The sequence below is a fragment of the Haliotis rufescens genome, unplaced genomic scaffold, assembly GCF_023055435.1.
Source record: "Haliotis rufescens isolate VD_foot unplaced genomic scaffold, xgHalRufe1.0.p SCAF_12, whole genome shotgun sequence".
In the NCBI taxonomy this organism is placed as follows: domain Eukaryota; kingdom Metazoa; phylum Mollusca; class Gastropoda; order Lepetellida; family Haliotidae; genus Haliotis; species Haliotis rufescens.
The window spans coordinates 28355065-28635878 of NW_025963802.1; the positions used below are offsets into that span (position 1 = coordinate 28355065).

At 40.7% G+C, this 280814-nt stretch overlaps 8 protein-coding genes across 26 annotated transcripts; 3 read left to right on the forward strand and 5 right to left on the reverse strand.

The window, feature by feature from the left end:
• Positions 1–3185: 3185 nt before the first annotated feature.
• Positions 3186–15975, reverse strand: LOC124116309 (zinc finger and SCAN domain-containing protein 2-like). 6 transcript variants are annotated; one of them, XM_046477591.2, is made up of 10 exons: positions 15938–15975; positions 13812–13928; positions 12764–13049; positions 12395–12498; positions 8331–8366; positions 6685–6786; positions 6409–6531; positions 5622–5873; positions 4630–4713; positions 3186–4442 (listed from the first exon to the last, which is right to left on the reverse strand). In XM_046477591.2, exons 1-10 carry the CDS (start codon positions 15972–15974, stop codon positions 3376–3378), a joined length of 2208 nt encoding a protein of 735 aa, XP_046333547.1. In that variant the 5' UTR covers position 15975; the 3' UTR covers positions 3186–3375. The 6 variants fall into 6 exon arrangements, with proteins under 6 accessions (XP_046333547.1, XP_046333556.1, XP_046333587.1 ...); XM_046477600.2 differs by lacking the exon at positions 15938–15975 and adding an exon at positions 15736–15799; XM_046477631.2 differs by lacking the exon at positions 15938–15975 and adding an exon at positions 15699–15782.
• A 4104-nt stretch (positions 15976–20079) lies between these two features.
• Positions 20080–23222, reverse strand: LOC124116483. The gene is made up of 5 exons (XM_046477836.2): positions 23091–23222; positions 22417–22689; positions 22189–22258; positions 21161–21807; positions 20080–20244 (listed from the first exon to the last, which is right to left on the reverse strand). The coding sequence occupies exons 1-4, from the start codon at positions 23101–23103 to the stop codon at positions 21171–21173; spliced, it is 993 nt and encodes a 330-aa protein (XP_046333792.2). The 5' UTR covers positions 23104–23222; the 3' UTR covers positions 20080–20244; positions 21161–21170.
• Positions 23223–27771: 4549 nt separating this feature from the next.
• Positions 27772–42366, reverse strand: LOC124116292 (serine/arginine repetitive matrix protein 2-like). Of its 3 annotated transcripts, XR_007220130.1 has the most exons (5): positions 42246–42366; positions 39673–39856; positions 37196–37324; positions 28383–37008; positions 27772–28200 (listed from the first exon to the last, which is right to left on the reverse strand). XR_007220130.1 is itself a non-coding variant. In XM_046477579.2 (4 exons), exons 2-4 carry the CDS (start codon positions 39825–39827, stop codon positions 34698–34700), a joined length of 2592 nt encoding a protein of 863 aa, XP_046333535.1. In that variant the 5' UTR covers positions 39828–39856; positions 42246–42366; the 3' UTR covers positions 27772–34697. The 3 variants fall into 3 exon arrangements, 2 of the variants coding, with proteins under 2 accessions (XP_046333535.1, XP_046333527.1); XM_046477579.2 differs by having other exon boundaries at positions 27772–37008; positions 37196–37321; XM_046477571.2 differs by having other exon boundaries at positions 27772–37008.
• A 286-nt stretch (positions 42367–42652) lies between these two features.
• Positions 42653–64346, forward strand: LOC124116271 (mucin-2-like). Of its 4 annotated transcripts, none has more exons than XM_048393475.1 (14): positions 42653–42796; positions 44220–44318; positions 45508–45589; positions 46147–46356; positions 47014–47407; positions 50133–50170; positions 52095–52266; positions 52641–54988; positions 55139–55312; positions 55621–56181; positions 56263–56382; positions 56747–56865; positions 60508–60593; positions 61280–64346. In XM_048393475.1, the coding sequence occupies exons 2-14, from the start codon at positions 44230–44232 to the stop codon at positions 62623–62625; spliced, it is 5739 nt and encodes a 1912-aa protein (XP_048249432.1). In that variant the 5' UTR covers positions 42653–42796; positions 44220–44229; the 3' UTR covers positions 62626–64346. The 4 variants fall into 4 exon arrangements, with proteins under 4 accessions (XP_048249432.1, XP_048249433.1, XP_046333498.2 ...); XM_048393476.1 differs by having other exon boundaries at positions 55621–56136; positions 56236–56382; XM_046477542.2 differs by having other exon boundaries at positions 42653–42808; positions 55621–56382.
• A 3232-nt stretch (positions 64347–67578) lies between these two features.
• Positions 67579–174871, reverse strand: LOC124116520 (lymphocyte cytosolic protein 2-like). 9 transcript variants are annotated; one of them, XM_048393478.1, is made up of 25 exons: positions 168494–168642; positions 165841–165917; positions 159800–159862; positions 149598–149653; positions 146441–146506; positions 145985–146052; positions 144791–144918; positions 143965–143982; positions 140799–140877; positions 131763–131776; positions 116193–116310; positions 106403–106459; positions 105680–105789; positions 102374–102475; positions 100688–100724; positions 99748–99791; positions 99102–99144; positions 97306–97335; positions 87073–87120; positions 84735–84797; positions 83335–83372; positions 81025–81105; positions 73055–73210; positions 72271–72419; positions 67579–71064 (listed from the first exon to the last, which is right to left on the reverse strand). In XM_048393478.1, the coding sequence occupies exons 2-24, from the start codon at positions 165910–165912 to the stop codon at positions 72303–72305; spliced, it is 1608 nt and encodes a 535-aa protein (XP_048249435.1). In that variant the 5' UTR covers positions 165913–165917; positions 168494–168642; the 3' UTR covers positions 67579–71064; positions 72271–72302. The 9 variants fall into 9 exon arrangements, with proteins under 9 accessions (XP_048249435.1, XP_048249442.1, XP_048249434.1 ...); XM_048393485.1 differs by lacking the exons at positions 165841–165917; positions 168494–168642 and adding an exon at positions 174741–174871; XM_048393477.1 differs by lacking the exon at positions 165841–165917 and having other exon boundaries at positions 168494–168660.
• Positions 174872–188175: 13304 nt separating this feature from the next.
• Positions 188176–188670, forward strand: LOC125378277 (galactose-specific cell agglutination protein gsf2-like). The gene has a single exon (XM_048393735.1). The coding sequence runs from the start codon at positions 188176–188178 to the stop codon at positions 188668–188670; it is 495 nt and encodes a 164-aa protein (XP_048249692.1).
• Positions 188671–222130: 33460 nt separating this feature from the next.
• LOC124116566 (sphingolipid delta(4)-desaturase DES1-like) lies at positions 222131–253681 on the forward strand. Its single transcript, XM_046477955.2, has 2 exons — positions 222131–222257; positions 250719–253681. The coding sequence occupies exon 2, from the start codon at positions 250743–250745 to the stop codon at positions 251796–251798; it is 1056 nt and encodes a 351-aa protein (XP_046333911.1). The 5' UTR covers positions 222131–222257; positions 250719–250742; the 3' UTR covers positions 251799–253681.
• Positions 253682–264062: 10381 nt separating this feature from the next.
• On the reverse strand, positions 264063–264965 carry LOC125378278 (mucin-2-like). The gene has a single exon (XM_048393736.1). It carries the CDS (start codon positions 264963–264965, stop codon positions 264063–264065), a length of 903 nt encoding a protein of 300 aa, XP_048249693.1.
• Positions 264966–280814: the final 15849 nt, after the last annotated feature.

The following is a 280814-nucleotide window of genomic DNA, read 5'->3' on the forward strand; positions in this document are numbered from 1 at the left end:
TTTAGGTGCATTATTTTGATATTCCACATAGCAACATGACAGTGTATGAAGGTTTTGGTATTAAAATCCTTGATAGTTGATACTTGAAGGAGATGGATCATCATGAAAAACATATGCATGTGTCAGGGACACAAATAAATTCATTGTGGCCAATTACTGTCAGAATGGCGTCTTGGTAGTGTGTGCTTGTTGAAACAAAGTGACTCAAATGATGGCTGTAGTGTATTAGAGAAACAGTAGACAGTTAGGAAGTGTAAAAAACTTTCTGCAACTAAGCATTTTTCTGTTGATCTGAAATGTTCTAGGAGCCCTTGAAACCGAGCCCTGTCTTGCATGTGTGTTCTGATGTGTTTATTGAATAATTTAGGCCCAGGAAGTAGTTCACATATAAATGACAGCTGTCCTTATTCAGCAAGTAATGTTTTGAAAATGCCAAAGATTATCACTTGAGACATAACATTCCTTGCTCCATGTATCATACCAATGTCTCAGTGTCATTGTGATGTCTCCCTCTGCTGTCCTACCAAGTACATAGTTGAAATAATTTGCTACAGAATGCAATTGTATGTGTAATATAAAATCTGAGTTTCTACACTCAGTAGAGGCTATACCTAAAATTTTTCAGAAGAAAGTTGAATAGAAATAATGTAAAGTTATCTTTGCTTGCCAGCTGCTCTATTTGTGATCGATTTGAAAACTAGACAGATGCTGTTAATACTGGTACACAGCATAGTATATGTCCTCTGAAGACAACAGAAGTGAACTTATGTACGAGATAATGTTTCTGTTCAAATAGTTATAAAACATGCTGCACATTTATTGTTTCACCACTAAACTGCCTGACTAATCAACTTAATGCCAAGTAAACTAAACAATATTGAGCAGTACAAACTTATTGTTCAATCTACGCAAGGTGATTTGTAGATTAAAAAACAAAATAAAAATATTGTCATATAGGACAGTGTGTAGCTACTGATGATGGGAAAATGACCCACAGGTCGGATGGGGCTGTTATCAGTCGGACTGTGGATGATTATATCAGAAAACACAGTTAAATACCATTTGGGGGAGAAGTTTATAGATCCAGGTTCATGCATCAGCTATCCAGTTTGTATTCTGGGAATGGAACAATTACATAGGCTTCATTGGAGGGTTTTATGCAATGTGGCGAGTGTGGTTCAGAGAGGTGTTGATGTGCATATGACCTTCCATTCAGATATACATGTAATGCTGGATTTCTGCACCGGTTTGTTATTGCATGTTTCCCTGTGACTGAAAATGTTGTTGATGAATGGTAAATGAGACTGAACAATAACTAAGCCACTTCTCTGACTCATCTGTGATACATGTAAATCTAGAGTGTTGTTAATATAACATTTTTGTTACAAGTTAAACATTTCAATTTGATAATATGTACACAGGATTGTATATGTCATCGCTTTGATTTATCCAGTGATAAAATAATTTATCAAGAAAATATTTGTAATAAATAATACTTCTTTAGAAAAAGAGTTTGTTATGAAGTCTTTCAGTGTTGTATCAAACCCAAGGCTACAAAAGTAAATGTCACAGGGAGAAAAGAATGCCTTCCAAAGACCCCACATGCTCAGCGTTTCAGTCAATTGGGAGATCAACATAATGTGTTTCTGCTGATGTTATACAGTATTTGATATATGTGATATGCAGGTCTCCGACAATTACCACTTTGGGGAAACCATGAGCACAAACCTAGAAACATAATTGGGATGAACCAGGATTCGAACCCACAATCATAGGTTTTGGCATGCCCAAGGGACACAACTCTGTGCAGTGCCTGAGACGACTGTGACACCGGTGCCCCTTCTATTTTGAGCATATATACATGTATTATTATCATAGCAAGCAAATCTGAATACACGTAAAAATACTGAAGGTAACTTTGAACATACATCTCAACCAATCAGATTGCAGAACACAAATCAGCAGTATTTCACCCATATCACAGCTGCCTGCAACTATGCTTGGAAGGCACACCAGTAGTTGACAGCAGAAGTAACAGTCCTTATCATCAGGCTGCCACAGAATCAAGCAGGCCACACATTGCAACCACATCGGAAGCATCAGGTGTTTTGGTCCTAGTCTGCACTGAAAATCCCCACCGAGGAAACAAGATAACGTCACAAGCTTCACAAAACATCAGACCCAATAGGGTGATGCAGATGTGCGTTGGGATAGAGCATGCTTATAACTTGCAGTAGACTCACTGCTAAAAATATCTGATTTCATATATATTTGAACCCATACAACTAAATGAAACCAGTAGGTGCTATCAAAAACATATAAAGCCATGTGGAATAAACACAACCAGTAATAGCCCAGAACTCGGAATGTGCGTTTATTGTCAAAGGAGTTTTGCCTTGCATCAAACCATTGCTGATCCCTTTCAATAGGATTTTGCCTTCTGTGCTATTTATCAATGATTATTCTGAATGATCTACATAACAAGTATGTTTAAAAAGGACTTTTCCTTGAAGAGGTGAGGTGAAATTGGGTTTAACTTTGCGTCCAAGATTATTGCACTTTTATAGCGACATGCATGCACGTGTGTGTTTGTGGCTGCTTGTACTAGTCCGGACTGATGCCGATTTTTAATGCTAGCTGAGCCTAGCTCACCGAGATACCATGCCCCAGTGTAACATTGATACCCCACTCAGACACATTAGACTGACTCCGAGCCGACCAGTCCATGTTTTAGCCCCTTAATACCGAGTGCCAGACAGCGTAATAAGTACCATCTTTTAACATCTTTTCGTATGACGCGACCGGGGATTGAACCCCGGACCTTCCGCTCTCCGGGCGGACGCTCTACCTCTAGTCTTTGAAGAAAGCTTCAGTCAGCAGTATGATTTTGGTTTGCTTTGTTGTTTAACGCCGCACTCAGCAATATTCCAGCTATATGACGGCGGTCTGTAAATAATCGAGTCTGGACCAGACAATCCAGTGATTAATATCATGAGCATCGATCCAAGCAATTTGGATCGATGACATGCATCAACCAAGTCAGCGAGCCTGACCACTCGATCCCATTTGTCGCCTTTTACGACAAGCATAGTCACCTTTCACAGGGAAGCATGGGTTGCTGAAGACCTATTCTACCCCGGATTTTTTTCAGGGGTCAGTCAGCAGTATGAAAGTACACCAGTGAATACAAAACAAACAATTTATTTTGTGTTTATGTTATCTACAATTCTGAAATAAATATCAGTTTCAAGTTGATACAAATAAATAGCCAGTTCTGTAGGGACAACTAACCATTCCAACCAAGTATTTCATCTGGTGTACACTGAGCCGGAAGAGATGGCAAAATCAAGGATCTTTGAAGGATTATGGCAGTACCTAACATGAGTCAATATTTTCCATCACATAGGCAAGGTGATTAGAAATGATATTATTTAAGTCTTTAGAAATACTCATTAAAACTCTAAAATTTTCTTTATCATTGAGAACACCTGATGGCATTGCCATGAAATCTGTTATTGATTTATGCACCTGACTGATCTTCTGAAACAGAACTTGACTTAGTGGAATCTTGAGCACTTTACACAGCTCGGTGAAGTTAGACAACCAGTTGAAGTATTCCTGGCTGGCAAAGTCAGGGTCTTTCACATAATCCACACCATCGGTGGTGGCAGCTGAGAGAGTGGCAGCAGCCATGTCTTGCTCACTCATCGCAACCGTGGCAACATTTGACGGTCTGTTATCTAACTGAACAATACTAGTCTCCAGTTGATTGTCTGCTGTCTGATACTGAATCTCATATATCTGTTGCTCATCATTACCCTCGGCCAACTCCTGTATAATCTGGTATGCAGTCTCCACAGGGAGTGCTCCATTGTCTCCCTTCCCATCTTCCTGTACCTCTGCAATGGCAATAACAGTCTTTTCAACATTCCCATTCTCAGATTGAATCAATGGCAAATCACTGAGAGGGATCTCTATTTGATTCTGTTCATTCTGTGGGCCAATCTCTGTTTCAGTTTCTGATTGGTCCTTGTCTCCTCCGCCCTGATTGGATGGAGAAGCAATTTCAACTTCCTGCACAACAAATCCAGTGTTCAGATTCTGAATGAGACTGACAATCTTCCTCTGATTGGCCAGAGCTTCCACATCAATCTGTCCTGCAGATTTCTTTTGAGTCCCTGGCATCATGATGTTGACAACGGTGGTGTCAGACGGGTCAACCAAGTGATGACCACCAGCCATGGTCACCTGCTCACCCTGTTTGACCTGGCCACCATGCCACCGAGACATGTGCACTCGGATCTGATTCTGTCTCTTGAATTTCTCTCCACATAGAGCACACTCAAAGGGCTTTGTGCTCATGTGTTCACGGAAATGTCTACGTCTACTTGATGGATCACTGAATTTGGCAGAACACACTTCACATTCATAGGGCTTCACACCTGAAACACACAGCAGCATCTAACTAACCATGCAAACTGACCAATTTTCCTTAAATGTAAAATGACAAGATAACTTAGCTTGACAATTAGCATGAAACTAACAAAGAAGCTTGAACAATTTAAATATGTAAACATTTCTTCTGATTTTAATTGTGACACTAAACACATTTTACCAAACAATACTGACCTGTATGTATGATCTTATGTCTGGCCAAGTCTGATTGATGAGCGAAAGCTTTGGAACACTTGTCACATTGGAAAGGGCGTTCACCTAAGAAAACATAACACCCAAATGTAATTGTAAAACACCCCAAAACAAGAAGCACAAAGCCTCTGAAAGTGTCAAAAGACAAGTTCTTCGACACTACCAGCTGACAATACAACACTGGTGGTTGTCAGATCCAAGCCAAACAAACCACACAATCTGTTACTACAGACATCCATTTATTCAACCATCCAATCCTCAGTTGGGCGACCTACACCCTCTTAAGATAAGCATGACAACTTAGAACCATCAATCCTGGTTAGAACCAGAAAAAAAGATTGGGCTGCAATGAATACACCATGAGGCGATTACGATTTGTATCACGAATATAGGGTAATGAATATGAATATAAAATCACGAATACAATAAAAAGTCAACAGTTGATTTATTTTCTGTTATTCATTCAGTGAAAAAATAACAAAAATATTATATGACACGGTTTGTTAATTGATTATTATTAATATATTATACATTTATATACTGCACTTAACCAGATTCTAGTATCTGCTCAAATGCAAAAGTGACCAGAGACCACAATACTGTCAAACTAAATATAATAAGTGTGTTGTCTTTGAAGAAATCTATGCATATAATATGTTCTTATGGATATTTTTAGGTACAGGGTATGTAAATGTACATGATTGCATATTCATAAATATTCGATTCTAGTGGCCACGAATAACAAATTCAATTCATGAATGGATACGGTTCGATTCACCGAATTCGTAAATTAATTGTGACATCCCTACTATGTCATAATGTGGATAGATAATGATTTCAAGCTGCTAGCAATATTCCTGTGACATCACTGACACCCATGGCATGAATTAAACCCCTGTCTTCAGCACTACACCTGAACCTCCCAGCTACCCCACCTCCCAGTGCAGGATAAGTCCATCTGTGCCCTTCATCACCTGTGTGCATCTTCATGTGTGATCTGAGGTAGACCATCTGTGAGAAGCGGCGGGTACATATCTGGCAGGCGAATGGTGTGTTGTTGGTGTGAGTGATGAGGTGGCGCCGGAAGCAGCTGACTTGGCGGAAGGATCTGTTGCACACCTCACACATGTAGGGCTTGGTGTTGCTGTGGATTGTCATGTGTTCCTTCAGAGTCACACTGCTTGAGAACTTCTTACTGCAATCTGTGCATTCGAACGGCTTGATACCTGATAACAAAACAAGACCCTGTCATCCAATAATATTTGCATTAAATTCTGAAACATTATACCGGTTAGACTATGGATAACGGCCCTTCAAACATCCAAAATAACTAAACTTATATAAGACTTCTGTCAATATACATAAAATGAAAAACTCCCTCTATGTCAAACATTTAACAACATAACCTGATAGAAAGTAATAAAATGAACTTTTGGCTGGAAAAGATGTTTTCCCCAGTATTAAGAGAAGTCCCTATGCTACCAGGTGTTCCCAGTTCTTTTGGAGACAATACACAGCAAGAGAGTCAAGTACTGTTGATAACAGTAAAATCTGATTGCACAGTTAAGTTTAGCTTTGTGCCATTCAAGTCAGGCTCCAACAAACTCATGGTGGCAAGGGTATTAATCATAACAGATTGCAGGAATAATAGCCTGGATAATTGAGGATAATTTCAAAATATAAATTTTTTCATAAAACATAATGTCAAGTATCATGTTTTGGACCGTTGTGATCAGCACTACAGAGCTCCAAAGAACATACCCATATGAACTAGTTTGTGTCTCCGGAGGCTCTCGTTGCTACGATAACTCTTGCCACAATCTTCATAATCACATGCAAATGGCCTGGCTGTTGTATGTGTCCACATGTGCACTTTCAAATTTCCTAGAAATAAAAGTCAAATTGTAGGTAAACAAGAAAACATTATTCAGCATCAATAGTCTTGATTTGACCAGAGAGAAGGATTGCTTTAGAAAACAATCCTTATCTTTGATTTGGTGTCAAGTCAAGTGTCAGTGAAGGTCCACCTTGTGTTACCTTTCTGAGTGAAGGTCTTGCCACATCGAGGACACTTGAAGCCTGTAGAAGTTCGGATGATTCTCCCAAGGGCCTCAATACTGTCTTCTTTAACATCAGGTGCTGAAACCAAGACACATTTCTTAGAGCTTTGTGAATATAATACCAACATGTAATAGAGAAAACTGAAAGTCATAAATGAATCTAGAATTGTAAGTAATTTGTATGTCAAGTATCCTGACATACTGTTGCATCTATGTTTCTAGGAAAGGCAAATATAAGATAAACTAGAGGTCTTTGCAAGAACAGAAACAGACCCATTACCACCATTTCCTCAAAGATTAACATCTGAACGTAACACCATCTACTCCAAGTTCCAACCCGTGACGTTCCGGGTTTCAATTGTCTTCAGCAACCCATACTTGCCATAAGAGGTGACTAACATGATCGGGTGGCCAGGCTTGCTGATTTGTTGATGCATGTCATCATATCCCAATTGCGTCGATTGATGCTCATGATATCAATCACTGGATTGTCTGGTCCAGACTCAAGTATTACCAAATAGCTGGGATATTGTAGTGTGGGGTGTTTAACAACGAAAACAAACAAACAAACTTCCAGTTCAAAAACATTACTTCCAGACTTTGACCTGAAACAACAACTTCCTGAGATCCAACAACTGTCCAAGTCTCAGGACCGTACAAGTAAAAGTGCAGCAGTAACTGGCAATAAATGATACTGTCATATTTCACAATAACCCCAAACAATGATAGACATAGCGAACATTAGATGAGTTTGGATTTGTAAAGATAGATGCAAATACAGAGTTTAATGCCTGTAGAGACATAACAATGATACAATCATGTTTGAAAAAAATATAGAATGCTGACCTTGACCTTTGACATATTTTGACCTCAACGTTTTTAAAGCAGGGGCCCATCCTTGGGTGGGGAAGGCATATTCCAAGGTTAAGCAAACAAAGATAATAGTCTTGGTTCTGAGGCTCTGCCAGCACTATCAGAAAGTCTGCCACACGTTTGGTTTTTATTTCTATTTATTTAAAAATCAAAAATAAATCCTAATACTTAAAAACAGTGTGATCCAAAATAGTTACTTCCTAGCAGTAATGTGATTACATGTGACAATGCCACTTTTGGTCACGTAGTAGCTGTGGGAGGGTATATGCCACACAACTGGTTGGAACAACAACTTCTGCAGCCTGGACCTCTTACAGCTCTGTCCTTCTAGCAAAACAACAGCAGTAAAAGCATAGGGGTAGTAATGCAGGATAAGTTAAAAACTTTAATGACATATCCATGAACATGTTGTTTTAGTTTAAGTTTTATGCGCTTTATCGCTTTTTCTCGTGACCTTGACCATTTCCAGAAGAAAGCCTCATAACCATTTGGAAGAAGTTCGTGATGTCAATAATCTTTGAGTTGTAGTCGTTTGAAAAATCACCAGTGGTGGCCAAACTCCAACAAAAACTTAAAGCAGTCCCATTTCAAGAGGGTGCTAATAATTAACATGTGAATGCAAAGATGTCATGATATCATTAAACGATACTTAAATGTTATATGTCTTCTTTTTCCGATATAAAACTACACTTGTCCCACCAGTCATTACAATAACACTTTCATCTGGAGTGAGGGACATCACAAACTTACCTGTTGGTTGATCACTTGCAGTCTTCCTGGGCCGCCCTGCAAAATAACATGTTGGTCAAAACGTGAGGCAGCTTAGTTTACAGATGGTCCAGAGTTCCTCTGAACATATTATACAAAGAAACCTGTTATAAAAAGGAAATTCAAATAAACATTTAAACTTCTGAGATTTACATCAAATCAAACATGAAATATAGGGTATCAGAGTGTCCCACTCATTTATATACTTACCCTGACACTACAGTATGCAATATTCCTTCTTGCTTTGACTATATAACAGTGTAGAACATTGTGAAAACAATAATCACCAGAACACACCCTCCGGCCACCTCGCTCCCAGCATGCTCCTGTACTACTCATCACTTTCCCCACAATCGCCCGTAGACAGGTGACAAGTGGATCCAAGCGTTGAGGGGCTGGACATGCAGGCAGTCATGACCTGTTGTGTCAGGATAAGTATATAAATAAGGGGAATACCCTGATACCCAATATGTTTTAACTTATCCCACCACAACAGTATGCAATTATCCCATGGCAGGATGGCAGGTTGGGTCAACTGTATATCCCCATTTGTGATTGAGTTGTCGGGGAAGAGCACTGACTAGATTAGACTGCCAGATGGTCTTTAACCCATGGGTGTGTTCAACTTCACTTGTCCCATAATACATCACCACCATGCCTAATTACAGGCAAGGCTGCATCTGAAATTACATTGCAACTGGAGGTACTCGAAAGATTAGGAACCGTAGTTACAACCACGATATGTAGTACCTCAGTAATCATTCCATATAAAGAAAGAACAAACATGGAAGCGTACCAGTATGGGCATCCAAAATGGCAGGCGCTCCTTTCCAAGTAGTCAACAGCGATAGTGAAACAACCTTGGACAATGTCTGTGACGGAGCTGTGTGAAGTGCCACTGTGGACACAACACCCGAATTTCATGTAGATGGGAAGCTCCAGGTGGATCCACCCCAGCATGGTCATAAGTCTAAAGAATGGTGGAACATAACCCAAAACAACAGGGTATTCTTGCAGATATTCTGGCAACCCTCCTCAGTGGTCGGGAGGGTTTATGTTGATACCGAAAATGACGAGTGACACACGAACAGGACATAGGGACATGTCCTCTGTGTCACTAGATCCAACTATGTTCATCCGCGGGGCGATAGAGTAAGTGTGATTCGCCTGACCTGGCAATTGATTTTTGGCGATTAAGTCCCATGTTAATCCAAGATGTACCTCTGCATGTGGACCATGGTCAAATTTGATCAGGGTGACGTCGAGAGCTTGGAGTTCACTGACATGTGCTGCAGTGAGTCAGAGGCACCAATGCCACATGAGACAGAGGTTCGTGGGTATAAACCAGAAGTTGACATTGAACCATGGCTAGAGGTAGAAACTTTAATGGCGGTAACCTAATGGCAAGTTAAGGAGCAGTGGCAATATGGGTAGAATGGGAAGGGCCGAGGAACAAGTTAATGACTGACACATAACTGGCAAATGGGTACGGCTTGACAAATGTGATACATATCAAGTTGAGGACAATAAGCCTTGAAGGATAACCATTTCTGGTCATACAAGGAGGCCGTAGAAGGGCGGTGTGTCTGACAACTAGCAAGAGCCGCCGCCATAGAGAAAACCCCATCCGTCAATGCTTTCTGAGAATGCACCACACACTTAGATCCCACGACTCTGGGCATGGGTGTGGATTTCTGAGTAGACTGGGAAATAGTTTTAAGTATGGCCCTCCAGCGAGTCGGAGCAGATACGGGAATCACATCCCACTGGGCCAACAAGATGCAACCCAAATCGATATGCCAATCGAGAAATGGGACGGTCCACAATCCTGAGGCCCAGGGTTCCCAAGATTAGTACTTGGTTGATATGGCATCCTCCGGGTGTACTGGGTACCCAGGTGGGGAATACACATCTGCAATGCATGAACAGTGGCTTCAGCCTGAGCAGTGCAAAGAGCCTTCTTGTAAACCTCTTGAACCTTGGATAAGGAGTTGAGCTAAGTTCTCCAAGAGACGAATGATTTCATCCAGAGCTGAGAGCAATTCCCTCAAGAAATCCTTGATGAAAGTAGTAATAATCAACAATGGTAGGAGGGACAAACGAATGTCAGAATCCACAGGCATCATCTGCATCAAGGGAAAGCGCTGGAGATGGAAAGGAAATCCTGTGTAATTTACAGCGGGCAAAGTGATGGCGGGTTGGGGAAGCGAACCCTTAAGGGCTACTTTATGCAAAGCCTGCTGCAACAGTAGGAATACTGTCATCCAAATTATGAAAAGGGGCAATGTAAGATGGTGAATTATTCTTGGGATCGAAGGAGCATTCGGCAGAAGGCAGTTGGACAGGCTCCTCGAATTTAAGGACATCCATGATTCACAGGATCTGATCTTTTGCGGCCTAGAGTGGCTGCTCCTTAGCCTCAGACACAAGAGCAGGCCTTTGGAGAAGAACGCACACCTTTGGCAACCTGTTAGGAGATGACAAACAAGATCTTGAACACCGAGCAGGAGAGCCCGATACCTAACCAACAGGAGACGCCTGATCACTCTTGACGGGTGATGCCTGAAGTATGGGAGTACACTGAGGAGATTATAGTGGTAACTGTCATACCGAAATGACACCCTGAGGAGAGGTCACCAGTGGCGAACCGACTTGAGGCGAGGTTGTGATGGCTGCGCCTGAGATGACGAGGGAACAGGTGGTGCCTGAGTAGACAAAAACTGCATCTGAGGCAATGGTTGTGGAAGAGTGTGCGCTTGTTGTGAGGAAAATGATGGGAGGCCAGGTAGAGGGTGAGGTAGAGCTTGTTGATACAATGTCTGTAGCGGCGCATGGAGAAACGCTTGAGGAGGCGCCACATGAGGATGCGCTGGGAGAGGAGCGAGAAAGGTAGACAGGGCCTGACTAGGCGAATGGAAATACGTGTGAGGAGGTGCCTGCGCCTGATGAGGCGTCTCAAGACTCCAGGTCGACTGACACGATGGGATGCCAGGCAGGGCTTGCCAATAGGCATCACTGGCAGATGACAGTATGCAAGAAAACGGTGCAGCCCAAGAAGTGCAAGTAGTTATGGCAGGCGCTATCGTAGTACCCGGACAAGTTCAAGCAAACAGAGAGGGGGGTGGATCACCGTATAAGAGGCGATGAACCAGGCGGGTAGCCCCAAGGACGGATCCATCCATGACAAGACTGTATGCATTGCTGAAGGGTTTAAAGGGAGACAGTCACAGGCTTAAGAGAGGAGTTCGAAGACTGGTGCTGTAGTTGTTGGTTAGCCCTATTTCAGAGTTTAGCTAGGTAAACATTGAAAAAGTGGGAGGATAAGTGTGTATAAGCAGAGCATCGCTGGTCCAAGGAGCAGGGGATCCGGCAGTCATGGAGCTCATGAGCCGATTTCTTCCCATGACAATCCACTCACTTTTGAAGAGGATGAATGTTGTTGTCATCCCCCGACACAGTCTCCGAAATGACCACATCACCCATAATATTTAAAAGTCTACAACAGGAAAAGGGAATAAAAGTGGAGAATTCAGCAGAGAAGCACGAGAAATGGAAACCAAAACTGAGCTTTCATGTGCCAAGAGTTGTGTTAACAATGGCAGGGAAAGAAACATGTGAGGAAAGTAAGTTGTCAGTTTTTCATATTTTTATTGGAAAGGAACAACTAGGCACCCGAAGATATTTAGGTGAATATTGTTTTCACTATGTTCTACACTGTTATATAACCGAACAAGAAGAAATATTGCACACTGTTGTGGAGGGATAAGTTAAAAATATTACCTCAGATACTATTCTTTTAATATTCCTAATATTTTATGACTTGGATGTCTTTGGGAGTGGGTCATTTTATGTTGTTTTAAAGCCACAGTGGACAATATTTATGCTGGTGCCCTGTAAATACTGAGAGGCAAGGCAGTGGGGTGAACACACATCAGCCAGGTCACACATTGTAGCCAATCAATCCTCATTAGTCACACAAAAAACGGTGGGGAAAATGAAATGCCCTGAAATCTTAACTGGAAGTATTTGGGGCGAACAAACATTACCTCTTTTGCCTGTTGACTTTTTCTTGAGTGGAACCAGCTCCGTGTCTGGATCAAAGTCAGAGTCATCTGTGTCCTCATCGATGTTCACAGGATTCTTGAAGTCCCTGCAAACACCAGTTTACCTACATGTTATCTCATGAGTAAGTGAATGTACATTTACATCATGATCAGCATTAATGCAGTTATCACAGCAACCTAGGAGATAAAGAGTCTGGTTCCTTTTCCAGAAAGCAATCTTTGTGCAAGGACAGTCATATCTTCCCTACATAAAGACTTATGATAGTCAGAGTGCTATGCTTAATGTGTGGTCCAGACAATTAACCTCAAGATTCACTTAATTCAGATTCATTCCTACACATCAATCCATACCTAAATTTGGCTGGGATGATCCTCTGTCTGGCCGGCAGCCTGCCTGACCTCCGCTCTATGTCATAGTCATTGGCCTGCACCCCAACCTCCATGAGGACACGGAAGCTATTCTGGGGATCAGTTGGTAAAATGGTGACCTCATCATCATCATCTTCTCTCTCAGTCAACATGTCCTCAATATCACGGGCCTCGTCACTGGTCAACTCCAGGGTCTCGTGACTCATGTTGCCTGAAGTCTCTGTACCAATTTCAGCTGTTTGGATGCATGTGCTCTGAGTTGTCTCCCCTGCAACATGGTGCATCAGAGTTTCTAACATGGTAATTCAATATCTACTTAGTGACATGACACAACGGATTTAGGTCAATATAATGCTTGAATACAATCTTTCATAACTAAAGACAGCTTTGTTATAACTGTGATTAGACTGAGACTATGTGCAAGGGGATAGATTAGAACAGGCAAAATACATCGTAAACATGATGCAAGACACTTGATTTTCAGTAATATGAGCCAAGCTAGGTACACCCAAGAAATTGGCACTAGTCCTGTAGTCTTAGCCAAAATGCCCAATAGTTAAGGTATCATAAGGACTAGTTGAAATTTGCCCTTCTTTTTATTTTGCTATATGTTACCATCATAAGGACTAATGGACTAAAAATGGTAGTTTCTACCACTGCAGGTGTTAGATCACTTGCATACAGCTTGTTTACAATAATATGCAGTATTGACAAAAACTGGTAGCAGTTTCCTTGAGGTAAGTCTTCCTGGAAACCTTATTCAGTGTTCACTAAGACTGACATAAAAGATACATGTTTGGAAGTAAGGGATTAAAGTGAAATAGGTAATTAGATCTCTCATATGAATATTTTATTACTTGTTGTCAATAAAAGACTTTGAAAATCCTCCAGCACACATTGGTACACTTTCACTAATTGGGTGTCATGTCACCCTCAGTTGTAGCACTTATTACAAAACATAATAAGCGATGTGCAATAAGAGGATACAGTTAGCTATACCTTATATTGCACTGTGTCCATTAATACTGACCTTGAGGAAAAGCAGTGTCCATCTGTCTGGTGTCTTCACCTGCATCGTCATGGTCAATGATTTTATAATCTGTTGTCCCTGGTTCTGACTTTACTGTAGTTGTAGTTTCTAGAACTTCTGAAACCATAAATTATCATTAATCTTTTAGCAATATTCCAGCAATATCACGGCGGGGGACACCAGAAATGGGCTTCACACATTGTACCCATGTCGGGAATCGAACCCGGGTCTTCGGCGTGACGAGCTAACGCTTTAAACGCTAGGCTACCCGACCGCCCCGTTTAGGTTCAGATTTTACACATCAATATTTCAGTACCTAACATGACAGCTACTGATTTATACAGGAATATCTTTCCCTTCGTCCGATAAAAAAGGATATAAACTACCAAAGTATTGGTTCATTGACTATAATGTTGTGATGTTCCTTACATTACAAAAGAAAACCTTGAATACCACCAACAACATCTCATGTGGGGAATATACTACTATTACTAGTCACTACCCCCTTACACTGAAGTAATCTGCTCAATCATATACATGATCAGTGGTGCACTTTGGTCGAGTAGACACGTTTATTTTGCAAAGTTTGTCTTTATTCAAGCACTTGCAGTGGAAATTGAGGTGCTTCAAAAGAACAAGTATAAGAAAACATCTCTAAATCAGTATATGTATGTTAAAGCAGATAAAAAATTTGTTTTTTTATAGCAACATATCAAGTAAGAAGAAAGCTCATTTCTTTATCTCGGGCTTCTTCAATGAAAGCTGTGATGAGTCATTGCTTTTTCCATGGTTTCAATTCATCTCAGTGTTCGAAATACATACAATTAACAATAAGGAGTCCTGTAGTAATCCCAATCATAAAAATATAAAATTTATAAAATTATTTTCACATTTCTTTACTAGTTTTAGCTGTTTGATCTGTTAACAACTCTGCTCTGAAGTCTTCCAACTCATTCAAAAAAGGTGATTTTACACAACAAAATATGTCAAATCCGTGTTTTTACAAGAGCACAGATTTACATTGTCAAGTTACAATGACACAACATCCTGGTCTGACATTGTAACCAAATAATCCACATTTTAGTTTGCTCAATGTAATAGTTTTCTGACAAGCATGTGCTATTAATATTATAGGGGTGCTATTCGAACTTGGAAGTTATATTCATTCCCTTTAAGGCACTGATTACTAGTTATAGATTATATCATTTTTATTTTCATCTTTCTTTGCATTAATTTATCGGATTAGAAACCACATGAAATTAAAAGATTACCTCACAGTCAGGTCCTTCATTTACTATCATTAACTAGGTTATGATACTGATTAAGCAAATAAACTGCTGGTCTTTGGACCATTCGCCGTTATATAAAGTCAGTTCATATTCTCACACATTAAATGTATGTAATAGTTGATTGTCCACATATACATTCTAGCAGCAGCAACCATATCTGTGTGTGTCACTACACAGAGCTGCAGGCTGTTACCCCCTAGTGTTTTCCTTATGTATTGCAGATACCGCACTTACCACCCTGTCAAATCCTACATAAATTGTAACACAATGAAAACTGCAACACGATTCGCTTCCTAAAACAATTCCCAATTGCATCATAGATATATATTCGATCATGCAACTTTCTATGTACTTATTAGGTTGGAGCCATGGAGATGGTAAAGATTTTTGGCTGACAAAATGTCTTAGGAAGTGAATTATGTTGCATTTGTCTATAAAACTAACAGGACATATGCACTTGCTGAAGCATTTAACGTGCGATGAAGATTTGCTGATACGGTTACCGCAGCGTTAGATTGGTTATCCAACTCTTAATTTGAATTACTCTTGACTCTCATTCGTGGAAAACAGTGGAAACAAAATAATGATATGTACAAACGCGACGTTTTTAACGTTCTTCTAGGTTGACAAAACACCTGTTTTTTTCACTGATTCAAGGGGCATGTTCCTTGCAAACACGAACCACTGCCACACAGTTCATGCAAAAATGAGGTTACATCTAACCTGGGCTCCCAACCAAATGGCTCCATTATCATTATCACACTCGTGAAATGGAATCATCGCGTGTATAGCCTAAAGAAAACTAATACAGAGAAAGCTGAGTAAGTAAAATATTACCACGAAGATCGCAAGGGGCCGCCATCTTTACTGACATCCCCGGATGTAGCGAAAGTTTAAGTTAGCCAATCATAGTTATTCATTATCCCAATTACGGACAACACGAGTTGAAATGGTTTGCGGCATGAGTAGATCTATAATTATTCTTCTATCGAAAAATCAAAACTTTTCACACAAAGTCTCATCAGTGTTTCATATGGGCCACCACCACATAGAGTCTAATGTTTTTATAACTTTTTTATTTGAAAAATATAGAACTGTCCATTTTGTGCCATTCACCCATTCGAATGCCATGCACCCAACCATTAATTATCATGCAGTCCCGTAGAGCTAAAAGAAACACTACTAGCCTCAAACGCCCAAAGTCAAATCGAGCTAAAAATGTATGTAGATAGTAATATTACATTTAAAAGTTTCCAGTTTCGGTTACATGGGTCAACTGACGATAATTGGAAATTTATGGGCACTAAGAAACAGCGGTACCAGTAGTGGCCATTCCTGGACAGTTGTCAGTTGTCATACTATATGTATACTAATTGTTCTTTGAATATAACTTACTTATATGTTATCATTATTCGGGCAGTTAATTTGAACAAAATTACACTCACAATAGGCCATGTTTGATTACTTGATGGCAATATATTGATATCATCGGATCGATGAACAACAATATTTATTTTTTTTGTTTATATCAAATGGGTACAGTGTAGTGTGTGCCTCCTCATTGGCCCATATATATAACCTTTGTTATTCTGTGTTAGCTGACGCTGGAGATAATTCCCCATACATGACATTTGTTTTGTCGGTACGTTAATTGAAATTTTAAGGTAATCATATAACATGTTCACAAAGTGAATGGGATAAGGGGTTATACTAATATCCGTGAACAATTTTAATATAAGGTTTGGGTGGATTGTATGAATTATATGCAAGCAGCTTGAGAAAAAATGCTTTTCTGGCTTGATTTCATAAATACGAGTCATATGACTACAAAAAGGGCATATATCAAAATGACGCAAATTGCCCTAATCTATCCTGTCCTAACTGACACTGTGATTACCCTTCAAATGTACTTTTACAAGTAAAATGATGATCAACTAAGAAAATATTCGTGTGTTGTCAGGCATGTATGAAATGGTCTATAACCTGAGGTAATTACCTGACACCTGTCCCGAGGTGATGACCTCAGACCGCCCCGTGCATTCTCCCAGGTGCAAATGTCACCGAGTTGGGTGTGGTCTCAAAATATTGCTGTTATTGTACTTAATTGACATGTGCCTTGATCGGGTAGCAATTAAGGATATGTACTACATTATATGTGCTTGGAAACATGATGGACTAGTTAAGAGCTATGAAACGGGATGAGTATTGGAAGGTTGCGGTTTTGGAATCCAGAAGTATTTGTTGTTCTACAGATGATTTCTTGAGGTAGCATTTATCTCCGCTGATGACGTATATGAATCTGTACTTTTGAATGTTGTGTTATGTCTTGCCACGAACCCTTTACATTTAGCCATGATGGGCACAACAGGGTTGAGCTCACAATGTCTGACTGGCGTACGTAAGACAACGTAACCGTGTTGTGCCGCCAGCACATATGTCCTGTACTTTACCGGGTTCTTATTAAGCCGAATTTTCTCCACGAGTTGAACTTTCGTCTCATATGTTCTGAAGTCGACAATGTCATATATTCCTGTATGGTCGCCTTCAGACTACTCATGGTTGGGCGAAAGTATCTGATTCCCGGACGTAATATTAATTGGCGTTATCTATGACAATGACACCCGACGTTGTTTAAAATGGGCAATAGCTGAAGTTCCAACCAGTCTATGAACACATCACCTCCTATCACCAGTTTTCTATTTCGCCTCGAAAACTAGCATACATCCATCAATTAGCCCCATATCATGGGTTGCAATGTGCAAATCAATGACACGACTACCTTTACCTGATGGTCTATGTGTGCTTTTTGTCCATCTGCCGATAGCCACATGTAGTCAGTGGAATGATTCATCAAGGTAAATTATCTGGACGCCCTGACTGTGATAGTTATGAATGGTTCGGAGATAATGTGACCTCATAGACAGGATGGAATATTTTTTCCTGAAAAGACCTCGGTCATCGCCACGCGCAGTGTATCGAAATCCCATCTCTTGTAGAGCAATAGTTAGTGCAGTTAACATTAATTGTGTCTTTAATTCCTCCCAAAATTTACTACAAGTCCGGGCTACCTTCTGCTCATAAAGCTTGTACACTATACGCCTAATCACCCTGTATCAAAGCTGTCTGACATACGTTTACGTCCCAGTTTTGTTTTTGAGACCACCCCTATCCCTGTTTTGTTTTATTTATCATACCGTAGAATTGATGCTATGAATTGAAAACCCAATAGCTTGGGCAGTTCGGTATCATGGGAGCAATGTTAACTAAACAAACGCAGCGTCATTTTGTCATTTTAGAAGATGCACATCTAGAACTTTCTCAAAATAATTTTTGTGTGTGGATTAGATGTTTTATGAAGACTACATTATCATCATTATAACGGAGTCACGTGCGAATATTTCTATAGTCCGTTATTGTTACTGAAATACTTCAAACCACAGGTAGGTCGATCGGTAGCTACTCGATATTTCAATAACAACAGTCTGTGAAAAATAATATCTTGTTTTAACAGGCAAAAAGAATTTTTCTAGCATTTCCGACAGTACTTTAGCGGCCGATTGACGTCTGCCTATATTCCACAAATAAACAAATGTGAAAACTACATTTACAAATACTGAATGCATACAGTAATACGGCTTATTGTTAGTGCCCCCGTGTGTTTGATTGGTGAGGTTATTGTCAGAGAGTTAATAACGGAAGGGGGAGTGACGCCTCGGCTCCCTAAGTCGTCGACTCCCTTGCATGGTGTGCATGTGAAACTCATTCGCAGTGTCCTTCGCTGTGATGGGGATGTTGGAAAAATTTGCAAAAGGTAACCTCAAGCAACACACTCACTCACCCACTGCAGCCGATTTGTGTGTCGGTTTTACACGGGCAGCTATCAACAACTTGTCATAGGGCCGAAAGGCGTTACTCTCCTGGACAGATGGGGAGACAGAAGCGTACTGATATAGCGTGGCCACCTTTAGGGGCACAAAACTTGGTTCCAGCAGAATCTCTGGTCCCAGTCAGGAAAACTTCAACCGAGACAAGTTGTGATGCCAGTTCATCCCAAATATAAAGGCCCCATGCGGATTCCGGGCGTTGATGGGTCGATCCCATGGACTCCTGCTTGTAAGTGCCAGCTACATGATCCGGTGGCTACAACCCGTACCCGGCTTATAAATGTGTTATCGTGCCCCGAACACGTGGAGCCGTGTACCTGCCACTGAGCTCTAGCGTGTTTGGTCCAGGATTTCTTCTTCTCCGGCGAGATGGAAGACAACGTGTTTATCGTCGTCGAAATGAGCGTTTTGCCCGACATTGTGTACGTGAATTCGACAATTTCGTTGGAGGTTGTGTCATGGCGTGGCCGGGGGGCCATATCCTACACCACGAGATCTGACTTGGTTGTGGTTCAGGGACATTTGACGGCAAATCGCTACATTAATCAAATTCTTCAACCTCACCTTCTTCAACAGGACAACGCTCCACCGCACACAACTCGTGTCACGGTAGACTACCTTTATAATGCCAACATCAACGCCTTGCCCTGACCGTCGAGATCACCAGATCTCAACTCAATCGAACACCTCTGAGATGAACTCGATCGACGTGTACGTCAACGTCACACTCCCACAACTGGCCAACGCGTTTCAAGCAGAATTCCGCAGGACCAAATTCGTACATTTATCCAGTCAGTGCCGAGGAGATACAGAGCCGTGATTGCTGCCCGAGGCGGTCACACGAGATACTGAGCTCAGCGCAACCTTGTGGCCTTATGTGACATGACAATGAACAGTTTTCAATGCCTTTGTACAACGACAACATGTGACTATTGAGCTCCAAAATGTCATATTTGTATGATATTGAGTTAAATATATGGACTTTATAAGGTACAATAAATTTATAAAAAATCTACCCGTGCGTTTATTTTTTTTAAAGAGTGTATATATCAGTAAACTAACCAATGTCTGAACAGGCAAAGAACACAAGTGACGATACATTTGACATTTAATCATGTTGACATGGACATATATAACAATCCATATAAAATATACAATATATAATAATCATAAATATATGATGGTTATAGTGAAAAATATAATTAGATATATTCTCTCGTGAGAAAAATACATTTTCATCCTCCTAGTGGTATCGGCAACCTGAAAGAAAAAGCATCCTTGGTTAATCCACAAAGACGTCTCACAATGCACCCTCATTTTTTACAGTGTTGTATTAACCCATGAAGATTCGGGTCAGAACTGGTACTTGTCGTAAAAGATGACTATACTTAGAGGCGACTAAGGGGACCGGATGGTCAGGCTCGCTGACCTTGTTGATGGCTTTCATAGTATCTCAATTGACTGTCGAAGACACAATTATTTACAGATCGCCATAATTTAGCTGGAATATTGTTTTTACATCGATAAGAGTTAACTTAAAGTAGGTCAATACGGAAACAAAGCGGCACTTCACCGCGTCACCTTTATGAACATCTTCATTTGTCCTTCACAGTGTAAACAAGACCGTGAAGTAATGACGATGCTCATAGTGTAAAGGAAAATAAGTAAACCGTTAAATGTGAAGACATTTAGTGTCACCAAGACCGTGAAGTATTGACGATACTCACAATGTAAATGTGTTAAAGTAAACAAACAGCTAAATGTAAAGAAGTATATAATCTTCCATGTGAATACGTATGAAGGATAATTTCACATTACTGTAGGGTCTTATGTGAAGTGTACTAACTGGTGTTGTCTGGTTGTGAAAATGAAACCATATCCCACAAGATCATCACTATTCAAGGTTACTATATATGAGCTAGACTATAACAAGAGTTCTTGACAAGAGGAAAGACGGAAGTAGATGCATGTGTCAATCACCTACTTTATTTGTCAGACACAGTATCTCGTTTCTCATGGGTGTTGTGCTAACAAAAACTTCTTATTTAGTTTCGCGGAATCTACAATACTTGGTCTGAAAGTCCCCAAAATCAGTTTAACGTGACTAATAGTTTTAGCTTCGATAAAAGAATCCTTGCAATAGGTGGATTACTATATGCAGCAGTGTAGGGTTTACCTTCGAAACATTAACTTGTCTTGTTTTTCAGGGGCAAACAGCTTTCCCATGTGACAAGTGTCTTTGTGCCCCGTCGTCTGCTGCTCGGGTGAGATGGGGATGGTGGTGCGGCAGGATGTTCAGCACAGGAAGCAGTAGTGGAGGACAGGGGAATGGCAGCTCTAGGGTCAGCCTGGCTAGCTGATGGCTGGTCATGTCGAGCTGCAAGTGGCGGGACTCCACCGCCTGTGCCTGTTGTGGCTGCAGTATTGGTGGTGGCAGCTGTCATGCATCTCTTTCTCTTCTTTAAAGGAAGATGGCGTTCATCAATGTCATGGGATACTTCTGAGCTCAGTGATCGCTTCAGGCATCGTGTCTTGATGTTCGGCCTTCTGCTCATGTCTTCTGTGATAGTGGTATGGTAAACATCGGTGACTGTAACGGCACGTGGTTCAAATAAGGCAACATAGGAGATGTGCTTGATTCGCCTCTTGATGTCGCTGAAATTGGTGAACCATTGATGAAGATGATACTCTGTATAGTGTACGTCTCCATCTGTCCGACCTGCGTTCCTTAATCTCTGTTGTGAACTGCCCTGTTCGTCAGATGAACGGGAGGGTGGTTTAAAGGATGCTTTGGACGGAGCAGCTGTGGCCGTGGGTTGGCACCTTGAACATACACACACGACAGACATGATGCTTCTCCTAATTTAAGGATATTTCCCACAAAAACACGCAGTCGGTGGTCGAAAACAACATTTATACTTAAAATGTAATAAACATTAAGCCCACTTTTTTAATAAATTGGTTAGAGGATATTTTTTTCCAAATATGGAATAAACATACATTTTGACCTTGTTTACGTGATATCTAAAGGAACTGTCGATCAGGTTAATTTACAAATGTCGCATTGGGAATGACAAATCAAAAAGTTACTTCCCTTCCTATTCATGTAATTAAGTTACGACAAACACTTACGGTATATTCCTCGAGCCATCAGTTCTTTGCATCAATCACTCGACTCGTACATGCAGTTCTATAGAAACTCACCTCGAGCAGTTGTCGTCAAGATCCTCCCATTCTACTGTTGCGATATTGTATTCATCTTCCAAGGTTAAGTCTAGGTAAACAACAACAAACTGATCAACCACACACAGACATTATATTCAACAAACATACTGTTTCAATTACGATCTGAAATGTGATATGTTATATTCTTTTTGCCACTGTATCTGTTCATCCGACTTTTCATCTCATTCCGCGATTCACAACACGTACCTCTGTGTAGCCATGCATAGGACTTTCCCTGCTTCCGTCGGCAAGTCCGTGGGTCTCCAGCACCACCTTGAGATGAGCCTAACGTCCTGGACGAGACTTCATCAGCAGACACTACCAGGACACTAGATGTGGGTGGCATTGTGGAGATTTCTGTTGGCGATGATGCTTCACTGTGACTATCGGACGTGGACGCCTCACCACCGCGACTGATGTTGAAAACACTGTACATATGCGGGTCAGTGCGAGGATACAGGTGCGGTCTTTGGGGTTGATCTGAAAACTATCCCTCTGTGCAGTACACATGACTCATCGAATGCTTACATCCCTGCAGACATTCAAATATTTTACCGCAGTGTGTATGAAGAATCTATACAAGTATACACATTCTCTTACGAAATATATATTTTTTTCTATCATTTATGGGTATGAGTAATATCATGAGCACCTACAAAGTTCAGAACCACAGCCTTTTCTCAGGACGATCACTGCCGTAGGTCACAAGTCACTAAGACTAGCAGCCAAGTTTTCTGAGAGTCCGTCGAGTGGTGCTGAATTCTAAAGGTAGGTCCAATACACAAATGTATACAAGTATACAAATTCTCTTCAGAAATACATATTTCTTATTTCTTATAATATCATAACATTTCAATCACGTTTAGATAATCAAAACTTACTTTTGAAGCTCATTCTTCGTTGCAGGCAAAATTAAGTGAAATCAACGTCAATAATTACAGAAATGTTTCAGAGAGAAGTCCCCACATATAACATGCAATCAGCTCGATGATCTCCTTGTAACTGAGCTTCTCTTCTATGATGTCACAAGACTGTGACGTCACCAATAATTGTTTGTGACGTCACACCTTTGTAATTCATGACCGCGTAGATACCAAATTTGGGTCCACTCCGTACAATCCGCTACCTGTGGATGCCATCCGAATGAGCATCCGTTAGACGTTAACATAACCTTAAGGGAGTGTTTACTTACAATCTGTCTCTTACAACAGAGGGTATTGATATTAACACCTGTGTGTATACGGTTAATGTAATAGTATGTAGCATACATGGTTTTATTAATCGAAATCCCAGTTGATTATATTATCTGAGTTTTTTGAGTTGCTGTTCTGCGCCAGTCAACAATATTTCAGTTGTATCAGCCAGGTCACACATTGTAGCCTCCCGACCCATAACAGTCAACCCTTATTAGGCAAGCAAGTACACTCTTCAAAATAGGAAACGCACAGGTAGTATGTAGTTCACTGAACCCGACTTCACAAAATATCCGGTATATAAATTGGATATATGTTATTGGAAAATGTTGGTGGCCTGATATTCGACAAAAGGTGGTCAAAACGCAACCCCTGCGATTTGGAATGTCTTAAACGGCATGTTTTCACACTTGTTCAAAAATGTCATGGAGGAAAACAGTAAAGCAAAATGCACGTGCAAGTTCGTAACTCGTTACTCGTGGTAGTGGCTATAAAAAGGCAATCATGAGCCAATAATTTGTCATTCAATTGTCAACATTTTTCAAGTTCGAAAATGCCGAGACTCAGCGCTGCCGATCGGAACATCGCCATTTGACGTATCCAAAGGGGGGAAATCACGGTCTTCTGTTGCACGCCACTTCAACGTCCACCACAGCACCATTTGCCGCCTTCCTGGCCGAATTCCACTGCAAACCGGTCGACCAAGAGTTACCACCCCTGCACACGATCGCTACATTCGACTGTTCCACCTACGTCATCACAATGTCACAACTACGGAGACCACAGGTTTGAGGAGGATATCGGACAAGACTGTCAGGAACCATCTTCGCCAGGCTGGAATCTGGCCCAGAAGACCAGTTATCGTCCCTGTTTGCAACAGATCCATCGACAGCGACGCTTGCGTTGGTGCCGTACCTTACACCCTTTGGGGGGCGGTCGGGTAGCCTAGTGGTAAAAGCGTTCGCTCGTCACGCTGAAGACCCGGGTTCGATTCCCGACATGGGTACAATGTGTGAAGCCCATTTCTGGTGTCCCCCGCCGTGATATTGCTGGAATATTGCTAAAAGCGGCGTAAAACCAAACTCACTCACTCACTACAGCCTTTGGATTTGAGAAACTGGAGACGAGTGTGGTTTAGCGATGAATCACAATTTAGTCTTCACCGGCGAGATGGAAGTCGTGTTTATCGTCGTGGAAATGAGCGTTTTGCCCGACATTATGTACGTGAATTCGACAAATTCGGTGGCGGTTGTGTCATGGTTAGGGGGCCATATCCTACACCACGAGATCTGACTTGGTTGTGGTTCAGGGACATTTGACAGCAAACCGCTACATGAATCAAATTCTTCAACCTCACCTTCTTCAACAGGACAACGCTCCATCGCACACAGCTCGTGTCACGGTAGACTATACCTTCACAATGCCAACATCAACGCCTTGCCCTGGCCGTCGAGATCTCCAGGGCCCACTTGCACAAAGCGATCTTAGCGCTAAGATGATCGTAACTCCCATACTTTAACATAGGCTTACAATAGTCGTAGCGCTAAGATCGCTTTGTGTAAGTGGGCCCTGATCTCAACCCAATCGAACACCTCTGAGATGAACTCGATCGACGTGTACGTTAACGTCAGAACACGCCGTAGACACTCCCACAACTGACCAACGCGTAACAAGCAGAATGACGCAGCACTCGTATTTTTATCCAGTCAGTGCCGAGGAGATGCAGAGCCGTGATTGCTGCCAGGGGCGGTCACACGAGATACTGAGTTCAGCGCAACCTTATGGCCTTATGTGACATGACAATGAACAGTTTTCAAAGTCTTTGTACAACGACAACATGTGACTATCGAGCTGCAAAAATTCATATTTGTATCTATGATATTAAGCTAAATATATCGACTTTATTAAGTACAATAAAATTACTAAAAATCTACCTTGCGTTTCCATTTTTGAAGAGTGTATATGTTTACAAACAAAGTAATAATATATTAGCGGGGAAATGTTCCTGTGAATCACTATCTATCATCGGAAATAATTGAACATACAGTTAGACGTCTTGGTAGGTAATCAATTCCTCACAATACTGCGGGCTGTCTGAAACCGATTTCGCAGAGGAACCAGACGGATATGATTGTCGTGCCGACTTGACGTTACTCGTTTTTTAAAAAATGTGTAAGTGTTTTTAAATTATTTTTTAACATAATCTTCCTGCTTTACAATACTCTTCTTATATCGATAGTGAAGCTTTTTAATTCCAGTCAGGAACATGTTTTCTGAAGCCACCCTGAAAAACCCATTCATGCCAGCTCAAAGGTCATCGTTGTCGTCATAGTGCTTTCCACAAAGATGTTCTCTCAGTTTAGGGAACAGGTGGAAATCACTTGGTGCCAGGTCTGGCGAGTATGGAGGGTTAAGCTCTTCGAACCCATGTTGTCGCACGGCAACCTCTGCAAGTCGAGAGGTATGAGAAGGGGCATTGTCATGAAATCGTAAAACTCCAGCAGTCAGCATTACACGCCGCTTTTTTTTGCTAGGCTATCTCAGGCGATGAAGCAAATCAGCATAGTAGGCACCGGTAATCGTCTTTTGACTTTCAAAGTAATCAGCAAGGATCACACCCTTCACATCTCAGAATACAGTGGCTATAACTTTCTTCATTGATCTTGAAGACTTGAATTTCTTTGGTGCCGGAGAAGGGGAATGGTGCCATTCCATGGATTAACGTTTTCACTCGGGATCATATTGGTAGAACCATGTTTCATCACCCGTTACTAATCTCTTTTTAAATTGGACGAAATCCTCCTCAATTAGCTCTAAATTTTCTCCCGCAATGTCAGTTCTTTTTTCCTTCAGATAAAAATTTAGAAACGTTGGCACCCAACGAGCAGATACCTTATTCATCTGTAAATGTTCATGAATACTAGTTTCAGTGGATCTATGGCTTGGACCTGTGTCTTCCTCACGTTCAGCAATGATAATTCACCTATCTGACAGTATAAGTGTTTATATTTCCTTGATTGAATCTTCATTGATGGAAGTTATTGATCCTCACTTATTTCTGTGTTTCTTATCTCCCGCCGCCTGCAAATTTCAATCCTGCCGAAAGAAAAATATATTTTCATCCTGAATTATCCCTTTCATGCGATCGCGTGTAATGTCAAATGACATCTCGGCTTTTCGTAGCCTCGATTTCTCGGCTCGGATACGATGTTTTTAATGCCAAAATATGTGCATAAGAAATCTTTGTCACAGCTCGTAACCTAGCACTATGCATCCATGAAGTTCCATATTTTTAATATAGATCGCGATTTCATGCTTAAAACGTTCAGAAAAACATATTCGTGAAAGTCTGAAAATTACACACGAGGACAGTACCGTTGCTGTAATTTGATTGGCTGCCTTAGGTCACGTGCTTTAATTTGACCAATCACGCACCTTTTAGCAGATTATGTCGGGTTTTTAATGTACATACTGACATGGCATCCTTCGACATGTGTTCATACCAAGCTTTGAAAACGGAGGTATTTCATGTTAGTGAGCGGACAGCCACTATCATCGGGAAATGGGTGATGACAGATATTATTTGTAATTCTTTTTAAAATAATGTTCCGAATACGTAAACAAATGAAAATAAAAAAGAAATAGCTTAGAGGATTTTATGAAATCTTATATTTGCCGAAAATCGTAAAATTTTCGCTTCATTGGTCCTTAATCTGGACGTTATGAATTTTTTTACTTAATTAAAGTATTAATGAATTAATGAAATAATGTAATAATGTATCTTTCATATTTATAAACAATAGGGTTCATTAGACCTTTCAAATAGTGTATGCCCAAACATGTAGTAGCCAAAATGTTTTACAAGCAGATAATTTCCTTGAGAAATGTTGGCTTCATCTATCACACAAGAGTCTCTAGGAACTTGGTGTCACCGCAGTAATCTTCTGGTTGGCTGGTGTTGAGTGAACAAGCTGAGTGCCAGGGATATGATAAAATGTTCTTGAATTTATTTTTTTAATTTTGTTACTCCAGATTATTTGTTTTATACCTACCTAACTTTTTAGGACAAAGTTCAAGTCAATAAAATCTCTGAGGGTTTTTTTTTTTTTTAAATTGGCCTACCTCACTTTTGAAATGAGTTTGAAAACCCGTAAACCAAGAAATAAAAAATATGTCATAATAAGGTTTATTAATTCATTTGTGTCAGTGAACCAGTAGGGAATTCACAACTAGTTCACCTGTTTCATGTTGTGTCAATTCTGGCTCATTGGGATGACTCTGGTTTCAAAAAATGGACACACACCTTTGAAGAGAACTGAGATCTGACATCTCCTTGCTGTAGGAGACAAAGACAAACAAGAGACTTGTGTTGTGTGCTTAGAGTAACATTTATTCCTGGATGGAATTAACTTTCTGCACCAAATAAAACCTTCATCTAAAAACTGAGGAAGAGATAACATTAACAAATTGTTTTCTGAAAAATACAACACAACATGTAACAAGACCTGATTGGGAACCATTCTGATGTACACAGCACAGCCCATTGCATAACAAGACCTGTTGGAACCACTCTGTTGTACAGAGCATGTTACATTGTATAACATCAACGGCAACCTTCTGTTGTACACAGCATGTTACATTGTATAACATCAACGGCAACCTTCTGTTGTACACAGCATGTTACATTGTATAATATCAACGTTAACCTTCTGTTGTACACTGCATATTACATTGTATAATATCAGCGGCAACCTTCTGTTGTACACAGCATATTACATTGTATAATATCAACGGTAACCTTCTGTTGTACACAGCATATTACATTGTATAATATCAACAGCAACCTTCTGTTGTACACAGCATGTTACATTGTATAATATCAACAGCAACCTACTGTTGGTACACAGCATGTTACATTGTATAACACCAACGTTAACCTGTTGTACACAGCATACTACATTGTATAATATCAACGGCAACCTTCTGTTGTACACAGCATATTACATTGTATAATATCAACGGCAACCTTCTGTTGTACACAGCATATTACATTGTATAATATCTAAGGCAACCTTCTGTTGTACACAGCATGTTACATTGTATAATATCAACGGCAACCTTCTGTTGTACACAGCATGTTACATTGTATAGTATCAACAGCAACCTTCTGTTGTACACAGCATGTTACATTGTATAATATCAACGGCAACCTTCTGTTGTACACAGCATGTTACATTGTATAACATCAACGGCAACCTGCTGTTGTACATTCTATTGCATGACATCCAACAATGCAAACATGTGACAACACACTCAGGTAAATGTCTTGTGACATGTTTCTGCCTACATGTTAGACAGATCCCTGTTGACAACTGACGTGCCCCGAGTCCAACATGTCATGTTCATGTGTTAGCTGGCACCATTCTCAGCTTCAGTGTGCTCGGATCAGATGCATATTGCTCATCACAACAAACCAAACTGATCGATACACCATGAAGTTGGGAATATGTATGGCAATATTCGTATGTAAAAGTCCAACAGTAAAAACGTTTTACCCACATCTTAGTAATCTTCAGATGAGTGCTTTCATTGGACAGCCAACACAACGTACCAAAATAGATTATATCTTCTTCTAAAACCATGTTCAAAAACCTTGTTTCAGAAACTCATAGAAAGTTAAAGTGGATTGCATAATGAGATGTAGTTACTGCCACATCTACTGGTTCTAGCACTACTGGGACATCAAGGAAAACAGTGTGAGGACATCAACAAAATAGGTAACAAACAGTCGAGTATTATTCAATGTCAATATATTCACACAAAAATATGTGCAAATTCAACATGTTCGAAAACCTTTCATAGTTGAAGAAATTACTGATTTGATCATTGTATATCATATTCAATTTGAATCTTAAAATACTGCTAGAAAACAAATAGTCACCTCCATTTTCAGTAACTGGAGGGAAAATGTGCAAGTTGTATAGCCTGGTTACAACTGTTCAATTTCATTTTCACATTCAGTCTCCATTACACAAATGAACAATGTGGTTAAGAACAAGCATTATCAAAATAACAAGATAACAAGGCAGGGAAATCCGTTTTCCTGGCAGTGTCATGCATAAATAACAACAGACTATGATACTCAAGCATTACCTATGGTGATGAGGATTACTGTTAAGAGAAGATGGCGGGGCTTTAAGGATGCAGTCACCTGTTCCCTGAGTCTAACTAAGGTCATGTGCAGAGTGAGTGAGTGAGTGAGTGAGTGAGTGAGTGAGTGAGTGAGTGAGGTATAACTCACTTTTAGCAATATTTCATCAATATCGATGCGAGGGACGACAAAGGAGATATGAACTTCACAAACATGATACATATACAACACATAACAAGACGTTTCTTGTTCTAAGGGCTAAACTTGAACTCACTCACTCTAAGGGTGAAATTGTTGCTCTAAAGAAGTAAAGAAGTGTCAGTGCTGTAATGTTGTTCTAGAGCTGGGATTAATGCCACTTTGAACAATACTGCAGAGGAAAGACCCAATGATGAAGGTGGTAGACCTGTCACAATTTTGTGGAACCCACCAAACTGGCATGGTGCTGACAAACTTAGAAACATAATCAGGGCAAATCTTGTTTTCAAACGGATGATCATAGGTTTCTGGTACACCAAAGGGATGTAACTCTGCCTTACAAATTAGATAACCTGGGCTCTCCTCCCCTGTAGATGGGATGTGTAATAAGCTCTTGTAAGTAAAAGATAATTTGCCTAATAAGAGGTATTATAAAATTAATATCCTGAAGTCCTATTTTAATGAACTCTCTCTTTGTAACCTGACCTTCAGTCAGATATGACTTGTGGTTCAAAAGAAACATCTTACTGTCCTCTGTATGTTCACTGATCCATAAAACAAGAAACACAAATCCTAGAATCAATTATTGCTTAACGCTGCATCGGCAATCTTGCAGCAAGAAAATGTCTAATCTAAGAGTCAAATTGAAAGGACATTGACAACACGAGACTGTTTCTACTGTAACTGCAAGTTCCATATCTTCAACTGTTTATGCAATTTGAATATATATATATATGTATACATAACCAATGACGAACCGCAAACCTGCATGAATCTGGAGCTCTATGAAAGACAAAGTTATCCCTGAATAGGGGCTACTGCTTGTGCAACTGTTCATGTCTAACCAAATCGTCACACTAACATCTCTCATACAAACATTTAAAAGAGAGCTCAACTAATAGCCAAAATAAACACAGACGTTCATTTAGTGTTTAAGGGTGAATGGGAAGCATGCTGAAATCTCAGTAATCCACATACCTGGGGATAGCAATAATTGCCTTAAGTTATTAACATATAAACTTTGATTTGCTTTTCCTTTTAAAACTTGCAGATTAGTGAGAATTAGTTGTTTTATCAATACCCATGTGATGATAATCTGTCTAAAAGCAATCAACAACATCACAGGCAAAATTGACATCCTAGTTGAAATCTACATGATAACCAGTGTTTTAATCGGGGAAAACCTGTTTCAGAGTATGCACATCAACAAAAGACAAGAAAGTGTGAGGTGTTTAACAAAGACTCTCAGCAGGGGATCAAGCTACGCTGCTACGCACACATTGTAACATGTGGTCTACTGAGTTGATCAGGGGGGAAGTCAACAATAGCATCTGATGCTCTGTGCTGCTAATCACAATGTAAAGTACAGCCAGAGGCAACACCTACCTGACACCCCCGGGCTCTCAGACGGAAGATCCAATGAAACTACTGTGAAGGCTATTTCTACCAGATAATTATCTCAACATGCTTTCTAATTTGAAAGATACAAAATGAGACATGCATTTCATCAGATACTATTGTACAAGTAATTTTTATTAGCAGTTTCTCGAACTAAGAAGTTTTGCTGGATTAACCAATATTCATAACTTATTCTGTTTCATTGACAACATTGAAAATCTTAGATGGCAATGTCAGCTAATCAACCCTGGGTCCTTATCTTCATAACTGTCCTAACACGCCTACGAAGGATGCTATGTACATGTGAAATTGACAATACAGGGCTCGATTCAGCTACACAAAACATGCACCACTGCATCCTATTTTTGAAAAAAAGCATCCTAATAAATATGTCACCAAGTGCATATAAAACAAATTCTATTTTTTTTGTCGGAGAAACCCTTACTTGCCCAAACAACATTGAGCTTTGAAGTCACTCAATACCTGTGTAAGCTTTATAACCATACTACATCACTAATATCTGTATTGTGTGTAATTCATGACACTGTCATCAGTGATCTTACTTATTAAATTTATGCATCTATGTTTCAACTTTGATAAATTAATATGCCTATGCTGCAACTAGGTTTTCATGTCAACAATACCAGCTGCAAGTTAAATCAAGTGGCTTCAATCGAGCCCTGCAACATCAGTGAGAGAAACGGAACCTGGAATAAGCCCAATTAATAACATCTAATCATAACCTAAAAGGTTGAACTTTACAAGCCCTCAGGATGCCTAACACGAGGCGGCCATGCTGAGGGTGGATGTAAAGTCTACCCCTGCTACACATGTCAGTCACGGACTACCTAAGGTGATTATCCACAAGCTGCCTTTTGAAGAGCTTATCTTCAAACCTCTTTTCATCACACAACAAACTCAGCCATAACAAACCCCCAATCCCCAACAAACCAGTTGACTACACTAATACCTACGAGAGTAGACGGAGATACATAGACAGACAACAGGAGCTACACAACTAGTATTATCTACATAACAACCTGTCTCACAGCAAGCTACAGGAGCTGCAGTACAGGGGACTTTCATTCATTAACAATTCAGGAAACGGTCAGTGACATTTTTGCCAATATTCCTACATAGAAAATTTGGAGAGTTTCACAACTAAAGACAAATATAAAATCCACCCTGGAGCTCACTGCTTGGTCTATGTGTAATCTCTTGGTTACAAAACCTGTGTGTTTTCTACAAAAACTGTTCATGCAACCTTGACTGTTTCTGTGGAGAAGTTGTTAAGTAAAGCGAATTGCTTCACACCTTACACAACTGGGCCATCCACATCCCAAGCTACTGTAAATCTGGACATTAATGCATCTCCAAATTAATATGACTGCTGACCCCTAGCCAAAAATGTGACTCAATATCAATGTGACTCCCCCACCCCATCCACAGTGGAATGATGCATATCCTTACCTTAATTCAACACCATCTTAATCCAATCAAACAGTAAATAGCACCGCTTATTAGCACTGAGTGGAGCACTTCCATAAAAACAATAAACAGTCTTTTCCTAAAAGCAGCACACAGTTTATATGTTTAGTCTGTGGACTGGCATTAAGGACGTTCAAAGGCAATAAAATAATTGAACCAACAACAGTTCACTTATTGTTATGCGGAGAAGGTGACAACTAGCTTGACACAAGTGGGTAGAACTCTGGACCCCAGCAGTGATAACTCCCAGGATGCCCATTGTGTAATTCTTATACTTTGAGTGACATTGTTATATACTTGTGACAACTGCTCAATAAACCGTGTTTGTGTTTATATTCAAGTTGGTATTTCCGCTATCCAAAGTGTGCAGTCTTATTGTTGATAGTCATTTTGGAGAAATGAATGCGAAGTTAATTAATGCGAGCAAAGACCACTTGCATTTTTTACATGTAATTCACGCTCACGTTAATTTCAAGATTTACAGTATATCATACAAATGATTTATCATAATTTTCAAAAATATCACTTCTTTTCATAAAATCACCTTAATGATGCCTGTTAAAAATATTACCCAGCAACTGGCCATGCATTTAGATAGACCAAGCAACTCCCTCCTTAAGAACTACCTGGTACCCGTCAGTTGGCAAAGCTGTCATGGAACATGACCGATGACAAACAAACCCTAGTGGTACATGCTGACCAGTTACAATCAATTTCAAGTCAATTCATGCTAACATCCAAGTACAGCCTGGTAATGCCATTTTTCTGGAAATTCATTACAAAAATAAAGTGAATGTCTTTACAAATTTCTAAAGCATACAACTTCTTATGAAATGATGAATGTTTAAAGAGTCTAATATATAATAAAGATGAATTATGAATAACACTGACAAAATCTGGACCTGAAACAAGTGCCATGAAATATATTAGATATACAAGTCGCTCATCTAATAAATATGTGGTTAGACATATACTGTTTAAAGTCTGTTTAACAGACTCAAAATGAAAAAGAGACACAAAAAGTACAAGATAGTAGGCATAGGCATAAAAGAACAACTCTATTACAGTATGGTGACTACATGCGTGTACGACAAGCTACCTGTAAATATATGCTGGGTATACCTGAGTATCGCACAAGGCAAAAGGGTGAGATAATTTGAGTCCACTAGCCTTCACATCTCAACAAAGGCTAAATTTTCACTTAAGAACATCAAGTGGCAAATAAAACATTTGAAAGTTTCGAAATGTCATTTGCTTTCCACAAATCAGTTTTTCATGAAGACATAAATGATGTCAGAACACCAGTGATCAGTTGATGTTTGTTATAATAGTCTGAACAATATTCCACTAGCCAAAGGTATTTATAGCCATCAGTACATACATTGACAGCTATCTATACACATGAAAGCTGTCTGTATATATGCATGTAGCTACAGCTATGTTTACATTGGGTTATTCAGAGAGCATCACCAGTACTAGGCAACCTGTTGAGTACATTAGGATCTACTACAATGATATCCAGAGATGGACCGACACATGCCGTAGGCCTCTGGCTGGAGTACTGCCTGGCACAAACACAGGCTGCAGTCCAGACATTGGGGTACTGGCCCTGCTCTCATACACTGAATTCTGGATTACTTTCCAAGCTAAACAAAGGCTATACTTCAATACACCATCACCATGTGGTTCCTACCAATATTTACATGTCAACAGAAGAAGAATATGTTAAACTAACATGGTCACCTGAATGCAACATTTCAATGTAGATACTAACAACATTATCAAGCAAGGTAACAGTGTTAGTATCTTCACCTAAACATTGCATTCATTGTAATATATCCACAGAACTATCTCCCTTGTCCATCATACTACTTCTAAAGGCCACCTAAAGAAGTGAACATGGTCAAATGGATAAACAACAACACCATTGAGGGAACATAATAGCAGAACCTATTCTACAGGTAAATGTAACTGAGTTCCAAACACCAAGACAAGTGTTGTATCCCGTGGGGAACTGCTTGGTGATCTGCAGCCCTCTGTGCATAGCGAGATGACAAGATTCACATGACAGAGCACCACGACCTGGACTTGGTAGTGGTGATCTCCATGTCCCCACTTGACGACATGTACCTAGTGCTGTACTCTTCTCCAACCATGTCATCGTCATCATCATTCTCCTCTTCATCATCCTCTCTATTCCCGGAGTAGCTATACTTACTTGATGTGTAGGATCCATCCAAGATGCTGTTCTCATTTCCATATCCACCCCTAGTGCTTGAGGACTTGTACAATGTTCTTGACATGTTCTGCCTGCTTGAGCGGACAGCACTTCCAAAGGAAGACCTGAGACTAGAGTTAGATGACAGTCTTCCTACAGGTGTGCTTGAAACCAGTGGACTGTCGACCAAGTCAGTACTGTCATTAAAACGCCGTTTCTTGGCAGTAAGGCTTTCATAAAAGGGGGTAAGAGCAGTCTTGCGTTTCTGACCAGACTTTAATGCCACAGGGGAAAAGCCTTCAGTGGATCTATATGTTGACGTTACAGATTCAATAGATTTCTTTGCAGAGCCACTCCCAGATTTTAAACCTGTAAATGATTGTGGTGTTCCAACTGATCTTGTTTTTGAGGATGTCTCTTCCAAAGAAGACCTGGATGTATTCTGGAGCTTTTTTCGCGGTGAAGCTTTGCTGCTGGTCTGTGAGGTCAATGAGATTGTGGTCAGTTTGATGTTAGGGGTCAAGGGTGATGCAACAGATCTCCTCTTCTGTCCAGATTTAACTGAAGATGATGATTGCCGTCTAGAACCGGTGGATGATCTCTTAGCTGAACTAAGAGAAGATCGGGACAGAGATTTTCTTTTTACAGACTTGGGTGTTCTTGGGCCAGATGAAGAGTCTGTTTTAATTTCTGTGGACAAGAAAGATGAACTTGCGACTTCAAGAGATTTTCTGGCTTTTGAAGAATTCACATGGGTTCTCTTCTGTGATCCGGAGGAAGACCTGGCAGATCTCTTTGTGGATGATTTCTTCTTGAAACTAGATTTTGAGGTTGAAGGTGTCTGTTGAGATTTAACCGGAGTGGATCGGCTAGATGACTTTGATGATTTCCTACTTGACTTAGGAGTTACTTTCCTTGGTGAACGCGATCTGCCTCTTGATCTAGATTTAGCTGAAGTTTTTCTTGGGGTTGTACCAGGTGTTTCTTCTTCAGTTGATGCCACACTTGTGATAGATATATCTGATCTATCGGAGTCACTCTTGTACTCTTCAAATTTCCTTGAGTGTGATCTGGATGACTTTGCTGAACTTGATGATCTGGTTGTGCTCTTCTTCTTTGACTTGCTCTTTGAAGTTGATTTTGGAGATCTTTTGGATGCCGACGCAGATGCATCTGCTTTCTTGCTACTGGATTTAGATCTTGCTGTCGATGCAGCCAATAACTGGGAACTGCTCAAGTCACCAAGACTTACTTCAAGTCGACGTGGTGTGGATGGATTGGAAGGTGCACTTTTCTTAATAGATTTCTTGCTGCTTGAAACTGGAGACAAATCTGGGGACCCAGAGCTTTTCAACCCATCCATATGTACCAGTAGAGTACTGGATGTTGACCCCTTTGATGCTGAAGATTTTTTCAGCGGTGATGCTGAAACTGACAGCCTTTTCTTGGGACTTTGTCGGGATTTGGAGTTTGATTTACTTCCTGATTTTTTTGAGGAACTAACCACCACACGCCTCCGTTTTTGGGCAGGTGGTGTGATAGGTGTCACAACCTTAAAAGAAACTTCCAAGTCATCTCCTGCTGCTTGTTTAACCCTCGAACGTTTTTTGGTAGATCTTGCCGATTGTTTTGGAGAATCACTTTGACTTCTCTTCGGTGTTGTCTTAGCTTCAAGGGCGGGTGATTTACTTTGCCTCCTCTCAGATCTTGATGGAGATTTATTGGGTGAGAGAGACTTTCTGCTGGATCTTTTAGCACGGCTAGAACGAGAAGACAAAAGTGAAACATCCTTTTTAGAGTCTAATGATATCTTTGAGGACCTGCTCTTAGTTGTTGTAGATGTTTGCTTCTTCAACAATGAAGCCCTCTGTGCTTTCAGAATCCTCCGTTTGGGGGGTGGTGATTCAGTTTCTTCTTCTTCCATCGAGGTAGATCTAACAATCTCCACCATCTCACGGACTGACAGAGCAGCAGACTGCAAGGGGGACTTTTTAGCTGGTCCACCAAACATGGAGGACCGCCTGCTTCGTGTCTTGACCCCAGGTGGGGAGAAGACGGTGGGCATCTTGAAGACATTGCTTCTCTTTACAGCCTTGGAGGCTGACCTCTGAGGAATCTTGGACACTACTGTTTTCTTGGTGTACACTGATGACCTGGGAGAGAAAGTTTACAGATCAATACTAAATCACAAGTCTGGCAATCAAAACAGCAAAACAGCTTCATAGTTTACAAGCAGCAGACAAATGTAACTATTCAAATATAGATCAAAATGTAAACTACTTCAAGTTTATTACATAAAAACGATTATTTACAAATTTTACTTCAAGTGTGGATACTAACCTGCGTGTTCGTGGTCTTTTAGGCGATGGTGATGCCGACTTAGGTGATTCAAAAACAGCAAGACTGCCTGACACCCATCCTGGAGTCAGTGGGGACCCTGGTGACAGCCGACTTCTCACTGGCGTGCTGCTAACAGGAAACACAATTATCAACAAGCATGAAATACTCATATCCCCCGCCAACATGACATGTCCGGTTGTGTGCAATGCATTAGCTCCTTTGAACTATGTGCACTGGGACTTTTTGTAAATGGCCTACTTGCAGCATTAAAAAAAGTTATTGCTGGTGTTGTTTTGACATCTGCCGTATATGATAGAATATATAACTGTATTTGTAAAGAATAAGGATGAGACATATGGATGAACAACATCTTTATTACAATTAGGAGCAATGGTTTCGGTGTAGGTTCTAACACCGTTATCAAGCAAGTGAAGTACAGAGTATGGTTGACAAGACTATATACAAGATAGGAGGCAGTGTTTATACAGTTGAGTAGGTTTAAGATCACTTACACTGTTGTATTTGTAATGAGTTGTGTTTCTGCATGAAGTTAGTCAGTGAATGCAACAACCGTGTCCATGACATTTTTGGAGGAACATACACACAAGCAATGCAGAACTTACCACCAAGAAGGGAAATGTATTCAATACTGCAAGATGACATTATATGCCAAGTTAAGTGAAGAAATATGGTATGGTTTTCTAGATCTGGTCCGGAAACGAGGACTTCCTCCATTTTCAGTCTAAGTCAAAGTCGTAGCCATGGAAACTCGAAAAATAATTCTTTTAAATATCCCAAACTATCAAAATGCACCGGTTCACCACTAGACCTATCTATGTGCCACGTTTGGTGAAGAAATATGGTACGGTTTTCAAGATCTGCCCCGGAAATGAGGACTACCGCCATTTTCTCTCCAAGTCAAAGTCGTTGCCATGGAAATTCGAAAAACAATTTTTTTGAAAACCCCAAACTTCAAAAGGCACCAGTTCACCACTAGACCTATCTGCGCCAAGTTTGGTGAAGAAATATGGTATTTTTCAAGGTCTGCTCTGGAAACGAAATGTGACTGACGGCACCCTTTCCTATATCCCCCTTCCACTTCGAGGCGGGGGGTAATAAGGTGCCGAAAACAAGCTATGCAGAAACCTCATCACTAAAGAGTTGTAGAAAACTCTTGTTTATCCTGTAGATTGATTTGTCTTATCTTTTTGACTGCATGTGTAAGTTCCATTCATATTTTACAATAACATTTTATTCTGTTCAAACATTTTATCATATTTCTGTGGTATCTGTGGGCTAAATCATTTTCATTATATAGGACAATAAAACTAATTTCCAAAGGGATTCAAAACAAAAACATTTCCTGTAAAATTCAATGTTCATAAAGTACCAATCTCACCTCACAATATGATACAAATCTATCACAAATCAAGTTCTAAATACAAGAACATGTTACAATTTATAAAAACAACCAAAGGAAGCAAAGCTGACCTTGAGAGATTTTCAAAAAATAATCTTATCTAAGAGAGACAACTGTACTACCCTGAAAACATGTCATTTGAATCAATTGCCAATGTTTCACAGAGGATGTCACTAACAGTTATTTTTAACTTGCATGCGAAACAGGGGAGTAGAACCAAGGGACCTTGGAGTGACAATGAAAGGTCTAACTTTTAACTTTTTGAATAAAAAATAAAAAGTATCCCAGCTTTGACTTGGCTAGGGCTGGGACGATACAACTGTGTGATCTGGGGTTGGCGTATTGGCACATGGAAAGTATTGCAAAATATTTCGATATGGAGATCTGTAATAAGATACATACTGGGGCCCAAATTATATATATATTTGTACTGTTCAAATGGTACTGCTTCACTCAATAATGCAAACTTCAGATTATGAGATAGGTTTTGACAGTATGGATAGATAAAACTACCTATTACATCATGAATATGGAATGTTAAAACAAACAAGTATAAAAGCAAACATTTCACTAAGGTAAGGTACTAAGGAAACACTTGTGATCCACTCATACAAAGTATGTTTGTTAACGAAACAAAAGAACAAATATCAGATATATTTCATTTCCTAAGGGGGGTCAAGGTGTCCCAGTTGTCTAAGGCACCGCAATTCGCTGTGCAGAGAAACCTATGGTTGTGGGTTCGAATCCTGGTTCGCCCTGATTATGTTTCTAGGTTTGTCAGCACCATACTTGTGCTTGTGGGTTTCACCGAAGTGGTAAACATCTAAGACCTGCATCACTTCGAGCTTTCCTCCCACATAAGCTGACATGCCGTGATATAACTGGAATACTGTTAAAAGCGGCGTTAAACACGACTCACTCTTTTATTAGTGGATCCGTAAACCAAATGAAGACAATATCACTTACGCATGCTTAAGGGGCCTGAAAAAATCATTCACTTTTGAAAATAAATGGGCACTCAAATATTTACCAATGATTTAGACATTACAACACTTACAGTGCCCTTGTCCCAATGGGGCTGTTCAGTGTCCTACTTGATGAGACCAGGGTGGTCACTCGAGAGGATGATGATCTGATGACAGTTGTCCTGCTGCTGCTGCTGCCACTAGACGTCGACGACTTCTGTATGACACTTATTCTTCTGCTTGGCATGGTTCAAAGTATAGGCATCACACGCTTACCTGCAAGGGAGATAACTCATGTCAGCATGAAGGTATGGAACAAACAATATAAAACATTTACTGTCACATATTTGTTGAAGGATAGTAGATAATACTAGATATATACTGAAGGATTGTAGATATATACTTAAATATGTATAAGATTTTGGCACAAACATTAACAATAATACCAGCGATAGAAACTAACAGGTTTGAACCACTAGTCCTTATAATGATAACATATAGCAAAACCCTTAATAAAAAGGGCAAATTTCTACTAGTCCTTATGATACCTTAACTATTGGGCAGTTTGGCAAGGACTACAGGACTAGTGCCAATTTCTAACGCTGAATACTAAATAAAATGCCAATTAATAATATTTGAACAAGTTCAGATGTTCAGTATTTTTACAATAATATATGTATCTGTATTTTTTTTACAGTGTTTGACACGGACCAAAATTGGTCAGTGGTCCAAACAAGTTACAGTGTTCCTGCTAGCTTTTGAAACAGCCAGTCCTGGTGGACGGGCAACTCTAAAAACTACCAGTCCCCACTAATTTTTGCCAATCCCAACTTTCAACAAATTAAAAAAACACATATGAAAATTATTTAGTTTTAAGTCTTTCAACATCATGTTTAGTGCAAAGAAGTCATCTCTGAAGTAACTTAATTAAATCTATACGTTATCCGCACAAACTTCAGTCACAGATTTCTCCATTTTTTAAAAATATTTCGAGACAAAGTTGCTACAAATGGATATTTAACCTAGAAATAGAGTAGACAGGGGGAAACCCTGATGGTAACAGACAAGCTGACTTTGTTAAAAAATGTACTTATATAAATATCACCAATGTTTTGTTCAACAACAAAGATATACAAGGTAATTTATTTGCCGGTCCACAGGGACTGGCAGGCATGAATTACCGGTCTAAGCCTAATTTTACAGGTACAAAAATGGTAATTACCAGCATGGGAACGCTGAGTTAACAACCAACACCAATAATTATCTACTGGTTCTGTTGGATCTCTACTGGACACAATGCTGCTGACAAAAATAGGTGTTAGATGGTAGTACTTCATTGTAATACTACAAGCTGTTTACAAAATGGCAGTAAAATAAGACAAGTTAATGCTGGTCAACTTCAAATGTTTATTTGCTTGCAACAGGTCAAATCTTCACGTGTGTGTGACACATCCACTAGTTCCCTTCCTGTGTTTTCGCAGATACTTTATCATGTTTATACAACAAGTGAGCGTATTTACTAGAATGAGAAACCAGTCAAGAAGGTACCACACACCACACACAGTTGTTTAGGTTGCTGATTTAATTAAAGCTTAGTCAATCTGTCGCTGATATCAAAAGTCGAACAAACTCAAATTACTTTGTCCTCCCCAATATAACACTAGACCACCATTCATAAGACAATATGTTAGACTTGGACCAGCGTTTGTGCCAAACGCTCTGTAAGAACGTATTGTATTTTATACAGATCTATATTATATAGCCTAGAGGTATTTGCAATTGTACTGTAGTTCTCTGTCTCTGAAAAGGAACTTATTTCACAGAAAAAAAGTTGTTAAATTATAGTCATAAAAAATAATAAAAAGGAGCCCATATACTTTCTTCATTTTTATACTGCAGTAATCTAGACTTGCCAAATATGGACTTGCATGGGCTGTTTAGGATATATTTGTTTCAGGGTCTGTTTGACAGAATATGTAGATCTAGCTTTTCAATTTCCTAATACATCAATGATGAAGCTGTCAAGTTAATAAAAATAATCTATGAATACTATTTCTTTTTATTCTGTTTTGCAATGGTGTCTGACAGTCGAGTCCAAGAAACAAAAAAATATGAAAAGTCCCGAGAATCTCATGACCTTTGGCAGCTGTTTGTTTTGAACTAACACAAATGACTGGTCAAAATTTATTAAAGTACCTCTACATAGTCGATACGTTACCTTGTTGCAGAGCCACCCAACTAACTCCTGGAATTATTGATTTCGTTATACAGCTGACCTATTTCCACTCTCAACTTACTATTGCCAGGTACAATATGTAGCCTTACAGCAGGAAATAAAATAGTTTCACTCAGAGATATCGGTCTATCCGTAGTTCACTGTGCCATGATGATCAAACATGAGCACTGGTTTCGCACCCTGTCCCCCCTACAGATGCCTTACTGTATTACCTAACAGAGAATTGTCATTTTTCTGTTTACCGTTTACGCTATTTTTAGAATTACTACACACTCCAACGATTCGCGCCCAGCGCGCCACTGTGCAAACTGAAATCGGCGGCACACCTTTCTGTCACTTGGTTTGAGTAAATGTTATTAAGTGTACCAGAATAATTTTGTAGCCAATAAGATCACTGGAGTCTACTTCAATGGGAAACTGCATACATACCTGTTAATTACTTGCAGTAGCTGCCGTAGCTAGATGAAAGGATCAACAAAAACAACAACACCGTTGAAAGCGTGTGTAAACGCACTATTACGCACTGACCCGTGACCTTTGCTGCTAAATATGGAAATATTGGATAACAGCCGTCCTCTTAGCCAATCAACGCATATCTCTTTCTCGATTCAAACTTTCTGTCTCAATGCGCCGTAAACAGCCAGCACAAAGAACGTTGGCCGTAAGTTTCAAGTAATTTGTCACCCAACAGTAGTTTATACTTTCGCAAACACTAACAATATATACGATATCTATGTATCGATTATGTATTTATTGTATAAACACTTGTTATCGCAAACATTATCCTTTTTACAGGATGTACTATTTTAACATGCGCATGGATATCATCACTTCCGCAGTGTAGTAAGGTTTTGTACGATTCGCGCGGCGGTTTATCGAGAAGACATTGATAACATAACGCGTTAAATGTTTATTAAAAACATAAGCATCATTTGATTTGATGTCGAAATTACTTCATATAACAGCGCGAAATTAATCTGGTAAGTAACAAGGTAAGATATTTAGCAGTTTTGTTGTTTTGTTATGAATAATATTTGTCCCGCGTGGTTGATGTTTTGGTTTTAGATGCTGATTTCAAAGCTGCAGGCAGCTGATACTTTTTGTTTCATCGAGAACAAAGAATCGAAGTCTGCGCCAACCTGATAATTTTCTGAATTGAGCTTGGAATCGTTGTTGTGTGACCGTATTACCTTCCTTTCGCTATTAAGAAATACGTTATAGATGTATGACAATATTTTGAAGTTCCCGCTGAAGTATGACAGCGCGCATCGCCTACGGTTTATGTTGCTTGATGGAAATAGGTCATGTGCCGTGGAAGCAGTCGATGCCAGATATATAGCAATCTCAAATTTCAGTTGTATGTCAATATTGCACATGAAATTCAGTTGATAAGAAAAATCCGAATATTGAATTTAGAGAATTGCTAGCCGACATGTAACCAATATATTACTGTTATGTCCACCTGCATGATAGGCCTCAAGCTATCTAGATAGATCTACATGAACATCATGTACATTTAAGTCAATGTAGTTATTTTGCAATCGTGTGGATTATAAAAAAGAGAAAACATAATTGATAAACTGATGTAAACAAGATAAAAGATAAGCATTAAGAGCCATAATATTAAAGAAATAGAAGCTAGGACAGACACAGGGGTTATAGCTAAAACGGCACCTCGCCTCAGGCGAAAACGGCTACTATTGCCTGGTGAAAACGGCACCTTATGTTTTTTAACCTTGATAAAATAAATGATATTAAACTAACATGGTCGCTTGCAAACACCAATAATTGTGAAATGTTACAACTAGCTTACATTAGAATTTAGCCTCTACTCCAACTTTAATCCAACTTAGCCTATACGTAACTCAACTTATTGTGAAAACATAACATGCCTTGAAGTAAAATAAATGAAACTAAACTCACATCGTCTCTTACAAACACTAATAATAGTGAAATGTTTAAACAAGTTTACAGTAGAAATTAGCCCCCTACTGTCCAGGACATTTTTTGTGAGGCCAAGAGAATATCCTCCTGGTAAATAGAGGTGCCGTTCTCGCCAGTCACATAGTAGCCATTTTCGCCAAATGCGGTGCCGTTTTCGCCAGAGAAATCGGTGCCGTTTTAGCCTGCACCCCAGACACAGTATAGAAATATGGACACTGTTAGACAGGTTTATTAATTTCTTTATCACATTGTTAGTGCATGGTAGTTACTATATGATATTATTCACTTGTACACATGCTTATCCTCAACACTCTTGTTGTATGAAGAAGCCAACACTTTTCTATTGCCCTGCACTTTAATGAAGTTTTTTACAATAGTCTGAACATTGATCATAAGGCTGCTTTGAAACATGAATTAATCATAAAGTGTTCCTCTAACAAATGCTGTTCTTATTTTCAGGTAACCTACCATGTTGTATGGAAAAATCGTTGTAATAAAGCGTAATGGTCAGGATGGTGCCCATTTCCCCTTGACCGCATCAGCCTGTCTATTTGGACGGTAAGTAAGAGATGCTTGTGGTTTTACTGGTAGTATTACAAATGTTGATCATGAAGCATACTTACATTACTGTCACTGTTTGAAATTAATCATCATTCATAGTTGACATAGCCTTAGTCGTGCTAATGTTAATAGGTATGGGTTTAGGAAGTCAATAGATCTAAATACTTTTTCAGCTAACACTGAATTGAGTGACTTTGATAGTATGATACTGAAAATGATAGAATTGTGCAGAAACTAGTATCAGTGATGATCCAAAGGCAATATAGGTATAGGCAATAACTCACTACACATGCTAAAAAGAAACTTTGTGTGGATACATTTTGGGCTTGTTAAAGGGGAAGTGTACACGCAAAAATCACTTTCTTTCTTATTTTAAAGAAAACGGAATTTTAGAATTAGTTAGTATCTGTGTTTGAAAATATACACTCATTTTTTTCACAGTGAAAGTAGGAAGCTCACAATAGTGTGAAAATGATATGCCGTTATGAGGCCTTCGTTTTTCGAGCTAAACAGGCCTGAGTTATCCCCCTTAGATTATGACGTAATTGGTGCCAATTCAACTGGGTCCCTGTCTATTCTCAACGCAAAAGATATCAAGTTCCAGTTTGCGGTTAAACAACATGGCCTACGACACACTCCGGCGCAGTGGTGACTCAGCATAACACTATGCTGGCTGGCATCTGAGACGCTAGAATCACACACCTAGACCTACACCACGTGAAGCGGCTCTAACAAAGCATGATGACGTCATAATGTTTATCAATTGGCACCAATGACGTCATATTGCAAGGGGCATAAGCCATGGTGTTTTTGTTGTGGAAATAGAACACTTGGTAAATGTGAAAAATATAAATCATTTTAATGCGAAAAATATGTTAATTAATTGTGATATTTTTATATTTTTGTCTATGACACTTCTAGGTTAACACTTTTAATGTGGAAAAAGTACAAGAAAAATAGGTTAATTTCCGTGTGAACTTGCCCTTTAACTTGTTTCTGTTTTTTTTTTTTGAGTTTTGTCACAGATTGTAGTACCATAAAAAACTTACTATGGACATGTACGGTTGAGCATAGATTTTAGAACTATATGTCACGTATATATACCTGTCATAACATCACATTGCTGTTCTGGTTGTGGATTTTGACAATTTCATGGATTATTGATCATCAATGCACTTTTTTTTAGGAGCAATGAATGTGACATTCGAATTCAGCTTCCGAACGTGTCGCAGGTCCACTGTCGTGTTGATGTAGATGACTCTGCTGCTGTAAGTGTTTTCAGCCAATAAAAAAGAAAAAGAAAGTCACATGTTCTGAAGTTTGTTTATGAAAAAATCGTTGATAGACCTTGAACATGTTGATAGTGATGTAGCTTTCAAAGTACTTAGAGAGTAACCAACAAGCTACAGGGACTTGTGGGTTATCTTTCCCTTAGTAAATGAATGAACACTTTTATTTCAAATTTTGAGCAGCTCTAGATAATCGCTGACACATCCTATTTTTCTTGACAATGAAGCACAAGGATGTCATTTGGGTTCAACTTACCAATCAGCATTGCTATAATGTACATGTGCAAATGCCAGAAAGTTATTACACACTTTCAACTATTGTTTTCTAAGGGATTGGTCATGGATCATAGAGGGGTTGGCATGGAAAATGACACAGATATTAAGTGGGGGCAATGAAAAAATGTTACTTAAAATGGGAGGGGTGTCATTTTCATAAACAGCAAGTCTGAAATGTGCTGTGGGCTTCTTGATTTTAAAGTCATACTGTATGCCTGATCATGTTGATTGATAAATATCCTTTGTTCGCTTACTTTCAGATTTTCTTGACAAACCTAAGTCAGACAAACCCGACCCTTATCAATGGAAAGACGGTATCATCAACGACTCGTGTTAGCCACAAAGACATCTTTACGATAATTGACAGATCATTCAGATTTGAATTTCCACCAGGATCCCCTTTTAGAGAAGGACTGTCACCCAAACCCAACAAGAGCCCCATTAACAAGTCAAAGATTCTTAGTCCAAAGGTAAGGCCTGAATTTGAACATGATAAAAATATAAGGCCTTTTAGTTTTAGTGTTGAATTTTTTGCCATTTTTGTAGATTTCAAGTATATTTGCTCATTTGGCGTCTTTAAGAATTGAAATTTCTCATTGTCATTGTGATGTAGGCCATTGTTGATGGTCGTGTGGTCACAAAAACAATTCATGGATGTGCAAACTCAGTACTTTGTTGTTCAAATCTTTAAAAGAAAGGAATAAACTTTATATTGAGGAATAGCAAATTTACTATTTGTATTCTATTTTCAAAGAGGACAATATGTGTAGAATTACTGCACTTTCCTGAAATTCAATCAAATATGAAGTTCTGGGTCCACTTGCACAGAGCACTATGCTTGCTGTAAGAAGTGACAAACAGGATTGGATGGTCACATAGCTGACTTGGTTGATGCATGTCATATCCCAATTGCGTAGATCGATACTCATGACGTCAATCACTGGATTGTCTGGTCCAGGCTCGATTATTTGCAGACTGCCGTCATAAAACAAAAATATTGCTGAGTGCGGTGTTAAACAACAAACAAAACAAAACCATTCTTAGTTCTACAACAAAAATAGCTCATATCTCACTTACTTACTTGGTTTGGTTTGTGTGGTTGTTTGAAAAGTTGATTTGTTTTGCAGTCAAAACCTCCAATATCACCAGGGAGATCTGTATCTTCCTCCCCTGCAAGAACTCCGGCCAAAGGAGGTTCTCGACCAAACTCTCCTGCAGCAAGAAGGATGTCTCAACCCCTTTCCCCCAGAGCTGACAATGGCAATATTGTTACACCTTTGTCTGTGAAGCCTCAAAAGGCTGCCACACCCAAACCTGCCACTCCAAAAGCTTCTCCTAAAACTCCCAAGGCTGCTTCACCCAAGCCAAGCCCAAGAAGTAAGACTCCCAGCCCGGCACGATCCCAGTCTAAGACAACCCCAAAGAGTAGTTCCAAAGAAAATGCTGGGGCAAGGAGCAAGAGTCCCGTCATAGCACCATCTACACCTAAACAGTCGCCAAAGTTGTCTCCTAAGGCTTCTAGTAAGATATTGTTTCAATAATGTACTACATATACCATATTCAACATAATAAGCCTCTACAGTGGTATTTGCTAATATATTTGGCATGTGAACAATCTCAATAAGCGCCCTTACCTATTTATCAATGTACACAAAACTTATTGATTTGTTTATGATACAGATTTGTGTGTCATACACAACCTCAATTATGGACAATTACATCCTGGAATAATATATCTCTCGTGTGTATACTAACAGACCTTTCTACAGTATCATTCATGCTGTCAGTGTGAGTATATATATATATGATTGTCATGATCCGTCAATGATATTCGAATATCAACAAATCCATATTGAATTACACATGTTAACCCTTTTGTTACACTATTTAAAGGGGCACTAATCTAACGCAATTCCCCGGGACTGGTTGTTGCCTTTGTTATTGTTTTTTCCCAGTGAGTACCCGGATGTATAGCAGAAATATAGACTAGTTCGCGACCTCTGCTGCTCCATTCGTAAGCGCATTAGTCACTTTTATGGGTAGTAATAAGGGTGTATGGTCACATTGATCAACAAAATGAAATACAGTTTTCGAGATAATAAGGAAATGTAGGTATCTTTGCGGGTAGCATCGGTAATGGTGACGAAATTTTGATAAGTCACTTGCTTGGTAATTTTGCGATTTTCGTTTATACTATTTTAACTTGCACCACAAAGTAAATATTTTACCTGAGCATTGCTTTTTTTTATAGTGTGTATATTTTTTCACTGTCAAAATGTGTAACATTTTCAAATTTATTAAACCTAAATATTCAGTTATTTTAAAAAAGTGACTGAAAAACATTTCCATCTGTATTATTATGATAACGAATTCCAAACATTTTGATGTTTAATGTCATCACCAAGAGACTGAAAATGTTACGTTGAAAAGTACATTTCTATGTTGTTAGGCCCTTTTGATCGTCTTAATACATTTTAGTCAATCTGAAGAATTTCCCAACCAAGATGTAGAGGAACAAGAACGAATCGGTTCAATGCTACAGCGAATGAAGGAAAACAAAATGCAAATACCATAATTACAACCTACCAAATTTATGTGTATAAATTTTGGGCAGCTTCCTTGTTCGAGGAATGTATCCGTGAATATCCACACAAAGGAACACTCGTCTGCAGCTGTACAAAGAAACTTATTCGATGTCACGTGTCTCTGTAACAATCAAATATTTTTAAAGATATATATCGTTTCGGGATATTATAACCCGTGTTCCTTTCTCAACTGATCACTTAGATTGTTTCAGGTGTTTCACATAGGTGTCAAGTCTCAAGGGTTGGCTGAGAAAGCCCATGTGACAACTATTTTCATAACATCCACGGTTCCTAAAAAATCCATTGAGTGATAGATAACAATGAGCAATCAATCAACGTATTATTAGTTAACCCTTTGAACAAAGTATGTTGTTTTTACATCGACACTTCACGCCATGATATGAGTGTATTCCCTTTGTTTTAGTAAACCTAGACATGTAAACACTCCCTTTTGACATATCCACTGTGCAAGATAACAGTGATTAATCAATCAACGTATTTTCTGTTAATCCTTTGATGACTAGGAATGATCCGTCGATTTACAAAAAAAATTAAATGAACTGATCATTCACCTCTTGCTAGGCTGCCACGTGCATATTACATAACACACATTTCACCTCACTTCAAACCTGGATTTAGATTGAAAAATTACCCCAGACACAATAAATGCCAAATGGGAACCTTTGTCAGGTAATCTAAGTGGTGCTACCACTAATTGTACCTGTAATAAATTCATTAACTGAGCATCAAGTGAATGACGACAAATACACAAGTGTAGGGTTATACGAGAAAACGTGGATGACAACAAGTGAGTAGTAATCGTATTATCGACGCAATCTGAAATACGAAAATGCTTTCACTGCATGGATACTTTTTTTTATTATTAAACTATAACCATCTGGGGTATTTCCAAATGACGACATACGATGAGCTCCGCCGTTCTTTTTGTCTGTTTGTTTAGGCTGAAGAAATTAATTAACATGCGCCTTTTGTCGAAATCTTTATAGATCACGGTTAAACTAATCAGTGTTCAAAAATGCGTAAAACAAATATTGCATCCAGCCTCCAAGCTTATTTAGCTGTCCTTGCAGACGGTAGCCCAGTCTCTGGTCACGCTCAGTTGCGTTGCGTATCATCCAGGTACTCACGGGGAAAAAACAATAACAAAGGCAACAACCAGTCCAGGGAATTGCGTTAGATCAGTGCCCCTTTAAGTGTTCATTGTAAAATTGGACTTATCTTTGTAATCTATTTTATTCAAAATTTCTTACAATAATGTTTACATTAGTTTTGGCGAAATAATGTGTCCCTCCTATACTTACAACTTCGTTAACCTTATTTACCGAGAGCTCGAAAATCAGTCCTTTTCAGGGGTCCTTTTCATAGTGGATCCCAAGATTAAAAAATTACAGAAGACCTAAAAACACTCAATCCCTCTCTTCTCTCCTTTTCCTTTCTTCCTCCCTCCTCCCCCCTCATCCCACCCTGCATGATTTTGAATACACAGGACCTCTTGAAATTGTCTTTCAATTGTATTCATATGCAAATAAAACACAAAAAGGTGTGAATTTAAACTGGAAATTAAAAACATTGATCAGTTTAGTTTTTTATGAATTTGTTCCTGATATTCAGTTAATGTTTTTGCTGTTCCCTTGTTTTAGGCTCCGGAAACAAGCGGCGTGCGAGTGGAGGGAAGAAGGTAAGCACATTCCTGACGGTATGGAGTTGGGTGGCAGCATCTCGCATATATCGGTCTATTGCAATTGATCCAGGGTCACTCAACAATGATGATGTTGACTGACATTACAAGCTCCCTGTCTATTACACATACATTTCATTGAGGAAGACCTGTAACTTTCAATTAGGGGTCATATTTGTCCTGAACAGGAATTTAGAAATAAGCAATAGCTGCAATGTGTGAATTGTGAAACTAAATAGTTAATGACACGTGAGTCTAAGTGAGTTCAGCTGATATACGATAGTATTTATACCAGATTATATCTAATTATATGTCCATAGTTAGATTTTGTTATTTATTGATGATGAAATGTGCCACTTGTTAAACAGAAATAAACACTGACCACCTTGAAGAGAATAGTGTTTGTCCTTGTTTTCCGGCTAGGACATCAACAATTAACAAGAATGGAGTTAAGAAATTGTTAATGCTTAATTGAACGTGTCTTCTGACCATTTTAACTGGTGACTAGTTATATTGATTTCGGGATCTTTGTTCTTTGTAGTCATTTTGAGTTTACCTACTTTTTCTTTGGTGAATGATTGGTGAAGAAGTAGGTCTGAAAAAATCATGTAAAAAATCCAGAAGTTTAAATGTTGTGCCTCCATGAACTACCAACATGCCTTCAATGTTTGAAATGTTTGTTTGTACAGAAAAAATAAAATAAATAGACATGTTAAAAAACTTTCAATATCCCATGATCAAATGAATTTTGCTTTTTCATTAAGGGTAGGTTATAGGGTATTTTTCTGATAGAGTAACTGCACAATATACTTTCTTAGCTTGGTATTTATTTACAACAAAAAATAAAATAAAAGATTTTGCAACAATTGATAAATCAGAATGTTATGTTTGAGTAATAGACCTTCACACTGAAGCATCATGTAATAGTATAACATCAAGGTTATAAAACCTAAGGACAATAGTTTATTGCCAGTGCATCACTAACTGTAGCTTGCAAAAACACGTCTAGATCACACATGCCATGCTATTGTTCTTAGTAAATGAGTCCAGACCAGAGTAATTAGTGAAGAAGAGCTAATCGTGGTTAACGAGCTACCAGCAACTAACAACTCACATCCTGTCAATTAGAGTTATTGGTGACGAGTTGTCTAGGAATTAAATGATCTTATCTGCTTAGGGGATAAGTTGAACATCTATATGGGTTAGTGTCCTTTTCCCTCTGAAGAAAACTGCTCTTGAGGCTGCAGAACACAAAGGTTTGCACTGTCCCCTCTGATTGTGAATGTTGTTGTCTAAAGGTAATACAAAGACATAGTACTGAACCAGTAAAAGGATGGTGTAACTGAGCAGTAATTGATTTCAGACACAATCTATTACCAAGGCAATGCCAGTTGTAAACTTTATCATAAAGGATAAAACTTGATAAATACATGCTGTCAAGGAGATCTGTACATTGTTCACAGGAGCTCCTATTCAAGGACAAATATTGGCCAACGGTGGCTCAAAATTCCCAGTATATGTACTTAGTAGCCAGTAGTAGAACTTGTCTTGATAGATGTGGAGCAAACCAGAAGGTTGATTTTTCTTGTTTGAAAGGAAAGATGAATAATATTACCTGATAACCACCATTGCATTCAGTGTATTCATAATTTTAAATGTGTCATTACCTTTCAAAATGTGTATACAGTCCCAAATCTGAAAATAATGTGGACATTTGCTGTGCCAACATTACTATCTCACAGCGTTTCAAGTAGACATAGAAAGAGAGGTCTACAAACCTGAACACATATGCTTACCTCCAAAATTGTCACCTGCTTGTACTAAACAAAATGTCCACTTTCGCACCTTGTATGCTTGAATGGTGTATCAAGTCAACATGATTTCACTCCCTGAATGTGTGTGTAAATGTACTTGTTGTTTCTAGTCCCTCCCAGCTGGCAGCCCTTACCCAACTCCAGCAGGCGGCAAATTGCGAACAAGCATCTCCGACCTGAGACGCAAGTCAGAGCCTGTGAAAGAGGCTGAACCTGTTACCCCAGCAAAATCACCTAAGGGAAAATCCCCAGCTAAAAAAACTCCCTCATCAGGGAAAAAGGGTGTGTGTCTTATTTAATTTTGACTTCTCATGTGTTTTTGTCTAGATTGCTTTCCATTGTCAGTAATTTTATAGATGTTTCTTTTTTTATTGTGGAAAAACCCCATTCAGAACTGCAGGGTTCAGTTGTCAAAATACAAATATTATTGAAAAAAACATTGTTCCAAAATATACAAATTGCTGCTTGAATTTTTATTACCACCTCAGCCTACTTCAGGAAGTGCTTGTTGTAATGATTTTCTGGGAAGAAGACAGATTGTTTGTTACACATTTCATAAAAACATGGTAGGTGAATCTGTGATGCAAGTACCAAATGATGGATCACAGATGATTTTGAAAATGTTAAGACATGTAATTTCTTCTTTCTTTTTTTAGGCAGGACTCCAAATAGTGGAGGAAGAAAGCGAAAATCAACAGATTTTGAACTGCCCAGTGCCAAGAGAAAGCGAGTTTCTTTTGGCCCTCAGCTCACCCCTGAGCAATTTGACAAGAGACTACCCCCAGCCACACCTATTAGGAAGGGGGCCACACCTATCAAGAAGGGAAACACACCAAGAAGGCTGTCGGAACCCATCCAATATAATAGGAGCCCCAAGTCACTGCTGAGAAGATCCCTAGCTGCGCAGTCAATCAAGGAAGAGAGCCCTCAAAAGACTCCACGTGGGCGCTCCCCAAAGAAATCTCCAAAGGCATCACCTAAGTCTAGACCAGGAAAACAAGATATTAAGACCATGCCATTATCTATACCAGTTAGCCCAAGGTCACCATCAACTCCTAAGTCTGCCAGGAAGGCTTCACCCAAGTCAGCAAGAACTCCATCAAAATCTCCATCACGTTCACCCAAAACACCAACGCATGCATCTTTTTTAACCATTGCTGATACTCCTGTATCATTGGTGAAGAAGACCCCAGCAAAGTCTCCTGCAAAATCTCCAGCAAAATCTCCTGCCAGGTCAGAAACAAGATCTCCAGCCAGATCGCCATCTCCACCATCGGCACGCAAATCCAGATCACCTACAAAAAAAACACCAAGCAAGAGCCCCCAAAAGTCTCCAGCGAAGTCACCAGTGAGGCCTCCAGCTGGGGCAGGGACACCCGCGAAGTCTCCAGCTAGGGCAGCGACACCAACTAAATCTCCAGCTAGGGCAGCAACACCAGCAAAGTCTCCTGCTAGGGCAGCGACACCAACTAAATCTCCAGTTAGGTCAGCGACACCCGCCAAGTCTCCAGCTAGGGCAGCGACACCAACTAAATCTCCAGTTAGGTCAGCGACACCCACAAAGTCACCAGCTAAATCTCCAGCTAGGGCAGCAACACCAGCTAAATCTCCAGTTAGGTCAGCGACACCCACAAAGTCACCAGCTAAATCTCCAGCTAGGGCAGCAACACCAGCTAAATCTCCAGCTAGGGCAGCGACACCAGCTAAATCTCCAGCTAGGGCAGCGACACCATCTAAATCTCCAGCTAAGGCAGCAACACCAGCAAAGTCTCCAGCTAGGGCAGCAACACCTAAAAAGACTCCAGCTAAGTCTCCTGCAAAGTCGCCAAAAACAACTCCAGCAAAATCATCAGTTGTTTCTTCTCCTATTACATCTCCAAGAAGAGCACAGTCTGAATCCCCCAAGCGAACACCAGCTAAATCTCCCAAGCGAACTCCAGCTAAATCTCCCAAGAGGACACCAGCTAAGTCTCCTGCAAGAGCACTACCTAAATCGCCCACAAGGACACCAGCTAAGTCTCCTGCAAGAGCAATACCTAAATCGCCCACAAGGACACCAGCCAAGACACCTTCAAAATCACCCAAGAGGGCACCAGCCAAGACCCCTCCAAAATCACCGGTCCTAGAACCAGCGGTAGTTGCTTCTCCTGCAACTAAATCCCCTAAGAAAACACCAGCCAAGTCCCCCAAGAAGACACCAGCCAAGTCTAAGAAAACACCAGCTAAGTCTCCCAAGATGACCCCAGCCAAGTCACCAACAAGAACCCCAGCTAAATCACCAGTAGTGGTTCCACCTACACCTGAATCAGCTGCTAAATCACCAGCAAGGATTCCAAAAGTTGACACTTCTAAATCGGGAGGGAAAGTTAAAAAAGCTAAAACAACTAGGACATCTGTGCCTATGAATCTGACTGGTATCAAGGAACTGATGAAGACTCCACAAAATAAGGCTGATGATGTAGGTCTGTCTGCAATCGCAAGGTTAGTAAAGACCCCCAAAACATCTGGAAGAGCGAGTGGTAATCTGAACTTAAGTGGACTCGAAGATTTGTTCAAATCTCCTAGCCCAGCAAAGGGTAAGACTCCCAAATCTACTCCCCGATCTGTGAAGAAATCTCCAGTTGCTTCACCAAAATCAAGGAAAAATACTCCCAAGTCTGCCAAGAAAGCTGTCACTCCTACCAGGAAGTCGGTAACACCTAGAACACTGAGCATGAAGAAGACTAAGCTGCTACAGAGCCCAGCTGGAAAGATAGTCTCGCCCCCATCAGACATGAATAAGGTGGTGGCCCTCAGAGCAATCCATGGAAAGGCAGCAACACCTAGGCTTGGACTGCTTATGAAGAAAACGCCTGGACGCAAGACTCCAGCTAAATCGAAGACACCTAAGAAACTATGGGCTGATGTTGTGAAAGTAGGTATTGCTGCTGTGGGTGTTGCTAGCAAGAAGACTGGGCCCAAGCCTAAGGCTGTCAAGATTGTCTCTAAGACGGCAACAAAACAGGTAAGATGTCAATCTATTTTCCCCTAATTGAAGCAGATGGCAATCATCTAATTTCATGAAATATTGCATTGAGGATGTAGTGATTTCAATGATATATTTCTTTGTGATTTGAAATTCTAATGCAATTGTCACACTGTTAATTTTTTTAAGGTACTGCTGAAATCTTCCAAGAAGACTCCAAAGACTCCCCGAGCCCTGGCTCGTGCCACTGCTCCCTCCACTGGACATGCAGATTCCCCAGCTACTCTGGTTGTGGGCAGAAAGATCAGCAAGAGGGTCAAGACACCTGGACCTGTACCTAGAAAGGGACGTAAAGTTAGCAAGGTAAGCTAGAGTTATGTAATATACTACTCAAAAGAAGTTAAGGATCACCCGATTCTTTCATAATGGTAAAGTTAATCTGTCATGACATGAGAGATTAACTATAGTAATATGAAAGAATCAGGTGATCCTTAACTTCTTTTGAGTAGTATATATTAGCTTCATGTTCTTTCATGTCATCTGATAAATGTGAACTGAAAATAAAAAATCAGATCATTATAATGAATATCAAAACACTGTTTGCAACATTTGTTTGGTAGCTATTTCACTTAGGTGTTTGCTTTGACATTCACTTTCATTCCCTATTTTAGGCTGCTCACAAATCTGTAGGAAATACAAGTTTTACTGGTATTTCTGAACTGTTCAACACTCCAGTCAAGACGGGAAAGACTCCAGGAAAGAAAAGTCCCAAGTCATCGGCTAAAAAGACCCCTGTTTCTGTACAGGGTACACCCCACGCTTTGTATGAAGATCTTCCTGACACGCCCATGGGTCCTGGTGAGATGATTGTCTCGCCCCTCACCAACCGGCGCAGCAGCGGAGGGAAGAGTCCAAATAATTTGAATGGTGTGAAGCAACTCTTGACAACACTAAAGAAAGTGAAAGGCATAAGTCCAACAGGTGTGAAAAGATTGATGAAGACACCTAGAGGGAAGAACACAAATGCAAGTAATGCCAGCCCATCAGGCATTAAACGTCTCATGTCCACACCCAAGGTCAAGAACACACCTGCCAGTCCATCTGGTGTGGCTGAGCTCTTCAAGTCCCCAGCAAAATCTCCTGTTAAGTCCACAAAGCAGGCTACAACTCCCGCAAAATCTGCAAAGGCTGCAACTCCTGCAAAGGCTGCTACTCCTGCAAAATCTGCAAAGGCTGCTACTCCTGCAAAGGCTGCTACTCCTGCAAAGGCTCCAACTCCTGCAAAGGCTGCTACTCCTGCAAAATCTGCAAAGGCTGCTACTCCTGCAAAGGCTGCAACTCCTGCAAAGGCTGCATCACCAGTTGCCTCTCAACCAGCACCTAGAGGAAGAAGAGGTGCTGCAGCAGCCAAAGCCAAGACAACTCCTGCTAAGGTAAGTAGCATGAGAATTCTTTTTAAAGCGTTAACAATTCATTTGGATATTACCTTGCTGAAAGCTTGAAAAAAGTGGCATATATGCAACTTTAACCATTGTTAACCTGAAATTACCAATCCTACTGAAATTCTATTAGCATCAGTTTTCCTTATAAAAGGTTAGGGGGGGGGGGGCCCTAACCTTTTATAAGGAAAACTGATGCTTAACTAAAGTTTGAAATATAAAATATTGGTGCCTAACACAAATCTCCAATCATCGTCGACAAGAACAATGTCAAAGCGATACAGCTTTTTTTACAATTACATTGAGTAGTCTCTGATTTCATTTGCTGGTATCTTATAAACTAATGTGTAAATTACAGACTACTCGAGGTGGTAGAAACAGGACAGCTTTGAAATCACCAAAGGTCAGCCCAGCAAAGACAAAGAAAGCAGCTGCAGCAAAGAGTGCATCCCCAGCAAAGTCCCCATTACCTGCAAGGTATGTATATATTAGTACAGTAAACTATGGTTATAACGAACACAAAGGGACCACTAATTGTAGTTCATATATGGTTGCTTCAGGGTTGGACGCTGCCAATCAGGAGGTGCTCCTTTCGCAGCCTTGGTCAGCTCGGACCCTGTTTAATAACAAGATCCCTGGGGTTCTGAAGGAACAACATGCCGCTGTGTCTGCCGAGGCCTCTCGGCACACACTGGATCTTGTGGGGTCCTTGCATAGGTGCCTGGGTGCCGCTCCGAAGCGTAGCGCGCACCAGGATGCTGCGTCCGGCAGGCCTAAGGGGTCGGGTTCTTTTTCCTCCGGGAAGAAGCCCCGCTCTGAGGGCTCCGGTAAGGGTTCTCAGCAGCCCTTTCGCGGGAAGAAGGGGAACTGGGGGAAGCCCAAGTCTTCTAAGGACGGCAAGGGCCCCTCCAGGTGACTCTCATTGGAGGGGTTCGTATGCCAACAGTGCCAACTTCGGTTGGCCCGTAGGCGAACCCGAGTCACTTGGCCCTGGACAGTTGCGCCTGCCGGTGCCTGTCAGGCCCCCCTTTCCTTCCCCAGTGGGAGCCAGACTCCAGACTTACTGGGAGAATTGGGAACAAGTGTTCGACGACCCGTGGGTGGTCAACACGATTCGGTACAGCTATCGGCTCGATCTCAAAGCGAATCCGCCGCTCACCGTTGCCCCGTCGGCAGGTTTCTATTCGGAAACCGATCTTCTCTTCCTCGCCGATGCTATCGGCAGGTTGGTGGAGAAGAGGGCAGTTCGGGAGTTAGCTCTACCAGAAATAACACCGGGGTTTTACTCCAGGATATTTCTCGTTCCCAAGAAGGACAGTGCCGAACTCAGAATGATTCACAACTTGAAACCGTTCAACGAGTTCTACCTGCGCAAGCCGCCCAAGTTCAGAATGTTGAGCTTGACGGACCTGAAAGCACTGATCATGCCGGCCGACTGGCTAGCTTCGATCGACCTGAAGGATGCTTATCTGCATGTTCCGATTCACCCGGATCATCACAAGTATCTCAGGTTTGTCTTTCAAGGCACGCACTACCAGTGGGTTGTACTCCCATTCGGTCTTTCATCCGCTCCCTGGCTGTTCACCCGGTTAACCACCCCCATAGTGGGGTTCCTTCACCGGAGGGGTGTCCGGTACTTCACGTACCTGGTCGACTCGCTAGTAGCAAATCGAATGACGGACACCCTGTTACGCCATCTCGTTTATGCACGTCGGCTCTTGGAGCAATTGGGGTGGATTATCAATCACCCCAAGAGCGAGTTAACCCCTTCTCAGAACTTGCAATTCATCGGAGGTCGGTTCAACACGGTGTCCCATCACCTCTTTGTCCCCCCAGACCGGTGGCACAAGATGCAGGTGATGATTGCCAAAGTCTTAGCGGTGCAACAGACTGTTCACTTTTGGGAACAGCTGTTAGGGCTACTTGTATCAGCCCAGGACTGCACCGAACGGGGTCGTCTCCAACTCCGCCCGCTGCAAAGTTTTTTAATCCTGTTATCAATGGAGGTGAACAGTGCGACCGTCGCCCTCCCGGATCGGCTCCGACCGCATCTGGAGTGGTGGACGGTCCCTTACAATGTCTTATCAGGAGTCTCTATGCGGCCCTACCGGGCCACGTTGAACCTGTATACAGACGCCTCTCTAGTGGGCTGGGGCGCCCATCTAGAGGGGGAGGTGAGCTCGGGGCTGTGGTGTGTAGACGAACTAGGTCTTCACATCAATTTGTCTCGAGTTCAAGGCAGTGATCAACGCAGTCAATCACTGGAAGCATCGTCTCGTCGACGCTCGGCTCATGCTGGCGACCGACAACACGACGGTAGTGTCCTATGTGAACAAACTGGGGGGAACCCACAGTCACTTGCTACTCGATCTCACGTTCGAGTTTTACGCTCTGGTGGACAGTGTCCCGTGCCAGATACGCGCCCGTCACATCTCAGGTGTGCGGAAAGTACTGCTCTATCGAGGCCTCAGGATCCGAGCCCCACAGAGTGGATGCTGAACCCAGTAGTGTTTCAGTGGCTGTGTGAACGTTTGGGTCGTCCGATGGTCGACCTGTTCGCAACACGGTTCAACAATCAACTCCCGTTGTTTGTATCACCAGTCCCGGACCCGAGGGCCATCGATCACGATGCTCTCGCGTTAGACTGGAGGGGCTTGGACGCTTATGCTTACCCGCCGACAGTGTTGATACCACACATTCTGAGCCGGCTCCGAGGAGTTCGCTGTCGAATGTTACTGATAGCGCCCATGTGGCCGAACAGATCGTGGAACCCCGACTTGCTGACCCAGGTCACGCAGTCGCCACTTCCACTGCCTGTGAGACCGGATCTCTTGATCCACCCTCACACCCGTCAGCTTCATCCAAACGCAAAGCAGTTCAATCTGCACGCGTGGATGTTGTCACCGAGCATCTGAGGAGTAAAGGTTTTTCTCGCTGGGCGTCTCGGGCATACGTTAGTATGCAGCGTGATTCTACCCAGAAGGTGTATAATGCACGTTGGGTTATTTTCACGAAGTGGTGTTGTAAACATCACATTCATTCGCCAGATAAGGTATCTGTGCAGGATATTGCTCGTTTCATGTCTCACTTGCTGATCGCGGCACAAGCGGTCATCTAGGGGTTGTGTCCAGCGCAATTCCAAACTCTGCAGTCGTCAGTCCTTGCACGGTGGTCAATCTGGGTCGTCTCCAATGTTCCCACACCGTGGGTACAGGAGTGGGGGTCCTGCAAACCAGCGCACGCAGGTGGCTTTTTGTGTGTTTTGTCCTTATTTGTATTTTGACAATTATGCATTTAATTGTCTGTCGTGTATTCCAACCTTGTGATACATGCTTACGAATACTGGAATTAGGTCACTCGCCTAATGCATACTTTAAGTAGGCTTGCTCTGGGATATACGGTCTGAATGAAATTAATTTCCCTCTTTTCGACTGTTTAACCTGATCTAAGATTTAGCTCACGCGGATACAGTGTTCTCATCCGCTGCGGCGATGAAATACCTATCCAGTGGGGCCGTTTGGAGTCACCAATCGTTTTGGCAATGACGATTGAGCCTTACGGTATGCGCTTGACAGTGCTTTGGTATTCCTATAGGGTAACGCCTAGCTAGGTGCATGCGCATCGAGTGCTTCCGCCTTGGTGTTTACTTCCACTGGTCGGAAGGAACGCTAGCAGTCAGGATTCGGGTTGTAGGTGCTCCTCACCGCCTACTGTGGTAGTCAGCCTCGGTATAACAGTGGTAACGTATTACTTAATGTAATTTGTAGAATTTTCCTATTCGGAATATTCTATAAGTAATACGTTAACACTGGGCTGCTGCCCGCGCGTCCGTCCCCCGAGCACTTGCTCTCGCAGGAGACAAGAGTGAAGGGTGTCACATGGCAGCGACGTGGCTACGCACGTGTTGCATGAGGTAATTGAGATCTCTGTGGTAGATTTCGCTATAGCAGCAGTTGTGGGAGACAACAGCCTCGGTATAACAGTGGTAACGAATTACTTATAGAATATTCCGAATAAGAAAATTCTACAATTTTCTCAAGTGCTATGGCTTTGTTTTTTTGTTGTAATTACCGGCTGTGGAATATTTGTGTGAGTCATTGATTTGTGACTTTGTTTCAGGCGTAGGGGAAGAAAGCGTCCTGCAACTCCTGTCAAGACTGTGAAGAAGAAGGCCAAGGTTGAACCAGAACCAGTTGAGAAGGAAGGTGAGTACATGCTTTTCTTATCATTTGTGGAGCGCTGTGTAGTTTTCCGGGTGAAGCAAACTACCACATGCTGACTTATGCTTCACTAATATTTGTGTTTTTACTGTCTTACACTTGGATTCTCAGTCTTAGTATTATAAAGTTTGGAGTTTCTCATCTTCACTATCTTAGCCATTGGGCCTTCTTTAATCGGCTACATTACTAATTGCAACTTTCTCAAGACTTGGAAGTCGATGGTTGAAAAAAAGTTCTTTCAGATTCTTTTTTTTTTTTTGGACTTTTGTGTAAACATATGATGGATAGGTATGAAAATTATTATTTTTTAATTAATTCAATGTCATGGCCAATATCGTGAACAATTATTGAAACTGTTTAGTTTTGTATCTTGTCTCAATTTATTTATTTTCCTGGTAGATCCGTAACCCAATTAATTTTGAAAAAAGCACCCTAGTGTATGTGTACCAAATAAATTCAACTGCAGAGGATGCACAGGGAAAATATTTTATCAGTTTAATTCTGTTGTAAGGTGTAAAAACATTCAGCTGGTAAAATGTACCGCTAAAACAGATTATATTTGAATATTATCAGATATTTAATAACCTAAACATTTTTGGAAGAAAAGATGGACATATGAGTGCACTTTGAGAAACTTTTGATTGATGTAAAATGTTTCCCTTTCCTTGTAGCCTCACCAGTGAAAGCAGCCCCTGTGAAGAAAGCAACTCCAGTGAAGAAAGCAAAAGCAGTTCAGTCTCCTAAGAAGGCTGTTTCCCCATCTAAGCCAGCAGCAAGATCAAGAAGAGGGGCTCCAGTTCCAGCCCCAGAACCTGAAACCAAACCTGCTCAAGTGAGAGGCACAAAGAGAAAGGCGGATGATGTCAATCCTCCCACCCCAAAGAAAGCAAAGACAGATGTCAAGTCGTCCACACCTAGAAAGAGCCCCAAGCCAGCTGGAATAAAGACAAAGGCAACAAAAGCTGCCTCACTGGTAAAGTCTCCATCGCCAGTTAAGGCTCGAGGTCGAAGGGGTCAGCCTGTGGCCAGTCTAGTGGCCAGTCCAGTCAAGACACCAGAGAAGCGTGGTAGTCGAGGTAAACCTGTCAAGGCTAGTCCAGTGAAGACAAAAACTCCACCAGCAAAGGTAGCCAAAGGAAAAGCAAAGGCAAAGGAACCAGAGGTTGTGGTCACGGAAGTGGAACCTGTAGCAACTCCTGTCAAGGCTACCAGAAGAGGAAGAAGGGGGAAAGCTGTTGCTAAGTCACCAGTTAAGAAGTCACCAGCAAAGAAGACTACAAGAGGGAAGGCAGCTAGCCCAGCAAAGAGCCCTGCCCCAGCAAAGAGAGGAAGCCGGTCAAAACCAACTGCTTCACCTGTCAAAATAGTCACTAAGGCTACGGAACCTGCCCCAGAACCAACTCAGACGAAAAGTCCAGCTCCTGCCAAAAGAGGTACAAGGGGTAAACCCGTTGCCAGTCTGGCCAAGACTCCTGTCAAAGTTGGCAGCAAGAGATCTGCTATTGGTGCTACCCCATCTGCTCCATCTCCTGCCAAGAAAAAGAAGGCAGTTCCTGCTAATAAAAAAGCTGTAGCTAAGAAAGATGTCCCAGTGGCAATTGAAACGCCAGTAAAATCTCCAGCTGTGTCTGTTTCAAAGAGAGGAACAAGAGGGAAGCCAGCTCCCAAGACCCCTAAAAAGCTGCCATCAAAGAAGTCAGTTTTGGTTGTAGTGACACCCCTTTCTGCATCAAGGGGAAGGAGTGGAAAAGTAGCTGACTCAGCTGCAACTCCAGCAAAGGGCAAGGCTAAGAAGACAGCAACGCCAACAAAGGCTGCCACTCCAGCTAAGACTCGAGGAGATAAGAGAAAGGCAGTAGTAAAGCCCAAGACTCCAAAGCCGACCCGAGGAAAGAAGGCTGCCCCTAGCCCGAAGAAGGCAGCCCCAAGTCCGAAGAAGGTGAAAAAGGCATCAAAGACAAAGGCAACTCCCCGAAAAGCCACACCTGCAAAGAGAACTACACGGAGTAGAAAATAATTTCATGTAGCCTTAGCTGGCCAAAACCTGTCTGTAACACTTGTCTGTAGTTCAACTGTACATTTGTAATATTTTTAAATTGTGTTGGAGACTTCTTTGAATTTGTAACCTCAATAGTTACCTCAGATGCCTTTGAAAAGACAGTGTTAAATAATGTGTTCAAATGTCTCTTTAATAAATAGTTTTTATTTTTATGTCCACTATGTTAAATGGTCATTTGATTTTATACCAAGTTTGACTTGGTGGTGTCAACGTGTTATTTGTTGTCATGTTAACTTTTAGTCACTGTTAAGTGTCCCATTTGTAACATACTCATTCATTGCTCTTTGGGCAGCTGCAACAAAGATATATATCATGTTATGCTTTATGTCATCTTGTTTTTAACGTCATCACATCCTCATGATTGCTATGCATACTTGCTATGCAAGAAAGCATAGTTTAAAATTTTATGATTGTGCTCATTGTAAATAGCCACTCTTCCCATGGACAGATAGTTTATGATAAATGCTGCTGTTACATTTGGACAGGCAATATTTATTAATAGTGTACAACCTGAGAAACCATATCAATTATTTTGCCTTCAACCTTGCATGATTTTCCTTTCTGAAATTGAGGTGAAATTTAAAAAGGTTTTAATGAAATTTAGTAATTGATTAGCATTATTTCTTCATGCATCAAATGTGTAATTGACTCATTGGTTTAATGGCATTTTTATAATGGATCTTTTTTGTAATGGAAATATTTGATTATTTCTGCAACATTGTTAGAACTTGGTACTGAATGATTAAGAGTAATCAGTAAAGTGGTATATGACTATGTCTCAAGTATTTGTATAACAGTATTGTGGTTGGTGTTTTCCATGTGAAGTAACTGTTAGACCTATTTATTCAGCTTAGTTTGTGTGGGGTAACCCAATCATTTTATGTACCTTTTGCAAATGGGGACAAAAAAGGTGATAAAATATTTGGGATTTGGCTGAATCTTAAAAAGTGCTCTTCCATTTTTGATACTTTTTGTGTAATATATTTCACAGAACCATTTGACTATACATTTTATGATTCCATGCATTGTCCTTAAATGACCCAATTGTGTTTGGAATATGTTCTTTCTGGATTAACTGAAACAGATGTATCTTCTCTTCACCAATGTGTTCCGGTCACTTCACATACATCACATATATTACCTCATGTTAATGTCTGTCAGTCAACCAGTCATTTTGGATTCAAAAATTTATTTTGCATACTATCTTACGGACATTTGCGTTGCACATTTCTTATCTAAATTTTAGATTTATATGTGTAGATTTCATTTATGACCAATCACTAAAGCCTATACTCAGGGTTGCAGTTGATGTCAGTTTCATTGTACATAGCCATGAATCATCATGTGTTCTTACTGATCATCTATCATCATGTCTACTTAACCTGGTTCTGAAAAAAAAGGTGGAAGGCATTTCAAAATTCATATTTATTTTAATGTCAAGGTGAGAGAGCTATTACCACGTTCTCTAGATACTCCATCTGATTTGTTTTTTTGTGAAACATTCATTTTGGCAGGTCACCACAAACTGTAGATATAACAATATTTCAGACAATGATAATTTTATCACACTTGCAATTGTAAAACAAACTGAAGGCAGTTGACTGCTCATTATTTACTGCAAATAGTGTAACCCGTATTTCAATATAAAATCTTACAATAAAAGATAATCACAAATTCAATCAGCATTTTGTTTTTTAGTTCATTGACTGTACAGTACTTGATGTTGATATGTTGAACACCTTATATAATATACACCTTGCTGCTGCAAGCAGTCAGCTTGAGTGCAGTATTCTTGCATATAAATATGGCACTAATTTATCTAAAATACCATGGGCGCCAATTGCCTGATAGTAGGAAAGCAAAGCTTGCTGCAGTTTGTGATGGAAATACTGAATTCCTGATTGCATCAGTTGTGGCACAAGCATTGAGCAGCTTGTTCAATTCATCTCTGGATCTGGGAGTCAAAGCCAAGTGTCGAAACTGTAATCAACTTTCTGAAGTACACAATATTTCATGTTTATTTCAAGTTCAAGCTACACAATCAAGTGACTATGGCCACCTTGAACATTGATGCAGGTCTGTCCAGACTCAATTATTTACAGACTGCCATCTTATTGTTATCTTGTTTTGCTTTAAAACAAACAAAAATACTTGTTTGCTTCACTGTGATTAGTAAACGTTGAACAGTGATTGAAAGGAAATACCCTGAGGAAGGATAAGCCAGAGTTCCTTCAACATTTAAGGATTGAAGTTGTATTTGTTGACGTTCATCAGCTGATGAAGACAGTGCCTCACGTGAGCAAATTCCATAATACGCATATACAACTTCAATCCTTATGTTGACAGATACATAACTCCTAACAAAACAATCCATTAAACATCAAACTTTAATTATTGAAAGCGAACTATATCAACGCGTGTTTGAGTCATACTACGGCTGCTGATGATAGGAATTACTGCTTAAGGCGGTGCAGTTGGATTTACTGAGGCACGATAGTGTGGAGCTCAGTGATTTTGTTTGGTTAGTCAAGCATTCTCTGTTATAGCTTCGAATCGACGCTTCATTTCGGTGACCTGACATACACATGATATGTCTGACTTCAAAGCCTGCATCATTCATAGCCTAAATCTATGTCGCTCTGTTTCCCGAATTATTTTTAATGTTATTTTTAGACATTGAGGAATTCCCCTAAAGTAGTTCTGTATGTCTCCGCGCGATTGACAACGTAATCACGTGACATACTGGCATTCATCGGGAAATGAACGACAGTCAACTTGGTAGTGTTCACCTGGGCGAGGTCACTCACTACTGTCAATATTAAAATATGTCACAAACGTCGCTCCATTTTAATGTTTGATCTGAGTTGGATACTGCTGCACAGCTCAAGCATCTTGTCTGGCATTATGGTGCAATTAATGTCACTCCAGGGTGGTTATGTTACAAAAACTAATATGTTCATATTCCCCACAAGGGTGTCACGATAAATCGAAATATCGATATATTGCTATTGGTAAGCATTTAAAGTCAATAAATCAATAGTTAAATCAGTTTCCGATCAATAGTATCGATTTCAGTTAGTAATATCGATAGTTTCGATTGAGTCAAATGCTGTTAAGATTTGTTTTGCTTTTGATCATGAGTGTTAGTAATGTACACATGATAATGTGGAAGTTTCTTTTTCTTAAATTATTAGGGTAAAGAAAAAACAAATCAATCATATCTCACTCTGTACTTGTTATTTGTTGTTGTGGTTATTACATTCAAAGGAAACTTCAGTTCCAAGGTTTAATTCAACTCTAAAATCCATCTACAATGATACACTGAAAACCATCCATATTTATCGCAATAGTTGCTTGCAATATTAAAAGTTATCGCAATAGTGATTTCCAGACCAATAGTCACCCCTATTCCCCACAATCATTTGAGTCCTTGTAACCATTAGTGCACCCCCGATCATGACCTAGTGCAATCGCTGTCAAGAACGTGGTGTAATGTAATGTTCACCTTGATGCCTGTAGACTTGTCTTGCCAGTTGGATTGGTGAAGGAGGACTCAAGGATCCTTCACAACAATTGTCTGTACAGCTGGAGATGGCAATGTTGCTTGGCTCCTGACGCGCCTAACAAGGATGCCACAGATGTCGTATATCTTCTCTCACAGATAGGCCTTTGCTGATGGGAATAGCACAGACTGTAAGACTTGCTGTTTGTTGTTTTACCCCGCACTCAGCAATATTCCAGCTATATGACGGCGGTCTGTATAAATAATCGAGTCTGGACCAGACAATCCAGTGATTAATATCATGAGCATAGATCCATGCATTTGGGATCGATGACATGCATCAACCAAGTCAGCGAGCCTGACCACCCAATCCCGTTAGTCGCCTTTTTACGACAAGCAGAGTCACCTTTTACGGCAAGCATGGGTTGCTGAAGACCTATTCTACCCCGGGATCTCTTGTGGTCTGGGACCCGTGTCAAAGCTGTATGGTTCGAATGAACAAGCAGGAAGACTATTTGCAAGTGTGCATGTTAAAAACATTCCTCATAATTTACCTTCTATACCTGAACAATTACGTATTTGGACTGCAATGTTGGGATATTACTTGCAATGTGTCACATGTTATTGTTCCCTGTGAACTCATAGTCAAGTCCAAGAATATGCTGATTAAATTGTATATGATTCTACTGTAACTTTGGAAAGTCATTGTGATTTGTCAGTCAGAAGTTTCATATCATAACATGTCCCAAATTTAACTAGCTGATTTTAACTGAAACTTAACAAGGTGATACATGTATCTTCAAGCGGATCTTGACTACATGGCACAGGTATGTTCAAGTGAATTGTTAGAGTAAATGTTGCATAATGCCACAGCTGTATTATGATGGTGTGTAGATATTCAAGTCTTGACCAGACACTCCAGTGATTGAAAGCATGAGAAAAGATCCAAGCGATCAGGGCACAGTGAACTGACCACCCCTGCCACTGACTTACCACAAGAATAAGTTACTGGAGACCCATTCTAACCCAGAAATTTTCCATGGGGTAAGTGAATGTTAATTGGGTGATACAGGTGCTAGCAGGTGTATGTACATATACAGTGGATGTTAGATTGGTTTGTTGTTTAACACTGCACTAAGCAATATTCCAGCTATATGACAGCGGTCTGTAAATAATCGAGTCTGGACCAGACAGTCTAGTGATTTATATCATGAGCATCGATCCATGCAATTGGGATACGATGACATCCATCAACCAAGTTAGCGAGCCTGACCACCCGATCCCGTTAGTCGCCTCTTACGACAATCATAGTTGCCATTTACCTTTATACCCCGGGATTGTCTTCCAAATTCATCTTCACTGTTCCTGTGGTTTCAGAGATGTTTGCAGAACAACTAGGACAACAGTTCTTCGGTCAAATGTTTATTAAAACATATACAAAAACATTTTGACATATTTAACAAACTATCCAAGCATTATGCATGCCATTGGTACATTGTAAGTGTCTATGCAGCAATATGACAACACGATGGGGAGGTATCATGTAAGTTGTGAAGCATTACCATTTCTTCTGAAGTCTTTGTATGCAATGAAGATCTTTCGTAACATTCTACTCAACATTTGATGGGGATATTCTGGGAGATAGTTCTGAAAGTGACTTGCTTTAATTGATTAATAACATTCACTGATGCCAAGTTACTGAAGCATGTTTGTTCAAGTCCATTAAACATAAGTACACAACTTAATAAGTGATGTCTTCTATTTTCATAACGTTATGAAGTAAGCCAATAATCTTAGCAAATGTTGAGTAGTACACAATGAACACATTCCAACAAAAGGTCTACCAACGATCAGAAACAAACAACAACTCTTGAGAACAAGACAACCCTTTCACAATGTGTCGCACTTAGGAATGCTCTATAACAACAGAATAACATAATAGTGTTCCTGTGCATGCTGTGTGCTTCATTTGAGCAAAAAGTCTTACAAAATGAAAAACAGTAAAATTATAATGGTGGTCCAAGTGTAATAACAAAAATCTGGTTTAAAGTATGAAATAAACATCAGTGAGCTAGTCCAAGTAGCTATAATAACTATTGACTTTTCTGAATATTTAGCAGACAAGAAAACATTTTCTAAAATCAAAAACAGATGTTGTGAAACATATTAAGATGTCTGTTGGTTATATTAGGTGTGACCTTTTTTCCTGTTTCAACTTGTTTTTTTCCCCCACAGTGGCAAGGATTTACACACTTGTTTGCTTCATGCTGATTGGTTAAATTGTTTTGTGTGCCGAGGCACATAGCAAATTATTGAACATGTTGTCATCCATTGTTCATGTCACTCCAACAATAGCATTACTGATATGTTGTCTTAACTTTATGCATTTTCTTGGAAAATGTCTACATTAATGTAAAGAATAACCTTGCAACTCTGAGTTACTCATGAATTTATGTTGAATGTGTCTCGCCAAGGCTCAGAATAAGTTCACTCAGGACACATATTTCGTAATTTTGGTCTGAAAACAATTCATTTTTTTAAATTCAGAAGACAGGGCACCCAAATTATCAAATTGCTATGTCTGTTCCTGAAGTGCCCTATATTGAGATAACAACTGACACTGAGAGCTGTCCACAAGGTGGACTTTGTAACAATGTCGTGTAGGACCCTCTTTGAGAGATCAACACTGTTGTGCATTTTGGGGGATCGCATTATGATTAACATGTGAAAACTATCTATACATACAGAAAAACTTTGTATCATGAAACTTTCTAATCAATGTCACCCCAAATATAAAGCACCCTTTTGGGAACAGTCAGAATTGTTGCAACATCGTGCACAGCCCCACAACATACTCAGTGCTCATTTCATACATATATATATTATGCTTTTTGAACAAAATGTAATGATAGGTAATAAATAGATAAAATTTGTACTTATGTTGACAATGGTCTTTCCCCAAATTTGAGTTACATATGAAATGTTCATATAAATTTTTTTGAATAAACAGACTGACATGGGCAATCATCGGATGTCCTATAGATGCTGGTGCTCAGGGGATATAGACATTTCTGAATATACACTTCCAAAGCTGAAATATCTGCATGTCTACATAATACCGACATAGCTGAAAATGAATGACTGTAAAAACATTGAACAATTGGTCAGCTTAGTTTTAGTTGAAGATAAAATAATGAATGCTCCCTGGGGCCTGAATGTTCACTGTCTCAATGCAGACATGTAATTCTTTCATGCTGGAATGTTATTTCTGATGGAGAACCAAGATCTTTCTTTTTCTGACATAATTAACCTATCGCCAGTTAACCACTACCCCAATAATCGGCCATCCACAACTGTATTTTCCCAAAAATGTTACATTGTCAGAGACACTGATGTTTTCCAGAAATGTATTTCGCCCATCAGTGTGTGTATCCAGTTCTAGATCCCCTTTTTTAAATAGTCTGGCAATTTGTCTTCAATCTTTTCTTTGACTTTTCACTTAGTTCAAAAATTTATAAAAAACAAAACACTTTCCAGAAAGTTGTCCTGATTGTCCATCTCATTCAGAAAAGTTTCAAGGTTTTCAAAGCGACGAAATGGCGGATTCTGTATCACCTCGGACGATCTGATCATATCAACTCAGAACAATTTGAGCATGGTTTGAGGCATTTGAAGCCATATAACTGACCAACATTATGTCAACTCGAAGCATGCCACCAACCCATGCATTTTACCTGTGCCATGAAAACAACACGGTAGAGATAAATTACGAAGCTAACATAAGTAACGTCAATTGTTGTATAAAAAAAAGTCTTTGGTTCAACCAGTTGTGAATATGCAAAAGTGAAAAACTCTATAAAAGCTATAACAGTTGTGCAATACACATATTTGATTTCAGTGTCATACAGTATTATGTACAAAATGTTCTTGGACATCAAGAACCTAAACATTTCTCTAAATCTTTTCATAATAATAAAATATATACCACCATACTAAAACAATCTTGAACTCAGATTCACTTTTCTCACAGCCTGACTGCTATAGCACTATATAAATTGTACATATCCTGTTTATAATATCATTATTTTAGGACCTATTCACTAAGATTGGGAATTACAGTTGTATTGGTTGCTCAGGATCTAGGATATGAAAATAGTGAAAAGCAAAAAGGAAATGTATCACTACCCTGACCTACAACAGGGCATGCACTAAAAGTAGAAAAGACAGGACAGGCTCATTAACCTCAAAGCTACGTACAAAGTATTTTAATCCATAACTGCAACCGGTATAAGAGTTATGTCACTTTTAACGGTATTCAAACAATGTCACATTGGGGACACACACACTGTACTCATGTGGGGAATATGCCCTGGTGTATTCATGAGCAAGTGCTTACCGGTACCACTAACAAGGCTACTGCTCTTATATTCTCATTTGGAACATAATTCCAAGTGTTGGGTTTTCCAATCAGTACTTCAATGGCTGTCCATACACTGTTACATATATTGTTATCTTGTACACCTCACATGGTCTTATGTGTGTTGCGGTTCAGGTTACATGACCAACACTATCATTACAGACATTTATCATAATTTATTACCTGACAATGACATTAGGTTTTCTTACCTGTTTTACTCCTATAATAAATGCCATATTTGGGAATCTATTCTCCCACATTAAATACGTTTGTGTACAAAAATAAAGTCAGAAAATGTGATTACGCAGCTTTAACAAATATATGTTGACAGTGATATTTTCTACCGATGACTGAGAACTCCGACCAGTACCACACATAGTGTGGACCAAGCAGTTGTTGAGTCTGTCACAGCCTTCAGCTACGCAGCTACTACCATCACAGGAAGTCTCAAGTAATTGCTACACCCAATTTGGAAGACCTGAAAATGTACATGGGTTACCACATCAAAATATAACTCACTGACAATCAAGAAAAATGAATGTACAAAAATGCTGAATTATCAGCACAGTACCTCTTTGAAATTCTTTTGATCTCTGGATCAGTCATCTCCAAATATATACTGACATTACTTAGAGCATGTCACTTTGGGTTATTCATTGATGATAGACCAATTTCACGAAAAATGTGTGTCGCCACAAAGTCCACACTGAAGGCTAACCTCACTGCGAGATTTGGTAGCTGCAAATTTGTTCCATGAAACAAACATATCGAAAAGAAATTACTCATGTCTTGATCAGTACTATGTTTGCTCATAATTATTGCATCTGTATTATGTGCTGGAGTTGTTAGGATGGATATAGTTGATACAGCCCCAGGACATGCATGTCATAACCCAAGTTGCCAAAGAGCGAGGTGCACTTGGTCAGGTGCACCACACAGGCCGACTCACACAGTTGTCTCATAGTTAAGCATAGAGGTCTTGAATACTAGTATCTTTTATAATACCGCTATCCAAACAATGTTGTTTAAAAATTGGATGCATGAGTTCTTGAAATGTTGGCCATGCTTTAAAGTAGGTTCATCCACCTGGACCAAGGTGTCAAATTGTTGAAATCCTTCATGATACGTGCCTCAGATTCTAACTGACCATTTCAAGGACCAAGTCCTCGAGAACTAACCTCTACATTGACCTGTACATCCGTCATAAACCATGTGCTAGTGATGATGGAACATTTACTTCAATCATTCTCCCAAAATTTATGTCAATAAGGCAAAAGTAAATTATTTTTTCGATTTCCCCCACCACCCCCACCTCGCTGCTGAACACCCCCCCTCAAATCATTTACAAATCATTTAATTGTCCCCAATGCCTACAAAGAAATCACTGCTCCCATCTCTTTACTTCATGAAATTTACCATAAAAGTAGTCCATACACACAAACAGACAACAGTTAATGAACACATGCCTTGAACAGTTTGCTATACATAATGTCAAGAAAAAGAAATGGGCCTCCTGCTTCTCATTTTTGAAAATTTTAGATGAAAATCTCTTAATTTACCATATCCAGCAGAATATATGCCTGCCTATCCAGAAAACTTGTATCACAGCTCTAGTTATTAGAGAAGGAGAGAAGCTATGGCTGGAGGCACTGTGTGGGTGAGTGTGGACTGCTACACTACTTACATTGGCATGGTTCTCCAAGCAGAGTGTTGTGGCTACTTGCTGAGCGGAATGACCAGCCTCGTGCTGCCTGCTGCATTCTTGGCGTTAGGGTTGAGTTTAATCAGCTGCTTCTTGAAGTAGTCCACAAGGCCAGACACTGTGTCAAAGTCCTGAAATACACAGAAACTCAGCAATATCTTGACAATGTCAAATATGCTCTCCCAAACTTGTCGAGGAGCTACCCGTGAAGATCCGGAATAGAATAGGTCTTCAGCAACCCATGCTTGCTGTAAAAGGTGACTAACGGGATCGGGTCAGGCCCGGTTGATGCATATCATCGTATCCCAATTGCGTTGATCGATGCTCATGAAGTCAATCACTAGATTGTCTGGTCCAGACTTGATTATTTACAGACCGCCATCATATAACTGGAATATTATTGAGTGCGGTGTTAAACAACAAACACACACAAAACTAGGGGAGCATCAAGTATAAATCTGTGATATCTCCACCTTCCATTGATGGGAGGGATGACGTCAGCATTGGGTCACACACAATATTTTCTACGTGGTATTTCCACATCAGACTTTTCTTCTGAGGCAAATGATAAGATTTAAGTCACACATGACAGAAACTGATCAAAAACATGCTTATAAACTTATACCCATATTATATATTTCACAGATTGTTTTTAATCTGATAGTTCTGCAAAGGGATGATTGGTTACATTCTACTTTGTGACATGGAAACTGATAGATATTTTCCTTGGTTTTCACAGAAACGGTGGTTGTTTCATGATACTTACAAGTTCATTTGGTTTGGCTGCTCCAAGGGCAAACTTGCCATCTGTGTTTCTCTTCCTGATGGGCAGGTTGTAGACGCGCCCCTGTTTGTAGATTGTTAACGTGTACTGCTGCTCCGTGCCACCACGCTTGCTCTTCCGGATCAGGTACATCCCGTCCTGGAACATCAACAAGGTACCCTGCACTCATTCAACTTCATCTTGTCAAAGATATTTGGCACAACACTGGCAAAAGTTGATCACAATTGACTGGAGCATGTAATCTATGGAAATCACCATTTTTTATGTCAAATATCTACATATTTTAGCAGATAAGCAAAAAATTGCCATTTATATCACCCACTGAATGATGCACATGTCTGGCTTTTAATGACGCCAGAGTTGTATCACCACTTCTGTGAATCAGAGGAATACTATAGTGCTGACAATTCCGTCAACTCGCTACACTGAACTGTGGAGATGTAGGGCATAGTTTTCCCATTTGAGGTACATTGTACATTCTATTTTTTTTATTTATTGTTCCTGGTAAAAGTACATCATGTTTTGATAAGAGTCAAAATACATGACCAGGGTTTTTTAAGAAAGTACATATCATTCACACACATCCATACACACATTCACACTCACTAGAAGCTTTAGTACTTATGAAGACAGAATGCAGGATATATATTTAGTAAAGTTTTGGAATAGTAAATGTTTATATTTTCAAAAGGTTTTCATAAGGAGCCCATTTCGTATAGAATTCAGTCTGTTTGGCTTTATTAAAGTGTCTATATTTTTCTATTTGGTAATAATATTTAACCTCATTTTGGAAATGTATAATGGTTGGTTGGTTATTTTTCATTTTGCATCTATAAATGTGAAATTTGGCCAATAAGAGTATCAGATCAAAAATATCATCGGTGTGGAATTGTTTTGAAAAGCCAAAAAGAATTAGGTCTGAAGTAAGATTTATCTTGCCAGTATGTGGACACTTGGATTCAATCCATTGTGAAAATCTTTTCCAGAAATTTTTGCTTACCCTACAGTCCCAAAACAGATGTTGGATAGATTCTGGCTCGGCATTACAGAAAGTACATAGACAGTTGTCAACAATATGCATCCTGAGTAGATAAGTATTAACAGGTAGAATTCTATGGAGCAATCTAAGCTGAAACCATCTAAGCTTTGTGTGCTCTGATAAATAAGCTAGGCCAGTTCATATCCATTAAAAGTTCCTCTTCCCACTTGTCAATAACTTTTAAGCTTTCATGGGTTTGACTTATTACATAGTAATGTTTCTTTGAGCCTTTTTTACATGAAAAGAGATTGGCAATAGATATATTTGTATTGTTTGTTGTTTCCAGATGCAGGTCTTTATTAATGCCTAATTGTATCATGTATGTATTTATTGATCTTGTAATACCATAAAATTCAAGAATATTTATATTGAAGTATTTATTACAGAATTGTTGCAATGTCATAAAATTTCCATCATTGTTTAGCAAGCAATGTATGCTGTGTATATTATTGAGATTTTGTTTTGTTATCTTATGATTTGCCATTTATAATAATATTTTTATTGTATAGCAGAGGTTCCCTTAGGAACTCTTCATAATTATTGGGTTTTATTTTATTGCTATATTTAGAAAAGGCAGAAAACAATCTTTCCAAAATTTTTTATATTTTTTTCTTAGCAAGCTTAAGTGGAAAATCACTTCCCATAAATAGTAAATCAGGAAATTCAGGAGTAGTATTAGTCATTAAAATTTTCCATTTCTTTTCCAAATCAACATTTAGTAACTTTTTTATCCAGATTATTTTCAAAGCGTCAACATATGCAAAAATATCTATCATACCAAGTCCTCCAAGGGAAATAGGTTTACAAGCAACTGTTCTCTTTATTTTGTCTGGTTTATTATCCCATAAAAACTTGAAAAGAATAGTATTTATCTTTCTAAGGAATTCATCTGGGGGACTAGGAAGGGTAAGGAAAAGGAAATTAAGTTTTGAAATGAGCATTGATTTGATAATTGCAATTTTGCCTAATGGGGTTATAATTCTTTTCATCCATCTCTTGATGGTTTGTTCAATTTCAAAGATTTTGCTTTCAAAGTTAAGTTTAATCATTTTATCTCGATTAGTAGAAAAAATTATGCCTAGAATTCTAAAGATTTCAGGCTTCCCTTCAAGGTTTAAGTCTTGTCTAAATTTGATATTACTATTCTTCTTGGAGCCTATCCAGATTATTTGGTAGCCTCGAAGGATCTCTTAGAACCGTCCAAAAGAAATTCTATATCATCTGCATATTGCGCAATTAAATAATCTTTACCGTTTATAGTTAAGCCCTGAATATCTTTATTTTTTTCACAAGAATTGCGAGAATTTCTGCACAAAGCAGAAAAATATAAGGAGATAATGGATCCCCCCTGCCTACAGCCACGGCCGACTGGTATCCAAGGTGACATATTTCCATTTATAATTAGGCTAGACCTGATATCTTTATAGAGTATAGATATCCATTTAGAAATACTTTCGCCAAATCCAAAAAATGTCAGGGTTTTAAAGATGAAAGACCAGGAGAGAGAGTCAAATGCTTTCTCAAAATCAACTAGGAGTAGCATACCTGGCATTTGTTTAGAATCTGTGTATAAGAGTAGATCATATATCAGGCGGATGTTGTCTCCGCTATATCTTCCAGACAGGAAACCAGTTTGGTCTTCACTGATTATCTGAGGCAATACTTTTTTAAATCTATCTGCAATCACAGAAGATAAAAGTTTATATATGGAGTTTAACAGGGTAATCGGGCGCCAATTTTTTATGAGTTGTCTCGGTTTATCTTTTTGGGGGATACAGGTGATGATGCCTTGCTTCTGGGTGATTGACAAGTTTCCAGTTTCATAGCTATAATTAATTGTTCTAAGTATGGAGTCGCCCAGATCAAGCCAAAACATTTTGAAAAATTCATATGAAAAACCATCTGACCCTGGACTTTTGTTATTCTTGGATCTTTTAAGAGCTGCTAGCAACTCATTTTAATAATACATCCTTCGATAAGATCAGATTCAGATGTTTTAAGTTTAGGAACATCATATTCTAGAAGTAAATCATCAAGGTCTATATCATTAATCGTGTGATCTCTAGAAGTATACAGGTTTTGATAGAAATTGGTTGCTTCATGTATAATATCCTTGGTGTCATTTAGTACAGTTCCATCTTTTGTTTCTATTTCTTTCATATTTTTGCTGATATAGTTTCTACTTTCAAGATTACAGAAATATTTACTTATAGTTTCACCTTCATCTATCCATCTTGCCTTTGATCTCACTAATATACCATCTAATCTTTTTTTTCGCAATTGTTGCAATTCAATCTTTTTAGTTTCTAGATCATTAGCAGTATTTTCATCATAATTGTTTTCTAGTACATCAATTTCTGCTGTTAAGTCATTTTCTTTTTTGGTCATTTGTTTTTTTATAAATGAAGAATAGGCTATTGATTTGCCCCTAATTTTCATGAGGAGAGTTTCCATAAAAAGGTGATCATCAATCTGGAATTGCAGGTTATCATTAGGGACTTGGTCAACGGCATCCTGATTATAGACTGGTATAGCACATTCTTTCTTTACATCAGATATTACCTGTTTTATTTGTTCAACATACTTGTGATCTTGTAGCAAGGAGTTGTTAAATTTCCAATAGGTTTTCCTTTTGGTGTTTCTTTCAATATTCATGGTAAAATTTATAAATGAATGGTCTGTTCTGTACCCTGGATTTATCTTGACATTGGTAACATTACTACACAGATTTTCAGAAACAAGGAAAAAATCTACCCTCGCCTGTTTTATAGGATTTGAACGTCTCCATGTATATTGCCTTGAGTCTTGGTTATTATCTCGCCAAATGTCAATTAGGTTAAGTTCTCCTATCAGTTCTAAAAGCTGTTCTCTGGCCTTAGGGTTGTTAATATTTTTGTAATTGTTTGTATCTTTATCAGGGTCAAGCACCAGATTAAAGTCTCCACCTAATATGTAACTGCTATTTCCATATTCCTTAAATTTTGTCAATATCATCTTATAGAAATCAGGTGTGTCGGTGTTTGGGCCATAAATAGTTCCAACCGACATTCGATTACCATTCACAGTTATGTCAATCAATAAAAAGTTGCCGGAGCCATCTTTAAATACATGGTGAATCTTATACTCTACATTACAGTCTAATAACAGAGCTACACCTCTAGCTTGGCTAGAATGACAGTTAAGAATCACATCATAGCCCTACATGGATCTTACATATTTTTCTTCCCCAAATGTGAAATGTGTATCTTGCAAAAAATATAACGTACATTTTTTGGAATACAGAAAGTTGAATATGTCCCTTCTCTTATTTATATCCCCAAGCCCTCTACAGTTTAAAGATCCAAAACATAAATTATTAGCCATTTTCTAAAATCAAGTGAAACAAGTATTTGTCACAGAGTGACGAAATATCCCCCGCCTGTACACCATACTACCAAATATGAAGACAATCCAGCGATTAGTTCTTGAGATATTGTGGCAACACCGTTTTCCAACTCCAAAAACAGATTTGCCTGCTGTGACCTTGAAAATGGGGTCAAGGTCACCAAATCTGACAGGTGTATGCAGTGTCTGTATATACACTATAGTTCCAAATATGAAGACAATCCAGCGATTAGTTCTTGAGATATCGCGGCAACACCGTTTTCTAACTCCAAAAGCAGATTTGCCTGCTGTGACCTTGACAATGGGGTCAAGGTCACCAAAACCGACTGGTATCTGCGGTGTCTGTATATACACCATAGTTCCAAATATGAAGACAATCCAGTGTTTAGTTCTTGAGATATCGCGGCAACACCGTTTTCCAACTCCAAAAGCAGATTTGCCTGCTGTGACCTTTAAAATGGGATCAAGGTCACCAAAACCGACTGGTGTCTGCGGAGTCTGTATATACACCATAGTTCCAAATATGAAGACAATCCAGTGTTTAGTTCTTGAGATATCGCGGCAACACCGTTTTCCAACTCTAAAAGCAGATTTGTCTGCTGTGACCTTGAAAATGGGATCAAGGTCACCAAAACCGACTGGTGTCTGCGGAGTCTGTATATACACCATAGTTCCAAATATGAAGACAATCCAGAGTTTAGTTCTTGAGATATCGCGGCAACACCGTTTTCCAACTCCAAAAGCAGATTTGCCTGCTGTGACCTTGAAAATGGGATCAAGGTCTCCAAAACCGACTGGTGTCTGCGGAGTCTGTATATACACCATAGTTCCAAATATGAAGACAATCCAGTGTTTAGTTCTTGAGATATCGCGGCAACAAACAGGTGGGACGTACGGACGGACGTACGGACGGTCGTGAATACTATATCCCCCGCTTCGCGCTTTCGCGCGGCGGGGGATAAAAAATCTAAAGCTTTTAGCAGCATACATTCATACCTTTCGTACATCAAGCACACCTGGAAAATAAAATGAGACAAATTACACACAACCAGTAGGCGATGTTGTCCCTGCAAAACTGCCCTTGTTTTTTTAAACACTAGATGGATACAAGCCAAGTCCAAGGCAAAAAAGAAAAAAGAAAAAGAAATAGAGAGTCACTGTGAGGACACCGGAAGTAAACAAATCCGAGGGTTAGCTCCTTACAAAGCTGAACACTCTGAACATCGCGTGTATAAACACTAGGAGCGAATCCTTCCAATCAGCTGATAGCGAGAAAAAACAAAGCATAATTCACATTCGCAATTTTTCCCCACTGTCATTTAACAAAAATAAAGATGCATTTTGATCATATAAGGTATTTATACCCCCATAGAGTCAGATCTTGACTTCAGTTTCCAGCATCCCTGCACTGGGCGACTGTAGCCACCGAAAAGCTAGCACGGTTTCAGAGTCTGACAATAGATTAAAGGGGAAAGCGTTCTTCTAGCTCGATATTATGCCACCGAGAGTCCTTGTCATATCGATACTGTAGCATCACATCACCGCCTTTCTCGAATATCCGGGTTTGGACTTTGTGAGTTTCTCGTAGATTTTTTCCTTTTGCGACAAGTTTGCTCCTCAGTTTTTTCAGTTTTACGGGTAGATCCGATGTAATTGATTTCTTCTGATCTCTGAGCACAATGGAGTGTTTGAAGCTTGCGTAGAATACATTCTGCCTATCTGTCATTCTGACAAACTTGACAATCACAGGTCCCGGCCCGGAGGACGGCCCGGAGGACGGCCATGTTGGGTCTGTACCATGTCTAGGCAGTCTATGCACGTTCACTAACAGCATCTCGCGTGCGTTGTCAATTCCAATGTCTTCAAACAATTTTCTGGTAGATATCTCCGGGTCCTCTGTAGTCGGGGTACCATAGATGAGAAGATTGAGCTTCCTGCTGTATAGTTCCTGTGTAAGCATTCGTTTCTCGAATTCCTCACGAAAACTTGCTACGTCTTCGGCAGTTGTTTTAATGGCCTTTTTATTGGTCTCAATTTGTGCTGCGTTAAATTCCACAGTATTTCAGCTGTCGTGGTTCGAAGTTGCGTGAACTCCGTTTTCAGCGAGTCAATTTGGCTACCAATTTCATCCGTTTGCCTGCGAAGTGTATCACTTATAAACTGCTTCAACTCGGCCGCCATGTTGTCGGGTGGACTCGGGTCGACTGTATCATCACGACTGACGACATTGTCGGCTGTTTGCCTCATCTTACTGAGATACCCGTCGACTTTAGGCTGATTATCAACAGTAGCTTCGTCTTGCTGTTTGTTTCGAGTACCCCCTCGCCTAGTACTTGACATGTTTTAGGTGGTTAGGCAGTTTGCTGTGAGCGAGACAAAATTAGCGGCCTCTCGCCATGGACACCTTACCGGAAGTGACATTGTACATTCTAACCTATTTGACATTAACCAACATTCATGTGAATGTTGGTTAATTTGACAGTCAGCAATAAGACAGCTACAGAACAGCAGCCTGTAAATAATCCAGACTGGATCAGACACACCAGTGGTCGATGTTCTGAGCAATGTCATACAGTGAACCAAGCCTGACCACTCTTCCAAATTGATGCCGCTTTCAACAAACAAACAATAGAGTGCTGTGATCTTGTTGGATCCCGGTCCCCATGACGCAAATACATAGTGATACAACTATCAACAACCTTTTGTACATAATGAAGAGATTAATATATATATTCAGGCACAGTCCAAAGTCGGATATAATTCAGTTTGCATTACCGGTATTTGGCCAATTTCCTAGTAGCAGTTAAATAGAGAGTTTAATTTGTGAAAATTAGGCTAATAAAGAAATGTTGTTGCTTCCTTTCTGTGACAAACAAATAGTGAAACTCCACTGATATCACTGATGGGAACATCTAGAGTTGGCGCTCATCACAAGATACTGGGGACTACCAAAGCTGTAGATATGCTGCTCATTTGCGTAATATACTTGTTAAATATACTGAACTATGCAGACAAATCAAATCCCAAGCATATCAAATATGCCACAAAAATTATAAAAACTCTATTGAAATAAAACTAATGCATATATTACAACTGACAGATACAATGACTGCGTATCAGCTGATCATGAAATTCATTTACGGACAGTTACATTCGGTAAAACATGTGTATACTACTATTCTTTTGGTTTTAAATGATTTACAGGGAATGTTATAAAACAGGTTTTCAAGTTAAATACACAAATGTAAAGAAACATGGGTAAATTTTTTTTGAATACCCACAAATAATTGTGGCTACCCAATAGAAATCCAATACCCCAAAAACAAAAAGCTTATCTGGAGCTCTGGACTACTTTTTCATCATAAAAAACCCCATGCCTTTAGCAGAAGGGAAGAGATTGTTTTTGGGGTATTTTTTGCCCATTTCATGAGAAGTGATGTATCTGAAAACTGACATAAGTATTGCCTAACAATTTTACTTATAAGACCCCCCCCCGAACTTAACACACAGGTTGGTAGATGCAACTCACCTCCCTCTTTTCCATGAGTCGGGCCTCCGCTGCCGGCCTCTCGATGTTCTTGTGGTACCACTCATACTGCTCCAGGTCATCCTACAAGATGACAAGCAGCAGCATCAGCTCAACAGTCTAGCTCAACAGACTACCTCAACACACAATACAAGACGACAAGCCACGACATCAGCTCAACAGACAATACAAGACGACAAGCTGTGACATCAGCTCAACAGACTAGCCTAACACACAATACAAGACAAGCTGTGACATCAGCTCAACACACAATACAAGACGACAAGCCACAGCATCAGCCCAACAGACAATACAAGACGACAAGCCACGACATCAGCTCAACAGACAATTCAAGACGACAAGCCACGACATCAGCTCAACAGACAATACAAGACGACAAGCCGTGACATCAGCCCAACAGACAATACAAGACGACAAGCCACGACATCAGCTCAACAGACAATACAAGATGACAAGCCACGACATCAGCCCAACAGTCAATACAAGACGACAAGCCGTGACATCAGCCCAACAGTCAATACAAGACGACAAGCCACGACACCAGCTCAACAGACAATTCAAGACGACAAGCCACAACATCAGCTCAACAGACTAGCCTAACCGACAATACAAGACGACAAGCCGTGACATCAGCCCAACAGACAATACAAGACGACAAGCCACGACATCAGCTCAACAGACAATTCAAAACGACAAGCCACGACATCAGCTCAACAGACAATTCAAGACGACAAGCCGTGTTATCAGCCCAACAGACCATACAAGACGACAAGCCACGACATCAGCTCAACAGACAATTCAAGACGACAAGCCACGACATCAGCTCAACAGACAATACAAGATGACAAGCCACGACATCAGCTCAACAGACAATACAAGACGACAAGCTACGACATCAGCCCAACACACAATACAAGATGACAAGCCACGACATCAGCTCAACAGACAATACAAGACTACAAGCCACGACATCAGCTCAACAGACAATTCAAGACGACAAGCCACGACATCAGCTCAACAGACAATTCAATACGACAAGCCACGCCATCAGCTCAACAGACTAGCCTAACACACAATACAAGACAAGCCGTGACATCAGCCCAACAGACAATACAAGACGACAAGCTACGACATCAGCCCAACACACAATACAAGATGACAAGCCACGACATCAGCTCAACAGACAATACAAGACTACAAGCCACGACATCAGCTCAACAGACAATTCAAGACGACAAGCCACGACATCAGCTCAACAAACTAGCCTAACAGACAATACAAGACGACAAGCAGTGACATCAGACCAACAGACAATACATGACGACAAGCCACGACATCAGCTCAACAGACAATTCAAGACGACAAGCCACGACATCAGCTCAACAGACAATTCAAGGCGACAAGCAGTGACATCAGCCCAACAGACAATACAAGACGACAAGCCACAACATCAGCTCAACAGACAATACAAGACGACAAGCTACGACATCAGCCCAACACACAATACAAGATGACAAGCCACGACATCAGCTCAACAGACAATACAAGACTACAAGCCACAACATTAGCTCAACAGACAATTCAAGACGACAAGCCACGACATCAGCTCAACAGACAATACAAGACGACAAGCCACGACATCAGCCCAACAGACAATACAAGACGACAAGCCGTGACATCAGCTCAACAGACAATTCAAGACGACAAGCCACGACATCAGCTCAACAGACAATACAAGACGACAAGCCACGACATCAGCCCAACAGACAATACAAGACGACAAGCCACGACATCAGCTCAACAGACAATACAAGACGACAAGCCACGACATCAGCCCAACAGACAATACAAGACGACAAGCCGTGACATCAGCTCAACAGACAATACAAGACGACAAGCCGTGACATCAGCTCAACAGACAAGCCCTGTGCATCTTAGAATGACTATTTCAGCAGTGTTGATATTTCAACTGTTTTTTCATCTATTTCTTGTGTAGTGTTTGAGCCAGATTGTTAGTATAATCATGAGCTGAGCTGAAGTGACTAATGCCGGTACTAGTTTGGACTTTACACTTTACAGTGCTAGCACACTTAGATATCATGACTACCCATGAGCTGACCAGTCCTTGTTTTATCACGTTAACGCTGCATGCCAGGCAGGGTAACAACAAGTACCATCTTTTGGTATGACGTGGCCAGGGATCAAACCCTGGACCTTCCGCTCTCCCGGCGGATCCTCAATCACTAAACCACGGAGGCTCTCTACTTGAAAAAACACACTGAGGCAACTCACCTGCTTTGGTGATGAAGGAACGCCATTTTTTGACCTCGCTGAAATGGACAATCATCAGCCAATCACAATACAGCACTGTCACTTCTTGATGCATGTAACAAGCATATTAATACCACATAATTTTACAGTTTCATATATTTTTATGTATTAAAAACCTTACATATTATAAAAAACTATTATATAGTAACTAAGTGACTGAATGTGTTGGACAACGGGTCATTTCCTGAACCACAGACCTCAGCTGACTTGCTTATGCTATTGAAGGTTGTTGGTCTCTAAACACACCCTTTCAGACAATCTCTGATGGGACCACTTTAATGTGAACAAATTTCAGGTGATTACTCATGATTCATTAATTCAGAATGTGTTAATTTGGAAACATTCAGGGGGAACAGATGCATCCAGAGTGACAGTTTCACCGTATGCCCGCATGCAACCAGCTCCCCTCCTGCGAGGCCACATGACATCATGCGTAACTGGATACATTCAGTATCAAGCATTATTAGAGTAAAACATCATTGTAAAATATTGTGTTTTAACTTATAATGATTGCCAAATCAGGCCATCTTGTCTGGTTTCGAGGCATCTTCCCAAGGCAAGGGAGTTAACTGACTACAAAAGTCCAGTTTCCACCTTTGCCGAGATACGCTGGATTTTTGTGGCTTGATCATAGGGCCACCAGTGGCTATAACGAGTAATGACCCTTCTATGTCCCGTCTATGTCCCTCCTATTGACCAATCAGATTCCACCTCTCATATCACTTGCATTTGCAGCAAACAAAATGAGGGCGCCCTGTCTAGACAATCTGATTGATAGTCAGGATCTATATTGTGATAAAACAGGCCTTACCTCATGAGTATCAACTCACTAGAGCACCTCGACTAAAAACATCAAAAGATTTGGAAAATATGTGTCTGCACCCAGTTGATGGCACACATGCTTTGCAAAATCTGCACATTGAAATCCATGTTTACGAACTGGATGTCTAGTTCATTTTGATTGAACAATGCATAGTCTCGTTAGTCCAGCCAAAACGTAACTCCAAAATTCCTGCCTTGTATGGCAAGGATGGAAACTGGACTCCCTTGCCTCAAGAAGATGGTTTCAAGGTTGATTCAAATTTATGGCCTTTTGAAGGCTTCAAGCACACACTTCAATGTATGGAGCGTCACCCTAGTTTGATTGTTTGCTTAATTAGCTTTACTTTTGTGATGGACTAACCCACAGACCACCGAGATCTGAAGCTATCATCCAGGAACAAACACATTGACAGTATGACGTACTGCAGATGCTGACCCTTTGTACAAGTTCTTCTGGACTATGTCCAACTGAGATAGGAACGACTTTATGTTCAAGTTTGCTGTAAGATTATTTTCATCATGACAGTAATAAGAGGTACCTTTTCTCTCAGGCTTCTCTGTTGAGCTAGGAACAGTAGGCAATGGACGACTTGATCTTTCAGCTGAGAAAAGTACATGTTTGTGAACATATAATTCGTCCTGTATTAATGAGTGAGGGAGTGAGTCGGTGAGTGAGTGAGTGAGCAAGCATTGCAGCAATGTGTCAATCATTCAGCAATATTCCAGCCATATCATGGTGGGGGACACCAAAATTGGCTACACACATTGTGCATATGAGGGGAATCAAACCCAGGTCTTCAGCATGATTTGCAAACTCTTTAACCACCAGGCTACCCCACCACCCCCTTTTATAATGGTGAGGCAAGGTGTACAAGAGGTCATGTGTCAATTATCATAAAACAACTGAGAAATCACCAAGGGAGCAAATCATAAAACTGAATATGATTTAAAGCCTCGTTCAGCAGTATTCCAGCAATAACAGAATTGACTAAATGGAGAAGTAGCTTGATGAAACCAATCGCTGAGACGACTACTGTATTTGTTATGAATCAATTAGGGGATAAACCTAGTGTGATTTTAATTAAGAGGTTTCAAACAGATTTGATACCTGTAAATTTCACTCGAAAACAGAACAGAAAAGGATAAGGTTTTGTATTTTAAAAAATTTGCAGGTATGAAATTGAAGTTCAAAACCTCTAAATTGAAAACATAATAGGTTTCTCTTTACAATGGCCAATGACAAAACAAATGCAAACTCAATGCTAATAGCGGCAAGGATAACTGATGTGTAATTGGTTAGCTTAATGATTCCATTAAGTTGACAGGGTGAATTCAGGAATCAGTGATGATTGGTTTTAATCGTTTATGTACGCAAAGCAACTAAGGATTGACTGTATTTTTTCAGTTCATTGAGGTATGAATCGAAAAAAACGATGTGAAAAATGTATGGATCCTTGTAGCCGTCCCAGCCCTACAATAAGGCCAAGATTGATAAGGTAATTGTTTTGCCATATTTGTATCTGGGTATTTATTATTATTAAACTAGAATATGTTCAGAAGGGTTTGTAGCTCATCTATGCATAAATCACATGAACTACAGTAGCCAAGGGTCATGACAATGCCTCAAAGAAATTTGTAATTATTGTCATTTAAGTACAGTAGAGTCCTCTGGACATTGTGAGAGCGGTGTTCTGTGGTGTGAAAAATGAGTTTGACATTTGTGACAAATTATTCTTTGAAAAACCCCATTATTATTGATCACTGCTTCAAAACATACAATGTTTGTGCTGTGAAAGAGTGAGTGAGTGAGTGAGTGAGTGAGTGAGTGAGTGAGTCGGGTTTAACATCGCTTTTAACAGTATTCCAGTTATATCACGGCGTGTCAGCTTAATGTGGGAGGAAAGCCCGAAATCTGCAGGTCTCAGACGTTTACCACTTCGGTGAAACCCACGAGCACGGGTATGGTGCTGACAAACCTAGAAACATAATTGGGGAAACCGGGATTTGAACCCACAATGATTGGCACAATCATAGGTTTCTGGCGTGCCCAAGGGACGCAACTCTGCACAGCGAATCGCGGCGCCTGAGACGACTGGGCCACCCGTGCCCCCGTGCTGAGAAAGAAGGAGATAAACAATGATTGTTTTTTCAGGATATCCAGCATGGCCAGCACACAAATATATTTTTTGTTACATCTGAGGACAAATAACTTTTCCATATTTATCTTGAAAAAATTAGAGTGGACACAATTTATAGATAACAACTTCTTTAAATGCTGTAGAGGCAACGCTACGGTATAGATCCTTGTCAAGCAAGACCGATTACTGTAAAGGCGACGTAAAGGCGTTAAGTAATGCTTATCAAACAATTTAAAAAAAACCCTTCAAAATGTTTTTTTTAGATTGTCTGTCCCTATACTAATCCAGTTTCAGTACATGTGGCTTAGTGAATTCTACTAAAGGGATGAAACATGATCCTCAGTAGCTGAGCTCATGCACAGGTCTAACACCTCACTCTAACCTGGCACTACATTTGTTGAGAACAATAGTCTTTATAATGAGGCATATAAACAAGGCATTTTTCATTATGAAACGTTCCAATAATACAAAAGTACACATTAAAAACCATCTTGGTATTTCTAAGAGAATAATGTATGCATTAAAGTTTTCTTCATAACACAAATACACACTAACTTTTTATTCAAAAAATGATGGTTGGATGACAGACAATGTACAACGTCTTGCATGGCTTGTTTGAGGTAAACATGCTTCCATAATTTGAACATGATATCCTAATTTATAACAAACAAGCCCATGCAAAGTAAGAAAAACAAATTATCTATGCTTACATTTGTGATAATTAAACCTTTGTACTTACAAGGTTGTGGGCGGGAGGATTTAGGCGGGTCAGGGACTCGGCTTCCTCCTGAAACAAAGAGAGATCCTGAAGTGTTACACATCATGGACGTAACAAAGAGAGATCCTGAAGTCTTACACATCATGGATGTAACAAAGAGAGATCCTGAAGTCTTACACATCATGGATGTAACAAAGAGAGATCCCGAAGTCTTACACATCATGGACGTAACAAAGAGAGATCCTGAAGTCTTACACATCATGGACGTAACAAAGAGAGATCCTGAAGTCTTACACATCATGGACGTAACAAAGAGAGATCCTGAAGTCTTACACATCATGGACGTAACAAAGAGAGATCCTGAAGTCTTACACATCATGGACGTAACAAAGAGAGATCCTGAAGTCTTACACATCATGGACGTAACAAAGAGAGATCCTGAAGTGTTACATATCATGGACGTAACAATGAGAGATCCTGAAGTCTTACACATCATGGACATAACAAAGAGAGATCCTGAAGTCTTACACATCATGGACGTAACAAAGAGAGATCCTGAAGTCTTACATATTATGGACGTAACAATGAGAGATCCTGAAGTCTTACACATCATGGACATAACAAAGAGAGATCCTGAAGTCTTACACATCATGGACGTAACAAAGAGAGATCCCGAAGTCTTACACATCATGGACGTAACAAAGAGAGATCCTGAAGTCTTACACATCATGGACGTAACAAAGAGAGATCCTGAAGTCTTACATATCATGGACGTAACAATGAGAGATTGTGAAGTCTTACATATCATGGACGTAACAAAGAGAGATCCTGAAGTCTTACACATCATGGACGTAACAATGAGATTCTGAAGTCTTACACATCATGGACATAACAAAGAGAGATCCTGAAGTCTTACACATCATGGACGTAACAAAGAGAGATCCTGAAGTCTTACACATCATGGACGTAACAAAGAGAGATCCTGAAGTCTTACACATCATGGACGTAACAAAGAGAGATCCTGAAGTCTTACACATCATGGACATAGCAACTAGATAACCTGAAGTCTCACACATCATGGACATAGCAACTAGATAACCTGAAGTCTCACACATCATGGACATAGCAACTAGATAACCTGAAGTCTCACACATTCATGGACATAGCAACTAGATAACCTGAAGTCTCACACATCATAGACATAGCAACTAGATTACCTGAAGTCTCACACATCATGGACATAGCAACTAGATAACCTGAAGTCTCACACATCATGGACATAGCAACTAGATAACCTGAAGTCTCACACATCATGTACATAGCAACTAGATAACCTGAAGTCTCACACATTCATGGACATAGCAACAAGATAACCTGAAGTCTCACACATCATGGACATAGCAACTAGATAACCTGAAGTCTCACACATCATGGACATAGCAACTAGATAACCTGAAGTCTCACACATCATGGACATAGCAACTAGATAACCTGAAGTCTCACACATCATGGACATAGCAACTAGATAACCTGAAGTCTCACACATCATGGACATAGCAACTAGATAACCTGAAGTCTCACACATCATGGACATAGCAACGAGAGATTCTGAAGTCTCACACATCATGGACGTAACAACGAAAATAGTTGACAGTCATGTGACACAGAATCACGTACCTCCACACAATGGGAGAAAGCTCAAGCTGCCCATACCTGTGTGGTCTCCCACCGTAACACTGGGTCTCTATTGTGCACATAATTATTGATAATGTCTTCCTGTTCACAGAAACAGGTCATGAACATTTCGTAGTTCATAGTCACAACAAACTTCCCAGAGAGTTTGGGATCATAAGCTGGTGTGATAGCTACTTGACTTACTGTATGTATTTCAACTTTGGTGGGAGTATGAAATATCAGTGGTGTATCAGCTTAATGGTAAACACAATATGACATCAGTAAAATATTCAAAGGAACTTAAAAGAAACATGTCTGACTGACTGATATAGAAGATTTAACGTGTGCTTTCCGACTGCAGCATATTTCGCACACGGGCCTGGCCGGACCATTTAGTGTATTCCGAGAAGGGTGAAAGTGGTGTGTGCAACACAAGAGGGGGCTTTTAGGGGTTGCTTATATTGATTTTTTGAAATTTTTAAATTTGGAATAAATGCCGAGGTGGGTGGAGGAGGGAACTAAGGGAGCCGGGTGAGGTGGGTGTTTGTATGTTTATTGGATTTTAGATTGGTAGATTAATTAGTTTTTAGATGTGCTTAATAAGGTCTGTTTTGATTAGGAATACGCCTAGGGCCTTGAAGTTTTCTAGTTTATTTTGAGGGTTTAGTATTTCATCTAGAGTAGGAACCTTATTTAGATTGAGGTTGGTTTGTAGTGTGGTTCTGTGTGTTTGGTAGTGGGTGCAGTGGATGAGTGCGTGTTCTGTGGTTTCGGGTTGTTTGCAGTGGGGGCAGTGTCCTGTGGTGTGTCTTTTAAGTTGTTTTAGGTGGTTATTTAGGTTCGTGTGTCCTGTTTGGAGTTTTGTAATTAATCTGTCAATTTTTTTTGAGGGGTGTAGGATTTTAGGTTTGGCTAGTGGTTTTCTGAGCACTTTTTTGATTTGGCTATTTGAGTTTTGATATTGATTATGCCATTTTTTGGTTATTTTTTGTTTGTTTACACTTTTAATTTCTGATTTTGAGATGGGTAGGTTTAGACTTATTCCTGGTATTTTGAGAGATAATTCAGCTGCTTTATCGGCGCTTTCGTTGCCGTAAATTCCTACGTGGGCGGGGATCCACAAGAAGGTTATTTGTTTGCCTGCTTTTGTTAGGTCGTTGGAGCTTTTAAGTATTTGGTTTATTAATTTAGGTTGCTTTTTGGTATTTTTGTTTTGGAGGGCTTGTAGTCCACTAAGGGAGTCGGTGAGAATTAGGATTTTTGTGTTGTTTTTAGATTGTTGGTTATGCAGGGCTGAGGCCATGCCCATAAGTTCGGCCGTGAATATAGATTGGTTGTTAGGGAGTCGGTAAGATTGTGTGGATATAACTGGTTGTGTGGTATGGACTCCGAAGCCTGTGTGGTTGGAGGTCGGGTCTGAAGATCCGTCAGTGTATATGTGACACCAATTTGGCCAATTTTCGTGTATGCATGCAAGTGTGGTGGTTTTAGCTATGTTTGGGTCGGTTTGTTTATTTATTTGGTTAGCTAGCGTTGTGTCTATTTGGGGTATTTTGAGTTTAGGGGTGAAGATATTTGATTTTTTGCAGTTTTGTTTAAGATTTTGAGTTTGGTGTTCATTGAGGTAGTTAGTTATTCTTTGGGATATTGGGGTGAGTAAGGGGTGTTTGCGAGCTAGAGCTTGGTTTCTTGGGCTAATGTTTTGGTTAAATAGGTTTTGGAAGAGAGGGTTTGTTTGGGACGCGGCCCAGAAATTAAGGCTTAGATGTTCCCTGCGTAGATTTAGTGGCATTTCTCCTGTAAGGGCCTGAAGTGAGGTGTAGGAGGTGCCATGTTGGGTGCGTGTAATTAGTTTAAGGGCTTGGTATTGTATTGAGTCAAGTTTTTTAGATAGAGAGTTGTTTAGGGTGTTGTATATGGCGCAGCCGTAGTCTAGTTTTGATCTAATTAGTGTTGTATATAGTGAGAGGAGGGTATCTTTGGAGGCTCCCCAGTTAGAGCCGGTGAGACATCTTAATGTGTTAAGGTCTTTGCTGCATCTAGTTTTTAGGTTTTGGACGTGAGCCTCCCAGGTGAGGTGTTGATCGAAAATAAGTCCTAAGAATTTGGTTTGTTTTTGGAATTTGATTGTTTGGTTGTTTAGCTGGAGGATTGGGTAGGCAGGTTTCATGTTTTTATGTTTGAATACTACTCCTGTTGTTTTGTCTGAGTTAAGGGAGAAGCCCCATTTGTCTGCCCATTGTTGTATTTTATTTAGAGATTTTTGGATTAAGTTTTCTGCCATTTTAATGCTTTTTGTGCGGATCCATAGGGCACCATCATCCGCGAATTTTGAAGTGTTTAGTTTAGGGGATAAGCCCTCGAATAGGTCATTTATCATTATATTGAAGAGGGTTGGGCTGAGGATGCTGCCCTGGGGAGTGCCATTTTCTAGGGGACACTGGTCCGATAGCGTATGGTCTATACCCACGGTAATTTTGCGATTGTTTAGGAAATCTTGGATGAAGTTTATTATTTGGCCTTTTAGTCCTATTTTTTTTAGTTTTTGTATTAGCCCGTGGTGCCATACCATATCGAAAGCTTTAGAGAAGTCGAGGAATATGCCTATGGTGTATTGCTTGTTTAGCTGTCCTGTTTTTATATCCTGTTCTAGTCGGGCAAGGTTATCGAGAGTTGATCGGCCAGGAGTGAAGCCGCTTTGGTCGGGGTTTATGATGTTGTTTTGGTCTAGGTAGTGCTGTAGCCTATTTTTAGTCATAAGTTCCATTATTTTGCAGAGATTTGAGGTTAGGGAGATGGGCCTTTAGGAGTTTGCCTGATCTGCTGGTTTATTTGGTTTAGGTATTGGGATTACTAGAGCTTCCTTCCATGAGGATGGGACCTGTCCGTTTAGGTAGACTAGGTTGTATAGTTTAAGTAAAGTTTGGAGTAGTTTGGTAGGTAAGTGTTTGATTATTTGGTAAGAGGTGAGGTCTAGGCCAGGGGCTGTTCCATTTTTTCTATTGTTTAGTACGTGATTTAGTTCTTCTATGGTGTAAGGTTGATTTATTTCTAGGTTGTCTTGTCTGTTTTCTTTGGAGAATTTGGTTTCTTTATTTAGTTTATCTTGGAATTTCTTACTGAAGTTACTGTTGCTACTAACTTTAGAGAAGTGTTTGGCTAGGTTGTTGGCCTTTTGGGTGGGGTTAGTTGAGTTGTTTATATTGGGGCTTTTTTTGTGCCGTTTGATGCCTCGGATGGCGTGAATTTTGCGCCACACTTTCCTAGCGTCGGTGTGGTGGTTGAGCTCCTCACAGAATTTTTTCCAGTTTTTGGTTTTAGCAGTTTTAACTAGGTTTTGGAGTTGGTGGTTAAGTTCATGAGCTGTTTTGAGATGAGAGGGGTCTCGTTTAGCTCTGTTGAAAGCTGATTTGAGTTTTAGTCTAGTTAGCTCTATTTCCTCATTCCACCAAGGGACAGTGGGTTTTCCTGGGTTGGATGATTTGAAGGGGATTGCGGATTTGGCTGCGTTGATTATGAAGTTAGTTAGGTTTTGACAGAATGTTTCGGGGTCTGTTGTTTCTAAATCGTTTAGATTAGCTTCGTTGCATAATTCTTGGAATTGGTCCCAGTTGGCGTTTTTGTACTGAAATTTAGGTTCCTGTTTAGGGGTTTGATTTGGTATTTTTATATTTCCTAGGGAAACATGTAAGAGTAGCGACTATAAATACACTTGGAAGAGCATTGTTTCTGAGAAATATAGAACATTATCTTTGCAACATTGACCAAAGTGAGTTAGTGAGATGTGTTTTCTGCAGCTATGGACATTATTTCAGCTATGTCATGGTGTGCTAGATTAAAAGGGGCAAAAAAGAACAAAGGGAAGCAGATCCTAGACGTAGATCACTTCGTCGACCCCAACAAGCCCGTGATTGGTACAAACACGTGTTCATATAACCAGGGCAGATCTGGTGGAGTATCCCACAACACGGGATGATGGCGCCTGCCTAATGTATGCAACTCTGCCTTGGGAATGTCAGCGCCTGCGACAACTGACCACCTGTGCCCCTGTGAGCAAATATTAAACAAAAGGCTTTGATGTTGTTATCTCAAGAATTCTAAGATGTTGATTTGATGAAAACAAGTTACAATTTCCAATCAGAATGATCATGATGAAATCATTATGATGCCTGGCACACTCCTTAGATGTTAAACGCTCTCCATTGTCCTTTAGGTGAAGAAGTAGAAAGGTAAATGGAAGTTGACGGCAATGTCCGTTCACATGGACCTCTCGTCCTAGTCACCTTAAAGTGTTATACTTTCCAGACTGTATAAAGTAACTATTGTATCTAGCATATCGATAACTACAAAAACATTATTCACTGTAATTTTGTAATATCACTGTACACTGGAGCAAAGAGATAAAAAGATTCACACACACAGGAGCCTGTACTAGTCAAAGAATGCAAGCGGGAAGTCACACTGGTAAGATATATGATTGACATATGATTGACATGTGACTGACATATGATTGACATATGATTGATAATTGTTTGATTGAAATACTCACCAAATGTATCACAATATGTTGGTGAATAAACCTAGTGACATAAACTCAGAACTCAGCATTCAATGGTCAAACTTCAAGTGGGTAGCTCTTTATATTGTACTTGCCAGGAATGTGAAATACATGTCTTGTGAGTAACTTAACTAAGCAGTGGAGGACATATGTTGTAGCACAAGCCTGCAGTAGTGGAGTACATTGAATAACACAGGCCTAGAAAATCACACAAAATGTGCGCTGGTTCTGTTTTGTAAATAGAATGCAACTTCAGCTGTCTGTCAGAAGGAACAACATACCACCAATACCATGCCAGTTGTGCTGTAACTACGGTTTGTCTCAATACCATGCCAGTTGTGCTGTAACTATGGTTTGTCTCAATACGATGCCAGTTGTGCTGTAACTATGGTTTGTCTCAATATGATGCCAGTTGTGCTGTAACTGAGGTTTGTCTCAATACGAAGCCAGTTGTGCTGTAACTACGGTTTGTCTCAATACCATGCCAGTTGTGCTGTAACTACGGTTTGTCTCAATACCATGCCAGTTGTGCTGTAACTACGGTTTGTCTCAATACCATGCCAGTTGTGCTGTAACTACTGTTTGTCTCAATACCATGCCAGTTCTGCTGTAACTACGGTTTGTCTCAATACGAAGCCAGTTGTGCTGTAACTACGGTTTGTCTCAATACCATGGCAGTTGTGCTGTAACCACGGTTTGTCTCAATACCATGCCAGTTGTGCTGTAACTACGGTTTGTCTCAATACCATGCCAGTTGTGCTGTAACTACGGTTTGTCTCAATACCATGGCAGTTGTGCTGTAACCACGGTTTGTCTCAATACGAAGCCAGTTGTGCTGTAACTACGGTTTGTCTCAATACCATGGCAGTTGTGCTGTAACCACGGTTTGTCTCAATACCATGCCAGTTCTGCTGTAACTACGGTTTGTCTCAATACGAAGCCAGTTGTGCTGTAACTACGGTTTGTCTCAATACCATGCCAGTTCTGCTGTAACTACGGTTTGTCTCAATACGAAGCCAGTTGTGCTGTAACTACGGTTTGTCTCAATACGAAGCCAGTTGTTCTGTAACTACGGTTTGTCTCAATACCATGGCAGTTGTGCTGTAACTACAGTTTGTCTCAATACGAAGCCAGTTGTGCTGTAACTACGGTTTGTCTCAATACGAAGCCAGTTGTGCTGTAACTACAGTTTGTCTCAATACCATGCCAGTTGTGCTGTAACTAAGGTTTGTCTCAATACCATGGCAGTTGTGCTGTAACTACGGTTTGTCTCAATACCATGCCAGTTGTGCTGTAACTAAGGTTTGTCTCAATACGAAGCCAGTTGTGCTGTAACTACGGTTTGTCTCAATACGAAGCCAGTTGTGCTGTAACTACGGTTTGTCTCAATACCATGCCAGTTGTGCTGTAACTACGGTTTGTCTCAATACCATGCCAGTTGTGCTGTAACTACGGTTTGTATCAATACCATGCCAGTTGTGCTGTAACTATGGTTTGTCTCAATACGAAGCCAGTTGTGCTGTAACTACGGTTTGTCTCAATACCATGCCAGTTGTGCTGTAACTACGGTTTGTCTCAATACCATGCCAGTTGTGCTGTAACCACGGTTTGTCTCAATACGAAGCCAGTTGTGCTGTAACTACGGTTTGTCTCAATACGAAGCCAGTTGTGCTGTAACTACAGTTTGTCTCAATACGAAGCCAGTTGTGCTGTAACTACGGTTTGTCTCAATATGACGCCAGTTGTGCTGTAACTACGGTTTGTTACAATACGAAGTCAGTTGTGCTGTAACTACGGTTTGTCTCAATATGACGCCAGTTGCGCTGTAACTACGGTTTGTCTCAATACCATGCCAGTTGTGCTGTAACTATGGTTTGTCTCAATACGAAGCCAGTTGTGCTGTAACTACGGTTTGTCTCAATACCATGCCAGTTGTGCTGTAACTACAGTTTGTCTCAATACGAAGCCAGTTGTGCTGTAACTGCGGTTTGTCTCAATACGATGCCAGTTGTGCTGTAACTACAGTTGTCTCAATACGATGCCAGTTGTGCTGTAACTACGGTTTGTCTCAAGTGGGCCATGTCATTATAAAACATGGGAAACTATCATAAGCTGACTTTCCCTAGTTCATATTTCAGCTTTAACCAGGGATAGCAGCTGAGAGGAACTCATCAAATCCCTTGTACTTGAGAATTGTTGAGTTTAATCACCAACTGTCTACATAGCACCTGTACATGTCTTCACTTGCCATTTCCAGTATGTGCTCACTGAAATCTTTTTCCCTGGCTATATATTTTACTCTTCTGCACTTCATACCAATATATGTGTCACCCTTTTAACTCTGTCTACTGTAAACCATGAAATTAATGTGAAAAATGTGAGTTGTCTGGTCATATTGTCCCTGCAGTTCACCGCACATGGTTATACTGGAAACAACAGTTGAAGGAAACTCTCATCTCTTAGTCTGCACGTTTAGTGCGTGAAATATCAGTGTTTTAGTCTTTAGATAATTAGTTGGATACCAATAGCACTGGGTGCTGGCTTCCATTGAAATGAGATGGGATATCACTGGAAATTAATAATTGTTATGTTGTAGTAGTTTTGTTGTAACAGGTAATAAAATGTTGATTGTAAGTGGCAGAAAACTGATTGAAGCACTCATACAATATCAAGTTGTGGTAGTGAAGCTATTAATTTGAGTCAACTCCTTTAGTTGTGGTTGTTAGTGCAAACTGCCTCCCAGCGCTTGACCCCTTTGTTACCCTCCCAGTAAAGAGAGCGCCGCTGGCGGTACTTGTTAACAGTTGTCAATTCATTGCATGATTTGATACGCTTTGATGTAGTTTCTAACCTACCTGTGCCTGTATACAAGCGAGACAAGGGTTGTTCGAGGCTTGCCTCTATGACAACATGAGACAGGATACCTATCAGACAACAGCAGCTTTTCTACCTCCTTCCAACACTGGATCCAAGAACGTAGCAAATGCCTCATTCAAGATATTCAACAGTGCCAAATTCTGAACATTCGTGTTGGTATTAGGGTCTGATGTATTCTGCTGCTGCCACACATTTGACCCACTGTAGTGTCTTTAATGACTGGAAGCCTAATCCTGAGTGTTTCAATATAATTCGTTCGTACAAATTGATTTCTGGATTTATCTTCGCGTTTTAATTTGGAAATCAACACATAACATCATTCATAACCTTCAATACACCAATGTATTCCACACAAAAGCCAGGAACACTTGCGGCGCTTACTAATGTGATGGTGACTTTCATCTCAGAAAAATCTTTTAGTACAGATTTATTTTTTAGAAACATTTTCACATAAAAAGACAAGAGATGGATGAAATTCAATGAGGTGATTTGTATGGAAGGATAATGTGAGTGAATGTCAAATGTCAGTCAGCCTTATTTCAGCTACATCCCAGCAGCCATGGATTAATGGAGCCTGCCTGGGACAAATCACTGCTTGATAGCATGATCAATTATTCATGGATTGCTGGAAAATTGCTTGGAATTGCTACGGAGACATGGAAATAAGCGCCAAGCTACAACTCAGATACATGTCAATATGCCGGTATACAATGGCATCACAGTCAAGTATTCAAAGACAAGCTCATATTGGGGTTATTAGTAGCTGTGGTAACCGTATCTGTGCTGCTTCCTAGGAACAATTATTATTTTGACTTGTGTTATACAGAGCTATGGCTGTCCCATAATGTCTTCCAAATCCCTCTTCCCTCTTGATGATTCCAGCCCAAGATGTACATAGAAAGTTGCATGATCGAAAATATAAGTACACATATTTGAGAGTGAGCATTTTAAGAAGCAAATCGATATGCAGTTTCTGTGGGATTACGATGCATATACTTAATGTTATGTTCCAAATCAGGAATCAACTCGGGAAACATAACAGAACAGTCCGTAGGTTTGTGTAGCGACAAGTCAGTATCAAAATCGTTTATAGGGAGCAGCATGGAGATATGGTTACTGAAGCTGTGGTTATCAGCTATTCTCACTTGATGCTTGTTCCAAGCTGGTATAGTCATCTTGAAAATAAAATAAATAATAAAGTCTCATGAAAAATGCCCTATCAATGGTTGGTAGTTTCAACATCACTGCCTTTCCCTGGCTATTTAAGATCCATGTTCGTATTCATTTCAATCCAGTCTACACAAAATTTTCAATAATTGGTGTATGCAGGGTGAGTGAGTGGGTTGGATGCTGTAGTGGGATACCACAGGATTAGACTGACATCACAAAGAGATCAGGGGGAGGTGTCACTGATTCAACATGATTCCACTGGAATGGGGCTGACTGGTCAAAAAGGGTTGGAATCAGTTTGGATGAGGGTCGGGTGTGACCTGGAAGGAGTGGGGTACTGACCAAATATGTAGATCTCTCTGAGACCATGACCCTGCCAGAGTTTCCATGCATGTTAATACAATACATACAGGAATAGTAACAACTTCTTCATGTAATTACAATAGAACAATGGGTCCATACAAATAATTAATATTCATGATGCTTACAAAATTGATGGTTTACTTAGTCTTTTATCAGAAAAAGATGGTGTCTGAAATTTTTTAGAGAGCTATTTCTATGACAAACAAACAAGATTTTAGCAAATTAATTGAGCTATGATGTGAGTGAATTTCTCACACCAGTCAGCAATACTACGCCTGTAGCCTGTAGTTAATAGAGCCTGGACCAGACAAACCAGTGGTCAATAGCAGGAGCAATTATCCGTGGTGTGCCGGGAAAAACATAAAGATGAGGCCCTGGAATTCCCAAGGAGACATTTACATAGAATTAAGTAGGTATACAATAGCTGGATGAAGCTATTTCCCTGGTTCAAGCATGAGGGTCAGGTATGCAAGGTTAAAATCATTCTCACTTGCTGCTTGTTCCAAGCTTGTGTACTCGTCTTGAAAACAAAGCAATGGTTAATTGCCCTGTTACTGTTTTCGGTATTGTTCTCATTCCAACATCTCCTAGATACTAACTGTTGTGTTATATATTTATTTCTAGCAAGTCCATATTACAAAAGTGGCCATGTTCCTACAGGGTGAGTGACTTACCGTATTCGACGTAATAAGCGCCCCACTCAAATAAGTGCCCACGGCGATATTTGCCAATATATTGGCTAGTGAACAATCCCAATTAGCACCCTTCCGACTGATCAATGTACACAATTCGTGTGCATTTATTTGTGTATAATACCCACTTGTGTGTTATATGCACCCTTAATTACAGGCAATTAAATTCTGGAAAAATATATCTGTCGTGTATATTATGCACAGACTTTTCTTTTGTATCATTTCAGGCTGTCAGCAGAAACCATAAAATTTACGATCTTTCGACTCTTTCACCAAAACTATATTCTAATAAGAGCCCCTTATTTCTAATTTTGAGAGCACCCTGGGCGCTTATTACGTGGAATACGGTATGTTGTTTAAGCCTGCTTGTCAAAGGATTTCAGTCCTACCACTGCCATGGCTGAATAAGGGAGGAAGCCCCAGGTCGCTGGCGTTTACCATAGTGAAACCCATGGGCACTGGGGAAGGGTGCTAACTGTATTTTCACATGATACAAACTAAACAATGGAAAATACATGTTATTAACAAATCACCACAAACACTATATTGATTTCTAACTGAATTATCAAAAATCCTTTCCCAAATGTTCATGATCCTGTAAGTAATATCGATCATTAGATGTTTGAGCTAACTAAAAGGTTAGTAAATGTTGAATTTTAGACAGGATATCATGCAATGAAGTAGTATAGAAAGAATAAGTAAGAAATCTTACGTACTTGACAATTCTCCTTGATCCATTGGCTCATATAATTCTTGTTCCTGAACAAAACAAAGTACCGTATGGAAGTGTGCTAGAGCCATGTGAAAACATCGTTCATCTCCTCCATAGGAGAAAAAACACAAACTATGTTGGACTTTTATCGTGCAATCGAATCGTATCGTATGATAGAAATTAACTTCTGTGTGGTCCATATTCCCTTTAGCCTCAGTAAATCATTGACAATTACATTGTAGTCCCTATAGCTGTAATGAATTGTGGCAAAAGAAGAGGACACAGTCGGCCTAAGATTGCCTCTACTAGATTAAAAATTCCTTCGTAGAGAAACAAAGTTCTATGTTGGAGAAAAATTCCAATGGAGGAGATAAAAGGTCATAAATAGGCGATTAGAAGTGCCACATAGCTGTTTCACTCCTAGAGATATGCATTTCTTTTTGCATGTGGCACTAGGACCCTCCTGTATAAGTTATATGCTATTTTGATTACAAATTAGAGTTATTACTGGGGAACATATAGTACCAGTACATATATCTTTCTTTATCAACTTTATCAAATAAATAAACAATGAAATAGTATATTAAGGTGTTTTGAGTACAAGACAACAACATTAAGTGAAGGATAAAACAATATATTGTGGTACTCACTTGTTGTGGAACCTGAGGGGGAGGCCTGCCACCTGTCCGGCCACCTACACAGTACAGAGAACAATGAGCATCAGTTTCCCATGTTTCCATAGACAAGAAGGAACCATAAACCTATAGCTTTAAATCTAGACATCCATGGAAAGAAGAAACAAATGACAAGACCATTGCCTACACCATGGCCATGACAGCTGTACAGAATCACCGAGGGTGACAACCACTTCATCTGACACTGGAACATAATCATAGGTTCCAGTGACAACATCAGATGTGTTTTGTCCATGTGAGCCAAGCATACAAAAGGTAAGAGAATGTACAATTGACCGTATACATGTTCGTGATTTTGTCAACTAACACAATGTCCACACCAGTCCAGACACATTTGTTCTAAGATCAAACTGACTGGCTGACTTATCAAGCAAGCTTTACATTGTATGTGTTGATACATTCAGATATAAAATAACAAATGTTCTAATTTTGAAGATATCAACACTTAATGTTAGCAGTGGACAAGATGGCTGCAGTCTAAACAATCAGACCAGTAACAAAAATATAAGTGTGGATCTTTCAGAATTACCAGTGTGATGCTACACATCAAAATATTAATCCTATGATGTCTCACTAATTACAAACCTCAGTCATGCATTACAGTTTACATGGCAGTAATACTGACACAAACCACCAATTCTTGTGCCTCTCAAACTGACATTTGCATCATTGTACTGAAGCCGTGATCAATATTTATATGTAACAGTGAAAAGACTTCCACCTGTATCCCCCGTCCAAATGTTATACATGTATATATATGCATTGCCGCTGAATCCATTAACTTGTATATATGTTTGAGGGGGCCCGGGATACAGACGGAAGTCTGACCAACTGATGTAGACAGCCAGTACCTCAAGACGACTACATAAAGTCAGCACACAAGAGGGGGCAGTACCTGACTTGCTTGGCGGGGGCAAAGGTGGCCGGTCATCCTGAAATGACAAAGATACGTCATCAGTTACCCTGTGTCATCCCTACGATGGGGAAATAAGGACAAGTCATCACATCCCCCAGACATGGAATGTTTCAACTTTTGCATGTAGCTCTATGAATCTGTGGATATCAATGTCAACAAAAGATGGTGCATATATTATTTCTGAAAATATACTTTCAAAATGTCAAACATTAAATTTCATGAGTTCCTGTTAATTTATCACAATCCCATCCAAATTTGTCAAGTTTCCTCAATGATATTGTGTTTTAAACATTTACACCAACTGACATACATGTTCTTATTACAGGATCATTTGACAAAATGTTTAGTTTTTGTGGACAGATGAATCTCAACAAGCTTTCATGTAATACATGTTTCTGTCAATGCACTGCAGAATCCAATATGATCAGCTGTATGAAGCAATACGATGGCAACCGCTACCCAGTAAGTACTATTAAACCACTAAATGTGTGTGTTCTGATTTTCTAACAAGGTTTGTATCAAATTGTGTAGCAGAAGTGAGTTTCGCTGAATAAGATGACATGGCTATGAGTGTGAATTTGGTTATTGATGATTTGGTGATAATCAAGTAGTGTGTTTTTATCTTACACCAAGAAGTATGGCCATTAGGTGGAGGTCACATCACAGACTTGTTTAGTTAACAGTGTTATCACTATCCCCCACCTTGGCACGAATAAGAATTTTGTTTGTGTATATATTAGTGAATATAAACCATAAAATAAGTCCTATAAAGCCTTAAAAAGAGATAGCCACTTGGGCTGCTTCATGTCATCAGAATATTGATTAAATGTGTAATTAATACACACAAAAGGCCCATTCTCTTGAAAAATAACACAGTTTTGATAAGTATCTCTTAGATAAGCTAACTTCAGTAGTTTCTGAGAAAAGTAGTCCCCATTGCACACTAATTAAAATAACATGGATCAAGGGCCATAACTCTAAAACAAATTTACGGGGCCAATTTTCTTAATTTCAGTAGTTACTGAGAAAACTTGACCACAATTTCACACAGTATGCACTCAGTTGAAAAGCATATAGAAGGGCCATAACTCTGTAAAAAATTAATGTAGCACCAATTTTTTAACTCATTTGAGATCATGACCAGTAACATCAATGTGTAAAATTTCATTTCTCAAACTTGAATAGTTTTTGAGAAAATTTGCCACTTTGAGAAGCAGACGACCTGTGGATGGACGGACAGACGGACGGACACGCTCTGTTTCTATATCCCCCGCCCTACTTCATGGTGGCGGATCATAACTAACTGCTCATATTAATATAATACTAACTACGCTATATGCACTTTTCTTTTCAGGTGACACAATCGCATAAAATCTGTGACTGCTACAAATGTACAGGATGATAGTTCTGCTTCCAGTTGGGTTACTCACAGTAATGAATCATAAATGGAAATAATAAAAACTGCTGGTCTGACAGTGTGCATGTATGGTCATTTGCCAGTTAAGATTATAGCATCTGATTTGATCATTCTTAAAATTATTACTTATGTATATGAAAATGACATAGTAACAGAATTTAAAAGGATTGTATGTGATCATGTTTGTGTTGACAATGCCACAGCAGCTGAATCTCTACCATTCCCTGAAGGAACCATGTCACTCTTACTGTAGGGACTGTTGGGACTGGTGGCAACTGACGACTTTTCTTCCGTGTTTTCTCTTCTTTTTTGTTCACGACAAGCTCCTCCTCAGGCTCCTCATACACATCCTACAATGAGACAAACACCTCACCAGTGACTACACATCCTACAATGAGACAAACACCTCACCAGTGACTACACATCCTACAATGAGACAAACACCTCACCAGTGACTACACATCCTACAATGAGACAAACACCTCACCAGTGACTACACATCCTACAATGAGACAAACACCTCACCAGTGACTACACATCCTACAATGAGACAAACACCTCACCAGTGACTACACATCCTACAATGAGACGAACACCTCACTACTGACTACACATCCTACAATGAGACGAACACCTCACTAGTGACTACACATCCTACAATGAGACGAACACCTCACTAGTGACTACACATCCTACAATGAGACAAACACCTCACCAGTTACTACACATCCTACAATGAGACAAACACCTCACCAGTGACACAAACGACTCACCAGTGACTACACATCCTACAATGAGACAAACACCTCACTAGTGACTACACATCCTACAATGAGACAAACACCTCACCAGTGACTACACATCCTACAATGAGACGAACACCTCACCAGTGACTACACATCCTACAATGAGACAAACACCTCACCAGTGACTACACATCCTACAATGAGACAAACACCTCACCAGTGACTACACATCCTACAATGAGACAAACACCTCACCAGTGACTACACATCCTACAATGAGACAAACACCTCACCAGTGACTACACATCCTACAATGAGACAAACACCTCACCAGTGACTACACATCCTACAATGAGACAAACACCTCACCAGTGACTACACATCCTACAATGAGACAAACACCTCACTAGTGACTACACATCCTACAATGAGACAAACACCTCACCAGTGACTACACATCCTACAATGAGACAAACACCTCACCAGTGACACAAACGACTCACCAGTGACTACACATCCTACAAAGAGACGAACACCTCACCAGTGACTACACATCCTACAATGAGATAAACACCTCACCAGTGACACAAACACCTCACCAGTGACACAAACGACTCACCAGTGACTACACATCCTACAATGAGACGAACACCTCACCAGTGACTACACATCCTACAATGAGATAAACACCTCACCAGTGACACAAACACCTCACCAGTGACACAAACGACTCACCAGTGACTACACATCCTACAATGAGACGAACACCTCACCAGTGACTACACATCCTACAATGAGACAAACACCTCACCAGTGACTACACATCCTACAATGAGACAAACACCTCACCAGTGACTACACATCCTACAATGAGACAAACACCTCACCAGTGACTACACATCCTACAATGAGACGAACACCTCACCAGTGACTACACATCCTACAATGAGACAAACATCTCACCAGTGACTACACATCCTACAATGAGACAAACACCTCACTAGTGACTACACATCCTACAATGAGACAAACACCTCACCAGTGACTACACATCCTACAATGAGACGAACACCTCACCAGTGACTACACATCCTACAATGAGACAAACACCTCACCAGTGACACAAACGACTCACCAGTGACTACACATCCTACAAAGAGACGAACACCTCACCAGTGACTACACATCCTACAATGAGATAAACACCTCACCAGTGACACAAACACCTCACCAGTGACACAAACGACTCACCAGTGACTACACATCCTACAATGAGACGAACACCTCACCAGTGACTACACATCCTACAATGAGACAAACACCTCACCAGTGACACAAACACCTCACCAGTGACACAAACGACTCACCAGTGACTACACATCCTACAATGAGACAAACACCTCACTAGTGACACAAACGACTCACCAGTGACTACACATCCTACAATGAGACAAACACCCCACCAGTGACTACACATCCTACAATGAGACAAACACCTCACCAGTGACTACACATCCTACAATGAGATAAACACCTCACCAGTGACACAAACACCTCACCAGTGACTACACATCCTACAATGAGACGAACACCTCACCAGTGACTACACATCCTACAATGAGACAAACACCTCACCAGTGACTACACATCCTACAATGAGACAAACACCTCACCAGTGACACAAACGACTCACCAGTGACTACACATCCTACAATGAGACAAACACCTCACCAGTGACACAAACGACTCACCAGTGACTACACATCCTACAATGAGACGAACACCTCACCAGTGACTACACATCCTACAATGAGACAAACACCTCACCAGTGACTACACATCCTACAATGAGACAAACACCTAACCAGTGACTACACATCCTACAATGAGACAAACATCTCACCAGTGACTACACATCCTACAATGAGACAAACATCTCACCAGTGACAACACATCCTACAATGAGACAAACATCTCACCAGTGACTACACATCCTACAATGAGACAAACACCTCACCAGTGACTACACATCCTACAATGAGACAAATACCTCACTAGTGACACAAACACATCACAAGTGACACAAACACATCACCAGTGACTACACATCCTACAATGAGACAAACACCTCACCAGTGACTACACATCCTACAATGACACAAATACCTCACCAGTGACACATCACCTCACCAGTGACACAAACACAACACCAGTGACACAAACACATCACTAGTGACACAAACACCTCACCAGTGACACAAACACCTCACCAGTGACACAAACATCTCACCAGTGACTACACATCCTACAATGAGACAAACACCTCACCAGTGACACATCACCAGTGACTACACATCCTACAGTGACACAAACATCTCACCAGTGACACAAACATCTCACCAGTGACTACACATCCTACAGTGACACAAACACCTCACCAGTGACACATCACCAGTGACTACACATCCTACAGTGACACAAACATCTCACCAGTGACACAAACATCTCACCAGTGACTACACATCCTACAGTGACACAAACACCTCACCAGTAACTAACCATCCTGCAGGTGACACAAACATTTCAAACAAGTCATCCAGTGACTTCAAACATTACCTCATATCACTTTAAACCAGCATGGATCCACTTTAAAAAAAGATTTAATTGAAATTCTGTTTGTTTGTTTCGATGTTGTTTAATGCCGCATTCAGCAATATTCCAGCGATATGAAACTACAAATTACTCAGCATGCATTACTGCATGTACTGTTCTGATGGTTAAGTGACTGTTAACACTGTGGTGTCTTACCTCATCATCTGGTGGAGGTGGGGGTGCTGACCTGTGTTTAGGGCGGGGCGGGGCTACTCTCTCAGGTGGTGTTGGTACAGGTTGTTGGCGACGTGAAGGTGTGGGAGGCCCTGGATACAACAATCACACGTGTGTCGTGAATGCGAAAACTGTCATGGTATCCTAGCAACCTCTCCACTGACAGTGTTCTCACAGCCTAACATCATCAAAGGATCATCAATAACATCCATCCAAGTTCCTTAACACCTGTGTCTCAACTGGAGCATGGTCAATACAGGAATTAAAGGTTCTAAACAAGTATTGCAAATAACTTACTCTATGTACAAGGGGCATTCAGCCATTTCATTTCATTTGATGATGGAAATGTTTCAATAACATTACATATAAAGCTTTTTGAGACAAATACATAAATGGTTTTAAGAAAGGTAAGAGAAAAAGAACTAATTCCAACATCAAATTACTCATAAAGATCAAACAGAAACACATAACAAGCCTCATTAAATCAGCTTGTGAGAGAGCAAATGAAATAAAAATGCACAATACAAAACCATTTCTTGCATAGAGTTAACTTTGATGGTTGACTGCATGACATGCTATCTAGAATCAACCAATTCACACAATGCCTAATTGGGCAGCCTGTATGTTCTACTTCACGTGAACAGATGACAGTGACCTTGCCCCTGTAGATATGTCTACCACAGACCAGCCAAGGGATGAGGTTACCTTCAGACAGCGGCTCCACATAGTCCTCATCCGAGCTGTCATCACTGGGGTCTGGTACTGGAAACACATGACACTCATACAGACAACATCCTCCATTGGACATTCAGATTGTGATGAAGAAGTCGACCAAGTCTTTTGTAAGACAAATTAATGTACTGAATGATTCAATAGTTCTCATGTCAAAAACTCATTCAATCTATCACATGTCCCAAACACAACTTAACATCCCCCGTCTTTCTTTCTTAAAGCAAACTGCAGAAGTTGACTTGTGTGCTCACATGTTATAGACCTTGACATTAACCTGACCTTGAAGTCCTTACATGGACAATGTATTATAACAAGGCTAGAGTATACAGTTTCATAAGTAAACCTAAAATCTATAAAACTCTCTAAGTACATCACTGGGGGACCCTCCTACAACAGTTCATCACTGGGGGACCCTCCTACAACAGTACATCACTGGGGGACCCTCCTACAACAGTACATCACTGGGGGACCCTCTTACAACAGTTCATCACTGGGGGACCCTCCTACAACAGTACATCACTGGGGGACCCTCCTACAACAGTACATCACTGGGGGACCCCCCTACAACAGTACATCACTGGGGGACCCTCCTACAAAAGTACATCACTGGGGGACCCTCCTATAACAGTACATCACTGGGGGACCCTCCTACAACAGTACATCACTAGGGGACCCCCCTACAACAGTACATCACTGGGGGACCCTCCTACAACAGTACATCACTGGGGGACCCCCGTACAACAGTACATCACTGGGGGACCCCCCTACAACACTACATCACTTGGGGACCCTCCTCCGTGATGCTGAATTGCAGAAATCGCTTTAAACATGTTGAATCCATATCAATTCCACTTTGATAATTATTTTTCGGAACATTCTGACCATAGATATATCTATCTTGCCCTGAATTCAATATTAAAACTTATTATTGCAGCTAACACTTATATAAAATACATAGCAATAGGAAGAAATCGGGAGGGACAAAGCCCCTTCTTCTTGACAATACATGTATATTAGATATATCCTAGTTTCCCACAAAGGAGCCTGACACTAGTTAATCAGTTAAATCAGTTTTGACTAACACATACAGTGACATTATCCGTTCCATTCTGAGTATCATGCTCCAACCTGTTCCCAACCTTGAAATGACATCGGCTTGTTTGCGACATCATTAAACAACGGCAAAGTGATCTGAGCACATTAATTTCAAATTGTAATATTTGATTAAATATTTAATAATACTAATTCAATACATTATAAGTATTAAAGCCAGACAGAAAAAATAAGAATTTTGGACAGAAAATATTGTAATAAGAGAATGATACACAACTCATCTTCACAGCAGTGCTTTCTGGGAACAAAGTGTCTATAATACATGACTCGACAGTATTTGTTTTTATTGTTTCTATATTGCTATTTTGCCATCAAGTTTGGAATAAACACAGTTGTCAGAATCATCCCAGTCATCTGTTTCAAGTGGGGTTGTTTTCAAGCTGTTGTGATGCTCCTTAGTCCAACTGTTCCAACAGGAAGCAGCACCAAGGCTACAATCGTGTCCAGCACCATCAGCAACCATCATGCAGGCTACAGGAACATGGCTATACTATTTCACAGTCCACCATGGACTCTCCTATGTTGAGCAAGATGGCAGGCGAAACAAAGGTGGACTAGTAGATGAACATGTAAGCCAGACAGACAACTATGGGTTGCAGGTTTGTGTTCCACAACATTATTTGTCCTTACTCTGTGAGTACTGCATTATCAGATCTTTCAGAATGGATTTAGGACACCGAATTTTAAGTTTAACTGACACAGGTTTACAGGGATAAAGAGGTTTCTCTGACTTTTCTTGCCCAAGAAGAGTGTGATGGGCTTGACAGTCTGAAGTCTTCCTGAGTCCATACACTTGCCATCTCAGTCTCAACAGTGAGCACCTAAACATGCACAAACTTTAAAGGATGCTTGCTGGTATAAGTTTGTGTTCACTACACAGCTCAAACTCTCCCAAGTTTTTCTGAGGGTATATGTTAAGAACACTGAGCATCCTTCTCCAATATTAAGCCATGCAGCCATAAGTCATAAGCATACGTCAAATCCCAATATTGCAGTACACAATCAGTTCCCATTTCTCAACAGATCACTTACAGCTTACAACATATAGGATTACACTACTATCTTCTATGTCTTCTGTATCCTGTAACCTTGTTGTGTCACACATACCACATTATCAGCACCTCGCCCTTCACATTGAATGAGGAAGGAAATACCTAAATGTTTATCCTTTTGGTCATTTTGTTTATATACTGAAGTCCTGCTGTGTTCTAAAAGATGATCATATTGTCAATATGTGGTACAGCTCATAACACAATGCAATACATTCAATGATAAAGTTATTCATGGAAGTAAGGATAAGATATATGGAGGAACAACTTCTTTATGACAATTAGGTGTGACATTTTGGTGTAGTTTGTAACACCGTTAACAACGAAGCGTCAGAACCTACACTTAAACAACGCTCCTAATTGTAACAAAGAAGTTGTTCATCCAGATATCTTATCCTTGCTTAGTCAACTTCTGAATGCCTCTCAAAGAAGTCCTAATTCATACAACTTCTCTTAATGCCTCCATAGTCAAGTTTGTATTTGGCTTGTATTATGTAACAATATTCATGTAGAGCAAAAGAATGCACAGTCACACAAATATTGTTGTCTTTTGTACTGTTAGATTCAGCTGTTCAGACTTTAGATAATAAACCTCAGGTAACTTAACTAAACTTTTCAGTTTCATGCAAATCCAAGTCCTATTATGGCTATATACATCATCACAAAGTTTCAGCCATCTGGACCTTCTGGTTTCTGACAAGTAGTTTTTTAAGGAGTTTCAAAGGAATTTTCAATTTTTAGGATTTCAAAAAGATTTCTGCTTTTACTGGCATGAACAAATGTGAGTCCAATTGTCTTGCTACACATTGTATCAATGTTTCAGATTCCTAGACATTGTGGTTTCTTAGACTAAGATTCTTTAAACACTAAAGTTTGATTTTAATGCCATGAACAAATCTGTCAGATTATGAAGTTGGAGATCCCCCTTAAGTGTCCCGCTCATCTCATGAGCTGTGTCTGAGAAGAAGTAAACTGACAGAGGGCAGGCAGACAACACACGTCATGCCATGAGCTCCTGATGACCACAGAAAGGGTCCTACATTTAATATGCACCAGCAGACATCCTTTATTTCTGTTTCCATATACAGCCCTGAGCATGCAAACTACCAACTCCATCACAAGGGACATAGTTCTGTGGATTTACCACCTACTATATTACAATGAATGTGACATTTTGGTGTAGATACTGTTATCAAGAAAGCAACTAAAAGAGAGGTCATCCACCGTCTTCATGGAGTTGTGGCAATTACAGCCATCAACAAACTCACCAACTGAGAGAATGTTGACTCCTCCAACCACCTCACCTTCCTCATGAGATGCAGAAACAGCCATCACCTGCTATCTCCACCGAAACTGTATTCACTGTAAGAAGTTGTATGTCCATAGAACTATCTCCCCTGTTCATCATACCAACGTTGTCAAGGGATTGTAAACACATGGAAAGACCAACATGAAGTAAATATTCAGTTGTAATCCCTTCTTTCAAGTTTCACAATTCCTAGCTGTAGAAGATAAAGACAATGCGTCTGATGCACTCTCTGAAGAATACATGTATATTAGTGGTAGTATTGACATTGTAAACCAGGCTTTACAGTTTAATAACAACATTCAGATAGGAGGAAAGTCCATATTTTATCTGACTTGGTATTGTCAAGGAGTTACATTTGTTGGTGATCTTTTTGATGAAACAGGTGAATATATTCTTATGACTCTTTTATTGATAGATATGGAATAACAAACAAACTTAAAGAGTATGCCTAGTGTCTCTTTTCAACCTATTTTGCCATACAATGTTTCACTACTCACAAGGTGTAATAAAGGCAGTTAACTCTTCTATAACACACTCTTACAACCAGCTTTTATAAAATGTCACGGAGAACTTAAGTGGGAAGAAACTTTTCAGAATGTATTTACTGATGAACAGTGGGTGGGATTTAATTTGATGGCAACAAGGTGTACCCAGAGTGTAGAACTGAGATGGTTTCAGTTTAGGATTATCCACTACATATTACCTTTACATAAATACTAACATAGTATTGGTTATAAAGATTCACCAAGTTGCAACTTCTGTGGTATATATAGTGAAACTATTGGACATGCATTTTATGATTGTGAATATGTTGCTCACATGTGGGAGCTTGTTCTCAACTGGTTAACGACATCTGTGGAAGGAAGACTTGATTTCTGTAAAGAGAATATTTTATTTGGATTTAAGGGGAAGAATAACAACTCTCTCAATGTATTTATATTAATTTTACAAACTTATTGTGTTTAAACAATCACCGAAGGGTTTTCAGCTAAAGTTGAAATATATTCAACGTGAAGTTATTAGATACTACAATATGACCAAATTAATTGCATTCTCAAATTGGTATTATATAGCTTTCTTTCAGTTCTGGTCTTTCTTCCACAGACTTTTCAATCCTAGCAAAGAATATTAGTATGATATATTTTATGATTGTCTATATTTGCAATATGTTTTGAATGTTTGATGTATAAAGGAGTGGATTTTCAATAATGTATAATTGTTGAAATGTTACACATTGTATTTTATTTGAAATGTCAATAAAGATTTAAATAATTTATTTTTTTTAAATCACAAAAAAAACCTATAAAAAAACCACACTTTAATCTGGACCTGACAATCTAGTGAGTGACATTGTGAGCAGCGATTCACACCATCAGGTAAGTCGCTGAGCCTGACCAATTGATACACTTGGTTGCCTTTTGGGACCCCTTGTAACCCTGAAACTCCACAGGGAAATCCACATAACAATGGTGCATTCAAGGTGAAGAGGGTTGGATGCCATCAGTGGACTTGACCTTGGTGGATTGCCCCAGTGGTTGCCTGTCTGTACTGACCATATCAGTGCAAGTACTACATCTGCTAACATTTACCTGTACACCTGACCAATCAACCAGTCATCATAACATGTATGCGTGTACAGCTACAAGATTGATGGTCATGGTAAAAAAACACATGCCTAAACAAAGCAATGCTATGCCAGGCTGTCTACAGCAAATATTTGACCACACACATGCAACACAACAGACCGGAGCACCAGTTACACAGTAATGTCAGTCAAGTTTCAAGAAACAAGTACTCCCAGTAGCATAACAGAATATCTGCCTATCACTTACCAAAACAATCTGAATTCTCCTGAAAAGTGAAACATGTCTCTAGTTTCAAGATCTAAAACAATGTAAGGTAATGATTCTGAGTAATTTAACATCTTAGTTGCAAATTGAAGAAGGGAGATCCTTACTAGGACAAAGTCAGCATAGTCAAAGATGGGCAATCCTTCATTTAGGTCAAGTTAAAGAAGGGAGATCCTTCATTTAGGTCAAGTTAAAGAAGGGAGATCCTTCATTTAGCTCAAGTTAAAGAAGGGAGATCCTTCATTTAGGTTAACTTGAAGAAGGGAGATCCCCTATTTAGGACAAGGATGAAGAATGGAGATCCCCTATATAGGACAAGGATGAAGAAGGGAGATCCCCCTTTTAGGACCAGATGAAGAAAGGAGATCCCCTATTTAGGACAAGGATGAAGAAGGGAGATCTACCATGTAGGACAAGGATGAAGAAGGGAGATCCTTCATTTAGGTCAAGTTAAAGAAGGGAGATCCTTCATTTAGGTTAACTTGAAGAAGGGAGATCCCCTATTTAGGTCAAGGATGAAGAATGTAGATCCCCTTTTTAGGACAAGGATGAAGAAGGGAGATCCCCCATTTAGGACCAGATGAAGAAAGGAGATCCCCTATTTAGGATAAGGATGAAGAAGGGAGATCTACCATGTAGGACAAGGATGAAGAAGGGAGATCCCCTATTTAGGACAAGGATGAAGAAGGGAGATCCCCATATAGGACAAGGATGAAGAAGGGAGATCCCCTATTTAGGACAAGGATGAAGAAGGGAGATCTACCATGTAGGACAAGGATGAAGAAGGGAGATCCTTCATTTAGGTCAAGTTAAAGAAGGGAGATCCTTCATTTAGGTTAACTTGAAGAAGGGAGATCCCCTATTTAGGTCAAGGATGAAGAATGTAGATCCCCTTTTTAGGACAAGGATGAAGAAGGGAGATCCCCCATTTAGGACCAGATGAAGAAAGGAGATCCCCTATTTAGGATAAGGATGAAGAAGGGAGATCTACCATGTAGGACAAGGATGAAGAAGGGAGATCCCCTATTTAGGACAAGGATGAAGAAGGGAGATCCCCATATAGGACAAGGATGAAGAAGGGAGATCCCCTATTTAGGACAAGGATGAAGAAGGGAGATCTACCATGTAGGACAAGGATGAAGAAGGGAGATTCCCTATTTAGGACAAGGATGAAGAAGGGAGATCCCCCATTTAGGACAAGGAAGAAGAAGGGAGATCCCCTATTTAGGACAAGGATGAAGAAGGGAGATCTACCATGTAGGACAAGGATTAAGAAGGGAGATCCCCTATTTAGGACAAGGATTAAGAAGGGAGATCCCCTATTTAGGACAAGGACGAAGAAGCACAATCTTTCACTGAACCCAAATGTCAGACTTTTCCAGCAACATCTGAACAATCCAATCACAAATATTTAATCAATAATTCTTTTTTTTTCATAGGCATTGACTCTGAAATCTTTATCTTATGTTTAAATATGTATCTCCTACATAGAAGTGAGTGAGTGAGTGAGTGAGTTGGGTTTAACGCCGCTTTTAACAGTATTCCAGTTATATCGCGGCGTGTCAGCTTAATGTGGGAGGAAAGCCCGAAGTGATGCAGGTCTCAGACGTTTACCACTTCGGTGAAACCCACGAGCACGGGTATGGTGCTGACAAACCTAGAAACATAATGGGGGCGAACCGGGATTCGAACCCACAATCATAGGTTTCTGGCATGCCCAAGGGACGCAACTCTGCACAGCGAATTGCGGCGCCTTAGACGACTGGGCCACCCGTGCCCCCATCCTACATAGAAGTGACACAAATCTCATATATAACTTGATTGAGTCTATCAAAAAATATTCTGTATATAATGTGAAATGTTGAGTTCCTTCCATATCATGGCTGGAGTGTTCCTGATTTGAGACATGTTCAAGATCAGCAGTCAAAGCCTAACTAGCATGTACTGTGAAACACACATCATCCACATGAATATGACTGCTAACAAGTAAGGGTTTGTAAATTGATCCTAGAAATATGTATGATTATCCAAGCTTTTCAAAGAAATTTATGATTACTTTCAATCTTGATACATGTATAAATGTTACATGAATAAACAAGCTTGTTTGGGTGGTTGGGTTATGTGTTGGTTGGGTGGTTGGGTTGTGTGTTGGTTGGGTGGTTGGGTTGTGTGTTGGTTGGGTGGTTGGGTTGTGTGTTGGTTGGGTGGTTGGGTGGTTGGGTTGTGTGTTGGTCGGGTGGTTGGGTTGTGTGTTGGTTGGGGGTAGGGTGGGGTTGTGTATTGGTTGTTTGGGTTGTGTGTTGGTTTGGATGGTTGGGTGGTGTGTTGGTTGGGTGGTTGGGTTGTGTGTTGAATGTGTGTTTGGATTGTGTGTTTGTTTTAATGGCTGGGTGGTATGTTGGTTGAGTGGTTGGGTTGTGTGTTGGTTGTGTGTTTGGGTTTGTTGGTTGGGTTGTTTGTTAGGTGGTTGGGCTGTGTGTTGGTTGGGTGGTTGGCTGGTTGGGTTGTGTGTTAGTTGAGTGGTTGGGTTGTGTGTTGGTTGGGTTGTGTTTTGGTTGGATGGTTGGGTTGTGTGTTGGTTGAGTGTTTGGGTTGTGTGTTGGTTGAGTGGTTGGGTTGTGTGTTGGTTGGGTGGTTGGGTTGTGTATTGGTTGGGGCGCTTGGGTTGTGTGTTTGTTGAGTGTTTGGGTTGTGTGTTTGTTGAGTGGTTGGGTTGTGTGTTGGTTGGGTGGTTGGGTTGTGGGTTGGGTGAGTGGTTGGGTTTCGTGTTAGGTGAGTGGTTGGGTTGTGTGTTGGTTGAGTGGTTGGGTTGTATGTTGGGTGAGTGGTTGGGTTGTGTGTTGGGTGAGTGGTTGGGTTGTTGGTTGGTTGTATGGTTGGGTTGTGTGTTGGGTTGTGTGTTGGTTGGGTGGTTTGGTTGTGTGTTGGGTGAATGGTTGGGTTGTGTGTTGAGTGAGTGGTTGGGTTGTGTGTTTGGTGAGTGGTTTGGTTGTTGGTTGGTTGTATGGTTGGGTTGTGTGTTGGGTGAGTGGTTGGGTTGTGTGTTGGTTGGGTGGTTGGGTTGTGTGTTTGGTGAATGGTTGGGTTGTGTGTTTGGTGAGTGGTTTGGTTGTTGGTTGGTTGTATGGTTGGGTTGTGTGTTGGGTGAGTGGTTGGGTTGTGTGTTGGTTGGGTGGTTGGGTCGTGTGTTTGGTGAATGGTTGGGTTGTGTGTTGGGTGAGTGGTTGGGTTGTGTGTTGGTTGGGTAGTGTGTGTGTGTTGGTTGGTTGAGTGGTTGTGTTGTGTGTTGGTTGAATGGTTGGGTTGTGTGTTGGGTGAGTGGTTGTGTTGTGTGTTGGGTGAGTGGTTGTGTTGTGTGTTGGGTGAGTGGTTGTGTTGTGTGTTGGTTGTGTGTTTGGGTTGTGTGTTGGGTGAGTGGTTTGGTTGTGTGTTGGTTGAGTGGTTGGGTTGTGTGTTGGGTGAGTGGTTGGGTTGTGTGTTGGTTGGGTAGTGTGTGTGTGTTGGTTGGTTGAGTGGTTGTGTTGTGTGTTGGTTGAATGGTTGGGTTGTGTGTTGGGTGAGTGGTTGTGTTGTGTGTTGGGTGAGTGGTTGTGTTGTGTGTTGGGTGAGTGGTTGTGTTGTGTGTTGGTTGTGTGTTTGGGTTGTGTGTTGGGTGAGTGGTTTGGTTGTGTGTTGGTTGAGTGGTTGGGTTGTGTGTTGGGTGAGTGGTTGGATTGTGTGTTGGTTGGGTAGTGTGTGTGTTGGTTGGTGGAGTGGTTGGGTTGTGTGTTGGGTGAGTGGTTGGGTTTTGTGTGTGTTGGTTGGGTGGTTGGGTTGTGTGATGGTGGTGCGGGAAGAGATACTTTTGGTGTTCTCCTTTGAGTGACAGTAATGGCTACTATTATTGGTGCTTGTAAACAAACTGTTGCCTGGCTTTCTTCAGTGTTAACCAGTATGGGTAGGGGAGATAGGGAGACACGGCGGGTAAGAGTCCACAGGACATTGGCAGGTAGTTCATAATTTTGATTCAGAGTTATTGGTATTTGGTACGAAGCCAAACAAGTGACAACTAAGAGAACAATTCCAACAGCACTTGTGTTTGTTTCACAGATGTGTTTTTCCTACATTTTTACAAAAGTTAAATAAAATAAGTTTAACTGAAAATCCAGCATTATGGACAGCATTATTTTTCCTTTCAGCAAATCATATAGCTATAGCTGGTCATTTTGTCCAAGAAAATCCATTGCACCAGAAACAAAACTCTTCTGGTCATATGCTCAAACACAAATATTTCTGTCAGCACATATGTTTCAGGTTTCAGTGGATTCACAGACAGGAATGTTTTGTGTCAAGATTCTTTGAACCAGCATCAATGAATCTCTGTGAACGCAGTCAGTACATACAGAGGCAGGAGGGAGTGGTATAGGGATAGGGGACTAACATAGCATAGAAAACATGACAACCTGGGTCTCTTTTAGAACCTTTCAGGGTTCCTCTTCGTGAAAGCTCTGCCTGTAGTTTCTCCAGAATTGTGCCACTGCGACTTAAATGTGTTGGGGAATTTGCTGGTTCTTCATAATCCTGATGTCAACAACACTCACATATAAGCAAGACGTAAAACCACAATGCCGCATTCTAACCGAGATAAAAAGGTCACCATTTGTTCAGGTTTTCCCAAGTAAACCATAAAACAATATGCAGATTTAGCAAGGAAAGTCAGGAGAACTGCTGATGTGTGATGTTTGTACCTGATCGTTGATATATTACATACGGGTATAGGTGAAAGTGAATCAGAATGTTGTTTTAATAATACTGTGAGCAGGATAACCCTTGCAGAGATACAAAGGTCCAAGCAGAGATGCCCCATCAGTTCATTGAATGTCTGTATGTAACTGTCAAACAACAGTTCCCTCAATGTCTGTATGTAACTGTCAGTTCATTGAATGTCTGTATGTAACTGTCAAACAACAGTTCCCTCAATGTCTGTATGTAACTGTCAGTTCATTGAATGTCTGTATGTAACTGTCAAACAACAGTTCCCTGAATGTCTGTATGTAACTGTCAGTCCATTGAATGTCTGTATGTAACTGTCAAACAACAGTTCATTGAATGTCTGTATGCAACTGTCAAACAACAGTTCCCTGAATGCCTGTAGGTAACTGTCAGTTCAACAGTTCCCTAAATATCTGTATGTAACTGTCAAACAAAGTTCATTGAGTGTCTGTATTTAACTGTCAAACAGTTCATTGAATGTCTCTTTGAACTGTCAAACAACAGTTCATTAAATGTCTGTTAGTAACTGTCAAATAACAGTTCCTGGAATGTATGTTTGTAACTGTCAAACAACTGTTTTATGTTACTGTCAAACAAAATGTTTTACGTTACTGTCGAAAACCAATTCCCCAAATGCATTAGGCCATGGTACCTTTTTATCTCAGTTTTCAACACACAAAAGTGAAAAAGATGCCAAAGCAATAATAAACACAATATAAAATAATATTAAAATGCAAACTAAAATAAACATCAAGTCATTTTAGTGAAACTATTTCTAATATATCATCATAATAGTGTAAAAAGCAAGAAATGTTTTACTTTACTTGCAGAATGAAATATCAAAGTTTTAACTATTTTGGTAACACATTGAACAAATACTTTTTGCTTCTTAAAAGATTTTGTTCTTTGATTCTTGATAGCTTATAATTCTCTAGAATAAATATTCATGGTTTGCTTGTTTGTATTTTAATGACGGTCAGTACATAATTCAGTGATTGATATCATAAGCACCGATCCACACAATTGGGATACAATGACATGCATCATCCACCAAGTCAGTGAGCCTGACCACCTCATCCCGTTATACTCTTATGACAAGCACAGTTGCCTCTGTCAACAAGCATGGGTTGCTGAAGACATATTCTGACCCGGATCTTCAGGGGTCTAAAATATTCATGGTGTTAATGAACCTCTAAATTCAATTTTTTGTCAATTCTTATGGGTGGTTGATCTGTAAGAAAAAGAATAGAAAAGGATGGCATGTGCTGAGGACGGACATTGTGACCCAGTCAGACAGATGACATGATCTACACATCCCACAAGGCAATATAGGTAAAACCAAACAACAACCATGAACAACTATTCCTTGCTTAACATTTCTATAAATGTACTCCAATATAAATAATGTATAAATAATGAGATCTATACAAATGTTAGTCCATTAAACTAAAAAGCAGCTGATTGAAAATGATACACTAATATCATGGTATGAATATAATTACATAAAATTAAAAAGAAAATATCCAAGATGTTAATCCTTGTGTTATCAAGCCACTGGGAGCAAGGCATATGCAAGGCATAAAGAGTTATAAAGAAACAGGTCAAAGATGGTGAGGCATGCATCAGGTGCATATAGCAGGCAATCTGCATCAATGTAAAGGAATACATTTGTCACATTCAAACAAACTTTAAATCAGGTTCTAAACACATAAAAACAAAAAATATTTCCCCATGCTGAATGTAAATTGTATACGCTATTCTATTAACTTTGCCATTATAATAACATCATCATAAACAAGAGCATCTATCCATCATCATCATCATCATCATCATCATCATCAGAATGAGTCATCTTCTGGGTGCCACAACCCATACAATAACCAACAACATGTTCACCTTATCTGTGTACATGCATAACTAGGATTTCCTGATACCGTACAGATTCAAGCACACATAATTAAATAATTAACTATGCTAGAATATGAAAAATGGTTATTCCAGTATATGTCATCAATGTCAAAGGTTATTCTTTGAGACAGAAAGTCTCATATAATCTTTTCTTTAGCTGTGAAATCATTGTGTATAGCTTAAAGTTAAAAAAAATGGAGAAAAAAATAACAAAGTAGTTAATATCACGTTAACCGTCACATGACTCTCACATCAAACTCCACTCAGGTCATGTGACCAACTTCTTCCGGGAAAACTACTACGCAGAATCCTAAACATTGTACACGTCAGCTGGTATTTCAAATACGTTTCTCAGGTATCGGAATCATGTCGTCGCAATACAATATCAGGTAAGTTGAAATGGTGCATATGTGCAGCATGTGGCAGTGACTGCATGGGGGAACTCACGACTCCCTGCACGTCACAGGCAGCAGTCACCAGGGCAACAGTCTTTATAGCAGCAACTTCACATCTGTCCTTTACTTCATAAAGTTAACAATTCAAAAATCACCCTATAAAAAGAATTCATTTGACCAAAGACAATATATTTAAATATATCTTTTGACTATCCATCATTCAAAATGGAAACATTCATTTCAGAATATAAATATCAAAAAGTTATTCCATCATAAAGCCCTACCTAATATGAAGTACCGTGGCAACGATCTAGATCCAGGAGTCTCTAAGAATCTCTTGTAATTCCTTGACCGACACTTAAATCCATTTTCATAAACCGATTCCGGCAAGTGAAACTGAAGCGGGCGTGAGAGCACCCGAGACAGTGTGTTACCAGTAAGCCACAACCTCTTATGTTCTAACATCACTGAACACTGAGCAGCCTCCTCCTCCGAAGGACACTAGCAAATGAGGGGATCATGATGTGCTGGGAGGAAATAAATACACACACCTGAAAAAAGTAGGTGAACATTTCCCAAGGTTTCAAAACAACTTAAATTCGTGGAACATTGCTGCAATTATAACGGCAGCTTGTGTATAAAAAGCCATTAGGCTGATGAGAATTGTCCCCAGTAAGGCAGGTTGTGCATTACAACAAATTATTTCATTCTAGCAATGATGGGAAAAGTCATTTGGATTGGCCACTTTCACACAGAAACATACCACAACACTTCAATGTATTTTCAGGGTGCAAGGACACCAGCTTCCCATAGCAAAAGGCCGAAAACCTTTGAGCTTCGGGGCAAAGATAAAGTGCGGGAGTGTGCAACACATGAAATGCACATTTTCTCAGGGCTGGGTTTGGAAAACAACGAGGCCAAAACTGTGATGATGTAATTCTTTGGTTTTATGGTAACCTTTTATAAGAATAGCAGAAAAGTCATAAGTTCATGTTTTTAATAATATTCTTCTTCCTAACACTCTTTATTTCTTTTTAATTGCTGAATCTGTTTAATTATTCCTTTCCTTTCCACTTATCCACAGATTGAAATTAGTGACAGCAAATCTTGGTATGGAGTGAAGCTTCTTGTATTTTCTTGGAGAATAAGGGGAGACAACTCTTACGTGATCAAGATGGGAATGATAATAAAATAAATCTGTAATTAAGAAGATTAAAGTGGTTCTTATTTCTTTCTGTAATCACCTTTTATTCTGAAGATAATTAATCTTAAACTTACAAATCACTCTGTTCAAAAGCATTATTTCCATGAATCTTTTTTGAAAATACTCCATCCTAATGTGTAGTAAAATGCAATTATAATTTATTTCAGGAGTCCAAAATCTCTCGTTTGCATGATGAATGAAGCTAGTGAAACTGACATATCTGGGAACAAGCACCAGTTGTTATCTCATGTGAAGTAATTTTCTACAGGGCCGAATTGTGTGGGATGAAACACCCCTTTCCAGCAAGTGAACTGTCCTAGCCCTGATCCATCTGTTAGCTACTGGACTTGTCTATTGTGAAGAGTGGGTGTTGTGTTGGAACATTTATTTTGGCAAAGATCTATAATGGAGAGTGGCAATTATTCAAAAATGCTCTTCTCTTATCAAACAGTGTATTTATTTTCTACAGCCATAAGTTTGTTCAACATTTCTAAGAAATATCTCATATTTCTGTTGTAATTTGTATTTTGAATACAACTGAGTTAAAATATATATGTATATATATATGTATGTATATATTACTAAAAAAGTACTATACAATGACTATGTGCATATCTCAGCAAGAAGACCAGGAAGCAAGCTAAACGATATGATCATGATTCTATATAACTGGAACATATTCTTTAAGGAAAAAAACATTTAACTATAATTTGAAATTACCAGACTTTGTCATTGTACTTTGAACTTTATTAGATAATTCTGGTCATGTGACTAATAGAAAATTCATCGGAAGTGTGTTAAATACGCTGCCTGATGTCACTAGTGCAGGGAGTCGTGTCATGGGTCCACTAATCGTGTGGGAATAGACAGCTTCCCATATAGCCAATATGCCACTTAAAGGACAGATAATTACTACAAAGTGAATTCCATGCTCGTCAATTACACAGGCTGGCTTGCATCTGTAAGTGTCAACGTTGCAGATAATTGCAGCAATATTGAAGTGTTGGATGCCTGCAGGACTGTGTAAACTAATTTGGGTCAGCTACATCTATATTAGGATTACATTATCATCAAAATAAGTACAAATCTGTTACTTGTTTCAAAATGTCAATCAGCTGACAGCAAAATGTCAAAGTACCAGTTTAATATGTTTTAATGAGTTCAAAGTTCATTGCTTTTTTGTTTATCTCAAAATTATGTGGTAATATTGATGATTTGAAGGCATGAAACAATTATGAAATACATTTCAGTTTTGATATAAATCATGAACAATATAGAAGTCAGTGCAGAATCCTGATACTCTTGTTGTGCATTGTTGTAACATACTGTCATCGGCCTGAACAAGTTACACAAACATAGGATCCAAACTGTACGTGGCCACACCATGCCTGGAACTTGTATAGGAGTGGATCCACACTGCATGTCACATCTAGTTTGCAATGTACAAACTGTACGTGGCCACACCATGCCTGGACCTTGTATAGGAGTGGATCCACACTGCATGTCACATCTAGTTTGCATTGTACAAACTGTACGTGGCCACACCATGCCTGGACCTTGTATAGGAGTGGATCTACACTGCATGTCACATCTAGTTTGCAATGTACAAACTGTACGTGGCCACACCATGCCTGGACCTTGTATAGGAGTGGATCCACACTGCATGTCACATCTAGTTTGCATTGTACAAACTGTATGTGGCCACACCATGCCTGGACCTTGTATGGGAGTGGATCCACGCAGCATGTCACATCTAGTTTGCATTGTACAAACTGTACGTGGCCACACCATGCCTGGACCTTGCATGGGAGTGGATCCACGCAGCATGTCAAATCTAGTTTGCATTGTACAAACTGTACTTGGCCACACCATGCCTGGACCTTGTATAGGAGTGGATCTACACTGCATGTCACATCTAGTTTGCATTGTACAAACTGTACGTGGCCACACCATGCCTGGACCTTGTATAGGAGTGGATCCACACTGCATGTCACATCTAGTTTGCATTGTACAAACTGTACGTGGCCACACAATGCCTGGACCTTGTATAGGAGTGGATCCACACTGCATGTCACATCTAGTTTGCATTGTACAAACTGTACGTGGCCACACCATGCCTGGACCTTGTATAGGAGTGGATCCACACTGCATGTCACATCTAGTTTGCAATGTACAAACTGTACGTGGCCACACCATGCCTGGACCTTGTATAGGAGTGGATCCACACTGCATGTCACATCTAGTTTGCAATGTACAAACTGTACGTGGCCACACCATGCCTGGACCTTGTATAGGAGTGGATCCACACTGCATGTCACATCTAGTTTGCATTGTACAAACTGTACGTGGCCACACCATGCCTGGACCTTGTATGGGAGTGGATCCACGCAGCATGTCACATCTAGTTTGCAATGTACAAACTGTACGTGGCCACACCATGCCTGGACCTCGTATGGGAGTGGATCCACGCAGCATGTCACATCTAGTTTGCATTGTACAAACTGTACGTGGCCACACCATGCCTGGACCTTGTATAGGAGTAGATCCACACTGCATGTCACATCTAGTTTGCATTGTACAAACTGTACGTAGCCACACCATGCCTGGACCTTGTATGGGAGTGGATCCACGCAGCATGTCACATCTAGTTTGCATTGTACAAACTGTACGTGGCCACACCATGCCTGGAACTTGTATAGGAGTGGATCCACACTGCATGTCACATCTAGTTTGCAATGTACAAACTGTACGTGGCCACACCATGCCTGGACCTTGTATAGGAGTGGATCCACACTGCATGTCACATCTTGTTTGCATTGTACAAACTGTACGTGGCCACACCATGCCTGGACCTTGTATAGGAGTGGATCCACACTGCATGTCACATCTAGTTTGCATTGTACAAACTGTACGTGGCCACACCATGCCTGGACCTTGTATAGGAGTGGATCCACACTGCATGTCACATCTAGTTTGCATTGTACAAACTGTACGTGGCCACACCTTGCCTGGACCTTGTATGGGAGTGGATCCACGCAGCATGTCACATTTAGTTTGCATTGTACAAACTGTACGTGGCCACACCATGCCTGGACCTTGTATAGGAGTAGATCCACACTGCATGTCACATCTAGTTTGCAATGTACAAACTGTACGTGGCCACACCATGCCTGGAACTTGTATAGGAGTGGATCCACACTGCATGTCACATCTAGTTTGCATTGTACAAACTGTACGTGGCCACACCATGCCTGGACCTTGTATAGGAGTAGATCCAAACTGCATGTCACATCTAGTTTGCAATGTACAAACTGTACGTGGCCACACCATGCCTGAACCTTGTATAGGAGTGGATCCACACTGCATGTCACATCTAGTTTGCAATGTACAAACTGTACGTGGCCACACCATGCCTGGACATTGTATAGGAGTGGATCCACACTGCATGTCACATCTAGTTTGCAATGTACAAACTGTACGTGGCCACACCATGCCTGGACCTTGTATAGGAGTGGATCCACACTGCATGTCACATCTAGTTTGCATTGTACAAACTGTACGTGGCCACACCATGCCTGAACCTTGTATAGGAGTGGATCAACGCAGCATGTCACATCTAGTTTGCATTGTACAAACTGTACGTGGCCACACCATGCCTGGACCTTGTATAGGAGTGGATCCACACTGCATGTCACATCTAGTTTGCAATGTACATACTGTACGTGGCCACACCATGCCTGAACCTTGTATGGGAGTGGATCCACACTGCATGTCACATCTAGTTTGCAATGTACAAACTGTACGTGGCCACACCATGCCTGGACCTTGTATAGGAGTGGATCCACACTGCATGTCACATCTAGTTTGCAATGTACAAACTGTACGTGGCCACACCATGCCTGGACCTTGTATATGAGTGGATCCACACTGCATGTCACATCTAGTTTGCATTGTACAAACTGTACGTGGCCACACCATGCCTGAACCTTGTATAGGAGTGGATCCACGCAGCATGTCACATCTAGTTTGCATTGTACAAACTGTACGTGGCCACACCATGCCTAGACCTTGTATAGGAGTGGATCCACACTGCATGTCACATCTAGTTTGCAATGTACAAACTGTACGTGGCCACACCATGCCTGGACCTTGTATAGGAGTGGATCCACACTGCATGTCACATCTAGTTTGCAATGTACAAACTGTACGTGGCCACACCATGCCTGGACCTTGTATAGGAGTGGATCCACAATGCATGTCACATCTAGTTTGCATTGTACAAACTGTACGTGGCCACACCATGCCTGGACCTTGTATAGGAGTGGATCCACACTGCATGTCACATCTAGTTTGCAATGTACAAACTGTACGTGGCCACACCATGCCTGAACCTTGTATAGGAGTGGATCCACACTGCATGTCACATCTAGTTTGCAATGTACAAACTGTACGTGGCCACACCATGCCTGGACCTTGTATAGGAGTGGATCCACACTGCATGTCACATCTTGTTTGCATTGTACAAACTGTACGTGGCCACACCATGCCTGGACCTTGTATAGGAGTGGATCCACACTGCATGTCACATCTAGTTTGCATTGTACAAACTGTACGTGGCCACACCATGCCTGGACCTTGTATAGGAGTGGATCCACACTGCATGTCACATCTAGTTTGCATTGTACAAACTGTACGTGGCCACACCTTGCCTGGACCTTGTATGGGAGTGGATCCACGCAGCATGTCACATTTAGTTTGCATTGTACAAACTGTACGTGGCCACACCATGCCTGGACCTTGTATAGGAGTAGATCCACACTGCATGTCACATCTAGTTTGCAATGTACAAACTGTACGTGGCCACACCATGCCTGGAACTTGTATAGGAGTGGATCCACACTGCATGTCACATCTAGTTTGCATTGTACAAACTGTACGTGGCCACACCATGCCTGGAACTTGTATAGGAGTGGATCCACACTGCATGTCACATCTAGTTTGCATTGTACAAACTGTACGTGGCCACACCATGCCTGGACCTTGTATAGGAGTAGATCCAAACTGCATGTCACATCTAGTTTGCAATGTACAAACTGTACGTGGCCACACCATGCCTGAACCTTGTATAGGAGTGGATCCACACTGCATGTCACATCTAGTTTGCAATGTACAAACTGTACGTGGCCACACCATGCCTGGACATTGTATAGGAGTGGATCCACACTGCATGTCACATCTAGTTTGCAATGTACAAACTGTACGTGGCCACACCATGCCTGGACCTTGTATAGGAGTGGATCCACACTGCATGTCACATCTAGTTTGCATTGTACAAACTGTACGTGGCCACACCATGCCTGAACCTTGTATCGGAGTGGATCAACGCAGCATGTCACATCTAGTTTGCATTGTACAAACTGTACGTGGCCACACCATGCCTGAACCTTGTATAGGAGTGGATCCACACTGCATGTCACATCTAGTTTGCAATGTACATACTGTACGTGGCCACACCATGCCTGAACCTTGTATGGGAGTGGATCCACACTGCATGTCACATCTAGTTTGCAATGTACAAACTGTACGTGGCCACACCATGCCTGGACCTTGTATAGGAGTGGATCCACACTGCATGTCACATCTAGTTTGCAATGTACAAACTGTACGTGGCCACACCATGCCTGGACCTTGTATATGAGTGGATCCACACTGCATGTCACATCTAGTTTGCATTGTACAAACTGTACGTGGCCACACCATGCCTGAACCTTGTATAGGAGTGGATCCACGCAGCATGTCACATCTAGTTTGCATTGTACAAACTGTACGTGGCCACACCATGCCTAGACCTTGTATAGGAGTGGATCCACACTGCATGTCACATCTAGTTTGCAATGTACAAACTGTACGTGGCCACACCATGCCTGGACCTTGTATAGGAGTGGATCCACACTGCATGTCACATCTAGTTTGCAATGTACAAACTGTACGTGGCCACACCATGCCTGGACCTTGTATAGGAGTGGATCCACAATGCATGTCACATCTAGTTTGCATTGTACAAACTGTACGTGGCCACACCATGCCTGGACCTTGTATAGGAGTGGATCCAAACTGCATGTCACATCTAGTTTGCAATGTACAAACTGTACGTGGCCACACCATGCCTGGACCTTGTATAGGAGTGGATCCACACTGCATGTCACATCTAGTTTGCAATGTACAAACTGTACGTGGCCACACCATGCCTGGACCTTGTATAGGAGTGGATCCACACTGCATGTCACATCTAGTTTGCATTGTACAAACTGTACGTGGCCACACCATGCCTGGACCTTGTATTGGAGTGGATCCAAGCAGCATGTCACATCTAGTTTGCATTGTACAAACTGTACGTGGCCACACCATGCCTGGACCTTGTATGGGAGTGGATCCACAATGCATGTCACATCTAGTTTACATTGTACAAACTGTACGTGGCCACACCATGCCTGGACCTTGTATAGGAGTGGATCCACGCAGCATGTCACATCTAGTTTGCATTGTACAAACTGTACGTGGCCACACCATGCCTGGACCTCGTATGGGAGTGGATCCACGCAGCATGTCACATCTAGTTTGCATTGTACAAACTGTACGTGGCCACACCATGCCTGGACCTTGTATAGGAGTAGATCCACACTGCATGTCACATCTAGTTTGCATTGTACAAACTGTACGTGGCCACACCATGCCTGGACCTTGTATGGGAGTGGATCCACGCAGCATGTCACATCTAGTTTGCATTGTACCAACTGTACATGGCCACACCATGCCTGGACCTTGTATAGGAATAGATCCACACTGCATGTCACATCTAGTTTGCATTGTACAAACTGTACGTGGCCACACCATGCCTGGACCTTGTATGGGAGTGGATCCACGCAGCATGTCACATCTAGTTTGCATTGTACAAACTGTACGTGGCCACACCATGCCTTGACCTTGTATAGGAGTAGATCCACACTGCATGTCACATCTAGTTTGCATTGTACAAACTGTACGTGGCCACACCATGCCTGGACCTTGTATGGGAGTGGATCCACGAAGCATGTCACATCTAGTTTGCATTGTACAAACTGTACGTGGCCACACCATGCCTTGACCTTGTATAGGAGTGGATCCACACTGCATGTCACATCTAGTCTGCAATGTACAAACTGTACGTGGCCACACCATGCCTGGACCTTGTATAGGAGTGGATCCACACTGCATGTCACATCTAGTTTGCATTGTACAAACTGTACGTGGCCACACCATGCCTGGACCTTGTATAGGAGTGGATCCACACTACATGTCACATCTAGTTTGCAATGTACAAACTGTACGTGGCCACACCATGCCTGAACCTTGTATAGGAGTGGATCCACACTGCATGTCACATCTAGTTTGCAATGTACAAACTGTACGTGGCCACACCATGCCTGGACCTTGTATAGGAGTGGATCCACACTGCATGTCACATCTAGTTTGCATTGTACAAACTGTACGTGGCCACACCATGCCTGGACCTTGTATGGGAGTGGATCCAAGCAGCATGTCACATCTAGTTTGCATTGTACAAACTGTACGTGGCCACACCATGCCTGGACCTTGTATGGGAGTGGATCCAAGCAGCATGTCACATCTAGTTTGCATTGTACAAACTGTACGTGGCCACACCATGCCTGGACCTTGTATGGGAGTGGATCCACGCAGCATGTCACATCTAGTTTGCATTGTACAAACTGTACGTGGCCACACCATGCCTGGACCTTGTATGGGAGTGGATCCAAGCAGCATGTCACATCTAGTTTGCATTGTACAAACTGTACGTGGCCACACCATGCCTGGACCTTGTATGGGAGTGGATCCACGCAGCATGTCACATCTAGTTTGCATTGTACAAACTGTACGTGGCCACACCATGCCTGGACCTTGTATAGGAGTGGATCCACGCAGCATGTCACATCTAGTTTGCATTGTACAAACTGTACGTGGCCACACCATGCCTGGACCTTGTATGGGAGTGGATCCACGCAGCATGTCACATCTAGTTTGCATTGTACAAACTGTACGTGGCCACACCATGCCTGGACCTTGTATAGGAGTAGATCCACACTGCATGTCACATCTAGTTTGCATTGTACAAACTGTACGTGGCCACACCATGCCTGGACCTTGTATGGGAGTGGATCCACGCAGCATGTCACATCTAGTTTGCATTGTACAAACTGTACATGGCCACACCATGCCTGGACCTTGTATAGGAGTAGATCCACACTGCATGTCACATCTAGTTTGCATTGTACAAACTGTACGTGGCCACACCATGCCTGGACCTTGTATGGAAGTGGATCCACGCAGCATGTCACATCTAGTTTGCATTGTACAAACTGTACGTGGCCACACCATGCCTTGACCTTGTATAGGAGTAGATCCACACTGCATGTCACATCTAGTTTGCATTGTACAAACTGTACGTGGCCACACCATGCCTGGACCTTGTATGGGAGTGGATCCACGCAGCATGTCACATCTAGTTTGCATTGTACAAACTGTACGTGGCCACACCATGCCTGGACCTTGTATAGGAGTGGATCCACACTGCATGTCACATCTAGTCTGCAATGTACAAACTGTACGTGGCCACACCATGCCTGGACCTTGTATAGGAGTGGATCCACACTGCATGTCACATCTAGTTTGCATTGTACAAACTGTACATGGCCACACCATGCCTGGACCTTGTATAGGAGTGGATCCACACTGCATGTCACATCTAGTTTGCATTGTACAAACTGTACGTGGCCACACCATGCCTGGACCTTGTATAGGAGTGGATCCACACTGCATGTCACATCTAGTTTGCATTGTACAAACTGTACGTGGCCACACCTTGCCTGGACCTTGTATGGGAGTGGATCCACGCAGCATGTCACATTTAGTTTGCATTGTACAAACTGTACGTGGCCACACCATGCCTGGACCTTGTATAGGAGTAGATCCACACTGCATGTCACATCTAGTTTGCATTGTACAAACTGTACGTGGCCACACCATGCCTGGAACTTGTATAGGAGTGGATCCACACTGCATGTCACATCTAGTTTGCATTGTACAAACTGTACGTGGCCACACCATGCCTGGACCTTGTATAGGAGTAGATCCACACTGCATGTCACATCTAGTTTGCAATGTACAAACTGTACGTGGCCACACCATGCCTGGACCTTGTATAGGAGTGGATCAACACTGCATGTCACATCTAGTTTGCATTGTACAAACTGTACGTGGCCACACCATGCCTGAACCTTGTATCGGAGTCGATCCACGCAGCATGTCACATCTAGTTTGCAATGTACAAACTGTACGTGGCCACACCATGCCTGAACCTTGTATGGGAGTGGATCCACACTGCATGTCACATCTAGTTTGCAATGTACAAACTGTACGTGGCCACACCATGCCTGGACCTTGTATATGAGTGGATCCACACTGCATGTCACATCTAGTTTGCATTGTATAAACTGTACGTGGCCACACCATGCCTGAACCTTGTATAGGAGTGGATCCACGCAGCATGTCACATCTAGTTTGCATTGTACAAACTGTACGTGGCCACACCATGCCTGGACCTTGTATAGGAGTGGATCCACACTGCATGTCACATCTAGTTTGCAATGTACAAACTGTAACAGTCTACCTTTGTCAGTCTTGCCCAAATCAGTGTAAATAACATGTCAATTTCATGGATGATTATGGAAACAAACAAACTTTGTTTGTACTTAGACTTACAATGTTTTTACTGACAAAGTCAGATGCCGATCGTCAGATTGCCCTGATTATTGCAGAATTATAGACATTACAAGCTCATGCAGTTATCTCTGTCCTCACCATGCTGTGCAGGTCAAAGGTTAAATGTCAACATGTGTACCATCTTATGTATTTAGTTGACATAATTCATTGTGAAAATTATATATGTCAAAATTATACCAATATTTACAATTAATGACATCGTGAAAATAAAGCTCTAATAAAAGTTATTTTTCAATCATTAATAAACATGAAGGCCATGATGACAAGTATAAAGAAGGCAAGCATGCAATGGGTACATATGTACTGGGGTACACTGAACGTGCAAATCAAGCTGGGCCTCCCCTCTGTGGCATAACTCCTATCTATGGTAGATCTTAGTATTCACAAACCTGGCAGATTATAGTAGTTTTTTAATCTTAGTATACATCTAAACTAAACTGCCCTAAGGAGCTGAGATGGTCAAAAGAATAAACCAGGCAGACTCATACATGACGTCACATCACAACATGGCATCATCTTAGACATGACGTCACATCACAATATGGCATCATCTCACACATGACGTCACATCACAACATGACGTCATCTCAGACATGGCGTCACATCACAACATGGCGCCATCTCAGACATGACGTCACATCACAACATGGCGTCATCTCTGACATGACGTCACATCACAACATGGCGTCATCTCACACATGACGTCACATCACAACATGGTGTCATCTCAGACATGACGTCAAATCACAATTAGCGTCATCTCAGACATGACGTCACATCACAACATGGCGCCATCTCAGACATGACGTCACATCACAACATGGCGTCATCTCAGACATGATGTCACATCACAACATGGCATCATCTCACACATGACGTCACATCACAACATGGCGCCATCTCAGACATGACATCACATCACAACATGGCGCCATCTCAGACATGACGTCACATCACAATATGGCGTCATCTCAGACATGACATCACATCACAACATGGCGCCATCTCAGACATGACGTCACATCACAACATGGCGTCATCTCAGACATGACGTCACATCACAACATGGCATCATCTCACACATGACGTCACATCACAACATGGCGCCATCTCAGACATGACATCACATCACAACATGGCGTCATCTCAGACATGACGTCACATCACAACATGGCATCATCTCACACATGACGTCACATCACAACATGGTGTCACATCACAACATGGTGTCATCTCAGACATGACGTCACATCACAATAGGAGTATTCTTCCACCAATGAACAACCTACCACAGATAGGAGTTCTACCCGAGTTCTATGGCCGACATGACACTTTATACACTCAACTCCACAAATGTAAAAGGATCATCAGAATTAATTTCTTCTACCAAAATTCATTACTTCAAGAAAGACCTGGTTTCCATTTCAAATTGGCGATCTACCATGACATTTTGCAATACAGTGTAAATATGAAATATCAGATTTTGCTTTTATAGTAAATTTGTTAATTGCATAAATGAGTAAAGACAGGAATTTTAAAATGGTTATCCACACGATTTTTTGTTTTCTCTGATTTTCCATTACAAACTTTTAGTTTAAGGCAGAGTTGAATGTATGTATACATATATATCAGGACCACTTACATCTCCTTCACCAACTGGAGAAATATACACAGAGCATGTCACAGTGGGAGGACACACACAATCTGTGACCACAGAGAGAGAGAGGGAGAGAGAGAGCGGGGGGAGAGGGAGGCACACCGCACACACACACGCACACACACACACACACACACATAGAGTGTCACAAACAGAGAGACAGAGGGGCACAGTGTGTCAGTCACATCATAGCAAGACTCATGATAGTATATGAATGCAGGTAGGTTACTGCAGACATATGTCAGTTGTTGTCACTCACGTCATCATCAAAAGCTGGAGAAGGATATACACAACATGTCAGTCATAGCAGAAGCAACATCACAAGACCAGCCTATAAAGTATTTGTTTCTTGTTGCCGGCCTTGCTTGAGTTTCTTGAAAATACACAAGAAACAAAAGCGCTCAGGTCCCCTACTTGCATCATCAAATGTCAACAAAACCATGATTACCTTCTAATGTTATATAGAATTTCAATTTCAAATATTCAAATACATGGCACTTTATTTGTTTGGCATCACATAAACTCTTACATCATTAAACAATTCACACTGAAGGTTCACTCAGAGAGTTAAAGTAAAAGCATGCTAGGTTCTGACCACAATCAAATGAAAGTCCATATATATCCTACTACTATCACAGTAGGGCTATATATCACAAAAGATGACATCATGCTGTTAATACAGTGTTTGATTCAAAATTTTAAAAAGTGTTATAACCATCACAAGTGAAAAATTACACATATGTAACGATAAAATGTCTATAGGTAAGAAAATACCTTTCATTCCTATCCTATCACATGGTGAACTTGTGTGTGAGGCTCCACAGGCTTAGTGTGTTATTATACACAGACACACAAGAGAAATCATCCTCAGAAATCAAGGACAGTTTTGTTTCACATTTGCTCCACTACATACGCTAGGTACATGTAAGTATTTCACAATGTAATGGGGTTTACAGGGGAGACAGACAGAAAGTTACTACATACGCTGGGACTACATGTAAGTGTTTAACAATGTAATGGGGTTTACAGGGGAGACAGACAGAAAGTTACTACATACGCTGGGACTACATGTAAGTGTTTAACAATGTAATGGGGTTTACAAGGGAGACAGACAGAAAGTTACTACATACGCTGGGACTACATGTAAGTGTTTAACAATGTAATGGGGTTTACAGGGGAGACAGACAGAAAGTTACTACATATGCTGGGACTACATGTAAGTGTTTAACAATGTAATGGGGTTTACAGGGGAGACAGACAGAAAGTTACTACATACGCTGGGACTACATGTAAGTATTTCACAATGTAGTGGGGTTAACAGGGGAGACCGACAGAAAGTTACTACATACGCTGGGACTACATGTAAGTGTTTAACAATGTAATGGGGTTTACAGGGGAGACAGACAGAAAGTTACTACATACGCTGGGACTACATGTAAGTATTTCACAATGTAGTGGGGTTTACAGGGGAGACAGACAGAAAGTTACTACATACGCTGGGACTACATGTAAGTGTTTAACAATGTAATGGGGTTAACAGGGGAGACAGACAGAAAGTTACTACATACGCTGGGACTACATGTAAGTGTTTCACAATGTAATGGGGTTTACAGGGGAGACAGACAGAAAGTTACTACATACGCTGGGACTACATGTAAGTGTTTAACAATGTAATGGGGTTTACAGGGGAGACAGACAGAAAGTTACTACATACGCTGGGACTACATGTAAGTGTTTAACAATGTAATGGGGTTTACAGGGGAGACAGACAGAAAGTTACTACACACGCTGGGACTACATGTAAGTGTTTAACAATGTAATGGGGTTTACAAGGGAGACAGACAGAAAGTTACTACATACGCTGGGACTACATGTAAGTGTTTCACAATGTAATGGGGTTTACAGGGGAGACAGACAGAAAGTTACTACATACGCTGGGACTACATGTAAGTGTTTCACAATGTAATGGGGTTTACAGGGGAGACAGACAGAAAGTTACTACATACGCTGGGACTACATGTAAGTGTTTCACAATGTAATGGGGTTTACAGGGGAGACAGACAGAAAGTTACTACATATGCTGGGACAACATGTAAGTGTTTAACAATGTAATGGGGTTTACAGGGGAGACAGACAGAAAGTTACTACATACGCTGGGACTACATGTAAGTGTTTAACAATGTAATGGGGTTTACAGGGGAGACAGACAGAAAGTTACTACATACGCTGGGACTACATGTAAGTGTTTAACAATGTAATGGGGTTTACAAGGGAGACAGACAGAAAGTTACTACATACGCTGGGACTACATGTAAGTGTTTAACAATGTAATGGGGTTTACAGGGGAGACAGACAGAAAGTTACTACATATGCTGGGACTACATGTAAGTGTTTAACAATGTAATGGGGTTTACAGGGGAGACAGACAGAAAGTTACTACATACGCTGGGACTACATGTAAGTATTTCACAATGTAGTGGGGTTAACAGGGGAGACCGACAGAAAGTTACTACATACGCTGGGACTACATGTAAGTGTTTAACAATGTAATGGGGTTTACAGGGGAGACAGACAGAAAGTTACTACATACGCTGGGACTACATGTAAGTATTTCACAATGTAGTGGGGTTTACAGGGGAGACAGACAGAAAGTTACTACATACGCTGGGACTACATGTAAGTGTTTAACAATGTAATGGGGTTAACAGGGGAGACAGACAGAAAGTTACTACATACGCTGGGACTACATGTAAGTGTTTCACAATGTAATGGGGTTTACAGGGGAGACAGACAGAAAGTTACTACATACGCTGGGACTACATGTAAGTGTTTAACAATGTAATGGGGTTTACAGGGGAGACAGACAGAAAGTTACTACATACGCTGGGACTACATGTAAGTGTTTAACAATGTAATGGGGTTTACAGGGGAGACAGACAGAAAGTTACTACACACGCTGGGACTACATGTAAGTGTTTAACAATGTAATGGGGTTTACAAGGGAGACAGACAGAAAGTTACTACATACGCTGGGACTACATGTAAGTGTTTCACAATGTAATGGGGTTTACAGGGGAGACAGACAGAAAGTTACTACATACGCTGGGACTACATGTAAGTGTTTCACAATGTAATGGGGTTTACAGGGGAGACAGACAGAAAGTTACTACATACGCTGGGACTACATGTAAGTGTTTCACAATGTAATGGGGTTTACAGGGGAGACAGACAGAAAGTTACTACATATGCTGGGACAACATGTAAGTGTTTAACAATGTAATGGGGTTTACAGGGGAGACAGACAGAAAGTTACTACATACGCCGGGACTACATGTAAGTGTTTAACAATGTAATGGGGTTTACAGGGGAGACAGACAGAAAGTTACTACATACGCTGGGACTACATGTAAGTGTTTAACAATGTAATGGGGTTTACAGGGGAGACAGACAGAAAGTTACTACATACGCTGGGACTACATGTAAGTATTTCACAATGTAGTGGGGTTAACAGGGGAGACCGACAGAAAGTTACTACATACGCTGGGACTACATGTAAGTGTTTAACAATGTAATGGGGTTTACAGGGGAGACAGACAGAAAGTTACTACATACGCTGGGACTACATGTAAGTATTTCACAATGTAGTGGGGTTTACAGGGGAGACAGACAGAAAGTTACTACATACGCTGGGACTACATGTAAGTGTTTAACAATGTAATGGGGTTAACAGGGGAGACCGACAGAAAGTTACTACATACGCTGGGACTACATGTAAGTGTTTCACAATGTAATGGGGTTTACAGGGGAGACAGACAGAAAGTTACTACATACGCTGGGACTACATGTAAGTGTTTAACAATGTAATGGGGTTTACAGGGGAGACAGACAGAAAGTTACTACATACGCTGGGACTACATGTAAGTGTTTAACAATGTAATGGGGTTTACAGGGGAGACAGACAGAAAGTTACTACACACGCTGGGACTACATGTAAGTGTTTAACAATGTAATGGGGTTTACAAGGGAGACAGACAGAAAGTTACTACATACGCTGGGACTACATGTAAGTGTTTCACAATGTAATGGGGTTTACAGGGGAGACAGACAGAAAGTTACTACATACGCTGGGACTACATGTAAGTGTTTCACAATGTAATGGGGTTTACAGGGGAGACAGACAGAAAGTTACTACATACGCTGGGACTACATGTAAGTGTTTCACAATGTAATGGGGTTTACAGGGGAGACAGACAGAAAGTTACTACATACGCTGGGACTACATGTAAGTGTTTAACAATGTAATGGGGTTTACAGGGGAGACAGACAGAAAGTTACTACATATGCTGGGACTACATGTAAGTGTTTAACAATGTAATGGGGTTTACAGGGGAGACAGACAGAAAGTTACTACATACGCTGGGACTACATGTAAGTGTTTCACAATGTAATGGGGTTTACAGGGGAGACAGACAGAAAGTTACTACATACGCTGGGACTACATGTAAGTGTTTCACAATGTAATGGGGTTTACAGGGGAGACAGACAGAAAGTTACTACATACGCTGGGACTACATGTAAGTGTTTCACAATGTAATGGGGTTTACAGGGGAGACCGACAGAAAGTTACTACATATGCTGGGACTACATGTAAGTGTTTAACAATGTAATGGGGTTTACAGGGGAGACAGACAGAAAGTTACTACATATGCAGGGTTTGCCCTAGACATTAAAAATTGGGAGTCATTATGACCCCCAACTTTTCAGATTAGGAGTCATTCATCAATTTTTGGGAGTCATATTAACATATCTCAGAATCTCGCTATCAGGATGAAAAATTAAGTAAACATAAACAAGGTAAGATTTTAACTTTTTATATTCTTCATTATTTTAACTGTAACATAAATATCTTTGATTCACAAGGTCAAGTATATTGGGCCTAATACTCGATAAATCTTTTTTTACACTATGAATCATAAATAACTTCTATTCTAATCTTTTTGGAAACTGTGAAAAGTGCAACGTAGATCGTGATAGGTACTAGGCAGAGCATGTATACTGTTGTTTTGGTCGTCTACCACCTGCGACTCGACCTTCGTTAACTCTTTCAACACCAGTCAAACAGAAGTGTTTACTGCTGGGACACCGAGTTCCCAGAGACTCTTGTGTGATAGATGAAGCCAACATTTATCAAAGAAAATACCTGCTTGTAAAATATATTTGCCACTACATGTTATACACCATTTGAAAGGTCTGATCCTATGGTTTATAAATATGAAAGTTATGTTTTTCACATTATATAAAATAATGCATTTACAACTTAATTAAGTTCGTTGTAAATAAAAAAAATGTAAGCTAATACGTTGTTAACATCCAGATTAAGGACCAAGGAAGCGAAAACTTGACGATTTTCGGCAAATATAAGATTTCATAAAATCCACTTACCTATTTCTGTTTTATTTTCATTGTTTACGTAATTGGAAAATCATTTTAAAAAGAATTATACCCATTTCCCGATAACAGCGGCTGTCCGCTCAGTAACAAGAAGAAATACCCCCGTTTTCGAGGCTTTGTATGAATAACACGTTCGTCGAAGAATGGCAAATGACACATCGCTAGAAAGCTTATTCCTTTATCTACACGCTCGTAACATCGGCTGGTTTTTTTCGTAGTTATAACAAGTGATTTCATTGGAATAAAATTGATTTCCAATGACGCTTTCTTGCCGAAATCTGCTACAAGTTTCGCGATTGGTCAATTTTGAGCACGTGACCTAAGGCAGCCAATCAAATTACAGCTGTGATACCAAGCTCGTGTTTGATAAATTTCAGAAGTTGGCAAAAGGTTTTTGTTAAATCGTTATTCTGAACGTTTTAAGCAGGAAATCACGATACATATTAAAAATATGGAACTTCGTGAATGTATCGTGCTAGGTTACGAGCTGTGACAAAGATTTTTCACGCATATATTTTTGCATTAAACATTGTGTCCGAGCCGAGAATTCAAGGCGACGAAAGCTGAGATGTCTTATATTACACGCGATCGCACAAAAAGATGGAAATAATAACTTAGATGTAAGCTTGATTACTTTTAGATATATTTTTGTTGATTTTATTTATTACTTTGTATAATATATTTAAAGATTTGTTTAACACACCTTTATTTTGCTCTTTGACATGTTCGATGTGGACCCGTTGTCGAAATGTGTGTCCGAGAATTTTATTTTCAACAACATCGCGGGGAAATAGTGAATATTTATTTAATTTATCGATAAAAAATTATAAATTGAAATGGAATACGTATTTCAGACATTGTGAAATGTGATAGATTTAATAAATAAATGATATTACAGGTAGGTCCATAAAAATATATACTATTTTGACGTGACTACAGCTTGGCCGGTTAACCCGCTTACGGTGTCTGGGGACTCATGTTTCTTGGCCGAAAACCGGCCTACGGTGTTGAAAGAGTTAACCGCTGATCATCTATAATGCTCATCAATTATTTGGACCCCGAAGGTAGCGTTGTAACGAGGGATCACTGTATTTTCTTTCTGACAAATGGAAAGGTCCCAGTTTACTAATTGTAATGGCTGTTTCATTGCGTCAACACTGACGCAGTAGTAAATATTTTTAGCGTATTTTCAATTATTTATGCGTCAAATACGCAGGTTTTCTGCGTCAGGGCGAACCCTGATATGCTGGGACTACATGTAAGTGTTTAACAATGTAATGGGGTTTACAGGGGAGACAGACAGAAAGTTACTACATACGCTGGGACTACATGTAAGTGTTTAACAAGGTAATGGGGTTTACAGGGGAGACAGACAGAAAGTTACTACATACGCTGGGACTACATGTAAGTGTTTAACAATGTAATGGGGTTTACAGGGGAGACAGACAGAAAGTTACTACATACGCTGGGACTACATGTAAGTGTTTAACAATGTAATGGGGTTTACAGGGGAGACAGACAGAAAGTTACTACATACGCTAGGTACATGTAAGTATTTCACAATGTAATGGGGTTAACAGGGGAGACAGACAGAAAGTTACTACATATGCTGGGACTACATGTAAGTGTTTAACAATGTAATGGGGTTTACAGGGGAGACAGACAGAAAGTTACTACATACGCTGGGACTACATGTAAGTGTTTAACAATGTAATGGGGTTTACAGGGGAGACAGACAGAAAGTTACTACATACGCTGGGACTACATGTAAGTGTTTCACAATGTAATGGGGTTTACAGGGGAGACAGACAGAAAGTTACTACATACGCTGGGACTACATGTAAGTGTTTCACAATGTAATGGGGTTTACAAGGGAGACAGACAGAAAGTTACTACATACGCTGGGACTACATGTAAGTGTTTAACAATGTAATGGGGTTTACAAGGGAGACAGACAGAAAGTTACTACATACGCTGGGACTACATGTAAGTGTTTCACAATGTAGTGGGGTTTACAGGGGAGACAGACAGAAAGTTACTACATACGCTGGGACTACATGTAAGTGTTTAACAATGTAATGGGGTTTACAGGGGAGACAGACAGAAAGTTACTACATACGCTGGGACTACATGTAAGTGTTTCACAATGTAATGGGGTTTACAAGGGAGACAGACAGAAAGTTACTACATACGCTGGGACTACATGTAAGTGTTTAACAATGTAATGGGGTTTACAAGGGAGACAGACAGAAAGTTACTACATACGCTGGGACTACATGTAAGTGTTTCACAATGTAGTGGGGTTTACAGGGGAGACAGACAGAAAGTTACTACATACGCTGGGACTACATGTAAGTGTTTAACAATGTAATGGGGTTTACAGGGGAGACAGACAGAAAGTTACTACATACGCTGGGACTACATGTAAGTGTTTAACAATGTAATGGGGTTTACAGGGGAGACAGACAGAAAGTTACTACATATGCTGGGACTACATGTAAGTGTTTAACAATGTAATGGGGTTTACAGGGGAGACAGACAGAAAGTTACTACATATGCTGGGACTACATGTAAGTGTTTCACAATGTAATGGGGTTTACAGGGGAGACAGACAGAAAGTTACTACATACGCTGGGACTACATGTAAGTGTTTCACAATGTAGTGGGGTTTACAGGGGAGACAGACAGAAAGTTACTACATATGCTGGGACTACATGTAAGTGTTTCACAATGTAATGGGGTTAACAGGGGAGACAGACAGAAAGTTACTACATACGCTGGGACTACATGTAAGTGTTTCACAATGTAATGGGGATTACAAGCCAGACAACCAGAAAGTTACTAAATGAATTCCTGGCTCATCAGACATTTTGAATATATAAAGAATACCGTTAGCATCTATTATGTATCAATTAACTTCATTTAACTATTGTATCAAAACACAATTGGCAATTATGACATGACATTGCTTGGTGTTATTTGAATGTTGAGATGTCACACAGTTAACATGAGTGGGTGGTCTGAATGACAAGTTCATCAGTGTATGGACATTATAGCCAACTGCCACAGGTTGAGGATACCACTTACCACTGAATTATTCATATAGACTAAGTAAGAAGGATAAGATCTGGACTCCTTAAAATTTGCCTTCATCCAACCATATGTTATATTTCACTTTGACTAAGGGAGGTAACTCTACTACACAACCTAATGTCTACATGCAATGCAGCTTTCGTAGTTTCCACTGTCTTTTGCATTGAAAGTTTTACTAACTACTGCTGTGGTCAATCATTTCTTGGAAAGTGCTGTCTTTGATCCTATGAACATGACCAATTTGCATTCTATGAATTGATTTGTTATTGAATCAGCAAAATGTGTGTGTATAAATGAACATCCCAATATATATGAGTAGGACAGGATTTACCTGATATTGTGAAATAATGTTGACTATAGTGAAATATCAATGAATCTAGGAAAATAAGGAATCTTATCTAATATGATTTTGACTTTATTAATGAATATTGGGAGAATGGTGGGGGTCTGGATATAAGTGTGGTCTCACTGTTTCTCAGAACAATTCATCCTATCATTGAACCACGGACGTATATTCTATATACGTCTTTGATTGAACTAAATTAGTCGAAACTCCATCCTCGTATAAGGCTACTACAAACATGACAAGGAACCGTACTTGTTATACTCATGACATATCCACACCCAGTACTTCAAGAAGGAAATCCACAAGCCCAAACAGAAGAAATACTTTGGGCTTAACTCATGCTTACACAATAAAGTGACACACTGGTTGACGTTGACGAAACAACCCCTCCACCAGGAGACCTACCTTCATAGGTATCTTGTTGATCGTATCCCCTGTTGGCATGCTGGTCCTGTGGAGTCCACTGCTGTTCATTTATATAGTCCTAGCAAGTAGAGATTTGTGTCAAAACTCTAGAAACCACATCTTCCCGAGGCAAGGGAGTTAACTGACTATAAAAGCCCAGTTTCCATCCTTGCTGAACTAGGTTAGAATTATGGAGTTAAGTTTGGCTGGACTCAAATCAAAATTACGTAATAAAACGGCATTCGATTCATAAACAACATGGCGACTGCCGTGCAATTTTGGTCAATTGCAGGACTTGCAGAGCATGTATAACATTAGCTGGGCATTGAATGATGTTTTCCAAATCTTTTCATGTTTCAAGTTTCAATAGGAGGGACATAGAAGGGACATAACCCCTTATCGCCAATGTTTGAGATTGTAAGCCTAGTTCGGCAAGGGTGGAAACTGGACTTTTAGAGTCAGTTAACTCCTTTCCCTCTAGAAGATGTAGAAATAAAAACACAGCAAATATGACAACATTTCTTAATACATATTGATACTTTAGATATTCCATTAATAGCTTCACATATAACATAAGTATAAGCTATCTGTAATTCTTAGCTAACCTAAAATGTGAAAATTTCTTTTTTACCACATTGAATATATCTTAAAGGTATCCAAAACATGGACTTTGAATGACACCTTAGAACTTTCAAAGAGATTTTATTCAGAAATATTTTCATTTCAGACATGGGTAAAACAGTTCATGATGCCTAAATGATCCAGCAGGCTACCTGATATTAACAGAATATGAACAAATTTGAAACAAGTCCTTATCAGTCAGGAACAGAAACAAATAAGCACCCATGTCTTACATTGTTGTGATGGTACTGATTGTACTGAATGCATTGTAGACAACATCAAGTTTATGTCATGATGGACAGTCATTAATTCATTCCTAGCTTGTAAATCAAATTATTTAATGATTGCTTGATGATAAATAAACATGTCCATTCCCTTATAAACACACATGCATCACAATCAAAATATGTACATGCAATTTTCAGACACAATTATACACACTAATCATAAGCCTGTCTCCCTCCCCCCAACCCCAGGTGAAAAAATAGCACAAGCATACATACAGAGAAAAAATAAATGCCTTTAAATCAATGAAAAGGCTCACAAAAAAGAAACTTCTGAAATAATTTACGAGTTGCTATGTGGTTACACAAAATGGCAAAATTATTACAAAGTGCAAACAAACTGATCAAAGAGTCACTACTGCTTCAATATTCAGATCAGTGATACATATGATGGGGCAGATGGTACATAATGTTGGCTGTAAGATATCACATCGGTTGTCATCCAGGTGGTACTGTACAGGCGTCTATAGTTCTTACTAAACTAAAACACTTCACTGATTGGATGAGTACAAAGATATGTAGATAGGTTGATAAAGATAGTTTGAAAATTTCAGATCAACATCGCTCCTGATTGTAAAAACGTAGGGGGCAGTTTGGAAATAAAGATAAATTCAAGTCTCTTCAATTATTTGTTTTTGTTTCTGTAAAAACAAGGTTGGTAGAAAGAGTAAAAAATAGAAAATTTCAAAGTCTATTTCGATTTTGGCATCTTTGTAAAATGACACTGGAATGTTAATTTAATTTAATAATATTCCCATGGAAACAAGGTACAAGGACCAAAGCCACACACTGTTTGGAGTACAAGTGAAACTATGATTAGTATCTCAGCAAACAAACACGCATCACTGAGCATTTACCATTTGTCTCAGTCAGTCAGGGAAATGATTGGTAATTTTTTACTCATAAGTGCGAGTATCAGGCTTGGCATTAATTAAAAAAAAATGGTTTGAAATGTTTAATTTTTTTTTCACATTTCAGATTTCAGCAAATCTGTGCAACAACTGATAGTAAAAATAATACCTTAATATTTGAGTCACCAAAGTGAATTGCAAAGGCTGCCATACCAGTCACAGTGTAAAGCTCTGTATTTGCTATTTCATCACCCATACTTTCTTGGTAATTTGCTTTAACAACCAAGCACACCTTCCCTGTCCTTCCCTCCACCACAAGCAGGCCACACAGTATGACATACTAAACACAACCACATGAACAGGGATGATGGGAAGTGGGATGCTGGGACTGCCACACCTACACGGCTGCCCACTACACAGTGATCAAGTTTAGTTGTCTGGTCTTCAACCATTCCCAAGCTACACACTGACATAGATATATAATAATGTAATGTCTTTTTGTACATCACAATTATTTTTCGTCCATCCTTATTATTCTGTGTTTCTCATCAATACTTAGCTTCAGAGGTTGGTTGGAAAAAAATAAAAATAAATACAATAAAAACTTTCTTTGGGTACAGCAAATAATTTGTCTGTTATTTAAGATATGTGCAAAAACGGTTACAATTGGATCCCTATTGTGCTAATTTCAAAGTTCAAAGGTTGCGGTGTCTGATTAGAGATGGGGAAGAAATAAAGTTATATACACAGTGTTACTTCCCTCCTTCAAATATGATAACTACAGCAGGCTACTAACTACCCTGAACCAGTTCGTATCTATTTCTTATTTCATATTTTCCTTGAAGGAGGCCATTCCTTGTCAGAAATTGTTGTTTTGGAATAATTGCCCTTATCCAATTTCATTCTTAGTCTTCTCATAAAAGTTGTATTGGTCAGTTAAGACATACAGAATACTTTCAGTCAGAATCAAAACATAAAAAAATCCAGATCCTGTGATTTGACCATTTCATCTCATTTGAAGCAGTGCCAGGAAAGAGCTACAGAGGTCACTATTGAAAGTGATGTTTCCAAAACTTGTTTCTTATGTAATTTATATCCCAATTTTAGGTAGGGTACATTTACATTTGTTTGGATACATTTACATTTGTAGGAATGAAAAAAAATATCATTGACATTTTGCTGGCATATAAAATATGGTTGGTAAAGTGATGAAAAATCATGGAAATAAAAAAATTAACATTGAAAATATTGCAAGCTTGAAATCAAGTACATTGATAACTTTGCATATCACAACACAACAACACAGTGCATAATTTGCCATCAACATCTTTCCAATTACGCCTTTGCTTTTTCATGTCTAAAAGCCAACATCCTGAGAAGACATTCTAATATTGTTTTGTAGTGTCTTACCTTAGTCTTGTGATGCGCCTGTTCTCAACACACCAAACAAATGTCACTTACATGTTCCCTGACATCCTCGTACAGAAGCTAGGGATTCTTGTACTGAAACACTGTTATGCGGCACTCGGCAATATTTCAGCTACATGACGGCCTATGTCTCGGAAGTTTCCAGTAACACAACTCATTTAGTTGACATGTGTGAATCTCACTGTACAGGGGTATGGAAGGTTGTACCTCAGCTTTGCTAGAAATCCTTGTTTATGGGTTCAAAACCCAGGTTGACCCCAGCTATTAACCTTGAACATGGGTTCAGCAAAGAAGTTAGTAAACGTTTACAATCTGAATGAATTTTGGGTTTCCTTTACCTTAAAAGAACCAAATCCCCCCCCCCCCCCCCCCCCCCCACAAACACACACACATCACACACACAGTAGATGATATTGTCATGAATGCTAGATTGTATCTTTGTCATCTGGCACAAGTGGGAAACTAAGAAACAAAGAGATGGCACTGGAGGAGGTGGAGAAAAAGCAGTAAGCAGCAAATCCTCAACGCCAACAGTGACACTGAACATGTTCTAAAACGTTGTTCGTTGTTGAACGAGTAAGCAGACTGGTTCAAGCTAGAGTAGGCTGTTGTTCCTTGAACTTGTGTGTGTATGTGTAAACTTGAAAAGACTGGTGTACACAAGTGTCTGATAACTGATCTTGTGTATACTCATATGTGTGAGTTGGTGTAGACTGGCGGAGATTGATGTAGACTGGTAAAAACTTGTGCAGACAGGTAAAAGCTGCTGAGAACAGGTGTACACTAGAATGAACAATAATGGACTCACATCTTGGTCTTCTGGGTCAGATTGGTAGTCAAACTCATCACCCCAGCTGTAGGCGTCGTCGTCCTCATCATTATACGCAGCATGCCGTGACGAGGGAGGAGGGGGTGGTGCAGGTTCTGTTGGGAATGCTGGACAAACAAAAACACAAGAAAAGTTTGTCACTAAAACTCCCTTTATTGAAATGAGTCTGTTGAGGACATATATGGTTCATGACTAGAGACAGACTTCCACCTTAGGTATTGTTTCTAAATCCTAAGCCTCACTGCATGTTAAGTTAACAACCTGGCAAAAGAAAGTTACACCAAAAAATCACGTTATCAAAGCATTACAAGGCTGAAAACAGTCACCAGTACTCTGCAAACCTAAGGTTGGAACCATAACTGTAATAGCCGTCAAACACATCACCATCAAAAAACAATTTCTTGTTTGTTTCATTTTTAGCCACCATCAAACATGGGTGTATACTTCTCTTTTGTCCGGCAGTTTACATATGAATCAATTATTATTATTATGCTTGCAAAATTTGTTATCAACTGACTAATTTGTAAATGAATAGAACCCACATGTCTGCTGTGGAAGTTTACCAGTTCTTGAGAATTTGTGATCTGATCCTGAAAGTTGGATCAGACCAGTTCCACGTTTTACCAGCAGTGGTAGAGTGTCACTACATGAGTTGGAATAATCTCTTATTATTGGGAAGAGTTCATTTTACAGATGCAACATCAGGTCTGCATTTGTTTCCTAAAGCCTGTTTTGGGCATATTGTGAAAGCAAAATATATTGTGTACACGTCTAATTTTTAAGTTCTTAACATGATCAAGACCATGGAGTATATTTATCACTTAACACATTCATCCTCAGTCTTGTGCTGTAATGAAGCCCTCTCTTCTCGACTGCATCCTGACTGTTCTGCATCACCGTATGGATGTTTAAACAGGCGGAGACAACATTGTCTTTTAGCAATCTATTCTCATTAATATTTATCGAAAGTCCTGGCCCATGCTGGGATTGCCCATTTTGTATTATTTAAACATACATTTCCCCATATTAACCAGAACTCAAAATGGAAAATATGATCTTGGATCTTTAACAGAAAGACTAGAGTATATTATTCATATCTGCATCTTCTAATAACTGCTTGAATATTTACAAACACATGAGTTAATATGAAAGTATTTGTGTCACATTTCCTACATTGTCTCTTGGGAGGTCGCGGTGGAGGGGCAGGCTCACTTGGCATACTGCGGAACGTGTTCATCATTCTGAAAGTAGACACACACAAGCTGTTACAAACAAGTAGGATATCCTTGTCCAACAAGTGACCTTCACCTTGCCAAGTATCTCTGTTGTCTGGCAAACACAATGAGTTGGGGTGGTGGACAGTGTGTTTTTGTGTAAGACACGTGGTCCTTGGGTGATGCTTAAAAGAAGTCCTATATGACAACCCTTTACACTGTCCTTACAATCTGGTCACAATCATGTCAGCATGTCTCCAGTAAGATTACTGATTGAATCACCCAACTTTCATCTTCCGACATCAACGGGTTATGGCGATGTCCCAAACATACAATACTGACACTTGAAGGGACATGGCATTTGGCAACACTGCCCTTTGGTTCATACGCTGGAGGTAGAATGTTGGTGTCTTACCCCTGTGTTCTAGGAAGACTGTTCACTCTGCTTCTGTCAATGCTACTGACAGCGTTCTTCAGTTGACTGGAGAAAAAGAAGGCATAACACTGTGACCTCGACATAACATAATCGAACAATACAACCCAGTTTAACCACTACACTGAATAGCTTTTCATTACTTACTGCATGGTAAACCCAACTTTAGTAACATTTCTTTTATGACCAGGGAGAAGCAAGCAATCAGTATAGATAGATGGATAGAAGGTGGTAGGTGATTGGTGTGGTAGATGGATAGGTGATGGATGGTTGCTGTGGCACATGGATAGGAGGTGATGGAGGGTTGCTGTGGTAGATGGATAGAAGGTGGTAGATGGATAGGAGGTGATGGATGGTTGCTGTGGTTGATGGATAGGTGATGGATGGTTGCTGTGGCACATGGATAGGAGGTGATGGAGGGTTGCTGTGGTAGATGGATAGAAGGTGGTAGATGGATAGGAGGTGATGGATGGTTGCTGTGGTTGATGGATAGGTGATGGATGGTTGCTGTGGCACATGGATAGAAGATGATGGATGGTTGCTGTGGTAGATGGTTGCTGTGGCACATGGATAGGAGGTGATGGATGGTTGCTGTGGTAGATGGATAGGTGATGGATGGTTGCTGTGGCACATGGATAGAAGATGATCGATGGTTGCTGTGGTAGATGGTTGCTGTGGCACATGGATAGGAGGCGATGGATGGTTGCTGTGGTAGATGGATAGAAGGTGGTAGATAGATAGGCGGTGGAAGGTTGCTGTGGTAGATGGAAAGAAGGTGGTGAAAGGTTGCTTTGGTTGATGGATAGAAGGTGGTGGATTGATGCTGTGGTAGATGGATAGAAGGTGGTAGATGGATAGACGGTGGTGGAAGGTTGCTGTGGTAGATGGATAGAAGGTGGTAGATGGATAGAAGGTGGTGGAAGGTTGCTGTGGTAGATGGATAGAAGGGTGTGAAAGGTTGCTGTGGTAGATGGATAGGTGATGGATGGTTGCTGTGGCACATGGATAGGAGGTGATGGATGGTTGCTGTGGTAGATGGATAGAAGGTGGTAGATGGATAGGAGGTGATGGATTGTTGCTGTGGTAGATGGATAGAAGGTGGTGAAAGGTTGCTGTGGTAGATGGATAGAAGGTGGCAGATGGATAGGAGGTGATGGATGGTTGCTGTAGCACATGGATAGGAGGTGATGGATGGTTGCTGTGGTAGATGGATAGAAGGTGGTAGATGGATAGCAGGTGATGGATGGTTGCTGTGGTAGATGGATAGAAGGTGGTGAAAGGTTCCTGTGGTAGATGGATAGGAGGTGATGGTTGGTTGCTGTAGCACATGGATAGGAGGCGATGGATGGTTGCTGTGGCACATGGAGAGGAGGCGATGGATGGTTGCTGTGGTAGATGGATAGAAGGTGGTAGATGGATAGTCGGTGGAAGGTTGCTGTGGTAGATGGATAGAAGGTGGTGAAAGGTTGCTGTGGTAGATGGATAGGTGATGGATGGTTGCTGTGGTAGATGGATAGAAGGTGGTAGATGGATAGGAGGTGATGGATTGTTGCTGTGGTAGATGGATAGAAGGTGGTGAAAGGTTGCTGTGGTAGATGGATAGAAGGTGGTAGATGGATAGCAGGTGATGGATGGTTGCTGTGGTAGATGATAGGTGGTGAAAGGTTGCTGTGGTAGATGGATAGGAGGTGATGGTTGGTTGCTGTAGCACATGGATAGGAGGCGATGGATGGTTGCCGAGGCACATGGATAGGAGGCGATGGATGGTTGCTGTGGTAGATGGATAGAAGGTGGTAGATGGATAGGAGGTGGAAGGTTGCTGTGATAGATGGATAGAAGGTGGTGAAAGGTTGCTGTGGTAGATGGATAGAAGGTAGTGGATTGATGCTGTGGTAGATGGATAGGTGATGGATGGTTGCTGTGGCACATGGATAGGAGGCGATGGATGGTTGCTGTGGTAGATGGATAGAAGGTGGTAGATGGATAGAAGGTGGTGGATAGATGCTGTGGTAGATGGATAGGTGATGGATGGTTGCTGTGGCACATGGATAGGAGGTGATGGAGGGTTTCTGTGGCACATGGATAGGAGGTGATGGATGGTTGCTGTGGTAGATGGATAGGAGGTGATGGATGGTTGCTGTGGTAGATGGATAGAAGGTGGTAGATGGATAGGAGGTGATGGATGGTTGCTGTGGCACATGGATAGGAGGTGATGGATTGTTGCTGTGGTAGATGGATAGAAGGTGGTAGATGGATAGGAGGTGATGGATGGTTGCTGTGGCACATGGATAGGAGGTGATGGATTGTTGCTGTGGTAGATGGATAGAAGCTGGTAGATGGATAGAAGCTGGTAGATGGATAGGAGGTGATGGATGGTTGCTGTGGCACATGGATAGGAGGTGATGGATTGTTGCTGTGGTAGATGGATAGAAGGTGGTAGATGGATAGGAGGTGATGGATGGTTGCTGTGGTAGATGGATAGGTGATGGATGGTTGCTGTGGTAGATGGATAGAAGGTGGTAGATGATAGGAGGAGATGGATGGTTGCTGTGGTAGATGATAGAAGGTGGTAGATGGATAGGAGGTGATGGATGGTTGCTGTGGCACATGGATAGGAGGTGATGGATTGTTGCTGTGGTAGATGGATAGAAGCTGGTAGATGGATAGGAGGTGATGGATGGTTGCTGTGGCACATGGATAGGAGGTGATGGATTGTTGCTGTGGTAGATGGATAGAAGGTGGTAGATGGATAGGAGGTGATGGATGGTTGCTGTGGTAGATGGATAGGTGATGGATGGTTGCTGTGGCACATGGATAGGAGGTGATGGATTGTTGCTGTGGTAGATGGATAGAAGGTGGTAGATGGATAGGAGGTGATGGATGGTTGTTGTTGTAGATGGTTGCTGTGGCACATGGATAGGAGGTGATGGATGGTTGCTGTGGTAGATGATAGAAGGTGGTGAAAGGTTGCTGTGGTAGATGGATAGAAGGTGGTGGATTGATGCCGTGGTAGATAGATAAGATGTGTTGGATGGTTGTGGTGCTAGAGCAATAGTGGGTGGTGAATGGTTAGTGTGGTAGAGGGATAGACTGTTAGTTACTGGACAATGATTCGGTGGTGAATGGTCATATTGCTTACATTCTCTTCTTTGTTGATGAAACTTTGAAACCATCAATATCAGTATCAGTAAGTTTCTGAAAAAGAATTTGAAAGTGTAAATGCTTGGAATAATGTAAATTCTACATTGCCCAGTAGGAATGAAACCAAGAGGGCATGACAAAGACAGAAGTAGTTCTTGATTCATAAAGCATTACTCCCAGAGCTGTAGATAAACTGCATATTTGCGGAAAACATGTATTAAATGAACTGAAATACACAGACATATCCAATCCCAAGCGTATCAAATACGCAAGGAAACCCTATAAAAATGCTATAAAAATAAAATAAAGCGTATGTTACAACTGTTAGATAAAATATCAGCCGATCTCAAATTCATGTTCCAACAGTTACATTCGGTTGGTTTTAAATGATTTACAGGGATTGTTACAAAACAAGTTAAAATACCAAAATGTAAAGAAATATGTGGGTAAAAAATATTTAATACCAACTAAAAATTGTGGATGCCCAATACAATTCATGGGTAAAATACCAAATAACCAAAAGCTTCTTTAGGACTCTGAGTCAAACGCAGATGTCTTCCTGCTAGACTGTGTGAAAACTTATACCCCTAAACTACGAGAACAAAACAACATGTATCCATATATCCTTTATGATGAAGCAGAACTTATCCCTGTGACATACTGCCTATCAACAACATCGCTATATAAGTGCAATAATCTTGGACGCGATGTTAAACCCCATTTCACCTCAAGCCTATCAACAATGGCAGCAGTAGTTTCTACATCCTTGACTACATCCTAAGACTACAAAGCAAGACATTACACTGCAGGAAACAGGGTCCACTTTCCTTCAGCAGCCGTATGTGCAGGACTATTTCAACTACTAAGAACAATGGTACATTAATGCTCTCAAAGCTACTGTTGAACCCAGTCGACAGGCACATAGTTGAAGGACACCCCCAAATGAAACGCAATAACTGTTTATCGAGTAGGCTTTGTGTATATTTTAAGTTACATATGGTATGCATCAATGCCCAGCTTGCAAAATATCACAACTTTCAGTAGTATGTTTACCTCAAAAAGAAAACATCGCAAGGTAAAAAAGTATCTGCTGCACACAACTACAAGAAATGGCCGTTGTTGACTTTTGGCACTTCACGTTTGATCATAATTTTTTGTTACCTGGTAAAAAGAAATCACTCAACTTCCTTAATTTCTCAAAAAACTGTAAAATCATCAGCCTATTTTTCAAGTTCAAGTGTGGTGTGTGTGGTGCATGTGGTGTGTGTGCTGTGTGTGTGCTCTGAGTGGTGTGTATGGTGCATGTGCTGTGCATGTGGTGTGTGTGCTCTGCGTGGTGTGTGTGTGTGTGGTGTGTGGTGCATGTGCTCTGCGTGGTGTGTGTGTGATGTATGCGGTGCGTGTGCTGTGTGTGTGTGCTCTGTGTGGTGTGATGTGTGTGTGTGTGATGTGTGTGTGTGTGTGATGTGTGTGTGATGTGTGTGTGTGTGTGTGTGTGTGTGTGTGTGTGTGTGTGTGTGTGTGTGTGTGTGTGTGTGTGTGTGCGTGCGGTGCATGTGCTCTGCGTGGTGTGTGTGTGATGTGTGCGGTGCGTGTGCTGTGTGGTGTGATGTGTGTGTGTGTGTGTGTGATGTGTGTGCTCTGCGTGGTGTGTGTGTGATGTGTGTGGTGCATGTTGTGTGTGTGCTCTGTGTGGTGTGTGTGTGTGATGTGTGTGGTGCATGTGGTGTGTGTGCTCTTGACTCCCACAAGACATATATACCCTTGGACCTCACAAGACATATATGGGTCATTCTCTAAAAAAGTAACATTTCCTGTCCAAATGAATTTTCTTGAAAACAACTCATAATTCTTTTTTTCAGATTACTTGACAATGAAGATATCTATCAGATGTATACAATATTCTGATCAAATTACTGCTATAACCTTATGTTAGCCAGCAAAATACCTTAAATGTGCAGAAATGTGCAGAAACTTGTTGTCCACAAATAAAAAATCAAACTTTCTCAAATTATCTAAAGTCTCTGGGAACAAATACTTTCCAAAGCCCTGGTGATTTATGTAGCATGACATCATTAAAGGCTGATAACAGCAGAAAAGCTGTTGGTTTTCCACTTGGATTCATTATTTTGGGAAACAGTGATCTTGTCCAGAGTAATAGTGTCTGTCCTGTCACCAGATAGTACAAATACAAATAATAATTGCTCCTTTGGTAAGCCAGAAGGCTAAGGTCTTTGCAGGTCTCTTCCTTTCCAGTACTATCATGGCACCATATGCTCAAGCAATTTATATTGGTGCAGTGTCTTCAAAATAAGTGGTAAATGTTGTCTTTTGATGTGTACTTTTTGTAGGTGTCTGTGCTGTCACCATGCATTTTGGGTTCCGAAATTGTTATTAAAAAAATCAAATATAATGAGTATATTTGACTGTCAGAATGGAACTCAACCAGTGTGCTTTTTTTTCAGTGCAAGAGAGAAGTTATTGTCCTAAGCTGGCATTATGTCATAGTTTGTCTCTCCTGTCACTGTCTCTGCTGTCACCTTAAAAAAAGTGACAGGACAGACATATTTAGGCGACAGCACAGACATATAGTGTTCAATAAATGTTTCAACATATATATATTAAAAGACAAAGAAAACATGAATGGTAATGTATTTTGTATGTTTGCTTGTTGCATGAAAATCTGAATATTATTAACATTTGGGTCAATAAACACTGATTACACTGCACAGTAGATCTTTGGTAACAGCACAGACTTTTTATAGTGACAGCACAGACACATTTCAGTGACAGCAAAGACATTTTAGGATTTTTTTTATCATGTTGACACAAATAATGAACAATTATTCATTTACTCGCATTACTGTTGTACATGATTAAGAAATGTAACATATTTAGCAAATTTAAATGAAAGTAATGTTACATGATCACTTCAAACACCGTGTCTATGAGTGACTGTGACAGCACAGACACTTAACAGTAACAGCACAGAAATTTAGTGTTTAATAGAGATTTTGAGAATGTTTTGTTCAATGTTTCAGTGTCTTTAAAACTCTATCTCTTAGGCATTTGTTAGTTACAGGAAAAATTGAATTTTCCATTAATATTTTGGCCAATAAACACTGATTACACTGCACAGTAGAACTTTGGTAACAGCACAGACATTTAATAGTAACAGCACAGACACTTTTCAGTGACAGCAAAGACATTTTAGGATTTTTTTACCAAGTTGACACAAATAATGAACAATTATTCAATTTGCTCGCCCTACTGTTGTACATAATTAAGAAATGCAGTAATTTTACATGATCACTTCAAACACCGTGTCTATGCGTGAGGGAAAGAGAGAAGTGGAGGTGGGTGCTGACAGAATGGAGTGTATGAGTGGGGGAAAGAGAGAAGTGGAGGTGTGTGCTGACAGAATGGAGTGTATGAGTAGGGAAAAGAGAGAAGTGGAGGTGTGTGCTGACAGAATGGAGTGTATGAGTGGGGGAAAGAGAGAAGTGGAGGTGTGTGCTGACAGAATGGAGTGTATGAGTGGAGGAAACAGAGAAGTGGAGGTGTGTGCTGACAGAATGGAGTGTATGAGACGGAAAAGAGAGAAGTGGAGGTGTGTGCTGACAGAATGGAGTGTATGAGTGGAGGAAACAGAGAAGTGGAGGTGTGTGCTGACAGAATGGAGTGTGTGAGTCGGGAAAAGAGAGAAGTGGAGGTGTGTGCTGACAGAATGGAGTGTATGAGTTGGGGAAAGAGAGAAGTGGAGGTGTGTGCTGACAGAATGGAGTGTATGAGTGGGGGAAAGAGAGAAGTGGAGGTGTGTGCTGACAGAATGGAGTGTGTGAGTCGGGAAAAGAGAGAAGTGGAGGTGTGTGCTGACAGAATGGAGTGTATGAGTTGGGGAAAGAGAGAAGTGGAGTGTGAGCTGACAGAATGGAGTGTATGAGTAGGGAAAAGAGAGAAGTGGAGGTGTGTGCTGACAGAATGGAGTGTATGAGTGGGGAAAGAGAGAAGTGGAGGTGTGTGCTGACAGAATGGAGTGTATGAGTGGGGAAAAGAGAGAAGTGGAGGTGTGTGCTGACAGAATGGAGTGTATGAGTGGGGGAAAGAGAGAAGTGGAGGTGTGTGCTGACAGAATGGAGTGTACGAGTGGGGAAAGAGAGAAGTGGAGGTGTGTGCTGACAGAATGGAGTGTATGAGTGGGGGAAAGAGAGAAGTGGAGGTGGGTGCTGACAGAATGGAGTGTATGAGTCGGGGAAAGAAAGAAGTGGAGGTGTGTGCTGACAGAATGGAGTGTATGAGTCGGGGAAAGAAAGAAGTGGAGGTGTGTGCTGACAGAATGGAGTGTGTGAGTTGGGGAAAGAGAGAATGGAGGTGTGTGCTGACAGAATGGATTGTATGAGTCGGGAAAAGAGAGAAGTGGAGGTGTGTGCTGACAGAATGGAGTGTGTGAGTGGGGGAAAGAGAGAATGGAGGTGTGTGCTGACAGAATGGAGTGTATGAGTGGGGAAAGAGAGAAGTGGAGGTGTGTGCTGACAGAATGGAGTGTATGAGTGGGGGAAAGAGAGAAGTGGAGGTGTGTGCTGACAGAATGGAGTGTGTGAGTGGGGGAAAGAGAGAATGGAGGTGTGTGCTGACAGAATGGAGTGTATGAGTGGGGAAAGAGAGAAGTGGAGGTGTGTGCTGACAGAATGGAGTGTATGAGTGGGGGAAAGAGAGAAGTGGAGGTTGGTGCTGACAGAATGGAGTGTATGAGTGGGGAAAAGAGAGAAGTGGAGGTGTGTGCTGACAGAATGGAGTGTATGAGTGGGGGAAAGAGAGAAGTGGAGGTGGGTGCTGACAGAATGGAGTGTATGAGTAGGGAAAAGAGAGAAGTGGAGGTGTGTGCTGACAGAATGGAGTGTATGAGTGGGGGAAAGAGAGAAGTGGAGGTGTGTGCTGACAGAATGGAGTGTATGAGTGGGGAAAGAGAGAAGTGGAGGTGGGTGCTGACAGAATGGAGTGTATGAGTGGGGAAAAGAGAGAAGTGGAGGTGTGTGCTGACAGAATGGAGTGTATGAGTGGGGGAAAGAGAGAAGCGGAGGTGTGTGCTGACAGAATGGAGTGTATGAGTCGGGGAAAGAAAGAAGTGGAGGTGTGTGCTGACAGAATGGAGTGTATGAGTGGGGGAAAGAGAGAAGTGGAGGTGTGTGCTGACAGAATGGAGTGTATGAGTGGGGGAAAGAGAGAAGTGGAGGTGTGTGCTGACAGAATGGAGTGTATGAGTCGGGAAAAGAAAGAAGTGGAGGTGTGTGCTGACAGAATGGAGTGTGTGAGTTGGGGAAAGAGAGAATGGAGGTGTGTGCTGACAGAATGGATTGTATGAGTCGGGAAAAGAGAGAAGTGGAGGTGTGTGCTGACAGAATGGAGTGTGTGAGTGGGGGAAAGAGAGAAAGGAGGTGTGTGCTGACAGAATGGAGTGTTTGAGTGGGGGAATGAGAGAAGTGGAGGTGTGTGCTGACAGAATGGAGAGTCTGAATGATGATGAAATTCACCAAAAGACAAGTAAGGAAATGGTACAAAGTTCAGACGATGATAAGATTGAAAGACAAAAGGAAATACACCAGCCAGTTGATACAAATGAATGCCCCGGGAAATTTGTTGTCATTGTGTATAACATATCATATCCTGGTTATGTTGAAGATATAGAGCTAGGTGAAGTTTTTGTGGAATATATGCATAAAGCGGGTAAGCACGGGAATGCAAATTGTTTCTTCTGGCTACGCAAACTTAAAGACAAATGCTGGTACCGATTTGAGGACATAGTTAGCTTTGTACCAGAGCCTTCCAAAATATCACTGTCCACTATTGTGTTGAGTCTTCTTTGTGGGAAGATATGTTGGTAACAATTCATGGCAAACAATAACCTGTGTTTATATGTGCACATGAATGAGGTCAAGAATGATTTATGAATGTTATCATATAATGCTATTATTTGGTAAAAGTGCAAATATGTTATCAGACTTTGTCTGTGCTGTTACTGTTGAAGTTTTGAAAGTTGACTATTCTCGTTTCCTTACAGCTTTTTGCTTGGAATAAGCAACAATAACCTCAAAAAGTGCCATTAAGGTTGTTGGTAGAGTTTCTGATCAAGTTCTATTTTTGAGATGAGCAATTCCACATAAGATTGGTTTATGAATTTTTGCTTGTCTGTGCTGTTACCAAACCTCACATTTTTATCTAATTAATGTCACATACAAAATACACCTAACACTTGGATATGCACATTCATTGAGTTTCCCTTTTTTGGACTACCTTTACTTCTGAAACACAGAACGCATAAATAGTTATTATAGTTTTGGCAATTACAAGATATTTTGTCTTTCCTGTTACCGTGTTGTCTGTCCTGTTACCATGAATGTCTTTCCTGTCACCAGGTTTCTGCCATCTCAAAAGTTATAATTGGTTCAACTCTGCTGACAAAAATATATATAATTCATAAAATGAGTGTAATAACTATTATTACCTAATAGAATAATGGTAGTTCCTTTTCAGTGTAAGCAGTAGACAAGTTTATCGTACATCTTTTTGCAAATAATTCCATTGTTTGCATATATTTACAGTCTAATAATTTAGTAAAGCCAATAAATGAAATTTTAAAGCTGTTGGTATTTGAACTATGCCAAAATGCAACAACCATATCATAAATTTAATTCGTTTTAGATTTATGTTCGGTGACAAAAACTGAATTTTATGCACGGTAACAGCACATACATTTGGTACAGAGATGCCAAAAATAGTTTTCTGCAAAAAGGAAAATTAGACATATTAAGCCTGCATACTTTACACTTGTATTCAGTATTTGTTATGTTGTTTATCTGTTCAACAAAAACATTTCAAAAATGAATTCTGATTTGCTGATTTTTCATAGGCCAAAATGTTACTTTTTTAGAGAATGACCCATATACCCTTGACCCTCACAACAAGACATATATACCCTTGAACCTCACAACAAGACATATATACCCTTGAACCTCACAACAAGACATATATACCCTTGAACCTCACAACAAGACATATATACCCTTGACCATCACAACAAGACATATATACCCTTGACCCTCACAACAAGACATATATACCCTTGACCCTCACAAAAAGACATATATACCCTTGACCCTCACAACAAGACATATATACCCTTGAACCTCACAACAAGACATATATACACTTGACCCTCACAACAAGACATATATACCCTTGAACCTCACAACAAGACATATATACCCTTGAACCTCACAACAAGACATATATACCCTTGAACCTCACAACAAGACATATATACACTTGACCCTCACAACAAGACATATATACCCTTGACCCTCACAACAAGACATATATACCCTTGACCCTCACAAAAAGACATATATACGCTTGACCCTCACAAGAAGACATATATACCCTTGACCCTCACAAAAAGACAAATATACCCTTGACCCTCACAGTAACTGTGTGTTCACCCTCGTTCAGTGACAGCCTGTGGTGTAAAGTGGAATCCTAAGGATGTACAGAGCTATGTGTCAGGTTATAGTGAATGAAGACATGCCCTGTGTTTCCTGCACATATACTAGGAAGTAGAATGAGAATCCTGAAATAACAGTGATATATGTGATGTAAGCTGACACTCCACCATCATTGTTCTCTACTCTCCTGTTGCAGGGTCAGTAAAGTGTGAAGCAAACTAACCTTCCTCATTGTTTTCTGCACTTGGACTCTACTCTTATTACTTAAAACAAACCATATAGTTCATTTATGAGAATAAGATTTTTTTCATCATAATATAGTCCATTATAGACCAGTTTATTTTGTGGATTTTCAAGATTTTCAAGATTTGCCTTGACTTTTAACATTTAACAAGAGTCATCAGAAAGATGACATATCCCCCCCGGCAGCTGTCTGTAAAGTAACCATAAGTAAATGTGCAATTCTGTATGTAATGAGTCAGGAGTTGAATATTCTTTAAAAAGCATACATTGTTTACCAACAAAAGATCCACCATGGTCGCATCCATATGAAATGGAAAGTAAAACGTGTGTTTCTGTGTGTTTTTTTAATGCAAACAAATGACAAATTACGCCCATATTGCACGAACATTCGGTTGCTCCCGTGTTGCCATTACCAACTTGATGCAACGTTACAGACAGACAAAGGATTGCTGACAGGCCAAGAACAGGCAGACCCAGGATGACTACACCCCATGATGACCAGTACTTGCGTATCTTGCACCTCCGAAATCACTTCCTGACTCCTGGCTACAAATGCCTTAGGTCACAGGGTTAGTCGACAGACAGTGGCCAGGAGACTCAGGGCTCATGGAATCAGGGCTTTTAGACCATACAGAGGACAGCTATTGACAGTGCAACATCGTCGTCTGCGATTTAGATCGGCCCGGACTGTACGACGTTGGCAACGATGTGACTGGCAGAGGGTTGTCTTCACTAACGAAAGTCGATTCTGTATGTTTAGGGCTGATGGAAGACAACGTGTTTACCGCCGAAGGGGTGAACGATCGGCGGCGTGTTGCGTGCAGGAGGTCGTACCATATGGTGGAGGGAGTGTCATTGTGTGGGGAGGGATCTGTGGGCAGGAGAGGACACTGCTGGTCATCGTTGACGGAAACTTGACAGCTCAGCGTTACATGGATAACATTCTTTGTCCAGTTGTCCGACCATTTCTCCAACAGTAGCCACGTGGTGTCATTTATCAGCATGACAACGCTAGAGCCCATACAGCCAGAATTGTCACTAACTTCCTCGCAGCCAACAACGTCAACGTCCTGCCGTGGCCTGCACGCTCACCCGACATGTCCCCCATAGAACACCTCTGGGACTTGATGGATCGTCGTGTTCGACAACGACCACACCCAACTTTGGGGGGCTCTGACGTCATTCTCGGACGCGGTATGATTGCCATTTTCAGTGTTGATTATGTTGATATATTGATCTTCTCAATACACTTTACTTCATGCATGTATGTTTTGTTGTTTTTGGGCAAGAGTGATTTCAAACTCTGGTAAAGTTTCTCTTGGACGTCAGTTTATATCCCCCGCCCATTTTAACACGTTATGGTCCCAAACCAGGTAACTGACCCAACATTTCTCTTAGCCCACGTCAAAATAGCTGCAATGGAAATTCTAAAATAAACATTTCTAAAACTCCTTAATATCAAATGGCACCAGTTCAGTATGTACTTGATATATAGACATGCAATGTTTGGCAAGAAAATATTTAACAGATTATTTGTTATACTCCATAAGTGAACGGTGAACCCACCCTATATGAAAATTTAAATCCAACTTGTTGCCATGGAAATGTAAAAAATAAAAAATAATAAAATTCCTAAATAGCAAAAGGCACCAGTTCAGTATATGCCTGGTAGACATGCAAAGTTTTGTAAGAAAGTATTTAATGGTTTTTGAGTTACGCTCCGGAAACGAACACCACCCTTATAGAACCTAAGTCCAACTTGTTACCATGGAAACGTAAAAAAAAAATATTCTTCATAAATTCCTAAATAGCTAAAGGCACAACTTCAGTATGTAACTGATAGATATGCCAAGTTTCGATCAAATACACTGAGTTCTGCCCCGGAAAAGGAAATGATTACGGACGGACAGGCAGACGGACGACCAGACAGACTGGCTGATCGCTATATCCCAGGGGGGATAAAAAGTGAATATGTGTATTTAAAACACAACTCCGAGGTTTTGGTTGAAAATATAAAACCTCAAGCAAGGGAAAGTCCATGGGGGTACTTCATAGTGAAACAATACAGTTGTCATGGCATGAAACGAACTCAATAACAGAGGACTAGAGTAAAAACACATGCAACATGCAGACAACTGAAGTCATGACTTGTTAGATTGAACACCCTTTCATCACCTGCCTCAGTGTGTTTCAACACCAAACATGAAATGTGAGGTTGCAGATTCATGTGAAAATAATTGTGACTTTTAACCAATCAAAATTAACATTAGATGGATATCAAAAGGCTGTTTATACAATTCATCTGTAAAACTTGGCCATTACGTAACGCTTACGTGGATTTATATTCATGTCACACCCAAACTGTACTGAAACAGTATTTTAAACTGTACTGGGAAACTGCTACGTGGCCATGACTGCTTTGAAAATACAGAAGACATGTGTAGGTGTGGCAACTTACAGCTAGTTTGGATCCATCAACTCCTTGCTTTTTGAACGGATCCTTGAAGTCATCCAGATGACTCTGAAAAAAATATAAATTAGCAATCAATAAACCATTGAATTTTAAAAACAACAATGCATCTTAGAATCTATCTTAGTGATGGAGACTTCATTCCAAAGTGCATCTTAGAATCTATCTTAGTGATGGAGACTTCATTCCAAAGTGCATCTTAGAATCTATCTTAGTGATGGAGACTTCATTCCCAAATGCATCTTAGAACCTATTTTAGTGATGGAGACTTCATTCTACAATGCATCTTAGAACCTATCTTAGTGATGGAGACTTCATTCCACAATGAGTCTTAGAATCTATCTTAGTGATGGAGACTTCATTCCACAGTGCATCTTAGAACCTATCTTAGTGATGGAGACTTCATTCCACAATGCATCTTAGAACCTATCTTAGTGATGGAAACTTCATTCCACAATGCATCTTAGAATCTATCTTAGTGATGGAGACTTCATTCCACAATGCATCTTAGAACCTATCTTAGTGATGGAGACTTCATTCCACAATGCATCTTAGAACCTATCTTAGTGATGGAGACTTCATTCCACAATGCATCTTAGAATCTATCTTAGTGATGGAAACTTCATTCCACAATGCATCTTAGAATCTATCTTAGTGATGGAGACTTCATTCCACAATGCATCTTAGAACCTATCTTAGTGATGGAGACTTCATTCCACAATGCATCTTAGAACCTATCTTAGTGATGGAGACTTCATTCCACAATGCATCTTAGAACCTATCTTAGTGATGGAGACTTCATTCCACAATGCGTCTTAGAACCTATCTTAGTGATGGAGATTTCATTCCAAAATGCATCTTAGAACCTATCTTAGTGATGGAGATTTCATTCCAAATTGAATCTTAGAACCTATCTTAGTGATGGAGACTTCATTCAACAATGCATCTAAGAACCTATCTTAGTGATGGAGATTTCATTCCAAAATGCATCTTAGAACCTATCTTAGAGATGGAGATTTCATTCCACAATGCGTCTTAGAACCTATCTTAGTGATGGAGATTTCATTCCAAAATGCATCTTAGAACCTATCTTAGTGATGGAGACTTCATTCCACAATGCATCTTAGAACCTATCTTACTGATGGAGACTTCATTCCACAATGCATCTTAGAACCTATCTTAGTGGGGGGCACGGGTGGCCCAGTCGTCTAAGGCGCTGCGATTCGCTATGCAGAGTTGCTTCCCTCGGCACGCAAGAAACCTATGATTGTGGGTTCGAATCTCGGTTCGCCCCGATTATGTTTCTAGGTTTGTCGGCACCATACCCGTGCTCGTGGGTTTCACCGAAATGGTAAACGTCTGACGCCTGCATCACTTCGGGCTTTCCTCCCACATTAAGCTGACACGCCGCGATATAACTGGAATACTGTTAAAAGCGGCGTAAAACCCAACTCACTCATTCACTATCTTAGTGATGGAGACTTCATTCCACAATGCATCTTAGAATCTATCTTATTGATGGAGACTTCATTCCACAATGCATCTTAGAACCTATCTTAGTGATGGAGACTTCATTCCACAATGCATCTTAGAATCTATCTTAGTGATGGAGACTTCATTCCACAATGCATCTTAGAATCTATCTTAGTGATGGAGACTTCATTCCACAATGCATCTTAGAATCTATCTTAGTTATGGAGGCTTCATTCCACAATGCATCTAAGAATCTATCTTAGTGATGGAGACTTCATTCCACAATGCATCTTAGAACCTATCTTAGTGATGGAGACTTCATTCCACAGTGCATCTTAGAATCTATCTTAGTGACGGAGACTTCATTCCACAATGCATCTTAGAACCTATCTTAGTGATGGAGACTTCATTCCACAGTGCATCTTAGAATCTATCTTAGTGATGGAGATTTCATTCCAAAATGCATCTTAGAATCTATCTTAGTGATGGAGACTTCATTCCACAATGCATCTTAGTACCTATCTTAGTGATGGAGACTTCATTCCAAAATGCATCTTAGAATCTATTTTAGTGATGGAGACTTCATTCCACAATGCATCTTAGAACCTATCTTAGTGATGGAGACTTCATTCCACAATGCATCTTAGAACCTTGTACCCTTCTTTCCATAATGTATCATTGAGCCTATCTTAGTCTTGTACCCTTCTTTCAACAATGCCTCATTGAGGCTATCTTAGTCATGTATCCTTCTTTCCACAATGCATCATTGAGGCTATCTTAGTCACGTACCCTTGTATCTGATAGGAACAAGGCAATGCTTCTTGGGGCCTCAGTCTGATAGGAACAAGGCATGCGTTCTTGTGGCCTCAATCTGATAGGAACAAGGCAAAGCTTCTTGTGGCCTCACTCAGTCTGATAGGAACAAGTCATAGCTTCTTGTGGCCTCAGTCTGATAGGAACAAGGCATGTGTTCTTGTGGCCTCAGTCTCATAGGAACAAGGCATAGCTTCTTAAGAACAAGGCATAAAAGTCTCAAAGATTAAATCTCACTTGCCTGAAAGTTAAACTGTGTATTTGCATACAAATTGCAAAATAAATCAAATACACATGAAAAATTTCAACCATCCTACAGTATAACCACATTCTGTGTAATTACCTAATGTATACATCTGAACTTGCATAGATGTTGTTCTTTACAGGATCCCATTCCACAAGGCTATCAGCGCTACGACTGTCATACGAGGGGTGTTCATGAAAGATTTCCCCTGACCCACTTCCGATGGACCTAGTGGAATGAAACTTGGCATAGGTATTAGTCTTTCTCCATATAGGAACCACCAAGAGTTACACACTTCTCTCATCGTTTTATGGAACTATGGAGACCTCGCTTGTAAAAGCCCTCATTTTGTGTCTCAAACCAGGACTTGACTTCAGAAATCAGTGTTTCATCATCTGTGAAACGTTTTCCCTTCAAAAATGACTTCATGGTTGGAAAGAGGTGGAAGTCAGATGGTGCAAGGTCAGGAGAGTAAGGAGGATGTGGAAGGATTTCATAGCCACAGGACCGCGCTTCTGTCTGGGCATCATGAGAGTTGTGTACTGGAGCATTGTCTTGCAGGAGACAGACACCCTTGGTCAGCATGCCACGCCTCTTAAGCTTGATAGCGTCCCGCAATTTCCACAGCAGTGAAGCATAATAAGCTCCTGTAATTGTGGTACCCTTTGCCAAGAAATCCATCATCACTACTCCGTGCTGGTCCCAAAACACATGGGCATAACCTTGCCTGCAGAGGGTTTGACACGTGCCTTCTTTGGGGGTGGTGACTCCACATGCTTCCATTGCATCGACTGAACTTTAGTCTCAGGATCATAGTGATGGACCCATGTTTCATCCTGTGTGATAAGTCTGTCAAAAAAGTTTGCCTGTTTTTTTTGGCACATGTCCAAAAGATCCTTTGAGCAATTGACTCGTTCCTGCTTTTGGAAAGGTGTGAGCAACCTGGGAATCCATCGTGCAGACACCTTATGCATGTTCAAATTGTCATGGATGATTTTTTCCACAGACCCTACACTGATCTTGACATCTTGTGCTAACTAGCGAACAGTTATACGTCGGTCTGCCAAAATGGCCGTCTCCACTTGATGGATAGTGTCCTCATCAATGGCTGAATGGGGGCGACCAGGAATGGCAGCTGTTTCCACAGATGTCCGACCACACTTGAACTGGCGATGCCAGTGTTTAACAACGTCAAATGATGGGGCATCTTCCCCATAAGTTGCTTTCATTTCATCGAAAGTTTTTTTTAGTGTGCGACCTTTCAAATATAAAAACCTAATCACTGCTCGGTATTCTACTGGCTCCACTGTCACACCCTACTTGATCATAACACCTGTAAAAGTGGTAAGATTAATAGTTCGGTGCTGCAAACATAACGCATAGATACATGTATCATTACACATGTGAAATTTCAACCAATTATGATAACCCTAAGTGGTTTAGGGGAAATCTTTAATGAACACTCCTCGTAAGTCTATGTGATTGTAGAAAAGTTATGACAATACTATCGACTCTGCTTTATGCAGAGATTTCTATTGGATATGGAAAGGGTTTTGTCGCTTTATTTACTGCTTAGATCGCTTTGTGGAACGAGGTTTCGATCTTTATATACTGATCGAGTGCAGGCATCACACATTTATGAACTCCACTGCAGTGTTTATACATAAGAAGTCACAACGTCTCACTCATCATTAATTAGACATGTATATCGCTAAGTTTATGCAACATGTTACATACTTAGGGCAGCACACGAACAGATACAAATTAGAAGTGCCCTGAAACAGCATTTCAAGCAGATTTCTTTTAAAATGTCTACTCATTAGAGTAACATGCCCAAAGACTGGACCCAAGGGAGCAAAAGTATATATTGAATACTCAAAGTAAACTATCAATACCCAATGTGAGTGATAACATGTGAGTAAATACTCAATGGCTACAAAAGGTTGTCTGGGTCCTCGTTTTGAAAAAGGTTATAATCCCACAGACGTCAACAAACTACTGCCACAAGGCTCTGTAGCTCACCTGAATACTTCTGGAATACTTACAAACACTAGATCATAAAGGTAATTTGTAGCAGAAGTTTTGACACAACTTTGATAATTAGTTGAGCAGAGAGTCCATACTACATTACCAACATGATTTCCTTGACAGCCACTGAAGTACATAAAGGCCAAATGTAAAAAATTTCAAATACACCACAAAACCTGCCACATGTTATTTGTTACCAAATGCTCAACCTGTATCTAATCTCACAATGTCCAGGTTCTGTTCCCCATGGCCATCATAGCGCTATGCCTGTTGTAAGTCTTTGTATAAGAATGGATGTTACGATCATCTGAGCACTAAGATCACTTTGTGGAACGTGGCCCAGGTTCCGTTCCACATGGCCATCATAGCGCTATGCCTGTTGTAAGTCTTTGTATAGAATGGAAGTTACGATCATCTGAGCACTAAGATCACTTTGTGGAACGTGGGCCAGGTTCCGTTCCACATGGCCATCATAGCGCTATGCCTGTTGTAAGTCTTTGTATAAGTAGAAGTTACGATCATCTGAGCACTAAGATCACTTTGTGGAACGTGGCCCAGGTTCCGTTCCACATGGCCATCATAGCGCTATGCCTGTTGTAAGTTTATGTATAAGAATGGATGTTACGATCATCTGAGCACTAAGATCCCTTTGTGGAACGTGGCCCAGGTTCCGTTCCACATGGCCATCGTAGCGCTATGCCTGTTGTAAGTCTTTGTATAAGAATGGAAGTTACGATCATCTGAGCACTAAGATCACTTTGTGGAACGTGGCCCAGATTCCGTTCAACATGGCCATCGTAGCACTATGCCTGTTGTAAGTCTTTGTATAAGAATGGAAGTTACGATCATCTGAGCACTAAGATCACTTTGTGGAACGTGGGCCAGATTCCGTTCAACATGGCCATCGTAGCACTATGCCTGTTGTAAGTCTTTGTATAAGAATGGAAGTTACGATCATCTGAGCACTAAGATCACTTTGTGGAACGTGGCCCAGATTCCGTTCAACATGGCCATCGTAGCGCTATGCCTGTTGTAAGTCTTTGTATAAGAATGGAAGTTACGATCATCTGAGCACTAAGATCACTTTGTGGAACGTGGCCCAGATTCCGTTCAACATGGCCATCGTAGCACTATGCCTGTTGTAAGTCTTTGTATAAGAATGGAAGTTACGATCATCTGAGCACTAAGATCACTTTGTGGAAGGGGGCCCTGGCCACCATGTTAACAACAATATTAGAATTCTGTGAGAGTTTTACAGACACTATTGATGAGATCATACACACTATTTAAACTTCAAAATCCAAGAACAAACATATACAACAAACACACTAAAAGCAGGGTCAAAAATGAAAATATGGTACAAAATGTATTCTGTAATTGCACATAACATATACTTACTACATATCACATTTCACCAAAACACATGCAGAAATGGCTTAAGAATGGACCAAAATAACATTAGAATACGTACACAATATTGGTGACAAATCAGGATTCTGTGATCAAACTTCAGAGACAGCATGTTCAACTCATGCATCCACATGAAATCTATCAATAAATATTTCTATAACTGTAAAATCTTTCAGAAAAACAATTGTACCAACAGTATGATTATGGATTATTTTTCCGCTGTTTGGTAATTGATAAGCATTAAGTAAATCACTAAGATAAAGAATTACAATGAAACCTAGCTAATCTGGATGATTCAATTTCACACCAACTCCCTGCAGTTGCAATCCCTCGAGTAATGAATAGTGCGTTATGGCCTTTGCATATTTTTTACACATCCTTTCCCTACAGTATATCATCCGCAGAGCAAGATTTCCAGAATAACAGGGTGTTGATTAACAAGGTTTCACTGTTCAGTAAGCAATATACTGAACAAAAATAGTTTGGGATCATGAATATTTGGGGGCATATCTTTTTTGTAGTGAAGACTGACTGAGCACACATAAAAAAACAAACCATAAATATTTGTGATCCCTAATTTTTGTTATTGGTATATGTTAAATCATTCTGTTTTAATAATACTGTTTGCACCTGCTGAAGAACTGTGTAGTACTATACATGCCTCTCACTTCACCAAGCTTCCCACACTGGACCTAGTGTGCCTCATTCATCCATACAGACTCTACACATATATATTCCCTTTCTTATTGCCCTGATAGGAGGTAGCAAGTAGTGTTAAAAATGTGTATACGTTGCATCACTTGCGCAAATGTTTTCTGTCAGTATATAAACTGGCGGGCAAAAGAAATGCCACCAAATAAATAGTGGTCGTCAGTTTTTAATAAATTTGACATACAGCACAAAAACAGTTGGGAACACATAGCTGGAATGCAGCTTACCTATTCCCTGTAAACATGTGCACATGCTTCACGTGATTTGCGAGAAAAGTGAATTTCATCTCTAAAACCTGCAAAATGTGCACAAAGTTACCCATTTGAAATTCTGGTATAAAACATGAGCAGGATTGTACTCTCTCATTACATGAAACCGTTTAAAACAACGAAGATGCCCCGACGTCGAAGATGTCACAGACTGAGATGGGCCAGGACTGTACAGTAGTTGCAGCAGAGAAATTGGCAAAGAGTGCCTTTCAGCAATGAGAGTAGGTGCCAGCTCTTCAAGTCTGATGTGCGGGTTAGAATCTTACAACGATGTGGTTAATGGACGGCACGTTGTTGCATCCAAGAAGTGGAGCCTTATGGAGGTGGTAGTGTCATGGTCTGGGGTGGCATCTGCGGGGACCAGAAGACAGATCAGGTCATGATCGACGGAAATCTCACTACACGTCGTTACATTGATGAGGATTTGCGACCTGTCGAACTGCCTTTCCTGCAACGACACCCACGGACGCTGTTTCAGCAGGACAACACCAACCCTCACACAGCTTAAGTCACTAGTGACTTTCTGCACGCCAACAACGTGACTGTATTACAATGGCTAACATGTCCGCAGAACTTTAAGTACATGGTTTTTGATCTTGTCATTTTCAAATAATTTTGAATAATTGGTTTTTTTTACAACAAAACATGAGCTGTTACTACATTTTGTGTCTGTTTTGTTTCAGACTAGAAAACTGTTACGTGGCGTTTCTTTTGCTTGTTAGTTTATATATACATTGTGAGGTTCTCTTCCAACCACAATTTCCACCTTTTTTGTGTCACTTATTTTGTGACATTTAAAAGCTCGAAACACTTGGTACCAGTACCAGGATTTAAATTAATAATGACATAGTCGTTTTGCTTCGGAATCAAATTTGTAATAAACATACTGAAGAAATATCAAGCTGACCTGTTTTTTATAAGTGTGCCATGGTAGTAATATTTTTTTTATCACATTAGGGCATATTTATCCTTGTGCGTATCATCAAAATATTGTGAAGTAACCCTGTGTATTCGATTAGCAAATCAGCAACTTATTTTAAAATTATAAACGGGCATTCTGTCAACCTTGCCAAACTCCACGATGACAGTTACATCATGATCATTTGCCATCACACTTTCTTGTGGAAGTATCGTGGTATTTTTGAGTCCTATAAAGCTCTCGAACCCACACGACACCAGTTTGCAGGGACTAGATGAATAGTGTTTTTAAATACTTAACTTAAATACCCACATGTGTAAAAACTAGTGGGTGACAGAAATTTGAATACCCAGATATAAATACTGATACCCAATGATTTTAAAATGCATGGGTAAAATACCCACAACACCAAAAGCTTATCTGGAGCTCTGATTATTACAATTCTGATTGTAGCTGCCTCACTTCCAAACACACACACACACACACACACACACATTCCCTCTGTACTTCCTGGATATACTTAGATGTAACAAACTGTGTCATGTTCCTGGCTAAAAACAGACGTATTGTGACCCACTGAAAACAATATACACACAACTCATATTTGTATCCTGGGAGGTGGTGGCTTGACATAAGTCAATAAAAGCTCCCATGAAAATAAATGTCAACATCATTCATCCATATAATCTGTCTGCTGGCGAATGATTTAGTTGAATCTTAGCAGTTGAAGCAGTTTGTGTCGAACCGCTGCCAACAGCTACTGTGACTAGGGTTAATAAAGTTTTGGATCTAAATCAGCACTTAATGCTCCCTACCTCTGCCAGCCACCTCGTCGTGTCCACGACTGTCCAGCGCACGAGTTCTTCGTATGGTGGGAGAGAAGCCATTTTACTTGTCACATACTCCTGACAGCACGATGTTGTCTAAAACCCGTCCTCCGTGTTTGTAAAATTTAATTTGCTTCCTGGTTGAACATTGTAATCTAATACCTACAGAGTTACTCCCCTTTGCCCATGACCGCAATCACTTGCGATGCCGATCACATAACACTATTTGTCATATAATGGGTAGGTTTCTCGGCAGGATAAAGCCAACGGATAAAAACGATATCCGTTGGGGTCATATACGGGTAGAGATGCAAATATCAAAGGTCGAGTAGGGACTTCTTTCAGTGTTTACAAACAAACATAGCGTCGCCCCTTTTCATTCGGCGATCGAGTCAGAATTAACCATCGGGAATCTGGATAAACTAAAGGGATAATTGCTATCATTATAAAAAAAACAGTCTATTATACTGAAAATCAGTGTCTAACTGTGATGTAGCTAAGGCATTTTATAACTTTTGGCAACTTTGGAGATATAAATTAGGAAACAATTTTGCGAGGGCACTAGGCCTAACCAAGCGGGATCAGTAGCCATATCTGTGCTTGTCGTCCTCTGCGGCTTGATACCTTTTCCAAAAATTCAAATGGTTGGATTTGGCCGAGATATGTTTGAATTGTTACCTTGTTTCGTTTTGTCGCTGTGTGTACATCTGACTGCACTTAACGTTATGACAGGACAGACCGACTGTCAACAACGTCTGAACGTGGCCGTGACGTCTCATAGACTAGCGTAAGAGTAGCTTTCCCTTTGACAAAGGGCAGTTACTCTAGCGGACAGACCGATGGATTGCCGCGAAAGGCAAGTAAAGACAATTGTTGTTATGCGTATATGTTGCTTCGCCACTGTATAAGAAACAGATTTTTAGTTGGAGCTATATTGGCTACTGTCACTGTCCCACTGACACTTACCCTGTGACGTAATAAATATTAATGCGCGCATTCCAGGAGTGAGTGAGTATGGTTTTACGCCGCTTTTAGCAATATTCCAGCAACATCAGGGCTTCACACATTGTACCCATGTCGGGAATCGAACCCGGGTCTTCAGCGTGACGAGCGAACGCTTTAACCACTAGGCTACCCGACCGCTCCCGCATTCCAGGAAAACTCGCAATGTTTCGGTAATGTTTGTGAGTGAGGGAAAGCGATTTTCAAGCACAGAATGACATTATATGACAAAGAGGTTATCACGCTTGTGTGTTTGGGGATGGTTAAGATCCCGTATTAGGATAAACACTATGTATTTAGCTGACCAAGGCTCGCGTGATAACCTCTATTGACGCGGTTTTGGATAAAGGAGAGACACGTTTTACACTTCCTCTATATTTACTTCCTAGTAATGGGAGATATTGATAGCATTGTATTTCTGTTAGAAAAAACATAATATGTTAAACAAAGCGAATGTCAAACGTTTTGTCAGTACCGATTTTTCTGTAAGCAAAATGTGACACATTTCAATACACCCGGAATGTGTATACATTACCTGGGGAAACAATGTCTGTGGTATATAGATCTACTACAAAGTGTATACTACTCTAAAGAAATTAAACAACATCCAATTCTTTCAGATTACTTTTTCATGCCATGACAGATTAACTTTTGTAAAATGAAAGAATCGAGTGTTCTTTAACGTTTTTAGTAGTATATCTAGGTTGGAGGATGCTTATTTATTTTCGGAAACACGTTAATGATACCAACACGTGATCACTATTATAAGTGGTCATTTTGAGCAGGAGTGTGATCTCGCGGACAGGCAGGAGAGAGTGAATTAGGTGTTACGCCGCTTTGAACAGAAGTTCGGTTACATATAACAGAACTATTCTAACTGGGAATTCGCACTGGCGTATATAATACAGACAAGGTAAAGATGAATACAAAACGGCAACGCCAGAGTCAGACAATGTCCAGTAAAGCCAATGTCCCAGTTTGCCTCACTGTACTCATGATTGTCGACACTTCGGGAACCGATAACAACAATCAAGCAGCAGTAAACAGCGGACACTCTTTGTACCGGGCACTGATAACAACAATCAAGCAGCAGTAAACAGCGGACACTCTTTGTACCGGGCACTGATAACAACAATCAAGCAGCAGTAAACAGCGGACACTCTTTGTACCGGGCACTGATAACAACAATCAAGCAGCAGTAAACAGCGGACACTCTTTGTACCGGGCACTGATAACAACAATCAAGCAGCAGTAAACAGCGGACACTCTTTGTACCGGGCACTGATAACAACAATCAAGCAGCAGTAAACAGCGGACACTCTTTGTACCGGGCACCGATAACAACAATCAAGCAGCAGTAAACAGCGGACACTCTTTGTACCGGGCACCGATAACAACAATCAAGCAGCAGTAAACAGCGGACACTCTTTGTACCGGGCACTGATAACAAATGTAACATATATAAAGTGAGTGAGTGAGTTTGGTTTTACGCCGCTTTTAGCAATATTCCAGCAATATCACGGCGGGGGACACCAGAAATGGGCTTCACACATTGTACCCATGTCGGGAACCGAACCCGGGTCTTCGGCGTGACGAGCGAACGCTTTAACCACTAGGCTACCCGACCGCCCACATATATCTCATCCACAGGTTTGTAAGAAAAAGGAATAACACGATTATATGTGATAATGTATGAAGCACTAAGATATATTATCATATTTTCTCTTGGACTTACATTGTTATTATTACACTGCAAAAAAGAAATCAAGATATACAATCTTGTATATGGTTAGGATAGATGATATATCCAAAAATATACATTTTGTATATATGATATGTCCACAATTGTGGTTTTTTTTGTATGCAAAGGGAGATAACTGCTATGTATTCGTATATAAATATTATGTATGCGCTAATTGCAGTGTTTTAAGTTGATCACTGTGTTTCTTTGTGTATGTTGGTAAAGGGGGATAACTGCTATGTATCTTTATATAATTGTTCTGTATGTGCAAAATGCAGTGTTTTTAAGTCTATCAATATTTTAAGCAAGTTTCAAATAAAACTGATATAGTGGCGTGTAACATTAATGTAATGTTTAATGAGTACTCCACACTGTTAGCGGGGTACGTACTCTCCTTGCAATGCTATTGGTATGTGAGTAGACATTATGATCAAATGCACACAGCGGATAAGCAGTCGGGGGGGATTGCACTGACGGCGACTTCTATATTATAATCACTTGAAAGTGTTGAAACCGATTTGTGCTGAGCTGTCGGTTTCATTGTACGGTATACATTGTAGACAGACAGACAGACAGACAACAGTTAGTGTCTCACTTCTGTACATACATAAAACAGAGTTGTACGAATAAACATTGATAAAATGTACAGAACTATTCAATATAATTATGATAGATTATCAACAGAATATCCCACTGCTAAGTATATGATAAATTGTTGAATAAACATTAGATAAGGTTGAGAATTAATTGTGGTTTTTTTTCAAATACATCTAAGACAGGTGAGTCGTCTGCTAGCCTAGTTAGAGTTCGATGATACCCATCCTGCACATATTTTAACATTTTTTTACCCTGTTCCCCATTGATGGAAAGTGTGTCGTCTGCTAACCCAGCTGGAGCCACCGGGTAACAATTATTCACAAGCTGTCAATATACAATACAGAATAATACATCAATATGGCAGTTTCCATGTAAAGATTAAGTATTCCCGAGCAACTTAAAGATATGTACAATATCTATATATTGTAAAATGGAATGAGAGTGACTTAATCTGGACATGTTTTAACCAACCTGTGACTTAGTCAGGTTTCGTTATGTAGACAATCCATGCAATTTGTTCATTTTGTTTTTAAAAGAGCTAAAAATGTTTCAGGGAAATATATCTCCTTTCGCTTAAGTTAACCGGTATATATTTTGTAAGAATAAACTATTGCGCATTGAGCGATTATCTCCTTTGCGTAGTATAGACCTTTTTCACGCGTGACGTTGCGATGCTGTACATCGTATCTTATTCAAGCTGTATCTCTGAGCGTGAGTGATTATCTCCTTTACCCAGGGTGTTCTCTGGTGGTTATCTCCCAAAACCCCTACAACCCATTTCCCCTACAACCCATTTCCCCTACAATTAGTTAAAACAACACGCGGCATTTACCTGTCTGGCATTATTAACTCACCTAAAGGAGAGATTAAGGTCTGGAGTAGAGGTAGTAGAAAAGAAAGGGGTAGAGCTTGAGGGGATAAGGGGACTTAAAGGAAAGTTTAAAAAAGAAGAAGAATTAATGTAAGTGTAATGAAAGATGCCTGTATGATGAGAAGACATTTTTTAGAAATTACAAAAATAACAATAGGAAGAAACAATTATTACACTGAGAAACTGAGATCAGACGATTTAAAGTTGAGATGGCTAGGTTTAGTATATAGATACTTGAAACTGACTAACACCGAAATACGCATCAGTCGGAAAGCGCACGTTAAATCTCCAAAGTAAGTAAGTAAGTAAGTAAGTACTAACACCCTGTGCGAAATACGCATCAGTCGGAAAGCGCACGTTAAATCTCCATAGTAAGTAAGTACTAACATGACATCAACATGGCTGGTCTTCGCAATGTTGAGTTTGTTATGTCACAGAGAGGAAAGCCCCAAGTCCTATTTGATGGTTATCTTCACACTAAGAACGTCGAGAGACTGACTTGCGTACACTGGAAGTGTGTCAAGTCCACATGCAGAGGAAGACTCACGACAGTAGGAACCGTGATGAGGAATGCTACAGAGCATAACCATGCACCTGAGGATAGCCAGAAGGTCCGGTTTTATGAGCACCCTAAGGAAGAGAGCGAGAGAAGAGTCAACGCCGATGCATACCCTCTACAACGACGAACTCTCCAACATGAACAACGACGACCATGAAGCACGATTCCCCCTACCACTGGAACCATCACGGTACAACAGGTCCCAGGACGAACAGCAACCTGGAAGTCTTTCATAACCGACTCAACCGAGGTCTCCCTCACCGACATCCCAACATCTACCGATTTGTGGAGGTAGTCAGGAAGGTGATTTTACAGCTCGCCTCTGGAGCAGCTCCAAGAGGCAGGAAGAGAGTTACAGAGGGGTGGAGAACCGTCTCTGCCGCCTGAAGGACGAGTTGAATAGAAAGGTGAAATCCCCAATGCAGTTTCTAAATGCGGTTGGCCATCTCCTCAGGCTGGGATAAAGAGTGAATTGAACATTTTGAGATGAAATATATTATAATGTATTATGAATTTTAAAAAATTAACATTTTATTATAATGTATTATGAATTTTGAATAATATCGTAATCGTAATTAAATATTTATCTCAATCTATTCGTATTTCTTACGCCGGTTTTATATTGCTTGCCCACCAAGATACCATCCCATAGTTGAACATGAATACCCCACTCCGACACGGTAAACTGACTTCGAGCCGACCAGTCCTTGCTTTATCCTCTTAATATTGAGCGCAAAGCAGCCAAACAGTTATCATCTTCTGACGTCTTTTGGAAGGACACGGGGGATCGAACCACCGACCTCCCGCTCTGCCGGCACTTAGACACTCTCGCCATTAGACCGCGGGGGCAGTTACACGAGTTTGAAGTATTGCACGTGGCTGGTACTTCCGTCGAAAATGATGGATGATGACTCATAATTCTGAAGGATGATATACGTCACAATCAGTCTTATCGTAATAACTATTATATATTATTACTATTATAATAATAAAATCGACACTATTTGCTCAAAATTATATCATAATAACTATTATATATTATTACTATTATAATAATAAAATCGACACTATTTGCTCAAAATTATATCATATTAATATTTTCACCCTACACACTAATAACCGGGCCAAGGATGACCTGAGGCAATTCATAGTGTAGAGGGCTCAGTTCCAGGGTGACCCGACTTTGTTTTGGTTTGTCAGCACCATGCCCGGCCCGTGGGTTTCACCAAAGTGGTAAACGTCCCACGTCAAGCTGACAGGCCGTCAACGGACACAATGTCCAAAGCGGCGTAAAATCCAACTCACAACCGCAGTGATGGTTCCTTCTTCCCTGTCATTGTTACATTGTTACATTGATCCTGAATACTTTATCACCCGAATTTAAGCATACACACACCACGCATCATCCCTGCCGCTGTAACCACCTGTATCAGCCTAATACCCAATGTCTACATGCTCGACCTACCACACATTACTTGCCGTCTCCTCCTGTCCCTTCACTGCAGCTTTCAACGTTGAGGCAAAACTTTCACAGTAAAACTTTCCTCCACTGTGACTTCATATCATCGGCTTACACGGATGTGTGTAGATATGACAACCTCCAATAGCATCTGTACTTCCTCATCCGTCAGGATGTTATGGCCCACCATCATGTCATGGCAAAGTCTCAAGTGGCGTAAATCATCCAATACAGACAACATGTATAACCGACCTCGAATAGAATCCGAACCCAGGTCTAAGGCTCTTGCATCCTGCGTTGCTGTGAACAGTATTTCAGAAATATATCGGTGGGACAGGGGGGGAATCTCCGAGTGATACAGGCCAGGGTGCCTTTGTGAAAAAACCTTAGCGCTAAGGTTACCTTATATCCTTAAATTTTAACCTTAGGCCTTTACTAAGGTTGACTTCCTGTTGCATGAAACTGCCTTACGCTAAGGTAGCCTTAGTTAAGGTGAAAATTTAAGGTTGGTCAGACCCAACCGTAGCGTGGCTAAGGTTGAAACTTCATTGAATTTCAACATGACTACTTTCTTGTTGATGTGTGAGGAAACTGAGAGAAGTATGAGGAAACAGCGTGTTTGTCCATGCAGCTTGAGACACTGACTAACATGGACAAACATATTTAATTCGGACAACAATGTAGTATTTTCCAGATTATTATCCAAATATGAACACTTGCATGGTGCCGACAAATCAATGATCTATATTTGTGTTTAACATTTGTGTCATGGTTATATGACATCACTACACAAAAGTAGTCGTACCACCGGCAACCGCGGTGATTTAAACAGGGCTATATGCCATATTAAAAGCAGGCATTATTTAACACGATACACATGCGGTGAACATAAATTTACATCACAAATGTTCACCGTCCGGATGTTAGTCGTGGACCGTCACGGGTCTTGTCTGTTCACAGAGTAGGCGGAGCTTGTCTTGACTTATTGCGCTTGAAGATATGTTACTGATTTCATATTGCTGTCTACTGTTTTTGGTGTTTAAATTAGCAGTCGGTGTAAATATTATTTCTTACTTTTTTATTGGTAAGGACTGCTAACCAGGTGTGTTAATTGTTTGAAGTATATGACGGAAGTATATCGTGTCTCGTAACGTTCCATCCTAGTATACAGAAGTAACGACACGTCTGGTTCACGGCTGGAAATAATAAGACAGCGCAACGAAGAGAGGATAACACTTTTGTAAAACATTTTGTGTAACGCCGTCGATTGCAAAATATTCAATATCACCCGCATATGTGAACTTAATACAAAAAAAAAGATATTTATTTTTTCTTGTCAAATACTCCTACAGCACACATCTCGATAAGACACGGATCTAAATATCTAGGTCCACGGGTGAAACTGTCAGAATTTCACTGGAGTGAGTTATCACTTTTATTTTTTCAGTTAAATATAATAATTCATCAATAATTACAAACTAAACATACATAAATGTGGAACTGATAATTATGACGTCATTGCCTACCATGGTTGACGTCACTTTGAGACGGTGATCAACACTGTAAACAAATGATCTTTTACAGCTGACCTTAGCGCTGATAATGAAAAGACACTAAGTATGATGCGGGACATCAACGCGGCGCCCAAACGATATATGTCTTACAAAATTAGGTTAACTCGAGTCGGGCCAAGAAAAGTCGGGCCGGGCCGGTCCAGTGGGTAATACTTAAAATGGATTACAGAATAATAAATCGAAACGTGCATTTGTAGGCAGATTTCAAATGTCCACAAACGCACAGTTTTGCTCATTTAATTGAGTTTGGATCAAAATGCATCTTCAACAATGTAATAAACTGATAATTATAACTATACTAGCCACATAAAGAAACTGTGCACGGAGAAAATATATTCTGGATTGAAACACAGCAAGAACAAAATGATGCAGACGCTGTAGCAGCTGAATGATCGGACCATAAGAAAATGTCAACGGGACCTGAACAACATCTGTTACGATGACGTCAGAAGATCAAAATGGAGTAGGGGGTCAAACGACAAAGTCACAAAGTCAATAACGCGTATGACCACCCTGTGCGTGAATCACAGCAGTGCATCGGCGACGCATGGAGTCCACCAAATGGGCATGGAAGGCCTCGGGAATGGCCTGCCATATCCTCCTCAAATCCTGTGCCAAGTCACGGACGTTATCTGGAGGATGTGGAAGACGACGCAGACGGCGCTCCATTTCATCTCACACATGCTCTATTGGGGAGAGATCTGGAGAAATTGCAGGCCATGGCAGTAACATGACATTGTTATGGTGAAGGAAATCCATTGCGACCCTAGCCGTGTGAGGACGAGCGTTGTCCTGTTGAAATGTCAATCCCGGGCCATGACGTTGCAGGAAAGGAATGACCACAGGCCTCAGATCTGATCTCTGTAGCCAACACCTGTGAGATTGCCCTGAACAACCACCAAAGGGGTTCGGTGCCGTGCTGTTATCCCACCCCAAATCATCACAGAGCCACCTCCAAAACGATTCCTCTCCACAATACAGTTGCGTGCATAACGTTCTCCCAAACGCCGGTAGACACGTTGGCGCCCGTCACTGTGGGAAATGTTGAACCTCGATTCATCTGTAAAGACAACATTTCTCCACCATATTCGAGGTTGGCGAACATGATTTCGACACCATCCTAGACGGTTGACTCGATGACGGTGTGTCAGGATGGGACGTATGGCAGGGCGTCGTGGTCGAATCCCGTACTGACGTAAACGATTCCTGACAGTGTTGGGATGGATACGGCGCAGTCCAGGAATTGTCTGGGACGTCGTTACTGCCGTTTGGAACCTGTGTCGGAGATGTGTAACTCGAATCCATCTGTCCTGTCTTGGCGTCGTTACTCGGGGACGTCCTGAACGTGGGTGGTCGGCAACGTCATTTGTGTTCTGATAACGCCTCACCAATGCCGATATCGTGTTACGATGGCATTGGAAATGTGTTGCCACCTGTTGTTGCCTCATTCCCGCTCGGATCATTCCAATGGCTTCATGACGCTGTGCAGCTGTCAATCTTGGCATGATTTGCTTGTGATATGCTTGTGTCTGCACCTGAGAAGGTTTGAATTTTTGAATGACCACAGATCATGCTTTCCAAAGTGACAGCGAATTTTGAGTTGCACATGCTGTGTACAGCTGCACAGGATGCACGTGCAGTAACACATTGCACGTCCATAGGCCCCCATCAATGACGTCATATCACATGGCACGTGCATGAGCGTTTGAATGTCTCCAATAATTGCTGTGTTCAAACCTATCTTTCATATATGGACGGTGTGCCCTTATATCTATATTTTCTCCGTGCACAGTTTCTTTATGTGGCTAGTATACATACCGAGAGTTCCCGTAGAAAAGTCAGTTTCTTGACTGTGTGTTTCCTTTGATGAGGTTTCTCACCGACCTAAGCATAACGGGGTGTGATATCCTGGGCAGGAAATGACAGTGTTATGACTACTCTTCTTTCATTAATGAACGTGTTGGGCAACCCTAATTAATCTTTACTAATTCATGTTAAACCAACACAGGGTGTTTTATGGAAGTGGATATTCGCGAATGTCATAGGGCTGACACGAAACGTGTTAATAACTGGTACTTCTACTAAACATACTTTATATCTATAGACTAGTATTATATCTACCTGTATAACACTTTATAGTGTCTCAGATCGCGGTATTTAAAGAAAACAAGGTGCTCAAAGTGAACTTTAAACACACAGGTGTATCATCAAATGTGTTTACAACTATAGATTAGTATCATATCTAACTATATACCACTTTATGATGTCACAGATCGCGGTATTGAGAGAAAAGTGAAGCCCTTTTCCCTCTACATTCTCAACATAGTCTCGATCAAAAATGTTTGCCTTGTATTGGGTCCGACTTTGCCCGGGCTGTCAAAATCAACTTTAGTCAATACATCGCATTTAAACAACTGATCAGTTAAATTTTTACTGTATTTTCTTAAGAAAATCTCTGTTCCGACTTGGCCCGGGCTGTCAGAAAGAGCACGGATCAGGTCTGATGGCAACTGTTTTTGACCTGCTGGTCGTAGATGTAGCTCATCATGCGCGATAAAGCCCTTTCTCACTGTGCCGGTTGACATGAATTCAGGGTGTCCTCCATACGTTAGTCGATCAGCTTCAGAAAGGTGTTTTAGACCTTCGTTTCGGGCGTAGGCCTTCTGGTTCAGGGCATCGTGGTTTGAAATGCCCTGGTCATGGCGCCACCTGTTCGATCTCTCGGGTTGACTCCGGAAAGGAATACCACAGCTCTGTACAAACAAAAATATCCTAGACGTTATTTACACCCAAAACAGTACTTTTCCGGTCAAACAAATCGGACGAACCTATTATAATATGTTGTCATCTGACAACGTTATGGAATGTTTGACGGTGCAATGCGAAGTCACCTTATGAGCCGGTAATTTACAAGCAAATATTGGATTGTGTTTGACAGCAGATGATGTGACATACCGTGGGTTCCGTTCCCTTAATAAGCCGAGCAGTTTCGTGAAATCGCCAAAGACTTGTCTCGGCGTCCTGGGTATGTAAGACAGAGTCATTGATCCCAGCATGGACAATGGCGAACTGAAAATAATGTTAAAATAACGGTCACTTGAGATGTATCTTTTACTGAAACCCAAATGTAAGGTACGTTTTGGGAAATACACACCGTGTCTGTATCTGCCATCAAAACCGGTTTCAATTATCATTGTCGTGAGTTTATTATGACTGATTCTTCATTACTACGTGCGTGGAACAGTCCTTATGATGTGCAAAATGTTACTTCCTTTAACTGTTTAAAGATACGATATGTAGACGTCTCCTACCTTAAACCTCTCAATGTCCCAGAGGAGATCAGGAACGTCAGCCACCTTCGCTCCTGACAGAGATCTCGTCACAATGCCTCCTTTCTCCGTGTGCCGTCCAAGATATTTTACATAGGTCGCCATTAGGTACATACTGCAGTCATTGTCAGATCGTGATATTTGGAATAGGATGTCAGTGCGCTACCTCGTCACTTTCATAGGGTAACACTTGGAGAAGGTTAGGTGAGACACTTTGTATTTCAGGATAAACTCCCTCAACCCTGCTTAAGGATTCTATTATCTATGTGTGTGTTTAGGAAAACAGGATTCTCTGAGACAGTTGTAATCTGCCATACCGCGAAGAATACGTGCTGCATCTCCGAGCAGCCATTTCCGACAAAGCTCGTGCTGTGACAACATACTTCTCCTGAACCTGACTTGGACCACTCAGTATGATTGTCGTGATGGTCAAAGACGCCGTGTTACGACGTAAATTGTAATAAAAAGGTAAATTGTAATACTTGCAGCAAATTGTAATAATTTTGACGTAAATTGTAATAACAACGTAAATTGTAATACAATTTGACGTAAATTGTAATACGCAAATTGTAATAAAAATTTACGTCGTAACAAGGCTTGTGTCGTATGGTTGCTAGGGATATACCGAGGACGCGTGAAGGAATGGGAAAGTCGTTCCACACTGTCACGTGTTGTAGATTACCGTTGTTATTTTGTAAAGTAAATTGTTGAAAGGCGTGTTGGTCTTGGTGATCGAAATGGTATTATTTTCAATTGTTGTTAAAACCCTCAATGTTCCAATTGTGTTCATGCATACGGTTTATATATATAATCCGGACACCCATAACAGAGCTGTCCGTGCCCGATAGTTGACGCCCATGATATAGACATGTCCGGCACGTGCAAGTGTGTACGCGACTGAGCTGTTGAATGAGGGTAAATAGTGTTTTAAGCCGTATCAGCAGTATTGCAGCTATTCGTGGCTGGCTGAACTGACGAATGTGACAAGTAAACCAGTTTAGGGCGAACTCTTTTCCGTGTCGGGAAGTATATTAAGGAGCTGAATAGTTCAACATCAGCTGTTTCCAAATCCCCGTGACCCAAGTGTTATCGTTACCCCAGTTATCTTAATGTATAGGCTACTGATTCCTCTACCCGTGAGCACGCAACCTACAGACACGGATGGGAGAGTTTCTCACAGGTGTGACCATGACTGAAAGTTTTCTACGTTTTCTTTCTAAATTTCAAGAGTGAACGTGCACATATAGGAATACTGGCTTGAATTGATTGCCAAATTATATGGTGTAATTTTCAAGCGGTTACATATTGTCAACGCTCATGTTGACGGGGAATTGGCTCATGCGTGAATCAAAGACAAAATCTGCATCACTGTCCCGGAACGTTTTGTGCACAATATATTAACAATAAACAACATTTACACAATGAGCGGAATACCTGCTCTGACAACACAAACACAACAATGAGCAGACCTTCCAGCTCAGGCAGACGTGAGGGGAGCGGAGCTCTAGCTCAGCCTCGGGGCGTTCCCTACGAGCGGGATACTTCTCCAGGTTGTCCGTACACCAGCACTCGGAATACCAAGCTGACTAAGATTGTAGTTGTAACACATAAATGTACTGAACCGCAAAAGAAACGTCACCCCAAGTAACATTGCATGAAAAGTCATTTAAATATCAAAGTTTCTAAAATTTATCATAACTTTTCCCGGAAAAATGAAATTTGATGATAAAAAAGCAAATGACAATAAAACCGATCGCCCTAACGCATCACGGAAACGGCCATGGTAACCCGATGCTACCACATGCCAAGATTGACAAGAAATCAGCGACATCAAGCCCTTGTACGATTGCAAGCTGGACAAACCGCCCGGCAAGTAGCCAATGCATTTCAAGTCGACGTAAGGACCATATACAGGCTCCAGCAACGTTACCACACCACCAACACTACAGATGACCGGCCACGTAATGGAAGACCAAGGGTCACCACCCGACGTCAGGATCGTCAGATTGTGAGACAGCATCCTCAAGATAGCTTTGTTACTGCTGCGGAAACTGCTCGACAGACCACGGGGAAACACCAGCGACACATTAGTGCGGACACCATGCGTCGACGATTGACTAGCAGACACCTCCACTGTCACAGGCCACACCGAGGACCCATTCTGACACCACGTCATCGCCGGGACCGTCTTCAGTGGGCAACACGGCAGTAGCATTGGCGCCACCAGCAGTGGAGAAGAGTCCTCTTCTCAGATCAGAGCCGTTACTGTATCTCAGCAGCAGATGGCACAGAGGCCGTGGGGAATGTTATTCGGATGCTTGTGTTGTTGAGAGAGACTCGTGGGGTGGTCCGAGCATCATGGTGTGGTTTTGCACAGAGGGTCGGCCCTGTGGTCTTCAATGGTGGCGATGGTGTCACAGTAGCTCGGTACATTGATCAAGCCTTGAGACCACGTCGCCGCAACCACAAGTTTCAGCATGATAACGCCCGTGCCAACACTGCGAGAGCAACAAGAGACTTTCTCCAGTAGAATGGCATCAGAACCATGCAGTGCCCTGCCCTCGGTCCCGATTTAAATCCCATTGAGCGCCTGTGGGACGAGATTCAAAGACGGCTGAATGACGTCCGAGCAAGGCCGACAACTGCAGCTGAACCGCGTCAGTCGTTCCTCAGAGTGTGGGCTCAAGTGCCTATAGCCTTCATCAACCACCTCATCCATTCCATGTATCGACGTTGCACGGCAGTCATCAATACACATGGCGGACACACGAGATACTGACTTGTAGTGCCATTTTCTCTGAGACTAGTGCTGTGTTTCACTTTAAGAACATTTGACACCTTAATCTCAACCTTTATGATCAGTTTAGTTAAGTTTCATCCTTTTAATATGTCTCATAGTATGTTTACAGTGTTTGGACAAATAAGGTTTCTCATATATCTATCCATGGTGACGTTTCTTTTGTGGTTCAGTATAGTAAGAACAACAATGGACAGACAAAGAGACACTGACGTTGCTCTGGACGTAGGATTTATGGGCGTGATGAACCCAAACAGCTCAGGGGATGATCAATAAAGTGAGTGAGTGTGGTTTTACGACGCTTTTAGCAATATTCCAGCAATATCACGGCTTGGGACACCAGAGATGATCAACTAAGGATATAAATGTCATAATATAAGTAACAGGAATTAACGGGAAGTGATATAGTACCCCAGGTTGGCTGACAGTCAATATACAATGAAATGTTATTGAGGATTAACAACGGGGATAAACGTCTGATAAATAATGGAAATTAAGTTATGATTGTCTAAAGAATAATTGGCCCTTGGCATTAAATGTTCATTCGTACAATGGTTGTCGTAAATCAGTCGCCATGACAACTTTCCTCCGTTCCGTGAAGTTTGGACCCCAAACTTACACGAGTCTAAATATGTGTGAACGTTTTCATCAACGGAAACAACACTGCAAATGTAAACATATTCACTTAAAACCAGTTGATATCGTTGAAATCCTGATGCAACAAATTCACCTTTGCAATGACGGTATGAAAGTGATCATCTAGCCAGTTTGATTTAGTGCCAGTTTGAAAACTAACCAAGTGATCTTTGTAATGTGCAACTTCACTACAAGGTAATTTCCACTTTGCACATATTCAATAAATAAACTGACGTCCAAAAGAAACTTTAACAGAGTTTGAAATCACTCTTGCTTTAAAAACAACAAAACATACATGCATGAAGTAAAGATTGATTGAGAAGATCAATATATCAACATAATCAACACTGAAAATGTCAATCATACCGCGACCGAGAATGACGTCAGAGCCCCCCAAAGTTGGGTGTGGTACAAAACTCGAGCTTTCAGAATCATGGACAATAGGCAGAGTACATAAAAAGTCGCTCACGTTCAATAACAAGTCATTAGTAGCGTGTGTGACCACCAAATGCCTCAATACACGCAAAAACTCTTCGACACACAGAAAAAGTCGGTCGTCTAATGAGGTCACGTTGGATTTTACGCCATTCTTCTTGGAGGGCCAAGATCAGTTCTTGCCGGTTGGCTGGAGCCCTAAACATACAGAATCGACTTTCGTCAGTGAAGACAACCCACTGCCAGTCACATCGTTGCCAACGTCGTGCAACCCGGGCCCATCTCAATCGCAGTCGACGATGTTGCGCTGTCAATAGCTGTCCTCTGTATGGTCTAAAAGCCCTGATTCCTTGAGCCCTGAGTCTCCTGGCCACTGTCTGTCGACTAACCCTGTGACCTAAGGTATTTGTCGCCGATGACGTCACTGTCAGGAAGCGATTTCGGAGGTGCAAGGTACGCAAGTACCGGTCATCATGGGGCGTGGTCCCCCTGGGTCTGCCTGTTCCTAGGCCTGTCAGCGGTCCGCCCTGTCTGTCTGTAACGTTGCATCAAGTTGGTAACGGCAACACGGGAGCAACCGAAGGTTCGTGCAATATGGGCGTGGGCTGATCCCATCTGTACCATACCCAAGGCTCGTTCACGTTGTTCGACTGTGAGTCGTGGCATTTCTATTCTGTTTTTTTTATCACTGTGGATGTCTGACTTGCCGTTGCAATCGTTTTATACCCGTACCCGCACGGGCATATGCAGTTGTCCGTGGTGCACGTGTTTTTCACATTTTCGCGAGTTATCTCGCAAACATGTAACAGACGATTAACATTTTCTGCATACACTATTGTAGTATTTAGGTTATGTGTTTTAGATAGACTTCATCGGAAAAAAAATTATACTTAGTCTGAAATTTATATTTTCAGTTGGTAAAGTTTCTTTTGGACGTCAGTTTATATCACTGAAGGAAGGTTCTTTGAATTCATGAGTCTGGCTTGGCGTTGCGACTCAGTACCGAATAATGATAATGATAATGAGTTATGTCATAAAAAGTACAAATTAAACATCTCAGCAAATGTTTGGCATAAAGAAAGCTGAAACCAGGAGTCTAACTTTACAGCGCGACTCAACGTGTTGGTACCTTTACCCTTTTAAGTACAATGGGTGCTCTTCCAGGGTCTTTGACGGAGCTTGTCCAGATATTGTGGGTGTTATGCCCAAGAAAAAAATAATCTTTAATTCTGAACATCAACACTCTGAAATGCTGAATACTGCTGTGCTGTTAATAACTAAATACTGACATACAATACACATATGTGTGGGGGTGGCTTACCCTAGAATATCCCTAATCTGAATTCAAAGTCCTCGACAATACATTCAATTTTGTACCAAACTGTGCACATTAATAACTTGTAACAAATGACAAATTTCGTCGTTTAGGTTTTTGAAATTACGAGTCTAGCTATAAAATGTGACTCGATAACCCTACAGCCTAGGTTTGTCTGGGCCCTTGCTTCAACCATATGTCTGGCGTGGCCTGGGGACATTTCAAACATTCCCTACACAATAACTTCAGAAATTTAGCTTGACTAAAGATGTAATTTGGAGTGTATTGCGCACATACCTAAATTAGTTTTGGAAAGACACATTTAAGCAAAAATATTCTGAAATGATCAAACATACCTGGTTGCACATACAAACAGTCACTCATGATGTATTCTAAATTGAGTCCATGTAAGTTCACACAAACTGGTAAGTCCTAATGAGATATCTTGTACACAATGTCCCACCTGTAGGTGCCCGCGAAGCGGTTTCTATATGGTGCAGGGTCTGCATGATGATGGCTGTGGTCGGATCTCTGTGGGATAGGCGTGTATAGGCCTTTGGTCCTGTGTAGGAACGGAACCTTGAATTGAAAATTCCATCAGGAAGTTGGCATTGGAGAGATTCTTGTTGTTGTCTTCAATCTTGTTTCTTTCCTCTTCATGACTTGAGTTGATGATTGCTCTTCGGGGTGGTAGGCATATAGAGAGTTTACTGGATCGGGAGTAAACTCAAGAGTTACTCCAGCCGGATTCTCCACCAGATGTCAACGGGCATGTTGACGTGGTCCAAATTGTCCAGATATGTCTGAACTTTTTCATCAACGGAAACAACAGTGCAAATGAGTACATGTTCAGTTCATATCAGTTCATGATATGGTTGAAATCGTGGTGCAACAAATTTATCTATGCAATGACGGTATGAAAGTGATCATCTAGCCTGTTTGATTCAGTGCCAGTTTGAAAACTAACCAAGTGATCTTTGTTATGTTCAATTTCAAGGTACTTACCACTTTGCACATATTCAATAAATATACACATGCACAAAAGTTAAGCGCCACCCATCATATTTGTGAGCTGTTACTTTTGGCACTTAATGATGACTATTATCACGAGATGTACGATTGTTATAAGCCGTATATCTAAACCTCATGTGATGCAAAAGTTGTCCCAAAGCAAGTTTATCTTGTGTTCCAAAAGAATATGAGCAGAAAGGAATTTTACCGAAGACCAGAAATTGAAGGATTAGAAAACATTGAAAAACTTTTTTTGTCATGTAACTGTCATGATATCAGCAGACCATATCAGGTGTCACATAGACACCCTAGAGGGTGCAGAGTCTATTGCAAGACAGAAACGTCAGTAACGTGTGTATGATCCACGGACATTGACCACAACTTCAACCCTACGCCCCATACTCATTACAAGTCGTTAAATGCTTCTCTGAGGCAAACGGATCCATTCTTCATGAAGTGCGGCTTCAAGTCCAGCGAGATTTTGAACTGGGGGATCAAGATGTCTGATTTTCCGGCCAAGAATGTCCCAGAGAGGCTCAATCAGATTAAGAGTCGGACTACAGGCCGGCCAAGGAAGAGTGGCAATAGCTTCTTGACGCAAATAAGCCAAAACTGCCCGAGATCTGTGTGATCTAGCATTGTCGTCAATGTAAACAGGTCTTGTCTGAAGAGGATGGTTATCAAAATGAGGGACTACCACTGGACGAAGAACGGCATCTTGGTATCGTTGGCCATTCAGGTTTCCACGAATTGTCACCAGCGGAAGTTTTCAGCTGAAGGAAACACAACCCCATATCATGACAGACCCCCCGCCACATGCTAAGGTCTTCTGGGTGTTCCTTGGTGCAAAACGAGTGTTACGTTGCCTCCAAACACGTATCCGACCATCAACAGTTCGTAGCAGCATTCGACACTCGTCAGACCAATTGATCCTTCTCCAGTTGGCCAGGTTCCATCGACTACGGGCACGACACCATATCAGACGATTCCGCATGTGCCTCTCAGTCAATTGAGGACGTTTTACTGGTCTTCTGTAGTTATAACCAGCCGCTCTGAGGCGACGCCTTACGGTCATCGTCGAGAGCCTCTGATGGGTAATCCACTGCAGTCTTAAATCTGTTGAAGTGGCAAATGGATTTCGTCTGACTATCCTGAAAAGACGTCTATCCTCTCTGTTAGAGGTCTTTCTTGGCCTACCAGACCTATGCCTGTCATTGACATCATTGGTTTGACCATGTTTGACAATCAAACGAGTGATAACACTGTGATGACAACTCATTTGTCTTGCAATGGCCCTGCATGACATGACAGCATTTTTCATGCCTATCACTTGCCATCTTTCAGCGTTCGTTAACTTTCTCCTCACCATGGCTGATTTTCAACCTCTATTGGAAGGGGAATCTCACACAGGAGCAAAATGCAACCACGTGTCTGAAACTTGAATTTCACTATTTATAGGGTAGGGGAACTGCAGCAACACGTAAAGCACGCTTTCCTTGTGGTATCTGGACTAATTTGGGTTCATAAAACTACGGAAGCCTAATTCAGTCATACATCATCATATTTCGTATTTCTGATTCCCACACGTGAAAACAAGAGACTATGAATATGGTGGCGCTTAACTTTTGTGCATGTGTTTATATCACTGAAGGAAGGTCTTTGAATTCCGGAGTCTGGCTTGGTGGTGCGACTCAGTCCCGAATAATGATAATGATAATGAGTTATGTCATAAAAAGTACAAATTAAACATAAAGAAATTGAAAAACCAGGGGTCTAACTTTACCGCTCTCCCCGTGTCTATGACGGAGCTTGTCCAGATATTGTTGGTGTTATGCCCAAGAAAAAAATAATCCTTAATTCCGACATCAAAACTCTGAAATGTTGAATACTGCTGTGCTGTTAATAACTTAATACTTAATTACCCAAGAATATCCCTAATCTGAATTCAAAGTCCTCGACAATACATTCAATTTTGTACCAAACTTTTCACATTAATAGCTTGTGACAAATGACAAATTTCGTCGTTTAGTTTGTTAGAAATGTTAGTGAGGATTAACAACGGGGATTAACGTCTTATAAATAATGGAAATTACATTATGGAGATATATACATGTAATGTCTACAGGATAATTGGCTTTTGCAATTAAATGTTCATTCAGACAATGGTTGTCTTAAATCAGTCGCTATGACAATATGGCAATAGTGCCAACTGTAGGTACGGTCGGAATTCTTTCAAAGGAAACACTAGACATTTTAGCCCACCTTGACAGACATACTATGTACGAGTATCCAGATCTGACCCTGTGGTATCACGACGACTAAAGAGGACCCGACCTCTATTACCATGACTACCAAAAAGGAACTGACCTCCATCACTATGGCGACTGTAGAGGACCCGACCTCTATTACTATGACGACCATAAAGGAACTAACCTCTGTCACCATGACGACTGTAGATGATCTGACCTCTATCACCATAACGACTGCAGAGGATGTGACCTCTACCACCATGATAACTATAGAGGATCTGACCTCTATCACCATGACGACTGTACAGGATCTGACCTCTATCACTATGACGAATGTACAGGATCTGACCTCTACCACCATGATGACTGTACGGGATCTGGCCTCTATCACCATGACGACAGTTGGGGATCTGACCTCTATCACCATGACGACTGTTAAGGATCTGACCTCTATCATCATGACGACTGTTGAGGATCTGACCTCTATCACAATTACGCACAGCACCATGACGCACAACCCTGCACATCGAACTGCGGCGCCTTTGACGACCTCCCACCCATGCCCCCGTGGTTCTGGAGAGCAAATGTGAAAGAATGACATGTACCATTAGACTCTCGTGGAATCGTTATGCCAGGAATGCAGCAACCTGAGCAGAGAAGATATTGTTAGGGTTTTTGTATTCAAAACCTTCTTTAAGATATTTGATAATTTTTAAAATTCAATTTTGTTATATGGATCATAGGTCCGTGATTTCAACGAGTTCAAGGCAATTGAATTGGTCCAAATGTGTGCCTGTAAAAAATTTCTAAGTGTAAAACATGGTGCTGGTTTATGAAGAATTCGATTGTGTACTGTTATGCGTACATAAATTTGTTGGCAGTAGAAACTGGTGTAAATATGTTTGTGGTATATTCTACTGGTAGCAAATGACGGACCCACTGGTGAAAAAAACACTGCAAGTGTTGTCGTGGCCAGGTTTGAACACACTCAACAGCAGTGAATGGAGTTTTGCAGAAGGGTATTTTACTTAGAGTTACCTCCCCTTGTTGGTTACTTAAGGATTGACAGTAAATCCTTGTAATTAAATTCGACAACAAAAACACAATCTACAATATTTTAACCAATAACAGTTTCATATATCAAAGCAGACAAAAATGATACACATTCCAGGTGCAAAGAGTCCAGTGCATGACGATACACGTGAGAAGAAGGGGGATTCCCTCAACTGTAATATTGGGATTCCCCGACATTCCGTTGCAATGAAAGTAGTCCGCCTCGGTGGGCATGGCTTATTTTTTACATTCATTGGCAAATGAATGCCATAACACGTGACAGATGCAGCTAATCAGAATGCAATAATTACAATGAACACAACGAAAACTTAATTATATGTGCTTGGTAGACGATGATCTTTCTGCGCACTTCTGGATAGGACAGTTTCAGTAGAAGACAGGAGAGAGATTAGAGCCTGTTTGACCTGACTGGTCTCTAAACATCGAATTCCTGGCAGCTTGCGACACAACGAGGATAAGGTGAAAGTAGACAAGAAAACACTGATGCAGAGCATCAAAGTTCCCCGCCATATGTGATGCCTCACAAATGCATAATTATGATGTTACTGAAAGGAATGAAGGAGCATAATTATATTAACCACAAATTACACCACGCTGTTGTGGAAATAAATATTATTTATTTTGAGTATTGGGCAATACAGTTGATACATTTGCATAGGGTAGGTCTATTTAATAATAGGTATAGGGTGAGAATATACAAGGGGTAGCTGAAAAGCCTAACTATGATGGTTGGTTGGTTGGTTGGTTTGTTGATTAACGCCGCACTCAGCAGTATTCCAGCTATATGAGGGCAGTCTGTAAATAATCGAGTCTGGACCAGATAATCCAGTGATTGACACCACGAGCATCGAACTACGCAATTGGAATATGATGTTATGCATCGACCAAATCGGCGAGCCTGACTACCCAATCCTGTTCGTCGCCTCTTACGGCAAGCATGGGTTGCTGAAGACCTATTCTAACCTGGGTCTTTATTTTAAAAGTAGATCGAAGGAAATGGAAGCAATTTCTGGCACAAATGTAAACATGTGGAAATAGTATCAAAACTGCCAACAACATTGGCAGATGCACATACTCAAATAATAGATCACATTCTTTTTACACTTGGCATTTGGTTATAATAATGTAAATGAAAATACTAAGGGCTCCATATGGCAAAAAAATCATACTAGATAAGGTCTTTTTGTCACAACCACAGATGCACATACTCAAAATATTTTCACGTAGTTGGAGAACATTTCAATACTGGAAGTAATCAATAACGGAGATTCCTGGTATCTTGTTTTACGTTTTTGGTCAGTCTCTTTTTGTATTTCTTTCTTCCAAAGAATAGTAGTTGTTGTTGTTGTTGGTTTGTTGTTTAACGCCGCACTCAGCAATATTCCAAGAATAGTAATTTTGATCATGATGAGGTGAGGTACTTGGTCTTTTTCTATGTACTGTTTTTTATCCAGTGTCAGTAACTGTTGTGGAATGAGGTTTACTTGTAACAATGACTGGTTTGAGTTCATATGATGATGATTGATTGGTTTGTCGTTTAACACCACACTCAGCAATATTCAAGCTATATGACGGCGTTCTGTAAATAATCGAGTCTGGACCAGACAATCCAGTGATTAATATCATGAGCATCGATCCACGGAATTGGGATCAGACGCAAATAGATTTGAGCTATGGGACACAAAATATATGATAGCGACCAGAGCTACGGCTGTACATTGAATTCAATTAAACGGTTGAAAAATACTACAGCCTTGATGCAAATTCGCCGACACACTACTCCGATTTTGCTTTGACTTTGCTACGAAACGTTTCACATGTGGCTTCGTGCGGTGCACTGATTAAAAAAAACACGGGGAACTGGGTTAATTCAAAACACGGGATATATATATATTCCAATTATTTCCAGGGAACATGAGCATCCAAACAATCAAAAGTGTGGTATGTAGAATGTGGAATTCAGCCATATTACATTTAAATTGAGATCTCGTCTTTGTTCATGAATAAGCATATTCAGAACATATTTTATATTATGCTGTTATTTACGATCTCCCGAGTACAGTTCTTCTTTTGTATACACCGTGAAAATAAGAAAATTAGTCCTTGAGGAAAAACGGACATCGGATTACACATGATTGGTTTAATAATGTCAGCTAATGACCAGAAACGGTCAGATGCATCAATTAACTACATAAAGACGATTTTGAAGTATCTCTTATTACTGGAAAAGAATAGCATCAACATTCCACGCACATGATTTGTATGTTTTGTTTCCCTTAAATGCGTGGCTTGAAATTTCAAATAAACCAATATGTCGATATACATGCTACAAAATTAACGTTTCCCGTATACTTCCCCGCCTTCAGGGCGGGGAAGAATAAAAGGGAATAAATGGCGATGGGGATGTTGCGTCTCCACTTGCAATGTTTAGTTCACCAAATGCCACCAGCAGCTCCCAAAGGAAGGAGAAGAGAATCATGTTTGGAGATGCTGTGCACTCTTTAGGAGAACAGTCCAAAAGTTTACGTAAGATACAAACAAAGACATTTCTTAAGTTTTGATACATATGTAGATCTATTAGTCATAAACATATACACTCTCGGATATAATACAAACCCGCACAGTAAAACAATGCACGTTAAGATGGAATATTCTAGGGCATTATGAACTGATTGACAGCCTGATGTTGAGCCCTATGATAACTGTAAACAACAACACCCCATGCACCCGCTGTACGTGGGACAAGGCAAACACGAGGCTGCGTTATCTGTTCCAAAGGCACTGTGCAGATTGCCACATGCTGTACCTTACACTGCACACAATTTACTTCCTGGATGTTTCCACAAGGTTATATACTCCGACACCTGCCTAAACCGGGGGGATCCGGGCACGTCCGCCCCTGATGCAGGGTGAGTACAACACGGCATTGCCTAAAAGTCGGGCCGGGCCGGGCCAAGACGGGCCAAAGTGTTATTGGCTAATTACTTCATAATCGGCGATCATACCTACATATTATTGATGCAACATACACACATGACATAACTGAACTATCACCAACCAAAAACGTGCAACATAATTAAGTATTTCGGAGTAATTCCCTTGAAAACCAGAAAGTGGAGCTGTGTGTAAACGTCGCTGATCGAGGTAATATGTAAAAGAGCAATCGTTAAACGAAATAAGATTTGAAACGTATCAAATACTTCTAGCTATCGCGATACAAATTTCAATCTGACGGCATAGCGTTTATATTTGTAGGAAAGTACTCTATATCTATGTAAATACCTTTTAATAATGTCACTGATCATCGAGTATAAAGCAGACACGTTGGTTAAAGGGGCACTGATCTAACGCAATTCCCCGGGACTGGTTGTTGCCTTTGTTATTGTTTTTTCCCAGTGAATACCCGGATGTATAGCAGAAATCTAGACTAGTTCGCGACCTCTGCTGCGCCATTCGTAAGCGCATTAGTCACGTTATGGGTAGTAATAAGGGCGTATGGTCACAGTGATCAACAAAATGAAATACAGTTTTCGAGATAATAAGGAAATGTAGGTATCTTTGTGAGTAGCATCGGTAATGGTGACGAAGTTTTGATAAGTCACTTGCTTGGTAATTTTGCGATTTTCGTTTCTCTATTTTGACTTGCAACACAAAGTATATATTTCACCTGAGCATATGCTTTTTTTATAGTGTGTATATTTTTTTACTGTCAAATGTGTAACAAATTTATTAAACGTCTAAATATTCAGTTATTTTACAAAGTGACTGAAAAACATTTCCATCTGTATTATTATGACAACGAATTCCAAACATTTTGATGTTTAATGTCATCACCAAGAGACTGAAAATGTAACGTTGAAAAGTACATTTCTAAGTTGTTTGGCTTTTAATCCTACATAATAATCTGTTGTGATGTTTGTAGGCCCTTTTGATCGTCTTAATCAATCTGGACAGTTTTTTTAGTCAAAATGACTGAAATATTTACACATTTTATAAATTGCCTGAGAGAATCACATTTTACAAATTGACGGTAATATATACACGCTTACAAAGGAAAAGACCTGTGACAACAACGTCTATCGCGCATTAAAGAATTTCCCAACCAAGACGTAGAGAAACAAGAACGAATCGGTTCAAATGAAGGAAAACAAAATGCAGATATCATAATTACAACCTACCAAATTTATGTGTATAAGTTTTAGGCAGCTTCCTTGTTCGAGGAATGTATCCGTGAATATCCACACAAAGGAACAATATCCCACTCGTCTGCAGCTGTACAAAGAAACTTATTCGATGTCACGTGTCTCAGTAACAATCAAATATTTTAAAAGATATATATCGTTTCGGGATATTATAACCCGTGCTCGTTTCTCAACTGATCGCTTGGATTGTTTCAGGTGTTTTACATAGGTGTCAAGTCTCAATGGTCGGCTGAGAAAGCCCACGTGACAACTATTTTCATAGCGTCCACGGTTCCTAAAAATTCCATTTAGTGATAGATAACAATGATCAATCAATCAACGTATTATCAGTTAACCCTTTGAACAAAGTATGTTGTTTTTACATCGGCACTTCGCGCCATGATATGAGTGTATTCCCTTTGTTTTAGTAAACCTAGACATATAAACACTCACTCTTGACATATCCGCTGTGCAAGATAACAGTGATTAATCAATCAACGTATTTTCTGTTAATCCTTTGATGACTAGGAACGATCCGTTGATTTACAAAAAAAATTAAATCAACTGATCATTCATCTCTAGCTGGGCTGCCACGTGAAAATTACATAACACACATTTCACCTCACTTCAAACCTGGATTTAGATTGAATAATTACCCCAGACACAATAAATGCCAAATGGGAACCTTTGTCAGGTAATATAAGTGGTGCTACCACTAATTGTACCTGTAATAAATTCATTAACTGAGCATCAAGTGAATGACGACAAATACACAAGTGTAGGGTTATACGAGAAAACGTGGATGACAACAAGGGAGTAGTAATCGTATTATCGACGCAAGCCGAAATCCGAAAATGCTTTCACTGCATGGATACTGTTTTTAGTATTAAACTATAACCATCTGGGGTATTTCCAAATGACGACATCCGATGAGCTCCCTTGTTCTTTTTGTCTGTTTGTTTAGGCTGAAGAAATGAATTAACATGCGCCCTTTGTCGAAATCTTTATAGATCACAGTTAACCAATCAGTGTTCAAAAATGCGTAAAACAAATATTGCCTCCAGCCTCCAAGTTTATTTAGCTGTCCTTGCAGACGGTACCCCAGTCTCTGGTCACGCTCAGTTGCGTTGCATATCATCCGGGTACTCACGGGGGAAAAACAATAACAAAGGCAACAACCAGTCCGTTAGATCAGTGCCCCTTTAAAGTAGACCTCTTCTCCCCATACTCTCAACAGTCTCACAAGTGTTCGGTCCGACTTGGCCCGGGCTGTCAAAATCAACTTAAACCTCACAGATGTAACATGAAATGGATTCACATCTATAGATTATTATTATATCTACCTAAATACCTCTTTATAGTGTCTCAGATCGCGGCTTTTAAAGAAAACAAGGTGCTCAAAGTGAAGCCCTTTTCCCTCTACATTCTCAACATAGTCTCTATCAGAAGTGTTTGGCTTGTGCTCGGTCCGACTTGGCCCGGGCGGTCAAAATCAACTTTAAACACACAGATGTATCATCAAATGTATTCACATCTATAAATCAGTGTTATATCTACCTATATACCACTTTATAATGCCATAGTGTACCGCATTTAAAGAAAACCGAACCGTTAAAGTCAAACACTTTTACTGTATTTTCTTAAGAAAATCTCTGTCAGAAGTGTTGGGTCCGACTTGGCCCGAGCTATCAAAAATAACTTAAACCTCACAGATGTAACATGAAATGGGTTCACATCTATCGATTAGTATTTTATCTACCTATATACCACTTTATGGTGTCTCAGATCGCGGTATTTAAAGAAAACAAGGTGCTCAAAGTGAAGCCCTTTTCGTTATATTATTTTCTCTTGGAACATCTATAAGATGTACAGCTACATGTATTTACCAAAAGAAAGAATCTACGTTTTTACTTCATTAAATAAACATTTACTCATTGAACATCTCCAACAGTTTTGTCCATGTTGAGATCCACTGAAATGGTTAGTTCATTTGTTAAAAATAAATAGAACAGAACGATATTTGTGATTAAATATGATTGTGGATACATTTACCTTGGCTATATTTTAAAATTCAACAATAGCTTGCGTGTGGTTTGTTTGGAAGCATAAAATCAACTATTGTTTGTAAAAACCATTAGTGTGTGTTAATATATATGTTTTTTAAAGGAAGAGGTGTTTGAATAAATAATTATTTGTGTGTTCACAAACCCCTATCATGTAATTATATTTTCCTGAATAACATGTTGTTTGCATGTAAAATAAATGTCCCTGTTCACCTATGTAGAAAGTCAATAAGCGAAATAAAACTGACTAACAGACTGTGTATTATAGATCCATAGAAATACGATTGCACAGGCGATCAATTCAGAATATAACAGGTGTAAGGTGTTGTTAATTGAAATGTATCTCGATGACTAATTGAAATGTATTTCGCAGGTAATAATCGATAAACATTGTGACAGAAAAACAAGTGAAGGATTGAGTTGAATTTTAGTTTTGCGAAAAAGGTCCGTGGTTTCTGTGGATGAAACTAAGTTTGACAATGTTGCAAATGATCACTTTCTTTGACTTCATTACGGATTCCTCAACCTGTAGCGAGGAAAAGTGTTTACAGTTAAGTAAAATTCTAATTAAGATTTCTTAAAGCTGTCACGGTGGCAAATTCAAACTTCGATATCATGGTACACAGTTCTATTGTGAAGTCAGATTGGGAGTTCGAGATGGCGCTATGTATTTTTATCTCGAATTTGAAATAAGCGGTTAAATTTGATAAAAAAATTTGTTTAACGCCACACTCAGCAATATGCCAGCTATATGACGGAGGTCACGCAAATAATCAAGTCTGGCCTGACAATCCAGTGATTGACATCACGAGCATCAATCCACACAATTGAGATAAGATGACATGCATCCAATCAACCAAGTCAGCGAACCTGACAACCAACCCGATCCCGTTAGTCGCCTCTGACGACAACCATAGTCACCTTTTAATACAAGCATTGGTTGCTGAAGATCTGTTCTAACCCTGATCTTCACAGGTCCAAATCTATATGTATTTTTATGGTGAGGCGGTCGTGATCGGAGAATAGGTTCGAGAGTTCGGTACACACATTCGTGGTCAATATCTCTCATGTTGTTGATGATAGGGATTTTGTCATGTTTTGAAGAAATGTCATCAATGTCATTTTGATGGTACACAAAACGTAAGCTTTACCTCGAACATGCTAGTTCCGGTCACAAAATATATGCTTTACCTTTTACTGATTTTTGTATTAATAACATTACAACGTTTCTCAAGGTTACAGACTCCAAGGATTCATTAAAGTGCATTTTGGTTTAAACATATTTTTATTCATTGAAATGAGTTGGGATTGGTGAACAAGCTTTACAGCGTATGTTTACACCGCTCCCATACAACATAATTACATATTGAAATGAAGGATGTGACGTCATCGACATAGACATTATTTAAATAATATGTTTGTACATATTACATCAAATACAAATACAAAGTGAACATAAATAGAAAGTTACAGCTTGTGTGTGTCTAACAAGTCGTTTGTAACAAAATAGTCAGTCATGAGGTTATTGTCCGGTTAATTTAATTTAAATTAAAGAAAGTGCATTTTAAGCACCTAAAATTGACAACTAACACCCGGATCGCAAAACTCCTAACGGTTTTTACTAAAAATAGATACGAAAACTTTTGCTGAACCCGAGATTTGAATGACTTTTTGGTGTTCTCATACATAAAACAGCAGTGAAAACATGATCTAACATGGCTTAATGTGGAATGTGTCTAGGATTGTAAACTGTCCATATTATTCCAAATTGTATGCATACACATGTGTCATGTCTTTATTTGGTTTTGTGTCTCTACCCGCTAACATATGTGGCAAGATATACCTTCCAGGATTGATACTGACGTAAATTTCTACAACATGTCCAAACATTCCCAAACAGACAGAATCATATGCTTTCTGAAAGTCAATCCCGCACATCGTTGTTGTCGTTGTTGTCGTTGTCGTTTTTGTCGTCTACGTCATCATTATCCTTCAAGGATAGTGGACGGAATGGACACTGGAATATTTTGAATATGGTTTAAACATATTTTTATTTCAAAAGAAATCTGGATCGGTAAACAAGCAAAACTTGCTTATGTAAATACCTCTCCAGGTAATAACTTTACAACAGCTGGTTATATATAAGATTACATGTAAGATAGTGCTAAACATAAACATGCTAAATGCACAAATGAAATATATGAAGCCAATACAAGTGGTGTCTGTGAAATAAGATATAGCAGTTTTCAATTGCTACATGCATAAAATTAAGCTACTCGAACCTTATGCTTTTGACAATGAAATCGTGAACTGATTTAAGAATAGTCATGTTTGTAGAACTGCTAACTGAACTATTGCCATGTAATATCGTTTTTAAATCATACCCATGTGTGTAGAAGCACATAGTGTTTCTGATATTATGGTATTTTTGACAGGTATAGAAAAAGTGAATTGCGTCTTCAAAGTGATACCCACAAGTGCAGTCAGATATGTCTGATACATGTCGTCTAAACTTATCAGCGTTTAGATCACTGCAGCCGAGCCTAAGGCAACAGTGGACAATTTGGCATGATCTATGGCCGTATTTTAGGTCAAAATTATTAATAATTGTATCAGAACGATTAATTAAGGATTTGAATTCTTTTAATGAGCAAGAATTAGTAACTTCATATATATTTCGAATATTTGGAAATGTTTGCATTTTAATTAATATAAACACTATTTTAAGCGTCAGGAAACGGGATTTTCCTTGTCATGATTTGCGAGTATAACAACTTGGGAAGCTAGCTTGACATTTCGTTAGTACGGTCCTCATTCTGTCTTTGCCTTGTTTCTCCTGAATCTCATTAGTTTCAAAAGAAACAGATAAATCGGTCATACAATGGTTTCATTGGATTTATCAAAAAGGACCATATCAGGTTTGTTCGCTTGGATACGTCTGACTCTGTACGTGGGCGTATTCCAAAGAATTTTATATGTAATTATCATTTCCCACGACGCCCTCTGCATATTCTGGGTCGTACCATTGATGGTCTCGGAGTCAAAACCACACATTACGGTAACAAGAGGATCGAACCATGCCAGAGATACTGTGTTTGTGTCAAGCTGGACATCAGTTTTGACACAAAATCACACATTGACGTTTTCGAGTGGCAAGTGACCGGTTCTGGGTCGATTTGAGATGGCACTTCGCTTGATTGACACTCATTTCTGTACCGTCCAGCATCGTAAACAAAATAAACATTAACATTGATATTCAGTACTGCATCAATAGGTCGTTTAGGAAAATCCATTGAATGACTTGTTTTCAGTCTTGACATGCTTCACAAGAGGATCTTAAGATAAATAAATATGTGCAATAGTGCACGATTAAATTCAATCATGAAAGACCTCCTTGTTAATCACACCATAGACGTTACAATATGGTGATCATCCTCATCATAAATAACTATCATCATCATTATCATTATAATGTTTATGTTCCCGTCACAGTACATCGTATTTAAAGAAAACAAGGTATAGATATAAACACATTTGATGATACATCTGTGAGTTTAAAGTTGATTTTGACAGCCCGGGCCAAGTCGGACCCAACACTAGCCAAACACTTCAGATAGAGACTATGTTGAGAATGTAGATGGGAAAGGGCTTCACTTTGAACACCTTGTTTTCTTTAAGTACAGCGAACTGAGACACTTTAAAGTGGTATATAGGTAGATATTATACTCCTTATTACAAATATCCAAAGTGGTTTCCGCAAAAATCGAAGTACTACTGACCATTTAGTACGATTAGAATCCTTTGTTAACTATGCTATTGTAAGCAAACATGTAGTGTCAGTCTTTTTCTACCTAGAGAAAGCCTATGACACTACTTGGAAGCATGGCATTCTAAAGGATTTACATGATTTTGGTTTGAGAGGTCCTTTACCTTATTTTATATCACAATTTCAAGTCCGAGTGGGTTCAACCCTATGTGACCATTATTATCAGGATCAGGGTGTCCCACAAGGCAGTATTTTGTCTGCTACTTTATTTAGTATGAAGATTAACTGTCTGTCAAAAGTTTTGAATGATTCAGTTGATGACTATCCACTTCTGCAGAAATTATAGACAGCACAAAGACCCAGAACTATTTCTAGCTGGCACATCCATCAAAGTAGCTGAGGAGGTCAAGTTCTTGGGGATTATTTTCGACCGCCACTTGACTTTCTTGCCACATATAAAATATCTCAAGGCAAAATGCCTGAAAGCTCAAGACTTGCTGAAAGTCGTATCAGACTGGAAGTGGGGCGGGGATAACACCAGCCTTCTCTATTTGTACAGATCTTTGACCCGCTCAAAACTGGACTATGGTTCCATCATTTATGGTGGAGCCTGTAAAAGTAACTTACAAAAACTAGATTCAGTTCATCATCAGGGCCTGATGCTCTGTCTTGGAGCTTTCAGGACTTCTCCTGTTGAGAGTCTGTATGTAGAGGTTGATGAGCCTTCATTAAAGCAACGCCGTTTAAAACTTGCTTCACAATATATCACAAAATTCAAATCAAACCCGTCCAATCAAGCATATGACTGCATTTTTAATCCTTTTTAACGAGGAATTATTCCAAACTAAACCAAAGCTGGTTCCACCACTGAAGATCAGAATAAAACCTCATATAACAGCAGCTCATATTGACCTTGACATTATTGCACCCTACCGACTACTGTCTACGCCTCCTTGGCAATAAGTCAAACCAGAAGTAGAACTTACACTAATTTTTTAAAATTCTGATACAAACCAGTAAATCTTTCAGCAAGAATATGTCCAGTTACGCTTTAAATACAATTTTCACCGCTCCATCTTCACAGATGGACCCAAGGATGGCGGCAAAGTTGCCAGTGCCACCATCATTGGTTCAAGGACTATTTCTTTCAGATTACCAGGTAATTGCGCAATATTTACTGCTGAAGCTAAGGCTATTCACACAGCCTTTGACATATATTCAGAAACAAACTGCATGCAAACACTTCATCATTTTCTCCGCTTCTTTATCATGCCAACAGGCACTTAAGACTGTCAACTCGAACCATCCGTTAATTCTTGATATTTTAGAAGTTTACAATAATCTGGCTACTGGCCAATACGACATCGTCTTTGTTGGTTGCCTAGTCATGTTCGTATTGCTGGTAACAAGCTAGCCGATGCTGCAGCTAAAGCAGCTCTTCATAAATCAATGTCTCATCTTTCCATTCGCTACAGTGATTTTAAGCAATGCATCAAGGTTTATATTCGTAGTTTGATGCAGAAAAGATGGGACACCCAAGTAACCTAAATAAGCTTCACAAATTAAAACCCAAATAAGGTGACACCTACTTGGGTTGCCAGTCCAGACATGACGAGGTTGTTCTGCGACGATGTCGCATTGGCCACAGTCGCTACACACATGAGCATTTCTTGAAAGGTGAGGATCCTCCGTTTTGTGCCCCTTGTGATGAGAGAATCACAGTCAAACATATTTTGCTTGACTGTATAGACTTTTCTCTCATAAGGGATATCTATTATCATTCAACTTCCTTAAAGGATCTTTTATAAATATCACTGCTCGTATAATTCTCATTTTTTTAAAAGAAATAGAATTATTTGATAAATTTTGAATTTTGAATTGTTTTAAATTAGTGTGATGTTATTAACAACTGAGATTATTGAAGGCTGTGCCACTCAGGGGGTTAAAGTAGCGTAAAATTATTGTCCCCCTGACAGTGGCACGTGAGTCCATCAATGTTGAAGTGTATATTATCAACTAGTGTTTTAATGTATTGATTGTGCTTCTATTTTTTAATATTGGTTAATATTACATACAACCGCTGGTGACCAAAGTGATCGCATAAATCCTGCCAGGAATCATGCAGGAAGCAAAAGCACTGTAAGTCCCCATGATTCCCAGTTAGGTGGTCTAGGTTTGGTTGCTAGTGGTCTATAGCCTGGTTTTAATTTAAAGGAACTAATCTACTGAACAATTCTTTGTTTTAGTATTGCTTCGGTTTGTTTTATATCTAAACTGTGATATTTATCTTACTGTTTTACTGTCCTTCATCGAAAGGTCTTTAATTATAGTAACTACCTTGTTCTCATCGCGATATGGCTGCAATACTGCCGATGCGAGGTCAAACTTTAACTCACTCACTCTTACCTGATTGTCTAGTTAACGACATACATTATTATTTGTGTACAGTAGGTAGATGTGCATGCAATGATCTATATAAGATGATATATGTTCCTGTTAAATTAACATGTGACACTAATCACCCGTTAGAATTCTGAAAGGATGTTTTACTCTAAAAGGTGTCCGATCTCTCAAATAGTTATGGTAAAAGTCATTATGATTCCACTTTTGTTTTTCTGATCATAATAATCACATAATGATAATGTCAAACGTCGACGCAAGAAAGTAATGTGTCTTTTTAACTGTGTATACCAATATACAAAATATTATATAGGTTATATTTCTCCTCGTCCTTCTTCAATGATTTGATGTGGATATCATAATACTAGAAATCAGATGATATTATAGTTATATCATTTTCAAAGGTTTGCCTATGTTGTTTAAACGGAACATGTTTTTTTACTGACCATGCTTGCCGTAAAAGGCGATTATGTTTGTCGTAAGAGGCGACTTACGGGATCGGGTGGTCAGGCTCGCTGACTTGGTTGATGAATGTCATCGACCTCAATTGCGCGGATTGATGTTCATGATGTCAATCACTGGATTGCCTGTTTGAGATTCGATTATTTTACAGACCACCGTCATATGGCTTGAATATTGCTGAGTGCGGCGTAAAACAAGAAACAAACAAATAAACAAGCCAACATATACATACACGAGGAAGGAAATGTACAGTATATCATAAAATAATTTCTATGAAGAAACAAAATATGAATAAAATATTATATAGACACTAACACACACACACCCAAAAACATTACTGGTTCAACAAGTTTTTATACAATTTCTTAAATTTCGACAAAACCTTTTCCATAATCATAATACGAGTCCATTGTTCAATTCCGACTCTATCGTAAGCATGTGTCTTTGAATCACGATCAAATCGGTTTCATCAGTCATGTGACATTCAAGCAACACACACACCCCACAACACCAACCACATACGCCACCAATGAATTTATCAATTTATTCACAAACATATGAGAACATACAATCAAACATGAATATTTGAAGTAGTGAGGGGTGTGATTTGAGACCGGGAGGTTATTTGGGCCTGCGATGGTGGAGTGCTCTGGGCCTAGGCTCAAAACACTATGGAGTGAAATCAGCCTAGGCCCAAGTCAATCTTGAGTGATCTCGACCTTGGCCTAAATGACGAAATGAGTGATTTGAGTTGGGCGTCCCATACCGGCCTTGACACATCACGGTCACACTGTACGTAACGGTCAATAAGACAAACAGGCAAGTACTCATAAAGACAAGACAGCTATATGTCACATTATTTACAGAATGGAGACTATATATCTCTAATTAGATTAAAGAGGAACATATACTTTCTCAGATAGATTCTGTTGTGCTCCTTCGCTGCCAATCCACGTAATCTATTTGCAAAGTGAATACTATCGGATATCTGTCTGTCTGAACTACATTCCCTCAATACATCAGGATTAAAAATACAGCAGGCTTAAACCTTTTATATCTCACCGGCTAATCTGGCATATCAACATGACTGCACAGCTCGATAGCTCCTCGTGAACAATACGATAACCCAGATTTCATGTCTTCGAATCCTCGCGTAGTTATCACTAGTATCACAACTTGATTATTACATAGTTTGAGTATGTGAAACATTTTTAACAAAAGATTCTGTCTTGAATCTGGAAGGTTACACCTGGTACGGGAGTAATAGAAAGAACTTAAATAAACGAGCTGAACGTGGTTCTGGGGGCGTCGGGGCATTTTTAAACAATCGTATGTACGATGAGTTCAACGTAGACATCCTTAATGACTCAAACGACGATATCATCTGGCTGAAACTTACATCTCGACACACCATAAACTTTAATATAGTGCTATTTGTGTGCTGTTTACCTGACGATTCTGAACACTTTTTTGATCAACTTCTGGAAGGTTTATATATGTACCAAAATGAAGGACTGCTCTGTATCTGTGGTGATTTAAATTCAAGGACTGGACATGAGCTAGATTTCATTCAGGGGCGGATACTGTACCCGAGAGACAGGTCATCGATTTCACTGTTAATTCACATGGTAACCAGTTTATGGACTGACTCGTCAGTAGCAATATGTGTATGCTCAATGGCAGATCAGGTCATCAGGATTTTACATATGTGAAAAATGGTTCCTCGGTGGTAGACTATGTTGTTACCCCGTATGAAAGTCTACCCTTTTTATAGACTTTCAAGTGCTAAGAATATCTTCATTGATCGACGGTCATAACATTCCGGACAGTATTCCTGACCATTCTGTTTTAACGTGGAAGATACAGACCCCAATTGACAACGATACACCTGGTAACCATGACCATCAACAGTCAAGTGCAACCGCAGCTAGAAGTAAATAACACAAGATCACACAGTCATTTCTACAAGGTGAAGAAACTTTCAGTAAGTTAATGAACACAATAGCTTCAATTGAAGATTCTTTGAAAGTTAAGAAAGACATTAATGTTGACGTCAGCACTTGATACATTAGTCGCACCAAATATGCGTAACCGACATAAACATTCCTGTAAATCTTTCTATAAACCCTACTGGTCAGAATATCTACAACAACAATGGGATAAAGTGCGCGAGGCTAAAAAACAGTGGTTAGCAGGCAAGACTAATAAACGAAGAACGTTACGTCAACAATATATAGCAAAAAGAAAGACTTTTGACTATTTACTCCGTAAAAGTAAACGTAAAAACAGGATGGACGAACAACGACGATTACTGGATAAACATCATAATAGTGACACGTTCATTTTGGAAATGTATTGGTAAAATTGGAATTTCTAATGACCGTGAAAGTAAATTTATTCCATGGGAAATAGAAGGCGATGGTGTTTTATGACTAATAAATCAACTGTTTTAAACAGATGGAAAAACGATTACAGTGAAATGTTTGCGGCTGATAATCAACAACATTTCTACGATGAACATCTCTTCAAAGTTCAAGCTGACCTAGTCAAGAATAGTGTGACCTGTGACATCGACCTTGACACTGCTGACCTAGATTCACCCATCACTCGAGCTGAGGTTGAACGTGCAGTTGCACATGCGAAACGTGGTAAAGCCTCGCGTTCGAGGCATTGAAAAACGACAAGTTTTTTTACACTCTTTTTAAATTGTGTTCATATTGTTTTGATAATTCAACTTGTCCTAATGTATGGTGTTCTAGTATTATAAATCCAATACCTAAACCTGATAGTAATTTACACAACCCTTTATCATATATAGTCCATGAGCCAAACCAGATATTGGTACCACCTGGGGTGGCAAAATCTCAGGATGATTTTTTGAAAGTCATATATCCATAGATGAAAAAAATCTTTGAAAGCAATCCACAACTCAAAGCTAAGTGGTTGTAATCACCACATAAAGGGGGACCCCAGAGTCGAATCCACGGGACTAGATTTCAGGGTAGGGGAAACCAGAAAGTGGAATTACTTTACAAGCAATAGTCATATGGTGAAGTATGACCACTCAAAATGTTAGTAACCTGATGCTCTACATGTTGGTATGTAATATAGGACAAATGCAGTAAAAATGTAGGTCACCAGAGGTCAAAAGGTCACAACATTTGACCTCTGCTTAAAATATTATCACCTACCAGAACATATATTGCAGATGCCACATCAATGGGACTTTCTTAACCCAAATGGGCTATGATTGAAGCCAAGCAGTACCTAAGTCTGTTTAAAGTCTGATAAAAGTGAACTTTATTATCTTTTATGGTGTGGTACAGAACGGTTAAAACGAATGTCATCATGCGCTAAAAAGATGTACAATTGTATGTGGTTGGGCTGCTTGAAACAGGTTCACATGAATTTATTACTCTCAACGCAATAACAAAAATGCAGTTATCTGTTGCACAATGAATATTAATATTTATTAAGATCACACAATTAGACACAAAAACTATTTTTATCACATTAGTGTTAGAAACTTAAGTCTTGATTATTGTAGACCGAAACATGGGTGGTCACATATGAGTCTTCATTGTACACTGTTGATTACTTATCATCTGGACCAACATCAACATCACCCGCTTCAAATTCAACCTCGTCCTTAACTTGCTGATTGCTACATGTCTGTAATTTGCAAAGGTATGTTTATTTCACGTTATACCGAAGGCAGGTACAGCTCTCCTCTAAGCCCTTCTTTAAACAGTTACATGCAACCAATTCCATCACTGTCGCAGGTGGTGCTACCCCCCCCCCCCCCACCCCCCACCCCACCCCACCCACCCCCACCCCAACCCCACACACACACCCCAGTCAATAACCAAGGCCCCACCCTCCTCCTTCCAACCATGACCAACAGGAAAAGCCTCCGATTATGTTGTCAGAACAGAACAGAACAGAAGTTTATTACTCATGAATCACGTATTGTGATATAGAGCATACAATATACATATTTATATTTACAGACGTGTATCAGTGTGCATAAACATAAAGTAATTACAAACATAGTATATACAGTAATTGAATTATTACTTAAAATGTTGTAAACCATCCTTTAAGTATTTCGCCAGCTTTATAACAAGAGGTTTGTAGGAGCAAACCATAAGCTGGTTAAATTTTTCAACAGTGGGATACTTACAATAATAACTCGGGAGATATTTATTTCTTAATTCATGAAGTGATGGACATTGTAGAAGAAAGTGGAATTCGTCTCCAATATAACTGTTGCATAATGTACAGAATATGTGATCTTTATTAACATTGAACCATCTTCCCTTTCCAATTGGTAATCTGTGATTAGCTGTTCTAAATTTGACTATCCACTTCGCTAAGTTGTATGGTAATGATAATACATATTCCTCAAGGCGAGGCTTATCTTTGAACATTGTGTAGTATTTACCCTTGGAGGATAAAGTCGCAGACTCATTCCATTTTTGATAAAAGTTATCTAACAATATGGCTTTAGTATTTGCCTTTAACCAAGTTAAACTGGGGAAGGACTGGTTGTCCCAAATCCAATTCAAACCAACCTTATACAAAATATCTCTTACTGTTGTTAACCATCCAAAATGTATATTATTTGTGGAATTAATATGAAAAAGAAGTCGATACATTCTGCTGGACAGTTTTTCAGAATTTAATATGATCTTTCCACAAAATGCAATCATTCTGACTTTTATTTGAATTTCTAGAGGATACCTTCCAAGCTCACCGTAAACCATGTAGTCAGGCGTGGATTGCTTTAATCTTAAGATAAATTTGCAAAATTTTAAGTGAACACGTTCTATGATTGTTACACTCTCATATCCCCAAATTTCAGCTGCATATAAAAGAATCGGTTGTACTAACTGGTCGAAGAGTTTAAGTTGACAATCAATTGGAATATCCAGCAATCGTGTCTTTCTGAAGATAGCGTACATTGCTTTTGAAGCTTGGTCTGATAATGTCTTCATTGCTTTACTAAATCTACCAGTGTTACTAAAAATTATACCAAGATACGAAAATTCTTTCACAAAATCTAACAGACTTTGTTGAAAATAAAATTGTAAAATTTCTCGTATTGTGGCGTTTGGAAAAGACTATAACTTTTGTTTTTGGAATATTTACCTTTAGTTTCCATAATTCACAATACTCTTCAAAAGCATTAAGTGCTCTTTGCAATTCACATGCTGATTCAGCAAGCAATACTGTGTCATCAGCATATAACAACATAAAGAGCTTTACATATAAACTTAACTGCAAATCGAACTTTTCGCTGACGTATTTTAAACCGGATACATCTTTATTTTCAAGGAACGTTTCTAGATCATTTAAGAAAAGGGCAAACATGAAAGGTGACAAGTTTTCACCCTGTCTCACGCCAATCTTACAAAAAATAAAGAAGAGTTATTTCCTTCCAGGGAAACATATGATTTTATACCTTGATACATATTATATACAACATTAAAACACTTCCCACCAAGATTTGAGTTTAACATTTTGAACCAAAGACTGTTTCTATCAATAGTATCAAAGGCTTGTCATCACTATACCCGTGCTTATGGGTTTCACCAAAGGGGTGAACGTCTAATACCTGCATCACTTCGGGCTTTCCTTCCACATCAAGCTGACACGCCGTGATATAACTGGAATTATACGATTCACAGCGGCGTTAAACCCAACTCACTCACTACTCTTGTGTACGGTTCCGTTTGGTTAACTGGGTTTGTGTTGTGATTACTTACTAAATTTGAAGTATGTTTAGAAGAATGTTACTATGTTCAAGCCAAACATCGTGAATATATCATGCAACCGAATTATTTTTCAGGAGAATAATTGCAAACTAAGGTCCAACATGTTGATTTCCAATGTATCCAGAAGCAAAGATCTTATACGGGTGTATAATCTCTGCAGGAAGTTAAAACAACTGTCAATACAATAAACCATGTAGAACCATAAACCGCCGTATGAAACGGTATGAATCATATTTTACAAACAGTGAACGACTTGAAACTGTGCTCAAATCTGCACAGCAAGTACAATACATGTGATTATGAGTACAACTTATTACAAATATCTGATATCAAACCTGTTGTTTTACATGTGTTGTTTACTGAACAAAGTCATGCTTCATAGAAGCCTGGTATTTAATCGTGTTGAACAATAATTTGCAATAGCAGTGTGAAGGGAGAACGACTGAGTGCACGTTACATGCTTGACCTTAATTCCTCCCTGGAACCATTCTCACTGGCTGCCTGAATAACATACGATACATTGCAAAGGTAGTGTGCAAAAGAGCTATTCGGGTAAGGGAGATAATCACTGACGCTCAGTGATACAGCTTGAATAAGATACGATGTACAGCATTGCAAGGTCACGCGTGATAAAGCTCTATACTACGCATACAGCTAAAGGAGATAATCGCTCAATGAACAATAGGTTGATTTGTTAGTAAATTTTAATAAAGTCGATATATTTAATTTTATATCATAGATACAAATATGAATTTTTTTAGTCCGATAGTCACATGTTGTCGTTGTACAAAGGCATTGAAAACTGTTCATTGTCACGTCACATAAGGCCACAAGGGTGAGCTGAACTCTCGTGTGACCGCCCTTGGCAGCAATCACCAGCTGTCAATATACAAAACAGAATAATACATCAAGATGACAGTTTTCATGTAAAGATTAAGTATTTCTAAGCAAATTAAAGATACATATGTCTAGATATTGTACATATCTTTAAGTTTCTTAGAAATACTTAATCGTTACATGGAAACTGCCATCTTGATGTATTATAATGTATTGTATATTGACAGCTTGTGATGAATTGTTACCAGATGGCTCCAGCTGGGGTAGCAGACGACACACTTTCCAACAATGGGGAACAGGGTAAAAAAATGAATAGGCTGGTTATCATCGACACTCGGACACTCGCCCCGCGAACACGTCCTCCTGAGCTCTCAAAACTACAAGCCGACTATGAGAGACCTCTCAAAGTCACTACCGAGGGAGCTTGTTTCCATCCTGGAGCCCCTGCTGGCTTACCGGGTTGGGGACTACTCCCTCAGGACTTCCTAAAAGTCCAACACCTCCACCATCTCCATCATCTTTGACTTAGGTCAAAAGAAGAGGCCTCTGGTCAAAGCCCCGGCCAAGACCAAGCCTAAGGAGAAACCCGCCCCGGCCCCTGCCCCTGCTGCACCACGCCCGGTGAAGAGGAAAAGGCCGCCCAAGGTAAAGAAGACCCCTCCAGTCTCCAACATGTAGATCGAGGAAAGTCTTCCTACCACCCCTCCACCCCCAACAGCAGCACTGGAGCTCGCTCCCCTCGAATCCAGGGGGGAGGAGCCCTTCCGCTCGCCCGAGGGGACAGGACACGGGAGGAAGAAGAGAAAGAGGAGAAGCATATTCTCCCCAGACGCTTCACCCATCCCAGCTACTCCTACCACCCAGTCCATAGAGTGTCAGACCGCCGACCCTCCAGGCCCTACACTCAATGACAGCCACACCCAGACCGCCACACCACCAGTCCCCCCTCTCCGAGACAGCCACACCCAGACCAATCCGGTCAAGGTGCCAAAGGAGAAGCCAGAGGACGCGCGGATCATACTTACCCGGGAAGCGGCAAAAGTCATGGACTCTCACAAGCACCTGCCTCCACCCGCCTCCGGGAAATCAACCAACCGGATCCACCCTAGCAGCCGCCCCCAACCAGCCATGGTTATGGTCCAGTCCATAGAGGGCGAACGCTTCGAGCATGAGATCCACAGTTTCCAGGACCTCAAGGACTTCCTGGAAAACAGCGATGTTGTTTTCAACAACAACTTCGTAAAGGCCATGGCGGCTCGACTAGTTGACGGTCTCTTTCCAGGCCTCAGCCGAGAAGCGTACAACATCGCCACCACGCTCCTCTCCGGCCAGCTGAGGTAATCTCCTCTGGTCGCCACACACGCTCGCCGGCCGACGCCGTGCCTTCCCACGCTTGACCCCTTCCCCACAAACCCGCGCCCAAACTTTTCAATATTATTGAGTACTTTTTTACCACCCACTCCCACCCAGCCAAACCCCCTCCCCCCCCCGCAGCTTTATTAGATTAGGTCTGTAAAAGTTACATATTTTGGGGTCGCACTTCTTTATTTATTCATTACGCTTTTATTTCTCCCAATAGTATAAAGTGCTTCCCCGTGTGAGAAATACGCTATTAGTCGGAAAGCGCACGTTAAATCTCCTAGTGTCACTCACTCACTCACTCACGTTATCATCGAGCAGATGACTCACCAATCTAAGATGTATTGAAAAAACACACACTTAATTCTCAACCTTATCTAATGTTAATTCAACAATTTATCATATACTTAGCAGTGGGATATTCTGTTTATAAACTCTCATAATTCTATTGAATGGTTCTGTACATTCTGTCAATGTTTATTTGTACAAAGCAATGTACAGAAGTGAGACACTAATAAATTATTGTCTGTCTGTCTACAATGTATACCGTACAATTAAACCGATTACACACAGAAGCTTCACTTTGAGCTCCTTGTTTTCTTTAAATACCGCGATCTGAGACACTATAAAGTGGTATTTAGGTAGACAGAATACTTGTCTATAGATGTAAACACATTTGATGTTACATCTGTGATGTTTAAGTTGATTTTGACAGCCCGGGCCAAGTCGGACCCAACACAAGTCAAACACTTCTGATAGAGATTATGTTGAGAATGTAAAGGGAAAAGGGCTTCACTTTGAGCAACTTGTTTTCTGTAAATATCTGAGACACTATGAAGTGGTATATAGTTAGATATAATACTAATCTATAGATCTGAATGCATGGCATGATACATATATGAGGTTTAAGTTGATTTTGACAGCCCGGGCCGAGTCGGGGCAAACACATGTGACAGATTTTCTTGAGAAAATACAGTAAATGTGCTTGACTTTAACGGGTCCGTTTTCTTTGAATGCGGTGTTCTGTGACATTATAAAGTGGTATATAGGTAGACATAGTACTAAGCTACAGATGTAAACACATTTGATGATACGTTTGTGTGTTTAAAGTTGATTTTGACAGCCCCGGCCAAGTCTGACCCAACACAGACAAAACACTTCTGATAGACTATGTTGAGAATGTAGAGTGAAAAAGGCTTCACTTTGAGCACCGTGTTTTCTTTAACTACCGCAATATGACACAATATAGCGGTATATAATTAGATATAATACTAGTCTTTAGATATAAAGAATGTTAGGAACTTTAGAAGTGCTAGGAGAGTTAACACGTGTCGTGTCAGCCCTATGACATTCGCGAATATCCACTTCCAGAAACCGTCCTGTGTTGGTTTAACATGAATTAGTAAAGGTTAATTAGGGATGCCCAACACGTTAATTAATGAAAGAAGAGTAGTCAAAACACTGTCGTTTCCTGCCCTGGACATCACACCCCTACACGCTAAGGTCGGTGAGAAACTTTCTCATCAAAGGTGAGGTTAAATTGGGTTTAACGTCGCGTCCAAGATTATTGCACTTATATCGCGACGTGCATGCACGTGTATGTGTGTGTGTGGCTGCTTGTACTAGTCCGGACTGATGCCGATTTATAGTGCTAGCTCACTGAGATACCATGCCGCAGTTTAACATGAATACCCCACTCAGACACAGTATACTGACTCCGAGCCGACCAGTCCTTGTTTTAGCCCCTTAATGCCGAGCGCCAGACAGGGTAACAACAAGTACAATCTTTTAACGTCTTTTCGTATGACGCGGCCCGGGATCGAACCCTGGACCTTCCGCTCTCCGGGCGGACGCTCTACCACAAGACCACGGAGGCGGTCTCTCATCAAAGAAAACACACAGTCAAGACACTGACTTTTCTACGAGGACTCACGGTATGTAGTCATAGTTATCCGTTTATTACATTGTTGAAGATGCAATTTGATTCAAACGGGCTTACACAGTTTCGGGTCAATACCCAAAATGTCAGTCAATACCTGGTGTGACCACCATTAGCATTGATCACTGCCACACATCTCCTGTACATTTAGTGGATCAGACGATTTGTGAAGGCCCTAGGGACCCTCCTGCACACATCCAGAGCAGCTGTACGTAGTTCATCGGCAGTTGTAGGGACTGGGCGCACATTGTGCAGACGCCTTTGAACCTCATCCCACAAGTGTTCGATGGGGTTCAGATCAGGGCTGAGGGCTGGTCACGGTAGAACACGGATGTTGTGTTGTTGCAGAAAGGCCATGGTAGCTCTGGCAACACGGGGACGAGCGTTGTCCTGCTGGAAAATGTGTTGTTGATGTTGTGCAAAAAATGGAACAACGTGGGGTCTGATCACTTGGTCGATATTCCGCTGAGCAGTGACGCCGTGTCCCCGACCTTGACCAACATTCAGAAAGCACATGGGTCCAAGTCTCGCATTAAGTTCAATCCCTGCCCATATCATGACGCTAGGTCCAACCCATGGATCCCTTTCCACAACGTTTCTGTCAGCAAAAAGGATCACCTCGACGCCGCCAAATTCTGACTCTTCCGTCTGCATGGGAGACACAAAAGCGACTTTCATCAGAGAAGATGACAAGCCTGCACTCACGATGACGCCAATTGTGATGACCCTGTGCCCACTGAAGTCGTGCTTGTCGATGCCGTGGTTGGAGAACAGGACGACGTGCTGGTTGGCGACATCTGAGGTTGTTGGAACGGAGACGTCGGATCACAGTGTCCCGGCTAATGTGTCGATTATGTGTTCCTATGGTCTGTCGAGCACTTTCACTTGCAGTTAGGAACGGATGTCGCTGGTGTTGACGGGTAATCTGCCGATCTTGTCGAGGTGTGGTGACCCTAGGACGACCGCTCCGAGGAAGGTCATCTGTGGTCTGTGTAGCATTGTATCGATGCAGGAGACGGTAAATTATGGTTATGTTAACGTTGAAATGACGGGCAACATCTTGGACAGACTCTCCAGCTTCCAAACGTCCGAAAGCCTGGTTTCTCTGAATTTGAGTTAGGCGTGGCATTGTTGACCAAGGAGCGGTAGGTCCAAGAATCAGCTTTATACCCACTACAGTTCGTGACAGTTCGTGCAATTTCGATTTCGCGAGAAATGGGTGCATGATACCCACATATTTATTGAAATGGTGCGTTTTGGCGATTCGTAGTTTAAATGCTTCCAAAATGCATTGTGTGTGAGTATAGTTAGGTCGATAGCCGACATAGTATGGTGTATTTTATTGTATCTGGTGGGTTGGTTATCGTTTAGTAGTACTGGGTCGTTATGTTCTATCCATTCTGAGATTAATTTGCCGGGTTGGTCTAGGTTATCTGCCACCCCCCAGGCAGGGTGGTGAGCATTAAAGTCCCCTAGGAATATAGTTGATTTTTTTTCCCTATTTGGGTGAGAATGTCTAGATCTTCAGGTTTTACTTGTTTGGTAGCCCAGTGGTATATATTTATGATGTTAATTTTTTTGTTTTAAATTTGTTATTTGTATGCCGTTAGTTTCTAGATTAGGTGTGTTTATTTTAATCTCTTGATAATTATTGTTTCCCTGATGTATATGATGAGGCCACCACCGGCGTTACCTGGTTTAGTTTTGGTTCTATCAAGTCTTCCTGACTTATAGTGTTTGAGGGTGAATTTAGTTTTGGAGGAGAATTTAGTTTTCTGTATGCATACTACATGTGGGCCTTTGTTTGGTTTGAATTTAGTTTGAAGTTCATGGCCGTGGGAGGCTAGCCCGTTGGCATTCCATTGACAAATATTTAGACTTTCCATTACTGAGGACTTAGTGGTTGTAGGTTAAGCTTTTGTTTTTAGGTTTGGTTTATTTGGGTGCTTCTCTTAGATTAATGTTGAAGAGTTCAAATGGAGTTGTTGTTAATTTTAGCTTGTAAGCTACTGAGTGGAAAGATTTGATACTAGCGTTTGGGGTGCTTGGCTTGAGCATGTAAGCTAGAAGGATAGGTAGGTTATTTAGTTGTTTAGTACTTGTTGATTGTGGGGCTTTGCGTTTAAAGAATTTAGTTGTTTTAGGGGCTGAAAAGGTGATTTCATTAATTTCCTCCGTGGTAGAATATTCGCTTTCTTCGTTTAGATCGGTTTTAGTTGCCTCACACTCCATGGGGTCGGTTTGCGTGCATGGTTGTGTTTGTGTTTGCATGCTGGGTTTAGTTGTAGTTTCCTTATTGTCTGGGTTTTCAGGTTGTGCTTGCTTGTGTTGAGATGTTGCTGCCCTGGAGGCTGTGGTGTGTTTGGTGCTGGGTTGTCTTGCGATTTGTTTTACATGCGGGTGTGGATGTTGTGGCTGCGGGTGGTATGGGGGAGAATGTGAGAGTGGAGGGTGTGAGGGATGGGTGTTTCGAGTGCAGTTTGTTCGCCTTGCGGGGTTATGGCCCATACGGAGTCTGGGAGTTTGGATATGTGTGTGTGCGGGATGTTGTTTGGTTGTGGTGTGGGTAGGAGAGGTTGGGATGTATGAGGCGTGTGTCTTTTAGTTTGTAGTTTGGTCGTGTTTATGTTGATGTGTTTATTAGCCTGTTGTGTTAGGGTGTGTCTGGATTGGGCATTGATTGGAGAGTGAGGAGTGGTTTATGCTTTTACAGTGTATGCACCAGGTTGAGCATATGCCTGGGCAGTCTGTTTGGGCGGGTTTTTTACATTTGGATTTTTGGAATTTGCGGTGTGGTTATACTGTAGACAGTTTGAGCATTGTTTAACCGGTTTAATGTAAGGTTTAACCTCTAGTTTGGTTTCGGCTCTAGATCTTGGTCAGATTCTTTTGGGTTAACCCTAATTACTCTGCATGTGAACAGCTGCCAGTTGGGGATTTGGTGGGTAACAGTATATTGGAAGATTTGAGTGATTTTGTTTGCTGCGTTGTAAGAGTCCTGATTGGGGAAAATTATTTGGTATCCTTTGTGAGCCTGTTTTAATTTATCGTAGTGATTTTATTTTTTTTAACCAGATTCCTATTTTGTTGGCTGTAAGTAAATTGTGAGAGAATGTTGACAGGGCCGGCTGAGCAGAAGTACACTGCGAATGTTGTGAAGATGGAGGCAGGGGAGATGGAGGGGGTGCTTTGAGTGTCGGAAGTGTCCAGTTTCCATTTTTGGGGGTTTGTTGTTTGCGTGGGCGAGTAGGATGGTTTGGAGGGGGAGGTATCTGGAGTGTTTTGGCCGAACTCGTCAGGGATGAGTGAGTGAGTTTGATTTAACGTCGCTTTTAACAGTATTCCAGTTATATCGCGGCGTGTCAGCTTAATGTGGGAGGAAAGCCCGAAGTGATGCAGGTCTCAGACGTTTACCACTTCGGTGAAACCCACGAGCACGGGTATGGTGCTGACAAACCTAGAAACATAATCGGGTCGAACCGGTATTCGAACCCACAATCATAGGTTTCTGGCGTGTCCAAGGGACGCAACTCTGCACAGCGAATCGCGGCGCCTTAGACGACTGGGCCAGCCGTGCCCCCTCGTCAGGGATGAGTGAGTCTGGTGTCCTCCAGGAAGTGTTGTGCGGCTCCGAGGGTGTTGGTGAGTCGGGTTTATGAATGTCTGCGTGAGTGATGATGCGGGTGTCGGACATGTTGTTGTTTGTAATGGGGTGGTTTGAAAGGATGTAGTGGAATGTATTTAGATGTAGTTGGTGAGCGGTGTTGAGGTGGGTGTTGTTTTACGGGAAAATAGTGTAGTTGCAGTGAATTGGTTGGTGAGATGTGTTTAAGGTTTTAGCTGTTTTAAGGAGTTTTTGGGAGAGAGTTTTTTGTTTAGCTAGGTTTATGGAGTTAGCTTGGGTGTGTTTGTGGTTTTGTGATCTTAGTGAGGATGCGTGTGTCTGTTGATAATTACCGGAGGTTCCTCCTTTGGCTGGCTAACAGTGGAAGCTGTGCAGGCTTGGCTTGGTTTGGATGGCTTGGTAGGCTGGTAGGCTTGGATGGCTTGGTAGGTTGTAGAGGTGTTGCTAGCTTGGAGTACAAACTGCGACTGTTTAGAGGCCTCCCAATCTTAAATACTCGGCAGAAAACGAATGCTTTAATGTATAAATGTAAAAACTGTCAGGTGAATAGTAGACGTCACACATCCTTCGATCATTGTAATGGTCAGTTTACAGACCCGGTATATTGACATTTGTCATCAGCAGGTGGTCAGCTACTGACCAGACCAGACCACACCACGTTTTTTTAGATTACAGACCCCTTCGTATGAAATTGGTCGTTGTTAATTGAAAGAAATGCGGGAAAGGATTATTCCAAATAATTAGATTCTAGCAGGTTGCGTAGACGAGGCAAAACATAAAAGTTGTTGGCTTCTAATTGTGACACTGTTAGTACGATGAATTTACTACATGCCATTCCACTTCCTGTGTTACAACAAACGCAACCCCCTTTACCCAACCAGCAGTTATTAGTTATTACTATATTTATAATCCCAAATTAAGTGAGTAAATGCTTTTGACTTCCCCATTCACGAGATTAATATAAGCTTGTACACCTTGTTTGATCTCGTTGTAGTGTACGTTTTGTAGCTATTTTGCTGAATAAATTGTCTATTCCAGCAACAGGTAAAGTGTGTTGAAGTTTTGGCATGTTTATATGGTGTCTTAAGCTATGATCTTCAGTCAAACGTGTTTTGAATTTGTAAAAAATGTTTTAAACATGTGTTTTAACTTTCGCATTTGTGTTTTGACATTTTACGCAATATTTATATCAGATGCAGACAGGTGTCTGTCGGAAACACAACCTTGCGGTTTTCTTTGAAGAACGCAAATTATAATCTCAGAAGGTAACTAAAATGCAATTATGAATTTACCTATGAGGGTTGAGAATTCAGTTACGCAAATGATTCACATGTACTCATAGAACAAACGCATAATGTTTACAATTGAGAATTATTCATAAAATACTACTGGTTAACACATGTTAATATTAGCTTTCAACGTTGAACATTAGATCAATCGTAGAACTGTTAACGTTACTCAAATAGTAGATGTTATTGAGTTGATACCATTAATGTTTGGTTTCACAGTTCAAGCATCTTCTCACAATACGCTAATTTGATTTTTCGATTACACTGATTTTTAATGGAGAAGCGTTTCAGCTTAACTACAAGTGTTGTGTCGCACCGTCTGAAAATGCAAGTGTGGAATTAATCCAAATTACACCTACTTACTTACTTACTTACTTACTTACTTACTTACTTACTTACTTACTTACTTACTTACTTACTTACTTACTTACTTACTTTGGAGATTTAACGTGCGCTTTCCGACTGATGCGTATTTCGCACACGGTAAATTACACCTGTACTCAGCTTGCTTATAATTGCTCCTTGTGTAATTGTAATCAAGTAGATGTTGAGTAATCAATCAACCATTTGCCCATAATTAGCTGTCCCGGGATTTTAGTGGTAGTTAATAGCCTACCGTTTCATTGATAACTTACGCATTTGTTGAGGCTCATTAACAGAGATGAGTAAACCTGCACAACTTACTTCAGTTTTTGTACTGTACTTGGGTTTCTAACGAGCAGTACCTCCTTTTGCATCCTGCGTATCCTTCTACTTGGTCCGGGTCTTTAAAAAACATCTGAAGCATCACGAATGTAAACGTTGTTGCATTAAATGTTTGAGAGGTCGCCTTCTGCCTTAGCAATTTCGACTGGCCTGGGACTCATGTGTGTGAGTAGGGTAGACATATCTATTGTGAGTTTGGTATTCACATAGTTTCTGTTTTTGTATTGATATGATTTCTACTTTCGTATATTGATATAATTTCATTTTTATCTTTGGCTGCTCTGTTCATTTTCGTTCGAGTAGCTGCCCATCTCAAATGTATGAGTAAATGTACGAATGTAAAACAAAGTTGCTAGATATATAGAGACCTTTTATTGACGGCGTGTTACGACGTAAATTGTAATAAAAAGGTAAATTGTAATTTTTATTACAATTTGCGTATTACAATTTACGTCAAATTGTATTACAATTTACGTTGTTATAACAATTTACGTCAAAATTATTACAATTTGCTGCAAGTATTACAATTTACCTTTTTATTACAATTTACGTCGTAACAAGCCTCTTTCATTATGTGGAGATTTTACTATTCACGCCAAGAACACTTGTAGAACACTGAAATTGTTCACTCATTCCTGACGCAGGAATCGACACGGTAAAGCTAATAATACAGGATTGTTCGAGTCCCTTGATGAGCAGATCATGGGTGACAAGTAAATTATTAAATAGTCCTAACCCATTCATTGTTGTCGACAGTCGCACTGTTTTCGCTGACTTGTCCTTATTAACCGAGCTGTGCGGTAGCCGAGTTTGGTCATGGGTCGACGATATTTGCACAGTCCTTATTCATGTGACCAGTGTTGGGTGATAAATGAACCCTTGCTAGTTTTGTGGACTTTTCCGGAAAGGTCAAATCCGTGCCTTTTATTGTTGCACGTTTTTATTTAGCGGTTTAACTCTCAACATGCAAAGGCATGACTAGCATTTATTAACAGGTTGACACACGACAAGAGTATACATGTACGTAGTAGAATTAAACATTCCAGACAAAATTGGGACAGATATTTTATCTCCTATACGCATGGTTTCCACATACCAACATTCCCCCGTGGTGAACGTATTACGATGATACTATCTGTGGACAAGGCATCGGTTTCATTCGTTGAAGGTGACTGGCGACGTTAATCCCGGACCACTCACAACGTCATGGCACACTTTGACAACTCTTTGCCCTGATGGGTAACCAGACTGATACTTCCCACCTGACCAACGGTTCACTCCCTAGGTAAACCCGTGGCAAGAACCCCGTGGAGAATCGGGTTATAACTGTCTTCAGCGACCCATGCTTGTCGTAAGAGGCGACTAACGGGATCGGGAGGTAGGGATTGCTGACTTGGTTTGATGCAGGTCATCTTATCCCAGTTGCGCAGACCGATGCTCATGATGTCAATCACTGGATTGTATGTTGCAGGCTCGACTATTTACACCGCCGTCATATATCTGGAATATTGCTGAGAGTGGCGTTACACAACAAACAAACCACGGCAAGACTTATGGTCTTAACAAACAGATGGTCAAAATCAGGGAGTATCTTGGATTAAAACCCACGATCAGTGGATTCTCGCAAACTCAGGGACGCAGTTTTCACTCTCACGCCTTAAACCAGTAAACCCTGCTCCCATTTTCACTTATGGTAGGGAACGAGATATACCTGGATCGCAGGAACTCCGTGTGCCCATACTATAGTATGACGTCACAATGAATGGCGCACTGCAATGATTGAGGCTGAGTGATGTGCCTAGCGGGCGCAAAAAAAACCCCCAAAACTGAGGGCACCCCGAAATATATCTTTAAAAAATAGGGGCGGACGGGTAGCCTAGTGGTTAAAGCGTTAGCTCGTCACGCCGAAGGCCCGGGTTCGATTCCCGACATGGGTACAATGTGTGAAGCCCATTTCTGGTGTCCCCCGCCGTGATATTGCTGGAATATTGCTAAAAGCGGCGTAAAACCATACTCACTCAATCAAAAAAATATGGAGAGACACAGGACGTTATGCCAGCCTATGGAAGTCTTGTCCTGGAATTTGAACCTACAGTTAGCACGCCTGTACTCTGTGGATATAAGTGTTCAATTAGGGTCAGGGAGGTGTCGTAATGAGATGATCTGGGCGTATTTATAGTTCGCCCCTGGCGACTGGCTAAACAATCGGTACATTACATGCGTGACAAGCTTGCCCAACCCGTTAAAAACACCTCACTCCAGCATGTGACGACAGGTTTAGTGTAATGTGCACTGAACAATCATTGTGAGTTTGACTTCTTGAACATCGATTGCCGCTGTCAGTTAGTAATTGCATTATTGAACATGTGGTAACCATCGCATATAAAACAATGTATGAAATACTTTGTTGTATACGTTGCATGCCACCTCCAGTAGTGTTGGGCCATTTACAGGCGCACGGGCATAACAAACGGGCGGATCCAGGATTTTTACAAAGTGGGGATTCCACTTGGTCCATTTGCAACTCCATGTTATCACTGTAGGAACCACCCCACCCCCCACCCCCAACCCCCAATCTAGATCCGCCACTGTAATGCTTCGTTTTGTCTCCCTCATGATCAGTCTATATACAATAGCAAGTCCACTACACGCACGCAATGCACGTAGTTCATATGGTTTATTTCAAGATACATATTTTTTACAGCTTTCACGAAGACATTGATGTATAGTTACAGTGAATAGTTGTGGTGGCATCCTTAGTGACGTGATACATTTTGTCTTACTTCGATGACGACAACGTCTACTTGTATTTGCGTTGTCAGATGCGGGCTGGTTGTGCCAAGATTTCCTAAATGAATATGATCCTTTCGACTTAATGTAGTAATGAATTACGATAATCCGTTAAAACGGATTAGCTGCATGATTATTTGGTCAATGTCAACATATGTTGATAACGGATAAGTCGGGATCAAATCCTTTCAAAACACACAAAAACGTAAGTTGTGGCAAAAATCTACAAACAATATTCATTTTATTGCTCGAACTAAGCATTGTTTTTCTGTAATTTTATCGAAAGAAAAAAATTGTCCCCGAAAATTCGTGAAAAATAGAATTATGCTCCAGTGTTGAAAAAATATACTTTGTTGCAAGGTGTTTTTAAAACTTAAAAAAATACAGGCTCATAGTTTTAAATTATAAAACAATTCTGGGCCCCGTTCCTCAAAGCGATCTTAGCACGAAGGTGATCGTAAGTCCTATACTTTAACATAGGCTTACGATCATCGTAGTGCTAAGATCGCTTTGAGGAACGGGGCCCTGGTTTGTAGCTGAAGCTGATAAATATCCAATCTCGATATAAAATGCCAGTCCCCCCACCCCAGAATATCAAATGGTCCCTAAAGCAGTCATAAAATATTTATGGTTGCGCAATGTTCCTGATTGTTTCAACACCTGATTCACAGCATGGCCGTGTGGATTGTGCAATGTCACTGAGTAAAGGCTATGTTTGCTTCAAATTCATGTGCACATGACCGTTCATCAAAGGTTCCCGCCCCTTTTGTACGAGAACTAGTTTTAAGAGAAACAATATATAGCGAGTGATAAAACTTGAACTTAGATGTAAACGAATCATAATGAGTTTTTGTGATATTTTGTCACAGCATTGATCGAATGTACTCAGTGTATGGTGAATAGTGTCAGCAGTGGGGGTTAGGTCAACCCCAGACTGAAGCAGTCGGGCGGTAGGGTATCCCCCTTGTGGTTCAAGCCATCGCCCGGGACGCTGAGGAATAAAAGTGCGCGTGGAGCCCTGGTGATCACTGCCCCACCCGTCATACCCCGCGTAAAGCGGTGGAAATAGTAATTGAAATTGAAATATCAACCCGATGTGTATCAGTCAATTGACCAAATATATAAATCTATATAAATGTATCCAGATTAAGCTAGATGACATGTATTTTGAGTTTGGGAATTTACAATTAGATAATTTATATGGCGCATTTGCTTTGTAATTCAATTGTATTCAGCCAGATGTGATTTTCAATCGTTTCTCAGAGCTGGTATTGATCGGCGGGGTCTTGTTTATAATGCTTCGACCTGGTTCAGGTGTTTATCGCGTGCAGTTGCCTATAGCAACGTTTCCATTCTGTCTCACATCAGCTTCTGTCTGGTAGTTACGACACGACTACTTATAAATATAATCAAAATAGTTGGGTCGTGAAACGAAATTATGCAATATTAACATGCATTTCCTTTGAATGACTTCATAATTTCAAAGAGCATTACATGTGGGTCTTATATGATATACAAATCGTGAAATTAAAAAAAAGATTCTTATTAAACGCTAAAAGTATAGATTACTATTGGAGTGTATCTGAGGAAGATAACTTTAATAAATCTTATCGTGTCTAAATGATTTTGAGATTATATTCAGTTTTCTGATAATATCCACCAGAAATATTTACCATAAAGTGTTAAATTGTTAAGTGTATGGATATGTGTTTAAAGACTTACATGGGTTCATCTGAGGTCTAATGGCTACATATAGGTAGTTGTTAGGTAAATAGTTGTTCTAATTTCCACTCCTCGCTTCACTTATCACGTGCTATTTACAGAATCACGTCACGTGACAGATTGTAGCTTCACCATTCACGTTATCGTCCCCGCAGCGGACAGACGGAACTACTGGGCAGTTTCCTCAGGTGAGTTAATTTTAAAAAAAATCATTATCTTCAACTTCAATTATTGTTTTCTGTCAAAGTATATATTTTCGAAAGCTTAATCAAACTTTATTTAACAGTGTTGAAGCATATTACGCGGCAATGAAATAGAAAAAGAAAAAGTCCAATGAAATGAAATGTATTAAACATAACCACACAAGACAAAGTATCTACATGTTTTGTGCCAAATGCAGTTGCTTGTCTTGGCATTATGAATACTTTCAATGTCCTTGTCATATTTATCCATGGAAACTATAAATGATAAATACATGTCAGGTTACAGTTAGAAGTGTACAGATAATTGAACATCAACAAATTGATATTGTTGGTTTATATTTCAACATATGGTTTGTCTTGCAACCAACTCACTAGCTGTATAAGCCAAGCAAACCTGCTCGACAACACATCTCGAACGTTCAACGCAAGTCACGACATATAATGTTGGTTTATTTACGCAATGAATATATCAAAGCGGAGATTATAAAACCTACAGGCTGAAGGCTTCATTGATAACTGAACAACTTATAAGCCCAATCATGTCGGTTATTTGTTATGCTTGTAGACAGACAGTAGTTTATTTACCTCTCACTTCTGTACAACATTGATCGCAACAAACAGTGCGTGGGCACTATGGTTATGTAAACTAATCAGAGTCATAAGGGGCTCTCTGGGAGAGATAGTAAAAGATACGTGGTAAAAATTCACATTGCTACCATTTGTTTATATAAAAGATGCTTTCTCTGACCTGCCGTCTCCGTGGTCTTGTGGTAGAGCGTCCGCCCGGAGGGCGGAAGGTCCGGGGTTCGAATCCCTAAGATCTGGCCATGAATGGACACATTTAATTAAAGTATCTCCCCGCCAATGTCATCATACAACACAAGTAATGTTTTGGTCGTGGATGGGGCAGTGTTGATGGGTCGCATGCATCTGTTGAGAAGGTGGCGGGTAAATTGTACATGGGTAGATCTGAGTTACTGGTATGAAGTTGATGTTTGGTCTTTCTCAGTACTGATTTGAACAGCATATTTGATAGATGGTAAAATGTTTCATTGAGGCCGGTAGCCGACACGTTGCTGTACGTGATGGATGAGTGGCTGGTTGGGTTGTGGATCGACGCGGGGTACACAGGAAAGCGTGCCGTTGTTGTTAGTCTCTCAATAGATAAATGCACGTACACAACGGTGTTGTGTAAGGAAGTCTTCACGTATTTAGGACTTACCTGGTTTGACTGTGGGGGTGTGGAGTGAACGTGCAGATTACTTTAACAAGCATGCTACCTGCTACCAACGCTAAAGGTGTTCTTCGTGTATGTACTGCTACATGCTGCCCGATGGACTATGTTATGAAACGTTGGAATACAGAGCGTGGCGTGTGCCAAGAATAGCGTAGTGGTGATGGGTCGCATGTGTCTCTCTGAAGTAGGTATGGATGGCGCGGTAGGGTAGCTGGGTGGGTCGCTCGCGCCTATATAGGAGGTTCGGGTGATGGGATGGAGTAGTGGGGTGGGTCGCTCGCGCCTATACAGGAGGTGTGGGTGCCGGGGTGGGGTAGTCGTGACAAGGTGAGGTAGTGGTGAAGGGGTGGGGGTAGATGTGACTGGGTAAAGTAGTAGTTACGGGGTAGGGTAGTTGTGACAGAGTGGTGTAGTGGTTACGGGCTGGGGTAGTTGTGACAGAGTGGTGTAGTGGTTACGGAGTGGGGTAGTTGTGACAGAGTGGTGTAGTGGTTACGGGGTAGGGTAGTTGTGACAGAGTGGTGTAGTGGTTACGGAGTGGGGTAGTTGTGACGGGGTGGGGTAGTGGTTACGGAGTGGGGTAGTTGTGACGGGGTGGTGTAGTGGTTACGGAGTGGGGTAGTTGTGACAGAGTGGTGTAGTGGTTACGGAGTGGGGTAGTTGTGACGGGGTGGTGTAGTGGTTACGGGGTGGGGTAGTTGTGACGGGGTGGGGTAGTGGTTACGGAGTGGGGTAGTTGTGACGGGGTGGGGTAGTGGTTACGGAGTGGGGTAGTTGTGACGGGGTGGTGTAGTGGTTACGGAGTGGGGTAGTTGTGACGGGGTGGTGTAGTGGCTACGGGGTGGGGTAGTGGGTAGGTCTGGGTACCGGTATATGAGTTCAGTGCAGATCGTGGGCAGATGGAGGTCAGAGTTTATGTGTGTGAGAGAGAAACTGACAAAAGAGATGACATAGGGGAAATAAACAGAGCTCACAGAATAGCAGCTTGATATTTAATTAGTAGGATTAAACGCCAGGCACTGTTATCACGCGCGGCGAGTTTCTCCGTGACTTACGGGGGCACTGTGGAATCTCGGTAGCCTATTTACTTACATCTTAATACGTGTCCACATGATTGCTTTTGAGATATTTTAGCTTACTGGTTTAGATGACTTTCTGTTCTACGTAAGGCGACACACGGAGCAACTGATACATACCCTGCTGTCTGAGACAGAATAGGGGGTATTTTAGCTGTCGCTGATTTTGAATAGTTTATAGATGATGCGCATTCCATGAACTGAACAAGACGGTGGTTGTAGCGTCACACACAACTGCGCACGGGCTGTCGTTGAGGCAGACGTGTGTATTGATAGCTTGAAAATGTTGTTAGTTGCGTGACTGGACGAGAAAAACTGCCCCACGCCCATTCCCACTCACACCCCACCAACCAAGATGAAATCTGTATGGCATATGGAAAAAAGAACATGATTCGACATGTAGTTTAGTCGGGTTGGGTATTTGTATTGTAATTGTCTGTCGCTGTCTATTGACTTTGTGTATTTGGTAACGCCTGACACCGCCGCTGTCTTGGGTCTGTGTGTGTGTGTGTGTGTGTGTGTGTGTGTGTGTGTGTGTGTGTGTGTGTGTGTGCATACAGAGAGAGAGAGAGACAGACAGACAGACACAGAGAGACAGAGAGTCACATGTCCGACTAAGATGTCGAACTCCTGGTGGACCAATAACTATTGGTTACATTGTCATCAATCGTCACTGTTCAAAGTGAGTTCATGATAGACTTTCCTCATAATGATCTGGCCCATGGTTTGACATGGACATCAGGCCTATTGATGACTATCGATCCATGCACCCTAGATACTAACGACGCTACAGTTCACCGATGTTGTTAAGGCCTTTTCACGCAGGCGATTAGTCAGTTTGTGAGTGAATATGCAAGCATGAGACACCGAGCACCTACCCGACAGATAAACAGGGTATGACAGCCTGATCAACTGAGTCGGACCTTACAAAAGGCCTGTCATATAGGCCTGCTCCACCGTGACTCACAGGTGCTGTAAATATAGAATACTAAACGAGCTCCCGTGTTATACCAATTTTATGAAACGAGTGAATAGTTCTGGTATCTGACGAGCGAAAGCGAGTCAGATACCACAACTATTCACGAGTTTCATAAAATTGGTTTTACACGAGAGCGAGTTTAGTATTTTATTTATTACTTGTCATTTATAATGTTTTTAGAATTATACTGTTGAGTGAAAATAGGCTGACACCTACACGATCCATGGCATAATCCTATTGAGTTTAACACAATAATACTTCAAACACGTCAAAAGTTGAAACGTATGAATTTAATATCATACAATGGTCCATCTTTAGAATTCAGGCGTTCGTCCCACAAAATTATCGTAGTGCTAAGGCTATCACAACTCACATAATTTAACTTAGACGAACGACTGTCGTTGCGCTAGAGTACGATCGCCTTGTGGAACGGGGCCTTGCACCTTAAAGTTTACAATCACGTCACAATACCCGATGACGTAATTTGTTGAATTTTGTTGCAAGTTCCATCGGCGAAACAATGCCATGTGACGTCAGCCTAGCAACAAGGTTGCTGGGGTCATCGAGTGTGCATAAGCTCCTCCCAGTGATCTATCATCTCCACACACAATGTCGTTGAATACGCCAAGGGATGTTGAGAGCTTTCAATATTTGTTCGTGAAACGTGTTCCGAGAGTACATAAGCACGCGTTTTGGTATTACACAATGTGTAATAAAGCTGTATGTTTATTAAACGGGTGATCTCTTTACGGGCAAGTAATAAAGTCTGGTCCCTCCTTACAGACAATTGCCTCCGTTTACTCAGAAGTCCGTGAGTGGATGCTATTTAACGCAACACCCCGCAATATTTCAGCGGCATTACGACAGGGTGTAAACCGACCGGGCCAGGCCAACATTGAACAATGACACGCATCCTACCCTCGTTACGCCTGGCCATCCGATTCGGAAAACACTAGGCACTGGGGGCACCAGATCACTATGGGTAGCCAGGTGGATATTATTATTAGTATGTACAGATTAAACTAAAACATGCAGCAACGAGGGTTTGGGTGATCCTTGAACAGTCAGGCTGGTTAGGCTCATCATCAGCTCAGGGCCCTTGACCCCTCTACACGCAGCCCAGACAGCGAATGGGACTTCTCCCAGGAAGCGCTTCCTAGTCAAACCCACCCAGACCTTTTCGGATATTGTGAAGACTCCCCAACATTACCCAGATTATCACAAGGGCTGTATTCCTGGTAGCAAACCCGGGTACTCTTCCAAAGTCAGTCAACAGATTGGGAAGTACCAAACCTAAGGCACCGAGAACATTGGGGAGTCGGACAACTTGGTATCTGAGATGCAAGCGTGACATTTCGAAAGTGAGGTCCGTATATTTGCCATGTTTTTCCTGAATCTTGTCCATCACATTAGTGTCAAAAGGGACAGAAAATTCAATGATATAAATGATTTCATTGGATTTATAAAAACGGACAAGATCAGGTTTGTAGGCCTGGATAGGTCTGAGGCCGTATACGGGCCTATTCCAAAGAATTTTGTATTTATCATTTTCCATGACGCCCTCTACATATTTTGGGTCGTACCATGGATGGACCTTTGTGTCAAAACCACAAGCATGGCGAAGACGGTAATAAAATAATCGAGCTACACCATCATGTCGTTTAAGATACTGTACTTGTGCCAAAGCTGGGCATCCACTGACAATGTGTTGGACAGTCTCATTTAATTCATCAAGTTTTCCCTCGATATGGGCATTCTGGAGTTTGTCCCTAATCTGCATCCCTAAGTACGTATAGGCCTGAGGTGAGGTGAGGTGAAATTGGGTTTAACGTCGCGTCCAAGATTATTGAACTTATATAGCGACGTGCATGTACGTGTATGTGTTTGTGTTGCTGCTTGTACTAGTCCGGACTGATGCTACTTCACTGAGATACCATGCCGCAGTTTAACATGAATACCCCACTCAGACACAGTATACTGACTCTGAGCCGACCAGTCCTTGTTTTAGCCCCTTAATGCCGAGCGCCAGACAGGGTAACCCCTGCGAATACATCTCAAGTTGAGTTGACCAGCAGTTCATTAAAGACTTGAGTAAAACAAGTAGTCGCTCGGGGAGGTCAATACATTTCAGTGACTTCAAAATCCATTCGTGAGGTACAGAATCATAAGCTTTTCTGTAGTCTGTCCAACACATTGAGAGGTTACGGTGGTAAGTTTTAGCCTCTTCAAGGATCATTTTCTGAACCAGCAATTGATCCTTACAACCCCAACATCCCTTTCTGCTCCTTGTAGATAATGTCATTCGAAGCGCAGCACAATGACACGAGATCTGTAAGACACCCTGTAAATAGTTTGTACTGTGTGTTCAAACAAGTAATTGGGCGGAAGTTTTTAGGGTCACCTTTCTTTGGGAGAAGTATTGTTCGCCCTTTGCAGAACCAAGGCGGAACATCCCCTGCATCCACAAGAGAAGTAACACAGTGAAGTAATGGTGTTTGGCCACAAGGAAACAGTTTCCAATACCAGTTTCAAATACCATCAGGTCCTGGCGCCGTATTAGATTTGGACTTTTAATGACATTTTTTAGGCAATCAGGTGTAATGAAACACACCAATGGTGACCTTATTTTTTCATGTACACTATTATGGTAATCCTCTACCCATGGTTCCTCGAGGTTACAGTTGCCGGGTATAGACCACAACAGTTTCCAAAACTTTTCACTGGAATCCATGGTGGGTCTTTTCTCATCACTCTCATTCGTTGCATTTAATTGCCTGTAAAATTGTTTTTCATTTGATTTAAACAATTTATTTTGTTTTATGAAATTATTTTTCTTGTCCCAATTTCCTTTTCTTTCTGTCCAAACCTTTAATTTGCCTTTAGAGAATCAAGCATTTGATTGAGAATTTTCTCCTTTGTTGTCTTTGTGTTTTGTTTTAATTTTTTCCAAATTGATCTCTGGCGTTTTGACATAGATTGTCCTGAAGAACGCAATTTTAAACAAAGGACACATCTGTCCTTGTTGCATTCAATTAAATTTGAAACCGGTTTTTCTTTTGATTTATTTGTTTATTTCCCTTTTGTGGTTCATTTTCTTTGGAAACTGTATGGAGTTCCTCCAGTGTTCGAGCAGCAGCATACACGCAACAGTTAATGTCATGCAAAGAGCAGTCCGCATTGAGAGTAACAGAAATAATGTCATTTAATTTATGAAGTTGATTCTGTGGAAATGATTGGTTAATTTATATTTGCCTCCGGTCCTCAATCGGTAAATCACAGATTTGATTATAAAATGACATAAACAAAATATACAAGGGATCATCAGAAAGATCATCGACAGCAGAAGGGTCGGAAGAGGGGGACCACTCAAAATCTTCTAGGCCAACATAAAATATTTCCTTTTGTGAGCCCATTAGTGGGTCATCCTCAGGTAGTTTAGGGAGAACCATGCGAACGTCCATTTGCAATTTCGGGTCTGCTGCTGTTGGAACTGGGGGTTCATGCAACGGCGTCTGACGAGTGTTGGCAGTTAGCTCACCAGACTCACGGCGCATATACAATTTCAGTCGCCGGAGCTGGTCGCGAATATTCTGCTCTGTCAGGAATGCATACATTTGCATGACTTTGTCCCAATGTTGCTTCAGTAATTTGACATTTATACGTGGTGTGTCTGGCCATCCTGTTGCTTTCGCACACTCAAGAAGGGTGGACTTCAGTTGGTACGTCCAAGATATTCTTGGATGGGTTCTGTGCCCCCCCCCCTGGGGCAAGTCCCATCTCCAGTTTGGTTGGTCTGTATACCGGAGGGAGGCTGACTGGGCTGCGGAGTTGAACAATGTTTTTTCTTGGCGTTCTGTAACCCAGTAGTTGACCAGCTTTGGGGGGTTAGCCCTAACTGGGTGATGTATGTTTAGTTCAGGGGAATAAATCTTCCCTACCTAGGCCCACCACGGAGAGGCGTACATCATCAGGCCATGGTTATTATTATTATTATTATTATTATTATTATTATTATTATTATAACATCACATGTTGTCAACTAGAATGACTCATTTATTGCTGCATCGCTCCACGTCATCCACTGTTAGTTGGGCACGAGCTACACTCGACGTGCGGATGAATTATTTATTGTTTAAGTTGTCGTGTACACAGATGTTGTCTGCTGATGCTAGGTAATTTTACTGGGCAGAATGTTCTGGAATTATTCATGTTTCTGATATTAAATGGCAGACTATGTATAGAAAAAAAACACGACTCCGAGGTTATGCTTGGGATTGTAATTAATCTAATCTAATCTAATCAATTAATATAGCTCTGACGTTTCAGTTTATCTGTTCACAGGCGCTTTACATACAGCATATATACAAACGGTATACATAACTGGAATATTGCTGAGTGCGGCGTTAAACAACAACAACAACAAAATTAAAGCTGCAAGCAGCAATGGCGGGCTCCAAGTTACACTGTGCACAAACGTCCATGTTCGAATCCTTAAAGGGTTTCCTTGTACCAAATCCGTCACATGTAGGCACAACTTGCAGGGTATTGCCGCTACGAAATTGGCGTGTGCTAAGTCTGTTTTAAACCCATTTCCGACATCAAACATATTCGAATCCTCAAAGGGTTTGTTTGTACCAACTCTGTCAAAAGATAGTCACCATTTGAAGGACATTGGTGTGTTCCAGGGGTGTCCCAAATTCTAATCAAATATTACCACCAAGTGTTGTTACTTTTTCCATGCACCCAAGAACAGAAAATAAGATGCATATGATACCTAACTTCATGTAAACTTGCAATAGTTTCTGTCAACAAGCTAACAAGATATGATCTTTAAAGTAAAATTTCGGTAATTTTTTTTATCAAAATCAAAATCCAATACAACCGCAACTAAAACAGATATCCCAAAACGGCTATGAGAGTTTGCTGTGTTGTGTGTGGAGACAATTCTCAGAAAATTTGGAAGCATTTCATGCAGTGGACTCGGAGTTGTTTGCGTTTGAAGACAGGTACCCAAAAGACACTATGAAAACCTTGAATCCAATATGGCTGCCAAACCATTTGACCAATGACCAAAGTCAAAGAACAAAATATGTCAAGCAGCTCAAGCAGCAGATACATGCAAGTTTTCAAAGTAATCTGATAAGCGGTTGCGGAGCAATAGGGCGAAATACATCTTTAAAAACGTCTTGATTTTTAGTTATCTGCCCTTGGCTTTTGGGCCTACGGCCTTGGGTTTTTGGCGGGCACTAGTACCCAACAGTCTTCATACACATACGAAATTTGAACAAAATCGAGCCAGTGGTTATTTTGCTAGCTCTGGTACAAAAATCGGCGGAATAATAATAATATTAAATCAAACGCTAACACTGGGGCTCTTCAGCCTTTCGGCTTGGGGACTCTTTAACAGGCTGTAACTTCTTTGTCAGTTGGGCTCCAGTCAAACGGATTAGCGTTCTGCGTTCGTCCGGACCCCGGGTTCCTGTCGCATTGCTGAGATAAAGTGCTAAACTTGTTTCCGACATAGTTCATATTCGAATCCTCAAAGAGTTTACCTGTACCAACGCCGTCAAATGTAAGGAACCTCTTGTGAGACATCACCACTACTAAATTGACATGTGCTTGGGTGTCCCAGGATGTTTTAACCAATTTCCAACTTCGACCATGTTCGAATCCTCAAATGGTTTGCTTGTACCAACGCCATCATATGTAAGGAACCGCTTGCGAGACATCACCACACGTGTCCTTGTGTGTTCTTAACCCATGTTTGACTTCGACCATGTTCGAATCCGCATATGGTTTGCTTGTACCAACGCCATCAAATGTAATGAACCGCTGGTGAGACATCACCACACGTGTCCCAGTGTGTTCTTAACCCACGTTTGACTTCGACCATGTTCGAATCCCCAAATGGTTTGGTTGTACCAACGCCGTTAAATGTAATAAACCGCTTGTGAGACATCATGACATGTGTCCCAGTGTATTCTTAACCCATGTTTGACTTCGACCATGTTCGAATCCCCAAATGGTTTGGTTGTACCAACGCCGTTAAATGTAATAAACCGCTTGTGAGACATCATGACATGTGTCCCAGTGTATTCTTAACCCATGTTTGACTTCGACCATGTTCGAATCCCAAAATGGTTTGCTTGTACCAATGCCGTTAAATGTAATAAACCGCTTGTGAGACATCATGACATGTGTCCCAGTGTGTTCTTAACCCATGTTTGACTTCGACCATGTTCGAATCCGCATATGGTTTGCTTGTACCAACTCCGTCAAAAGATAGTCACCGTTTTCAGGACATTGCCGCTACCAAACGGGCGTGTGCCACAGTTTCCCAGAGTCTACTTAACCCATTTCTGACCTCCATATTCTAATCTGCAAATGGTTTGCTTTTAACAACGCTGTCAAAAATAAGGTACCATAGCAATTGGCAATTGAGAAATGAAGAACCAAGTCAGCGAGTCTGACCACCCGATCCGATTAGTCGCCTCCTGTGACAAGCATAGTTGCCTCTGGAGACAAGCATCGGTTGAAAAAGGCCAATTCTAACTCTGGTCGTCAAGGGTAGTACACATAATATTGAACAAGGCTGTGGAGAACGCTAGCGTATCTGCAAAGCCAGTGAATGGGGGTTTATAGTAGATTTATGAGGCGCTTCCTTCAGTATTTGTACTTGGGTGAAAACATTTATCAAAATCAAAATCCAATATGGCCGCAACTAAAAAAGATATCGAAAAACGGCTATGCTTATTTGTTGTGTTCTGTATGGAGACAATTCTCAGAAAGTTTGAAAGCATTTCATGCAGTGGATTCAGAGGAGATAGTATTTGAAGACAGGTGCCCAAAAAAACCTGTGAAAACATTGAATCCAATATGGCTGCCAAACCACGTGACCAATGACCAAAGTCAAAGAACAAAAAATGTCGAGCAGTTCATGCATCAGATACATGCAAGGTTTCAAAGTAAACGGACAAACGGTTGTGGGGCAACAGGGCAAAATATATCGACAAAAAATACTTGTTTCTCAGTTATCTGCCCTTGGCCTTTGGGCCTACGGCCTTGGCTTTTTGGCGGGCACTAGTACCCAACGGTCTTCAAACACACACAAAATTTGAACAAAATCGAGTCTGTGGTTATTTTGCTAGGGCAGGTACAAAAATCGGCGGAATAATAAATAATAATAATAAATAATAATTAAAGCTGCAAGCAGCAATGGCGGGCTCCAAGTAACACTGTGCCCAAACGTCCATGTTCGAATCCTCAAAGGGTTTCCTTGAACCAAATCCGTCAAATGTAGGCACCACTTGCAGGGTATCGTCGCTAGGAAATTGGCGTGTGCCAGCGGGTCCAGGTCTGTTCTTAAACCATTTCCGACCTCAATCATGTTCGAATCCATAAAAGGTTTGCTTGTGCCAACTCTGTCAAAAGATAGTCACCGTAAATCGCCGCTACGAAATTGGCGTGTTCCAGGGGTGTCCCAAATATAAATCAAATATTACCACCAAGCGGTGTTACTTTTAGCATACAACCAATAACAAAAAATGAGATGCATATGGCACACTAACTTCATGTAAACTTGCAATAGTTTCTGTGGAGAACCTTACAAGATATGATCTTTAAAGCAAAATTTCGTTGAATCAAAATCAAAATCCAATATGGCCCTAACTAAAAAAGAATTCCGAAATCGGCTATTAAAGTTTGATGTGTTACATGTATGTATGGAGACAATTCTCAGAAAGTTTGAAAGCATTTCATGCAGTGGATTCAAAGTTGTTTGCATTTGAAGACAGGTACCCCCAAAACACTATGAAAACCTTGAATCCAATATGGCTGCCAAACCATGTGACCAATGACCAAAGTCAAAGAACAAAAAAAGTCAAGCAGCTCAAGCAGCAGATACATGCAAGGTTTCAAAGTAATCGGATAAGCGGTTGCGGAGCAATAGGGCGAAATACATCTTCAAAATATTCTGTTCTTTTAGTTATCTGCCCTTGGCTTTTAGGTCTACGTCCTTGGGTTTATGGCGGGCACTAGTACCCGACGGTCCACATACACACACAAAATGTGAACAAAATCGAGCTTGGTTACTCTTTAACAGGCCGTAACTTCTTTGTCAGTTGGGCTCCAGTCAAACGGATTAGCGTTCTGCGTTCGTCGGGGCCCCAGGTTCCTGTCGCATTGCTGAGATAAAGTGCTAAACTTGTTTCCCACCTCGTTCATATATTCGAATCCTGAAAGGGTTTACCTGTACCAATGCCGTCAAATGTAAGGAACCTCTTGTGAGACATCACCACCACTAAATTGACATGTGCCTGGGTGTTTTAACCAATTTCCAACTTCGACCATGTTCGAATCCTCAAATGGTTTGCTTGTACCAACGCCATCAAATGTAAGGAAGCGCTTGTGAGACATCACCACATGTGTCCCAGTGTGTTCTCAATCCATGTTTGACTTCGACCATGTTCGAATCCGCATATGGTTTGCTTGTACCAACGTCGTCAAATGTAATAAACCGCTTGTGAGACATCACCACATGTGTCCCAGTGTGTTCTTAACCCATGTCCGACTACGACCATGTTCGAATCTCCAAATGGTTTGGTTGTACCAACGCCATCAAATGTAATAAACCGCTTGTGAGACATCACCACATGTGTCCCAGTGTGTTCTTAACCCATGTTTGACTTCGACCATGTTCGAATCCGCATATGGTTTGCTTGTACCAACTCCGTCAAAAGATAGTCACCGTTTTCAGGACATTGCCGCTACCAAATTGGCGTGTGCCACAGTTTCCCAGAGTGTACTAAACCAATTTCCAACCTCCATATTCTAATCCGCAAATGGTTTGCTTTTAACAAGGCCGTCAAAAATAAGGTACCATAGCAATTGGCAATTGAAAAATGAAGAACCAAGTCAGCGAGTCTGACCACCCGATCCGATTAGTCGCCTCCTGTGACAAGCATAGTTGCCTCTTGAGACAAGCATCGGTTGAAAAAGGCCAATTCTAATCCTGGTCGTCAAGGGTAGTACACATAATACTGAACAAGACTGTGGAGAACGCTTGCAAAGCCAGTGAATGGGGGTGTTTGGTAGATTTATGAGGCGCTTCCTTCAGTATTTGTACTCAAGTCTGATTTTTAACTTAAATCAAATAATACTACACCAAGCAGTGGTGCTTTCAGTATGCAACCCAGAACAAAATGAGCTACATATAGTCTCAAAGCTTCATGCAAACTTTCAATAGTTTCTGTTAAGAACCTTACAAGTTATGATCTTAAAAGTAACATTTCGGTGAAAAAAATGATCAAAATCAAAATCCAATATGACCGCAACTAAAAAAGATATCCAAAAACGGCTATGCTTATTTGTTGTGTTCTGTATGGAGACAATTCTCAGAAAGTTTGAAAGCATTTCATGCAGTGGATTCAGAGGAGATAGTATTTGAAGACAGGTACCCCCAAAACCCTGTGAAAACCTTGAATCCAATATGGCTGCCAAACCACGTGATCAATGACCAAAGTCAAAGAACAAAAAATATCAAAGAACTAAAGCAGCAGATACATGCAAGGTTTCAAAGTAATCGGATAAGCGGTTGCGGAGCAATAGGGCGAAATACATCTTCAAAAAATACTTGTTATTCAGTTATCTGCCCTTGGCCTTTGGGCCTACGGCCTTGGGTTTTTGGCGGGCACTAGTACCCAACGGTCTACAAACCCACACAAAATTTGAACAAAATCGAGTCAGTGGTTATTTTGCTAGGGCAGGTACAAAAATCGGCGGAATAATAAATAATAATAATAATAATAAATAATAATAATAATAATAAATCGAACGATTACAATAGGGCTCTACAGCCTTTCGGCTTGGAGCCCTAATAAATCGAAAGATATCAACAGGACAACAGGATTACAATAATAAACTGGACAATCCCAATCTACACAGGAAATTTGGTCGAAATCGGACCAGTAGTTTCCGAGTTACAAGTGTTCAAAGGTCTGCCATTCAGAGGTCTGCTGTACGGCAGCTTGTGGCAGGGTGACAGGCAGGGTGGGTGGCTGGCAGGGTGACAGGCCGACAGGCCGGGTGGCACTTTGTGACAGGGGGTCAAATAGTCCGGGAGAAGAATGAGCGTAGCTCCTTTGTCCATTGAGCTACAGACAAACGGATCAGCGTTCCGAGCTCGCCAGCACCCCGGCTTTCTGTCGCACTGCTCGGATAAAGTGCCGAACCCGAACCTGTTTCCGACCTCGTCCATGTTCGAATCCCAAGATGGTTTGGTTGTACCGACGCCGTCTAAAGCAAGGAAACGCTTGCGAGACATCGCCGCTACGAAACTGACGTGTCCCAGAACGTCCCGTGATGTTCTACGCCCATTTCAGACGTCGCTCATGTTCGAATCCGCATAAGGTTTGCCTGTACCAACGCAGTCAAACGTAAGGAACCGTTTGCGAGACATTACCGCATGTGTCCCAGTGAGTTCTTCACCCGTTTCCGACCTCGAATCCTCATGTTCGAATCCTGAAAGGGTTCGCCTGTCCCAACTCGTGCAAAAGATAGTCACTGTTTGCAGGACATCACCGCTACGAAATTGGCGTGTGCCAGAGTCAACCAGAATGTTCTAAACCCATTTACAACCCAGACAATGTTCGAATCCCGATAATCGCCTCTTAAGACAAGCATGGGTTGCTGAAGACCAATTCTAACCCTCATCTTCAAGGGCAGCTTACATACTGCAAAAGACACTTGACGGTCAAAGGGAAATAACCCTAGGTTTTCTGAGCGATGTATTCGGTATTTTGTCCATATTACCACCAAGCGGTGTTACTTTTAGCATGCAGCCAAGAACAAAAGATGAGCTACATGTGTCCGACTAACTTCATGTAAACTTTCAATAGTTTCTGTGGAGAACCTTACAAGATGTGATCTTTATATAAAGGAAAACTTCGGTGAAAGAAATCATCAAAATCAAAATCAAACAGAGCCGTCACTAAGACAGATATCCAAACACGGCTAACAGAGTTTGGTGTGTTATGTGTGGAGACCATTCTCAGAAAGTTTGAAAGCATTTCATGCAGTGGATTCAGAGGAGATAGTATTTGAAGACAGGTACCCAAAAAACCCTGTGAAAACCTTGAATCCAATATGGCAGCAACTAAAAAAGATATCCAAAAACGGCTATGCTTATTTGTTGTGTTCTGTATGGAGACAATTCTCAGAAAGTTTGAAAGCATTTCATGCAGCGGATTCAGAGGAGATAGTATTTCAAGACAGGTACCCAAAAAAACCTGTCAAAACCTTGAATCCAATATGGCTGCCAAACCACGTGATCAATGACCAAAGTCAAAGAACAAAAAATATCAAAGAACTGAAGCAGCAGATACATGCAAGGTTTGAAAGTAAACGGACAAACGGTTGTGGAGCAGCAGGGCAAAATATATCGTCAAAAAATACTTGTTATTCAGTTATCTGCCCTTGGCCTTTGGGCCTACGGCCTTGGGTTTTTGGCGGGCACTAGTACCCAACGGTCTACAAACCCACACAAAATTTGAACAAAATCGAGTCAGTGGTTATTTTGCTAGGGCAGGTACAAAAATCGGCGGAATAATAAATAATAATAATAATAATAAATAATAATAATAATAATAAATCGAACGATTACAATAGGGCTCTACAGCCTTTCGGCTTGGAGCCCTAATAATAATAATAATTAAAGCTGCAAGCAGCAATGGCGGGCTCCAAGTAACACTGTGCCCAAACGTCCATGTTCGAATCCTCAAAGGGTTTCCTTGAACCAAATCCGTCAAATGTAGGCACCACTTGCAGGGTATCGTCGCTAGGAAATTGGCGTGTGCCAGCGGGTCCAGGTCTGTTCTTAAACCATTTCCGACCTCAATCATGTTCGAATCCATAAAAGGTTTGCTTGTGCCAACTCTGTCAAAAGATAGTCACCGTAAATCGCCGCTACGAAATTGGCGTGTTCCAGGGGTGTCCCAAATATAAATCAAATATTACCACCAAGCGGTGTTACTTTTAGCATACAACCAATAACAAAAAATGAGATGCATATGGCACACTAACTTCATGTAAACTTGCAATAGTTTCTGTGGAGAACCTTACAAGATATGATCTTTAAAGCAAAATTTCGTTGAATCAAAATCAAAATCCAATATGGCCCTAACTAAAAAAGAATTCCGAAATCGGCTATTAAAGTTTGATGTGTTACATGTATGTATGGAGACAATTCTCAGAAAGTTTGAAAGCATTTCATGCAGTGGATTCAAAGTTGTTTGCATTTGAAGACAGGTACCCCCAAAACACTATGAAAACCTTGAATCCAATATGGCTGCCAAACCATGTGACCAATGACCAAAGTCAAAGAACAAAAAAAGTCAAGCAGCTCAAGCAGCAGATACATGCAAGGTTTCAAAGTAATCGGATAAGCGGTTGCGGAGCAATAGGGCGAAATACATCTTCAAAATATTCTGTTCTTTTAGTTATCTGCCCTTGGCTTTTAGGTCTACGTCCTTGGGTTTATGGCGGGCACTAGTACCCGACGGTCCACATACACACACAAAATGTGAACAAAATCGAGCTTGGTTACTCTTTAACAGGCCGTAACTTCTTTGTCAGTTGGGCTCCAGTCAAACGGATTAGCGTTCTGCGTTCGTCGGGGCCCCAGGTTCCTGTCGCATTGCTGAGATAAAGTGCTAAACTTGTTTCCCACCTCGTTCATATATTCGAATCCTGAAAGGGTTTACCTGTACCAATGCCGTCAAATGTAAGGAACCTCTTGTGAGACATCACCACCACTAAATTGACATGTGCCTGGGTGTTTTAACCAATTTCCAACTTCGACCATGTTCGAATCCTCAAATGGTTTGCTTGTACCAACGCCATCAAATGTAAGGAAGCGCTTGTGAGACATCACCACATGTGTCCCAGTGTGTTCTCAATCCATGTTTGACTTCGACCATGTTCGAATCCGCATATGGTTTGCTTGTACCAACGTCGTCAAATGTAATAAACCGCTTGTGAGACATCACCACATGTGTCCCAGTGTGTTCTTAACCCATGTCCGACTACGACCATGTTCGAATCTCCAAATGGTTTGGTTGTACCAACGCCATCAAATGTAATAAACCGCTTGTGAGACATCACCACATGTGTCCCAGTGTGTTCTTAACCCATGTTTGACTTCGACCATGTTCGAATCCGCATATGGTTTGCTTGTACCAACTCCGTCAAAAGATAGTCACCGTTTTCAGGACATTGCCGCTACCAAATTGGCGTGTGCCACAGTTTCCCAGAGTGTACTAAACCAATTTCCAACCTCCATATTCTAATCCGCAAATGGTTTGCTTTTAACAAGGCCGTCAAAAATAAGGTACCATAGCAATTGGCAATTGAAAAATGAAGAACCAAGTCAGCGAGTCTGACCACCCGATCCGATTAGTCGCCTCCTGTGACAAGCATAGTTGCCTCTTGAGACAAGCATCGGTTGAAAAAGGCCAATTCTAATCCTGGTCGTCAAGGGTAGTACACATAATACTGAACAAGACTGTGGAGAACGCTTGCAAAGCCAGTGAATGGGGGTGTTTGGTAGATTTATGAGGCGCTTCCTTCAGTATTTGTACTCAAGTCTGATTTTTAACTTAAATCAAATAATACTACACCAAGCAGTGGTGCTTTCAGTATGCAACCCAGAACAAAATGAGCTACATATAGTCTCAAAGCTTCATGCAAACTTTCAATAGTTTCTGTTAAGAACCTTACAAGTTATGATCTTAAAAGTAACATTTCGGTGAAAAAAATGATCAAAATCAAAATCCAATATGACCGCAACTAAAAAAGATATCCAAAAACGGCTATGCTTATTTGTTGTGTTCTGTATGGAGACAATTCTCAGAAAGTTTGAAAGCATTTCATGCAGTGGATTCAGAGGAGATAGTATTTGAAGACAGGTACCCCCAAAACCCTGTGAAAACCTTGAATCCAATATGGCTGCCAAACCACGTGATCAATGACCAAAGTCAAAGAACAAAAAATATCAAAGAACTAAAGCAGCAGATACATGCAAGGTTTCAAAGTAATCGGATAAGCGGTTGCGGAGCAATAGGGCGAAATACATCTTCAAAAAATACTTGTTATTCAGTTATCTGCCCTTGGCCTTTGGGCCTACGGCCTTGGGTTTTTGGCGGGCACTAGTACCCAACGGTCTACAAACCCACACAAAATTTGAACAAAATCGAGTCAGTGGTTATTTTGCTAGGGCAGGTACAAAAATCGGCGGAATAATAAATAATAATAATAATAATAAATAATAATAATAATAATAAATCGAACGATTACAATAGGGCTCTACAGCCTTTCGGCTTGGAGCCCTAATAAATCGAAAGATATCAACAGGACAACAGGATTACAATAATAAACTGGACAATCCCAATCTACACAGGAAATTTGGTCGAAATCGGACCAGTAGTTTCCGAGTTACAAGTGTTCAAAGGTCTGCCATTCAGAGGTCTGCTGTACGGCAGCTTGTGGCAGGGTGACAGGCAGGGTGGGTGGCTGGCAGGGTGACAGGCCGACAGGCCGGGTGGCACTTTGTGACAGGGGGTCAAATAGTCCGGGAGAAGAATGAGCGTAGCTCCTTTGTCCATTGAGCTACAGACAAACGGATCAGCGTTCCGAGCTCGCCAGCACCCCGGCTTTCTGTCGCACTGCTCGGATAAAGTGCCGAACCCGAACCTGTTTCCGACCTCGTCCATGTTCGAATCCCAAGATGGTTTGGTTGTACCGACGCCGTCTAAAGCAAGGAAACGCTTGCGAGACATCGCCGCTACGAAACTGACGTGTCCCAGAACGTCCCGTGATGTTCTACGCCCATTTCAGACGTCGCTCATGTTCGAATCCGCATAAGGTTTGCCTGTACCAACGCAGTCAAACGTAAGGAACCGTTTGCGAGACATTACCGCATGTGTCCCAGTGAGTTCTTCACCCGTTTCCGACCTCGAATCCTCATGTTCGAATCCTGAAAGGGTTCGCCTGTCCCAACTCGTGCAAAAGATAGTCACTGTTTGCAGGACATCACCGCTACGAAATTGGCGTGTGCCAGAGTCAACCAGAATGTTCTAAACCCATTTACAACCCAGACAATGTTCGAATCCCGATAATCGCCTCTTAAGACAAGCATGGGTTGCTGAAGACCAATTCTAACCCTCATCTTCAAGGGCAGCTTACATACTGCAAAAGACACTTGACGGTCAAAGGGAAATAACCCTAGGTTTTCTGAGCGATGTATTCGGTATTTTGTCCATATTACCACCAAGCGGTGTTACTTTTAGCATGCAGCCAAGAACAAAAGATGAGCTACATGTGTCCGACTAACTTCATGTAAACTTTCAATAGTTTCTGTGGAGAACCTTACAAGATGTGATCTTTATATAAAGGAAAACTTCGGTGAAAGAAATCATCAAAATCAAAATCAAACAGAGCCGTCACTAAGACAGATATCCAAACACGGCTAACAGAGTTTGGTGTGTTATGTGTGGAGACCATTCTCAGAAAGTTTGAAAGCATTTCATGCAGTGGATTCAGAGGAGATAGTATTTGAAGACAGGTACCCAAAAAACCCTGTGAAAACCTTGAATCCAATATGGCAGCAACTAAAAAAGATATCCAAAAACGGCTATGCTTATTTGTTGTGTTCTGTATGGAGACAATTCTCAGAAAGTTTGAAAGCATTTCATGCAGCGGATTCAGAGGAGATAGTATTTCAAGACAGGTACCCAAAAAAACCTGTCAAAACCTTGAATCCAATATGGCTGCCAAACCACGTGATCAATGACCAAAGTCAAAGAACAAAAAATATCAAAGAACTGAAGCAGCAGATACATGCAAGGTTTGAAAGTAAACGGACAAACGGTTGTGGAGCAGCAGGGCAAAATATATCGTCAAAAAATACTTGTTATTCAGTTATCTGCCCTTGGCCTTTGGGCCTACGGCCTTGGGTTTTTGGCGGGCACTAGTACCCAACGGTCTACAAACCCACACAAAATTTGAACAAAATCGAGTCAGTGGTTATTTTGCTAGGGCAGGTACAAAAATCGGCGGAATAATAAATAATAATAATAATAATAAATAATAATAATAATAATAAATCGAACGATTACAATAGGGCTCTACAGCCTTTCGGCTTGGAGCCCTAATAATAAATCGAACGATTACAATAGGGCTCTACAGCCTTTCGGCTTGGAGCCCTAAAAACACAACAAAAAACACGATATACACTGACTGTTCATTTTGATGTGATTGATACAGGATGCCATTAGCATTTGGAGCAGCTAACTCGAAACTCGAAATGATGCTGGCGTTTCTGATGATTTGATGTGTCCTGGAAGCCAATGAAGTTGCTTGAAAATTGGTGTGATATGATGCAGCTGTGGCGTCCTGCTGACGATCCTGGCTGCTGTGTTCCGTAGAAGATGTAGTTTGAGAAGTGTTGTTGATGGTATTCCGAAAAACAGTCAGTTACAGTAATCAAGTCGAGAAATGAGGAGTGATTGTGTTAGCATCTTGTCGGCTTCTGAAGATAGATGTTCCAATCTGACGAAGATAGAAATGTACCGTCTTGCATATTGCTGCTACTTGTTCCGTCATTGACATGTTATAGTCAAATATAACGCCAAGATTCCTTACTTGTGCAGAGGATGTCTGTAGAACGTCTCCGATTTTGCACGAGTTTGTGGAATATAACTTCTGCGGTTGATGACTTCAGTTTTGTCATCATTTAGTATTAGAAAATTGACTTTCATCCAAAAACGCTCTTCGCTTTTGCATGTTTCCAGTAGTCTAATTTCTTTTATGATGCAACTTAGTGAACAGCTGACTCGGAAATGGATTTGCCAGTTGACGCACACTGGAGTCGAACATGCAAATAAGACTCCAACCACGCTGAGGCCTTTACTGAGATACCACAACGCGTTCTTCTCCGCTATAGAAGTATGATGTGGTCCATCGTATCGGAAGCGGCCTTGGAGAAGAAGTAGGACAACCTCCTGCTTGTCCATGGCTGACGGGATCTCCTCTGTATCTGCAATATGACAGTCTCGGTATTGTGGAACCATTTTGTAAGCTGACTCAAAGTGTTCTTGAGCGAGAGTTTCTTCCAGATGTCTCCGTAGCTGATAGGACACCACCTTCTCCAGGACTCTGGGTGAGAAGAGCAAATTGGACACTGGCTCAAGTTCAAGTGATCAAGAGAGGGTTACCTAATAAGAGGTCTGATGTGATCAGTCGTTAACGATTCCGGAACTTTTGTCGCGGAGAGGAACTTGTCAGTGATGATTGAAACTGGAGATATCACAGTCTGCGACATTTCTTTAAAACCACGTGGGTCATGGATCCAGCTGACAGGACTTTGATCGTCTTCCCTTCTTGGTTGGAAAGAGCTGAACTGAGATCATGAGATATTTGCGGGATTTGTAAACATTCAATTTCAATTCTGAGATTTTTCCTTTTTTTGTAATACCGATCTCACTCAGAAGTAACATCTGTGATACCGATCTCATATACCTCTCAAATCTGTGACCTCGATCAGATTCAGAAGTGTCATCTGTGACACAGATCTCACACATCAGTCTCTTCTGTGACACCGATCTCACACCCCGGTCTCGTCTGTAACGTAGATCTCAAACACCAATCTCGTCTGTGACGTATATCTCGTACATCAGTCTCTGCTGTGACGTAGATCTCAAACACCAATCTCGTGTGTGACGTGGATCTCACGCACCAGTCTCATCTGTGATGTAAATCTCATACACTAATCTTGTGTGTGACGTGGATCTCACGCACCAGTCTCGCGATTTCACGCACCAATCTCGTCTGTGAGGCTAATTGTGCATTTGGTGAGGATGGGTGGCGGATATAAGTGTTTGGGGCGGTTGTATTAACTGTTCTTTAGTTTCACGTTGACGCAGTGTGTACAGAATATGAAATAATATCAGTACAGGGGACCATGTAATTATCGTTGAATATCAACCTGTTGAATGTTGTATCAAATTTCATGTCCATTCTTTCTTTGATAGTGTTTCTGTTTCGGAAACTATTTTCAAAGTTTAGCATTGTGACCTTCATAAACATATCAGCTGTGTGTACTACTACTACTACTACTACTACTACTACTACTAGTATAACTACTACTACTAGCACTAGCACTACTACTACTAGCACTAGTACTACTACTACTAGTACTAGTACTACTACTACTAGTAGTAGTACTACTACTACTACTACTACTACTAGTAGTAGTAGTACTACTACTACTACTACTTGTAGTACTACTACTACTACTACTACTAATTTATTATCAATTTTTGAAGGCTACTGCTAAGTATAGCCATAACTTAAAGCAGGGCGGAATACAGCCGAGAACATGAATGAGTCCGCGTGATATGTGTGAGAGACCAACAAAGATCACCATGCGTGCTCTGCCCATCAGCTGTGGCTTGTCCGGGTAAAGAAACGTTATCTATTGAACCGATCGAGAAACTGTAGAAACATCGATCAGGTCAAATCGTTAACCACTTAAACAATGTTGTCTTTATTCTGAATCATTAATGTTGACCGTTGTTTACGCCCTGGCGCATGCCAAAGCTGCACTCAGTACCACGTGCAAGCCTTTAGCTTTGATATAAGCATGACAAAACAAGGGGCTATCCCATATACGATGCAATGTAGTATACACGGGATTTCGAACCCGAAAATTCTACGCGACTAGGAAACAAACTGACCACAATGTTACAACACCCGATCTTATTTTCAGATTTTCATTGACATACGTGTATATCTCCACCGTTACTACAGTGTTAGTGTAATTAGAATCATCAAATTGTTAACACAAAAGGTACACTTCGTCATGGACGTCATGGCGACCCCGGACATGGTGCTGACAGACCAAGGATGATAATCAGAGATAATCTGGGATTCGAATCCAAGACCACAGGATCCCGACGATGAACTTTCGTGTGTCGCACCATATTCGTGGGTTTCACCAATATGAAAAACGACTGACACGCACAGATCAGCGTTTCTTCTTCATACAAACGACGTGATGTCGAGGTTTACAGTTGCATGTACGAATTCTGGTGAATGGCATGTCGTCCCGGGTTAGAATTAGTCCTGCATGTCATCGTATCCCAATTGCGGTGATCGATGCTCATGATGTCAATCACTGGATCCAGACTCGATTGTTTACAGACCCCCGTCATAGTGCTGGAATATTGCTAAGTCCGGCGTTAAACAACAAACAAACAAAGCTTGTCGTCAATAGTTTCCCCATTGAGTATGAGTAATTTAACACCTGACTGTTTATATAATGTATATTTTCCTTTTACGTTCGTCAATTCTTTGATAAGATCGATGAATCATTAACCAGTGAATATAAGGCACGTCCACGGCTTACTGGATTATGTTCTCCAGGTGCGATCAATAGATATCTGTTTTGGGTTCAGTGAAATTTAAATAATTATTTTACATGAACGGGCGCCACTTTGGTCATTTTGGCGCTATGCACACCGAGCCCGCATTGTAAAGCAGTAATACCATGGATTCATTTCCATGTACTGTCCCAGGCCTCAGAGCCCGACGGGGTGTAAATCAACATGCGTGATATGGCGCTTTTGTGCGATCGAAATTAGCCTAGCATTAGGCTGGTGCAAGATTGTTGCACAATCTTTTACTCACACTGCACACGGTCAATTGTCCCATACCGCTCACCCTCTGAAAGCATGTGCGCTATCAATAACATGCAACATATATCAATACAATGCTACCTCAGTAGAATAGATAAATTAAATATGCATGATAATTGCTAAGGTGCGACGCGTTGAGTCTGCAGTACTTCGGGCGGTATTCACGGAGATAAAAGAGGCATGCCATATTGTGCAGCTTGTGGTCGCGCTTGATAGTATATATATATATATATATATATATATATATATATATATATATATATATATTGCAGATGTTGGTTTTTCAAATGCTTATTATTAGCATCGTATCGTACCTTGTATCGTATATTTGTTTCGGTTACCTTAAGAATGGACTAGTAGTATGTCTTCAAGTAGACAGGCGATGGTTTTGAGGCAGTGAGGGTTAGGTAGCATTATCAGTTACGGTGCATCATGTCCTGGTCAAGAGTAAACCAGACGCTGATTAGCGTCCGTTATCAGGGGGGGGGGGGGGGGGGGGAGGGGTCACATTCTGGGCCAAGATCGTCCCAAGTTTGTCTGTACAAGACGGACATAGCAGCTTCACACTCTCTGTGGAGGCTTTCCACATTCAGGAATACTGGCTAACCCTATCGAACCACATTGTCCAAGTCCTTACATTCACAGATCGCAGTGAGGCATTTGGTTTCAATTTCCTTCTTTTTTAAATGTTTCTTTGTCCTTTGTTGTTGTTGTGTGTGGTTTGCGTGGTGGGGGTGGGGGTGGGGGTGGGGGGGGGGGGGGGGGGGGGGGGAAGGGAAGGGAAGAGGGGGAGAGAACAGGGAGCGGTTTTCTTATATTGTTGCACTGTAAACTAATCCATGTATCGTTTCGTTGGTACAAAGTAAAACAAAACTAAATTTAATTTATTCAGCACTTTGTGAGATACTAAGATTTATTACCTGTCATCATGTATTATTGGGAGGTATGGGGTCATAATTTTTATAGCTGCTGGATAGTTTGGGTTATTTTCTATCTGATCGTTTATAATGTATATTCTCCACATGGTATGAGTAATTTACCATCTGACCGTCTGTACTGCATAGTTTCCACATGGTATGAGTAATTTATCACCTGACCGTTTATAATGCATAGTTTCCACATGGTATGAGTAATTTACCACCTGACCGTCTGTACTGCATAGTTTCCACATGGCATGAGTAATTTACCACCTGACCGTCTGTAATGCATATTCTCCACATGGTATGAGTAATTTATCACCTGACCGTTTATAATGCATAGTTTCCACATGGTATGAGTAATTTACCACCTGACTGTTAATAATGTGTAGCCTCCACATGGTATGAGTAATTTACCATCTGACCGTCTGTAATGCATATTCCCCACATGGTATGAGTAATTTATCACCTGACCGTTCATAATATATAGTCTCCACGTGGTATGAGTAATTTACCACCTGACCGTTTATAATGTTTATTTTCAAGCGAGATCGTCAACGCAATTTCAAGATCCTTGAATCACAGGTCCACGGCTTTCTCCATATCATATCAATAGTTGAGTTGGGGTAAGAGTAAACTTAAAATCATAACATTTTGCATGAACGGACACCACTTCGGACATTTTGGCGCTGTTCTCTTACATGTACTGTGGTCGGAGCTTTAAATATACTCCTGTTTATACAAAAATGAGTTTGCTCCCATTTGTTTCAATCAGAAGTCAAATGTAAATCTTAGAACAAATACTGTTCTATGCATCCCCAGCGGCGGTGTAAATCAGCATACACGATTCGGCGGTTAGTGCGGTCGAAAGGACGTTGCCATGGGCCGGATCAATGGAAATAGTCAACGAAGATTGTGGGAAAACTCCCACAGGACTACTTTATTATCATTGAAACTGTCAAGCGGAACGAAGGCCGATATACTTCAAGAGAATGAGGATTAATTGGTATCGTACAACAGACAATATAGAAATTACAATTATACATGAGTCGGTCTGTCATCGTTACTTGCCAACGGGTTGGGCAGTTTGGAATTACTTCTACAGTTACGAGGCTTTACAGATACCTGATAATTAAATCTTTTATTTATCTTACTTTAAACATTATGTCACAAGATAATTTGCTTTAATCTAAGTTGACTTGGGCCACCGACCAATTAATATACAGGTAACGACTGTGTACATTGCTGTACATGTTAATATAGATTGTCAACGCAAGAGAATAAACAGTCTAGATTATCCACCGAAACAGATTCCATTTGGGGTAAAGGAGAATATAGCTGTGAAAGTTCTATGAACGGTCACTGAAAATCAGTGATGACACCAGGTGTTTGCGAAAAGGGTAAGCATGTCCTGTCTTACCGAAAGCAACCGCCATTCACACAATTTGCATAAAATAGTAAGTATTTGTAGCCTGACGCCATGCGACCGCGGCCTGTAAAGAAACAAAACAATCAAATGACCGATGAACCAGAAAATCCAGTGACACGATATTGCATTTACTGATTGTGTTCAAACTAATAAAAACGATAAGTTCATTTTGAATTACGTCTGCTGTGTACAAGTGCAGATTTTCTGCTGCTTATAAGAAAAACGTTAAAGAAGTATGTTCGCTTTGTGGAGGGCAGTTTCATTGTCCCAGCCCAAACATTTCTTTTGCTACGGCCGTGTGTATTGCTGTACATGTAACGGCCGTGACTGTTGCTGTACATGTAACGACCGTGACTGTTGCTGTACATGTAACGACCGTCTGTGTTGCTGTACATGTAACGACCGTGTATGTTGCTGTACATGTAACGACCGTGACTGTTGCTGTACATGTAACGACCGTGTGTGTTGCTGTACATGTAACGACCGTGTGTGTTGCTGTACATGTAACGACCGTGACTGTTGCTGTACATGTAACGACCGTGACTGGCGCTGTACATGTAACGACCGTGACTGTTGCTGTACATGTAACGACCGTGTGTGTTGCTGTACATGTAACGACCGTGTGTGTTGCTGTACATGTAACGACCGTGACTGTTGCTGTACATGTAACGACCGTGATTGGCGCTGTACATGTAACGACCGTGACTGTTGCTGTACATGTAACGACCGTGTGTGTTGCTGTACATGTAACGACCGTGACTGTTGCTGTACATGTAACGACCGTGTGTGTTGCTGTACATGTAACGACCGTGTGTGTTGCTGTACATGTAACGACCGTGACTGTTGCTGTACATGTAACGACCGTGAGTGTTGCTAAACATGTAACGACCGTGAGTGTTGCTGTACATGTAACGACCGTGACTGTTGCTGTACATGTAACGACCGTGACTGGCGCTGTACATGTAACGATCGTGAGTGTTGCTGTACATGTAACGACCGTGACTGTTGCTGTACATGTAACGACCGTGACTGTTGCTGTACATGTAACGACCGTGACTGTTGCTGTACATGTAACGACCGTGTGTGTTGCTGTACATGTAACGACCGTGAGTGTTGCTGTACATGTAACGACCGTGTGTGTTGCTGTACATGTAACGACCGTGACTGTTGCTGTACATGTAACGACCGTGACTGGCGCTGTACATGTAACGATCGTGAGTGTTGCTGTACATGTAACGACCGTGTGTGTTGCTGTACATGTATCGACCGTGACTGGCGCTGTACATGTAACGACCGTGAGTGTTGCTGTACATGTAACGATCGTGAGTGTTGCTGTACATGTAACGATCGTGAGTGTTGCTGTACATGTAACGACCGTGACTGGCGCTCTTCATGTAACGATCGTGAGTGTTGCTGTACATGTAACGACCGTGTGTGTTGCTGTACATGTATCGACCGTGACTGGCGCTGTACATGTAACGATCGTGAGTGTTGCTGTACATGTAACGACCGTGACTGTTGCTGTACATGTAACGACCGTGACTGTTGCTGTACATGTAACGACCGTGAGTGTTGCTGTACATGTAACGACCGTGTGTGTTGCTGTACATGTAACGACCGTGACTGTTGCTGTACATGTAACGACCGTGTGTGTTGCTGTACATGTAACGACCGTGACTGTTGCTGTACATGTAACGACCGTAACTGGCGCTGTACATGTAACGACCGTGAGTGTTGCTGTACATGTAACGACCGTGTGTGTTGCTGTACATGTATCGACCGTGACTGGCGCTGTACATGTAACGACCGTGACTGTTGCTGTACATGTAACGATCGTGTGTGTTGCTGTACATGTAACGACCGTGTGTACTGCTGTACATGTATCGACCGTGTGTGTTGCTGTACATGTAACGACCGTGAGTGTTGCTGTACATGTAACGACCGTGTGAGTTGCTGTACATGTAACGACCGTGACTGTTGCTGTACATGTAACGACCGTGTGTGTTGCTGTACATGTAACGATCGTGTGTGTTGCTGAACATGTAACGACCGTGACTGTTGCTGTACATGTAACGACCGTGTGTGTTGCTGTACATGTAACGACCGTGACTGTTGCTGTACATGTAACGACCGTGACTGTTGCTGTACATGTAACGATCGTGAGTGTTGCTGTACATGTAACGACCGTGTGTACTGCTGTACATGTAACGACCGTGAGTGTTGCTGTACATGTAACGACCGTGTGTGTTGCTGTACATGTAACGATCGTGAGTGTTGCTGTACATGTAACGACCGTGACTGTTGCTGTACATGTAACGACCGTGTGTGTTGCTGTACATGTAACGACCGTGACTGGCGCTGTACATGTAACGACCGTGTGTGTTGCTGTACATGTAACGACCGTGTGTGTTGCTGTACATGTAACGACCGTGACTGGCGCTGTACATGTAACGACCGTGTGTGTTGCTGTACATGTAACGACCGTGTGTGTTGCTGTACATGTAACGACCGTGACTGGCGCTGTACATGTAACGACCGTGTGTGTTGCTGTACATGTAACGACCGTGTGTGTTGCTGTACATGTAACGACCGTGACTGTTGCTGTACATGTAACGACCGTGTGTGTTGCTGTACATGTAACGACCGTGTGTGTTGCTGTACATGTAACGACCGTGTGTGTTGCTGTACATGTAACGACCGTGTGTACTGCTGTACATCTATGTTTAAAGTAATTAGTGGACTTACCTCTATTCACGCAATTGTAATTAGGTAGATGTCAATAACCATCAATTAGAAGTGTAATGATCAATAAACACAATTGACATACCGAACTCCTGAAGCAAGTCATTACATCTATCTTTAGCATTGAGATTTGTAATGTATTCAGAGGCTTCACGTCTTCTGACGAAACGTGATCACCCATTCATGTCAAAGACTGTTCACATCTATGTAAAACACCTTGTTCAGTTTGTGTCATGAATCACTTCGCCTGTCAAGCAGATGTATACGACAAAATATACATAGTCTTACGACACACTATATATCTATCTTTATTTGCAGAAGAGCCCGCATCTTAATTCGGCCATGAAGTGGTTCCACAAGTTTTTGAGCTTAGCGGCCAGAGCAGCTGGGAAGGATGAAGACTGGGAGTTCACCGAGGAGCCCCACACGGAGAGGAGGCAGCAGATCCTCAAGAAGTACCCGCAGATCAAACAACTCATGGGCTACGACCCCAACATCGCCTACATAACCACGGTAGAAGTATTCGTCCAGTTGTTCATGTGTTGGCTTCTGCAGGACGCTAACTGGGCCAGTATCTTGATCCTTGCGTACTGCTTCGGAGGCGTTCTAAATCATTCTCTAGGAAGTGCTATACATGAGATTGGCCATAATCTTGCCTTTGGACACAGCCGTCCGGCCCTCAATAGGATTCTCAGTATATGGTGTAATTTGCCAATGGCGGTTCCCATGGCCGTAACATACAAGAAATACCATTCCGACCATCACCGCTACCTGGGCGAAGAGTACCAAGACGTAGACATCCCAACTCGTCTTGAGAGTTATCTCTTCAGAAACCCAATCACTAAGATGATCTGGCTGCTACTCCATCCCCTTATCCATGCCATAAGGCCGTTCTACAAGAGCCCCAAGCCACTGACGGGATGGGAGATGATCAATACTGCTGTTCAATTAGTGTTTGACCTCCTCATCCTGAAGGTGTTCGGCGTTAAGGCCCTAGTGTACCTCCTGGCTGGAACACTGATGGCGCTCGGTCTTCATCCACTTGCCGGGCACTTTATCTCAGAACACTATCTCTTCAATGGAGGGCAGGCGACTCACTCGTACTATGGACCACTTAACTTTGTTCTATTTAATGTTGGGTATCATATTGAGCACCATGATTTTCCTTACATCCCGTACTCTCGCTTACCGGAAGTGAAGAAGATAGCGGGCGAGTTTTATGACCATCTTCCCTACCACACGTCCTGGTGCAAGGTTGTCTGGGACTTCATCTTTAAGGATAATATGGGACCACACGCGAGAGGCGTGGGGTATCTTAAGGATGAGAAGAGCAAGGTCAAAATCGATCAAAATGGCAAGGTCGAGCCAAATGGTGTTTCCAAGGTCAAATCGTCATGAGATATCTTCACATGGCATTTGTCATTATTTATTTGATAACGTGTCCTTGCTTCAGATAGTGCATGTTATATTTGATACGGTTACATAGTATTAGCCAAAACGTACATGTTTGGTGTTCTAAATATAAATTTGCAATTTTTGATAGCTCGGGAAAGCTATCAATTGACCTTCAATCATTGCGGTAGATTTGAGAGATTGAAATCCACAGAGTGGTAATAACTGCCAGTGTCCATGGTACATGTTTCTAACATACACTGCCTTGCTCAAATGTATTTAGCCTCAAGCCCAGGCCCTTCAACAAGTATTGTTGAAAATCCCAGTTTTAGTGTCTGAATTATAAAACTCCCTGTCTTCTGTTATCATCGGTAGAGTAAGGATGTCACGTTGTCTTGAAACTGCGTGTTTAGCCAGCGAAAGAGATAACCGACTTTCTGTGCAAACATCTCGTCGTTAGGCTAACGGGTGGAGGCTGTGCTGCGGTTCTCACTCAGCAGGAAAGCGCAATAACATTACTTCACCTGACAGTATAGGATCCCACAGGAAGTCGCCCTTGTAAGTTTCTTTCCATGCGTATTAGGGGTCAGCGTGAACAACGTCATTTCGCCGTGTTCCATGATTTATAACATGCGGATAAATATTTCCTAAGATCAATAGCACCCAACCCGTTGTGATTTAGGGTTTATAAAACTGACATTAACTTTGCACTTCAACAGAAAACAACGATAGGCGGAGTCGGTGTAGGCAAGCTTGTATATTTGCACAGTTGTTATGCGGTTAACTTTCTAAAAGAGCATTGTCCACCCAAACCTTTTTATGTGCTTTGTCAGTGGTTTATCAAACTGAACACTGTCTTGGCGAGCAAAAATGCAACAGTCAAATAATTTCATGCCCGACGGTGGTTAGGTATGTGATTGATGATAGTACAAGACTTACACACAACTCACCGACCAACACAGTTACGAATAGATAACATTCACCGATATTCCCTATGACACTGGCAAACTGGGGATTCCATTTCGACAATTACTTGATTTACTATAAAAATAAACTGTAGTAACAAGTAAAAGAAAACTCTGCTCTTAACCATGAAATATTTTTCTTTTATTCTTTCCAAAATCGGGGGCACGGGTGGCCCAGTCGTCTAAGGCGCCGCGATTCGCTGTGCAGTGTCCCTTGGGCACGCCAGAAACCTATGATTGTGGGTTCGAATCCCGGTTCGTCCCGATTATGTTTCTAGGTTTGTCAGCACCATACCCGTGCTCGTGGGTTTCACCGAGGTGGTAAACGTCTGAGACCTGCATCACTTCGGGCTTTCCTCCCACATTAAGCTGACACGCCGCGATATAACTGGAATAATGTTAAAAGCGGCGTTAAACCCAACTCACTCACTCACTCACTCACTCACTCACTCACTCATTCCAAAATCGGGCATTCTATAAAATAATGTGAGAAAATAACCTCTTCCTTTATAATTCATCGTTTTAGTATGTAAACCGTTTGTAAATATGTAAATACACAGGATTAAGACAGTTAAATATATGAGATTATTGGCATGTTATAAATAACGTTATTTATATAATTTGATTGGCGAGATGACAGCAATCTGAAGTCTATGACAGTGTTTACCTCCTAACTAATGTTGTGATTGTCTTTTCCGTGTGTGTTGTTGCATATTTATTTCCTTGTTATGCCTTTCCATGTTTATCCATTGCAACCTTGTTTCCCAAGTCTCGAGTGCATGTTAGTTGTCAATGTACGCAATTTAGACACAGTCTGCACTTGTACGAACGTATGTATACACAATGAATGGGTGCCGAATAAATTATATCAACTGTTAATTCATGATTATCTTTACTATGAAATGTAATAAATGTTGTTTTCTATATCTTGTTTTGTATTTTGTCCAAGAAATATGTAAATGGGTTTCCAAGTACAAATATAACCCATATTGTCTTTCTTCAGCTTTGTATAAAGCAGAGTTGCGTCCCTTAGACATCAATGCTTGTTTGTCAGCGCCACACCAATACCACGCTTTCACTGAAGCTGTAAATGTCTAAGACCTGCAGCACTTCGGGTTTTGTTTTCACACCAAGCTGACGCGCCGTTATATATCTGAAAAAAACGTTCAAAACTCACTTACTCAGGCCTGTGAAAGATCAATTGTATTGCGGCCAAGGACGTGATACACCTCACAGTCAACAGCAGAGCGAGTGTTTCTAGCAACACAGACCGCCTCCGTGGTCTAGTGGTAGAGCGTCCGCCCGGAGAGCGGAAGGTCCAGGGTTCGATCCCGGGCCGCGTCATACAAAAAGACGTTAAAAGATTGTACTTGTTGTTACCCTGTCTGGCGCTCGGCATTAAGGGGCTAAAACAAGGACTGGTCGGCACGGAGTCAGTATACTGTGTCTGAGTGGGGTATTCATGTTAAACTGCGGCATGTATCTCAGTGAGCTAGCACTATAAATCGGCATCAGTCCGGACTAGTACAAGAAGCCACACACACACATACACGTGCATGCACGTCGCTATATAAGTGCATAATCTTGGACGCGACGTTAAACCCAATTTCACCTCACCTCACCTCTAGCAACACAGCTTGAAATTGCGTTTTTAAACATATGCAGATGAAATGTATTCAGTAAATGCATATCACGTTCGGATTACTGAAATTATGTGTGTGCTACGAATGTAGAACAAAACTTTAGGTACGTATATACAAATTCTGGATACAACTTTGTAAAGTGTGTAAGCAAAATTATCCTGAAGGTATAATTTACTTGAGTTCTGAATACAGTACCACGAGTTTCCAACAACACAGACGTATAATTCTTTAATGCCATCTACACATTAACTCACTGTACGTCATGACCTATGGACACACAGTAAGCCATGCGTTTTGACAAAGTACATTAGCTGTCTCAAAAACCAATCAGTACATACATACACCAGCGTGCCAAAATAATGTGATTCATGCAGCGACCATTTTGTGAACTTGGAATGTGGCAAGACACCTTTGTATCACAGACCTGGAATACATAGTTTTTGCTTCCGCTATTCGCCATAGGATGGAGTATGAACGTTAGGAAACTACTTATTTACTTACATAATCCTCTTCGTTCCTACTGGGACATATGGCTACTAGTTAGGAAACTAGTGACCACATTATAAGCACTGGGCTACAGTACATTTCTCCTACATGTGCGATTCTTGGGTAAGTGAGATGAAACGTATGTCAGTTGAAATGCAAGAAGGTCTAGTTGAGCTAGACTTCAGTGACTCTGCTAACATTAGGTAACGTCTATTATCACATGTCTCAAGTATAGTATACAGTTTGTATATACCTCATAAGCTTTTACCCGTCTTCATACAGCGACTATAATTACCAACATATACATCATGCCCATTCATGTCAATGGATTCACTTAGCCACATATACCTGTACGCATAACACTGCATCGAATGTAGGGATGGGTCTTATCACCTCTCTGCATTAGTACTCGGGCTTGCAGGTTGATCCCTGGCATGTCTGTACATAGATATATGTACATTATCGCCGATAAAGATACAGACTTCAGATCTTGAGAAGCAGACACAGTTCAGACAAGAACTCTACTTTATCAGCTGATTAATATATAGCATGTGATATTCAACATTAAAGCCCCGAGTAATAGATAGTGTGTGATATCCGACATTAAACCACTGAGTAATAGATAGCATGTAACATTCAACATTAAACAACTGAGTAATAAATAACATGTCATATTCAACATTAAACCACTAAGTAACAGAAAGCATGTGATATTCAACATTAAACCACTGAGCAAAAGATACCATGTGATATCCGACATTAAACCACCGAGTAATAGATACCATGTGATATTCGACATTAAACCACTAAGTAACAGATAGTGTGTGATATTCAACATTATACCACTGAGTAATAGATAGCAAGTGATATTCAACATTAAACCACTGAGCAATAGATACTATGTGATATCCGACATTAAACCACCGAGTGATAGATACCATGTGATATCCGACATTAAACCACTGAATAACAGAAAGCATGTGATATTCAACATTAAACCACAGAGTAACAGATAGTCTGTGATATTCAACATTAAACCACGGAGTAATAGATAGCAAGTGATATTCAACATTAAACCACTGAGTAACAGATACCATGTGATATCCGACATTAAACCACTGAGTAATAGATAGCATATAATATTAAACATTAAACCACTTTGTAATAGATACCATGTGATATCCGACATTAAACCACCGAGTAATAGATAGCATGTGATATCCGACATTAAACCACCGAGTAACGGATAGAGTGTGATATTCAACATTATTCCACTGAGTAATAGATAGCAAGTGATATTCAACATTAAACCACTGAGTAACAGATAGCTATCATATTCAACATTAAATCACTGAGTAATAATAGATAGCATATAATATTCAACATTAAACCACTGAGTAATAGATACCATGTGATATCCGACATTAAACCACCGAGTAATAGATACCATGTGATATCCGACATTAAACCACCGAGTAACAGATAGTGTGTGATATTCAACATTATACCACTAAATAGTAGATAGCATGTGATATTCGGCATTCATCCACCGAGTAATAGATGGCATGTGACATTCGATATTAAACCACTGAGTAACAGAAAGCATGTGATATTCAACATTAAACCGCTGAGTAACAGAAAGCATGTTATATTCAACATTAAATCACTGAGTAATAGATACCATGTGATATCCGACATTAAACCACCGAGTAACAGATAGTGTGTGATAGTCACCTTTACACCACTGAATAGTAGATAGCATGTGATATCCGGCATTCAACCACCGAGTAACAGAAAGCATGTGATATTCAACATTAAACCACTGAGTGATAGATATCATGTGATATCCGACATTAAACCACTGTGTAACAGATAGTGTGTGATATTCAACATTATACCACTGAGTAATAGATAGCAAGTGATATTCATCATTAAACCACTGAGTAATAGATACCATGTGATATCCGACATTAAACCACCGAGTAACAGATAGTGTGTGATATTCAACATTATACCACTGAATAATAGATAGCATGTGATATCCGGCATTCAACCACTGAGTAACAGATAGCATGGGATATTCAACATTATACCACTGAATAATAGATAGCATGTGATATCCGGCATTCAACCACTGAGTAACAGATAGCATGGGATATTCAACATTAAACCACTGAGTAATAGGATACAGGTGCAGTTATTGATCTGGAGTCATGTCTGGTTTTGTTTATGTTTGTAGCCTACCTACGGACACACATTACAGGATACACACATCAGTGTGGAATCAAAGAGTGACCTGACAAAATTGATATTTACACGAGTGGCAAACCCACAAGTTAAAATGTTCACTTTTTCACATCACGAGATGAAATAAGCAACAAAAATCAAATGTATTCTCACTGTTTGCACCTGTCTTAGTCTGAAGCATAGTGTAAATCAGGCCGACTGAAAGTGGTTTCAACATAAAGTGTTATTTCACTCGAGTAAAATAACCCTTATAGATATTAAATGTCTATTATATACTTCAGTGTGACAGACAGTTGAGAAAAGTACTATTTTCATTGCAGTGGACGTAACGCTTGATATTTCACTGCAGTGAACATAACACTTTGACGGAACTATTGTCATACAAGAGTTACCTCCCCGTACATTGTCTCCCTTAATCGTAATTTCTTGCCCGTACACAAACAGTTGCCTTCCTTCTCACGTTAGTTCCACATTGACAAGGCAAAGGAAAAAATTGATGTTCATTTATGGAGTTAATATCGCTCCTTGGCGTCTGTTATTCTCTTGAAAATGTCTCGTTATAAACTCAGTCTGTAAATTTTTCATCATTTAACTCGTCAATCGAGACTGTTCGTTTCGCAAAGGGTCATTTTTGTTACTTGAGCAGCGTGTATTCCTTCGCTGCGAACAGCTTTCAAGAATATTTTTTGTTGAAGTTAATTTTGTACATGATCATATTCAAATGTATGACAAAATGTTTTAGTGACCTCAAATGTTTTTTTATTACTTAGCTGATATTTTTGACGATTTTGCAAACTCGGAAGTACTTATTAAGTCGCATTTACAAGGTTGGTGAGACATTCCTGCGTGTTAGATAGAGAGAACAAACTAATTAATTTTCCAGTAGACGACTAGACAATAAGTATAATAAATACGATATTCCATGTGTCGAGTTAAAATACCATGTTTCTCTCATCGAGTGACGGGAAAAAGGAGATATTTTCACGAGTGGCGTAGTTAACATCCATGTTGGAATTAGTCTTTTAGCAAACAATGCTTGTCATAAGAGGCGACTAAGAGGATCGACTCACTGACTTGGTTGATGCATGTCATCGTATCCCAATTGTGTCGATCGATGTTCATGATGTCAATCACTGGATTGTCTGGTCCAGACTTGATTATTCACAGACCGCCGTCTAGCTCGAGGATTGCTGAGTGCGGCGTTAAACAACAAACCATCACTCGTACTCTACGTCGTCGGACTACCCTTGGTCAGATATCATGTCACGTTCTTCCTTTTTTTTGATTCCCTTCTTTCCGCCTTAATCACTGTATTGAGACAGAGTTCATCATACGAAGATAATTGCTGATTTCACGAGAATTAGACTTGAAGTGGTTTGTAAAATATTTTTATATTTTCCTTGTACTGAAAACCACGTATAAATCGCCATATTCATTTTCGGTGTTACTACAATGTCTATGCCCTGGAAGTTACACTTCACAGGCAATCTGTTAGACATTGGATATTTTCAATAGAGTGGTGTCTGTTCTGTCGGAAAATGTACAATATGTATGCTTGATTGCGACCCTGTAACATGATATGGTCTTTTTTATACTTAATGAACGCTCATGAATGTTGTTTAAGGCAAGAATAAGCACAATGTCAGCTATTTCACGGCGTCCGTACCGAGGTGAGTCAGCGTTAGACAAACCAGTGGTTGATATGGGCAGCGCCCCATCCGTCGTTATACAAAGACACTCAGCCAGCCAAGTCACAGAACATGACCTACCGATCCGCTTTAGCCTTCTCGTACGGACCCGTGAAGATTCGGGGAGGGGATAGGTCTTCAGCAACTCATACTTGCCGTAAGAGGCGACAAAAGGGATCGGGTGGTCAGACTCGCTGACTTAGTTGATGCTTGTCATCGATCACAATTGCGTGGATCGATGCTCATGATATTAATCCGCCGTCATGTAGTTGGAATATTGCTTAGTGCGGCGTTAAACAACAAACCAACCAACCAACCTTCTCGTACGAAAAGTGTAGGATACTGGGGACCACTTCTTCCCTGGACTCCTCACGTTGCATACAATCAAGACTGGCGAGACTAAACAAGAATTTTAGCAAACTCATGCTTTATCGCAACAAGGGACATCAAGATTGACCTCTCTACCTTGTGGAATCCCATGTGGAATCAAAACCCGGGTACCTAATGTGACGATCGAAAACTTAACCGCGAGGCTATTCCACCTCCCCGAATAAACGACGGCATAAGTGAGTGAGTTGGGTTAAGCTGTGAACTGTATTCCAATTATATTGTGGCGTGTCAGGTTAATGTGGGAGGAGAGCCCGAAGTGATGCAGATCTCAGACGTTTACAACTTTGGTGAAACCCATTAGCGCGGGTTTTGTGCTGACAAACCTACAGAGATAATCAGGGCGAACCGGGATTCGAACTCACAATCATAGATTGAATAGATGCAGATATTGTTAAAATTGAAAGCCACAACGTTGTGAGTGCATTTGTTATTGTTTAACCATAATTATACTTCCCTGTGAAAGTTACCTCCCTAATGGAAATATGTATACTCTTGACACGCCAATTATTCACACTGTACAAAAGTGTTAATATCTAGCTTCACGGAAACTTTGTCAAAGTTTCCCGCATAGCGATATTCTGCAGGCCTGTCTCCGTCCCCCCGACAGACAGACCCGCTTCACGGAAATGAGTCAACGTTTCACCGCAGCGAAATGCTGTATGTATATGGGGAAACAGGTCAGATAGAGCTAGACTGGTATCCTGCCCTTCGCCTCCAGCGCTCTAAGGCAGGTAAACCGGTCTAGGACAGAACGTGGCTCCCTGTTTTAATGATTGTTGCCGAATAACATAAACATGTTTAGCGTACCAATTTACAGTTAGGAATGTCTTAAACATATTTCATAATTATTCATATGTTTCACATGTATGCATATCCTTATACACATGTGAGACAAAGACAATGTTTCTTTTAATAGTTTGGTTACATCTTTCCAACGATTACCCATTCCCATGGCCCCGGCCCCATGTAATTTTTTCAACCCATAACAAGAATAAGGGACGGTGCCCGGCGCCGTGCAATAAGAAGCATTTCTGTATAAAATTATAAAATAATTAAACAAATTGTAGGACACAATTGAAATGAACGCACATTGTATTATTTTGTGAAGCAGTTTGCTCGTGACTTGAATCTTTTACCTGCTATATTAAATGATAACAAAATCATATAATATGCAAATTATGTTTAAAAATACATCTTTATTATTCCTGGGAATAAAAGAGTCAGTACTTTACTGTGGCTCACGCTCTAAACCCTTTATTAGAAACAAGATTAAAACAGTATTCATAAACAGACCAACATGGAAAAAGTGTTATGTAATGTTGATTTATTGAAACAAACTAGTTTTCCAATTCGTACGTTCCTTTTCCAATGTACAGTGACACATGGATAGCCCGAACAGTGTTGTTCCCTCTGAGCGGGGTCGGGTTACATCAGAAATAGGCCGCTTAGGGAACATAACAAAAACTCTTCCGTTATAGAGGCTAGGCCGTCCAAGGATCAATGCGCTGCTTATTTAATAGCAATACAATCGTGGAAGCCCAAGGACACAGTTCTCCTGACCTGAATACATAACACGTTAATTCTTGTTCAAAGTTTAAATTTATACTGACTGGATAAATGATCCAACTTCGTGTAAGGGAAGCCATGTTTTTATTGCTTTACAATGTGGGCTCGTAAATAGCGCCAAACTGACCGACCGAACTTGCCTCCGTTCATGTAAAATAATGATTTAAAGTTCACTGAACCCAAAACAGATATCTATTGATCTCACCTGGAGAACATAATCCAGAAAGCCGTGGACGTGTCTTATATTCACTGGTTAATGATTCATCGATCTTATCAAAGCGTTGACGCACTTGCTAAGAAAACAAACATTATAAACAGTCAGGTGTTAAATTACTCATACACAATGAGGAAAGTAATGACATCATGCCTATAAGTAAAATTTTGCACGCAATTTTCGCTACAATTAAAACTCAATATTTTCTGCACATTATGATATTTTGGAGTCGGACCGAACAACCCGGGAAAGTATGGAGATGGCAAGTCGATTGTATGATTCCGATTGCCATGATCATGTGTTAATGAATCACAATCAAATAGTGATAATAACAGGTTTTCGCGAAAAGGTGAGCGTATCCTTCCCCAACGGTGACAACCGTTGCAAACACATGCAAGGGCAAGTCAATTGATCACTTGCCGAAACGGGAATATGTCTATGGTACAAGTCGAACTGGTACATCTAAATATGAAACAGATGAGGCGGTCTCACTGGTCTCCTTTATTTCTAGTTCTCGTGGGTAAATCAGTGGAAGGGAATTGGCTATTTGAAGGAAAGTATTCCAGTGATATAACGGCGTTTGTGAGAACAAACCGCAATTCGACGTCAATGGTAGACACGTCCAGCACACTGGTTAAACTGACGAACATGATTCGACAGACGGAGGATTACTATCGGTGCCTGTCTGCATGGCGAAATTCGCTGTGCAAGGAGGATTACTATCCAGTCTACATGGCGAAATTCGCTGTGGAAGGAGGATAACTACTGGTGCTTGTCTACATAGCGAAATTCGCTGTGGAAGGAGGATCACTATCGGGACTAGTCCGCATGGCGAAATTCGCTGTGGAAGGAGGATCACTATCGGTGCCAGTCCGCCTGGCGAAATTCGCTGTGGAAGGAGGATCACTATCGGTGCTTGTCAGCATGGCGAAATTCGGTGTGTGAGGAGGATCACTATCGGTGCTTGTCAGCATGGCGAAATTCGCTGTGGAAGGAGGATCACTATCGGTGCTATTCAGCATGGCGAAATTCACCGCGTTATGAGGATTACTCTCGGTGCTAGTCAGCATGGCGAAATTCACTGTGCAAGGATGATGATTATCCAGTCTACATGGAGAAATTCGCTGTGGAAAGAGGATCACTATCTGTGCTAGTCTGCATGGCAAAATTCGCTGCGTAAGGAGGATCACTATTGGTGCTTGTCAGCATGGCGAAATTCGGTGTGTGAGGAGGATTTAATATCGGTGCCGGTCCACATGGCGAAACTAGCTGTGTAAGGAGGATCACTATCGGTGGCTGTCTGCATGGCGAAATTCGCTGTGGAAGGAGGCTCACTATGGGTACCTGTCTGCATGGCGAAATTTGCTGTGCAAGGAGGATTACTATCCAGTCTACATGGCGAAATTCGCTGTGGAAAGAGGATCACTATCGGTGCTAGTACGCATGCCGAAATTTGCTGTGCAAGAAGGATTACTCTCGGTGCCAGTCTGCAGGGTGAAATACGCTGTATGAGGAGGATTACTATCGGTGCTTGTCAGCATGGCGAAATTCGCTGTGCAAGGAGGATCACTATCGGTGCTTGTCAGCATGGCGAAATTCGGTGTGAGAGGAGGATTACTATCGGTGCCGGTCTGCATGGCGAAATTCGCTGTGTGAGGAGGATTACTATCAGTGCTTGTCTGCATGGCGAAATTCGCTGTGTAAGGACAATCACTATCGGTGCTAGTCAGCATGGCTAAATTCACTGTGCAAGGATGATGATTATCCAGTCTACATGGAGAAATTCGCTGCATAAGGAGGATCACTATCGGTGCTTGTCAGCATGGCGAAATTCGGTGTGTGAGGAGGATTACTCTCGGTGCCAGTCTGCAGGGTGAAATACGCTGTATGAGGAGGATTACTATCGGTGCTTGTCAGCATGGCGAAATTCGCTGTGCAAGGAGGATCACTATCGGTGCTTGTCAGCATGGCGAAATTCGGTGTGTGAGGAGGATTACTATCGGTGCCGGTCTGCATGGCGAAATTCGCTGTGTGAGGAGGATTACTATCAGTGCTTGTCTGCATGGCGAAATTCGCTGTGTAAGGACAATCACTATCGGTGCTAGTCAGCATGGCTAAATTCACTGTGCAAGGATGATGATTATCCAGTCTACATGGAGAAATTCGCTGCATAAGGAGGATCACTATCGGTGCTTGTCAGCATGGCGAAATTCGGTGTGTGAGGAGGATTACTATCGGTGCCAGTCTGCATGGCGAAATTCGCTGTGTGAGGACAATCACTATCGGTACTAGTCAGCATAGGGAAATTCGCTGCGTAAGGAGGATCACTATCGGGGCTAGTACTCATGGCGAAATTCGCTCTGGAAGGAGGATTACTATCGGTGCCGGTCTGCTGGCGAAATTCGCTGTGTGAGGAGGATCACTATCGGGACTAGTTCGCATTGTGAAATTTGCTGTATGATTAGGATTACTATCGGTGCTTGTCAGCATGGCGAAATTCGCTGTGCAAGGAGGATCACTATCGGTGCCGGTCTGCTGGCGAAATTCGCTGTGTAAGGAGGATCACTATCAGTGCTAGTCTGCATGGCGAAATTCGTTGTGCAAGGAGGATTACTATCGGTGCCGGTCTGCTGGCGAAATTCGCTGTGTGAGGAGGATCACTATTGGTACGAGTAAGCATGGCGAAATACGCTGTGTGAGGAGGATTACTATCGGTGCTTGTCAGCATGGCGAAATTCTCTGTGTAAGGAGGATCACTATCGGTGCTTGTCAGCATGGCGAAATTCGCTGTGGAAGGAGTATCAGTATCGGTGCTTGTCAGCATGGCGAAATTCGCTGTGTAAGGAGGATTATTATCGGTGCTTGTCAGCATGGCAAAATTCCCTGCGTAAGGAGGATCACTATCGGGGCTAGTCCAAATGGCAAAATTCACTGTGCAAAAAGGATAACTATCGGTGCCGGTCTGCTGGCGAAATTCGCTGTGTGAGGAGGATCACTATCGGGACTAGTCCGCATGGCGAAATTCGCTGTGGAAGGAGGATGACTGTCGGTGCTAGTCCACATGGCAAAATTCACTGTGCAAAAAGGATAACTATCGGTGCCGGTCTGCTGGCGAAATTCGCTGTGTGAGGAGGATCACTATCGGGACTAGTCCGCATGGCGAAATTCGCTGTGTAAGGAGGATCACTGTCTGTGCTAGTCCGCATGGCAAAATTCCCTGCGTAAGGAGGATCACTATCGGTGCTTGTCAGCATAGCGAAATTCGCTGTGCAAGGAGTATCAGTATCGGTGCTTGTCAGCATGGCGAAATTCGGTGTGTGAGGAGGATCACTATCGGTACTAGTCCGTATGGCGAAATTCGGTGTGTGAGGAGGATCACTATCGGTGCTTGTCAGCATGGCGAAATTCGCTGTGTAAGGAGGATCACTATCGGTGCTTGTCAGCATGGCGAAATTCGCTGTGTAAGGAGGATCACTATCTGTGCTAGTCCGCATGGCGAAATTCGCTGCGTAAGGAGGATCACTATCGGTGCTTGTCAGCATGGCGAAATTCGCTGTGCAAGGAGGATCACGATCGGTGCTTGTCAGCATGGCGAAATTCGGTGTGTGAGGAGGATTACTATTGGTGCTTGTCAGCATTGCATAATTCGGTGCGTAAGGAGGATCACTATCAGTACGAGTCAGCATGGCGAAATTCGCTGTGGAAGGAGGATCACTATCGGTGCCGGTCTGCATGGCGAAATTCGCTGTGCAAGGAGGATTCCTATCTGTGCTAGTCCGCATGGCGAAATTTGCTGCGTAAGGAGGGTCACTATCGGTGCTTGTCAGCATTGCGAAATCAGCTGTGCAAGGAGGATCACTATCGGTGCTTGTCAGCATGGCGAAGTTCGGTGTGTGAGGAGGATTACTATCGGTGCTTGTCAGCATGGCGAAGTTCGTTGTGGAAGGAGGATTACTATCGGTGCTTGTCAGCATGGCGAAATTCGGGGGTGGCACTGCTTCGTCGACAAGGGCATGTCACTGCGACATTACTACACTATGTTGTAAACAGTCAATATTTCATGTCAATATATACAGCCCCTGTAGAAACTAGGGCAGCAGCACTGTAGCTCATCTGGGCATGTAGGCACCAGTTTTAAATGTAACAAAGTCAGCCACTTAACAAAGGTTGTTGGCGTCACTTGAATTTAAATAGTTTCGGCTTAAACACCAACCCTTTCAGAAGAGGAGTTGGAAAAAATATAAATCGGAGTCGAACCTCTTGAATAAACCATGTGTCATCATAAGGGGGAACACGCATGTTCAGCCTCATTGGTCCAGTGGTGTCCGAGTCGATGATGCTCCTGGACGCCCCAGTCGCCGCCGAGGACAGAGAAGCAGGTCATGCATGACACAGCTGACATGACACTCTGGCAGGTGAGCTGAAAAGTTAAAAATGTACATTTGAAAAAGTTATGACCTGTTTGTTGAAGATGCAATTACATTTTTAAAAAAATGCATCCATCTTCTCAAGTATCGTCGAATCGGGTTGTCATATAGGTTATGGGGCTTGTTTATGATGCTTGAGGAAATTGCAAAAAAAAAGGTATTAGAAATGTTTTAAAGGTACAGTTACCAATGTTGGACATACTTAACAATTCAATGATAGGAAGATACGCTTATCGTCGAGATTAATTGATAAGACGATGTGTGTTTATGTTGAGGGACGCTGGGAAATTGAATCAACCAAATGTTATAACGTTATTCGTTTTCCGATATTTCGCGTTTGAATCGCTGAATGACCAATCACGGACTATTAAAATGAATTTGTACATGTAATTCGTTAAACGAAGTAAGTGGTGTAGTGTATCATTCGGCAGTGATATTTGATGGACGACTGCTGAAATAGATGGTTATGCTTTATTCAGGAATGTGAAAAACTAAATAGCTCGTGATTCGTTTTAAGAATGGAAGTAAACGTTCTAAGCTCTTGTGCTGTACATTGAAGGTAAGTTTAAGGGACTATGCTTCACAGCTTGTCGTTTATTAGTCTGTGTGAAACTGGGAGAAAAACATCACACAATTTGACTTAACAGGCAAACAAAGTGATGCTTGAGCGTATTTGACAAAGTAAATAAGCTGTGACTGCCAATTACCCGAACCAGGTCTCCTTTTACGAGGAATTATCATGTGTATCTGTAACATGGTGTGAGTTGACTGCCCTTGCTGCATAGTTTGCGGAAAGCCCCGGGCGGAAATGAGAAATAAATATTTTGTCATTATAGCTGACTTCTTATCATTTCCTTGTTTAAATACTAGTATATACGCTTCAGGAAATGTGTTTATTTGATGAAAAGACGTCAATAGGTTTATTAATGACTTTGACATAGTGCGGATGGCGGTAACAGGACATGAGGACAACTCGGAAATATTCATGAAATGTAACTCATCCTCCTTCATGGCTTCTTTGTACATCGGTGTTGGATCGTGAAATAACCGTGTTTGTTTCCGCAAACCACTTCATGAGTGTCAGGGTTCAGACAGACTGTTGTTGAATCGTTACCGATATTTCATTATGTTAGGAAGAGGTGTTGTCAACTATGTGGATGAAGGTTGTATACGCCACACACTGTATCATCCATACCACACGTATACATCCATGTAGCAAGTATATTATCGATAACACATGTGTATCATCCATATTAGATGTATATCACCCATGTCACACGTAAACCATCCATGTAGCAAGTATATTATCGATAACACATGTGTATCATCCATATTAGATGTATATCACCCATGTCACACGTATACATCCATGTAGCAAGTATATTATCGATAACACATGTGTATAATCCATATTAGATGTATATCACCAATGTCACACGTATACCATCCATGTAGCAAGTATATTATCGATAACACATGTGTATCATCCATATTAGATGCATATCACCCATGTCACACGTATACATCCATGTAGCAAGTATATTATCGATAACACATGTGTATCATCCATATTAGATGTATATCATCCATGTCACACGTATACCATCCATCCATCAAGTATATTATCGATAACTCATGTGTTTCATCCATATTAGCTCTATATCCAATAGCCAATATTAGAGGTATATCATGCTTGTCACAGGCGCATCATCCACGTCACAAGTAAATCATACATGTCACAAATACATGATCCATGTCACAAGTATATAATCCATGTCACAAGTATATCATCCATGTCACAATTATATCATCAATGTCACAAGCATAACATCCATGTCACAAGTCTATCATCCATGTCACAAGTATATCATACATGTCACAGGTATATCATCCATGTCACAATTAATCATCAATGTCACAAGTAAATCATACATGTCACAAATACATAATCCATTTCATTAGTATATCATTCGTGTTACACTGTATATGATCCATGACACACATTGTATCGTCAATGTGACACAGTAATTATCCACAAGTATATCATCTATGTCACAGGCATATCATCCATGTCACAAGTAGATCATCCATGCCACAAGTATATCATCCATGTCACAAGTATATCATCCATGTCACACAGTATATCATCCACGTCACAAGTATATCATCTATGCCACAGGCATATCATCCATGTCACAAGTATATCATCCATGTCACAAATATATAATACATTTCACAAGTATATCATACATGCCACAAGTATATCATGCATATCACAAGCATATCATCCATGTCACAAATACATAATCCATTTCAAAAGTATATCATCCGTGTTTCACTGTATATCATCCATGTCACAAGTATATCATCCATGCCACAAGTATATCATCCATGTCACAAGTATATAATCCATGTCACACAGTATATCATCCATGTCACAAGTATATTATCTATGTCACAGGCATATCATCCATGTCACAAGAATATCATCAATGTCACAAATATATAATACATTTCACAAGTAAATCATGCATATCACAAGCATATCATCCATGTCACAAATACATAATACATTTCAAAAGTATATCATCCGTGTTACACTGTTTATAATCCATGCCACAAGTTTATCATCCATGACACAAGTACATCATCCACGGCACACATATGATCAAATAGTATATCATTCATAACACACATATCACCCATGTCACACATGATATCACCCACGTCACACAGTATATCATCCATATCACTCAGTATGTACCCATATGAAACAGTTTATCATCCATGAAACGCAGTACCTAATGTATAAGTTCAAATTTAATGTCGCATCGACATTGTTTCAGCTTTATAGCGACGAGAAGAAGTTTATATATATACAATTGAGTCATGAGTACAAAGTTATATTCAAAAATAAATTTGTCAAACATATTTTATCATAACAATATTGAAGTCCTTGAATTTCAGAAATTTGGAGAACGTGAATACATGAGTACAGTACACAGTATATCTTTCATGTCACAGAGTATATCACCCATGTCACACAGTGTATCATCAATGTCACACAGTATATCATCCATTCTCACAGAGTATATCTTCCATGTCACAGAGTATATCATCCATGTCACAGTGTATCATCCATATCACACAGTATATCGTCCATGTCACAGAGTATATCATCCATGTCACACAGTATATCATCCATGTCACAGAATATATCATCCATGTCACACAGTATATCTTCAATGTCACACAGTACATGTTTATCATCAATGTACCACAAGATATTATCCATGTCACACGGTGTAACATCAATGTCACACATTATATCATTCATGTCATTCAGTTTCTTACCCATGTTACACAGTATATCTTCCATGTCACACAGTATATCATCCATGTCACAGAGTATATCATCCATGTCACACAGTATATCTTCCATGTCACACAGTATATCTTCCATGTCACACAGTATATCATCCATGTCACAGAGTATATCATCCATGTCACACAGTATATCTTCCATGTCACACAGTATATCTTCCATGTCACACAGTATATCATCCATGTCACACAGTATACCATCCATGTCACACAGTATATCTTCCATGTCACACAGTATATCATCCATAACACACAGTATATCATCCATGTCCCACAGTATATCATCCATGTCACACAGTATATCATCCATGTCACACAGTATATCTTCCATGTCACACAGTATATCTTCCATGTCATACAGTATATCATCTATGTCACAGAGTGTATCATCCATGTCACACAGTATATCTTCCATGTCACACAGTATATCATCCATGTCACACAGTATATCAGCCATGTCACACAGTATATCTTCCATGTCACACAGTACATGTATATCATCAATGTAACACAGCATATCATCCATGTCACACAGTATATTATAGATTTCACAAGTATATCATCCATGTCACCTTAGTGATCACTGCTCAGTATCCATTTTAGCCACCCGACCACCATTAAACAAACAACAGCAGGGACCACTGGTGACAAGTCAAACTACTCGTGACATTCCAGGCCCATTAGGTCCCCCTGTCACTGAATGTAAGCGGCTGGGGCAAGACAATAGAAACCCAGAAACTTGTTCCGGTCATGCAGGAACTTTCACACACATACGTCTACCTAGTGGAACTGTCAAGTGTCTATATTAAAAATGGGGCTTGGTTATTTTGTTGTATTATATTTGTTGTTGATGTTTGTTTTCAAATTTGTTTTGTTTTTAATGTGGGTGGGATGGGAGGGGGAGAGAAAGAATACATGAATTTTAAGCATGGAACAAACACTTGCATTGTATTTGTTCCGGTCGAAAAAAATGCTCTATGTGTGAAAATTCCTATTTGCCATTTCCGTTAACATTTCCAAAAACAAATTCATTAAAGAAAAATGTTTTTTTTTATATGTATAACTCTGTTACAATGGGAAAAATTCTCTATTCTTATTTTGTGTTAAGTCTGCAGGATACTTCTTCCCGACAGCCGTAGTATTCACTGGCGACTGCCTTTCTGTTTACTTTGCATGACATAAACAGTCGTTTCTTGGGATTCTCGTGCAGCAGTACTTCTGATTTCGGTCGAGTTTTAGGTTCTGTCATTAGAACATGTTTCACTTTTGCCTTTATCATTAATCGGGATTTGTTTCATGCTTTCATGTTTCATCATATTCTTTTGTTTTTCTTGTAGATTATATATATTTGTATTGTATGTCTGCCCTGTTTCCCTGTTTTGAATGTTGCACATTAACAATATACAGGAACATCGCTCATCAACACACCCAAACATTTGTTCCTGTCACCCGAAAATTTTCACTACAGGAACATAATCACTGCAGTTTAATCCTGATATTTTTTCCGGGTCGGAACTAAAACATGCTCATAAAACAAGCGGAATGGTGACTGTGCTATTGTAGTGAGTGAGTGAGTATGGTTTTACGCCGCTTTTAGCAATATTCCAGCAATATCACGGCGGGGGACACCAGAAATGGGCTTCACACATTGTATCCATGTCGGGAATCGAACCCGGGTCTTCGGCGTGAGGAGCGAACGCTTAAACCACTAGGCTACCCGACCGCCCCCTGTGCTATTGTAATAGTGCAGCAGGTTCATTTAGAACAAAGATTAAGGAATTGAAATTGACATATGAAATTAAAATAAACTTGATGATGTATACATAACCACATACTACTTCACTATAACTTGACTTCTTGTAATAAGAACTGAGAGAGAATTAAGATATGTGATGATTGTGTAATCAGTGATCCGCATCGATCCTTTATCGTGAGTTGAACGATATCAAACAGTGAGAAACTGCGATAAGCTAGTGTATATCAATACACAAAAATAAGCAGCCTTCCTCTTTCGTCTGACCACAAAACAACGGCAACAGTGCAGAACGGGTATATTGGCAATCATGTTTACTACATATATCAACTCGATAATCTTGGCGTGCCACGGCAGCTAAAGGACCGATCAACCTTCACGTATCCCTGGCAGTGTTGAGGTTTTTTTCAAATTATACTTAATCTGTTATTTCCAGATAGATACCGCATACATAGTGTGGGATGGTTAGGATGTGAAGCAACAGTCTACAAATAACGAATTAATTTTCTCCCTGGGTATAACCTAACAACCTTAATGACGTCATTGGGAGTAAGCATGCACTATTCTCTAACTAACAGGCTTAACACACACATGTACATTGTACATCACACACCTAGTGTGTATCACGACAGTGTAATTGTGACGTAACTGAAACACGATTCTGAAACACACTCAAGACACTCTTTTACTGAATATTTTCTACTTAAGTCTGAAAATGTTATAAATAATGTACCCTTTTCTTGCAGGCAAGTGTGCAAAAAATTGAGTTCGTTATATTCTTTTATTTATAAGAATATTTGAGCATCTGTTTATTTTGACAAAATAATTGAGTTCCTAAACAATAAAAAGCGAATGCTGATCTCGAACCAACAAACCAACCAACCAACCAATTAACGACTTCGAAAACAATCAATTGAGCGCGTTTGTACGTACGTGCGTGTGTGTTTTATAGTCATGATTTATTCCGGATGTATGGCGCGAGCCCAGTGAGATACCATGCTGCAGTTTAACAGGGTACCTCCTCAATCAGACTCATTATACTAACTCCAGCCGCCCAGTCCTTGTTGTATCTCCTTAATGTCGAGCACCAAGCTATATATTATCTTTTAATGACGCGTCAAGGGTATCAAACCATCTACTTTCCGCTATCGGAAGAGACGCTCGCAATCGACAGAAATAGTCTTGAAGTTAATTTAAGGTACCGACGTTTACTACAATATCTGAAAAACTATTGGACCTACTCCAGTCAAAGTTGAATAAAAAATCTGTCTATTTAGCTATCACTATATTTCATCAACAACCAGACCTGTTCGTCACGGGTGGAACGAGCATTCATTGTAACAGCCATCTGCATAATGCTACCCCTGCGTCACAGGGCCATATGACACAGTTGAACCAATCAACTCAACTCGAAAGGTTGCACGGGAATCACGCTCGCACGAATACCGTGTTAGCATTAGATTACATGATGTCTCAGCGCAAGCATCTTTCCGCTGATGCGAAAGGTTACTCGCGCGTCAGGTTAATGTGGGAAATCCCAAAGAGACCAAGGTGAATCCAATGAGAACGGGTGATGTGATGACATCTCCAAGGAACATGATCAGGGCTATTCTGGGATTCGAACTCACGATGAGCAGATCCATACACAAAAAAGGGACGCAACTAAGCACGACGAATCGAGCGCATACCGTGTTCCTAATTCTTTCAAGTAAATCCTTAAAGTGTCATGATTATATATATATCGTACGCGTCACGTCATCCTAACACATGCTACGTGACACGTGGCATTCGACTCAGACATCCAGAAGCGCCGATATATTCAATGTTTACATCTCGTTACAATCCGTCAACGACGTCTAAAGTTGAAGTGGAAGATAGGACGCACTCCTGAAACTGAAGACGTGTACCATAGTCTGATACACCATCTTTATTGTGCAAGTACTGATAAGCGGTAGTCTCAGATCAGGGATAGGGATGATTCATATCTCATGACAACATTGGCGTACGACATCGACTAAACATAGCAGGTATACATGATCAGGTGATGGAATGAATGTACTCCAGGCAATACCGTCACGTCGTTTTGTTGGAATTTCATTTTAGACTTACGTTTTCGACTTGGTATGCAACCCTGGCATCAAGCTCTAAATCGCTGTCATATATTTAATTCAAAACTTCAATTGGCCTAGAAACTTATAGTAAGGAGTTGTCCATTTCCAACATTAGGGTTGCAGTTGCTCAGTTGAGATGCCGCTAACACCAGCTCAGAATTGGGACTGGTACATATATTAAAGAGCCTAAAGCAGACAGATTGTTCTGCAAATGTCAATATATCGAGGATGAATATCATTGAATGAATGTACTCCAACCAATATCGTCACGTCTATATGTGATTGAATGAATGTACGTCAGACAATACCGTAACGTCTACATGTGATTGAATGAATGTACTCCAACCAATACCGTGACGTCTACATGTGACTGAATGAATGTACTCCAGCCAATACCGTGACGTCTACATGTGACTGAATGAATGTACTCCAGCCAATACCGTAACGTCTACATGTGATTGAATGAATGTACTCCAACCAATACCGTGACGTCTACATGTGACTGAATGAATGTACTCCAGCCAATACCGTAACGTCTACATGTGACTGAATGAGTGTACTCCAACCAATACCGTCACGTCTACATGTGACTGAATGAATGTACTCCAACCAATACCGTCACGTCTACATGTGACTGAATGAATGTACTCCAGCCAATACCGTAACGTCTACATGTGACTGAATGGATGTACGTCAGATAGTACCGTAACGTTTTTATCATACCTCCATGTCAGAATGATGAGATCTGATTAGTAAACGTGATCTTGATAAAAAACTATGTATCCCGCCTTGGAAATTTCTCAGCGGGAGAATAAATCCTTTATACCCCGCCACGAGCTAGTCAGACTTCACGTGGATTTCTGAAAAGCAGAAAAATCCCTTATACCTTGCTTCGAAGCAAAAAGCCGTACGCATTTTCCGAGTCAAAGTCACGTGACCTAGCACAAGTTTTAAATTTGTTTTAATTCTTTTACAATGTCATATTAAAACATGTCGGTATCTTCAGCCACGCCTAACCATCCAATGGGCAACGGGATGCGTGAGCACTTTAACCGAGCGTTGTGCAACATACTAGGGACGTTGGATCCAGACAGCAAGCAAGATTGGAAGACACATGTTGGTCCACTTGTGCATCCCTATAATTGCACTCAGCATGAGTCAACCGGCCAGTCTCCTTTCTTCTTGGTGTTGGGTCGGCACCCAAGGAGAGATAGAGCAGATGATATAGAAGAAGCGGATAGTATGGATACAGAGGATCCTGATGACACTGCACATGATCATGAGCAGAAAGATACCCCTTCACCAGACTCTGGCTCAGGAGATGAGACATCCCCAGAAAGAAACATCCCTGATGTTCCGGAAACTGCCCCGAGACAAGACCCAGAAGATGACTCATCTGGAGATGTTCCATTTGCACCATCACCAGAAGATCGCCCTGGGAGAGGCTTTAACCACGATGGTTGAGAAGTGAAGACAATGTTTTGTCCGCACAGCCACAGCCAGAATAGATGACAAATGCGAGCTATCTCAGCTCCCTAATAGCTAAGGGTATGCTCAACACTGCTCAGGAGAACCCAGGAAAATGCGGAAAATGTTGAGCACATCATTTCTCTGGGAAGGAAATATGTAACATGATATTGTATATATAGTCTTCAGGAATAAAGTTTCGCTTTTTCATTTCAAGTATTTGTTGTAGCAGAAGTTGTATGTGCTTCGGATAAGAGTTCAAGCCGTTGGTCCAGTTTATTTAAGGATGGACAGGTTATTCTATTCCTGGTCCTTTATCACAAACTCTCTCGCTTCTCAATACAATAGCTTTCAGTCCCCTACTAGCTTTCTTCCTCGGCATTTGCATACTTATTAGTCACACTGCTTATAACTGTGCACAGACAAGATGTTGACAACATGTAGCTCAGGTTAGTTATTTACATTATCTTTACCTAAATAGAATAGACTTATCTATTAAATATGTTATCAATAATGTAAAGTATTGTAAATATGGATCTATTATATTAAATAAGCAGTATATCTTCTATTAGTATGAAGTGTTTTATATGTATGTATGTGTGAGATTATGATTTGATTGGTAGTTTTGAATGCAAGGCTTGACTTAGAACTTGTTTTTCTATAATGTCGCCACATATGTATACTGAACCAAATTAAAAACTTCACAATCCTAATTTTTTAACATTTTGACCAGTTATCATTGTGGGCCCTTATTGTGTATTTAAACAGTAATGGCCACGTATTGTCTTCAGATAACACCCGTTTTTGTGCAGGTGAATCGATACAAATCATGTGCACAGCACTATAGTGGCAAAAGTGGTTTTTCACGTGCAACTGGTCACGTGGCCATAATACCGCACGTGTTTTCAGCCATACTTGTTAGCAGTCATTAACAAAATAAGGAAAACACAAGAAAACAAAAGTCTTTACGGCCATTTGTCATGCCACGCCTTTCAAATGTGCAACGTGAACGTGCCATCGGCATGTTGCAGACGGGAACGTCCGTAGCTGAAGTTGCAAGGACGATGGGTTGTAGTCGACGGACTGTTTATGATTTACAGACGCGTCTACAGCAAACGGGTACAACCGCTGAGAGCCCTCGGCCAGGTCGACCACGTGTGACGTCACATTGCAGAGGATCGTCAGATTGTCTTACGTCACCTCCGTAACCGATTTTTGACGGCTACATCAACCAGAAATGAACTGTTTAGGGGTAGACTGAGTGCGCAAACTGTTCGAAACCGTCTGAGAACTGCTCACCTTCAAGCACGACGGCCATACTGCGGGCCGATCCTGACTCAATTACACAGGTCAACGTCAATTGTGGGCACAGCGACACTTACGATGGACCCAGAGGAATTGGAATAAAGTCGTCTTCAGTGATGAATCCCGATTTAATCTTCGATTTGCTGATGGTAGGGCGAGGGTGTGGAGGCGCCGTCATGAATGTTACGCCCAGTGTTGTGTACAGGAAGTTGACAGATTTCGAGGCGGAAGTGTCATGGTGTGGGGTGCTTTCTGTGGCAATGCACGTTCCAGGCTTCATGTCATCCGTGGCAACCTCAACGCTGCTGCTTACCGCGACCAGGTACTGGCACCAGAACGTCTGCCTTTCATGGCAGCACATGGACCCGGTTTGATCTTCCAACACGACAATGCCAGACCCCACACAACAATTTTGACAAGGAATTTCTTTCAGAATGCGGTTGTCAACGTCATGGACTGGCCGTCAAGGTCCCCCGACCTCAATCCCATCGAACACGTCTGGGATGCTCTTGGCAGAAGTCTGCGCACTCTCCAGAACCAACCACAGAGTTTGCAAGATCTTTGGCAGCAACAATGGCGTCGTCTTCCCAATCAAGTGTTCACAAGCATCACAAGGTCCATGCGGAGGCGTTGTGTGGCAGTTGTCAACGCACATGGTGGCCATACACGCTACTGAACTTGTGTGCCATCAGATTCTCGTGCTTGGGACTTATGATTTAAACTGTTGATGTTATTACCGAATACCGTAGGTGCTTGGAACAAATTATGGTTACCACCGTTAATTAAAATCCTTCTTGGGACATTAATGATTAAAAATTACCTTCTCTGATACATTTGTCCGTTGTATATCATATATGGGATTACTTTTAAAAATGTGAAGTTTTTAATTTGATATTATATATACAGGCATGATAATTAAGTTCATTAAAGGGCATTATATCATCTTCATTATAGAGAACTTTAATAGTGTAAATTCCCTTTAAAAAACAATTTCTTATTATGAAATCAGTTTTTTTTAAAACTGATGGTTACACCAAAGAGGTTCTGATGATACTTCTTCAATGTTTGTGGAGTTAGTTTTGTGTTTTATACAGTGTTCCCCAAGCAGCCAAAACATCTCTCCAGTAAGGTAAGGTAAGTGTTTACAGTTTTCAATATTGGCCCAAAGTATGAATATGTTTTTTGGTGGAAAGATGTCAGGGTTAGTACAGTAGATTTTGTTTTGGGGATGTTTTTTTGAGAACTGACAGTTTTAGAGAAATTATAAAATACCTCTATCATTCTCAGTCCGCCTTCGTAATATTTTCTGATTAAAGTTGTTCATTTTATTTTGTCCTTTTTATCATTCCATATGAATCTGTATACTATTTGGTTTAGTTCGTCAATAAATTCACTTGGAGGGTTTGGAAGAGGAAAATATAGGTACCAAGGTTGATAGGGCCCAGGTTTTGACAACAGTAATTTTACCTAGCAGTGTTAAATTTCTTTTCCTCTGATTCCCTAAAATTTGATTAATAATGTCAATTCTCTTTTTTTGTATTGATTACCCACAGATTATTTAAGTTCGAATTAAGCTTTATTCCCAAAGTCCCCACATTTGGTGTCACAACCTGTCATTTAGCCTTTCCACATTGCTTTTGTTTTATCAATATTAATTATTAATCCTGACATTTTATAATAAATCATTTAGGGTGTCAATCGCTGTACTTAAACTTTCGTCAGTCCCATCTAGAAATATTTTAGTATCATCACCATATTGCCTGAGTTTATGTTCCACATTATTCAGTTTGATACCTTTTATTGCATCATTATCACGAATCATTATTCCCAAAGTTTCTGCAACAAGCAGGAATGGATATGGAGACAATGGGTCGTTATAGAAGAGTGTAGATCGGTGTCCATTTTGTATGATGCAAGATGAAGCATTATCTATAAGTATGTATATCCATTTTCTTATATTAGGTCCAAAGCCAAACTTTTTCAGTGTAAACATGGTAATTTGTTTTGAAAGTGTATCAAAAGCTTTTTCAAAGTCTATAAGTAATAGCAAACCAGGCTTATTATCATTAAGTAGTCGTATGTTTTCGTTAATACATGTTCCAGGGATAAAGCTTGTATGGTTTTCGTGTACAAGAGTATTAAGCGTTGATTTACTTTTGTTTGCAATACATGTACTCAAAATTTCATACAATGAATTTAAGATAGAAATTGAGTAGTTGTTTATCTTAAGTGCCTTACGGTATACAGGTAATGACACCTCTATTCATTGTTAGACTTAAGTGTCATTTCTAAATGTTTCTGTAATATATCTGTATACCCATATTCCAAGATCTTTCCAGAAAAAAATGAAAAACTCTACAGGGAATCCATCAATACCTGGGCTTTTGTTATTTTTCATAGATTTTACAGCCTTTGTTATTTCATTCATGTTAATCATGTCTTCTAAATAATCAAACTGTGATTTGCTCAGTTTTGGTGTGTTAAATTTGTGTAATTCATTTTTGGATTCATTAGTTATTTCTACACTTGAAGAGTATAGTTTCTCATAAAAATGTCTTTGTTCAATTACGATGGCTTGTCCATTTTTTGTACACTCCCTTTTTTCAGTTTTAATACTGTTAATTAGTTTACTGGTATAGGTCCTATTTTCAAAATGACAAAAATATTTTGATGTTTTTTCTCCTTCCTCGTACCGATGGATTCTGTTTCTTATTTGTATTCCCCTTGATTCTTCTTTCAGTTTTTCAAAAAGTACTTTATATTTAGACAAGTCTGACAGCTTTGATTCACTTATATTCTGAAAATTTCCCCTGATTTCCTTTTTCATTTGCTTTATTTTTCTGTTTTTTCAAGTACTAACTTTCCTGCTTTGGGTTTGTTGATATGCTTATAATTTTCGAAATCGACATCTGGATTGAGTACCAAGTTCCAATCTCCCCATGTAACCAGTGATTCGTTTTCAAATTCGTCAATATTATTGAACAAAGTATTGTAAATAGCAGGTTCATCTTGATTTGGCCCATAAATATTAGTCAGTTAACCTTATGCCCTCTATTGTGATACCTGCTATCACAGACTTGGTTGATGCATGTCACTGTATCCCATTTGTGTATATCGATACTCATGATGTCACTCACCGTTTTGTCAGGTCCAGACTCGATTATATAAAGACCGCTGTCATATAGTTGGATTATTGCTGAGTGCGGCGTTAAACAACAAACAGATTAAAGGACATAAAAATTATATTTTGTAACTGTAAGTTGTCATTGGTCTCTTTGAATAGCTGTCTACTTTCCTTAAACTTCAAAAATGTCTTGCAGTTTCCTTTTTTCCCCAGTGTTTGATGTCGGTATCAAGAATTTTGGTTTGTTGCCAGGAAATATCGTGACCAGAGTGGTCATAATATTGTTATTTTTGTACATTAATCCAACCTTATGTGAACATAACAGCATATATATGCCTCGTCAAAAGTATTGCACCACCAAATTTTAAGTGTAATTGCGAGTTCATTTTCAATGGAGAGATTTTCGAACGGTACACTGTGCATTGCCACATCTGCCTGTGTAAAAGCAGCCATCTTAACCGCCCAACTTGTGGGTGCATTATTCGAGTCGTATGCACACCTAAGGAGTCTCTATAGAGAAATTCAGTTTTGATGACAAGTTACTTTACTGCAATTAACTTTGAATGAGTTCTGCCAAATTGAACGTCTGTCTTTTGAACGACTGTAACTGAAATGCCAAAGCAAACTATCCCAGAAAATCAAAGATGGCAAACCACTGGCATGTCATGTCGGGCTATTGCCACCGTGTTGAACATTAATCATACTGTCACCAGTCGACTCATTAGAAAATACACATTGGCTGGACATGTGAGGAACTTGCCGAGATCAGGACGTCCACAGAAGACCAGTGCAACAGAAGACAAGGTCAACTTCAACTTGCACCGTTCGCCATCACTGGCCACAACAGTGTCCCTCTGCACAATCAGGGATCGACTGAATGCAGCAGGATTAAGGGCCAGAAACTCACTCCAGAAGAATTGAGATCATAATTAATTAACCCGGACATTTGTGATAACAACCCAATTATTGAACAAAACCATTCCCTAGTGTGTGTCCTGATTGTCTAAAACCCCAAGAAAAATCAAGTTTGGGGAAATCAGGTTTTGAGGGTCTCCAAAAAAGGGCCTTAAGCTTTGTTTTAAGAAAACTATACAAAGCAGTTGTGGGAAGATAGTACCGTTGCCAACAACTGTCAACTGTCAAGCTTCAACAAAAAATATATTCACATGCAGGACTGTTTAGCCTGGTGTCAGGCTCGGGCACACTGGAACTTGAGGTCATGGAGGAGGATTCATTCGTGTGTCAAAAGTAGGTTTCTATAGGACTTGTGTCTGGAGGCAAAGGGAAACATCTTATCAGCGCAACATCCAGAAAAAAAGTACCATGTGGTATGGGGTGAGGTGAGGTGAAATGGGGTTTAACATCGCGTCCAAGATTATTGCACTTATATAGCGACGTTCATGTATGTGTGTGTTTGTGTGGCTCTTTGTACTAGTCCAGACTGATGCCGATTTATAGTGCTAGCCCACTGAGATACCATGCCGCAGTTTAACATGAATACCCAACTCAGACACAGTATATTGACTCCGAGCCAACCAGTCCTTATCTTAGGACCTTAATGCCGAGTTCAGACAGGATAACAACAAGTACCATCTTTTAACGTCTTTAGGTAAGACGAATCTGGGGATCGAACCCAAGACCTCCCGCTGTCCGGGTGGACGCTCTACCACTAGACCATGGAGGCGATCTGTGGTATGGAGATGTTCCTTTGATTGTAAACTTGATTTGGTCACAGTTCAGGGGACATTAAATGAACAAAGGTACCAAGATGCCATATTGGACGGTTATATTGTGCCTCATTTTGATAACCACTCACTTGCCACACGTCCTGTCTTCATGGAGGACACCAATCACTGGCTATCTCCAGTACAACGCCATTGAGACTCTGCCTTGGCCTTCTTGAAACCCTGACCTGAATCCAATCGAGCATCTATGGGATCAGTTGGGACGTAGGGTTAGAGCCAGGGACTCTCCAGTACAGAATCTCCAAAAATTGACCCAGGAATGGCAACACTTCCCTTGGCTGAGGATCAGGCATCTGGTTTTGAGCACGAGGAGACATCGTGCGGATGTGATCCGTGTACAGGGTGGATACACCAGATTATGACTTACACAGTTGATCATGTAACTGTGACATGGGTACAATGTAACTGAGACATGTCCGTGCTGATCTGTCCATCTCATTCCTGGCAGTTACCATACTTATACTGCCTCTATTTATTCCCAATTGCAGCCCTTGTAGTCGCTGGTGA

Bases quoted from the DNA above. Each gene is read 5' to 3' on its own strand.
- LOC124116309 (XM_046477591.2), bottom strand. From the start codon at position 15,974: ATGTCAGTAAAGATGGCGGCCCCTTGCGATCTTCGTG. The intron at 6,787-8,330 runs GTAAGTTTGTGA...TCTTGGTTTCAG, and splicing joins TGCAAGTGATCAACCAACAG to CACCTGATGTTAAAGAAGAC. The intron at 4,443-4,629 runs GTCAGTATTGTT...TGTGTGTTTCAG, and splicing joins ACATAAGATCATACATACAG to GTGTGAAGCCCTATGAATGT.
- LOC124116483 (XM_046477836.2), bottom strand. The intron at 22,259-22,416 runs GTACGTGTTGTG...TTGTTTACCTAG, and splicing joins CTATGCATGGCTACACAGAG to ACTTAACCTTGGAAGATGAA. The intron at 21,808-22,188 runs GTGAGTTTCTAT...TGTATGTTCAAG, and splicing joins CTTGACGACAACTGCTCGAG to GTGCCAACCCACGGCCACAG.
- LOC124116292 (XM_046477571.2), bottom strand. From the start codon at position 39,827: ATGCCAAGCAGAAGAATAAGTGTCATACAGAAGTCGTCGACGTCTAGT. The intron at 37,325-39,672 runs GTAAGTGTTGTA...GTTTCCTGTTAG, and splicing joins CCCATTGGGACAAGGGCACT to CAGCACGCCAGTGAGAAGTC. The intron at 37,009-37,195 runs GTTAGTATCCAC...TTTCTCTCCCAG, and splicing joins AAAAGACCACGAACACGCAG to GTCATCAGTGTACACCAAGA.
- LOC124116271 (XM_046477542.2), top strand. From the start codon at position 44,230: ATGTTGTATGGAAAAATCGTTGTAATAAAGCGTAATGGTCAGGATGGT. The intron at 45,590-46,146 runs GTAAGTGTTTTC...GCTTACTTTCAG, and splicing joins ATGTAGATGACTCTGCTGCT to ATTTTCTTGACAAACCTAAG. The intron at 55,313-55,620 runs GTAAGCTAGAGT...TCCCTATTTTAG, and splicing joins AGGGACGTAAAGTTAGCAAG to GCTGCTCACAAATCTGTAGG.
- LOC124116520 (XM_048393477.1), bottom strand. From the start codon at position 168,565: ATGGCTTCTCTCCCACCATACGAAGAACTCGTGCGCTGGACAGTCGTG. The intron at 100,725-102,373 runs GTAAGAGTGACA...TTGTCATTTCAG, and splicing joins CAGTCCCAACAGTCCCTACA to GATGACCGGCCACCTTTGCC. The intron at 99,145-99,747 runs GTGAGTACCACA...TGTTTTGTTCAG, and splicing joins CCCCTCAGGTTCCACAACAA to GAACAAGAATTATATGAGCC.
- LOC125378277 (XM_048393735.1), top strand. From the start codon at position 188,176: ATGACTACCAAAAAGGAACTGACCTCCATCACTATGGCGACTGTAGAG.
- LOC124116566 (XM_046477955.2), top strand. From the start codon at position 250,743: ATGAAGTGGTTCCACAAGTTTTTGAGCTTAGCGGCCAGAGCAGCTGGG.
- LOC125378278 (XM_048393736.1), bottom strand. From the start codon at position 264,965: ATGCTGACAAGCACCGATAGTAATCCTCCTTCCACAACGAACTTCGCC.